At 45.4% G+C, this 271812-nt stretch overlaps 4 protein-coding genes, 2 non-coding genes and 1 pseudogene across 11 annotated transcripts; 1 reads left to right on the top strand and 6 right to left on the bottom strand.

Annotated features, from left to right (window-relative positions):
• The first annotated feature begins 58323 nt into the window (after positions 1 to 58323).
• Positions 58324 to 67247, top strand: HMGA1 (high mobility group AT-hook 1). Of its 2 annotated transcripts, XM_070360822.1 has the most exons (6): positions 58324 to 58462; positions 58717 to 58842; positions 61921 to 62062; positions 63824 to 63907; positions 64528 to 64578; positions 65886 to 67247. In XM_070360822.1, the coding sequence occupies exons 3-6, from the start codon at positions 61961 to 61963 to the stop codon at positions 65937 to 65939; spliced, it is 291 nt and encodes a 96-aa protein (XP_070216923.1). In that variant the 5' UTR covers positions 58324 to 58462; positions 58717 to 58842; positions 61921 to 61960; the 3' UTR covers positions 65940 to 67247. The 2 variants fall into 2 exon arrangements, with proteins under 2 accessions (XP_070216923.1, XP_070216924.1); XM_070360823.1 differs by lacking the exons at positions 58324 to 58462; positions 58717 to 58842 and adding an exon at positions 61369 to 61514.
• Positions 67248 to 67367: 120 nt separating this feature from the next.
• Positions 67368 to 70190, bottom strand: SMIM29 (small integral membrane protein 29). Of its 4 annotated transcripts, none has more exons than XM_070360806.1 (5): positions 70063 to 70190; positions 68645 to 68768; positions 68369 to 68394; positions 67981 to 68086; positions 67368 to 67819 (listed from the first exon to the last, which is right to left on the bottom strand). In XM_070360806.1, the coding sequence occupies exons 2-5, from the start codon at positions 68693 to 68695 to the stop codon at positions 67754 to 67756; spliced, it is 249 nt and encodes an 82-aa protein (XP_070216907.1). In that variant the 5' UTR covers positions 68696 to 68768; positions 70063 to 70190; the 3' UTR covers positions 67368 to 67753. The 4 variants fall into 4 exon arrangements, with proteins under 4 accessions (XP_070216907.1, XP_005898274.1, XP_070216905.1 ...); XM_005898212.3 differs by having other exon boundaries at positions 68585 to 68768; positions 70063 to 70187; XM_070360804.1 differs by lacking the exon at positions 70063 to 70190 and adding an exon at positions 69898 to 70035 and having other exon boundaries at positions 68585 to 68768.
• Positions 70191 to 89861: 19671 nt separating this feature from the next.
• NUDT3 (nudix hydrolase 3) lies at positions 89862 to 213375 on the bottom strand. 2 transcript variants are annotated; one of them, XM_070360802.1, is made up of 5 exons: positions 212999 to 213370; positions 143669 to 143779; positions 103759 to 103803; positions 102199 to 102283; positions 89862 to 97978 (listed from the first exon to the last, which is right to left on the bottom strand). In XM_070360802.1, exons 1-5 carry the CDS (start codon positions 213095 to 213097, stop codon positions 97800 to 97802), a joined length of 519 nt encoding a protein of 172 aa, XP_070216903.1. In that variant the 5' UTR covers positions 213098 to 213370; the 3' UTR covers positions 89862 to 97799. The 2 variants fall into 2 exon arrangements, with proteins under 2 accessions (XP_070216903.1, XP_070216904.1); XM_070360803.1 differs by lacking the exon at positions 103759 to 103803 and having other exon boundaries at positions 212999 to 213375.
• LOC138985122 (small nucleolar RNA SNORA31) lies at positions 119805 to 119930 on the bottom strand. Its single transcript, XR_011462385.1, has one exon. It is a non-coding gene; the product is annotated as a small nucleolar RNA SNORA31 (small nucleolar RNA).
• Positions 213376 to 225801: 12426 nt separating the features above from the next.
• On the bottom strand, positions 225802 to 226259 carry LOC102278382 (cytochrome c oxidase subunit 5B, mitochondrial pseudogene; annotated as a pseudogene).
• Positions 226260 to 233336: 7077 nt separating this feature from the next.
• Positions 233337 to 240419, bottom strand: RPS10 (ribosomal protein S10). The gene is made up of 6 exons (XM_005907254.2): positions 240277 to 240419; positions 239035 to 239184; positions 238660 to 238831; positions 236603 to 236680; positions 234096 to 234151; positions 233337 to 233430 (listed from the first exon to the last, which is right to left on the bottom strand). Exons 2-6 carry the CDS (start codon positions 239182 to 239184, stop codon positions 233389 to 233391), a joined length of 498 nt encoding a protein of 165 aa, XP_005907316.2. The 5' UTR covers positions 240277 to 240419; the 3' UTR covers positions 233337 to 233388.
• A 12676-nt stretch (positions 240420 to 253095) lies between these two features.
• On the bottom strand, positions 253096 to 253167 carry TRNAG-CCC (transfer RNA glycine (anticodon CCC)). Its single transcript has one exon. It is a non-coding gene; the product is annotated as a tRNA-Gly (tRNA).
• Positions 253168 to 271812: the final 18645 nt, after the last annotated feature.

The raw sequence follows: 271812 nt of genomic DNA, 5'->3' as shown, positions 1-271812 counted from the left end.
GAAGCACTCCCGGAGAAGTACCACAAACACAGTGATGCCATGGGGTCACACTACTCGGCGCTCCCACCTTCCCGGAGCATCACTGAGAACCCCCACCTTGGGCCAGCTTCTCACGCATCTGCGCCACACACGTGGCATGTGCCCCCAAGTGGCATGTTCATTCGCCCACCTCACTGCTCCTGGTTTGAGCAAATGACACAGGACGGGATGGGGCGGGGATTCCATCTGACCCTGGTCACACAGCCTTCAGGGGCGCCTTCCTACTGAGGCCGGCCCCGCCCCAGATCTCCACCAGCCTGGGAGAACCCCCACCCAATGGCCCACAGCCCACTGGTCTCTGTCCAGCATTGGTCTGCAAAGTGTAACAGGTGGCCCGGCCAGCAGGTAGGAGGGAGCCTCCCTCAGGCAGGGAGAAGCTGGAGCCTTGGTTCTCCTCCCCCCCCACCCCACGCCCCCGCCCTGGGGTGGAGGTGGGGGGATGCTGTGAAAAATCCCCCAAGAAAATCCCCCAGAGAAGGCTGGCCTTAGAGACAGGCAGGGGAGGAAGAGCGGGAGGGAGCCTTGCAGCCTCTTAGGATTGCAAGAGCATCTCGTCCCAGACTGCAGAAGCGTCTTCAATTAGAGCTGTGACGTGTGTGACTGTCCTTGTCCCAGGGAGGGTGCTAAGCACAGTGCCAGGGAGCTGGGGGTGGGGGGCAGTGCAGAGGGGGGAGCGGCTGACTAGCCTCCTCCCTCCCCCATATCAGTCATCCCGGCTGACCTGCAGAGTGCCACTGGGCTCCAGTGTGCCCAGGCCTGGGGGACTCAGTGCCCCCACAACCCCACCCCTCATTTCCACAGATGATTTCTTCTAGATCAGGGGAATGTTTGGAAGGGCCTGGGAATAGCAGGTCATGACCCTGCCCTACGAGTCTGCCCTTTCTCCCTCCCTGTTCCCCATCCAATACCCTGTGTCTTCCCAAAGACCCACTCAGACACCCCCTCCTCCAGAATTCCAGACACCGCCCGGCCAGAACCACATCTTGTTCACCACGGTTCATCCAGGGCCTGGCACTGTGCCTGGCCCGTAGCAAAAGCTCAGTGAATGTCTGGTGAATAAATACATGTTGGCAAAGCATGAACTGTCTTTGTAAAGCTCGCATGTGATAGCCCCAAATACATGTCTCATTTACCCAGTTAGACTGAAGTCTCTGATGGAAGGGCCGAGATCATGGACTCATTCATGCCTTTTTTTTTTAATGCAGTCAGCACTGACCAAGCTCCCGCCTCATTCCCAGTCCCAGAAATACACAGAGAGCAGCGCTGCAACCTGCCCTTGAAGCTTGCATCCAGGGCCACGTGCACCTCAGCCCGACACAGTTCAGAGAGGCATGGATGAGCTAAGGCCACCACAGCTTGTGCTGTCCAGCAGCTCTGCCCAGCCAAGTGTACACTGCTCTGGGCTTGGAGGAAAACTCAAGTCACCCCGGGAGAGTGGGAACAGCCTACATGGGTTCCAGCCAAGCCCCAGGCATAGCTGGGTCCCCTGCCCAGGGCCCCTCAGCTTCCTACCTGCACAAGGACCATGACACTGGCCTCACAGCGGAACCACTGGCATGCCATGCACCCAGGGAGGGGTGCTGGAGGTTCAAGTTCAACCTGCTTTGGGCTTGACACACGACATATCCTGTCTTGAGCCTAAGTCTGCTGAAAAGATGGGAGTCTTTTTTCTGATTCCTTTCAAGGTCCACAAAGGCCGGCACCAGGCCCTACTGGCAAGGCCGTCACGAAGAAGGAATAAAACAATAGATGCAGGGCACCCGGTCCTGTATTTAGGTGTCCAGAAATGGAAGCCACTGCCATTGTTAACATAGAATATAGTCCTCAATATCCTTTTGTGGAATGAATGAATGAATGAAACTGAACATAAGTGGGCCGTGGTTTATTGAGAACCAAAGGAACTCAGTCGCTCTCCCCACCCCCTGGCCCTCAGCGTTGCCTGCACTCTGGTCATAATTATCCCACCCCCAACCCCCCACCAGCTGTGTCGCAGAAGGCTGGGCAGGCTATATTTTTCAGGGGTTAAAAAAAGAAACACTGTTGGCTGGCAGATGGCTGAGTTTGTGGACTCGTCCAGTTTGAAGTTTCCCAGCCTGAGGCCCAGCGCTTCTGGGCAGCCGTCCTGGCCCACCCCAGGCTTCCAGGTCTCCAGCCTCACTGTGTGTGGTCAGCCATCCAGCCCTCACCTGGGACCCCCAGCCTGGTCCAGCAGGGACACCTCCTTCATGCTGACTCATGGCTGACTTGACTTATAACAACAGACACACAGAGACACACAGACACACACACATACACAGACACACCCCTGCCACAGACAAAGTAACACATTCAGATACACATTCACAGACACACACACACACAGACCCTCAGACACACATGCAGAAACCCTCATGCATACCTCTAGGAATGTCATCTGGGGTCTCCTTTCCTGTAGAAAAGGGAACTACAGAGCCTGGAGAAGGGTGAGGACAAGTGACCTCAAGGAATTGCGTAGCAAGGCCCTGGCCTGGGCCAGCCATGAGGGCCTGAATTCCAAACTGCTCTTCAGCAAGTCGTCCCACTCCTCAGAGCTGTGCTCTGACGGGGAGAGGGGCACAGGGCTAAAAGCAGGAGGCCACGTTCTCAGTGCTAAGGCTGTATGACCTGGGGGAGCTGCCCAACCTCTCTGAGCATTGGTTTCCCCATCAGTGACATGACACGCTGGGCTACAGTCTCTCTAAGATGCTGGGTTTTGGTGTTGGGTCTTATTCTGAAACCTTTAAAGGAGGCTGACCTGACTGATACTGGTGGGGTCCTTGGTTGGGAGGGGGGCATTTTAATCCACCAGTCCTGCATACACAGGCCTCCCTAGGGGCAGGTAGTCCTAGAGGAAACAATCACACAAAGTTCTGCATGGTGTGACCTGGAAGCTCTTCCTGAGGTCTGACCTCACTCCCTTCTGCCACACCAGACTTGTTCTTCCTGCTCTCACTCTGGTCTCCCTAGCAAGGGAAAACACCTTGACATCCTTTTCCCACCCACTGGGTTGGCAACTCAAACTCACCAAGCTGCCCTACGACCTCTCCATTTCAGAAGAATCTTGGGACTTCCCCGGTGATCGGTGGTTAAGACTCTGCCTGTCAATGAAGGGAGTGCACATTTGATCCCTGATCAGGCAACTAAGATTCCCACATGCTGTATAGAATGTCCCCCCCAAAAAAATTTTAAGACAACAGTTATCTTGGAAAATCCTGAAGTTAGATTTTGTTGAAATAGATCAAAGTGAGCTTGAGGGTGCAGGGGCTTGTGGAGAGACTGGCAGGCCTGGAACACATGAGAAATGATCGCCACGTGGAGTGGGCTGAGCCACCGCCTCACCCACTGGGTCTCAGATCAGTTCAGTTCAGTCACTCAGTCGTGTCCGACTCTTTGCAACCCCGTGAATCGTAGCACACCAGGCCTCCCTGTCCATCACCAGCTCCTGGAGTTCACCCAAACTCATGTCCACAGAGTAGGTGATGCCATCCAGCCATCTCATCCTCTCTTGTCCCCTTCTCCTCCTGCCCCCAATCCCTCCCAGCATCAGGGTCTTTTCCAGTGAGTCAACTCTTCGCATGAGGTGGCCAAAGTACTGGAGTTTCAGCTTTAGCATCATTCCTTCCAAAGAAATCCCAGGGCTGATCTCCTTTAGGATGGACTGGTTGGATCTCCTTGCAGTTATCCAAGGGACTCTCAAGAGTCTTCTCCAACACCACAGTTCAAAAACATCAATTCTTTGGCGCTCAGCTTTCTTCACAGTCCAACTCTCACATCCATACATGACCACAGGAAAAACCATAGCCTTGACTAGATGGACCTTTGTTGGCAAAGTAATGTCTCTGCTTTTGAATATGCTATCTAGGTTGGTCATAACTTTCCTTCCAAGGAGTGAGCATCTTTTAATTTCATGGCTGCAGTCACCATCTGCAGTGATTTTGGAGCCCCAAAAAATAAAGTCTGACACTGTTTCCACTGTTTCCCCATCTATTTCCCATGAAGTGATGGGACCAGATGCCATGATCTTCGTTTTCTGAATGTTGAGCTTTAAGCCAACTTTTTCACTCTCCACTTTCACTTTCATCAAGAGGCTTTTGAGTTCCTCTTCACTTTCTGCCATAAGGGTGGTGTCATCTGCATATCTGAGGTTATTGATATTTCTCCTGGCAATCTTGATTCCAGCTTGTGCTTCTTCCAGTCCAGCGTTTCTCATGATGTACTCTGCATTTAAGTTAAATAAGCAAGGTGACAGTATACAGCCTTGACGTACTCCTTTTCCTATTTGGAACCAGTCTGTTGTTCCATGTCCAGTTCTAACTGTTGCTTCCTGACCTGCATACAGGTTTCTCAAGAGGCAGGTCAGGTGGTCTGATATTCGCATCTCTTTCAGAATTTTCCACAGTTGATTGTGATCCACACAGTCAAAGGCTTTGGCATAGTCAATAAAGCAGAAATAATTTTTCTGGAACTCTCTTGGTTTTTCAATGATCCAGCGGCTGTTGGCAATTTGATCTCTGGTTCCTCTGCCTTTTCTAAAACCAGCTCGAACATCTGAAAGTTCACGGTTCACGTATTGCTGAAGCCTGGCTTGGAGAATTTTGAGCATTACTTTACTAGCATGTGAAATGAGTGCAACTGAGTGGTAGTTTGAGCATTCTTTGGCATTGCTTTTCTTTGGGATTGGAATGAAAACTGACCTTTTCCAGTCCTGTGGCCACTGCTGAGTTTTCCAAATTTGCTGGCATATTGAGTGTAGCACTTTCACAGCATCATCTTTCAGGATTTGAAATAACTCAACTGGAATTCCATCACCTCCACTAGCTTTGTTCGTAGTGATGCTTTCTAAGGCGCACTTGGCTTCACATTCCAGGATGTCTGGTTCTAGGTGAGTGATCACACCATCGTGATTATCTGGGTCGTGAAGATCTTTTTGTACAGTTCTTCTGTGTATTCTTGCCACCTCTTCTTAACGTCTTCTGCTTCTGTTAGGTCCATACCATTTCTCTCCTTTATCAAGCCCATCTTTGTATGAAATGTTCCCTTGGTATCTCTAATTTTCTTGAGGAGATCTCTAGTCTTTCCCATTCTGTTGTTTTCTTCTATTTCTTTGCATTGATCTCTGAGGAAGGCTTTCTTATCTCTCTGCTGTTCTTTGGAACTCTGCGTTCAGATGCTTATGTCTTTCCTTTTCTCCTTTGCATGGGGTCTGATGGGTTTCAATTTTGGTTTCCCCTCAACCAGGCCATGACATGGAGATGTCTCTGCTGGGGGTGGGGGGTGGGTTGTTTAAACAATCCCTGTGCCCTGGCAGGTCATTTGCGGGATGAAGAGCTGACTACAAGAAAAGGCCCAGCCCCAGGCTCTGCAGAGAATCCTGAGTCACCCTGCAGGCTCAGCGGGGTTGAGGACAGCTGGGGTCAGAGGTGAGGCCCTGGGTCAAACATCTTGGGGTAAGTCATCCCTGCTGTGCCTCCCAGACCAGCCCAGCCCTCCCCCTCTGCCCCACAGAGATACTACGTCTCAAGGGCATGGGTACCTGGAAATTCCCCCAGGCCAGGCTCTTGGACAGGCCAAGGAGTGACCACCCCTTGGAGGCTGGGATGGCTCCAACCTCAGGAATCTTCCCACACCGCCTGGAACTTTCTCGGGTCTTTGACTTGGACTAATAAGCTGGCTAAAGCTAAACCTTTCCACAATTCCAAAATCCCACAGGCTCTGTAAAGCAGTTTGTCCATAAATTTTCAGCATACTCATTTAGCTGCAAAACCTGATGTGAAATCGAGTCATTGTCCCTGTCTTGCTCCCTCAGTGGGAGAAATCTCTTTTACCTCAGGAACCTGGGCCAGCATATTTGTTTTTGGGGTCCTACCCCCAGGCCCCCGGGGATGTTGCACACTACATCATATTTGTGCCATATTATCTCTCTCAATTCCAAAACCACTAGGCCCCCCAAAGCCTATGCACCTGGAATCATCCCATTTGGACCAAAGAGTCTCCAAGGTCCGCAGTACAGCTCTGTCTACACCCTCCCACCCACCACCCCCACCCCCGTCATATGGGAAGAGGAAAGAGACCAGAGGGAGCAGAGAGCGGGTCCTGAACACGGTTCTACTAAACCCCAGCGCTGGGGACCTGACCTGGCAGAAGCTGGAACAGGTGGGTAAGGATTGAGGGGACAGTCAGCCCCAGATTGCTAGAGAGAGGGGACGTGGAAGAGGAAGCACAGGGGGCACTCTGCGGCCACCCCAACATCTTCAGTGCCAGGGAAGGGAAGCCTGGGGGTCAGGGCCCCCAGAGGAAGCATCTCTTAGACCCTGAAAGAGGATTAGGCTTTGGAAGGGCTGAGCACCCAGGTTGTGGAGGAGTGGGGTACACAGCCTGACTGGGCACCTGACCCTCCACGGGCGGAGCCTGTGCCAAGCATGAAGTGGGTGCCCAGTAAATGTTCACTTGTTAAATGAATGATTGATTCCTGCCCCAGAGAGAAGGACGCTTCCTCCTCCTAGATGTTTTAATATCTGTTTTTTTATTTATTTGGCCACGCCGGGTCTTAGATGTGGCACGCAGGATCTTCACTCTTAGCTGTGGCATGCGAGATCTAGCTTCCTGACCAGGGACCAAACCCCCTGCTTAGGGAGCGTGGAGCCTCAGCCACTGGACCACCGGGGAAGCTCCCTCCTCCTTGATTTTCAGTGTCTCCTCCTCCTCCCTCTGCCTCCTTTTTCTTAAGACTCTGGATTTTCCGGCCTCTTTGCCACGCTGTAATTTAAAACTACTTATCATCCCTCTCCTTCCACACGTCCTCCGGGGGGCTGTCAGCTGTGAGCCCAGTGTCATTAGGATGAATGTCACAGCCACGATGTCAAAATACAATTAACGTTGAAAAGCCCCTCCCGCCCGCCCTGGGCCTCTTGGCTGGCCTGCTCCTCCCGCCAACGGCAGGGCTCTGGGCATCAGGACAGCAGCCGGGGCCAGGGCAGGAGGGGCTGCCACCCATCGGGCCTGGCAGGAGGCGGGGGAGGGAACGGGGTGGCGGGGGCAGACAGCCTGGAATGGGGACGCCTCTCCTCCTGGCTGCACCGCCCCCCTGCCCTGCCTTCTCCACATCCTCCCAATCCCTTCCCTCTCACCCACTGCACCTCCTTGATCATCACACACGAGAGCAGAGCAGCCCCGCCTCAAACACTGTCCCCAGCACCTGTGCTAGAGGGCATGTGTCCCATGACGCTGTCCTCTGAGCCTCCGCTCCCTCCTCCAGCAAATACAAACCATGATTCTGCAGCCACTCGAAGGAAAGGATGGGGCTGAGAAGAGCTTTTTAGATCTAAGGGAGCCCTATGATCAAAGCTTTAGCTTGTCCTCCAAACAGGCCCCAGGTCCTTGGGTTGGGGCAAAGGCCACAAAACCCAGCTGGCTGACTGACAGCAGGGCTGGGGATCCCTGGCAGGCCCCTCCATCACCCCCCTACACACACACCCCAGCCTCTGCCCTCCTCAGGGACCCCCTGGACAGTGGGTAAGGAAGCCCCAGCATTTTCTCCCTAAGATGGAGTCAGACAGCGGGCAGGACAGAAAGCTAAAAGGACTCCCAGGCCTGCCTCTTGTTAGTGGCGCCTGAAAGAGGGTAGATCCCCAAGCCCCTGCTGTCTCCAAGGCTTTCATCCTCACAGCCGGCAGCACCCCCCACGCAGAAATACCGCATGGCAGGGGGGGGTCATGGTCAGGTCACTGCCCTGCCCATCCCCACAACCTCATTTATCCAGGAAAGCTGAGCCATACACTCGGGGGCTCTGCTTCCTCTAAGGCAGCAGCAGTTGACCACCCCTCACCTTCCTCCACCTCAGCTTGTCCTTGCCTCCTGTACCCACGAAGACCAAACATCACCTAGACCCCCAAGGGGGACAAAGCAGTGCCAAGAAAGAAAACCCCTCACCCACCCACCATCTCCTACCCCCGTGGGCTGCATTTTAATGGCATTTGATTGGATTGGATGTGCTTTTAATTCCCTCCTGGGACGTCAGAAGGAGGAGGGGAGAATCTTTAATTCATCCAACTGAAATATTAATAGAACTCCAACCCGCTGGAGTGGGGTCTGAGGCCCCCCACAACAGGAGACATTGGGAGACCAGCAGGAGGCAGGTGGGAGAGGGCCAGGTGGAGGATGGGCCCCACCCTGCCCAGAGGACCCAGGCCTCCCACCCCACTCCACCCGCCCTGGGCCCCCTCCTCCCCGCCCTCCCTACCTCAGAGACCTGTACCAGCCCAGCCCTTGAGGAACTGAGGCCCAGAGAGGGGGAGCCATGGGCCAGGGTTGCACAGCACCGTCACTTCAGCGTTCAGTCTGACCCCGGCCCTGGCTCCGTTCTGCACGGCCCAGCTCCGAGGCCACAGCCGCTCGGCCCACAGCTTCTCTGACCCCAGCGCACGGTAGTCATAGGAGGAGCAGGGCTCCTGAAGCACTGGCTCCACCCCACCCCACGTCCCCAACCTGCTGGCAGAGCCTGAATGCCTTCCCAGGGGCAAAGACTTGGCCCACAACTGCAGAGGCCACGGCTGATGGCAGACAGACCCCTCCAAGAGCAGGAGGTGAGTAGGGAGGAGAGCACAGCAGGTGAAACCTCCGGGGCACAGAGTGGAAGCTGGGAGCAGGAGAGGCCCCCTGTGTTCCCAGGAGGCCATGTCTGGGTGTTCAGGACCAGGGCTGACCTGCCTGTGCATGTGTGCGTGCGTGCTAACTCCCTTCAGTCATGTCCAACTCTTTGGGACCCTATGACCATAGCCCTCCAGGTTCCTCTGTCCATGGGATTCTCCAGGCAAGAATACTGGAGTGGGTTGCCGTGTCCTCCCCCAGGGGATCTCCCCGACCCAGGGATCCAACCTGCATTTCTTGCGTCTCCTGCATTGGTAGTAGAGTTCTTCACCACTGACACCACCTGGGAAGCCCGACCCCAGCCTGTACACCCGGTCAATATGCTCTGTGGTTCAAGTCCAGTTCTTTCTCCACTTGAGCCTAATACGCCTGCATTCATCCCCAACTGAACACTCACCACCAGAGGGGCCACGGTTGACCCCTTGACCTCTGCAGCCTCATTTCCTCACCAATCAGGAGGAGACCCCCCACCAGGGTGACCCACCAGGGTGGTCCCAGTGGATGGCCAGGTGAGATCCTGTATGCAGCTCCTGGCTCCCTCCAGCCAGAGACCCTGCGGACCTTGGAGGACTCAGGGTCTCTGGCTGGAGGGAGCCAGGAGCTGCATACACGTCCTCCAAGGTCCCTCTCAGCTCTGTGGCTGAATCAGGTGCTCTTGTCTCCCAGAAACCCCTCCTTGACCTTCAAGGCCCAGCTGACTGTCACCCGGGTCCAGAATTCCAGGACACACAGTTCCCCAGACTTGGGGCAGGGTGGGTGTAGGTCTTCTACACAGCTCCCATTTCTTCAGTCTGTGGTGTTGGAGAAGACTCTTGAGAATCCCTTGGACTGCAAGGAGATCAAACCAGTCAACCCTAAAGGAAATCAACTCTGAATATTCATTGGAAGGAATTATGCTGAAGCTCCAATACTTTGGCCACCTAATGCGAAGAGCCAATCATTGGAAAAGACCCTGATGCTGAGAAAGATTGAAGACAGGAAGAAAGGGGGACGACAGAGGATGAGATGGTTGAATGGACATGAGTTTGAGCAAACTCCTGGAGATGGTGAAAGACAGGGAAGCCTGGCGTGCTGCCGCGCATGGGGTCGCAAAGAGTCGGGCACGACTGAGCAACTGAACAACAAGCTGGTTTAGAGCCTGGGGGTAGACAGCTAGAGGGACACAGAGACGAACGACTGGTTAGATGGATTGACGGTCCTGACCTCCCTGGGCCCGTCCTCCCAAAGTTCAGTCCTCAGGAAGCATGTGGGAAATGTGAGACCAAAAAAAAAAAAAAAAAAAGAATGCGGAGATGGAGATGGTGGCCGGGTTTCTGTCCCGGCAGTCTCCGGCAGAACACCAGCAACCCTGCCCAGAGCACCAGCAACCCTGCCCAGACCTCCTCGGGATGAGGAGCCCCGACGCCTCCTCCCCGCGAAGGGTCTTGAGGGGCCTCCTTCCGAATCAGCGCGCGCGGAACCTCCGCCGCCACGCGGCTCGCATCGCAGGCCAGCAGCGCCGCCGGGTGCCCGAGCGCCCGCACTACACGCCGGCCCGGCCCGGGAGGGTCCGCGAGTCTGAGCCGGACCCGTCCCGGGTCTACGCTGCCCCAGGACTCAGAGCCCTCCCCGCTCCGACACCTGGATAAACACTCGGATCGAGAGGGCTGTTTTTCACTGGAGCAGATCCTAGGAGGAGGCAGCGGGGGCGGCGGGGGATAGGGTCTATTTCGGGGCTCCCTCCTGGCTGGGCCACCGCCTCCCCGGATTCGGATTCCTGCGGCGGCGGGGCTCACCTGCGCTGAAGGCAGAGAGCGGTGGGGGAGGCACTCCCCCCAGGTGCAGAGGGCCAGGAAGGCATCGGGTTAGGGCTGTCCTAGATTCCTGGGCTCAAGAAAGGCAGAGTGGGGCGGAGGGGGGGGGGGGGGCGGTACAGCAGCGAGGAGGCGCCTGCAGCTGAAGCCGCCCCTCCAGCCTTCCCAGCCAGCTCTGACCTCTCTCCCCAGGTCAACATTTCTGTGCTCCCACTGTGCGCCTGGCCCTGGTCACCAACTTCATAGCGCATTAGAGTCACCTGGGGAGCTTTCAAAACTCCCGATGTGCGTCAGCACCTCAAACCAGTCAAACTAGAATCTGTGGGGCCGCCAGGTGCGGTCACCCCGGGATGCACCTGGCAGCTGCGTCAGATCCCGCGGGGCCGGCCTGACAGGCGCGGGGCCAGCGGGCTGTGTCCCGGGTTGCCCTGTCACCCCCACCACAGCCCTGAGAGGTCCAGAGACCGCCTGCTCATCACAGAGACTCCTGGATCTGAACAAGCATCCAGCCCCCTAGACAAGCCTGTGCAAACTGAGGCTTCCTTAACTGAAAGCCCCAACAGGCATAGGTACTGGGGCGGCATGTTTACTGAGAGTACAGCCGGGTCCTCCCTCGGGCTGGGGACTGAGGACAGAGCGGAGAGATGGGACCCAGGGAAAGAGTTTTTTCCAAATTGGAAAATGCAGTGGGGGAGGGGGGAGGGGGAGGGCAGTGCCCACTGGAACTCCACCAAGCCTCAGTGCTGGCAGCCACAGCTAGACTTTTTTCTTAATTGAAGTATAGTTGATTTACAATGCTGTGTTAATTACTGCTGTACAATGAAGTGATTCAGTTATACACACTGACACACACGCACATATACATACATTCTTTTTATATACACATTCTTTTCCATTGTGGTTTATCACAGGATACTGGATAGTTCCTTGTGCTATACAGTAGGACTTGCTGTTTATCCATTCTGTATATAAAGCTTACATCTGCTAGCCCACGCCCCCGCCCCAGCCCTCCCCCAAATCCCTCCCCCTCGGAAACCACCAGTCTGTCTCTGTGCCCTGATTCTGTGTCTGTCTTGTAGACAAGTTCATCTGTGTCATATTTGAGATTCCACATATAAGTGGTATCACATGGTATTTGTTTTTCTCTTTCTGACATACTTGGTATGGTCGTCTCTAGTTGCATCCATGTTGCTGCGAATGGCACCATTTCCTTCCTTTATGGCTGAGTCGCATTCCATTGCATATATGTGCCACATCTGCTTTATCCACTCCTGTCGGTGGGCATTTCGGTTGTTTCCATGTTTTGGCTATTGTGAGTAGTGATGCTATAAACAGAGGGGTGCGTGTATCTTTTTGAATTATAGTTTTGTCTGGATATATGTGCAGGAGTGAGATTGCTGGATCATATGGTAACTCTATTTTTAGTTTTCTGAGGAATCATGAGACTATTTTCCACAGTGGCTCCACCAACTTACCTTCCCACCGACATCCCAGCTACACTCTTTCAGACAAGAGGAGGGAGAAGGCTCCTGGGACCTTTGCTCTATTCTAGACCCTTTGAAGGAGCTCAGTGAGGAAAGCAAAGCACTAACAGCTGTGAATTAGCATTTCGGTCCCATTTTACAGATGAGAGGACTGAGTTCAAAGGGGTAATATGCTTTGTCCAAGGGCACTGGACAAATGAATCCACAAGTCCTGTCTGTTCCACCTCCAAAATGGATCCTAAATCCACAACAACATGGGTGAAATGCAGAGATGTCATACTGAGCAAAAGAAACCAGACCAAATTTACATATTGGGTGACTCTGTGATTCCACTCACGCAAAGTATAAGAACAGGTCAGAGTAACCTGTATTGAGAGAAGTCAATATTGGCTGCCCTTGAGGGGGCAGTGACCCCCTCAAGTGTGAGAGGAGGAGTGTGAGAGGCCTCTCAGGTTTGTATGTTCCCCCTTTTATCTGGACACTAACAACATGGCTGTGTTCCTTCTGTGAGAGTCAGTTTTTCTGCAGCAAAAATGTCAATAAATTCTGTGTACAGAATTCTGAATGGGTTGAAATGAGGGCTCCAAAGCTCCTTCATCTTTCTCTCCAGCTCACATCTGCTTCTTTCTGCCACCCAGCTCATCCAGAAGGCAGGACACATGATGTTACAGCTGGGAACCTTTGGTTGCAAGCAACAAGATGACTCTGGCCAACTTAAGCAAAAAATTTTTTAAAGTAACAGGAACTGAATTGACAATTCATGTGTAACTTCCCAGTGGTCTCTGCTAGGTCATCAAGAGGACCCAAGCTGGGTTCCAGGCTGCCTCAAGATAACGGCAGCTGCCAAAATCCAAATCTCTCCACACATCCTCCCAAAGCCATTCAGAACAACGGGGAGAGTAAACAGCACTACCATGGCCCCCCGCCCCACCCCCACCATCAGCATGACCAGGACACCCTTCACTTTTCAGAGTTGGCCGTTCCAGGACAGTTTTTCTAAGCACCTGACAGGCCCTTTCCTGTTTATACTGGTTTTCCTAGAAAGTCTTTTCCGGGGGGAGTTACGCTGTTGTGTGATCTCCCTTCTTTTCTATTGTTTTGTTCTCTGGGTCTTTGGGCACTCCAATATGGGTATGTTGGATCATCGTTGCTTATCTTTTTAAAAAATGTTTGCTTATGGGGTTGTGTTGGGTCTAAGGTGCAGCACGTGAGGTCTTTGCTCTTCACTGCAGCGTGCAAGACCTTTAGTTGCCGCTCCTGGAATCTAGCTCTCTGACCAGGGATTGAGCCCAGGCCCCCTGCATTGGGGGTGCAGAGTCTTAGCCCCGGGACCACCAGCGAAGTCCCTCTTTGCTTATCTCTAACCATCTCTTTCTCTCTGATGCATTTTTACTTTGAGATTGATTTTTTGTTCTCTTGGATTTTTTTCATTCCTTTTACGATGTGGATGCCTCTCACGATATTTTCAGTTGAGTACATTGCAATTTAATCTTTGCTTGTGAGATGATGTTGACTTTTTCTCCCATTTCTTTCTTGATTTTTGCTAACTCTCATTTCCCGTTTCTCATTTTTTAGGTCCATTTCTGTATGATATCTTAGAATTTCTGATTTACAGTGGTTTTTTTCATATCTACAAAAGCTTGTTCAAGGATATTTAGTGCAGTTTGGAGTGCTGTGTTCCACGTTTCCTCTGCCTGGTGGTGTTCTTCTGGAGGAGAATCTCCATCAGCTGAAATGTTTTGATTCTCATCTTCCATTTTCTTTCCTTTGACTGTACATTGTCTGATTTTTTTCATTCATTTTGAACTATCTTCTGTTTCCCTTGACCAGCAATAATAGGCGTTTGTGGATATGATGAGAGGTTTGGGTGACTATTTATTGGAGTTCTTAGTTCTAGAGCACCCTGTTCTATTGCTAGAGGAGCAGTAAAGCTTTTAATAAATCAATGAATGGCGTGTTTTCTGGGGAGAGTTTATATGTCTTTTGATTTAATGATATGTGGCCCGAGTGTGCTGCAGAAAGTATACAATGCCATCTCAGTAGTATTCTTGCCAAAAATGTTGAATCAAATCATGCAGACACAACCAGGCAAATATGAATTGTAGGATATTCTGCAAGACAACTGGACTGCATCAGAGATGGCAATGTCCTGAAAGACAACATACAGGGGGGTTGCTCTAGGATGCTAAAGAATCATGACGATTAAATGCAGTGTATAACTTGGATTGAATCCTGGATTTGTTTAAATAGGTATCAAGGGCATCACTGGGACAAGTTTAAGTGTTGACTGTGTTTTAGATAATATTATTGTGTCTGTGTCAATCGTAAAGGAAATCAATCCTGAATATTCATTGGAAGGACTGATGCTGAAGCCGAAGCTCCAATACTGTGACCATCTGATGCAAAGAACCGACTCATTAGAAAAGACCCTGATGCTGGGAAAGACTGAAGGTTGGAGGAGAAGGTGATGACAGAGGATGAGATGGTTGGATGGCATCACCAACCTGATGGACATGAGTTTGAGCAGGCTCCAGGAGTTGGTGATGGACAGGGAAGCCTGGCGTGCTGCAGTCCACGGGGTCACAAAGAGTTGGACACAACTGAGCGACAACAACACTGTGTCAGCGTTGAATTTATGGGGTTGTGTGTTAGCTTTTTCTGTTTGTTTTGTTTTTTAACTAATTATTTTATTTATTTGGCTATGCCAGGTCTTTCTTTGGAATTGGAATGAAAACTGACCTTTTCCAGTCCTGTGGCCGCTGCTGAGTTTTCCAAATTTGCTGGCATATTGAGTGCAGCACTTTCACAGCATCATCTTTCAGGATTTGAAATAGCTCAACTGGAATTCCATCACCTCCACTAGCTTTGTTTGTAGTGATGCTTTCTAAGGCACACTTGGCTTCACATTCCAGGATGTCTGGCTCTAGGTGAGTGATCACACCATCGTGATTATCTGGGTCGTGAAGATCTTTTTTGTACAGTTCTTCTGTGTATTCTTGCCACCTCTTCTTAATATCTTCTGCTTCTGTTAGGTCCATACCATTTCTGTCCTTTATCGAGCCCATCTTTGCATTGTTCCCTTGGTATCTCTAATTTTCTTGAGGAGATCTCTAGTCTTTCCCGTTCTGTCATTTTCCTCTATTTCTTTGCACTAATTGCTGAGGAAGGCTTTCTTATCTCTCCTTGCTATTCTTTGGAACTCTGCATTCAGATGCTTTTATCTTTTCTTTTCTCCTTTGCTTTTCACTTTTCTTCTTTTCACAGCTATTTGTAAGCCTCTCCAGACAGCCATTTTCCTGTTTTGCATTTCTTTTCCATGGGGTTAGAGGAGAGTGAAAAAGTTGGCTTAAAGCTGAACATTCAGAAAACTAAGATCATGGGATCTGGTCCCATCACTTCATGGGAAATAGATGGGGAAACAGTGGAAACAGTGTCAGACTTTATTGTTTTGGGCTCCAAAATCACTGCAGATGGTGACTGTAGCCATGAAATTAAAAGACGCTCACTCCTTGGAAGGAAAGTTATGACCAACCTAGATAGCATATTCAAAAACAGAGACATTACTTTGCCAACAAAGGTCTGTCTAGTCAGGGCTGTGGTTTTTCCAGTGGTCATGTATGGATGTGAGAGTTGGACTGTGAAGAAAGCTGAGCGCCGAAGAATTGATGCTTTTGAACTGTGGTGTTGGAGAAGACTCTTGAGAGTCCCTTGGACTGCAAGGGGATGCAACCAGTCCATCCTAAAGGAGATCAGTCCTGGGTGTTCGTTGGAAGGACCGATGCTGACGCTGAAACTCCAGTACTTTGGCCACCTCACGCGAAGAGTTGACTCATTGGAAAAGACTCTGATGCTGGGAGGGATTGGGGGCAGGAGGAGAAGGGGACAACAGAGGATGAGATGGCTGGATGGTATCACCAACTCGATGGACATGAGTCTGAGTGAACTCCGGGAGTTGGTGACGGACAGGGAAGCCTGGTGTGCTACGATTCATGGGGTTGCAAAGAGTCGGAGACGACTGAGTGACTGAACTGAGCTGAACTGATGCCAGGTCTTAGTCGGGCATGCAGACTTCTCTCCAGTTTTGACCCATGGACTTTAGAGCACTTGGGCTCAGTAATTGTGGCTCTCAGACTTAGTTGCCCTGTGGCATGTGGGATCTTAGCCCCCTCACCAGGATTCAAACCTGCATCCCTAGTGCTGGAAGGCAAATTCTTAACACTGGACCACCAGGGAGACCTAGAGGAAAAGAACCAGGGAAGTCGCTTGTGTGCTTGTGTGTTAGTTTTTAAAATATTCCCCCAAACTCCTAGACACTCCACCAATCAAGAAATGGGGCTTGGTGATTCCCTGGCGGTCCAGTGGTTAGGGGTCCACACTTCCACTGCAGGGGGCACAGGTTCCACCCCTTGTCAGAGAACTAAGATCCCACAGGCTGCACAATGCAGACAAAAAGAAAAAGAAAAAAGTTTGAGGATGTATGTGAACAAAATGGCAAAATATGTGAACCTAAGTGAAGGGAATAAGAATTCCACTGCACTTTTCTTCCAACCTTGCCGCTTTCTAAACTTTCCAGTGTGCACATGGAGGGGTGGGGGCGTTGGAAAACAGAGAGAGGCAGGATTTATTTACTTGAGATGCCCAGCTTATGGAACTGGGAAAAAACACAGCTGACTAACCAGGTCTCAAAGTATCGGGCACAACTGAGAGACTAACACTACATACTAGCCAGGTCTTAGGGAGGACAAGACAGGAAGCAGAGCTTCAGCAGCCCTCGTCTTCAGGGACTTGCTGTGGAAGCCGAGCCCCAGCCATCTCACCTCCCTGTGAATTTCCGCACAAGGTCACAACCCCAGGAGAGAATCTCACGGGTCCAGCCCACCAGTGATGGGCCCACCCCTTCTTCTGTCCACCCTATCAGACCATAGGAAGGAGGGGACTTCCCAAAAGAAAATCAGGAGGCTATCATTTGGGGATGAGGGGAAAAGGCACAAATATTCTATCCCCCGGGCCTCCAGAGTCTGAATTTGAAATCATGCTGCTTTCCACGTGAGAAAAGGACTGACCACTACTCCTTGGATCCCAGTTTCAAAAAGTCCGCAGGGAAGGGATTAATTCTCTTTTCCTTGATCCAGTTGGCTCTGGCCAGGGTTGTGGTAATACAATTGGCCCCATCCCAATCACATGACTCCTCCTCATCCTGTCAGCCACGGCCAAGGATCTGAAGCCATTCAATAATATGGTTGCTATACACATTATGAGGGGAATTCCTAGAGAAGGGGGTTCTGAGTAGACCTTGTCCACTGCACAGGGTGGACTCAGAATACCCTGGGGACCTAGAGGAAAAGAACCAGGCTTGACCCCAGTAAGTCAGGGAAGCTGGGAGCTGGAGGGAGGGGGGAGTTGCCCAGACAGACAGCAAGGAAGGCGCCTTCCCGATCTCAGAGAAGCCTACTGTGGTAGGCACTTTGGGGCTCTCACCTTACCCCTGCCCCACACAGCACTGGGTGCACACCCAGGCCGATGTTTTCCAGCCCCCGGGATCTTGCACAAGAAAAAAAGAGAGATGACAATTTCTCTTTGTCATCTGGATAGAAAATGTGCCTGGATGGAAAACAAACTGGGGGACTTCTCTGGCAGTTCATTGGTTAAAACTTCATGTTTCCAGTACAGGGGGTACAGGTTCACCCCTGATTGGGGAGCTAGGATCCCACATGCTGTGTGCCATGGCAAAAAAAAACCAAACTTTTTTTTTTTTTTTAAGCAAATCACAAACTGCCCCTGGCCTGAGTGAGAAAGAAAACCCCCCAGCCACAGACAGACAGGAGGAAGAAAATGACGCTTCCTGCAGTCTGGCCGGGTCCCTCCCTGCTGCTCACCGCGGTGCCCCTTTGTGCCCTCTGAAGGGGGGTCCGGTCCCGTCCTTCCAGCCCAGGTCCTCACTTTTGCAGAGCAAAGAGGCCAGAGCCAGACTGAGCACCTGGGAGGGCTCAGGAGGGTTCAAGACCAGGGCGGCTGCCGGCTGGTGGGCGGAGGGGCGGGTCTCCGTGAGAGGCGACGCTGGAACCGGGACCAGGGACCCCGGACTCCTCCACAAAGCTGGCTTTGGCCCGGTCACTTGACCTCTCTGAAAAACGGCCATTGGGCAGCAACGAAAATCTCTCACTTGGCTGCCAAGGATGGAGCGAGAGGCTGAGGGTGAACTGTGCTCCTCACGTGGGCGGGCAGCGTCTGGCCCGCGGGGCAGGAAGCGACCTGAGAGGGAAGCCGTGGGCCTGAGACGGGGGACCAGGAGCGCCGGGCCTGCGCAGAGCCCCCTCCCTCCCGCCACAGCGCAGTGAGTGTTGGCAGCCAGGAGACCCTCAGGGTCGGCTTTGGGGGCTGGGTGTCCCCGCCGACGCAGATGCACACAGGCATCTCCAGGGACGCTGCCCCCTCCTCCCCGTGAGGGGGTCTCAGGACAGCGCTCCGGGCAGCCGTGTCCTCTTCCGGCCCCCACGCGGGGCCCTGGAGGGCTGGGGTCGGCTTCTCCCCCGGGGGGCGCGGCCCCTCTTCGGCCTTCGTTTCCAGCTCGGCTGCTGGCCGATGTTGGCCAGCAGAGGGCGCGCCGACATTCCTTTTGTGCATTTCTCCTTTGCACCCGCTCCCCCTTCTTGAGCGCGCTAGGGCCACGGGCAGGCGTGAAGGGAGCCGGAATAACCTTTACCGGCCATTGACCGAACACCTGCTGTGGCCAGGCCCTGGGCAGGGCCCTTCACACTAGTCCCGGACCCTCACGACGACCCCTCCAGGTAAACAGCATCACCCTCTTTACAGGGGAGGGAGCTGAGGCTCCCAAAGGTTGTGTGTGGAGGCATTTTCCACCAGATGGACACACCTGGGCCCATCATTCACTCAGCAAACTGGAGGCTCAGCAAACTGGAGGCTTAAACTAAAGGCCTTCCTTACAAATTCAGTGGTAAGGGAAACGAAACGCCCCAACCAAAGAACTGGAAATGAGGAAACCAGGTCTGGGACCCCCTTCCCCTAGCCTGCTGTCAGCTGGTCCCAGGCACAGGCATGGTCCTGGTCCTTCCAGCTTTGTCCTCTTGGGGCACCGGGGCCCAAGGCAGCCCACCTACCGCTGCCCCCTGACCAAGCCCACAGCCAGGCCTGGGCTCAGGGACACCAGGAGCCGCGCCTTGTCTCTCAGCCCCAGCCAGGGTCTCAGCCTGTGCCCAACCTCCAGGTGCTTCACTCCCCTGGGTCTCCAGGGTCCTCTGCTGTCAGCAGATCCTGGCCTGAGCTTGCTCCCTAGAGAGCGAGGGTTCAGTCTACCGGCCTCAGGGATGGGGATTCCTGGGTGGCAAGAGCAGGGCCACTCACTCCAGGGGCCCCTCGTGCTGCCCCCCAGGAAGGGCCCCCGATCAGGCCACTGGGGCACCGAGTGGGTGCCCGCCAGGAGGCTGCACTGGTCCCTGGGCCCAAAGGCAGCTCATTTCAGGGGGCCTCTGTCACAAGCCACTCTGTTTCTCTTCCCCAAATCCAGCTTTTGTCCTCTCCTGCCCGCTCTTTCCCACCATCTCAGCTTTCTGGCGATATTCAGGTACAAACAGGTCCAGAGCCAACTGAAACTCGCCTCACCGTGGTCACTCCCTCGTTAGGGTCACGTCCCTGCCAAGCAGCCTGCAGGAGGGAGGCAGAGATGAGGAGCTGCCCACATCACCTCCCTGGGGTGTTAGTGTCTCCCTGCTGTGAATGACGTCTCACGGGGTGGGCAGTGGTTCCGCAGGGTCCCCTGCCTGTTCAGTGTCCTGTGAGAGTCCAACCATCCTACCACCACTCAGCACCCTCCCCAGGGTCCACCCCACCTTTGCTGTTGCTGAGGGTCCCTTGCCCAGTAGCCAGCCCTTCCCTGGGGACCCCTAGTTCAGTTCAGTTCAGTCACTCAGTCGTGTCCGACTCTTTGCAACCCCATGGACTGCAGCACACCAGGCCTCCTTGTCCATCACCAACTCCTGGCGCTTGCTCAAACTCATGTCCATTGAGTCAGTGATGCCATCCAACCATCTCATCCTCTGTCGTCCCCTTCTCCTCCTACCTTCAATCTTTCCCAGCATCAGGGTTTTTTCAAATGAGCCAGTTTGCCTCAGGTGGCCAAAATATTCGAGTTTCAGCTTCAGCATCAGTCCTTCCAACGAATATTCAGGACTGATCTTTAGGATAGACTGGTTGGATCTCCTTGCAGTCCAAGGGACTCTTAAGAGTCTTCTCCAACACCACAGTTCAAAAGCATCAGTTCTTCAGTATTCAGCTTTCTTTAAGGTCCAACTCTCACATCCATACATGACTACTGGAAAAACCATAGCTTTGACTAGACGGACTTTTGTTGGCAAAATAATGTCTCTGCTTTTTAATATGCTGTCTAGGTTGGTCATAGCTTTTCTTCCAAGGAACAGGCGTCTTTTAATTTCATGGCTGCAATCACCATCTGCAGTGATTTTGGAGCCCAAGAAAATAAAGTCTGTCACTGTCTCCATCGTTTCCCTGTCTATTTGCCATTAACCCTCAAGTTGGGTCCCCTGCTGCCCCCACCCCGCCTGCCCTCCTCTCCTCTCCCCTGCTTCCGTGGTCACTGGAGAGGTCAGCCTAGCCAGGGAATGAGATCCCAGGCCCCCTTTCCACAGGCACCCCCACCCTCACATTTGGTCTTTACTGCAAGCAAGTGAACTCAAGCATGATGGCTTAACTAGGAAGGAAATGATTAGAAAATATAAATGGTCTTCTGCTTCAGGAATTAAGGCTTCACGGCTGAAGAGAACAGCCAAACTCTGAGAAACATATTTACTTGTGATATGGCTGATCTGATGAAAGATACAGGATGTCCCTAAGGAGAGCCCATTCTGGAAGAGGGGCCAGGGCCTGGCAGGGCTGGGGCGATAGGCAGCTGATAAAGTCCCCTCCATTACGGGAAACTGAGGGCTTCCCGGGTGGTGCTAAGGAAGAGCCTGCCTGCCAGTGCAGGGGACACAAGAGATGAGGGTTCGATCCCTGGGTTGGGAAGATCCCCTGGAGAAGGGCATGGCAACCCATGCCAGTATTCTTGCCTGGAGAATCCCATGGACAGAGGAGCCTGGTGGGCTCAGTCCGTGAGGTCACAAAGAGCCCGACACGACTGAGCGACTGAGCATGCACACGTGCACTGGGAAACTGAAGCTCAGGCCAGTCCAAATGGGGAAAGGGCAGTCTTGGGGCCCCTCACTCAAGGTGAGATGAAGTTACTTCAGCTCAGTGGCGCTTCTGATACGAGCACAAGTGGAAAAGCAAAGGCTGCCTGTAGTACTGCTTTCCCAAGACCCACCCAAGGCCCTCAAGACTCCTACCGATTTTAAACAGTGAGCACACAGAGACCACCAGCACAGGGGAGGCAGCAGAAAAAATGAACTGCAGGTTTAAATCCCTAAGGACAGAAGACTGGAGGGTTTCAGATACAAGATATAGAACATCTATTTATGAAATACTTGAATAAAAGGTGCAGTCATAAAGAAATCACTCAACAAAAGACTATTAAGAATGAACAGATAGATTTTAAAATAGAATTCAAGAGAATTCCCTGGGCATCCAGTGGCTAGGACTCTGCACTTTCAATGCAGAGGACACAGTTTCAATCCCTGGTCAGGGTACTAAGTTCCCACCATCCACACAGCCAAAAATAAATAAAATATGATTCAAGAAATAACAAATTTAATGGCTGAAATTCAAAACCTTATGAAGGCACATTAGACACAGTAGAAGAGAAAATTAGTGAGCTCAAGCTATATTCAAATTATCTGGCAAATAGCACTGACGGGGAAATTAAGAGTTTGAAAAAGATATAGGTAGAATTAAAAAAGCAAGGATGTAATTAATTAACATAAAAGGATAGTTCCTGAGGCATGATTGAAAAAGGAACAGTTTGGGGGTCTAGTGTCCATTTTATAATAACTGTCCATTAAAAAAAAATTTTTTTTTAATTTTTGACCGCAAAATGTGGCATGCAGGGTCTTAGTTCCCAGACCAGAGATCACACCCTCTGCCTCGAAAGCTCAGAGTCTTAACTATTGCATCTCCAGGGAGGTCCCTCATTCCATGTATTTGTGTCTTACACACTTTTCTACAGTTTAGAAAATTCTATAATTTATAAAAGTTTATAATTATTTACAAGTTGCAAATAAAACAAAGCTGGGGGTGCACACCACAATCAGCCCTGCACTAGAAGATGGGCTTCAGGAGGAAGGCAGATGATCACAGAAGGGGAGTCTCAAATACCTGAAGAAAAAGTGAGCAAATTAAATGGGAGGAAGATGAAGATGTGACGAGACGCAAATAAACCCTATCATAGAAAATGTGGATTTTTTTTTTTTTAGCCACAATTTTCAAACTATTTTTAACACTGTAGCAGCCACAAGACATGTCAAAGGGCCACTACAGATGGTATTAATAAGGACCCTGGGAAGGGCTGTGAAGAGTCCCAGGTTTTGCCCTACTGGAAAGCTAACAAGCTACCTGGTCACCATTTCACAGGTTTTGGCAGAAGAGACGAGAGCTTCTGTCAGAAGAATTTAGTGCTCGAAGCTCTGTGAGTCGCGTGAGTTTGCATTTTTCCTCTTGTCCGACAGGTCCCAGGGGCCCATGTGCAGGGGCCCAGGTGGGTGCTGAACACCCAGCCTGTAATGACTGTCTCCTGCAGTGTCCCTCACTAGGGATACACAGAATTCTGCAATTCAACTAGAGAAATCCAAGCAGGGCCAAAACCCCCCTGGGCTTCTCAGATGTCTCTCAGAACAATTTTAAGAGGTCTAATTTGGGGACCAGGCCTCACCTGCTGACCTGACTTGCCTAGACCTGCTGTGGCCTCATTATTGAACTTTGTGCCTGTGATGAAGTTTCCTCACTGGCCCCAGTCTCATTACTGGGCCTCCCTACTGCAACCTCAGTACTGCAGCTTTAACAAAGCCCTGGGGCTGCCCAGACACCTGTGGCAGGCATCACCAATCCATCCCAGCACTAGTCCTCAATCCCTGCTGTGACAGTGTTTGCAATCAGTGCAACCAACAATCAGGAAGAAACAGATAAACTGACCTTTTAAAGAAGAGCAGCCGCCCATGGCCAAGAGAAGCTGTTTAGTCTCACAAGTAGGGAAATGCAAATTCAAACAAGAATGGAAAACCATTTCACACTCAACAGATTGTAATAGGCCTCCGCGGAGCACTTGAAGAAGCTTCAGTTGTATGTGTGGTTTGTTCGTGGAACTGTGAATTGGTGCTACCACTTTGGAGAAAGATTTGACAGTTCTTAGCTGAAGATGTGTAAACATTATGACCCAGAATTTCCACTTCTGGCTGACAACTGCCGAGAAACTCTTCTGTGCATGTGCAAGGAGACATGTTCAAGAAAGTTCTGTATGCCTATGGATCATAATCATGAAATATTATTCTTAGCAGGAGAGGAGATAAATTGTGGTTGCTGCCGCTGCTGCTGCTGCTAAGTTGCTCCAGTCGTGTCTGCCTCTGTGCGACCCCATAGACGGCAGCCCACCAGGCTCCCCCGTCCCTGGGATTCTCCAGGCAAGAACACTGGAGTGGGTTGCCATTTCCTTCTCCAATGCAGGAAAGTGAAAAGTGAAAGTGAAGTCGCTCAGTCATGTCCGACTCTTAGCCACCCCATGGACTGCAGCCCACCAGGCTCCTCCGTCCATGGGATTTTCCAGGCAAGAGTACTGGAGTGGGTTGCCACTGCCTTCTCCGAAATTGTGGTTGGCATCAGATAAAAGACATGCAGAGGTTACAATGAGTGGGTTAGATCTGCATAGATCAGCCCTGATAGACTTCAAAAGCACAATGTTGAGATAAAGCAATTTGCAAAATGATATTTAATGTTATGATACCATTTATGTAGAATTTTAGAACACAAAATAATACCACTTATTATTTATGGATAGATAGCTATTTGATAAAAACTTTAAAATGTGTTCAGGAGTGAAAAAAGACTTAAGGGAGGGAGAAAGAGGGAGGCCAAGGGTAACAAAAAATTATACATATTCTGAAAAAAATGAAATATTTCAAACAAAATTAACTTGTTGGAAGGGTTATAGGTAATTGTTACATCATTTTCTGCACTTTTCTGTGTGCTTCAAATATTTTTAAATGTATGTGTGTTACATGTGTGTTAGTCGTGTGTGTTAGTGTCCGACTCTGTGTGACCCCATAGATGGCAGCCCACCAGGCTCCTCTGTCCCTGGGATTCTTCAGGCAAGAACACTGGAGTGGGTTGCCATTTCCTTCTCCAATGCATGAAAGTGAAAAGTGAAAGTGAAGTCGCTCAGCCGTGTCTGACTCTTAGCGACCCCATGGACTGCAGCCAACCAGGCCCCTCCGTCCATGGGATTTTCCAGGCAAGAGTGCTGGAGTGGGGTGCCATTGCCTTCTCCTAAGGGAAGCACTAAGTGCAATTAAAGCAAAACAAAGAGAGTTGTGAGTGTAGTGATGCCAGGGAGGGGGTGAATGGCATTAAGAGGTGACTGTTCGCATCCCTGCCTGGACTTCTATCTCCCTGATACACCCCTCCCCACCCCTCCCCAGCAAAGCGTCAGAGGCCTCAGCCGCCACCCCCTACCCCACCACCCCCACCTGACCAGAGGTCTTGTTGGCACTGCCTGGATCCCTGGAGGTCACCTGCTCCTGGTTTCCTGCTGAAAGACCTACTCCTTGCCACCTCCCCCCTCCCCTGCCCTCCACATACTCTTACTGGAGTCATATCCACCATGGCCGCCCCTCCCATCACACAGGGTTGATCTGGGTGTGTGGTATTCAGATCCAGAAGACCTGTGTTCCAGCGATAGTTCTGCCACCTCTTGGCTGTGTGACCCCCCTCAGGGCCATGCCCAGACAGCCCTCTCCCTCCACAGGGACCAGCGCTGCCTCAGGCACTGCTGGTGAGGGTCTGGGGCCTCCTGGGGAATCTCGAGGAGCCCAGAGTCCCCCATGCCCCTGTCTGCTGCCCTTGGTCGCCTGGCCTGGAGGGGTCTCAGGGCGACAGACAGACACCGCACGGCTCACGGGTGAGCTGCCGGGAAGCCGGAGGCCCCAGAGTGAGCAGGGCTGGCCCGAGAAGCTCCTCTCTGGGACGGGCACTCAGGCTCCAGGTACCCCTGACCGTCAGCTGGCGTCATCTGTCCTCGATAATCAGGAGAGAGGGGATGATGCTATCGGCACTTCTGACCACGGGTGAACATCTGGAACGGCCGCGGGACTCGGGCGGCGTAAAGAAAGCCGCGGTGTGGAGACTGGAGGGGTTTTCTCCTCCTGAGCTTCGGGAGAGGTCCTCACCCTCATCCCGACCTCCCTGGACGGGTCCCTCTCGGCACGTCCTTCCCCGCCTTTCCCGCTGCCCTAGGCCTCAGGGTCCCTCAAGCCTTGGTTTTCCCTCCAAAGACAGGAACAGGGGCGGGAGGTTCGTCGCACCGTCACAGCCCAGGGGTCCAAACTGGCCCAGCCACAAGCCCCCGCGCCCTCTCCCGCCGCCCCTTTCGGAGCAGGCGCGGCAAGACCAGGCACAGCCACGTGGCGGCGCCGGGACATCGCCCGAGACACCCAGACCCAGACCACCCGGGCTCCCGATCCGTCCTCCTCTCTTCAGCCGCCCGCGGCCGCAGGCCCGTCCCCGCTCAGGCCCCTGCCCGAGCGGGGCCCTCGTTCACAAGGCGGCTGCCCCGGGAGCGATCAGCACAGCGGTGCGGCCGCCGGGACATCCTTCTGGAAGGAGCCTCGGGAGCGCTTGCATCCCGCGCGACCTGGAGGCTGGACCGCGGTAGCATCATCGGGGTCCTGCAGGTGCTCGGTCGGGTGTGCAGCGCCCCCTCCCTGCAAGGCCCCCCGCAGTGAACCGTGCTCCTCCTGGATTGTAAGAGGGAGCGGCCGGGAAGAGAACTTGAAGGAGGAATAGAAGACGTTGAGGCTGGCAGAGCACCTCCTGTGCCCAGCTTGCCGAGGCCTAGCCCTGGGCCAGCCCGGGTCACTGGCTCTCATCCCCATGAGGATGGTCTCCTCACCAGGCATTCTCCACCGCTTGGAGACATTCCCTGCCTTGGTCGTGGGAGCTTGCCTGCTCTGGAACTCATGGCTGCCACCCCCAACCCCAGGCCTCCCCTCCACACCTGGGTGCTTCAACCCCATGCAAGTGCACAGGTGCTGACCACTCTGCATCAGCCTAGGAGCCTGACACGTGCCTAACCTGAAGCCCAGGTTCCCCCAGCCTAAGGAAACTGGGGCCCAAGGACAGGCTCCCCACCCTCACCCAGTCCCACCCTGAACTGGAGTCATCTCCCCAACACCCCACATGGGGGAGCAGCTTGGAGTCCTGCAAAGACCTGAGGGGCTTTAGAACACCCCCCCCAGACCTGGATTAAAGCTCATCTGAGGGCTTCCCTGGTGGTCCAGTGGTTAGGACTCCCCACTTTCAATGCAGGGGACTTGGGTTCTATCTCTGATTTGGGAACTGAAATCCCAAGAGGGATATCCTCAGTAACATGCCATGCCCTGGGGCAGACCAAAAAAAAAAACTAAAAAGCTGTCTGCAGTGACTGGTTCTGTGATCTATCTTGAGCAAGTCATCGAGTCTTTCTGTGTTTCACTTTCCTCATCTGTAAAATGAATGTGCTCATATTCACCCTGGAGGAACCATGTACGTGAAAGAAAACTCCTGGTGGGTAATGGATGCTCAGTAAACTCTGGTTATTGAATATTTACTGGCCCCCGTTTTGTGCCAGGTCCTCTACTGGGGTTCAAGGGACCCCAGAGATGAATGAGATGGGACTGCTGACCTTCAGGAATGATCTTTGGGAAAGATAAAAATTCATGCTTCAAAAATTTAGGCACCGTTTTGCTGATGTAAATGTGGAGGCATTCCAACGTTCCTTACGTTTCAGACTATAAACATGCTGCAGGTAAGAGTGATGGCGGCTCCCTTTAGTGAGTGCACACTGCGCGCCAGGTTCCTCACCTGCACTTATTCAACAGATACGCACTGTGGACCTCGTAGGTGCCGGGTACTCTGCTGGGAGCTGGGGCGCAAAGCGAAAGCAGAGCAGCGACCACCACACAGAGCAGACAGGTTACTGGGGGGAAGACAACAAAAAAATCATGACACAGATACACCCGTCATTGAGGTAAGAGCCTCATGGGGACATATACAGAGTTGGTAGCAAGGAGGGTGTGCTGAGGGTGGGGTGGTAGGAGCATGCGCCCTGATGTAGGCAAGAGGGGGTATTCTCAGTAACAAACTGTAAAACAATCAGAAACCACTAAAAGTCCGTCTGCTTTTTATTATCGCTGTGTACCAGCAATTCTAAGTGACGCCCTCCCCCAAAATTCTTCTTGTGGTTTAAGACCTCAACCATTGCTTCAGTTGCTGTTGACTTTTCATAATATATATGTAAGTTTCAAATTAGCACATTTTAATAACTTATCCTTTAAGGAGCATTGTATTCCATTTGGAAGTTACTTGAGAGAATTCCCAGTTGTTCAGCACCACACCCAACACACCGGAAACCAGCTAACCGCGGTCATGTGGACTCAGAATGGTTCATGTGTCTGGAATACCTGTTGTACTGTCCTTCACTTAAACTGTGGGTTTGAAATAAACATTGGTAGCCTAGTTCTATGTGATCATTTGGACTTTTTATTTATTGAAAAATTTTCAACTGAGAAGATATTTGAAAGCTGCTAGAATCAGTCCTGAAGAAACACATCAACTGGACTGTGGTTCCCATTTACTGTGACATGGATTTTTTCAAAATTTGCCAAACTTATCCTTATGGTTAAGGCTTTCCCTAACTATTTGTGCATCTGTTTGTTCATTCGAGAAAAAAATTTCCAAATAAAAATTAAAATATTCATTGGTCAGTTATGATCAAAGATAACAAATCTGCCTAAGATATTTCTCGAACATGAATATGCAAGATAATTTTGACAAAGTCATTGACAGACTTGCAGAAGGCTGGAAAATGGAAAGTGTAATGTTATTCATTACTGCCATCGATATAGGCATGCATTTTTCTCTTTTGTCAAAAAAAGTATGTAATGTAATTTAAAAGTATTAATCTTTGACTCTTTTATTTATTGTTTTTCGTGTTAATCATTTTAATAAATATACTTTTCAACATTTGTCATGTTAAAGTACCATAAGGCTGTAAATTACACAAAATATTTCAGATTATTTCCTTAAATGTGCCAAAAACAGCTGCATTTTTGAAGAATGTCTTACAAATATTCAGTACCAAAACAATCATCAAGTCAAACTAAGATATATTTCTAATTGCAAAGTTTGCCTGTCCAGCAAAGAAAATTATATTAAACTCTAAGAAAGTACCATTTCCTGAATTGTTAAACAGCATTAAAATTATCACAAATAGCAATTTCTAGTTACTTTAAGATTGCTAGAAATGCTCTTCATCAAATGTTTAAAATTGTTGCACAATAAGGCATATTTGAAATAAAAAAGCAAAGAAAAATGCATTCACATTAAAGATATACCTTTGCTTAGTAAGTCATATTTATACATTTTTTACATATATGATACTTAAAAGAATCCTAGAGGAAAAACAATAAGGGAAATTATAAACATCAACTCAACAAATAACCCTCCAAGCTCTACAAAGTCATAATTTTAAGGGGAAAATCCAAAAGTCTAGTAGTCTTCAGTGGCCACAGGACTGGAAAAGGTCAGTTTTCATTCCAATCCCAAAGAAAGGCAATGCCAAAGAATGCTCAAACTACCGCACAATTGCACTCATCTCACATGCTAGTAAAGTAATGCTCAAAATTCTCCAAGCCAGGCTTCAGCAATATGTGAACCGTGAACTTCCAGATGATCAAGCTGGTTTTAGAAAAGGCAGAGGAACCAGAGGTCAAATTGCCAACATCCGCTGGATCATCGAAAAACCAAGAGATCCAGAAAAACATCTATTTCTGCTTTATTGACTATGCTAAAGCCTTTGACTGTGTGGATCACAATCAAATGTGGAAAATTCTGAAAGAGATGGGAATACCAGACCACTTGACCTGCCTCTTGAGAAATCTGTATACAGGTCAGGAAGCAACAGTTAGAACTGGACATGGAACAACAGACTGGTTCCAAATAGGAAAAGGAGTACGTCAAGGCTGTATATTGTCACCCTGCTCATTTAACTTACATGCAGAGCACATCATGAGAAACACTGGACTGGAAGAAGCACAAACTGGAATCAAGTTTGCCAGGAGAAATATCAATAACCTCAGATATGCAGATGACACCACCCTTATGGCAGAAAGTGAAGAGAAACTCAAAAGCCTCTTGATGAAAGTGAAAGTGGAGAGTGAAAAAGTTGGCTTAAAGCTCAACATTCAGAAAACGAAGATCATGGCATCTGGTCCCATCACTTCATGGGAAATAGATGGGGAAACAGTGGAAACAGTGTCAGACTTTATTTTTTGGGGCTCCAAAATCACTGCAGATGGTGATTGCAGCCATGAAATTAAAAGACGCTTACTCTTTGGAAGAAAAGTTATGACCAACCTAGATAGCATATTCAAAAGCAGAGACATTACTTTGCCAACAAAGGTCCATCTAGTCAAGGCTATGGTTTTTCCTGTGGTCATGTATGGATGTGAGAGTTGGACTGTGAAGAAAGCTGAGCGCCGAAGAATTGATGCTTTTGAACCATGGTGTTGGAGAAGACTCTTGAGAGTCCCTTGCACTGCAAGGAGATCCAACCAGTCCATTCTGAAGGAGATCAGCCCTGGGATTTCTTTGGAAGGAATGATGCTAAAGCTGAAACTCCAGTACTTTGGCCACCTCATGCGAAGAGTTGACTCATTGGAAAAGACTCTGATGCTGGGAGGGATTGGGGGCAGGAGGAGAAGGGGACGACAGAGGATGAGATGGCTGGATGGCATCACTGACTGATGGATGTGAGTCTCAGTGAACTCCGGGAATTGGTGATGGACAGGGAGGCCTGGCATGCTGCGATTCATGGGGTCGCAAAGAGTCAGACACGACTGAGTGAACTGAACTGAACAGTCTGAATATATTTTTGTTATCTAAAGGTAAAAATGTATATACATTTTTAGGAATAATTGATACTTCTCAGGAGTCTTATGATGGTGCATATAAGTGAATGAACAAATACAGCCTTAATCCACCGGTTTCTCTCTCTCCAGTGTGCAGGCAATCACTCATGGAAAGCATGGTGTAGCTGACAGAATGATACTGGGCCTGACTGGCTCTGGACACGGCCATAGGGCAGATGGAGAGGATTTGGTAGTAGCCAGGGAAGATGGCAATTTTTATTTGATCGGATCTGGGTTAATGGTCGTCTGAGCTTCTAGAATGGTTCTGTCTTGGCCACATTTTGGGGGCAGTTCTCAAATATTTTCTGCAGTGAATCCATGAACTGCATTCAGTGCTTCAGCTGCTGCCTGGCTCAGGCGCATTCGTCCCGTGGCACCTGCTGGCCTTGAGGGGTCTCCTGAGGTGGTGGGGGCGGGCAGCTGTGGCTCACTGTGGGGACAAGGCCGCTAGTGGCAGAGGCACTGGAGAATATCCAGCAGCACGAGGTCTCCTGGGAGCCACTGTTCTGGCACCAAGACCTGGCTCCACCCATTTCTTTTTTTTACCATAGTATTTGTTTTTATTTTTTACCTTAATGATTATATATATGAAATTCAATTTAAAAAATTCACTGTATATTTTATTGGTTACTATTACTATGGTGACCCATGATTATTATTGAAAGCAATGTGTAGAGGAGGTGTATTTTTTTTTATAAGAATAACTGTTTCCATTGGGTATTAAATACTCTAGGTAGGAAGGCAGGAAAAAGGTGCTCCAAGCAGAGCAGAGCACATGAAAAGGCCCTGAGTCAGGGCTGAGCTTGGGATGTAAGAGTAACTCAAGAGTAATGTTGTGGCTCCAGTGGAATGAGCACAGACGAGGACCACGAGCTGAGACTCCAGAGGCAGCAGGAGTCATGTGATTGGGGTGGAATTTGGTTGGACTGTGAGAAAATGCAGAAGTAGTAACAAACTAGATCACAGTTTATTTCTGTTTCCCATAAGAAAATCCCAAAGGCAAGCAGATGGGTGTGTCAGTGTCAGTGACCAGGCCCATCCTGTCTCATTGCTCTGCCGAACTTTGCAGGGGCTTTCCTCCTCATGGCCCAAGATGGCTGCCTGAGTGTCAGCCATCACATCCGCATTCTTGTCAGCAGAAATGAGGAAAGGCAAGGAAAGCTCCACCCCACCTCCACATAAAAACGCAACACCACACCTGTCTGCATCCAGCTGACCAGGATTTAAGTGCCCAGCTACAAATAGCGAGTTGTCTTTCTAAAGAAGAAAATAATGGATATTGGGAAAGGGGCAAGAACCTCTGCCTCACTAGAAAACAATTTTGGTCTTTATCCTAAAAGCAGTGGTGAGCCACTGAAGTTTTTAAGAACAAGAATGGTGTGAGTATACCTCCGTTTCAAGATGTAAGAAATGGCTAGAGTGAGCTGAGGTGTCTTGAAGGCAGCAGGAGGAGACTCCAGCAATGATCCAGGCATGGTTATGCAGGTGGAATGTGCCCAGAAGAAGTAAAAGAAGGTCGCAAAGAAGCCAAGGTTGCTGGCTGGCAGGAAGGACGGTTACTGAGATTGGCCAGAATGTAAGAGAAGCAAGTCTGTGGGTGATGTCATGAGTTCAGTTTTGGATTGTGATGTTGGAGGTGCCTGCAAGACGCTCAAATGGGGCTGTTGGCGGGCAGTTGGATACACAAATCCAAAACATTTGTATATCCCTGGAGGTCCAGTGGTTAAGAATCTGCCTTCCAACGCAGGGGACACAGGTTCGATTCCTGGTTTAGGAACTGAGATCCCATATGCCACAGGGCAATTAAGACTGAGCACCACAATGAGAGAGCGGCCAAATAAATAAATATTAAAAAGAAGAAGAAGAAATCACAAAGAGCAGTCCAAAATGCAGACAGGAATGAGAGTGTCTTGGCAAGGAGCCACTATTTAATACCCTGGGCCAGGTGGACACACGCATGCACAAGTGAGAAAGCTGAGCCTGGGAACTCGGCCATGATGGGCTAGGAAGAGGACACGGTGGAGAAGGAGCCAGAAAGACCAGAGACGAACAGCAGGAGGGAGAGGATTATGGAAGCCAGGGGAACTGAGTGATTGAGAAGAAAGAGAAGGTCCCCAGCCTAACCTGATCTGTACAGATGCAGAGGCGGGAAAAGGATGGGACACCTGAAGTCACTGACAGCTCCTTTACGGGAGCTCAATTCCTCATTTGTAAAATAGGACCAAGACATCACTCACTAGGCTAGTATTATCACTTCTCCAGCACTTTCCTCCCAACTGCCTAAAAGAACTTCAGTTTACTGGCGTCACTTGGAGAAGGCAATGGCACCCCACTCCAGTACTCTTGCCTGGAAAATCCCATGGACGGAGGAGCCTGGTGGGCTGCAGTCCATGGGGTTGCACAGAGTAGGACACGACTGAAGCAACTTAGCAGCAGTAGCAGCAGCATGGCAGAGTCTGCCAACTGCCCAGTATCTATTCTCCCTTTTTCTGCTGCTGCTGCTGCTAAATCGCTTCACTCGTGTCTGACTCTGTGCGACCCCATAGACGGCAGCCCACCAGGCTCCCCCGTCCCTGGGATTCTCCAGGCAAGAACACTGGAGTGGGTTGCCATTTCCTTCTCCAATGCAGGAAAGTGAAAAATGAAAGTGAAGTCACTCAGTCGTGTCTGACTCTTCGCAATCCCATGGACTGTAGCCTACCAGGCTCCTCCATCCATGGGATTCTCCAGACAAGAGTACTGGAGTGGGGTGCCATTTCCTTCTCCCTTTGTTCTGCAGAAATGGAGATTTCAGCTGAGCACTTGACTATCTGGCTAAAGACTACCTTCCCAGCCTCCTTTGCAGCGAGGTGTGGTTGTGTGACTACATGACCTGTGTTACTGAGAGGAACCCTGAGCTTAACCCTAACCCTAACCCTGAATCTTTTCAAATAGGAACTAAACAAATCTGCCCTTTGATCTGGATGAAGCGCAGTTTTTAAAGGCTGTTCACTAGATAAGCCTCTTTGAGAGTTGTGAAGAAACACGAGTGGCCCATAAACTGTCTCCCAATGTTGCACTAATATTGGATTTTGAATGAGCAATGGTGTAATTATGGCCACTCAGATACAAAGATGACTTGTTGGCAGCTTCCAGGAAAGTTCTCTTTGACTGTACATTTGTTGCGTCTCGACATGATGCTTGGTGATAGGCAGCCATCTTGTGACAATGAGGAAAAACATGCCAACCCCTTGGCAATGGCAGAGAGATGAAGGCTGAAGGCAACCTCTGTGGTGAGTGACACTGCTGACCCCCTCAGGTAGCCAGCACGGGAACCACTTCACCTTTGGTCACCTTGTTACCCACAGCAGAACTGTCCTCAGTGTTGAAGCCATTTGAAGGAGGTGTCAGGTGGAGGCATCCTGAATCTTGCTCCAGCACGGTACACCTCTCCCTCTTAGAAGTGTTGTGAGATGGTCCTGTGCAAAAACACAGGTGGAAAGTGCTTCCCCATGAGAGACAGAGCAGGCCAGATCCAGCGGATGGGGTGAAATAGCTCAGTTAGGAGTTTTCTGTATCTAAAACCACGGAGAACAGTAACTTGCCTGCCTACAGCAGAGGCTGGACCAGGTGGCTCACTGGGGTCCCTTCCAGCCCTGAGCTCTGCGACTGTGTGATGCCATCTCACTCCGCCCCAGCACAGCTGCTCCTACACTCCATGGGAAAAGGCATGAGGGAGGGACCCTCCCATGGGGAGAGGGAGGGAGGCAGGGGCCACCTCCCTTGCAGGCTCCCCTGAGAGCTTATTCTGCCTCACATTCCTCACCAAGGGAAGCCCAGCAAGGACCTGAGCATGGCCTCAAAGGGGGAAGTTTTGACGAAGGCAGCTGTACAACCTTGGGCGATGGGGTTACTCAGAGGGACCAGGGGGTGACTTGGGCATTAGGGGGGGCCATGAGGGGAGAAAATTGGGGTGACACATTTGGTGGTTTCACCGTGTAGCTCAAGGCTGCGGGTGACAGATGGTCTGTCAGATTGGTTCATCAGAACTAATGGGCCACTCTGTTGCCTGCCCACGGAACATGCAGGGTACAGATTTCAGCGGGAGCTCCTGGAGACACTGCCTTTCAAGTCAAACATGATTCTAATGGCAAACTCTCAGGTACCTTGAACAAACTGTTAGGTGTTTGGGGGAAAGGCAGGGATTTTATCAGCTTTCAAATCCTCAGATGGCACTCCTTCCAGTTAACTCTAAAAGCAACTCTTAGTACCTAGAGTGTGCAGATAATAAAGCCACAATCGCCACCCACCAGGGCCTGACCTCCTGGAGGGGGCAGCCTTCTCAGCTCAGAGCATCCTCAGCACTGCCCACCCCCTGGTCGCCCCTGCTTCCCATCAGTCAGTCCCCTGGACGCCCTCCATCTCAGCTGAGTTGGCCACCCCTCTCATGAAACTATTGCGGTGTGGATCTTACCCCACACAGGCTGTGCCTAGCACCATGTCAGGCACACGGATCAACGCAGGGGGTGTGCCCTGCAAAGCACAGGGGAGGGCGAGGCCCATCTGGGAGCTTCCGCCAGGAAAGACTTGAGGAAGGAAGAAACAGGGAGATGAACAGAAGGAAAGGGCTGGGCATGGCGATGGCATGTAGAGGCACAGGGTGTCAGCGTTGAAGGAAAACAGAGGCCAGACCCTGGGGGCGGGGCTGAAACTCAGCAGGCAAGGCTTGATGGAGGAGGCTCTGAGTGGCTTTGGTGCTGTGGCATGGGCGAGCCCTGGGAGAATTCTGAGCAGGGAAGTTAGCAATCATAAAGCTTTATTTGAGCAATTATGATGTGCCGGGCCCTAGCTTCAGTCCTCATGACAACCCTCTATAGGATATTAGCGTCCCATTTGAGGGCTGAGGACTCTAGGCACTGCAACTGCTGGGTGGCAAAGCTGGGACTTGAATCGCAGTCTTTCTGGCCCCAGACCCTCCAGGAGCTAAGCTGTAATGCGCTCTTGCTGTGGCCATAAGCCTCGAGACAGCATGTCTCTTATTCATACCCACTGCCCTTGTCGGAACTTATCAGAGACCACCACTATGCCACACTGCCTGTCTCCTCCACCCCCAAAAGTGATGTCATCTTTGTTCAGGTAATATTTCCCACACAGAGTGGGCACCGGGCAGACCCTCAGCACGGACCAGCCACTTTGGAAATGGCTCCGCCAGCCCCATCAAGCCTTCAGGGCATTGCAGCCCTGGTCAATGACTTAACCACAGTCTCAGATGACACAGACCCCAAGCTAGAACCACCCAGCTCCCAGACCCCCGTCTCCCTCTTGCTAAGCTGTGGAGAGGTTTTTCACTCAGCATGGATAACTAGTACACACTCTGCTCAGGGCCCTCCCAGCCGTGTGACTTGGGCACCTTCATCTCTCTGACTCTAAGTCTCCTCCAGCTCACACTTCTCTGCTCAACTCCAGATGAATGCAGTCTAGCCTCTTTTAAATGATCCCTCTCTCAGGCATGGGAACTTGGCATGTCCTAGTTATTGCTGTTCAATTGCCAAGTCATGTCCGACTCTTAGTGACCCCGTGGACTGCAGCACGCCAGGCTTCCCTGTCCCTCACCATCCCAAAATTTGCCACATGAACTTGGGCATGTCCTAGATGAATATCTTAAAAAAAAATTTTTTTTTAATTAAAAAAAAATTTTGGCTGTGTTGGGTCTTCACTGTGTGGGCTTTCTCTGGTTGCGGTGAGTGAGGCTACACTTGCTGCGGTGCACAGGCTTCTCACTGCGGTGGCTTCTCTTGGTGCTGAGCGCGGGCTCCAGGGCGTTCAGGCTCGCTTCAGTAGTTGTGGCACACAGGCTTAATGGCTCCAAAGCATGTGGGATCTTCTCTGACCAGGGTCCAACCCATGTCCCCTGCATTGGCAGGAGGATTCTTATCCATTGGACCACCAGGGAAGTCTGACAAATGTCTCTTAAACCCACTTCCCACCACGGTTCAGGTCCTCATTGTCTCTCCCTTCAATAACTAGAAATTCTCCTCACTGATTCTCCTGTCTTGTGCATATAAGGCTGCAAATAACAAAATCCCAATACCAATGGATGGGAGGTAAGTTAGGCGCACAGGTGAAATAGTGTGAAGGGGATTAAAAGGTACAAATTTCCAGCTATAAAATGAATCACTGAGATGTAACGTACAACATAGGGAATATACAGTCAGTAACACTATGATAACTCTGTATGATGACAAGTGGTAACTAGACCTACAGTGGTGATTAGAATACATGAAAATAGCGAATCACTATGCTGTATACCTGAAACTAATATAATATTGCTTGTCAATTATAATTCAATTTAAAAAGATACCAGTGAATTCTATTAGAAGTACTTTCTCTCTCACATTCAAGAAGTCTGGTGGCAGGTCGTGGGAAGTCAGCGTGGTGCACCGCAGGGCCAGGAACCCGGCCCCCTTCTAACTGGTTGCTCTTCAGTGTGTGGCTTTCATTCAGTTTCCTCATGGTCTAAAATAGCTGCTGTGCTCCAGTCATCATGTCCACATTCTAGGCACTAGAAAGGAGTAGTTGGAGACAAAGAAAACATCTCTTCTCTTTAAAGACATTTTGCAAAAAAAAAAATAAAGACATTTTGCTCATTTTCTATCGATCACATCTAGCAAGGAAACCAAGGCAAGTCTCTTCTGAGGGTAACCATGTGCTCTGCTGAAAAGGTAAAAGTTTAATCCTAAGGAAGAAGGGGAGATCAGGCATGTGAGACAACCAGCAGTCTTTGCAGCACTCTCCACTCTGCCGTCCAGTAATAAGGTTTCACAACTACTTTTAAAAAGCATTTATTTAGTTTTGGCTGTGCTGGGTCTTCCTTGCTGTGCTCGGGGGGTGGATTGTGGTGCGTGAACGTCTCACTGTGGTGGCTTCTCCTGTCATGGAGCACAGGCTCTACGCGTGGGCTCAGTAGTTGTACCACTCAGGCTCAGTAATTATGGCCCACAGACTTAGTTAATCTTTGACTTGTGGAATCTTCCTGGACCAGGGATCAAACCCATGTCCCCTGCATTGGCAGGAGGATTCTTAGCCACTGGGTGACTTTGGAAGTGTCACTTTTTATTTTGTATTGAGGTATAGCTGATTAATAATGTTGTGATAGTTCCAGGTGAACAGCAAAGGGACTCAAAGATACATACACATGTATACATTCTCCCCTAAACTCCCCTCCCATCCAGGCTGCCACATGACATTGAGCAGAGTTCCATGTGCTACAGTAGGTCCTTGTTGTTATCCATTTTAAATACAGCAGTGTGTAACTGTCCATCCCAAACTCCCTAACTATCCCTTCCCCCTACCCTTCCCCCTGGCAACCATAGAGTTGCTTATTTTTTTAAAGATGACATAATCTGCAAAAAATGGACTTGAATTTAAGATTTAGCCTTTTGGATATACACAGAATGTTAGCAGTTCTGGGAGTGAGTATGAGGGACTTTCCCTGTGGGCTTACATATTTCTGTACATTTGAACTTTACAATAAGTCAGAATTGCACATGTAACTGAAAAAAAGGCATTTAAAATGAATATAGTCTATACTCTCCCTGAATAAAACAGTATGTGTTCAGAACTATACAGACAATTAAAAAAAAATTTTTTTTTGGCCACACTGTGCAGCTTGTGGGATTTTAGTTCCCTGACCAGGGGTCGAACCCAGGCTCCAAGCAATGAAAGACTCCATTCCTAACCACTGGACCACCAGGGAATTTCCAATAACTAAAGACCAGTTTAATCACTCACAATTTTACCCTTCAGAGAGATCCTCATTAATATTTTGATATGATGCCGTCAGTCTTCTTCGTATATTTGGATATGTGAGATAGACCAGATAGACAGATAGGTAGACACGTTCTAAAAACAAACTTAGGATCGTTCTGAATATAGTTTTTTCCAATATTGTATTATGAAAACCTTCAAACAGACGGCAAAGCTAGAAGAATTGTTCAGCGAAAACCCATACCCATCACCCAGATTCTCCCACTGGCTTTATCACATAAAAATCATCATGTAAAATACCCAACTAGATATAGTTTTTCAAATTATCTTTTCAAACAAAGACCTGTTTTGGTGTGCATGTCTATGAATTTTACATGTATAGACGCATGTTACCACCACAATCAGGATTCAGAACAGTGCCATCATCCCCAGGACACTCCCTCTTGCCATCCCTAAGTGGGCACACCTTTCCCCATCCCTAGCCCGGGAACCACTGATCTACTCTCACCACCACTGTTTTGTCTTTTCTAGAAAACCACATAAAGTGGAGCATACAGCACGTGTTGTTTGAGACTGGCTTCTTTCACCCACGTTGTTATGTACAGCAAGAGTTTGTTCCTTCTTATTGCTGGGTTCCCTAAATTAACCATAGTTCATGTATCCACTCTCCCAGTTTGGGTTGCTTCCAGTTTTGGGCGATTATGAATACAGCTGCTGTCATCATTCTTTTTTTTTTTTAATTTTATATATTTTTGGCTACACTTGTTCTTTGTTGCTGTTCGTGGGTGTTCTCTACTTGTGGCTAGAGGGGGCTCCTCTCTAGTTGCAGTGCACAGACTTCTCATTGCGGTGGCTTTTCTTGATGCGGGGCTTGGACTCTAGGCTCATGGGCTCAGTTGTTGTAGTACACAGGCTTAGTTGCCCCTTGGCATGTGGAATCTTCTTGGACCGGGGATCCAACTCATTTCCCCTGCGTTGGCAGGTGGATTCTTAACCACTGGACCACCAGGGAAGTCCTCAACATTCTTGTATAGGTGTTTGTGTGAATGTAACAAACATTAGGGTAAATATCTAGAAGTGGAATTGCTGGGTCATTGATGTTCCAATTTGCGCCTACCCAATGGCTAATGATGAAAGGTTGCTGCTGTGAGACATGTGCCACGCTGGGTGTGTGCTACGCCGGGATTCTTGGCCTCCAGAGGAGAAGAATTTGATCTGGACCCAGAGACGAGACTTGACCACCTGGAGCCTTTGTGCAGCAAAGTTTTATTAAAATATGATAGATAGGGAAAGCTTCTGACATAGACATCAGAAGGGGACAGAAAAGAGTGCCCCTTGCTAGTTTTTAGCAAGGTGTAAAATTGCCCTTGTGAGATATAGCCAATATGCTAACTCATTTATTTTTATATTCTTTGTGATGCAGAGTAAATCCTGAATTTTCCTTCCAAATTAAACATACAGACAGTACAGAGAATAATATAATGATTGTGTGTGTACCACTCTGTATGGACAAGTGTCATATTTAGTCACTTCTTTGTACTCTCTAGCATCCTTCTCAGATGATTGCTCTAGCACTACAGATACCACTACAGGAATTTCTTCATACTTTCCAAAAAATACTTTCTTATCCCTTATATGTAAAGCATAATTCTGTTCTTTGGAAGGGAAAGGATGAGATGCTCAGCAGTGTTTTCTATATAGAGCTAATGGGTCACAGGGAGAAATACAGGTTAATTTCCAGCTTATAACCTTAGTATTTTTTTTTAGGAATTCTATTTATTGTGCCTTGTGTGTATTTGTCAATATTGATAACTTTACGGTATGCCGGGAATGAGGATACTAAATATTTACCTTTGCTAATAAGTTAAGTTTTTGAGAATTAAAAACAAAAGGTGTCTTTTGAGCAACTGTTATATTTGACATGTATACTGATTGACAAACCCTACTTGACACAAAGAATAATTAGATAAAATTTTTCTTTTCTAGTTTTCTGAGGTGAGTTGTATTCTGTGTTGGTGATGGAAAACTCTGCTGTTAAAGATAATCCAAATGTAGAGCTCTTTAGAAATGAGACACTTTCCTAATTAGTGAAGCTGCCTCATTCATATTAAATTTTTTATACATTTTGCTGTGGCTATGACAAAGTCTCTGTACCGCCCCCACCCCCCATTCATATAGTGAAATCCTAACGCCCCTCCTAGCCTGCTCACCCTGCTGCCATTGTGATGGCATTAGGTGGTGGGGGCGTTTGGGAGGTGATAAGGTTTTCAGAATGGAGCCCTTCTGATGGAATTAGCGCCCTTTGAAAAACTCCAAAGAGCTCCTTCCCTTTTTCTGTCGTGTGAGGATATAGCCAGAAGACCATCATCTATGAAGCACGAAGCTGATTCTCGCCAGATATCAACTCTGTTGGTGCTTTACTTTGGACTTCCTGGCTCCAGAACTGTGAGAAATAAATTTCTGTGGTTTGTACACCACCCAGTCTATGGTATTTTGTTAAATAAGCAGCCGAAATGGACTAGGGCATAGTAAACATGTTTAAAGGATGGAAAAGGAAAATAGAAAATTAAATGGATAAAATTGGTAGCTAACATAGGGGTATATTGTGCTTGGTAAAATGGAACTGCTTCTTAAAAGTTGACATAATGTTGAAATTGAGAACACCTAAGTGTAATAGAAAAGCTGAACTGATGTTTGACTTCTATATACATGAAACTAGATTTCTGCATTTAAAGCCTTCTATTTCTTTAAATTTAATTATAACCCAGTGTAGTATATTCAAATTATCTTTAAAATGAAAAAGCAAAATCTTAGGGTTTCACTTAACTCAATGAAGAGTCAATCTACTCCCTCCCTCTCAAAATTCCTCTTTGATCTTTTGGGTTGATGAAAGGTAGGGAGGGGTGAATTTAAAAATAGATGGTTCTCAGTTGGAAAATAGGTAGGTCACTTATCTCAGCTGAAATTAAATGATTTACTTATGGATTGAAAATTTGACATGAACAGTAAATACTTGTGGTCTCTTTGTTCTTCATGTAATATTTTAGATATTTCTAAGTATTGGATAAATGAACTACTTTATGGTTAGTTCAGGACTACTTTGAGATAGCTCTTGGGACTAATGAACTCTAGGCTTCAGAACTTTTAAATAATTTTAAGTAAAGATGAGCTAGAGGTCAGCCTGGGCTTGGGCCAGAGACCCACTTCACTGCTTGTGCTCGCCCTGAATTGACAAGGCATTTCTAGGAGGGTGTGTGTGTGCGCGTGCACCAGATTTTGAGAAACTGGAGCTGATCACTCTTCAGCCTACTAAGGTTTTCTTTCAAACACTTAAGACCTAATTCCTGTATGTGCTTGTTTAGCTACCTACTGTGTTTAAATGGCAATAATTTACAATAGTATTTATTTTGTGTTCTTATTCTGACATCTTTCCATAGTTCTTTTTTATAAAGGAAACAGGTTGAATTAGGTGATCTCCCAGGTAATTTTCAGCTTGGATATTATATGTTCACTTTCTTCTTTTTAAAATATATGTGTATATTTTAATTTAAAATATTTAAAACACAGAGTAAATAATATAGCAAATACTCATTTATTCACCACTCAGAACTATAAATTATGCAAATTTTGATCCTTTGAGAAACAAATGCAGTCTTACATATTCACTTGCAGCCACCTCATGCCCAAGTCCTATTAATTCTCTCTTTACATAAGGTGACTTCCCCGGTGGTTCGATCCCTGGGTTGGGAAGATCTCCTGGAGAAGGAAATGGTAACCCACTCCAGTATTCTTGCCTGGAAAATCCCATGGACGGAGGAACCTGGTAGGCCACAGTCCATGGGGTCACAAAGAGTCGGACACGACTGAGTGACATTTACTTTATGTCTGTGAGCAAGCTTATTAATCAGATAAGAGAGACACCTCAAGCTTGAGGGAGTTTCACCAGGCCCCTCTCCCACAATATGCATTTTTGAGATAGGATGGCACAAGGGGTGTCATCCCCAGCCATAAAACAATTGACATGAATACTGGTTTGTTGAGCCATTATCAGTCCAAGGTTTAAGAAAAAAAAAAGGTTAGTCTTAGGCAGAAGCCGTTTTGTCAACACAGAATTTAAAGAAGCCTCCTAATTTTGTGCAGAGAAGGGAAAGACTGTCTGTTACGGCAGTGTATTTCCTCCTGCCGCTTGGGGGCCTCTGGCCTTCCTACCTGTTAACCTCTCAAGGACATTAAGTGTCTTTGCGTGTGCTTATTTGCCATCTACATATCCCCTTGGATGAACTGTCTGTTCAGATCTTTAGACTGTTTAAAACAGGTTGGTTGTTTTCTTACTGTTCAGTTCTAAGAGTTTTTAATGAATTTCGAATATGTCTTTCATCAAATATATGATTTACAAATATTGTCTCTCAGCCTATAATTTGTCTTTTAGTTCTCTTTTTTTCTTCTTTTTTTCCCCTCAAATTTACTTAGTTCTCTTTTATAATTTTTTTTGGTCTTTTCGTTCTCTTAAGTGTCTTTTACAGACACTTTTGATAAACTAATAAAGTCCAATTTATCAGGGTTTTTTTTTTTTTTCCATAAATCTCGGTCTTAGTGTCATGCTTTAGGAACTCATTGACTAATCCCAGGTCATGAAGATTTTCTCCCATGTTTTCTTCCAGACATTTTATAGCTTCAGGTTTAGATCTATAACTCATTTGAAGTTAATTTTAGTATACTGTGTGAAGTTCAGGACAAGATTCCCTTTTCTCTCACATAGACTTCCAGTTGTTCCAGCACCATTTGTTGAAAAGACTGTCCTTTCTCCTGTGAATTGCTCTGCACCTCTGTTAAAATCCACTGACTGTACGTACGTGGATTTATTTCCGGGCTCTCTGTTCTGTTTCATTGATCTGTGTGTCCTCTCCTCTGACCACACTACACTCTTGATTAACGTTGCAAGCCTGTTCTGTCCTAAAATCAGATCGTCTCATTCCTTCAACTTCATTCTTTTTGAAGAATTCCTTCAACTTCATTCTTTTTCATTGTTTCTAGCTGTTCTAGTTTCTTGGCCTTTCCATGTAAACTTGAGAATCAGCTTCTCTGTATCTATAAGAATTCCTGCTGGGATCTGATTGGAACTGTGTTAAATCTACAGATCAGTTTTATGAATTGTGTCCCCCAAAAAGATCCACTGAAGTCCTAACTGGGGCCCAACACATCACCTCAGAATGTGAATTCATTTGGATAGAATCATTGTAGGTGTTGGGCTTCCCTGGTGGCTCAGAGGTTAAAGCGTCTGCCCACAATGCAGGAGACCTGGGTTCGATCCCTGGGTCGGGAAGATCCCCTGGAGAAGGAAATGGCAACCCACTCCAGTACTCTTGCCTGGAGAATCCCAGGGGTGGAGGAGCCTGGTGGGCTACAGTCCATGGGGTCACAGAGTCAGACACGACTGAGCGACTTCACTTTCACTACTGTCATTTATTGTAGATGTAATTAATTAAGACAAGGTCACAGTGGAGGAGGGTGAGTCCTCAGTCTGAGGTCCCCATAAGAGAGGCAGACACAGGGTGAGCACGATGCTGACCACAGACGCCGATGTTTGAGTGCTGCAGCCGCCAGCCGACGGCCACCCAGGATTGTAGGGGAAGATCCTCCCCTGGAGGCTTCAGAGACAGAATGATTCCGTTTACACCTTGATTTCAGACCTACAGCTTCCAGAGCTGTGAGACAATAAATTTCCATTGTTTTAAGCTACCCAGTTTGTGGTACTTTGTTACAACAAATATGATTGGTTTGTGGAGAAGCGACATCCTTACTCTGTTGAGTCTTCCAATCCATGAACACAGTATGTTTCTCTGTGTATTAAAATCGTCTTTGATTTATTTCATCAACATTTTACAGTTTTCAGCAGACATCTTGCATATATTTTGCTAGGTTTATACCCAAGTATTTCTTTATTGTTGTTTTTTCTTTTTGGAGCCATTATAAATAGTATTTACTGTCTTTTTGTTTCCAGTTGTTCACTGCTAGCATATAGAAATATGATTGATTTTTGTGTGTTAATCTTGTACCCTGCAGCCACAATGAACTCAGTTATCACTTCTAAGAGTTCTAGAAATCTGTAGCATCTCTGATGCACTTACTCTCTTCAAAAAATTATATTAATGGCTATGAAACATTCAGTGATATTTCATTCTTATTTTAGCAATTCCCTCCTGTTGGACATTTATATTGTTTCCTTTTATTATTACTATTATTTTCAACAATGGAACGAATTTCAGATTCTGGGACATAAATCTCTAACACCCTTTTCTATGTCAGAGGTGAGACTCCTAGAAATGGAATTAGCTGGTCAAAAGGCTAAACCCTCCTCAAGCATACGTAGGGCTCAGCTGCTTTCCAGGAAGGTCAAGCCAACTGCTTCCCATCAGCTACACGTGTGAGCATTCAATGCTCTGAAACACAGCCAACTTCAGGAATTATCACTTTAAAGCTCATTGCCATTTGACAGGAGAAAAACAGTATCTCCCTTGCATTTTAAAGTAATCCTTTCTAAAATGCCCACCTGTACCCATCCCTGCTCAACACTCTCCATGGCTCCCTAATACCTTCAGAATAAAGTCATGCCCCAGGCTGACAGGTGGATTCCCCAAATTAGCTCCAATTCACTCCCTTCATTGTCAAATTTCACTGCTTCCTTCTACCCCAGGCTCTACAACTTGGCTGGTTATTTCCAGAACCTACAACAAAAGCTGGTTCCCCACCAATGCCCTGCCCATGTTGTCTGCTCAACCTGGAATGCAGGTATGCTTGCCCTGCCTACCCCTCACCAAGGGGGTACCTAGGAGAAGTTTAGAGTGAGGATCTGGAACCAGACTGTGTTCCAGCCTACCTCTGCTGTGTGACCTTTGGAAAGTTACTTAACCTCTCTGTGCCTTAATTACCACAACAGTAAAATGGCAGTAAGGAAAGCAGCTACCTCACAGGGTGTTGCCAGGATTATGAGTTCATTAAAAGTATATCAACTCTATCTGGCATTTGGGAAGTATTAATACATCTTAGCTACTACTATTGTTATTGTTATTCATAGCTGCCCCCTCCCTAACCTGGTCTATCATCCATAGGAATCAGCTCACTGCCACTATTCTTATTCCACTGTGTTTCTTCTTAAATGCATGAGCTGCATGTTTCTCATCTAAATGAAGCTAATAACCTCACCCCTGTTTCACAAACTCACGGTGATGATTTAAAGAGCTAATAGGTATCTGAGTGTTTTTTTTTTTTTTTTTACCTTTTGGCCGCACCTCAGGTATGTGAAATCCTATTAAAATAGTTCCCTGACAAGAGCTCAAAACCATGCCCCCTGGAGTGGAAGCACAGAGTCTTAACTGCTGGACCACCAGAGAAGTCCCCTGAGTGCTATATTTTTCTTTTAGTTTTTAAAAATTTTATTATTGGAGTGTAAGCAAATTTGGAAAACTCAGCGGTGGCCACAGGACTGGAAAAGGTCAGTTTTCATTCCAATCCCAAAGAAAGGCAATGCCAAAGAATGCTCAAACTACCACACAATTGCGTTCATCTCACACGCGAATAAAGTAATGCTCAAAATTCTCCAAGCCAGGCTTCAGCAATATGTGAACCGTGAACTTCCAGATGATCAAGCTGGTTTTAGAAAAGGCAGAGGAACCAGAGATCAAATTGCCAACATCCGCTGGATCATCAAAAAACCAAGAGAGTTCCAGAAAAACGTCTATTTCTGCTTTATTGACTATGCTAAAGCCTTTGACTGTGTGGATCACAATCAAATGTGGACAATTCTGAAAGAGATGGGAATACCAGACCACTTGACCTGCCTCTTGAGAAACCTGTATACAGGTCAGGAAGCGACAGTTAGAACTGGACATGGAACAACAGACTGGTTCCAAATAGGAAAAGGAGTACGTCAAGGCTGTATATTGTCACCCTGCTTATTTAACTTATATGCAGAGTACATCATGAGAAACGCTGGGCTGGAAGAAGCACAAGCTGGAATCAAGATTGCTGGGAGAAATATCAATAGCTTCAGATATGCAGATGACATCACCCTTATGGCAGAAAGTGGAGAAGAACTAAAGGGCCTCTTGATGAAAGTGAAAAGGAGAGTGAAAAAGTTGGCTTAAAGTTCAACATTCAGAAAACTAAGATCAAGGCATCTGGTCTCATCACTTCATGGGAAATAGATGGGGAAACAGTGGAAACAGTGGCTGACTTTTTATTTTTCTGGGTTCCAAAATCACTGCAGATAGTGATTGCAGCCATGAAATTAAAAGACACTTACTTCTTGGAAGGAAAATTATGACCAACCTAGATAGCATATTCAAAAGCAGAGACATCACTTTGTCAACAAAGGTCCATCTAGTTAAGGCTATGGTTTTTCCAGCGGTCATGTATGGATGTGAGAGTTGGACTATAAAGAAAGCTGAGCACTGAAGAACTGATGCTTTTGAACTGCGGTGTTGGAGAAGACTCTTGAGAGTCCCTTGGACTGCAAGGAGATTCAACCAGTCCATCCTAAAGGATATCACTCTTGGGTGTTCATTGGAAGGACTGATGTTGAAGCTGAAACTCCAATACTTTGGCCACCTGATGCGAAGAGCTGACTCACTTGAAAAGACCCTGATGCTGGGAAAGATTGAGGGCAGGAGGAGAAGGGGATGACAGATGAGACAGTTAGATGGTATCACCAACTCAATGGACATGGGTTTGGGTGGACTCCGGGAGTTGGTGATGGACAGGGAGGCCTGGCGTGCTGTGGTTCAGGGGGTCTCAGAGAGTCGGACACGACTGAGCAACTGAACTGCACTGAACTGCTTTACAAATTTGTGTTAGTTTCTGCTGTACAATTAAGTGAATCAGCCTTATGTATACATATACCCCCTCCCTCTTGCTGAGTGCTTTTTAATATTGGGTATCACTCTGCTTCCCTGGTGGCCCTTTACACAATCTGCCTGCAATGTCGGAGGCCTGGGTTCAATCCCTAGTTTGGGAAGATCCCTGGAGAGAGGAATGGCACCCACTGCAGTATTCCTGCCTGGAGAATTCCATGGACAGTGGAGCCTGGTGGGCTACAGTCCGTGGGGTTGCAAAGAGTTGGACACGACTGAGTGAACCAAACACACACACAATCACTCTGTTGAGGGTTATCATCTCTGGCTGCCCCCACTGTGGAAGGAAGGAACAGAAAAAGGTAAGAGGTATGACTGACTGGGGGCTTCCTTGCTGGCTCACAAGGTAAAGAATCTTCCTGCAATGGAGGAGATCTGGGTTCGATCCCTGGTTTGGGAAGATCCTTGGAGAAGAGCATGACAACCCACTCCAGTATTCATGCCTGGATAATCTCCATGGACAGAGGAGCCTGGTGGGCTACAGTGCATGGGGTTGAAAAGAGTCAGACACGACTAAGCACAGTAAGCACTGTGCTGCTTCACCGAGTGCTCACCCTCCAACTCAGCAGTCCGGGCCCTGGTAGAAAAGGGGACCCCAACCCAGGGGCTTCAGGAGACTTCAGCAGAGGGGCTCTTTACAAGAATGCTGTCGGGTGAAGGGGATCAGAGAAGGGTGATGTGGCACTGGGACCAACAATGTTAGGAATTCCTATGATTCCCAAGGCTGAAAGGGAAGGCCAGACGCTAGTTCCTGGAGCTATGGTTATTCAGAGACGCAGGGGCAGCCAGACCAGGGACAAAGCAGAGGATGAAGGACCCCCAACTTCTCTTCTTTTCCTCTGCTAGTGGGTACTGCCCAACAGAAAGCCAGCTGAGGAGGGGGCCCAGGGACATGGGTCAAGCGGTCAGCCTCCGAGGCACTGGGCTGGTCGGAGGAGGGGTAGATGAAGGAGAGTAACATGCATAGGGTGGGGGCGGGGAGGCGGGCAGGATTATGCTCCACCACCGCCTCCCATTTTGCGGATGAGAAGATGGAGGCCCAGAGACAGGAAGTAACGTGCCTACTGGCACAGAGCTGGGAAGGCGGGGCTGGGAGAGAAGAGTGAGGCTCTAAGGCTGTGGTCCCTCGGCCCAGCCACCGAGGACAGGCCGCCGGCCCCCAGGTGGTTACCAGGACCCGGGGCGGCAGCTCCCACCCCTTCTGGGTCCCTCCTTTTTCCCTCCCTTCCTCTCACTTGTCCATGCTCCCACCTTCGGTCGGCCTGGGCCCCGGGAGGGCTTTCGGCTCTCTTTCCTGTCTCTGTCCTTCTCCACTTTCTCTCTCCTCCCATTTCCTCGGTCTCCCTCAGGCAGCCTCTCCTACAGCCGGGTCTGATTCTCACCCGTTTCCCCAGCTCGGTTCCTGCACCACCACCCCCTCCAGACGCACCCCAGTGCCCCTCCGCCCGAGCCTCCGTCCCCCGCTCTCCCGGCCGGCCCGGCCCCCGACGCGCCGCCCTGCCGCCGCCGGCGCTCCGCCCACCCCTGCGGCAGGCGCGGGGGCCGGGTCGGCGGGAGGGGCGGGGAGAGCGCGGCTGGCGCGGCGCCCGGCCTGAGTCACACGCATGAGGCAGCGTGAGTCAGGCGCGGAGGGAAGTCCCTACGGAAGGGGCTTTCGGAGCCGCAATCGAATCTCAGGGAAAGAGAAAGTGTTCGGAACGCGCCTCTGACACAGTGACCTTGTGTGAGCCCGGGCCGTACACACCCCCACACCCTCTCCGCAGACGACAACACGCACACCCCCAGCCCACCGAGGGGAGGGCCCGGCCCGCGGCTTCGGGCCGGGACTCTGCATCTAGGGTCCCAGGGGCCCTTTCGGTCTGTTTCCTCCACTGGGCAAACCCTCTCCTAGCTTCCAGCACCGCTGGTCTGCTGCCAGACCCCAGACTCATTTGTCCACACGCAGTGGGGGGCACGGGGTCAAGAAGGACCCCTTCCGGCTCGACCGTATCACCCTGTGGAAGCCCGCGGGGTGATAGGAGGAGCCGGGAGATCGGCAACCTGGGAGGTCCTGTAGGATGAAAGATCCCCTCCCTTAGGCTCCCCTACTAACCCTCCAAGACTGACCTGGAATTAGATCGGTTCCATTCAATTAAACAAATATTTATTGAACACCTATAATAAAAAAACCAGTGCTAGGCTCTGAAAACCTGAAATACAACCCTGCACAAAACAGTGAGCAAAAATACGTGGACTCTTGCCTTCCAAGAACTGACATTCTGGGGAGGTGGGAAGACAATAACTAAATGATCCAGACCAGCACAGTCCAACAGAAACAGACTGAAAGGCGCACAGACAATGTAAGCTACAATGGCAACAAGAAACACGTGGAGCCAATTCTAATGATAGGTTTCCTTTAAGCCAACACACCCAAATATTACCATATACAGAATACTACTATTTCTACATTTTAAAAAATATTTAGGCTTGGAAAGCCGGTGAGGACTTTATAGTATTTCCATCACATCTGAATTCGAACTCATCACATATGGAATGCTCAGTCACCACCTGTATCAACTGGTAACATGGTGGGCAGCAGAATTGAGATATCAGATAAGGCCTCTGAATGTTTTAAAAGTAAAAGCAGGATTCAGAAAAGTGAGGCAGCAGATATTCTGAATCCTGGCTCTGCACTGGCCTTGGCAAGTCTCCTGACCTCATGGATGGCCCCAGTTTCCTCACCTATGAAATGGGGACATGATTCCTCCTGTGTGGATTGGAGTAAAGTACATTCTTTAGATTACTTTTGTCCCCACCCCCTCCCCTCCTCCAGCTGTCTATAACAGCAGCCAGCACAAAGCCTCCCAATCCCAGTCACATCCCCTCCATTCCCAACACCTAATGGCCACAAAGACATCCCAGCTCCCCCCACCCACCCCGAGACCTTCCATTTTTTATCCATCTCTACCCCTTACCACAGCAACGTCTTTAAATACAGTTCAGGACTTTCAACCTCAATTTCACTCTGTGAGGGGTACTTGAGTTCTTGAGAGTAAAGTATTGTAAGGCTTCCAGGGAACCAAGCCACCACCTTAAGCTGAACCAGGCAGTGCCCAGATGGTGGGGCACCAGGTGCCAATCTTACCATACTGAGATGATGACTTCCTTCTTTAGAAACTAGAAGGATTTATGCCCACAAAAGCTATCCTGCCGCCAAAGTCTCATGAAAAGCAAAACTGCCAGAAAGGGGGATGCATAGGAACTGTGGACAGAGCCCAGGGAACACGGGTGGAGGAGGGTGGGTGGGAGGGGTTCTGGACCACCTTTACACCCCACCTCCAGGAGAGCAGAACCCCAGGCCCAAAGGGAGTTTGAGGATCATCAGCCCCTCCCTGGGGAACTCTAGGGCTGCTGAGGCCCCAGTGGGGCTGGAAGCGGGGGATGGGAGCAGGGCCCAGAAGTGCCCGAAGGAGGCAGCAGGGTCTGGGCTCCGGATGCAGACCTGCCCTCACGCCACTCCACCCCCAAAGCCTGGGAACTGGCAGAGCACCCTGGATGGTGACCCAGAAACCTGGCTGTCAGCAGCTCCTGCCTGGCACTGCCCACACTGGGCTCCACTGCTTTCAGCAGGAGTCCCTGGCAGCTACCAGCAAGGCAGGCCTTTGGGTTTTCTCTGCTCACGGGCTCACTTCTCTAGGCCTAGAGACCTAACCCTGCTGCCCGGATCCCAGTAGCCAGTATCTCCCACCATCCAGGCTACTGGGATCCAGGCAGTAGTGCGGGAGAGTTTAAGCCTGGGTTTGCCAACAGAGCGAAGATGCCTACCCCTCGGGGCCACTCAGATAATTCAAGACCTGGAGGGCAAGGCCGCTGACGTCTAGTGGCTGGAAAGTAATAAAGGAAGCAAAAGAAGCTGGCCACCAATTCACAGCGAGGACTAGGCCTTGGAGGACTGACGACTCCCAGGGCTCGCCAGGTGTAGAGACCTGGAGGCCGGGTGCAGACAGGAAAGAGGTCTAAGGCAGGCTGTCGGGGCGGGCGGCCACTCGGCCCCTCCCCGCTGCCTCCGGGCGGGATCCTAGACCGGCAGGCCCGGCCAGCCTGCCGTCTCCCTCCTCCCGGGTCTCCCGCCAGGGGCCGCCGCCCCTCCCCCACCCCGCGTGCTCCACCCCGCGTGCTCCGCCCCGCCCGCGGCCCCTTTCGCTCTCATTCATCCGTCCATTCACCAAACTTCTTCCGAGCCAAGGCCCCCTCGGCCTGGGGCGAGCTTCGCGGGGCGCAGGAGAACCAAACAAAGCCCTGGAGGATCCCAGCGAATCCCGGGGCTGGGGTTGGCTCTTCCCCCCACCCCAGCCCACCTCCTCCTCAGCCCGGGCCCCCGCCCTTCGACCTCCACCCTGCTTTCCTTTCCCGGTCGACTCAGGCCCTTGGTCCGCTGGTCTGAGTCCCGCGCAGCGTCCCATGCGCTTATGGTTCAGGCAGGCAGCAGCTCCTCCTGGGCATGCGCAGTATGCCCCCACCCCCCCACCACCCCAGGGCCACACTCTCCACCCCAAGAAAAGTTGGGGGTGAGGGTTCAAAGTGGCCTGGAGGGGACAAAGCACTGTCTCCCTGGACACCTCTCCCCACTCAGCAGCGTTTCCCCGCAAAGACGGAATGAACCCGGCAGGACTCCTTCAACCCCAGACCTCCCGCGGGAGGGAGCCTCCCTGCTGCTAGTTATGGAGAACAGTCACTTTTGAAGGTCCAGGGGTCAGTGTTCCCTTCACTGGGCTCAGAACACATCCCCACCTGAAAAGCAGGCAAGAAATAGAGACAAGAGAAACAGAAGTCAAAGACCACAGGAGACTCCTGAAACCTTAGAGCCTGTTCCAGAAGCATGACATGGGCGGGAACAGGTGGCTGAAGCCATAGGATGTGAGTTCTCAGGTCCACGGCTGGTTAAGGAGCTGAAGAGGACGACCTACCCCCGGGGCGGTGGAGACAAACCCATTCCAGGGCCTCAAAGACTTGTCCAGCCCACAGAGAAGGGAGTCAGGCCTGCCCTTGCTGCTCTAACACTTCCTTCCACCAGCTCAGTGCACAGGGCTTTCACAGGCTGCAGGACTTTAAAGTGTGTGTTTTCAGTCCTTCCTGAGTGGGAGGTGGCAGCATGTTTGGGGGCATTTTACCTGCAGGGCTGCCTGCACTGGACATTCTCAGAAAGTACCTTAGACCAAAGGGAAGCTATTTTGCTCCAGGTAAGGTAAACCTTACCCTCTCCCAGAGCCCAGGCCGCTGAGCTGCACCACTGCCCAGTCACCAACAAGCAACCCAGCCAGTCTGCCCAGCCACAAGGCCAAGATGGTTGTCAGGTAGCTGGCAGCTCCTGATTAAACCTGAGACCAAAGGGAAAAAAAAGAAATCAATTTCCCACGATTGGTGGCAAACTATGAAATCCGAAGGTAATTTCCACTAGAAATGAGTCTGGGCTCAGATCCCGTGATGATGATGTAGCAACATTAACCTACTCACAAAAACCAGGTGTCTCTGTAAGGTGGAGAAGCCCTGTCTTACTCCCTTTGCGCCATTGTATCACTCCCATGATGACTTGCTGGGCTCCTTGTCCTCTTCTTTGCCTTGGAGTTTGATGACAGATTCCTAAACTGCTGGCCTGTGGTTTGGCCTCTAATCTATTCTTCATTCAACACAGTTTTTGAGCCTGAATACTGAGCTAGGCCCTGGGGATACCCAGTGAACACAAAAGATAAAATTCCCTGCCTTCATTGTGCTGGCCTTGCAGTGGTATGAACTGACAGTAAATGCAATACATATCACTTTTATTGATAATAGTTCAATAGAAAAGTTAATTAGATAGCATGTTAGAAACTGTTAAGTGTTACAGGGGAGAAAAAAATGGGAGAAAAAAACATGGTAAAGTGGGTGAGGGGTTGCTGGGGGAGATGTGCAATTTTAAATAGCATGGACAAGTAATATTGAACAGAGACCCCTGAGGCACTGAGAGGTCAGGCCTTGAGGATGTCTAGCAGAAGAGCATGTCAGACGGAGGGAGTGGCAAGTGCAAAGGTCCTGAGGTGATCTCATGCCTGGCAGGTCTGGGAACAATTGAGGAGGCTTGTGTGGCTGAAACAGAACCACAGGTAGGAGATGAGAGGCACAGGGGTGTGGATGCAGGTAAAAGATTGCAGGGCCTTCGTGAGGACTTTGTTTTCACTGTGTTAGACAGGAGCCCCTGGAGGATTTGAGCAGAGAAGGGACATGCCTTACATTTTAGGCAGAAAGGTTTAATATTCAATGCTGGGAATTAGGTGTTTACAAAATCATTGGAAGAACTGGAGGAGCCAGCCCTGGGCTGAGTCTCCCAGAACAATACAAACTGAACTGCCTGCCTCTGTCCTGACTGGGGGATGGGGGTAGGAAATCAGGAGGCCCCACCTGAATGGCTGAGCTCTGATCCAGGGCAGAAGGCCCCTCTGCCACTACCCCTGCCTTTGACCTCACAAAGCTGGTGACTGGAAGCCGGATGCGAGGCTGAAAACCCCACATCACATCTCCACAACCCACACAGCAAGACTCCCCTCCCTTTCGTTCCTCCTTTCCAATTTCACTTTTTCAAAAGGGAACCTAATTCACATCCCAAACTGTAGCTTCAAAGGAATGTGAGAAGGGATGCTGAATGCCAGTTCACCGTGTATGTCAGAGCCCGAAGCCCATCTTATAGCAGATACCCTTCTCCCTCCCACACCTGGTTCCAAGGCCTCCTGGAATGCTCCACCCACACTCTGGGCCCCTGTCCTGTGTTCCCCATCACAGCAGGTACCACACTGATGAAGCCATGTACTTGTCTGTCTCCCCAACTCATTCAAAGTAAACCACTTGAGGACAGGGAATGTAGCTACCTTGTTCAAGGCCACATCTCCTATCTGGCCAGGCTGAGAGAAGGTAGCAAGCCTATTCAGTTTGGGAGAAAAGCAGTGGAGAGGAAAGTGGCAGAGTTCCAAGCTATTTAACCTCCCCAGCCTTGGTTTTAACACCTGTAGAATGAGGGCACTAGCATTGCTGAACTGGTAGGGGGTTGAGGGCTCTGAGAGAACGTAAATGTTTAGTATTTTCTCATCAGCTCCCCCTTTTCCTTAGGGTTTTTCCCAAGGCTGGAGAGGAGCTGGGCTTCCCTGGGCTCTGGCCCTGAAGTAGGCAGCTGATGAAGTTCATGGTGTCCTGGGGCCATGCAGGGTGGGCTGCTGGCTGAGGGCAAGGGGCAGAGAGGTGCCTGTCTCCTGGGCCCTCCTATTCATTGGAGAGTTTTTCCCTTGAAAGCTGGAAGCAGAAAAGGCCCTCCTCCCACTCTGGGCCTGCCAGGCTTCCTGGCAGCAGAGCCTGTGGTCAGCAGGGCCTGGAGACCGGATCGTGCCAGATGACCAGATGTACTAGTAGCTGGGTGACTCTCCAGGAGAGTGGTCACTGTGCACTAGAGTGACCCGGTATCAGGCTTATCCAGGCCAATCCTGTTGATATGGTCGAGGTCAACCCCAGTTGAAACGGGCCAGGTCAGGTTCACGCCCCTAGTAGAGTCACAACTATTAATAGTACCTCCTTTTGCTCTTAAGTGCTCTGCTTGTCTCTTAATAGCTGAGCATACATATCCTATGATCCAGAAATTCCTGTCTTAGGTGTGTACCCAACAGAAGTTTGCACATCTATTCACCAAGACATACGCTAGAACATTCACAATAGCACTACTTGTAATAGCCCCAAACCAGAAACTATCCAGATGTCCTTCAACAAGAGTAGATATCTAAACTGTGGTACATTCACATCATGTAACTTAGCAGCAGTGATAATGAACTTTCTGCAGCCACATGTGCAATAACATGAATGAATCTCAAATTGTTGAGTAAAGGAAACCAGGAACACCTAACATATGATTTCTTCCATACAGTACACCTGGAAGGTGAAACCAAAGGATTCTAATATAAGTTGGGACTGTGACAAGAGGGAGCTGGAGATTTCTCTTTCTTTATCTGGGTGCTGGGGACACAAGGGTGCTCACTTTATGAAAATATATTGAGCTGAATAAAGAATTTGTGCATTTTCTGTATGTACAGTTTTCATCAGGAAAAGGTTTACTTTAAAAAGTATCCTGGTTTAAACAATAGTAATTCCTGTTCCTCCTCTGCCCACCTCCTCCCATCTATCTTCCTTGGAGGGCTGGACACACACATGATCATCAACATCACATCTCATCCCCATGCCTTTTGGAAAATCTCCACAGACCCAGTCACTAAATGGAATGATCACACCTGTCTTCTCCTCTACTCTCCTAAGAGCTGCAGTTGACTCAGAAGCAAGAGGTAAAGTGAAAGTCGTTCAGTCGAGTCCAACTCTTTGTGACTCCATGGACTATACAGTCCATGGAATTCTCCAGGCCAGAACACTGGAGCAGGTAGCCTTTCCCTTCTCCAGGAATATATTGACTGCAGAGACGAACTAAGCCATGAATACCCAGAGGATACTAAGAGACCCCCCAACCTACCAAAACCCCTATATTTCCAAGCCACAACTGAGAGGTCACCAGGCCCTGCTACTCAGTGAGGCAAGGAAAGAACTAACATTTGTCAGGAAGAATTTCAACAGCCCAAGTGGAAATGAGCTTAACCTTCAGCTGTCCTGAAAAATAAAGTTGACCCGAATTCCCCATTCTCTGGACATTTTTGTTGGGTTCACTGAAGTTCATTGGGTGCCCTTGTGAAAACTGTATAATCTAACTCGGATGGTAAGAAAATGCTTCCTGTGGGGAAGACTGGTTCTGCTATGACCAATTCCCTTGGGACGCCTACTTCAGGCCTTGACCAAAGAGGTGGATGCCCCAGGCCTAGAATAGCTCCCTCTCCCAGCCTGGGCCCTCCACCTACTAAATCTCATCAAAGCCTGCCAAAGCCCATCTCCTCCAGGCTTCTCTGGCACCTACCCCCTAACCCCTCAGCTCCCATCCTTCTTCCTGTTGCACCTATTAAGTGTCTCTTTAAGCACCTAACCCCCTAATTCAGGTTTCAAGAATGCAAGAAACATGTTTTGTTCATTGTTTTACCCTAAAAGTTTGGACAAGTTCCTGGTACACAGTAGGCCTTCAATAAATATAGAATGAATGATTGAATGCTTTCTCCTCACAGCACCTCTGGGATTGTGTTCCTCTAGATGTCTCTGCCCAGGAAATTCGCTGTGGCAAGGACTATGACTTGTCTTATTCATCTTTATCCCTGTCACTCATCCTTCTACTTAATAACTACTTATTGAAAAAGGAAAGAAAGGAAGTCAATTTGGGGCATGTGCAATCCAGAAAGAATGGAGGTGGGGGTCAGTGGGTAGAGTTATTTGGATTTCAAGGGTGTGGGTAATCCCGGAGAGGAACAAACTACTATATTTGCCTACAAATTTATTTATGCCTGCCTCCTTTCAGAGGGTTTGAGGTGGCTTACAAAAACACAGACATAATACAAGGTAACAAGTCGGTGAAGTCAGGATGAGGAGGAAATAAGAGTAGGAAAAATAAGATCAAGTCAGCTCGTTTACAAGTGGGCCAAAAAGTTGGTCAAGTTTTCCCACAGCCCTGTCGAGGTGGAAGGCTCTCTTCCTTTTCCCCACCTTCCTCCCTTTCAGGGGCCACCACTGGCCGCCCAGGCCAGGGAGAGCGGCCCCGAGGTTAGCGCGCCGAGGGGAGGGGCCTGGAAGGGCGGCTAGCCTGGGAGCTCGGGCCTAGAAGCCTGGGCTGCCTTATGGGCCGGGGCAGACCGGCTCTGGGGGGGCTCTCCCAGGCCCAGGCGTGGGCGCCCGGGTGGCCGGCAGGGGCCTGTGACCCAGGCGGGTAGGGTAAGGGCTGAAGGCTCGCTCTTCCACTCAACGCTGCAGAAGTTCTCGAGCTGGCAACTCAAGGCCCTCCAGCCAAATGGACTCGCGGCCTACTAAGCGCTGGCTTGGCGGGCCGGGCACAAAGACGGAAGGAGCGGCGCGCCTTCCACCCCGCCCCACCCCCACCCCCGCGCCACACAAAGGGGCACGCCGCCCCTCCCCCAGCCTCGCCCTCGCCTTCCCCCTCCACCCTCCTCTCCCTCAGGCCGCCCTTCGGTGACTTCCTCTCCCCTCCCGGGGCAGCCCGGGGACTTCTCAGGGACAGCCTTTCACCTGGGCGCTGGGCGGGGGGCGGGCGCGCGGAGGGAGGCCTCCCGGCCCGTTCCCCGCCCGGGCCCGCGCCCTCCTCCCTAAGCCCGCTCCATTGGCCCCAGCGCCTTCCCGCCCTGGCGTCCCCGCCCCCACCCGGCCGAGCACGTGCTGCCCCCGGCCCGGCCCTGCCCCTCACCCCCACCGGAAACATTCCTGAGACATTCCTGAAACGAGGAGGCCCGGCCCCTCCGGTTCCCCACCCCGCCTCCACTCTGGGCGCAGGATTTTCCAGGCGTCCCCCCACCCTCCAGCGCCGGTTTGCCCCCTGAGGAGGGGGCCGAGCCGGGGCCTCCGCCGACCGGGGAGGAAGAAGGGGAGCACAGAGAAACATGAGTCACAGCCGTGTGTCACTGGGCTGCACTGCGAGTCCCTGCATCACGGGGAGATGGGGAAGGCCGCCTCGGGGACCAGGGGCGGGGAGGTGCGCCCGAGAAGGCCCCGGGCCCGGCCTGCAGGGCGCGCCCCTGACAGCGCCCTTTCTTCCCCCACCGCCCTCCGCGCCATCTTCCCGCTTGGGCTGCCTTCTCGTTCGCGCAGTAGGTCTTTGTGGCTCCAGGCGTGGCGAGGTACATCGTGCGCAGACTCATTCCTTGCCTTCAGAGTGCTTCCAGGCGACCACCGGGTCACGTTTTATTAAAAAAAAAAAGTCACAGCGGAAGGGGCCAGGGCACCCAGTGGGACCGTTGGTCTCCACAACACCATCCGGGTCACTTAAAAGGAATGAGCCCTCCCCTCAGGTTTACCTGAAGAGGAGCCAATCGTTTGCCTCGCGTGGAGGCCGCACCTTGATTATGGTTCACTCGGGCCCATTAAATCTAAACTCTGGATCTCACAAGTTTCACGTTCGAGTTTCACAAGACCTTATATTTCACCAGTCAGCCACACACGGCTGGCACCGAAATGCACACGCAGACACCTGTCCACCCAGGGGAAACTCTAAGGAGCCGCGTTATCTAGGCGGAGAGGACGACGGGTAGGCCGCGGGACTCTCCAACCGGCGTCCGCGCAGACCCCCGCAGGCACCGGCGCCCGCGCACATTCACGCGACCGTGGGCGCCAGGCCTAACGCCCGGAAGGCCCCAGAGGCGTCTCTCCCGCGGGCCCACTCCACGCAGAGAGGACGCCCGCCCCCTGGGAAGAGCTTCCTGGTGACCCCTCTCAGCAGCTCCCCACGTCTGCCGGCCGGGGACTGCGGGGAGGGGGCCGCGGCCTCTGGGCCCCGACCCGGCCCCCCTGCGCGCCCGCCCCCAGACGCCCGTCTCCGCATGGCCCTCGCCGTCGTCAGCACCCACCCGCGCGGCGGCGGCGGCGGCGGCGGGCGGCCGCCCTTTTAAATCCCCAGGCTCATTTGCATGTCCCCGCCCCCCAGTGACACGGCTGGCGCGGGCGGGCCCGTCCCCCCTGCCCCTGGGTCGCTCTTTTTAAGCTCCCCTGAGCCGGGGCTGCGCTCCTCTAATTGGGACTCCGAGCCCGGGCTATTTCTGGCCCTGGCGCGGCTCCAAGAAGGCGTGAGTTCGCGGCCCCTCCGGTGGCTCCTTTTTTTTTTTTTAAATATCTATCATTTAAATAAATTATTTATTTATTGAGGCCGCGCACGGGCCGTGCCTAGCTTCCTGCCCCTCGCCATCCTTCGGGGGAGGTGGAATATTTTGTGCCCCCTCCCCGGCCTGGATGTGACATATAAATACCCCGCGGGGGCCAGGGCGGCGAGCACGCGGCGGCGGCGGCCTCTGAGCGCTTCTGCTCTCTCTCCCGGTTTCAGATCCGCATTTGCTACCAGCGGCGGCGGCGGCGGCGGCGGCGGCGGAGCCAGGCCGGTCCTCAGCGCCCAACACCGTCGCTCCCGGCAGCTCGGAGAGCGCACCGCAGGCCGGCAGCCGAGCTCGCGGTGAGTCCGTCCCGGGGCCGGCGGCGTAGGGGGGCGCCCGCGCCGCGGCCGCACGCCGCCCCCTCCTGCAAGCCGGCCCGGGGCTGCAGCGCGCGCCTCCGGCTTTATTCCCAGGCCGGGGCTGCGCGAGCCGCCGGCAGGGGAGGGCCGCGCAGCGCGGGGGGCGGGCGGCGGGGCCCGCGGCGCGGGGAGGGCGCCCGCACCCCTGCCCCCGCGCCGCGGGCGCCGTGCGGGGGGCGGGGACCCGGGAGAAGCGCGCGGTGGGGGAGGGGGCGCGCGGCTGCGGCGAGCGCGAGTCGTGCACCCGGCGGCTCTCGGTGCACCTCGCGCGGCCGCCGCTCCCGCCCGAGCCCGAGCCCGAGCCCGATCCCGGGCCTGTGCCGTGGGGGCGGGGAGAGGGGCAGGCTGGGGCGCGGCGGGAGAGCCCGGGGCCGGGCGGCCCCGCAGCCTGGGGAAGTTCTCTAAGTGGGGGGTGGGATGGGCGGGAACCCCGCAATTCGGCCTGAACTCCAGGCTTGGCCTTTTATCCCGGCGCTCGCTCCGCAGCCGAGGCCGACTCTCTGGCCTGGGTTTGGGGCTTCACCCCGACCCCACCTCTGGCCCGGCCTGCGCCTCTTCAGCCCCCGGGGCCCGGCCTGCCCTCCGCCCCCACAAACTGGTTTCTCTGCTTTGCTGGGCTCTGTTGGAACTAGTCCCTTTGACTCCCCGTTTCATTTTTTTTTTAACTGGGGCTTTTATTTTGCGGGGAGGGCGCGGAGGGAGGCGGCTTTCTTCCTCTCCCCCGCGCGCGCCAGGTTTCCTGCCCCAAGGCGGGCTTGGGTGCCCCCTCTGGCAGGAAGTGGGGCCGGGTGCACCCTCGTGGCGGTGCATGCGGTCGGAGGGCACCGGTTTCCCGCGCCTGCACCCGCGGCCTGCGCCCCTCCCCCCGCGCGCTCCGGCCCCTCGTCCCTCCGGCCGACCTGCAACGGCCGGGCGCAGACACTTGCAGAGTCACCCAGGGCCCGGGTCTGGAGTAGGGGCGACAGGGGCTTTACCAGCCCCCAGGCGGGTAAGGAAACTGGCGGGCGAGAAGGGTCGCCAGGAACCCACTCCAACTAGCTCTGTGACCTTGGGCACCTCATCAGCCCTTCCTCTAGGCCACTTTTTGGGAGGAGATGAGGCAGTCCCATGGTGATTTCCTAGAGTCATGGCCACGGGTTGCCTTAGCGTTTGTGGAGCCCACATTGTATGGAGGGGACAAGTCTGAGGCCCGAAAGGGCTTATTACCGACCATAGGATTGAAGTTGGGCCTCAAACGTGGCTTCTCCAAGCCAGGCCTCCCTGATGTTCAGAAACAGGTGGAAGAGACAAGCATTTGTTGGTCTCACCAGAGAGGGCCTCAGGCCTTAATTCAGTTCATGGAGGCCTGGATCTGTGGTGAGGGTGAGCGGGTTAAAGGGTCCCCAGCAGCAAGAAGTGGGGGAAATACCAGACGCACTCAACAGGGTCCCCAGGCAGGCTAGGCTGGGCCTTCTGGGATTAGGGGCTGGCTTCGCCCAACTAGAACCCCCTCTTGGAGGGGGCCTCCAGCAAACCTCATGTGAGGTCAGCGCTCATTTAGCTGATTAATTTTGATGTTTAGTTTTGAAGGGGGATCTGTGGTGTAATGTAAGATTCTAATCACTGCCTGTAATTACAGAGCAGGCCAAGCCACTAATGATGGGGCAGGATAAATCACCAACCACCTTGTTTAAAAGGGTCTTCAAGTCTGAAATATTATGAAATGGAATAATTACCAGACGAAGTCTCGCCGTCTGGAGCATTTCAATACTTGAGGATCAGGGGCCTCAGGCCCCTCTTAACAATCACAAGTTTGCAAAACAACAGGCTTTCCTCTCTGGGTTAAAATTGGAAATAGTCTGAATCTGAAAAAGGAGAGTCTTTTTCAAATGTTCTAGTTCTCATTTTGATTGGAATGAACCTTTCAGTTGTTTAAGTATTTTTAATTTTTACCTGGTTTGATTCTTGCTGCAGTCTGCGGACGAGGGCAAGACAGGTGGAGCATCATTACTCCCCTTTTATAGGTTGAGGGGCTTTTCTGGAAGTGGAGACACTTGGGCCCACCCTTTGCCAAGGGCAGCCTCCCAGGACAAATCTCTGTCTGTAACTTGGGGATAATAACTGGGAGGATAGGAGTGGGGGCTCTTTCTCAGCCTCTGGAAGAGACTCCCAAATACAGGTGCATGTGCCCCTTGTAGCGGGTGGTTTTACATGAATTCTGTATTTGTAGGACTGATTAAGTCCAAACAGTCCTCTTGGGAATATGCTAGAAAAGGACCAGGGCGCTTTGAGGATCAGCCCTCCTAGGGCTTCAGGGGGTCAGCTAGTGTCTTCTCCCTCTCAGTTGGAGAAGTCCCTGCCCCTCATGAGAGGAGGCATCAAAGAGAAGGATCCTGTCTGACTCCAGGTGGGTGGGAGTGGGCTGGGGTAAGAGGAGACTCCCCTTTCAGCTTTGGGTGATTTCTTTTCCTCCCCACACCTCACCCAGTGTGGTTTTAGCCCCCATTTCCCAAATTGTTCGCATCTTTGACCCTCCAAGGTTTAACCCAGGGAGAGGGAAGCAGAGAGAACTGCTGGGGCCCTGGGCAGTGCTGTGGACAAGGTGGCCCAGGGACTGATGGCATGGCTGCCAGGTAGATGTGCAGGGCTCATTCCCTGCTTACCTCTCCTCCCTTGTTCCCCCGCGAGCTACCCAGGCTTGGCTTGCTTTTAAAAGAGAAGGGGCGGCACAGTGGAGGGGAGGGCCCTGGCAGTCTGAGGACCATCTTGCCCACACCTCAGCCAGGGTGACCTCACCCACGGCCAGGTCTGGGCTGGCTGCACTCTTGAGTGGGGGTGGCAGGGCAACAAAGAGCCCTTCTGAGCAGGAGATAAGGCTCTGATTAGAGCCAACGGCCCAGCCCCGCCCTGCAGCCTGCACGCCAGGCTGGGTGTGGAGTCTTGGGGGTCCCTGGGAGCAGGCAGTTTCCCGCTGGGCGTTTCTCGGGTGGGAGTGGTGAGGGTTTGGAGGTGGCTAACACTTTTCCTGCCTCCCTGCAGCCCAGCCGTGGCTCCTCGCCTGCTCTGCTGACGAGGGAAGATGAGCGAGTCGAGCTCGAAGTCCAGCCAGCCCCTGGCCTCCAAGCAGGAGAAGGACGGCGCTGAGAAGCGCGGGCGGGGCCGGCCTCGCAAGCAGCCTCCGGTGAGCCCTGGGGCCACGCTGGCAGGAGGCAGCTGGCTGTCCAGACCTTTGCCTCGGTTTACCTCTTGGGGCTAGGGATCATGGCAGGTGAAAACAGGACTGGCAGGGTGCGGCATCATTCCTACACATGTGTGCGCTCCCCACACACGCGTCCCTGGTGCCCGAGAGGAGTGTGGTCCAAGGGAGCACTGAACCTGAGTTCAAGCCAGGAGTGAGCCTGTAGTCATGCAGGCCAGAGCGTACACTGGTAAACCACTTACCCTTTATTTCCAGTCCATTGTGGACCAGCGTATTGAAGTATGGTGGCTCAGTGGTAAAGAATCTGCCTGCCAAGCAGGAGACGCAAGATTGATCCCTGGGTCAGGAAGATCCCCTGGAGGAGGAAATGGCAACCCACTCCAGTATTCTTGCCCGGGAAATCCCATGGACAGAGGAGCCTGGTGGGCTACCATCCGTGGAGTCGTAAAAGCGTTGGATGTGACTTGGCGACTAAACAACAAAGATGAATTGTAGAAACGTGAACGTTCACATATGTAAGCCCAGCAGTACGCGTGGCGGCACTCTGGTGACTTAATACTTACTGTCCGTTTCTGTAGTTCTCCATCCCGGGGCAGAGGCCAGCACCTGTTCGTGGGCTTCCTTGAGTGACCCTGCATTGGGCTTTGGCTGGTTCTGTAAAAGCCCAGAAAGTTTAAAACATTGGGGAGTTGGTGGCAGAGTGACTCAGAGCCCTGGTTCTGGGTACCCCAGGGAGCTTGGCCAGTCAGGCTGTGTGGGCCACCTGTTACCTGGTGGAGACCTTGGTTTCTCTCTTGAGAGGCAGCTGTCCCCACATGAGGGCGCAGCTGTGGGTGAAGCCCCGTTCCTTCCCTTTCCTGGGGGAGAGAAGGGGAAAGGAACTGAAGCTGATCCTTATCCACCAGGCCCCAGGCACGCCTCCCCACCCCCATTGGGGATCTCTGTACTCGCTCTTTAGGCGCCGTGAGGAGTCTCACAGGCGGTGGAATTCATCTGCCTCTTTCAGAGCCCTGTTCACGTGTGGAGAAGTCACCCCCTTAGTCCGATTCCTTTGGCTTCCCCCTGCCGGCTGTGGGCATGTTGGTGAGGGGTGTCAGAAGGGGTGTGGGGTTACTGCGCGATGAACGGGCAGCTGCCCTGGGAAACACCACTGATGTGCCTTTACTGCCCGCCTTCTGTGCATTATGTAGCAGTATGTAGCAGCTTTTTATTCTGTCTCTGAAAATTAAAGTTTCAGTGGCCCAAATGGCAGGGGTCTCGGTAACTGGAGGGAGTCTGGTTTGCAGGTAGAGCCGGAGGCTCCCTCTAGGGGAAGGGGGCATCCTTTCCCCTCTTCTGCATCCCTGCCTTCTGGCGGAGGTATGGGTGGGGTGGGCAGTGATCATAGCCCGGTGCTTGGAGACTTGTCCTGTCTTCATTCAGCGTCTGGCCCAAGATCTGAGAGCTGGTCAGAGGCCGAGCTGGAGTATGGACAGCTGTCTCGTGTCTTTCTGCCTCCACGACACCCTTCCCGGAGGCCTTCTGGTGTCTTGTCATTTTGCTGTTGCAGAGAAGCTAAGGGAAAGGCTTTGCAAAAGAATGTTAGGTGGAGAACCTGGATCCCAAGGGTTACCTGCCATGGTTCCTGTGGATTCTGGAGCGGGGCTGCGCAGACCACTGCTGGGCTGGGGCAGAGGGCTCTGTCCTGAAAGGGGGCAGGGCAGGTGGCTTCCGTGTCTCTGACTGTCTCATCTGTCTTTGCAGAAGGAGCCCAGTGAAGTGCCAACACCTAAGAGACCTCGGGGCCGACCGAAGGGGAGCAAAAACAAGGGTGCCGCCAAGACCCGGGTGAGGCTTGCGGGGGGCCCTCTGCCCTGACAGCAGCCATGGGAGGCCTGGTCTGTCCTCATTTTCTGCACCTGCTTCTGGCACATGGGTGGTGATGGGCCTGTGCCCATGGAGGCGAGGGGGGCGGTGACTGAGGTCTCACTTCTGGGCCTTGGCCTGCCCAGGACAGTGGGGAAGTCAGGTGTCCAGCAGGTTTCCTGGTCTGGAGAGGCAAGCTGGGAGGGAGGAGCAAGGGGGCAGCTCCGTCCAGGGCTGAGACTGTCACCTTCTCTTCGGGAGGTCCCCTGGCTCCTGCAGGAATGAGGGGGGAGGCCAGATTCATAGTGGCATCAGCCTTTCAGAGAAGTTGTTTTGTTTTTTATTTTATTTTTTCTAAAACACGACTCATATCCTCTTGAGTCATGGGTGGAGGAGGGAGTTGGGGGGCGTGTGTGTATGTTGGGGTGGGGGGGGGGCGGTGTGGCTGGCCAGTCATCACCAGCTGGACTCGGGTGGGCCCGCCGGGGTGGGAGTCCCGGGCCGCCCCTCCCTGCTGTCCCTCACCATCTGGGACACTGGTCATTGGGTGGGCACCGTCAGGGACATTTTTGACTTAGTGGATCTTTTCTCTGACCATCTAGAAAACCACCACAACTCCAGGGAGAAAACCAAGGGGCAGACCCAAAAAACTGGTAGGTGACTGCGGCAGAGGCAGCTTGGTTCTTCTGGGGAGACTGTTAAAGACAGTGATGCTCCTTCCTGTGTGCGCACAGAGGGAGACGGCTCTCCTGACCTGCAGGGCCAGCCATGGTGGGACTTCACATTTTCACCCAGGCCTAGGGAGGGGAAAGGGTTTGTCCAGGGCGCCCGGACTCCTGGCACTCAGCCCAGGGCTTCTGAAGAGCTGTGTCCATGAGAAGTGCAGGGTCCCAGGTACAAACCAGGCCAGACTCCCTGCCCTGCCTTACTGGGGGTGTTCTTATCTTTTCCTTCCCCTGCTTCTGGTTCAGAGTCAGAACTTCTAGGGTGGACCTTGAGGTCATATGGTAGTGTCTCCCCCCCGCCCCCCATTGTAGTAATGAAGAAGAAGAAGGGAGGTTTAAGCAGCAGCAGTAGAGGATCTCAACTCTGGGAGGGGGTGGGACATAGCCTGTTGGGTGGGAGCTGAGGGGCGCTGCCCTGTGGACGCCGCTCCTCACGTGGGGGCCCCACCCCCTTCTGGGCCCCCAGACAACTGGGAGCGGTGGCTGGCGGGCTGAGCCCAGAGATCTTCCCGGGGCGCCGCTGCAGCTGGGGCCCCTGCAACCTGTCCTCCCCATGGCTCGTTCCTCGAGCTGTGTGAGCTGAGCCACCACCGGCTGAGGGGGGCTTGGGGTGCTGGCAGGGCCCCAAGAGTGAGTAACAGGAAACGGGTTGTTTTGGAGTTTGTGCCTGGCACGGGGGCCCTGTGTGGTGTCCCGACATTCCCGCCCAGTGAGTGAGCCCCGGCCGGCGCACACTTCCCCTCGCTCCCCGCCCTGGCCTGGGGTCAGCCCGCGGCCGTGGCCCCTCCACCGCCCAGCAGCTGCCCCTGCGGGCTGCTGAGGCCACCTGGTACCCCCCGTGGAGGGGGCTCACAGCCTCCAGCCACCCCTGCCCTCCCCTTTTCCTTTCCCTGGCTGCCGTCTCCCACCCCAGGACCAGTCACTTCCTTGCCAGCTTGAGCCCAGGGGTGCCCTGTGCTCTGCCAGGAGCCCCCTGCCTCTGGGGGCTGAGGGGCCTGGCTGTGTGTGAGAGCAGCGTGTGTGTGGTTTTTTTTCCCTCCCTTTAAATTCTTCCTTTTTATGAATGAAACTGGGCCGTGGAGGTTGCTGAGTCACCCACACACTCAGCCCTGACTCATCCCCCTTCTGGAGAGGCCGGGTGTGCGGAGCTGGGGGTGGTGAGCTTGGCCTCTGGGGGCGGCAGCAGAGGAGGGGGCGGGCCTGGCATTCTCTTGATGGCCCTGCCTACCCTGCAGGAGAAGGAGGAAGAAGAGGGCATCTCGCAGGAGTCCTCAGAGGAAGAGCAGTGACCGCCGCCTGCTCCCTCCCGAGGAGCAGTTTCCTTCTGGGACTGGACAGCTCCGCTCTGCTCCCGCCGCCCCCCCCCAGGCCCTCCCTGCCCCCTACCTGCGCCCTCCCCGCCACACTACACCGCACACCAGCCACCACAGGGTCCCTGGGCCCGAGTGGGGAGCCGCTCCCTTTGATTTGAGGTCCCAGTGACCCCTCACCCACCCGCCACACCCGCCGTCCCGGACAAAGCTGACTTCCACTTAGCCGCTCCCAGGCTGCCGCACCCCTGCTCCCTGTGTGGTGGGGGCCTTGCTGGCTGGGCTCTCGGTTTGGGGATCCCCTCTGCCTCTCCCCTCTGGCTTCCCGTTAAGGGGCCTGGGAGGGCTCCCCTGGCCTTAAAAGGGGCCCAAGCCCCATCTCATGCTCTCATTTGGACATGCCCCACGCCACTGTACTAGCCGCAGCAGGTGCGGCCACTGGAGAGGGGCGACTGCCCCGAGATGCCCCCCACCACCCCCAACCGACCTGTGTCTCACCGAGGGGTGGCTCACCCCCCTCTCCTTCCCGCCTTGCCTTGTCCCCACACTAGGTGGGGCCACCCTCTTGGGGGCTCAGGAAGGAAGGTAGGAATGTAAGTCCTCTCCCAGCTCTAGGCAGGCTCCAGCCCACCTTGCCCTCACCCTGGAATCCCATTGCAATGATGGAAAGCATCCCCTTTATCCAGGTGAGGCCCAGGAGGCCTGGGCTCCCTGCAGCAGCCACTTTCGAGAGCTGGAGCCACTCCCCGCCCCTGTCTGCTTCCGCTCCAGGCCTCAGTTTCCCCTCTTCCCTTCCCTCGGGGCACTAATAACCAGGAGCTAGTCTCGCCCACTCCCACCCTTCTGCTCCTCCCCAACCCCCAAGGTTCTGGTTCCATCTTTCCTCTGTTCACAAACTACCTCTGGACAGTCGTGTTGTTTTTTGTTATATGTTTTGTTCTTAGACATCCGTCGCTGCTGCTGCTACCAGCGCCAAATGTCCATCCTCATTGCCTCCTGTTCTGCCCACGTCCCCCTCCTCCAAGAAGCCCTTAGGGGAAGGGGCCTGGAGCAAAGCAGGCTGGGTACCAACTCCCCCAGTCCCAGGGAAGGTGGGGTCCTGCCCCTAGGATGCTGCAGCAGAGTGAGGGTGGGGAGGGGGCCCGTGTTGACTGTCAGGTGTAGGGGCCACCTTCTCCACCTGTTCTGTCAGGGAGGAGGTAGCCATTATTTGTCCCAGCCTGGGGCTCCCCTCTGGTTTCCTATTTGCAGTTACTTGAATAAAAAAATATCCTTTTCTGGACTGTCTTTTCTGTGGTGGGTGCCTAGAACAGAGGTTAGAAACCAAGGATCTCTAGTGAGTGAGTGAAAAAGAAAAAGCACAGGGAAGGTAACGTAAGCCGGTCTTGATGAAGTCAACTACACCTCTAGCCACAAAACATTTTATTTACAAAATATATATACTGAATATACATTAGGCCCTGTCACCATGGGAACAGCTCCAAAGCTAAGTCTGGGAGGGCTAGAGAAGGGTGCCCATGGAAGGGCAAAGCCCCACCTGGTAATCCCAGCCACCCTTTCACCCCAGGAAGAAACATTCTCATTAGTTCCTGGGAGTGGCTAGTAGGTAGGCTCATCCCACAAAGGACTGAAAGCCTAGGAGGGAGTGAGGAGGTGGGTCCAGTGGAGGCTGGCGGCTCTGCCGGGCTTAGGAGCCAGGCTGGGGGGAAGGATGCTGGGGGAGCAGCAGGCTGCAGGGCCCTGGCCGATCAGGACCCCGTGGTTCGGGGAGGGGCAGGGTTAGGGGGCTCAGGTCACGTCTTGACATCCAACAAGGGCATCCGCTTGTGCTGGTAGCCACTCTGCCAGCCGTGGACCACCTGTAGCAGGGGAGAGCGGGCCACAGCACAGCTTGCAGGGAGGCACCTGACTGGCCCCGGCCCAAATGGGGAAGGCTGAGGGTGGAAGCAGGTTCTGGCTTCAGGGCTGTGAGGAGAGCAGGCCCATCCCTGCTGGTTCTCTGTCCCCCCAGAGTGCTCACCTTGGGGTCCCCCACATCCGACAGCAGCTCCTGCTCGGCCTCGTGCAGCTCCTCGGCAGGGTCGTAGCTGTACATGGGGAGCAGGTGATGGCGAAGCCGGTCCACCCTGGGGGGCACGGGGGTGTTCAGCCACGGCACCCCACACCTCCCTGCAGACATCTGACTCCACTGTTTCCCCCAGCGGGGCACCTCCAGTGGGTGCCTTTCAGGGTCCTAGAGCTCTAAGGACACGTGTCTGGATAGGAAAAACCTAACGCGTGCGGGGAATTTCAGGTTGGTCTTCTGAATGCCTGAAGGGCATCTTACGTGTATGCTGGGGTCTCAGATCCTATGGGAAGAACTTTTAAGCAGAATGCAGGTGGGGAGCACTCAGGACAGGGACACTCACCGTTTTCTCTTCTGGATGTACATCACCTGTAATAGGGAAACAGCACTGTGGAGGCGGCTGATCCCAGGATGGCCCACGGGGGACAGGGACCCACCTCCACACCCTCCTCTCCCGAGACAGCAGGACAGTGAGATGCTGTGTACAGGCTGGTCCGGGCCCACTCGCCCCTGCCTTAGCAAGAGTGTGGGGGTGTGTGTACGTGTGGAGGCTTCTTACCACAGCCACCACCACCCCGACCAGGGTGATGAGGAAGAAGGGTCCCAACACATAGCCCACCATGGAGTCGCTGTTGGCCTGCGGGGCATTGGGCACTGTGGTGTTACTCATGACATCGGCAGCTGGAGGGCCCTGTAGTCAGCATGGGCAGTACCGCCTCGGGAGGGTGCCTCCCCGGGGCTCCCTGAAGAGGGGGAAAGTGAAAGTGAAGGTGAAAGTTGCTCAGTCATGTCCGACTCTTTCGGAGCCCATGGACTGTATATAGTCCATGGAATTCTCCAGGCCAGAATACTGGAGTGGGTAGCCTTTCCCTTCTCCAGGGGATCTTCCCAACCCAGGGACTGAACCCAGGTCTCCCGCATTGTAGGCGGATTCTTTACCAACTGAGCTATGAGGGAAATCTGAAGAGGAAGGAAGAGGTTGTCAATTCCACCCAGGGTGACAGCCAGGCTCTGGATCCCTCCCCAAGATAGTAATAATACATGAAAACTTAAGGTCAGGTCCTGGAAAGGGGAGGGAGGGGGTCTTCCAGGTCAGTGTGCTGGGCTGAGCCCTCCAGTGACTCTCAGCAAATCCTGGGGTTTACCCAGGGGCACCAAGGGGAGGCCAGACCCAGGGCCTGAGTGCTGCCCAGGGTGGGGCTCTCACCCAGGTGCTGGTGCTGGCCAAACATTTGCAGATACTAGTTACTGAGGGAAGGTTAGGTGGAGGTCCCCAGCTCCCGCCCCCTCTTCCTAGAGCACTGGGCTACCAGAAGCTATCCAGTGAAGCAAAATGGAGAGATTAGGTTAAAATAAGGGGTCCTCACTGCAGCCAAGGGGTGAGGGAGGAGCATCTGGAGGACCCCCCTCGATCTTGGTCCAGTGCCCACACTTCAGGCTATAGGTCGCAGGCCTTCGTTGTCCCTGGTGTCACTCCAGACATAGAACCTGGGCACCGTCTCCCGCATTGGTCTTGTGCTAGAGTGGACACCAGTGGGCAGGGCTGGGCTGCATCTGCGAGGTGATGTCACCTCCCCCTGGTCCTCACTCGGGGCTCCGCCCGGGTCCTCCCCTCCTAGCCTGGCATGACAGGCGGAAGTGGAGAGGGTCAGCTCCCATGACAGATGCAAGGAGACTCTACACGGGTGGCTGCACGCAGACGCTCCGAGGTCTGTGACCCCGGTTCGCCTGGGTTTCCGTCAGAGGTTAAGGGCTGAGCCGCCTGTCTCGGTGCCCATGGGGGCTCCGGACTCGCCCAGTCGCACGCCTGTCCCGTGGTCGAGGGGACATTCCGAGGTAGGGAGGTTGACAGGCCGTCCTTAGGATGCGCACCAGCAAGGGAGAGCGAGGGGTAGTTCCCACGGCGCTGGGAGGCTCAGGCCAGGGAAGGAGAACGTGAGGGGGGCGCAAAGCGACCCGAGTATCCTGAAATCCCGACACCCCAGGCGTGGACCTGTACCGGCGCTCTGCAGCCCATGCAACCCGGCCATGCCTTACCTCCCGCCGCTGCAGCCCGGAAAGGAACGCCCTCGGTTGGCTCCCAGGCCCCGGAAGAGCCAGTAGGCGCGTGATCAAAGGACCCGGGGAAACGGGCGGGGCCGCGGTATCGGGGTGCAGCCAATCCGATGGCCGCAGGCAGCCGGCCCGGAGACTGCCGGAGCCGCCAATCCGGAGGCGGATACAGCCGGGGCTGCAGCGCCCACGCCGCGGCGGCAGGGGGCAGCCGCGGGCTGCGCGGCGGCTCGGGGCGGGGCGCGGCTTCCCGGCGTCCCGCGGGGCGTCCCCGGGGCGGCAGTGCTCCGGAGCTCGCGTGTGGGGTCTGGGCCTGGCGTGCGCCCCTCGCCCCGCTGGTCGGAGCCGGGCCCCGCTCTAACGTGCATCGCAGGCCCCGTGGGGCCTCCGTTAATGTCTGTGGAGCCCCCTAGGCCTCCTCGCACGCAGCGTGACTGCCCGTCTGTGCTGTGCTCGGGGTGTGTAGGCGGGCCTAGAATAGCCCTTGCCTGGCCTCGGACCTCGCACCCAGCCACCCTCCCTCCCTACGCCTTACTCACTCTTCGTGTTGGTAAAACAGGCTGCTGCAGGCAGCAAACGATGGCACGAGTGGAGCCTAGCACATAACATGCCCTGAATTTTAATTTTCCCTGTTAACCTCTTTCCGGTTTTCTGGGGCACACACACACACACACACACACACACAAACCGCACCAGTGGTGTGAAGTCCCTCTGCATCACAATAGGTTTGCCAAGTAGGTTAAGATTGGGTCGAAGCTTCCGTGGGCTGATCATTAAAATGTGACACACTTAATTGGGGAAATTTGAGTAAGATCGGTGGATTTTAGCAATGTCAGTATCCTAATGGTGATGTTATAGTTTTGCAAAAGTTAGCATTGGGGGAAGCTAGGACAAGTGTAGAACGGCTCTATCTCCGTTATTTCTTACAACCGTAGGTAAACCTACAGTTGCCTCTCCCTCATCAGAATCACATGCAATTGGTAAAACTCCAGATTGGCAGGTAATGGAAAACACCTGAGAACGTAAAGGTGGTGGCAGCTGAGCCAGGTTGAAATCCTCCGGGTCCTCAGGTGCTCCTGAAGATACAAGGGCCGTGTGCCTCACCCTATTCTTTCTTTGACAGTCAGAGGATGCACACGGGGTCTTAGTTCCTCCACCAGTGATGGAACCTGTGCCGCTGGCTGTGGAAGCACAGAGTCCTAAGCACTGGACTGCCAGGGAATTTCCTGGGTCACCCTGTTCTTGCCAGGGACGGCCAATGGCCCAGATGTGGTTGAGCCACTTGGTCTGGTCAGGCCTCAGTCTTCCCAAGTCCTTCCAGAAGGTTAGATGAGAGCAGATCTGGTGCAGAGATGACCCAATTAGGAACCAGAAGACAGCTGGAAGCTCGCCTCTTGCCTCCAGATACCACCATCTGACTGATGGAGAATCAGATAAAGGGAAAGGAATGAGAGAAAAGCTTGGGTCTGGAACCTCCAGGCAGATTTCCTGGTACTCTCTGGGTTTTGGGTCTGGAGAGTAGGGAGACTGCTCATCAGGCTTCTGTTAGGAGGGCAGAGGGAGGAGGCCTCCCCCACCTTACAGGGAAGTAGGGATCAGGCAGTAGGTTTTAGAGCCCAGGGGCCCTTGGCTGCCCACACACTCAACCTTTGTTCCCATTCCCATTCCACATCTTGAGAGTCTAGCGGTCCTAGGAGCAGGCCGAGTGGTTGCATTGGCTAGGCTCGTGTGTGGAAAGGCATGGGGTCTTTATTCCTAGGACAGAACACCCTTCCAAGGTAGGCAGGGCAGGTGGGATGACCTGAGTTTACAAAGGAGCAAGCTGAGGTTCTGAGTGGTGTGATGACTTCCCAAGGCCCTTGGTGTGATCAGCAAGGGGAAGGCAGAATGGGCCCCGATGGGTGGGCCCTCTTCCTGGACAGCTCTGTGCTGGCAGCTGCTCTGGGATTGTGTTTGAGGTCTGGTTTGTTCCTGTGATGAGACGAACTGTGGTAGGTTAAATCCATATAATGTAAACCATAAAATAATAGAGTTAATAAGCCAACAAAACAGATAAAATACAATTAAAAATTCTCAAGTAATCCAAAAGAAGGTAGAAAGAGAGCAAAGGGTAACAAAGAACAGATGAGAGAACCAGAAAACAAAGAGGATGATAAAATGAAGCCTAACTCTGTCAATCACAGTAAAGGTGAATGGTCTCAACAGCCTGGTCAAGGGACTTCCCTGGTGATCCAGTGATTAAAACGCCCGGCTTCCGCCCCAGGGGACACGAGTTCGACCCCTGGTCAAGGAACTAACATCCTGCATGCCGCGCATGGCCAAAAAGTATAAAATGAATAACCCAATTAAAAGGCTGAGATTGTCAGAATGGATAAAAGAAGTAAGACCCAATTACATGCTGCTCATAAGAAATGTGCTTTGACTACAAAGACTCTAACAGGGTAAAAGCAAAAAGATGAGAAAAGATACGCCTTGTTTACGCTTGTCAAAAGAAAGCTGGGAGGGCTGTGATAAAGTCAGATTTGATTGCAGAGCAGAAAATATTACCAGAGATTAAAAAGAGGGTCAATTCATAATGACACGATTGAGGATAGACCAATTCTAAATGTTCAATGCCCAATAAGACAGCTTCAAAATTCATAAAACAAAAATGGATACAACTGTAAGAAAAAACAGTCACAGTTTTAGTCAAAGATTTCAATACTACTCCGAATAATTGATAAAACAATCAGATAAATAATCAACCAGAATTAAACTGGAACAACCCTATCTACATTTATAGAATATCCACATTTATAGACTATTCCACCTAACATTAGGAGGATACATAGTCTTAAGATCATATTCTTGGCCATAAAACAAGTCTCAATAAAAAGGATTCAAGTCATACAAGATATGTTTTCTGATCACAGTGGAATTAACTATATTAGAAATCATTAACAAAAAGATCCTTGGAAAGTTCATAAATATTTAGAAAATGAATGACATACCTCTGGATCAAACAATAATTAGGAACTATTTTGTGCTTGTGGGACATCTCTATTAGAGAGAGAAATTCATAGCACTACTAAATACCTATTAAAAAAAAGAAAGATGTCAATGACCTCAGCTTCCACCTGAAACCAAAGTATACAGAAGAAAATAACAAAGATGAGTGCAGAAACCCATGAAATAGAAAACAGAAAAACAGAATTGATGAAACCAAAAGCCGCTTCCTGAGAAAATCAACAAAATTCATAAACCTGTAGCCAGACTGGTCAGGGAAAAAGAAAATACAAATCACCAGTATTAGGAATGAAAGATTCTACATCACAACAGATTCTGCAGGCCATAAAAGAATAATAAGGAAATATTAGGAACAACATTTTGCAAATAAATTCAATAACATAGTTGAAATGGAAAATACATGGAAACAAAGACAAATTATCAAAGCACACTTGAGAGATAGATAAATGTATAACACTTTAGGTTGAATTTATACCATCTTAACTTCAATGGCATACATTAACTCCTCCTATTCAATTCCATGTCCCCCTTTAAGTTGGTATTGTGACAAATACATCTTTATATATTGTATGCATATTAACACATTCATAATTATGTTTTTATGCATCTGTGTTTTAAACCATATAAGAATGAAAGAGGAGTTGCATACCCAAAATACAATAATACTAGCTTTTATTTTACTTTGTAGTTACCTTTATCAGTGAACTTTTTTTCTTTATATGACTTTGAGTTACCAGTGACTTTTGGTTTTAGTCAGAATGACTCCCTTTGAGAAGCCTTGAGGGCTTCCCAGGTGGCTCATTGGTGGAAGAATCCGCCTGCCAATGCAGGAAACGCCAGTTCAATCCCTGGAGCAACATCCCCTGGAGGAGGAAATAGTAACCCACTCCAGTATTCTTGCCTTGAGAATCCTATGGACAGAGGTGCCTGGTGGGCTACAGTCCACAGGGTCGCAGAGTCAGACACGACTGAACGACTGAGCATATACGCACAGCATTTCTTGTAGGGTAGGTCTACTAAGAACAATAGCTTTTGTTTATCCAGGAATGTCTGAACTTCTCTATGACAATTTTTATGGATATAGAATTACTGGTTGACAGGATTTTTTGTTTTCCTGTCAGTTCGTTAAACATATCATTCTACTGGTTTCTGGCCTTCATGGTTTCTGATGATAAATCAACTCTTAATCTTAGGATGGTAATTATAATCACCATGGTAACCAATAAAAAATAAGTAGGAAATACACAGAAAATGAAAAGAAAATCAAAATAGTACATACTAGGAGAAAAATCAAACACAAAAGAATGCAGCACTGGGAGGACTGAGGAACAAAAAAGATGACAATATAGGAAACAGCACTACGGCAGAAGTAAGTCCCTCAGTATCAGTAGTCACTTTAAATGGAAAGAGACCACACCCACTAATTAAAAGACAGGGATTGGTGACAGCGCACAATTTATGAGTGAATTTATGCCACTCAACTATATGTTTCAAATTATTAAAATGGTAAATTTTACGTATATTTTATCACTCACCAAAAAAAGCAGAATGGATTTTTAAACGAACTAGCAAGATTTGAATAAACATTTCCCCAAAGAAGATATGCAAATGGCCAAGTAAGTACATGAAAAGATGTTCAACATCAGTAATCATTCAGCTCAGTTCAGTTCAGTCGCTCAGTCGTGTCTGACACTTTGCACCCCACGGACTGCAGCACGCCATCCTTCCCTGTCCATCATCAACTCCCGGAGCTTGCTCAAACACAAGTCCATTGAGTCAGTGATGCCATCCAACCATCTCATCCTCTGTCGTCCTTTTCTCCTCCTGCCTTCTCAATCTTTCCCAGCATCAGGGTCTTTCTCAATGAGTCAGTGGCATCAGGTGGCCAAAGTATTGGCGCTTCAGCTTCAGCATCAGTCCTTCAATGACTATTCAGGACTGAGTTCCTTTAGGATGGACTGGTTGCATCTCCTCACAGTCCAAGAGACTCTCAAGAGTCTTCTCCAACACCACAGTTCAAAAGCATCAATTCTTTGGTGCTCAGCTTTCCTTACGGTCCCAATCTCACATCCATACATACTACTGGAAAAAACATCGCTTTGACTATATGAACCTTTGTCAGCAAAGTGACGTCTCTGCTTTTTCATATGCTGTCTAGGTTGGTCATAATTTTTCTTCCAAGGAGCAAGTGTCTTTTAATTTCATGGCTGCAGTCACCATCTGCAGTGATTCTGGAGCCCAAGAAAATAAAGCCTGTCGCTGTTTCCATTGTTTCCCCATCTATTTGCCATGAAGGAATAGACCAGATGCCATGATCTTAGTTTTCTGAATGTTGAGTTTTAAGCCAACTTTTTCACTCTCCTCTTTCACTTTCGTCAAGAGGCTCTTTAGTTCCTCTTCACTTTCTGCCATAAGGGTGTTGTCATTTGCTTATCTGAGGTAATTGATATTTCTCCCTGCAATCTTGATTCCAACTTGTGCTTCATCCAATCTGGCATTTCGCATGATGTACTCTGCATGTAAGTTAAATAAGCAGGGTGACAATATACAGCCTTGAGGTACACCTTTCCCTTTTTGGAACCAACCCATTGTTCCATATCCGGTTCTAACTGTTGCTTCTTGACCTGCATACAGATTTCTCAGGATGCAGGTACGGTGATCTGGTATTCCCCATCTCTTGAAGGATTTTCCAGTTTGTTGTGATCTACAGTCAAAGACTTTGGTGCAGTCAATGAAGCAGAAGATGTTTTTTCTGGAATTCTCTTGCTTTTTCTAAGATCCAACACATGTTGGCAATTTGATCTCTGGTTCCTCTGCCTTTTCTAAATCCAGCTTGAACATCTGCAATTTCTCAGTTCATGTAGTGTTGAAGCCTGGTTTGGAGAATTTTGAGCTATAATTTGCTAGCATGTGAAATGAGCACAATTGTGCGGTAGTTTGAATATTCTTTGGCATTGCCTTTCCTTGGGATTGGAATGAAAAGAGGTGGGGAAGGATCCAAGTATATGCTGCTGTCAAGAGACTTACTTTAGACCCAGAGACACAAATAAGTTGAAAGTGAAAGAATGGAAAGATATTCTTTCCATTCTTTGATTATTCCAAAGAATAATCAAAAGAGACCTAGGGTGGCTATACTCATATCACAAAATAGATTTTACATCAAAAACTGTTAGTAGAGACAAAGGAGGACATTTTATATTGATACCAACGTCAATTCATGAAGAAGCTTTAACAGTTATGTATACAGCGAACAGGGCTCCCCAGGTGGCACCAGTGGTAAAGAACCTGCCTGCCAATGCAGGAGACATAAGAGACATGGGCTCTATTCCTGCGTCGGGAAGATCTCCTGGAGGAGGGCATGGCAACCCACTCCAGTATTCTTGCCTGGAGAATCCCATGGACAGAGGAGCCTGGTGGGCTATAGTCCACAGGTTTGGAGAGAATCAGACACGACTGGAGCAACTTAGCATGCACGCATACACCAACAACAGAGTCCCAAGATATATGAAGCAAACATTGACAGAATTGAAGGGAGAAACAGACAGCTCTACCCTAATAGTTGGAGACTTCGATACCTTAATTTCAATAATGGAAAAAATATCCTACAGTCAGCAAAAACTAGACTGGAACCTGACTGTGGCTCAGATCACAAACTCCTTATTGCCAAATTCAGACTTAAATTGAAGAAAGTAGGGAAAATCCCTAGACCATTCAGGTATAATCTAAATCAAATCCCTTATGATCATACAGTGGAAGTGAGAAATAGATTTAAGGGACTAGATCTGATAGACAGTGCCTGATGAACTATGGACGGAGGTTCATGACATTGTACAGGAGACAGGGATCAAAAACCTCTGTCCATCCCCAAGAAAAAGAAATGCGAAAAAGCAAAATGGTTGTCTGAGAAGGCCTTACAAATAGCTGTGAAACGAAGAGAAGAGAAAAGCAAAGGAGAAAAGGAAAGGTATAAACATCTGAACACAGAGTTCCGAAGAATAGCAAGAAGAGATAAGGAAGCCTTCCTCAGTGATCAATGCAAAGAAATAGAAGAAAACAACAGAACGGGAAAGACTAGAGATCTCTTCAAGAAAATTAGAGATACCAAGGGAACATTTCATGCAAAATGGGCTCAATAAAGGACAGAAATGGTATGGACCTAACAGAAGCAGAAGATATTAAGAAGAGGTGGCAAGAATACACAGAAGAACTATACAAAAAAGATTTTCATGACTCAGATAATCACAATGGTGTGATCACTCACCTAGAGCCAGACATCCTGGAATGTGAAGTCAAGTGGGCCTTAGGAAGCATCACTATGAACAAAGCTAGTGGTGATGGAATTCCAGTTGAGCTATTCCAAATCCTGAAAGATGATGCTGTGAAAGTGCTACACTCAATATGCCAGCAAATTTGGAAAACTCAGCAGTGGCCACAGGACTGGAAAAGGTCAGTTTTCATTCCAATCCCAAAGAAAGGCAATGCCAAAGAATGCTCAAACTACCGCACAATTGCACTTATCTCACATGCTAGTCAAGTAATGCTCAAAATTCTCCAAGCCAGGCTTTATCAGTCTGTGAACTGAGAACTTCCTGATGTTCAATCTGGTTTTAGAAAAGGAAGAGGAACCAGAGATCAAATTGCCAATATCTGGATCATTGAAAAAGCAAGAGAGTTCCAGAAAAACGTCTATTTCTGCTTTATTGACTATGCCAAAGCCTTTGACTGTGTGGATCATCACAAACTGTGGAAAATTCTGAAAGAGATGGCAATACCAGACCACCTGATCTGCCTCTTGAGAAATGTGTACGCAGGTCAGGAAGCAACAGTTAGAACTGGACATGGAACAACAGACTGGTTCCAAATAGGAAAAGGAGTACGTCAAGGCTGTATACTGTCACCCTGCTTATTTAAGTTATATGCAGAGTACAGCATGCAAAATGCTGGGCTGGATGAAGCACAAGCTGGAATCAAGATTTCCGGGAGAAATACCAATCACCTCAGATATGCAGATGACACCACCCTTATGGCAGAAAGTGAAGAAGAACTAAAGAACTCTTGATGAAAATGAAAGAAGACAGTGATAAAGTTGGCTTAAAGCTCAATATTCAGAAAACTAAGATCAAGGCATACGGTCCCATCACTTCATGGCAAGTAGATGGTGAAACAGTGGAAACAGTGTCAGACTTTATTTTGGGGGGCTCCAAAATCACTGCAGATGATGATTACAGCCATGAAATTAAAAGACGCTTACTCCTTGGAAGAAAAGTTATGACCAACCTAGACAGCATATGGAAAAGCAGAAACATTACTTTGCCAACAGAGGTCTGTCTAGTCAAAGCTATGGTTTTTCCAGTAGTCGTGTATGGATGTGAGAGTTAGACTGTAAAGAAAGTTGAGTGCCTACGAATTGATGCTTTTGAACTGTGGTGTTGGAGAAGACTCTTGAGAGTCCCTTGTATTGCAAGGAGATCCAACCAGTCCATCCTAAAGGAAATCAATCCTGAATGTTCATTGGAAGGACTGATGTTGAAGGTGAAATGCCAATACTTTGGCCACCTGATGCGAAGAGCTGACTCATTTGAAAAGACCCTGATGCTGGGAAAGATTGAAGGCGGGAGGAGAAGAGGATGACAAACAATGAGATGGTTGGATGGCATCACCGACTCAATAGACATGAGTTTGGGTAAACCCTGGGAGTTGGTGATGGACAGGGAGGCCTGATGTGCTGCAGTCTATGGGTCGCAAAGAGTCAGACATGACTGAGTGACTGAACTGATCCTATACAGAAAACCAATTAGGAAATAGAGTAGTTGAAAAACATATTATAGGGCTTCTTTGGTGGTCCAGAGGTTAAGAATCCTCCTTGCAATGCAGTGGATACTGGTTTGATCCCTGGACCTGGAAGATCCCACATGTCCCGGAGCAACTAAGCCTGTGTTTCACACTAGTGAACGCACACACCCTAGAGCCCTTGAGCCACAACTACTGAAACTTGTGTGCTTAGAGTCCATGCTCTGCAACAAGAGAAGCCACTGCAACAAGAAGCCCACACAGAGCAACTAGAGAGCAGCTCCCGCTTGCCGTAACTACAGAAAAGCCCCCGTACAGCAAGAGGACCCAGTGTAGTCAAAATAAAACTGAATTAAAAAAAAAAAACCACTATAAATCAACTAGACCTTACAGACATACATACAGAACACTTCTTCCAAAGAATGTGCATTGCTCTCAAGCACACATGGAGCTTTCTCCCGGATAGATCAGATGTTAGGCCACTAAACAAATTTTAATAAATTTTAAAACCTAACAAAGAAAGACTCAGAACCTGATGGCTTCACTGATGAATTATACCAAAAATCTAAAGGAGAATCAATGTCAATCCCTCTCAAACTCTTCCAAAAACTTGAATAAAAGGGAACACTTCCTAATTCACTCTAACTTAGCATTGCCCTCTTACCAAAGCCCCCTTGTGGCTCAGCTGGTAAAGAATCCGCCTGCAATGGGGGAGACCTGGGTTCGATCCCTGGGTTGGGAAGATCCCCTGGAGAAGGGAAAGGCTCCCCACTCCAGTTTTCTGGCCTGGAGAATTCCTTGGACTGTATAGTCCACGGGATTGCAAAGAGTCAGACACAACTGAGCGACTCTCACTTCACTTCAGTTCACTAACCAAAGCCAGACAAACACACAAAACTACAGATCAATATCTCATTAATGTAGAGGTAAGGCAATAAGAGAACTCTGAATAAATTTAAGAGAATTGAAATCATACAAAGTGTGTTCTCTGAATGCAGTGGGTTGAATTTAGAAATCAGTAATAGAAGGAAAACTGGAAAATTAGCAAATATGCTGATAGTAAACAACACACTCATTAAAAAACCAATGGGTTAAAGATGAACCAATGGGTTAAAGACAGAATCACTAAGGAAATTAGAAAATACTGAGACAAATGAAGACATACCAAAACTTATGAGATACAGTAAAAGCAGTATGCGGTGGGAAATTTATAGTTGTAAATGCTTATATTAATAGAAGATCTCAGATAAACAACCTGCCTTTAAACCTTAAGGAACCAGAAAAAGAAGAGCAAATTAAATGAAGGAAGGAAGGAAATAAGATACAGCACAAATAAATATGGGAGGTGGGGAACAACAGAGAACTGACAAAATCAAAAGTTAGTTCTTTGAAAATATAACAAAATTGACAACATTTTAGTTAGACTAAAAAAAAATAGAAGATGAAAATAACTAAAATCAGAAATGAAAGCAGGAATGAAAAGGATTATAAGGGAACACTATGAACTATTATATGCAAACAAGGTAATCTGGGTGAAATTGACAAATTCCTAAATTATTAAAACTGATTCAAGAACAAATTCTCAACAGACCTATAATAAGTAAGAAGATTGGATCAGTAATCAAAAACATCGTGACAGAAAAATCAGGACTATATGTCTTCATTTGCCAGTTCTACCAAATATTTGAAGAAGGATTAACATCAATTTTATTCCAACTCTTCCAGAAACTAGAGTAGGAGAACACTTTCTGTGAGGACAACATTATCCTGATACCAAAGCCAGAGAAAGATTCCATAAGAAAACTATAGACCAATATTCCTAATGAACATAGGTACAAAAATCTTCAATAAAATACTAGCAGACCAAATCCAATGGCACATTAAAAAAGATTACACACAATGACTAAATGGGATTTATCCTAGGAAGGCAAGGGGGGTTTCAACTATAGGAAAATCAGTGTCATATAGCACATTAATAGGACAAAGGAAAAAACCACATACTCAATTCAATAGATGCAAAAAAGCATGTGACCAAAAAAAAAAAAAAATCCTTTCATGATAAAAACACATGAAGGGGTTCTCTTGGAGAAGGCAATGGCAACCTACTCCAGTACTCTTGCCTAGAAAATCCCATGGACGGAGGAGCCTGGTGGGGTCGCTAAGAGTCAGACACGACTGAGTGACTTCACTTTCACTTTTCACTTTCATGCATTGGAGAAGGAAATGGCAGCCCATTCCAGTGTTCTTGCCTGGAGAATCCCAGGGATGGGGGAGCCTGGTGGGCTACCCTCTATGGGGTTGCACAGGGTCGGACACAACTGACGCGACTTAGCAGCAGCAGCAGGGGCTTCTCTGGTGGTTCAGTGGTTAAGAATCCACCTTGCAATGCAGGGGACACCGGTTCGACCCCTGGCCCAAGAAGATCCCACACTGCAGAGCAGCTAAGCCTGTGCACCACAACTACCAGGCATTAGAGCCCACGACTGCAACTACTGAGCCCACGTGCCCAGAGCCCACGCTCCACAGTCAGTCCCCACTCACCTCAACTAGAGAAAGCCCATGCAAAGCCACGAAGACCCAGCGCAGCCGAAAAAGCAAAAACACGGGGACTTCCCTAGGCGTCCTGTAGTTAGGGCTTGGCACGCCCAGCGCAGCGGGCACAAGTTTGATCCCTGGTCGGGGAACCAAGTTCCTGCGTTACACATTGCATGGCCAAAGCAAAAAAAACAAAAACACAGAAATCTACAAATAGAAGGATAGCCTTTTCAGCAAATGGTGCTGGAACCACTGGATATCTGTATGCAAAAATTACCAACTTGAATTCATAGCTTGCAATATATACAGATTCTGATGCATAATTCTATATGAAACTCTAGCAAACACAAACTATAGTGACAGAAAGCAGATTAGAAAGTGTGAGAGTTGGGTGAGAGGGATCACAAAGAGGCACAAGGAAATCTTGGGCAGTGAGGGATAGATCTATTACCTTGGTTATCATAGTTTCATTTGAACACATATGTCAAGACATCTTAAATTATACACTTTAGATGCAGCTCATTTTAATTATAGCTCAATACAGTTTTAAAAATATGAAAAGTAAAAAATGCCTCAACAGGGGCTTCTCTGGTGGTCCAACGGCTAAGACTCTGTGCTCCCAATGCAGGGGGCCCAGGTTCCATCCCTCGTAGGGGAACTAGATCCCACATGCTGCAACTAAGACCTGGCATGGCCAGATAAATAAAAAATAAAAGAATGCCTCAATAAGTATGGGTCAGTGCCTGTTTATTTTATAAATGAGTTAATGAGAGGTGAGTTGATTGGCCCAGGGATTGGGAAGGGGGAGACATACAAAGAAAAAGGAACCAAGACTGTAGCAGAATTTTGTTGGCCACCATCATGCTGCCCAGGCTTAACCTTGCCAGGCTGGCCCCAACTGCCCTGACCCCACTTGTAGCCACTCTTGTGGCTTCAACTAACCTTGGAATCAACACCTTGGAATCTCAGAGTCCCTGACTCCAAAATGTAACTAATAATACCCACCTCATAAATAAGCTTATTGTTGACTGAAAGAAATGACATTTATGGGGGAATGCCCTGGCAGTCCAGTGGTTAGGTCTCTGCACTTTAATTGCCGAGGGCCCAGGTTCAATCTCTGGTTGGGGAAAATAAGATCCCACAAGCCATGCATGGCAAGATCCAAAAAAAAAAGGGGGCAGGTGCAGATTAAACACTAGGTAAATAATAAGCTGCTCCACAAATGTAAAGGACTACAAACACACTCTGACTGGTTACTTTTAAAAAATTATTTATCTGGCTGTGCTGGGTCTTCTTTGCAGCATGCAGTATCTTCAGTTGCAGCATGAGAACTCTCAGTTGCAGCCTGTGGAACCTAGTTCCTTGACCAGGGATTGAAACCAGGCCCCTACATCAGGGGCGTGGAGTCATAGCCACTGAACCACCAGGAAGTCCCCTGGCTCTTCCTTACACTGGCTCACTTATTTCTGTGCAGTTACCCGGTGTTCTGCATGTATCTCCTCTGTTTTCCCACCTCCATACCTTTGCTTCAGCTGTTCCTCCACTGCTTCCAGAGACCCATGGGCCTCTTTTGGGAGGGTGGAGCAGGAGGGGGCTGCTTCAGGAGTGGAAGACAAGCTTCTGAGACACTGCCCAGTGGAGCAGCCCTCACCCCACGATCCACGGGGTGAAGGCAGAGAGAGACCACATAGACCCCACCCCAGACATTGTGAGATTACTGGCAGCCTGAGCAGGGGAGGTTTGGGACTCCCTCCACTTCAGGGTTCCTACTGGTCACCCTTGGACAGCACCAGAAACCTGACTTCAAGGTACTTGCCTCCCTCTAGCTTTCCTGCACCTTCTAAGTCTGACCTACACCTGACCTACTTTCCCTTGTCCTCTAGCCTCCAGGCTTCAGCTCCATCCACAGTGAGTCAGGGATCAAAGTACCTGCCTCTCAGGGTAGCTGTGAAGGTCAGGGTCCTGGCCCTTGGCCCTGTACAAGCAGTAAGCGATCAAGGGATTGTCTGAACTGATGGGAGAGTACTTGGTACAGTGGAAAGCACTCATCAAATAATATTAGTTGTTATAATTGGTCCACTGAATTTTCTCAGATCAAGTACCCTCCAAGTAAAACAAATTCCCCTTGACTCCACCCCCAAACTGCAAACATCCACAATGGCCTTTCTCCAGTTTCAACTTATCTTGGTCTTCCTTGCCTGTCTCAGACAGCCCTGCTGGAAGTGACCAGTCAGTCCTCCATGAGCTCCTGCCCTCAGTCTGGGAAAGTTCACGGGATACTGGGCTGAGAGGTCAGGGGAGTAGAAGGAACTGGGGGCAGCACACAACACGTGTGAATTCTGAAACAGTGCATGGTAAATGCTGCATTTGGAGAACTGCAGAAAGTTCTATGAGGCTAGGGGAGAAAAAGGGCAGGTGGCAGAAGTGAGTCTGCAGAGGTGGGCAGGAGGCAAATCACAAGACATTGGGTACTCTAAGGTACTGGCTTCCCTGGTAGCACAGTTGGTAGAGTCGGCCTGTAACTCGGGAGACCTGGTTCAATCCCTGGGTTGGGAAGATCCCCAAGGGAAGGCAACCCACTCCAGTATTCTTGTCTGGAGAATTCCATGGACAGAAGAGTCTGCCGGGCTACAGTCCGTGGGGTTGCACAGAGTTAGACACGACTGAGTGACTTACACTCCAGGGTATTAGAACTTTACTTTGAAAGCTGTGGCTGGGAGGAGAACCAGAAGTGTAGCCAGGACACTGTGGGGGGTGGGGGAAGCAGGGAGGGGAGCAGGAAGTGAAGTTAGGGAGAAAATAAGTGGCCTTTGCACTTGTCAATGTGACAGTCACTAGCCATTGACAGGTGGCACTGCAGGCTTTCTAGAGGGGACGCATGAACCCATAGTGACCCCACAGGACATGGTTTTTTTTGGACAGGCTCAGCTCTTCCATCAGAGGGGTGAATTCAGGATTGGGATTCTGTAGGGGGGCTGCAGTGGGAGAAGATGGGCACAAGAAAGACTAAATAAATAATGGTGAATGAATGAGTGAGGAAGTGATGGACAGGGGATTAGACTAGGCACCGGCTGGACAGTGTTTGGTGTCTGGAGTGGGATAACCATATTAAAAAAAAAAGATATTTTCATGTCCACAGAGTTGGAACAGCTAGTTCTTTACAGCATGGCCAGAGATGTGTATTCTCTGCTTAGGGTTTCAGACTCCAATACTGGTGGAAAGTCCCTTCCCACCGTGCCTATTTCCCAACCTGTAAAGTGAGAGGATTAGACTGGATGATTCCCTAACATCCTTCCACCCCACCGCACAATGATTCACCACTGTTGCCTATTTTTATCCTTTTCTCACCTACCCAAGTGTTATGACTACCCATACACTTGCTCTCAATACATGTTCATTGAGTTCCTGATGGTCTCTGTCACACAGACACTTGGCCGTGTATTGGAGTATTGTCAGTGCCCGACCTGTTGGCTGAGTGACGGTGATTCCACAAGGAAGTCCTCAGATGCAAATTCATTCACCACTTCCTGACTTCAGTTTCTCCTAGCTCCAATCCAACTTACACACTAAAGTGACCAGGAGAAAGTACTACTGAGTGGGTGAGAAGGCAGGTTCTGGAATCAGACCCCTTGGGTTTGACTACAGTTATTCCATTTATTACTTGTGTGACCCTGTATATATTAGTTGGCTTCTGTATTTTCTCCTAAAAACTTTGACTCATTTTACCCATTTGTGTAAAGCCATAAAATTAAGAGATGCTTGCTCCTTGGAAGAAAAGCTATGACAAACCTAGACAGCATATTAAAAAGCAGAGACATTACTTTGCCAACAAAGGTCCATCGAGTCAAAACTATGGTTTTTCGAGTAGTCATGTATGGATGTGAGAGTTGGACCATAAAGAAAGCTGGGCACCAAAGAATTGATGCTTTTGAACTGCAGTGTTACAAAAGACTCTTGAGAGTCCCTTGGATTGCAAGGAAATCAAACCTATCAACCCTAAAGGAAATCAGTCCTAAATACTCATTGGAAGGACTGATGCTGAAACTCCAATACTTTGGCCACCGGATGCGAAGAACTGATTCACTGGAAAAAACCCTGATGCTGGGAAAGACTGAAGGCAGGAGGAGAAGGGGACGACGGAGGATGAGATGGTTGGATGGCATCACCGACTCAATGGACATGAGTTTGAGCAAGCTCTTGGAGTTGGTGATGGACAGGGAGGCCTGGAGTGCTGCAGTCCATGGGGTCGCAAAGAGTCAGATACAACTGAGTGACTGAACTGACCGACACATTTGTGAGTTTAATTCCATTGGATGGTGTGAGGTAGGGATCTAAATTTGTTTTTTTCCCACTTGGTTAGCCAATTATTCCAACACCATTTACTGAAGGACCAACCCTTTTCCTACTCAGGTGCATGCTTTCTCTGGCTCTCACTATATTCCCACACACACATATGGGTCTGTTTCTATTTAGTTTCCTAATTCACTTCTCTGCCCGGTTCTTCCCATTTATCACGTTGTTTCAGTTACTGTATCTTTATATTAAGTCTTGATACTGATAGCACACAGGGCTTCCCTACAGTTCTGTTTTTCCTTGTAGTTTTTCAAAACTATCTTAGACATGCTTGGCACTTTTACATTGTGATTTTTAGAATTAATTTGTCCAGTTCTTTTAAAAAGCAGTTTGCCTAAAAAAAAAAAAACAAAAAAAACAGAGCTACCATATATGACCCTGCAATTCCACTCCTGGGCATATATCTGGAGAAGAACATGATCCGGAAGGATACATGCACCCTGATGTTCGTCACAGCGCTGTTTACGACAGACAAGACATGGAAGCAACCTGTGTCCATCGCAGAGGAATGGATACATATATACAATGGATATTAGTCAGTCATTATAAAGAATGAAATAATGCCATTTGTAGCAACATGGATGCACCCAGAGACTGTCAGACTGAGTGAAGTAAGTCAGAGAAGGAGAAATATCAAATGATATCCTTTATATGTGGAATCTAAAAAGAAATGATTCAAACGAACTTACTCACAAAGCATAAACTGACTGACAGACTTGGAGAATGAACTTACAGTCGCCAGGGGGAAGGGTGGGGCGAGGGGATAGTCAGGGAGTTGGGAATGGACAGGTACACACTGCTATATTTAAAATAAGTAACCAACAAGGATCTACTGTAGAGCAGGTGGAACTCTACCCAGTGCTTTGTGGCAGCCTGAATGGGAGGGGAGTTTGGGGGAGAATGGATACATGTGTATGCATGGCTGAGTTACTCTGCTGTTCACCCGAAACTATCACGGTTAATCGGCTATACCCCAACACAAAATAAAAAGCTAAAAAAAACCAAACTGTCCCTAGGCCTCCATTTCCTTTCCCACACACAGATGATGATCAAAGCTCCTATGTGCAAGGACAGCAACGACGAAACGTAACGCAGTGAACACATCCCCTGGCACGAAGGCCTGGAACGCAACCCAGGAGTGTCCGTAGATAGCAGCGTCATCTTCCCCGAATGCCCAACCCCACGCAGTCACTGCCGTTTTAAAACCTTTGTTGGCTTCCCAGTCATGCGGAGGAAAAGTTCAAACCACCGGCCAAGCCACCTGACCCCAGCTGACCTTTCCCATGGCGCCTCCCCCCGAAACTGCTCTCACGTTCCAGCCCCAGAAAACTCGCCGTTACCCTAGCGCCGTGTCCTTGCACACGCTGTCCTCTTGGTGAGAATTCCTTCACCCCTCATGAATCCTCTCAGATTGTGGCTCTTCTGGGATGGAGTTAGTCACTCTCTCTGCCTTCTATTGCATTTGTCACTTTGCACTGTGACTTATTTAGTGAACTCAGCACAGCCCTTGGCATTTCCCAAACAGGTGTTCACTCTCAGCCACTATCTAACGATCACATATCAACTCTGGTGTCACATACATTCCTTATTTCTTAATTCTTTTAACTTAATGAGTTTATTTGGCTGTACCTGGTCTCCGTTGTGGCATATGGGATCTTAGTTCCCTGACCAGGGATCAAACCCATGCACCCGCATTGGGAGCAGAGAGTCCCAGCCACTGGGCCACCAGAGAAGTCCTCACTTATTTAATGCTTATGACGGCCCCACAAAGTAGACTTCTCCCCCACTGAACAGGAAAAAATGGGAACGGTAACTTATCCAAGATCACAGAGCTTGTCAACAGCTGAACCAAGGTCTCCCCCCGGTCTAATTCCAACGCTCACACTTTCTATCATAGCTAACAGCCTTCCCTCTCGTCTCTTTTCTGAATCTCTCACTCATCCCATGCTTCCATGGTCCTCCTGTCCAAGCTCTCTCCATCAGCCTCTCTTACCCTACCTCCAAATGCTTACCTCCCTAGGCTGTCATCTCTTCCACTTCATACCATCTGTCACCCCAGCCGCTGTCTCTGTGAGGACTGCATGTCCTGGGTTGAGCACATTGCTGGTATTCAGGCCACAGAACACAGAGCCTCGTGGCTGCATCCGCAGATGCTGAGGTACCTCCTTAGCTGGGTGTCACAAGACCAAGGAGATAAAATAAACTTTTCACATCTCAAATGTGGCTGAAACCAGAAAGCAAACAATTCCACAGTCTATAGCAACAGAGTTTCTTGGGCACAATTACCAGGTCTCCAAAAAGAATGGGAGCTAGGCTGACTGGGGTTTGGGCAGTAATTCTGCCAACTCAATCTAGCTTGGATGGTCAAAGCTGCTACCTCACAATAACAAAGCACGTAGGAAGTGAGGCGGTGCCGTCCCCAGTGCTGGTTCCAGCGATGTCAGAGCTGCGTTTGTGATCTTTGGGCTAATTTCCTCTTATCACTCATGCTCAAGGTTTGGGGGCCTCCTGAGATTTCTCTCTCGCTTGCCCTCTTGCTGCAAGTCCTGCAGGCTATTAGGAGACTGGGCTGGAGTGAAATAATCCCAAAGTTTGTTATTTACCCTGAAAATGAACAACAGTCAACAAGCAGTGGATGCGATGGGGACAGGTCACCTTTAGAATGGCCCATCATGGGACTTCCCTGGTGACCCCTAGTTAAGAATCCACCTCCAGGGTACCCAGGTTTGATTCCTGGTCAGGGAACTAAGATCCCACATACTGCAGGGCAGTGCACAAGCGCACGTGCCACAACAGATTCCATTATGTCAAAACTAAGACCTGCTGCAGCCAAATAAAATAGAAAGAAAAAGATCTGACGTGGGCAAGTGGAGAGTTTCCCCAGATCCCAAGTAGAGGTGGCCATTTGGTGGTTTCCTGCATATATCGCTTGCATCAGTGTTCATAGTTCATACCCTCATTGCACACACGAAATCTGGCAAAACAAAGGCTCCTTTGATAGGGGAAGGTAGGGTGATCATCATGGGATAAAAAAGGCCTGCAGAATCAGAATTTGAGGAGGAAAGGGTACCCTGATCAGTTGTTAGGAAATCTGCCCTGTGGTTGAATGAAGTCATCAGACTACAATTGTTCAGCAACCAAATTACTGGCTACCCACACAGATAGCTGGTGCACTCAGGTAACTTGGTTTGACATTTATCATCATATAAACGAGCCAGCTGGCATCCAGGCACCTACACCTCAGTCTCTTACAAGTTAGACTCATGGGAGTCTTGTCCTGGTAGTGACTCTCTGGGGACACAGACATCAGGTTTCTTGGCTTACAAACCTTGGCCAGTGGTGATGCTACCAGAGTTCCAGAGAGGCCAGCTCCCCTCAGTAGCTAAACGTGTTTATCTGATGGTGACACACTGCTTATTCTTGCGTCTCCAGCCCTTTCTCCATTTCCAGGCCCACCCTCTGCGTCTGCATGGCCTGGCATCATAACAAGCTTCTGGGCAGCTCCTTTCCAACCTCTCCTACTGCCTCCTCAAACATGACTGGTTCTACATGACTGCCCTGCTCAAGATCACTTCACATGTCTGCAGCCAAACTCCTTGACCTGGCTTTTGGGGGTTTTCCCTAATTTGGTCTTGTCATGCTTTATCTTTCATTACAGCCCCCTAATGCCCATCATCTGTCTTTGGCCTGGGGGACAAAGCTTACTTCATGTTGCTCTCTCCCTGGCGACACCCTGTCTGTTCTCTGCAAGTTCGACCAGTGTGCATCTTCAAAACGCTGTTTCAGCCCTCCCTGACTCCACCACACCCAACTCCTGCTTCCACATAGGAGAGCACCTCTGGGTGTGGCTCATCTCTGTTTCCTCACGCCCCTCAAAGCATCTGCCGGGGACTCCCTGGCACTGACTCCCTCTGCCTGCTCAGGCTTCACTTCATTCCTCACTTGAATTTCCTCAAGAGCAAATCATCCATGGGGCTACCTCTGATCTCTGGGGCAACTCTCAAGAATCCAGCAGAGGAGGGAGGGGGGATCAAAATGAGACTGATGAGAAGGACTTGAGGAAAACTTCTAGAAAGAAGAGACCAGACATTAAGCAGGGATGTGTGAGAAATACTGGTTTTTATTGATTGGCACAATATTACAACCTACAGTTCCAATGCCCTTCCCTCCCACACAGTTCAAGTGGAAAGAAAACTGATTAACACATAGGAAGGAACAGCACACTCACGGGTTAAAGCATTTGTTTTTACACAAGGAGTGGGATGGGGGGTGGGATTTTAGGGATAATACCAGGGTTCCATCTAGACTATGGGGGAGGGCTTTGCTGTCCTCTGCTGCCAGCATTACACGGGGGATACTTTAGTAAGGGGGCAGCTACACGCGGCTGGCCGGTTACTACAGGGGGGAAGTGGGACTCGAATCTTGGAGTACCTGTCTCGTACCCAAACCTGGTTTTTTTTTTCAGCCCTCCTCCACAGCTGCCTGCACCCACAGGAAATAGGTGTGAAGGAAGCCGAAGGACGGCCTCCGAGAGAAAGGGAAGCAGGCAAACTCAGTTTCCTTCCGCCTTCTCTGGACTGTCCCCCTCCCCCTGGCCCCGAAGAGCACTGAGAAGGCCTTCCTAGCGAACGCTGTGGAGAGACTGGGAGCAGGCCATATCTGGCCTGGTAGCTCTGAACGGGTAGAGAGGAAAACGTGATTTTCCGTACAATACCAAGCAAGGTTGTTTTGGGAATGAAAATAAATGGAAAACAAGACCATCCCCCGTGGGTTGGGAGCGCCGAGGTCCCAGAGCGCACTGGGATTGTGGTAAGGGCAATATTCCTAAAGCCCGGTTCCACAACACAGCGCCAGGTTCCTGGAGGTTAAGGGACCATGACCAACCTCTCCTCCCAAACAGGCGCCTTTCCTTGGATTCCCTGGTTCTGTTGAGCTCGTTCGAGATTATTCTGCCACCTTTCCCCAGGACGTGAGGGCTTAGCTCATTGGTCCTTCCGCTCTCTACCCCTTCTACAAACACTCAGCACACTCCTCAACAGGTGACCCATTCTCACCTGCAGAATGGCCACCGAGGAACCAGATCACCGGGAAGGCTAAGCTGTCTGCTTTTCTGTGTGGTCCTGATGGAAGGAGACAAAAGCAGACTTCTGGCGGGGTCAGAACAGTCTGGTTTGGGTGTGTGGGTCCCTGGCTCTCTGTCTCAGCCCTGGAGCCTTGGCCATTTAAGCTTCAGACAAAACATATATAAGCATGACTGGGGAGGGACAAATACTTTGTCCTTCAGAAAAAGTTAAACTCAACACATCTTGGCTACTTTGCCTCCATCCAAAGGGTTCCTTGGAAATACTTGTTGAACTTGGCCAAAGGGAGACAGCACCTGGACCTGGATCTGGACCTAGGCCGCAATGAAAACACTTGCAACAGAAGGGGAGCAAGAGTGGAGTGGAGGTGAGCGTGGTTAGGAAAACCCTCAAATAAGCCTTATGCTGCCTGAGACCATACTCTGTGGCTCAGAGAACAGGGCTGGGGCCTCACTGCTTCCTCAGAGCCCATCCCCTGCCAGGGCCAATGGGCAGGATGTGAGAAAGGTCCCTGAACTAAAAACTGGGCTCTTTATACAGAAGCAAGTATAAAGATGCTACTATAACGGGCAGCCAGAGATGCCTGCTTTTCTGTGACAACACCCTTAAATGCTACTGCCTCCTTAAACACATGGCAATCTGGTAGTTATCTTTCTTAAGACAGATGCACTGACATTTTACTTATTCTAACCACCAACTTTTTGTTCAATTATAAACCAGTCTGAATGCTTTCAGACTATAAAACAATAAAAGCAGACCTGACATGTATACAGCCGCACCCCACACTGTCTCTTTTACAAGAGTGGACCCACTGGTTTTCTAACTACAAAACGAAACGCAGCACCATGTGGCTGCTGGGCCCTGAATGACCTTGCGCACCTGTGCCCTGGGCAGCACGCCTGTGTCCGTGCACAGGCGAGTGACAGGGGCAGGTTCTCAGAGGCTAACACAGCAGCAGAGGATCTGGCTAACGGAGGATTTTGGAGAAAGTCCCTTTGGGTTCTGAGCAAAAAATGCTCTCAGTCATGTGGGAGGAGGCCGAAGGGCAAGTCTGGGTCTATGCACGTGGCTCAGACACCTGCCGCTCCCTTCTGTATCCACTCCCTCCCGTAACCAAGCTGCGTGCTGGCCTGAGAGGGCCCTCAAAGTCCTTACCTCCCCTCAGAGCTCTGGAAACTCCCCAAGACCCTAACGTCGGCCAGGCCCCCATGGTGACCCTGGGTGGAGCAGGCCTACCTGTGCTGGTTCTGTGCGTCTCCAAAGTCAGCCTGTACCTTCCCTGGCGTAAGTCATATCTGTTATGCAAGACCAAGCCTTAACCCTGAAATCCTGTTTTCTACCCAATGGGACAGAAATGGGGTGTAGGAGGCTACGTGGATCTATTGCTGTTCTAATTAGCACAGGGTGTTCAGATGGCTGGGCTCATATCGATATCACTTCCTGCAGGAATCTACAGTCCACCTCACTGGAGAAATGACTTCCTAAAGGTGAGCCACTTACCCACTCTACAGACGGGGGAGTCCGGTCTTGAGGCCCAGCATCAGGACTGGGGCATCTTGCTTTTTTCCTGAGGAGTTGCAAAGCCTTAAGGTTTTGATCTTAACGCCTGCCTGGGACCTCAAGCCCGCACGAATGATGTTACTGTATTGTTGGAAAGTTCCTTGAAAGGTTCATCCCACAGATAACACAGTTCACAGATGGTGAGCCATTTAGTAGGTAAGTGTTCCAGACCAGAATTTATGTTCCCCAACTCAAGGATTAATAGAATCTTCACCTCTGGCCTGGCGGCAGTAGGGGTGGGAGGATGGGTAGCACATTGAAATGGAGATGAACCTGGAAAATGACAAGACCGCTGCCTTTGTATCTTTTAGAGCCTATCTCCAGGGGTTTAAATGCCTTTTTTGCTGTTCTAGTGGCCCCTGTTTGGGGTTAAGAACTGGGAATGTAAACCGAAGGAAACCTATTTAACTAAACAACTGATCAGAGGAACAGAAACAGTGACTCGCTACCTCCTAGATATTACCCTTGCTTTTTCAGCCAGAAGCACTTCCCTCTCCTGCAGAGGCCCTCCTGGGGCGCTCAGTTCCGAGTCAAGGCGGCTTTTCCGGGCACTCCCCTTGCCAGGTGGACAGTCCCATTCTCAAAGACAAGCTCAGGCTCACAAATCATCACGATAAACAAAGCTTCAGGGGAGGAACATGCCTTTTCACTCCGAAAGCTTCATGCTGCAGAGACACATGAGATCAATCATGTGACTGTTGGCCTCAGCTCAAGTAGTCCGTTAGAATCAACACCAAATGGTATTCTTTCTTTCTGTATTTATTAATGTTTAAGGGGATTAGGAGGACAACAATTGGATTAATCTGAAGGTGAGACGTATCATTTTTTTCAGATGGCCTGACTAGGCATTCTCCATCCTGAAAGGTTATCAAGCTAATGGAAAAACACTGTCAGAGTGCGAAGCTGCCCTTTCAGAGGCAGAAATGGAAGGCTCCTGGCTTCCCAAGGAGAGTCCGCCTAAAATCTCCAGGTTCCCAGGACTTGTGATGACCTCACAGGATGTAGTATAGTCTAAAGATTGCAGTATTTGGCAGTTTACAATTTACTTGAAAATCTAGAATGTCTCACTGCTTTAGGTGACATCTAAGCTGACATGGAAAACACAGCTCTTAGGGATGGTGTGGACTCTGTGACAAGCTCACCCCAGAGCACAGAGACTGACTCTGGGGTACTTTCCCACCTACTCCAGGTGAAGGGGGTGCCCTGATGGGGCAAGGCTGGGACCACTAAGGTCAAAGGCTGCACAGCCTTGTGGAAACAGGCTCCAACCCATCAGGGCTCGGAAGGAACAACTCCCACCCGAACTGGGCAGTACGCACGCACAGCCTCAGGACTGACCTCTTTTAAAGTCTTCAAGAACAAGAACCCGAGGAGCCACCTGCATCACTGAATCCCCAACAATCTCCTCTCCCTAGAACTGCTTGAGCTGACCGTCCTGCATGTCTATTTCTTTGAAAAGATATTGATGTGCCTGTACTTGGGGTCAAGATGAAGCTACACTATCTAACTCTTGCTTCTCTCGAAGCAAAAATTTACCTCCATGTGGAGATTTCTCCAGGTTATTTTAGTTCTTCATTGACTGTTAACTAGGATGGGCTGAGAGAACACTTCGGAAATATTAAAAAATCATACAGTTGTGGCAAAAATCACATTGTGGTTATTAAAGCCTTTTTTGTAAACTAAACAAACAAAAAAATATGGCTCAGGCTAAGCTGTTTAAGAAAAAAGATCAGGTGGGGAGATGAACAGAGGTGTGAATACAGCACTGGATGGGAATGACGAACACACCCAGGTCAGCAGAAGACCCGTCTGGCTGAGGACGTTCAGAAGCAGCCCCCAACGAGCACTGTACGTGGAGGAGAGAAAAGGGAAGAGGAAGCGTGGTTTTGTGGGGAACTTTTCCTTCTAGAATTCAAGGTGACTTCTTCTAAGCGAGTGTGAGAGACTTTACATGGGCTGACTCCCAACATCAAAACAGAACTATTTCTCTGCCATGAAGCAACCTGACTATGTAGCAACAAGAGTACAAAAAACTGCAAACACTCTCAGAGGGCAGTGACCCTCTCTACTCACGGAGGCTGCCGGCAGCAAGGACTCGGGCCTCCCTTTGCGTAGCTCTCACAACACAATCCTGTGGGGGGAAGCCCTGTGGCCAAGCCACCTCCCAGGCCTTGCTGCGCCTACCAGCAGGTAACACTTCCCCACCTCTCACCCCTCCAGATGGCCTCAGCTCAGACCCAGCAGTGCGGGAGCCCTCTTCACACAGGGCAGATAGGGCAGCAGACATTTGTAAAAACCACAGTCAATCCTGCAACTTTTCCATCCTGTGATGTTTGCTGTGAGAAAAATCAAGACTTCTGTTTCATGGGCTGCACTATCCTAGAGGCTACAAAAAACCCAAAGTGGCTGACCTCTAGTAGTCCTTCTCTTTCTCTCTTACACACACACACACACACACACACACACACACACACACACACACACACACGGGCTGCACTATCCTAGAGGCTACAAAAAACCCAAAGTGGCTGACCTCTAGTAGTCCTTCTCTTTCTCTCTTACACACACACACACACACACACACACACACACACAGAGTCCTGTTCCAAAAAAAAAAAAAAATGTCATGATCTCACTGATGTTTCCCCAAGGGCTTCAAATTATGAACAAATTTAAATTTAAAAAATTCTATCGCTATCTTTCTCCATCCTGAGTATGGTGGACTCCAATGGACACTCCAGTAATAGTCAGATTCTAAGACATGTCCGTTCACTTTAAGAAAGAGACTTTATGTCTGCCCTGAACACAGGAAGGAATCTGTTTCTGCCAAGCCTGAAGAAGGTAAGTACTTGCAGAATTAATGGCAAATCAGTGTTGTTGGAACATTCTGCAAGTAAGGTAAGCCTGGTGCTTTCTCTGTTTTGTTTTCTTTGGGGGAGACAGGAAGGCTACTGCGACCATGCGTCCAAGTAACCTATCACGACAGGGCTCTACCACACATCAGGAGACAGCCATGGTGTTGATGGTGCCAGGGAGGGACAGACACCAAGCCCCGGCCATCAGAATCCCAGTGCAACAGACAAAAGCACCAGTTTCAACAATTCTGGTGTTGGACAAAGCCTCCTTTTGTCAGTTGAGGAAGCAGCAGCACAATCTCTCCAGTTAACTGCATTAATGGGATCTATTCATGACTGAAAAATACTTCTTGGCACAGTTCATGTTCCTGACCCAAAGACACCAACAACAATCCAAACTGGATTTTGTAGGGTAGTGTATTATTACACCAGCCCAGTGAAAACTTCAGATCACTAAAAATGCACAAATTATTATTAACACTGCAGTTCCTATTTCAGGAGTACTGACTGTTTTCCTGCAAAGCACTTTCTGTATCATAAAGGCAGAATTTATTTGGAAGACTGTGTTTTGGGGATTCCATTTAGCGCTTAGTTGAATTTATTTTACAGCCCCTTTTATTTATTTGGAGAAAACCCCAGAATGCTCCAAATCAGGTGATAAGTAGCAGTGTGTTCATTTCAAGTAGAACACGTGGGCAGTGAGTTGGCATTTAGACTCAAATCCCGTGGTGCTTTCTATCCACTGGGACCCTTCCGTGGGGACAGGATTCCTTTCCCAGAGGTAGAGTGGCGCTAAGGAAACTGCCAGCCCTGCTTTTTGGCTCTGTGTTTTAAGACTGGGAGAGAAGATGCAAACTGAGAACTGATAGCAAATTAAAGTTCAACTGACGCTCCCCAAAACGTTGAACGTTAAATGACCAGGCCTACCAGATATACACATTTCTTTTAGCGGGAGGGAAGAACAAAAGTTTTTCAAAGTTTGAGTATTTATTAGATTTTTTAAATAAAGAGAACTACGATTTTAATTTCACATCTCAGCCGTGTTTTGACAAAGGAGATGCCACTAACAGTTTAGCAATAAACTCCTGTCCCAAAGCCAGGGATTGATCAGGGTCCCCCCGCTCCACCCCCAGTCTCTAGACCCTTTTCTGTGCGCTTGTCTAGTAAACAACACAATTGGCAAATGAAGCCAGCATCCAACCTGTATCAAAAACCAACAAGACAGTCTGCAGTGAGCCAATGCATCATGTAGCCGTTCTAGTAAATGATTAAGCATTCTCCCGTACCACTTCTCAGCAGACGATGGACCTTTCACATCCTGGTGGGAGACAAATTTAATATTTCTGAGCATGCTCCATGGTGTAATTACAAGTGCTATAACATTACAAAGACAAGCAAACATCTGAATTTTCCTCCTGTGTACTTTTCAGGAACGTAACATGGTTACCCAGAACGGGACAGGGCTGTGCAGCTGCGCCTGCCAAGCACAGCTGGATGCTTCCGGCACAAGGACCATGTCCAGCTCCGTGCAGTGTAAGGCATGGACGCACAGGGAGAGAGGCTGCTGTAGGCGGTAAGTAGCATTATGGAAAAAACTCCAAACCAGCAGGAGAGAAACAGTGCTCGATGCTCCAGTTTTTTTGATAGTAATCCCAAGAATCCAGTTCAAATCCCTATTGTCAACACATAGGAGGAATTCAATTTCTAGCATTGTTTCTCCGGATCTGAGCTGAGGCCATTTGCTCCTGGCTTGGTAATAAAAAACAAAATAGGTTTCTTCCTGTTTCTTTCTTGGCGTGGAAACACAGCTTCGAGAAGAGAAGGCGTGAGTCCTGGGAGACTATGAAGCAGCTAAACCCTTCCCGGACCCTATGTAACTACACCAGCAACTGGGGAAAGGAGAGGGCGGGGAAACTCACCTAGCCACTAGCATCAAAAATGAAAAAGCTAATGAATTGTGAGGCTCTCCACTTCAGAAACACCCCAATTTGAAAACTAAAACCTTGAAAAATTAAAACAAATGCCTCTTCTAAAAGTCATTTATTTACATATTATATGTCCAGTATATAATGTGTAGATAAATGCACCCTGCAGTGAAAGTGACCAACCTACTGGACTGAACAGCACATCATGGGACAAATTCTTGAAAGGGTTCATCTCATATTGGATATCTTTTAATAAAAAAAAAAAATCTGGCCAGGGCTGGGATGAGACAAACAGGAACACTTCAGAATCCAAGGCAGAGGGAAGGCTGTTTGCCTCTTTAGAGAGTTGTAGGGGTGTGAAAAGGGAGAGACAGATCATGCACAAAAGTACTTACAAATTACATACCCAACCCCCACCCCCTCAATAAAAAGAGAAGAAAAAGCCCCATCACTTAACACCAAACAGCAACATTATCAATAAACCCTTTCTCTGCTGCCCATCATGCCCTATTTGAACGAGGAGGCCTGTGAGGAGAGGTGAAAGAGCAAGGGTGAGAGGGAAGACCTGCACTTCAGTCTCATTTCCAATTTCCACTTCTCTTACAGGAAATCTTCAGTCATCTGATGCCCGGCATCGAGCTCTGAGCAGATACTGAGTATGTGGGGGCCACGAGCGGGGTGCCGTTGTTGGCTGAGTAGCCTTGTCTCAACGTTTCAAAATACGAGGCCTGCACCGGTTTGTGACACTGCAGCACGTTTATGGCATCTTCTATTTTAAACCATTCCCGCTTCCTTCCTGTGGAGGCAGAGAGTAAAAGAAATTAGTACACAAGGGAAGCAGCCGCAGGTTTCTGATCCTGTCACTTTTGAGAAAACACAGGGAAAAAACCCACAGAAACGACTGTCATTAATGTTTTTCTTTTCTTTTTAAAGTTATTTATTTATTTATGGCTGCACTGGGTCTCGCTGCTGCGCGAGGGCTGTCTCTAGCTGCAGATAGTGGGGGCAATACTCCACTGCAGCACGCAGGCTTCTCGTTGGGGCTGGTTCTCTTGCTGCAGGGGCTCTAGGGCGTGCATGCTTCAGTAGCTGTTCCAAGGCACGTGGAATGTTCCTGGACCAGGGATCAAACTCATGTTGCCTGCACTGGTAGGCAGACTCTTAACTGCTAGACCACCAGCGAAGTCCTTCTTTCCTTTTTTAAACAGAAGTACAAATGACCCAAAACACAGTATATGAGTTCCAGGTATACAACACAGTGATCTGACATTTCTGTTGCTGTTCTTGTTATTCAGGTGCTAAATTGAGTACAATTCTTTGCGACCCCATGAACTGCAGCATGCCAAGCTTCTCTGTACTTCACTATTTCCTGGAGTTTGCTCAAACTCATGTCCATTAAGTCGGTGATGCCATCCAACCATGTCTCATCCTGTTGCTCCCTTCTCCTCGTGCCTTTGATCTTTCCCAGCAGCAGGGTCATTTCCAATGAGTTAGCTCTTCTCATCAGGTGACCTCCACCATAGCTCAGTGAAGAATCTGCCTGCAATGCAGGACACTAGGATCGACTCCTAGGTCTGGAAGGTCCCCTGGAGAAGGAAATGGCAATCCACTCCAGTATTCTTGCCTGGAAAATCCCATGGACAGAGGAGCCTGGCGGGCTACAGTCCATGGAGTCACAAGAGTAGGACACAACTTAGCAACTCAACCACCACCACCACCACCATTAGGTAGCTGAAGTACTGGAGCTTCAGCTTCAACTTCAGTCCTTCCCATGAATATTTAGTGTTCACATTGACTGATATTTCTACATAGTACAAAAGAGCCAGAATGGTTATCAACATTTAATAAATATATTTTTCCTATTTTCTTTTCTAACAAGGGTGACGGAAGCACACTTTGTATGTGTCAAATACTATACCAATGCCTAATGCAGAAAACAGGTAAGAAAACTGAAGAACTGAGAGTAACGGTGTGAAGCTTGTACTCTAGAAAGAACCACTGCTAGCTGTTTCTCCAGCTCCTGGGCCTCTGGCCTTCCGTGGCTGACACATACGTGCCTGAAGCCCAGCCAGCATTCCCATCGCCCGCAAAAATAGACATGAAGCTGATGCAGCTTCCAGAATTACTGGGATGGCTGACCTGTAACCAGGTATTTATTTTAAAAATCCTGTCTAAGAGTGATATATCTGGGATTTCCGTGATTGTCTACTGGTTAAGAATCCACCTTGCAATGCAAGGGACATGAGTTTGATCCCTGATAGGGAAACTAAGATCCCACACGCCAAGGAGCAACTGAGCCCAAGAACCACAACTAGAGAGCCTGTGTGCCACAATAAAGATCCCACACGATGCAACTAAGACTCAACACAGCCAAATATAAATAAAAAAAAAAAAAAAAAGATGCTGAAAGGGATAGTTGGGGAAAAAAAAAAAAAAAAGAGTGGACTTCCCTGGTAGTACAGAGGGTAAGAATTGCCTCCCAATGAAGGGAACACAGGTTTGATCGCTGGTCCAGGAAGATTCCACATGTTTCGAAGCAACTAAGCCTGTGAGCCACGACTACTGAGCCCATGTGCTGCAACCAGTGGAGCCTGAGTGCCTGGAGCCTGTGCTCCACAAGAGAAGACACCACAGTGAGATGCCCAAGCACAGCAACGAAGAGGCGCGCCTGCTCGCTGCAACCAGGAAAAGCCTGGGCACAGCACTGAAGACCCAGCGCAGCCAAAAATAAATAAAAAGAGTGATGTATCTACAGTAAAGAAAATATTTTCTTAAAAAGAGGAAAATATAATCTCAATATAATTACTATTAACTTTTCAGTGTATTTCAAAAATTTTTTCAAATGCATGTTTTAAAATCCTTTATTATTTTTTCTCTGACAAAGCTAACAAAAGATCATTGGTTAAAACTGGGAAAAACAGAAGCAAGCATAAAGAACAAGATAATTACCTGTAATCTTACAAACTAGAAGTAACTACTCTTACTACCTTAGTGCATTTGCTTATCTTTCACCTTATTTGAAAAAGACACAGCTATCTCAACAATTATAATTGGGATCATGCTTTAAGGTGCTCTGAATTCCTTGGAGGCCCTGACAGAGTGCTGCTGTTGGGAACATGGACGCTGATGCTAATCTGCTGGGCTCCAGTCATATCAAAGGCCCTAATCAGCCACCCAGGCTTGGGCAAGTTACTGAGCCTTTCTGTGCCCCTCTTTCCTCCTCTATAAAACAGAGATAATCAACAGTACTTATCTCACAAGTCTGCTGTGAGGGGTACTACGTCAAGCACTTGAACAATACCTGGCACAAAGTACATGCTGTAAGACAATGCGTTATTATGGCTGTTGCTGCTGCTTTTCCACTTCACGCTGCTTCTTAAGCACTCTTCTCAGTATGACACGTAGTGGTTGTGATACACTGTCTAGTATGGATGTAACGTCATTCACTTAACTGTTTCTCCACCACTGGACATCAACAGCCTGCTATTTTAATTATTATAAAGAATGCTACAATTTAAAAAAATCTGAACCTTATATGGCTAGTGACATGCCAAATAGCCTTCCAGAAAGGACGTGCTGATCCCCAATCCTGCTTCTGTGCCAGAACGTCAGTCTCACCACACTTCTGCCAGCGTTGGTAACTGCTGTTTGTCACTGCCAATTCTTTAGGTGAAAACCAGTACCTCATCTTTGTTTACATTTCAAATTCCTATTTTGATGTAGCCTTAATTAGTATACACATAATTCTATACCCTGTTTTCATTCACCTACTCAGTCTCATAAGCACTTCTCTGTGGCACACAGCTTTCATAAGTATGTGTGTAACAGCTGCCTAACATTCCATCAGATGAATGGACCTTGGATCACTTGTCATTCACTGACCTGTATATTTTAAGACCCAATTTTTCACCTGAAAATGGCTTATGTGAAGAAAGGCTAACAGGCTTACTCCCTGTTAGCTATCTAAAACGTATTTTAGATAGTTTCATTAGGGTCAATTCTCAGCAGGAGCACAGGTGACGGGCTTGTTTGGCTGTTATCAGAGCAATGGTGCCTTAAAAATGAGTATCACAAGTGTACAACTCGGACCCAACAGAGTAGTCTGAGGACAGGGCCTGCCACACCACACTCATCTCTGGCCCCAACACCAGCTATCAAAGAGTCTATTTTTAATAGCCCCTCACCAAATTTATTTATACTTAAGCTTACTGCATTCTTATCAAATACAAAGCAACTAAAAACTGAAAGGCCGTGAAATGTCCAGATCAACAGTGCTGACAGGCACGATGGCGAAGCACGTGCTAACAACTGAGAGGTTCTGATAAGTAAATTCTATTTGCCAAAATTATAACAGAAAGTAAATTAATTTTATGTTTTTCTAGGCTTTTCCTTCAGAGCTCAAAGATTAAAACCATGAACCAATCATTAAATTACCTCACTTTTTAGGTCAAAAGATATATATATACACACAACCGATCTGGGATCACTGAAAATGGCTCCTTAGGAGAAAAGGCGAGTTCACCTCAAGGGTAACATGAATGTAACCGGTAGTTTCCAGGTACTCCCACCACTCTGCACCTACTACACAGCTCTGGAGGGAGGGCTCACACCACTGAAGTCAGTTTCCTCCAACAATATGAATAAGCATCGCAACAACAGCTGCAGTCCTGCTCTCACTGGGGGTCAGTGGCCAACAGAAAGCCTAGCAATGTAGAGGCCACGATTAATATCTGCTTGGGAGGATCCAATTTGGTTTTAGAAAAATCCAATTCTGGTTTTATTCTTATGGGCCTTGTCTCTAATTGTTGACTATGCATCCAACTTCAGCTTCCTTTTAAACATTTAAAAATATAATAGTACTTTTCACAAGTTCAAAAACAGACATGCTTATTTAAACACATCCTTCTGTTATTTCTTTTCTTTATCAGGCTCTCGCCTGTGCTTCTGGGTAAAGAGCTGCAGTGTGGCCAAGGCCAGTCGTGAGAGCTCTTGGGAGGCCATCTGGAGACAACTTACCGATGCTGACCGAGTCTTCCCAGTCTTCCAGCACTTCTGTGACAATGAGCACATAGACATACGTTCTATGCTTCCTCTCCTGGTTCTGAAGGGCAGAAAGAGAGGGACAGAGAGTTTTTCCTTAGAGAGCTGAGAAACGAAACAGACTCTATGCATATGTCCAGGGAGCTCAGATCCAAGGACTTCTTTTACTTTTGTCGTCCGACAATCAGATATGGAATGGCGCCAGCTGGCCTACTTAAAACATGCCACGCTTGAATCAGAGGGTGAGCTCTTTGGCTGGGCTTCCAAAGCCAAGGCTTTACACCCTGGTTTTTCCTTCTTCTCCCTAAAAAGCAACTTCTCAAAAATACTGAGAAAAGGATCGGGGACCTCTTGAGAAAAGGTATGAAGTACATTTAACTAGTTAGCACAGCAGAAAAATAAAGAGACTGTGATGGGCAGAGGGCCCATTCACGCAAGCCAGCTGATTACCTCACACATGGCCCCTCCTCCTATTAGCCCTGCTCATCTTTATCCCGATTTCTGACTTTCTCCAAATCCCTACTCTAGCCTAAGTGCTTGTTAGGCTCTTCTGCTGCAGCTGCTCATCTCCTCTTTCTCCTGTCTCCTCATTATCTACCCCTTCTCACATCTTGAGGAGAGGAAGAGAGGTAGAGATGGGAAAAACAGTTCTTACACATAATTCTAGCTGTACGGAGGAGATTAATGGGATTTTAAAAGACTTGAAAGCACAGTATTCTCTCCTGGTGCTGCATGGTTTTGAAAACTTGGTGAAACAAAGATGGCATCTTTCCCAGATGAAGACTGCAATGGGGACTTCTGTGGCAGTCCAGTGGTTAAGACTCTGAACTCCCAGTGCAGGGGGTACAGGCTTGATCCCTGATCAGGGAACTACGATCCCACATGGTCAAAAAAAAAAAAAAAAAAAAAGACAGTAATGGACAGTGTTTATGTCCCCGCCAGAAAGCGAAGCGAAGTTGCTCAGTCGTGTCCGACATTTTGCAACCCCATGGACTGTAGCCTACCATGCTCCTCCGTCCATGGAATTTTCCAGGCAAGAATACGGGAGTGGGTTGCCATTTCCTTCTTCAGGGGATCTTCCAGACCCAGGGATCGAACCCGGGTCTTCCACATTGCAGGCAGATACTTTACCATCTGAGCCACCCCCGCTAACACCACCCCAATTTCATGTTGAAATCCTAAGCCCCAAGGTAATGGTATCAGGAAGTGGAGACAGTGGGAGGTGACTGGGTTATGACAGATGACCCTCATGAATGGAATTAGTGTTCTTATAAAACAGACCCTAGAGATGTTTGGTTCCTTCTCTGCCATCCAAGAACACAAAGCAACAGCTGTCTATGAACTAGGAAGGGGGTCCTCACCAGACACTGAATTTGCTCGCGCCTTTATCTTGGACTTCCTAGGAATCAGTTTCTATTGTTTATAAGCCACCCAATTTCTGGTATCTTTGTTACAGAAGTCTGAATTGTCTAAAGGTCAAGATATATATGGTTATTAATATAATACCGATTGCACCAAAGATTTTAACAGATTTACCTCAAAAATTCCAACTAATCTTCCCAATGTCCCTTTTACTCCAGCCTGAAAAAGAAAAAAGAAAAATGTGTGCGTTGACATTGCTTACAGTGCTGGTCTCATTCTGAATCTTCTCGACTAATCTGTAAAACAGAAGTAAACTGTAAAACAGAAGTAAAAAGCAAGAGGACACAGCTCAGGTGGACCCCAGGTCTGTGGGAGTGCTAACAGTGTGTTCTCGGGGTCACAGACTGAAAGGAGTAGGGTATGCTCTGGGGAGAAAGTCCTCCTCTCCTTTCCAGGCCTCTCACCACTGCAAAACTGGCCAAACAGAGCAACAAGCAAGGCCACAGCCATACCAAAGATACGCTGAGGCAGGAATTACTTCGGTCATTTGCCCATTCATTCACCAATATAGACAGAATGCCTAATCTGAGCCAAATAGTGGTGCAGATGCCAGAGGTACAGTGATGAATAGGCTAGAACTCAAGTTGCATGAGAATAAGACCCTTATCTGACGTGTTCTTGGCTGTCTGTACACTGTACGTCCAGAACAGAGCTCAGCACCCAGCAGGAGCACAGCAAAGCGGTCAAGTCAACAAAAACACAGTCCGGGTAATTCTGCTAAATCACCAGTTTTATGACAGGAATGCACAGAGCATGTGATAGACAGAGAATGATGGGGAGAGGGCAACTTTACACAGTGGTTAGGCTTCTGCAGTAAATACAATGTTTATTCCATCAGTCTTTTTTTTTTTTTTTTTTTAAGATCTGTGTCTTTCTGATGCATTATAGGTGAACTTTTCGATATATTCCAATTTACTAATTTACTTTTCAACCATATCCTGGATAAAGTTATCCATTTCTAGTCCCTTTTTTATTTGATATCTTTCATATCTGTGTATATCTACCTGTTTCCATTATGGACACCTTTGCTTCCATGATTTTGTTGTTGTTGTTGTTCTTTTAAAATAGAAGTTATTCTTTTATTTTTTTGAGCATCCTGAACATATTTAGTTTATCAGGTCATGCTATAACATTCATTTCATCTGAAGTTAATAAATAATTCACATTCTATTTGTGATGTTGCTGTCAGAGGCTCTCCAGAGTGGCAGTTTAGGGCTCCTGCTCCACAGGAATACGGGAGCGCTGCCGCACAGCCCGCCCTCGGCTGCGCCGCAGCTGTGTCCTTGCCCTCCCTGGGCCCGTGTCTTGCTGAGTCTCAGCTCCTGGTGTCCTTTCCATCAGGCAGGACCTCACCCTTACTCCAAGGGCTTCAACTGCCAGCCAACCAAGGCCACGCAGGCTGCAACTGTCCTCTGCCCTTCTGCAATTCTGCTGTTTCTGATCTAAGGAGGCATCCACTTTGCTTTTGGGTCAGGCTATGTCTTTTTAGCTTTTTGGAAATGCATGGAGGATGCAGTAACTTGTTTTTTACTACAACTGCCATGTTATTTTGTACAATACATTAAAAAAAATAAGGCAAATATACTTTCTAAACACAGTAGGAGCTCAGTATGTTTGTACAGAATGAACAAAAATTTTAAATAAGTTCCCTAAAAGTTATTTAGAGATATTTAATAATAGAAACAATAGAAGCCAATTCAAAGGTCTAGATTCCTGGATGAGCTATATTTTGAAATTAATTTTTGCTAATTATCTGTCAACGAATTATTTTCCTTTCTCTTGCCAACATGTTTGTTTCTTTCTCCCTTCTTTTCCCCATGTGGCTTTTGGTCTACTTGAATGCAAATGTGTACCTTTTCTTATTTAAACTGCTTTTCTACATTTTCAGAAATAATTGCACTCCACAGCCAGATAAGACTAGCTAGGTTGGACTGCATGAATTAACCAATGAAGCTACCTGGACAAGTGGGACGAGCTGGCAGGCTATGCTCATCTGGAAAGCCAGCGCTGGTCTCTGGTCCAAGGCCGCCCAAATGCGCTCAGATGGGCTCCTGAGAGGAGTCACCTGTCACCTGCCACAGGCCGCCTCTGACAGGGCCCGGGAGCAGAGCTGCCAGGCTGCAGGGGGGGCAGGCCCGAGGCAGGCTGGGAGAGGGGGCAGCACAAGGACGACTGCTAGAGGTTCACAGAACACCGTTCACATTTCTCTTCTGCAAAGTGGAAAAGACGTCTCTTCAGCAGTCACTGTTCAATTATTTATTCTTCTTAACGAAAACAAAGTACAGAAAAGGAAATACTCTTCAAATTTTAAGGGCATAAATCATCTTAATATTATGACAATACATATAATTTATTTAAAACTTTTAATTATAGTAATTTCTGCATTCAACACCAATATGTTTCTATGATTTACTCTGTGTTAGAGGCAGTTCATGCATTGGAAAAGGAAATGGCAACCCACTCCAGTGTTCTTGCCTGGAGAACCCCAGGGACGGGGGAGCCTGTTGGGCTGGCATCTATGGGGTCGCACAGAGTCGGACACGACTGATGTGACTTAGCAGCAGCAGCAGCAGAGGCAGTTAGGAAAAATATAAAAGCGTTTTTTTCTTAATGAAATAGATGCATTTTTATTGTCTAAGGTAAATCAAATAATGCTGTCATCTGTACACTGAAATTCAGTGGCATATATTTTTACTTCTAATTAGTCTAATTAATTACTTCAAATCAACAATAGTTTTATTTGTTCCTTAAATGTTTCTTTCAAGTTTTATTCTAATATTCAGGAGATCTACTTGGGGGAATTCTATCTAAGGTGATTCTATCTTATCTACAGTATTATCTACATTAAAAGCAAAGAAATGTTCCTAATTTATCAGTTTTTAAAATTTGGCTTTAGCAGTTTTCTCAAGAGGAGGCTCTTCTTTTCTAAGAATAGGATTTTGGTTCTTTAAAACCACAGTGCTAGTAAGAGGACGATTCCTCAGAGGCAAAGGGTCTGAGACAGCGTTTACTGTAACCAAGTTACTTTTTCACAACCTTCCACAGTCCCGCTTTCACATCCTAGCTCTCTCTCAAATGCTGCCACAAGCAACTGGACAGAGATATTTTTATCTCTCACATGATTCTTGCACGCAGGTCAGGATAGGTGTCCGGATCACATCTGACAGATACTTGGCTCAGACATTTGGGGCTAAGACTTGATTCAGGGTATATGTAAGCTTGGTCTAGTCACAGTGCTGGTATAGCCTGTTTTTCTCATAATCATATGAAAGCAGTTACAATTTCAATCGGTACTGTCAAAAGCCCCCAATCCAGAGAAGTCGCCCATCTTAGCCAGTAGTAAGAATTTCAAATAAAGTAGCTGCTGCCCCTCATTACTCAACCACATGCAGGTGAGTGGTCTCTTCAACTTCAAAGTTTACAATATCAATTCTAACACTTTTGAGGTCTAGTTAACATAAATTAATTGAGCAACTGTTTACATTTTAAAAAGGAAAAAATGCAAATGTCTTTTTTCCTTTGGCAGTGTTTTACTGGGATTGGAAGTACTTACTGGAAAGGGCTGGAATGACAAGGGACACTCCAGTGTCTTGTCCTTCCCTCAGTCTCCAGGGGGTGTACCTGAGGCCCAGGCAAAGGAACTGATGTGTCAGGCCTCTGAAGCGTACATTTCTGCATGCGCACACTCAGTCTTGACGGACTCTTTGTGACCCCCTGGACTGCAGCCCTCCAGGCTTCTCTGTCCATGGGACTCTCCAGGCAAGAATACTGGAGTGGGTTGCCATTTCCTCCTCCAGGGGATTTTCCCAACGCAGGGATCGAACTGGCATCTCCTGTGTCTCCCGTGTTACAGGTGGACTCTTTGCCACGGAGCCAATGGGAAGCTCCCCCTGACGGGCCTTTGAACCTCCCCTAAAATGGTGGCCCACCACAAAGATCCCTGGCTTTGTGCTTAGTCTGCTGCTGCTGCTAAGTCGCTTCAGTTGTGTCCGACTCTGTGCGACCCCATAGATGGCAGCCCACCAGGCTCCCCCATCCCTGGGATTCTCCAGGCAAGAACACTGGAGTCGGTTGCCATTTCCTTCTCCAATGCAAGAAAGTGAAAAGTGAAAGTGAAGTCGCTCAGTCGTGTCCGACTCTTAGCGACCCCATGGACTGCAGCCTACCAGGCTCCTCCGCCCATGGGATTTTCCAGGCAGGAGTACTGGAGTGGGGTGCCACTGCCTTCTCATTAGTCTGGATGGGCACAAAGTGTACCATCACCTTCTGAAGCCAATTTTTCACACTCAGGTGGACGCTGTGGCAGACAGATGGCTATCTAGCCCACAAGCATTCTCCCTTCCTCCCTGCTACCAGTAAGACCCAGATTCTGTTCAGGTGAGAGCTCTGGCACACCTGACCACTAAGGGAGGTCTGCTGCCCTCTGCAGTGACAGGTTTAGGGGTACTGTGTGTGACCCAATTCTGGGTCAATGGTTCCTGAGAAGAATATTTCTCAGAGGCTTCTGGGAAAGATTTTCCATCATGATAAGAAGAGCTGTACAAAGAGAAACCCTATACCTCCCTGCTTGTCAGGTGGGGATCTGAAACTTGGAGCTGCAACCGTCATCTTGTCATTGTAAGGGAAAGGCCTAGAAAATCAATGAGAAGTGAACCACAGTCCTGATCCCTGAGCTGCTGGAGCAACAGGGTAATGGCCAACCCCTAGACCTCTTACGTCAGGAAAGTAACTGTTGCTGTTAAAGCCACTTTTAGTCAGGTGTGCTGGAACCTGTATCTGAAAGCTTTCTGCTACTCTCCTTGATTTCAAAGGCAGCTCTCTGAGGAAAACTGCATATTCCCAAAGAAAAATTCTGAACTCTCAGGGAGCTGTAGTATAAAATCTTCCTCTATCAAAAGCAGTAAGCCCAGGCCTAAAAGGAGTTCAGGGCAACAACTCGAATGCAAATATCTGCATGAGGAAACCTATGAAAAAAATATATGGTCTTCAATACATATAACTTTCTGGTATCCACCAGACTTAGAAAGTACATAAGAAAAGAAACACAGTGAAGACAGATGAAACAGATGAGAAGCCAGTGTAAGTCCAGTGAAATTTCAACCCATTTTTTAATTTTGTTTTTTAAATGAAATACTTCAAGCATCAAAAAAGTAAAGAAAATAATGAAACAAACCTTCAGGTAGTTGTACCTTTATTCTTCTACAAAAATTTCAAAAATCAGTTTCTCAGATCTTTTGAAAACTTCTTGGGGGATATCTATTTTTATTTTTGGATTAATTTGAGAAAAACACACCTTTACAATATTTAGTTTCTTCATTCAAGAATAGACGATCTCTATCCATTTATTCGTGTCTTTTAAAATCCTTTAATGAAGATTTATTATTTTTATTGTAAAGATCCTGCACTCTATCAGCAAGGTATTTCAGTTCTAGTATAGTTCTGTTGCTATTGTGAATAATACATATTTTTACAAGTTACATATTTTCCAGTTGATTACCACTTGTTTAAAGAAACACTGCTGGTTTCTGCATATTGATCTTCGGTCTTGAAACTTTGGAGGGGGGTGGTTCTACCTCTTTATTGCTACCAACCCATCTACCTCAAGCCCCCTCACGCATGCGTGCTCAGTCATGTGACCCTATGGACTGCAGCCCACCAGGCTCTTCTGTCCAAGGAATTTTCCAGGCAAAAATACTGGAATGGGTTGCCATTTCCTTCTCCTGTCTTGAAAGTTTTAAAAATGCTTTTATTAGTTCTACTAGTTTCTGTTGTGTGTCTTTGGTTTTTCATAATTAATGATCAGACCATCTGCAAATAATGGTAATTTGCTTCTTCCTTTTGACTCTTTATTTTTGTCTTAACTGCAGTGGCTAGGACCACAGATCAATAAATGGCAGCATGATAGCAATCATAATTGTCTTATTCCTGTCTGCCATGGGGGATGCTTTGAAAATTTCAAAAATATGATGTTTGCTGGAGGTTTTATTAGATACTCTATCAAGTTAAGGACATTCCTTTTATGTTTGCTTACAGCTTTTAAGATGAACGGGTACTGAATTTTAATAAACTATTTTTCTTCACTGACTGGTATGGTGATTTTATCTATTTTAATCTCAATGAAATAAATTACATAAACATATTTCCCAAGATTGAACTATCCTTGTACCCTTGGGATAACCGAGTTGTGTGATACTTTGACAAAGCATTAGATTCTATCTGCAGTTATTTCACTTAGGATTTTCACATCCATGTTCATAGGTGAGAACTGACCCTTCTTTCTAAGTATCAAGATCAGGAGTCCAGTTCCAGTTCAGTCGCTCAGTTGTGTCTGACTCTTTGCGACCCCATGAACCGCAGCATGCCAGGCCTCCCTGTCCATCACCAACTGCTGGAGTCCATTGAGTCAGTGATGCCACCCAACCGTCTCATCCTCTGTCGTCCCCTTCTCCTCCCGCCTTCAATCTTTCCCACCAGCATCAGGGTCTTTTCAAATGAGTCAGCTCTTCGCATGAGGTGGCCAAAGTACTGGAGTTTCAGCTTTAGCATCATTCCTTCCAAAGAAATCCCAGGGCTGATCTCCTTCAGAATGGACTGGTGGGATCTCTTTGCAGTCCAAGGGACTCTCAAGAGTCTTCTCCAACACCACAGTTCAAAAGCATCAATTCTTCGGCGCTCAGCTTTCTTCACAGTCCAACTCTCACATCCATACATGACTACTGGAAAAACCATAGCCTTGACTAGACGGACCTTTGTTGACAAAGTAATGTCTCTGCTGTCTAGGTTGGTCATAACTTTCGTCAGGCCATAGCAAACTATGGCTCACAGACCAAATGTGTCCTACCACTGGTTTCTGTAAATTAAGTTTTACTGGAACGTAGCCATGCTAATTCATTTAAGTACTGCCTATGACAGTGTTCACATTATAACAGCAGTCATATTTGTGAGAGAGACCATATGGCTTCTATATCTGAAGTAGTTATTATCCGGCCCTTATAGAAAAAGTGTGCTGTTTGCTGAAATAAGATCATACTGACCTTACAAGAGGTGTGTAGTTATCCCTTCTCTAAACAGTTCAAGATAAGAATATACATTTTCGGAAATTTCAGTAAAATCCATCTAGTCTAATCTTGGGATCTTTCTGTTGGAGAGAGGGGGTGACTACTGCTTTATTTCTGTAAGCATTAATGATCTACATATAGGCTTTCTAATTTTTCTTAAGTTAATTTGAGCTGTTTTCCCTAGAAAATTTTTATTAAGGTTTTCAAAATTTTTTGTTTGCAGCTTTTCATGGCATTCTCTTAATTTAAAAGTCTCTGTTACATCTGTGGTTATTTTCTTTTTTATTCCTTATATATTTGCTGCCTTCTCTCTTGTATCCTTTACAGGTTCAGTGAGAGGTTCATCTATTTTATTGGATAAATAAAAATGATCCACTTTTGGTTCTGTTGATCATTTTTCTTTTCCCCTACTAATTTCTGCCCTTTTCCTTGTTATTTTCATCCTTTTACTTTGAGAGTACCCTGTTGTTTTTCTGCTAGTTTCTTGAACTGACTGCTTAGCTTATTTAATATCTATTTTGTTTTCTAATAAAATCATCTAGGGCTCAAAGTGAATGACTTGCATCCTGTAAGTAATAACAGGAAGCACTTTCATAACTGTCTAGCTCTATTTGCTTACTAGTTTTGACTTGTGATTTGTGCTTTAACTCTAAGGGTTATTTAGGACATTTTTTTTCCCTGTTTCCAAATGTTTCTCTCTGTTAAGCTGGCTCTGTTGTTGATTTCTAATTTACTGCACTGTATCACGGTATATACAGTCTATATTACTGATGTTGTGGGATTTTCAACACTTTTTTTTATGGCTTAATATAAGGTTTTTTAAAAAATAATTCTTTCATGTGTGCTTCAAAACTTACATACTCTTTGTTGGATACAAGGTTATTCCTCAATATATGGCATTTGATCAACCTTGTTAACTGTGTTACTCAATGCTCTTTTGGTTGCTTTTTCTATCAGTTTCTAAAGGAGATATTGTAAAGTCTTCAATATGGTTACAGACTTGTCAGCTTTTCCTCCTAACTCTGTCAATTCTGCTTTAGGCAGGTGAAGAATTTGCCAGGTGCACACAAGTTCACGATCGCTATCTTGTCCTGATAAATTGTTCCTTTTATTATTAAAGGTTCTTCTTGTCCCTTTAATGTTTTTCACCTAAATTCTATTTTGTCTGATATTACAATTACTATCCCAGTCTTCTTTTGGTTAGTATTTGCCTAATATACCTTTTTCCAGCCCTTCATTCTTTGTCATTCAGTACTAGACCATTCAGGTATGACCTAAATCAAATTCCTTATGATTATACAGTAGAAGTGAGAAACAGATTTAAGGGCCTAGATCTGATAGACAGAGTGCCTGATTAACTATGGAATGAGGTTCGTGACATTGTACAGGAGACAGGGATCAACACCATTCCCATAGAAAAGAAATGTAAAAAGCAAAATGGCTGTCTGGGGAGGCCTTACAAATAGCTGTGAAAAGAAGAGAAGCAAAAAGCAAAGGAGAAAAGGAAAGATATAAACCTCTGAATGCAGAGTTCCAAAGAATAGCAAGAAGAGATAAGAAAGCCTTCCTCAGCAATCAGTGCAAAGAAATAGAGGAAAACAACAGAATGGGAAAGACTAGGGATCTCTTCAAGAAAATCAGAGATCCAAAGGAACATTTCATGCAAAGATGAGCTCGATAGAGGACAGAAATGGTATGGACCTAACAGAAGCAGAAGATATTAAGAAGAGATGGCAAGAATACACAGAAGAACTGTACAAAAAAGATCTTCACGACCCAGATAATCACGATGGTGTGATCACTCACCTAGAGCCAGACATCCTGGAATGTGAAGTCAAGCGGGCCTTAGAAAGCATCACTACAAACAAAGCTAGTGGAGGTGATGGAATTCCAGTTGAGCTATTCCAAATCCTGAAAGATGATGCTGTGAAAGTGCTACACTCAATATGCCAGCAAATTTGGAAAACTCAGCAGTGGCCACAGGACTGGAAAAGGTCAGTTTTCATTCCAATCCCAAAGAAGGGCAATGCCAAAGAATGCTCAAACTACCACACGATTGCACTCGTCTCACATGCTAGTAAAGTCATGCTCAAAATTCTCCAAGCCAGGCTTCAGCAATATGTGAACCTTGAACTTCCTGATGTTCAATCTGGTTTTAGAAAAGGAAGAGGAACCAGAGATCAAATTGCCAACATCCGCTGGATCATAGAAAAAGCAAGAGAGTTCCAGAAAAACATCTACTTCTGCTTTATTGACTATGCCAAAGCCTTTGACTGTGTGGGTCACAATAAACTGTGGAAAATTCTGAAAGAGATGCGAATATCAGACCACCTGATCTGCCTCTTGAGAAATGTGTGTGCAGGTCAGGAAGCAACAGTTAGAACTGGACATGGAACAAAAGACTGGTTCCAAATAGGAAAAGGAGTTCGTCAAGGCTGTATATTGTCACCCTGTTTATTTAACTTATATGCAGAGTACATCATGAGAAACGCTGGACTGGAAGAAGCACAAGCTGGAATCAAGATTGCCGGGAGAAATATCAATAACCTCAGATATGCAGATGACACCACCCTTATGGCAGAAAGTGAAGAGGAACTCAAAAGCCTCTTGATGAAAGTGAAAGTGGAGAGTGAAAAAGTTGGCTTAAAGCTCAACATTCAGAAAACGAAGATCATGGCATCCAGTCCCATCACTTCATGGGAAATAGATGGGGAAACAGTGGAAACAGTGTCAGACTTTATTTTTCTGGGCTCCAAAATCACTACAGATGGTGACTGCAGCCATGAAATTAAAAGACGCTTACTCCTTGGAAGGAAAGTTATGACCAACCTAGATAGCATATTCAAAAGCAGAGACATTACTTTGCCAACAAAGGTTCGTCTAGTCAAGGCTATGGTTTTTCCTGTGGTCATGTATGGATGTGAGAGTTGGACTGTGAAGAAGGCTGAGCGCCAAAGAATTGATGCTTTTGAACTGTGCTGTTGGAGAAGACTCTTGAGCGTCCCTTGGACTGCAGAGAGATCCCACCAGTCCATTCTGAAGGAGATCAGCCCTGGGATTTCTTTGGAAGGAATGATGCTAAAGCTGAAACTCCAGTACTTTGGCCACCTCATGCGAAGAGTTGACTCATTGGAAAAGACTCTGATGCTGGGAGGGATTGGGGGCAGGAGGAGAATGGGACCACAGAGGATGAGATGGCTGGATGGCATCACTGACTCGATGGACGTGAGTCTGAGTGAACTCCAGGAGTTGGTGATGGACAGGGAGGCCTGGCGTGCTGGGATTCATGGGGTCACAGAGTCAGACACGACTGAGCGACTGATCTGATCTGATCTGATCACTATGTTTGAAAACAACATATGGCAAGTGTTATTTTCTTTTTAATTGAAGTACGTGTCTTTAAGTTTCATTTATTGTGATTTATGGAGAAGGAAATGGCACCCCATTCCAGTACTCTTGCCTGGAGAATCCCATGGATGGAGGAGCCCGGTGGACTACAATCCAGGGGCTGGTGAAGAGTCCGGAACAACTGAGCGACTTCACTTTCACTTTTCACTTTCATGAATTGGAGAAGGAAATGGCAACCCACTCCAGTATTCTTGCATGGAGAATCCCAGGGACAGGGGAGCCTGCTGGGCTGCCGTCTATGGAGTTGCACAGGGTCGGACACGACTGAAGAGACTTAGCAGCAGCAGCATTGTGATTTAACCTGGAAATTTAGCTTTAATACTGAGCCACATGGGGTCTCTTGGAGAGTTAGAATCTTTAAATTTACCTCCTATGTAGTAAGGTAGAATCTTTAAATTTACTTCCTCTGCATTAGGCAGTTTCCATTTGTTAAGTTCACTGAATTAAGAGGAAGCTGTTACGTGGTAGTCAGATAAGTCAGACCTGTCCAGGTCCAGTGGTTGTTCGTAGTTTAAAGACTGCTGAGTCTCTAGAGGCAAGGATTGCATTTAGTATTTGCTGAAGCCGCTGTGAATTGTATTGGGGTCAACAGTACATACTTCCTAATGACTAAAAATCCTTTCCTGGAATGTGGAGCTGGATGGGAAAGCAAATACAACTGTTTTGGAAGAGTCATCTGGAATTAATTCATTTAGCAGAAGGCAACTGGCTCCTATCCCAGTAATTCAGTCTCCATTGAGGTTCCAACACAGACCTGCTCAAATACAGTGCTATGTTCTCTAACTTGGCAGATTCTAATCTCTACATCAAACCACTGAATTAACTATTCATCAATGAGTAGCATTCAATTATGTGTGACAATGTAGAGAGATAAACTGAGTAAAAAGATATATATTTTTTTAACTCCAATTTTTAAAACCCAATGGTTGAAGGATAATTTAGGAGTAGTTATTAGCAGTAAGAGAGCTAACCTTTACATCAGGCTCTCCTAGTAAGCCTAAAAAAATAAATAATAAATATCAATTCCTTGATTAAAGAGTGATTCTTTAGAAAAGCTGCTAGTGTTTAATATAAATTATAAATAAACCCACTTCTTACCAAAAGGGTTCACCAAATAGGAGATATTTCTGAGTTCCAACAATAAGGAGCAAAGTTTTCAAGTGTTTACATGCGAGGAATATTTTTGTGATACTAGACTTTTCCTAACACCCAACACCTAAGTCGAGAGTCTTGAGGAAAAGGATTATTCAAGGAGTCTAATAATTTCTTAACCATTCATGTGTGAAGAAAAAATTTTTTTCAAACATGTAATCACTTGTATTTTCTTATAAATAATTACCCATTGGTTGCCTACAGTCTTCATTATAACTCACCACCAAAGGTAAAAGACTGAACTGAAACATTTGGTAGGTCTTACAGTAACAAATGATACTTTCATTTCTTGAAAGTCCAAGTCTGCTCTCTTGGTCTTTGCCAGGGCAAAGGCAGACAAGAAACCAGGTCTCAAAGCAGCTCCGGAGCACTGTCACTGGCCAGTAAGTAATCAGTGAACCAGTAACACATGAGGAAAAAGATGTAAGACAGAATACATTTATGGTGGGGTGGGGAGAGAAGGGGAAAATATTGCTGTGATTAATGAAAGCAATAAAAATTACTGGTCTTAAATGTAAATACTGTTGATACGACGAAAGTTAGTCACACAGTCGTGTCTGACTCTTTGCAATCCCATGGACTGTAGCCACTAGGCTCCTCCTTCCATGGAATTCTCCAGGCAAGGGCACTGGAGTGGGTTGCCATTTCCTTCTCCAGGGGATATTCCCAACCCAAGGATCAAACCTGGGTCTCCTGCATTGCAGGCAGATTCTTTATCATCTGAGCTACTAGGGAAGCCCCTAACAAATGATAACTTTTAGTATTTTCCAGAACAGTATCTTATTATTAATGATAATCTATACATAAAGTTACAAACTGAAACAAATGAGAATTGGGCAGTAAGAGGATATACATTTTAGACTGGGGTGTGTGTGTGTTGAGCAGACTGTTTTGTTTGGTTGGAAAAATAAGTATCTGTTCTAATGTGTTATTTAAAAGTAAAGGAGACTCCTAGTTTCTGGTCCAGCATATACAAGGAGCCTAGAAGGTCCCATGCTGTCATAACAACAAATAAAAAGCTGAACAAACGCTTCTTAGGTTTATTAGAAAAGTGAAGCTACAGGGTAAGTCACTGCCCTCAAGTCAGAGAGACAGATCAGAGAATCTCAACTTACCAGAGCAGAAACCACCAAGGGAAGGGAGTGAGGGTAGGGTGAAGAAACCTGGACTGTGACTGATGAACCACTGAAGGTTCAAGGACAAGCCTAAAATCTTCTGGCAGGTGGTGGTGGGCAGGGGTGGGGGTGTGGTGCGGGGAGAAGGAGGTGGGGGGCGACCACACATTTGTGGTTTTAACTCCAGGAGCTCTACCCAGTTTTCACAGTGAACACTGGAAAAAAATTCCCTCCTGCTTCTGCAGAGAAGAAAAATAGCCAATTTTAAATACTCCGTAATATTCTGTTCTTCTTAACAAAGACTGCCTTCCGGAGAAACTATTTTATGTAATCTATTGGGGTTTCATCAGAGTCTATCCAACCTGGGAGAAGTGAAATACTCAATTCCAGTTCCTTCATCCATCCTGTCTCATCTTAAGAGGGGGTCAGGGGCAAGGAGCTGGAACTACTGAGAAGCACTTGTGAAGTTCACAGCCTGGGCACAGGCTCACTGAAAGACTGAGGCCTGATCACAGGACTGTAGAATGCACATCTCACATGTACTACTGAAGGCACACTACTACAGTTCCTAGTATCCAGTCATCATGCTCAGCTTTCAACAATTAATCTTACTAAAAGGAAAAAACATTTTGAAGACATATAAAAACATTAGAAGCAGACTTAGATATGACAGGGATGCTAAAATTATCAGGCCATGAAAAAACCACCATGATTAATACGCCAAAGATTCTAATGGAAAAAGTAAGAAACAATGGGTAACACAAGCCGAGAGGCAGAAATTCTAAGAATGAATAAAAAAGTATTGCTCTAGATCAAACACACTGTCAACAGGAAGAATACCACTGATGGGCTCATTAGCAGACTAGACATGACTGAGAAGAGAAACCTTGAACTTGAGAATATGTCAACAGAAACTTTCAAAACTGAAATGCAAAGAGAAAAAATACTGGGGAAAAAAGCACACAGAACAGAGAGAATATCCAAGACCTGTGGGAGATCGATAAAGCATGTAACACTTTTAATGGGAATACCAAAAGAAGAAGATAAAGGAACAAAAGCAGTATTTGAAGCAATAAGGACTGAGAATTTCCTGAAATTAATGTCGGACACAAAACCAGAGAACTAGAAAACTGAAACAAGTATACAAAAAGCTACACCTAGCTGGACATATTATATATACAAACTGCAGAAATCAAAGGAGAAAAGTCTCAAAAGAAGCCAAAGGAGAATGGGAAACAGCTTACCTAGAGAAACAAAATTAAGAATTATTTCAACTTCTCAGAAACCACACAAACGACGAGAGAGGAGTGAAATATTTAACATGTTGAAAGGGAAAAATACCATCAATCTAGCTATGGTATTCTTTAAAGTGAAGGCGAAATAAAGGGTTTCTCAAACAAACCAAAGTTGAATTTGTTGCCAACAGGCCTGCCTTGAAAGAAATGTTAAAAGGAGTTCTTTGGCAAGAAGGAAAGTGACAGAGATCAGAAACTCTGATCTACATAAAGAAAGGAAGAATATTAGAGACAGGATAAGCAAAATGAAATCTTTATTTTTCTTACTCAATTGAGCTAACAGATTGTTAAAAATAGTAACAGCCACATTGTACTCAACTGTGTATGCACACGCGAAAGGGCGAGAGAGACGGTGACAGCAGTGACAGGCCGGGGAGGGAGGCCTCTCATAAGGCGCTTGCACAAAACCAACAGCGGTATTTGAAGATGGACTTGGGGGACTTCCCTGGTGGTCCAGTGGTTAAAAATCCGCCTTCCAATGCAGGGGACACGGGGTTTGATCCCTGGTCAGGGAACTAAGACCCCACATGCTGCAGAGCAACTAGGCCCATGCGCCACCACTAGAGAGCCCATGTGCTGCCACTCCAGAGCCTCCCGAGCCCACGAGCTCTAGAGGCCGTGGCCTGCAACGAGAGAAGTCCACGCACCACAACAAAGACCCAGTGAGCCAAACTAAAAAAGAAGAAAGAAAAGACAGTGGACTCGGATTAGTGGTATAGTGCAAGCTCTAGGGCAATCACTAAAATAGAAGCATAACTGTTATGTTAGGAAAGAAGAGAAAATGGAATAATTTATTAAGTGCTCAACTGGAACCAGAAAAGGCAGAAAAAGAGTGGACAACAAAGATACAAACAAAGAGAATAAGGGCAACAAATAGAAAACAGTATCAAAGTTAGCAGCTGTTAAGTCAAGTATATCAATAATCACTTTAAACATCCATGCACTAAATATATCAATTAAAAGACAGGCTATCAGGGCAGACCAAAAAACAGTATGCTGTCTCCAAGAAACCCACTTTAAATATAAACACACATACAGATTAAAAGTAAACAGATAAAGAAAGACCATATACTATGCTAACACAAATCAAAAGAAAATATAAGTAGCTATACTAATTTCAGAGACAGCAAACTTCAGAGCAAGGAAATTTATTTACGTAATGATAAAGGGGTCAATTCTTCAAGAATAGGGCAGAACAATCCTTAAAGTACATGCATCTAACAATAAAGCATCAAAATATGCAAGGCAGAAACTGACAGTACTGCAAGAAGTAGATGAATCCATTATTACTGTTGGGAGACTTCAACACTCCTCTTCCAGAAATGGACAGATCAGCAGGCAGAGGGGCAACCAGATATAATTGATACTTACAGACCACTTAATCCAGTAATTGCAGAATACACTCTTCTAAATTTAACACAGTACATTACCAAGATAGACAACATTATGGGCCATAATTGACATCTTAACAAATTAAAAAGTATGTAAATTAGACAATGTATGCTTTCAGATCACAATAGGATTATATGAGAAATCAGTAATAGGAAAGACTGTCGGAGAAGCCAAAATGCTTGGCGATTAAACAATACATCGGACACGACTGAGCAACTGAACTGAACTGAAACAATACAACTCAAAGTAACACACAGGTCAAAGAAGAAATCACAAGGAAATTTTTAAAAACCCTGAATTAAATGAACATAAACACACAACTTATAAAAATTTGTGGGAGGCAACAAGAGTAGAGCATAACAGGTACTTTATAGCACTGAATGTGTATTAGGTCTAAAACCAATAATTTAAGCTTTCACTTTAGGAACCAGAAAGTGAAGTCGCTCAGTCGTGTCTGACTCTTTGCCACCCCATGGACTACAGCCTACCAGGCTCCTCCATCCACGGGATTCTCCAGGCAAGAATACTGGAGTGGGTTGTCATTTCCTTCTCCTGGGGATTTTCCTGACCCAGGGATCGAACCTGGGTCTCTTGCATTGTGGGCAGAGGCTTTATCCTCTGAGCCACCAGGGAAGCTTTCATTTTAGAAACTAGAAAATGAAGAGCAAATAAAATCCAAAGAAAGCAAAAGAAAATAAGCAACAAGATTAGAGCAGAATTTTATTTTATTTTTCTTTTTTCCCTGTGTTCCCCCATTCAATCTGGGCTGCCACAATCAGGCAGGCAGAAAGCGCGAGGATGTTTTTCTTGCATCTGTAGTGTAGAGCAGAATTTTAAAACAGAAGATTTTAAAACATTTAAAATCAATTAATTTTAAAACATAAGATCAATGGAGAAAAAAAACAAAACTAAAAGCTCATTCTTTGGAAAGATTAATGCAATCAACAAGTTTCTAACACGGGTAACCAAGGAAAAAGAATTGAGGACTAACATCAAAAATTAAATTGAGGACATCACTACAAATCCCATGGACATCAAAAGAATAATAAAGGAATAAATCAACAAATACTATATCCACAATTCAATAACCTACATGAAATAGACCAATTCCTTGAAAGACACAATCTGCCAAAACTCAAAGAACAACCTACCTAGGCCTATAAGAGAAACTGAATAATTAACCTTTCAACACAGAAAGCATCAGGCCCATGTGGATACACTGATGAATTCTACCTAACATTTAAAGGAGGAAACTGTATCAATTCTCTTCCAGAAGACAGAAGCAGAGAAAATACTTCCAAACTCATTCTATGAAGCCATCACTACCCTAATAACAAAACCAAAGACATTATGAGAAAACTATAGGCAATATCTCTCATGAATACAGGTGTAATAAAAATCCTCTAAATATTAGAAAGTGATATCTAACAATGTATTTTTTTAAAAAGTACACAAGCAAGTGGGATTTACTCCATGTATGCAGGGCTTGTTTCATATAAAAATCAATTAATGTAACCCACCACATCAAGAGGCTAAAGGAAGAAAAATCACATAATCTTATCAACAGACTCAGAAAAACCCCATGAAAAATTTCACCTATTTATGATTAAAAAAAATCTCAGTAAATGAACCTGACAAAACTTTATAAAGAACATCTAAAAAAATCTACACTTAATATCAAAATAAATGGTGAGAAACCAAAAGTCTTCCCACTAAGATCAGCAACAATGCAAGGATGCTCCCTCCCACCATCCCTCTTCAACATTTTATTGGAAGTACTGGAATAAAGTCCAGAATAATGAAAAATTATAATCAAACTAAATGCTCACATGTATTATATACCGTCTTTCAGTAATTACTCACATGTATATCTATTACCAGAAAAAAATGTCCACAATATAATGAGCTAATGAAATGGGTGAACTCCAATACTATTTTTAAAAAGATAAACACATATTTACAAATGTGTAAGCATGTATGAAAATTATTAAAATATTAACAAAGGTTATCTTTAGGTGATGGAAATATAAATGGCTTTTTGTTGTTTTGTACTGGTTATTTGTTAAGGTTTCAATAACAGAGATAAGTTATGTGACAAAGCAAGTATGGTCAGTCAGTCAGGCTGCGACCCCATGGACTGCAGCACACAAGGCTTCCCTGTCCATCACCAACTCTGGAAGCCTACTCAAACTCATCCCATTGGTGATGCCGTTCAACCATCTCATCTTCTGTCGTCCCCTTCTCTTCCTGCCTTCAATCTTTCCCAGCATCAGGGTCTTTCCCAATGAGCCAGTTATTCCCATCAGGTGGCCAAAGTATTGGAGTTTCAGCTTCAGCATTAGTCCTTCCAATGACTATTTACTATCAGCTTTCTTTACGATCCAACTCTCACATCCATACATGACTACTGGAAAAACCATAGTCAAAGCTATGGTTTTTGTTGGCACTTTGTTCAAAGTAACGTCTCTGCTTTTTAACATGCTGTCTAGATTTGTCATAGATTTTCTTCAAGGAGCAAGAGTCTTTTGATTTCATGGCTGCAGTCACCATCTGCAGTGATTTTGGAACCCCCAAAATAAAGTCTGTCACTTTCAGCCATAAGGGTGGTGTCATCTGCGTATCTGAGGTTATTAATATTTCTGTTGGCAATCTTGATTCCAGCTTGTGCTTCATTCAGCCCGGCATTTCTCATGATGTACTCTGCATATAAGTTAAATAAGCAGGGTGACAATATACAGCCTTGACATACTCCTTTCCGGATTTGGAACCAGTCTGTTATTCCATGTCCGGTTCTAACTGTTGCTTCTTGACCTGCATACAGATTTCTCAAGAGACAGGTCAGTGGTCTGGTATTCCCATCTCTAAGAATTTTCCAGAGTTTGTTGTGACCCACACAGTCAAAGGCTTTAGCTTAGTCAATAAAATGAAAGTAAATGTTTTTCTGAAACTCTTGCTTTTTCAATGATCCAGCAGATGTTGGCAGTTTGACCTCTGGTTCCTCTGCCTTTTCTAAATCCAGCTTGAACAACTGAAAGTTCATGGTTCATGTACTGTTGAAGTCTGGCTTGGAGAATTTTGAGCATTACTTTGCTAGCGTGTGAGATGAGTGCAACTGTGCGGTAATTTGAGTATTCTTTGGCATTGCCCTTCTTTGGGATTGGAATGAAAACTGACCATTCCCAGTCCTGTGGCCACTGCTGAGTTTTCCAGATTTGCTGGCATATTGAGTGCAGCACTTTCACAGCATTGTCTTTTAGGATTTGGAGTAGCTCAACTGGAATTCCATCACCTCCACTAGCTTTGTTTGTCGTGATGCTTCCTAAGGCCCATCTGACTTTACATTCCAGGATGTCTGGCTCTAAGTGAGCGATCAAACCACTGTGATTATCTGGGTCATGAAGATCTTTTTTCTACAGTTCTTCTGTGTATTCTTGCCATCTCTTCTTAATATCTTCTGCTTCTGTTAGGTCCATACCATTTCTGTCCTTTATTGTGCTCATCTTCACATGAAATATTCCTTTGTTATCTCTAATTTTCTTGAAGAGATTTTTAGTCTTTCCCATTCTATTGTTTTCCTCTATTTCTTTGCATTGATTGCTGAGGAAGGCTTTCTTATCTCACCTTGCTCTTCTTTGGAGCTCTGCATTCAAATGGGAATATCTTTCCTTTTCTCCTTTGCCTTTAGCTTCTCTTCTTTTCTCAGCTATTTGTAAGGACTCCTCAGACAACCATTTTGCCTTTCTGCATTTCTTCTTCTTGGGGATGGTCTTGATCACTGTCTCCAGTACAAGGTCACAAACCTCCATCCATAGTTCTTCAGGCACTCTGTCTATCAGATCTAATCCCTTGAATCTATTTATCACTTCCACTGTATAACTGTAAGGGATTTAATTTAGGTCATACCTGAATGGTCTAGTGGTTTTCCCTACTTTCTTCAATTTAAGTCTAAATTTGGCAATAAGGAGTTCATGATCTGAGCAATAGTCAGCTCCCGGTCTTGTTTTTGCTGACTGTATAGAGTTCCCCATCTTTGGCTACAAAGAATATAATCAATCTGATTTCAGTATTGACCATCTGGTGACGTCCACGTGTAGAGTCTTCTCTTGTGTTGTTGGAAGAGGGTGCTTGCTATGACCAGTGTGTCCTCTTAGCAAAATCTGTTAGCCTTTGACCTGCTTCGTTTTGCACTCCAAGGCCAAATTTGCCTGTTACTTCAGGTGTTTCTTGACTTCCTACTTTTGCATTCCAGTCCCCTGTAATGAACAGGACATCTTTTGGGGGTGTTAGTTCTAGAAGTTCTTGTACATCTTCATAGAACCGTTCATCTTCCTCAGCATTACTGGTCGGGGCACAGACTTGGATTACTGTGATACTGAATGGTTTGCCTTGGAAACAAACAGAGATCATTCTGCCGTTTTTGAGATTGCATCCCAGCAGCATCTTGTAGTGAGTGTATCAGTTCAGTTCAGTTGCTCAGTCATGTCCGACTTTTTGTGACCCCATGGACCGCAGTATGCCAGGCCTCCCTGTCCATCACCAACTCCCAGAGTTTACACAAACTCATGTCCATTGAGTCGGTGATACCATCCAACCATCTCATTCTCCGTTGTCCCCCTTTCTTCCCACCTTCAATCTTTCCCAGCATCAGGGTCTTTTCAAATGAGTCAGTTCTTCACATCAGGTGGCCAAAGTATTGGAGTTTTAGCTTCAATATCAGTCCTTCCAATGAACACCCAGGACTGATCTCCTTTAGGATGGACTGGTTGGATCTCCATGCAGTCCAGGGACTCTCAAGAGTCTTCTCCAACACCACAGTTCAAAAGCATCAATTCTTCAGTGCTTGGCTTTCTTTATAGTCCAACTCTCACACCTATACATGACTACTGGAAAAACCATAGCCTTGACTAGACAGATCTTTGGCATAGTCAATAAAGCAGAAATAGATGTTTTTCTGGAACTCTCTTGCTTTTTCGATGATCCAGCGGATGCTGGCAATTTGATCTCTGGTTCCTCTGCCTTTCCTAAAACCAGCTTAAACATCTGGAAGTTCACAGTTCATGTATTGCTGAAGCCTGGCTTGGAGAATTTTGAGCATTATACTAGCGTGTGAGATGAGTGCAATTGTGCAGTAGTTTGGGCATTCTTTGGCATTGCCTTGTTTTGGGATTGGAATATGGACGCTTACAATAAAATTATTTCTGTGGCAATACTTTGTAATAAAATAGTGGAGTGACTTCTCTGGTGGTCCAGAGAATAAGAATCTGCCTAATGCAGGGGACACACGTTTGATCCCTAGTCTGGGAAGATTCCGTATGCCTTGGGGCCACTAAGCCCATAAGCCACAACCTCTGAGCCCAAGCTCCACAAGGAGAACCCCATAACAAGAAGCCAGAGCACTTCAATGAAAGTTTACATGCAGCAATGAATACCCAGCATACCTATAAATAAATAAAATTTAAAAGTAATAAATAGAATTGAAAAATAAAACATCCCCCTTTCTGCTTTGATCTGATACCTCAAAAAACACAGAAAACTCCATAAGGTGGTGGTGGCAGCATATTTTCAATCAGGTGAGCATTTTTAAAAAAGCAGTTAACAAATTCAATGCCAAAAATATGAATCAAGTTTCTTTCCTAAATATATATTTAAAGCAACCTAAAATGCTCATATAGTTCAATTACCTCATTAGCATCCTCCCAATGAGAGCAGCGGGAAAGGGAGGGGAAGAGATGAGGGCTTTAATACGGTTGGCACGTGCACAGGCTTTGGAATCCAACACTTCTGAATAGTCAGGTTATGCTCGTGTGTGTGTCTATGTGTGTGTGTGTGTGAGCTGCTTAGTCGGTGGTCAGGTTATGCTCGTGTATGTGTGTTAGCTGCTTAGTCGTGTCCAACTCTTTGCAACCACATGGACTGTAGCCTACCAGGCTCCTCCATCCATGTAATTTTCCAGGCAAGAGTCCTGGAGTGGGTGCCATCTCCTTCTCCAGCTCTTCTGTGTGATTCAGGTCAAGTCACTCATCTTTTCCAGTAATAATAATAAGACCTATTATTTGAGTTCTTACTTAAATGTCTACCTATGAAGCAGGTATTATCATGCTTCCTATATTCTAGAAAAGAAATCTGATGCTTAGAGATGATAAATAATCTGCCAATGCCATGCAGTTAAGCAGCAGAACCAGAATTTGGACGTTAAGTGTCTTTGACTCCACAGTCTGTACACCCACCATATTAATGCCCTCCTCACCTCTGCCACTGACAGAATAAATCAGGACACCTTTTGGAGGGCAGGCAAGATAAATGGGATCTTGACTTATTTTTTGTTTTGCAATAACTGAGGTGTTTTACATAAATCTGCCCTCTAAACTATTTGAGAATCTTGGGGGGAAAAGAACAGTGTGAAGGACCGGCTTTAAAAAGAAGAGGGTTAAGAAAAGCTGGTCTAGCAATTTTAAGTGATCCTTTGCCTGACACCTCAACTTTCTTAACAGTAATCTAGGTTTTAAAGGCAGAACTGGCAATTTCAGTTTGAAATGACAAAAAAACCTTCACGTTTCCAAGTATCACTATAAAGGGGATCTTGGTCTTCCTGAAACATTTAAAACTACATATATTTAATTGACTCAACAGAGGTGAACAGTTTATTTGATATTTAAAAAAAAATTTTTTTTTTCATAATAAATTTTTATTAGAAGAAAATTTAATTAACAAACTTATACATTCAACATGGTCATGACATTTTACACAAACATACAGTCACTGCTGCTAAGTCACTTCAGTTGTGTCCAACTCTGTGCGACCCCACAGACGGCAGCCCACCAGGCTCCCCCATCCCTGGGATTCTCCAGGCAAGAACACTGGAGTGGGTTGCCATTTCCTTCTCCTGAACAGTTTATTTGAAAGCAGCAAGAAACCACAACTGCGCTTCTTACTCTCAATCTACTGTTGAAATGGCATGCATTTAAACATTTTAGCCATTCTAACAGGTGTAGAGTAGTTAATTCATTGTTGGATGGCATTAAAGGTAAATTTAGATAAAGTACAAGAGTCAGTAAAGTTACAAGAGTATCTTTCAAAAACACATTTAAAAAAAAAAAATGAAGGCTTGAAAGGTGTAAAGGCTTAGCTCTGTTTCACCAAAAGTGCATATTTAAACCCGATAACCTCTTGATGTTCTTTTCAACATGTTTCTATAACCCTATAAAAATAAATTCCACTTAACATCATAGTCCCTACATAGACAGGCACACTTGCTACCTAAAGACCTTCTCAGCGAAGTCCTTGTTCAGTCTCACACCCAGAACTTCGCTGGTCATACAGCCATAAATAGCTGATCATCTTTCTTTCAGCTCTCGTAAATCTCAGTGAAAGTATGTCATGGAGGAACTCTTGATTGAAAATAATACTCTTCCCTTCTTTAACTGCCTTACTCTCCATTCTAAAAAACCACTTCAAAAGTTCAGCCCTTTTCAGTGATTTTATGACTTACTTTGAAACCAAAACCGTATCTGTTCTGGGGCCTGCCACAGAGCCCTTTAGCTGTTGAGTGATAAAAGAGGCTGTTCAGATGGCATTCTAGTCTGCCCACTTATGTCCTGAAGTCATTCCTCAACCCCGAAACAGAGTAAAGAAAAAGAAAAATCAAGCCAAATAAAATGAATAACTGCCACTTCGTCTAAAGCACAGGACTGTTTTGTATGGAAGAGCTCTAAATGAGCATTATGGCAGGTATACTGATGGAAAAATATTTCATTTGGCACTGATATAAATGTATAGACCTGTGGTTAAGTACAAACACATTATAGCTGATTTTGAAACTGTTACTCTCCCATCTTCAATACTATGGCATTTCTTCACCAATAAAGGGCAATTACTATATAAACCACTGGGAAGGGAAAAACCAGGAGGATGGATCTGTCTCCTCTTGACTCATCGTCTTAGACTGTGCATGTGTGCATGATGATGAGGCAGAGGGAACAGCAAGTTGCTGCCAGACGAGCAGCAAGGGCGCCGTGGCAAGGGGTGAAGCAAGTGGGCGAGAGAGAGGAGGAGAGGTGAGGTGCCAGAGGAGCCAGGCCACAGGCCACTCGAAGGCTTCAGCTTGAAAGGCCTTCAAGTGACATCATCTGACCAGGTTTTCAAAACAGAATCATTTTGTATGCTGTGCTGAAAATAAACTTACAGGGGTAAGAGTACAGAGGGGAGCAGAGGAACTGAGGTGAGAGGTGATGGTGGCTTGGACCAAGGTGGTAGAGAGACAGATGCCTGAGAAGAGGCAGGAATCTGTATATATGTATTTTGAAGGTAGGGCCAATAGAATGGACTAATGAACTAAATATTGGGTGTGAGAAAAAGAAATCAAGGATGACTCTTAGTTTTCTGAGTTAAGCAACTGGAAGGAGATGAAGTGGACATTTACTGAGATGGAGAAGATAATGGCTCAGAGGTTTAGTTATACATCTTAAGTTTCAGACGCCTGTTGTACATCCCAATGGAAATGCCAAGTAGGCAGATTAAGGACAGCTAAACGGTTAGGGATAAATGGGTCATCCATCCACCTACCAACCTACCCACCCACTAACCCAATCACTCACCTACTGTATTTAAATCCTTGAGACTGGATAAGATCAACAAGAAGTAGATGAGAGACAAAGAAAGAAAAGGAAGAACCAAACTTCAGGACATTCAACCTTCAGGGAGGATCAGCAGACACTCAGATGGAGGACAGAAGTCAGAAAAGAGTGGTGTCCTGGAAGCCTAATAGAAAAAGTTATTTAAGCTTTTTTCCCAATAGTGTTCTGTTCCTAGTCTTTTGATTCTTTCCGCTGAAGCGCCAGACACCATGGTTAAGTCATCCCTGTTGCACTTTGTCTGAATTCACATCTCATGGAAACTGTGAGATAACATGATTATTGTTTTAAGTTTTGTGAAGGAGCAATGTAACAGTTTCCGAATATATAACTGTGTCAGTGGCACCAATAAAAGAGTTCACATAAATCTACCCAGTTGCAATACTCTCAAGGAGATTAGCGCATTTGATGATTCTTCATGGAGTACTTCTAGTCATACTCCTTTAAGGATTAATTGAGTCATCTGGAAACAGTAAATGATCTTGATGATCTCCATGTGAACCATCCCTTGCCCCAATAACGTTATCTTCACCATCATTCTAATTAAAAAAAAAAAAAAAAATTCTTCAAATGCTAAGATCGTTTCAAAGCTAAAAATAAGCTTGCATGGATGCTTGGGGCTGGCACACTGGGACAACCCCGAGGGATGGTATGGGGAGGGAGGAGGGTTCAGGATGGGGAATACATGTATACCAGTGGCGGATTCATTTCGATATTTGGCAAAATTAATACAATATTGTAAAGTTTAAAAATAAAATAAAATTAAAAAAATAAAATAAAATAAAATCACACACACACAAAAAAAGTGAAAATAAAAACAAAAAATGTAACTGAAGCCTTGCCATCTGCCCCCCAGAGATGGATTTGCTTTCATTTCCTTGGACTTAAAGAGAAGACAATACAGAACAAAATTTTAGCAGTTCTAACTTTAATCTTTCTGAACCCAGATATATCCCCTTAGAATTCCTTGGGGGATCATGGCTATGCCATTAAGCACTTTAAATACTGACTTTTACAACTACTTGATCTGTCCACATTTCTCCCCAGACTCCGGGGTTGTAAAAAAAACTAAAACTAAAAAAAAAAAAGCGAGAGAGTTAGATAAAAGAAAATTTCCAGGGGCTTCCCCCTAGTTCAACTTCCTTCCCCAACAGTTATTTATTTTCTTATATGATCATCCCCTCTCCAGTGACTTTATTTATTTTTTTGCCACACCACACAGCATGTAGGACTTCCTGACCAGGGATCAAACCCATGCTCCCTGCAATGGAAGCATGGAGTCCCAACCACTGGATGGTCAGGGAAGTCCCCGCCCCAAGGTAACTAAAATTTCATTTAACTAAGCGTCTCAGAGGACTTTCCAAGTTGGGATATACAGATTTCCTTTATCTTCTTTAACCTGCTGCTGGATAATACATAATACAAACTGCCATGACTGATATAATCATTCTCCTACTGATGGACATTTAGACTGTCTCCAGTTTTTGCTATTATAAGCATTCCTTTACATATATTTAGAAGTCAACATGCTTGGCTCAGGTATACGCCAAGAGGCACAGAAAGTTGTAAGACTTGGTCAAGGCTTCCAAGCCTGTGGCACGAGAAGAAGAAGGGCTGGGATAACCAAAAATGACAAAGAAGAGAAAAGTTAGAAAACTTTTTTAATTAAAAAAATATTTTAAACCTTCCAGTTCACTTTCACGTTTGATATTTGAGGATAACACTGAGAAGCCTATAATCAAGTAGGAAAGCTGACAGAAAATACACCAAAATGTTACTGACAGGGAATATGAACATTTACAATTTTGTTCTTTTTATTTTTCTGTTTTTCAAAATGTCCACATTGAGAATATATGGGGAAAATATACTTAAAACTTATAATGGAAAAAACATTTATAAAAGTCATGCAAGCATTCATAAAATGTAGTAGCTGAGCAGAAAACTCAGAGATGTGCCCAGGTAGCAAGGGGACAGGGCAGGTTCTCCAGCTGGAGAGAACCATATGCACTGTCAGATCTGTGGCATGTCCTGAAATGGAAAGCAGCTGGAATGATTGGTGTACAGTTCCCAAATAGTACAGACAGACATTTTTAAGACTCTTAAAACATACTGCCTATTCCTTAATCATCATCAATAGAATAAAATTTTAAAATCTTGTCTAACTTGATAAGATCAAGATACTGGGTTATTTTAATTCTTTTTCTGGCTTATTTTAATCTGCACTTATTTGATGACCAGCAAGATGTATTTTTCCCCCACTCATTATTATTTCCTCTCTACTAAGAAGTAGGAAAGCCAAGGGAAGAATAACAGTCAGTTTCTTCGTCTCTGTTCCAGGAGTTCACATCACTGAGCCGCACTCCATGCTCACCAAGGTACCCAGGTCCTGTAACCTCCTCAACTTTGAATGCCTCTCTACCAGGCTGTCAAGGCCCTCTGCCATCCTGCTATGTCCACAGCCTGTTTTTCCCCTTTACTCCATCTGTGGTGTTCAGGACACCAGTCCCAAACCTAACCAGACTGATAGTGAGAGCCTGACCAACAGTTACCAATTAAGGAAGAGTAAGAAACTAGCATCTGGGAGTGGCAGGGACAAAAGAACCTCCAGACCATTCAAAGTAAGAGCTCCTCCACAAGCGTAACGGCCCTCGGGGGCGCTATGGAGATGAATGAGGGCGTTTTTGCTTGTCACAGTGATGGATGAGAACAGGTGGCACCAACAGGAAGAAAGCAGGAAAGCTAGATGCCCCATAATAGGAAGACTGATCTCGCCCAAGAGCTGCCCTACATGACTTTTCAAAGTCTTGCCACACAATTTTGTGGGTGGGAAATCTCATTTTAACTATTTGAGCCTAGAATTCAATTCCTTTCTAGTCTGTGAACATTAATAGAGGAGATACACACACACACACACACACACACACACACAAGCATACATAGGTAGGAAAATACTTATCTACTATAGAAAGGAAGTGTTGAGCCTGACAAGGTTGAGAACCACTCCGATTTAAGCAGTCATTTGCAAATGTACAAAGAGAGTTAGAAAATGGTTACCTGTCCATATAAGGGGCCACCCATATAATGCCTACACTAACCCACACAATAAAGGGCACCTACAGGCCAGAGACGGAGAAGACAACGGCACCCCACTCCAGTACTCCTGCCTGGCAAATCCCATGGGCAGAGGAGCCTCGTAGGCTGCAGTTCATGGGGTTGCTAGTAGTCGAACACGACTGAGCGACTTCACTTTGACTTTTCACTTTCGTGCATTGGAGAAGGAAATGGCAACCCACTCCAGTACTCTTGCCTGGATAACCCCAGGGACGGCAGAGCCTGGTGGGCCGCCATCTATGGGGTCGCACAGTCGGACACAACTGAAGCGACTTAGCAGCAAGAGCAGCACAGGCCAAAGATTACACAGAAGCAACATGAAAACCTCCCTACCCAGTTCTTAGGTTATGTTTCTTAACTCATTTTACTACTTCTATGTCTGAAAGTGGTTCCCCAAAACAGGGTAAAGTACATTAGGTACACTGTAAATCAAACTATAATCTAGGTTTACAAAGAAAAAATAAGTAACACTCTCTTGCTGATGCCAATTACTTCCTCTTTAATATGGTCTTTATGAATGGTCTTGTCATTCATTTACCACCGAATCAAATCAACAGAGTCAACTCCTAAATAATCCAAAATGTACCAAGAGCTATTCTATTCTACCCATCCCAGTACTCTTCCTGAAACCAGAAGGTTCACATTATACAGCCTAGAATTCTCAGTCTCTATAAAGCTTCTCCTAATAATATCAATAATGCGACTGATAGTCACATTATTTATAATATGATAAAGCAAATAATGTTATTAGAAACCAATAACAATGTTATCAGAATGCTGTTAAGAAACAGTATCTTAAGGGAAAAGATCACAAATATTAAGAAAAAAGTTGTTAAATTTGAAATGTAAATTATTCTTTAAAAATTTTTTTTTATTACTATCTACTAAAGGAGCCTAGCAGCAATGACACCCTAGTAGCAGTGAACACACCCAGCACCGTAACCCTGGTTTCTAAAGAACATTCTCCACTAGAAGGGAATTCTCTGGAGAAATGGCTGACAAGTCTGGGACAGGAAAATTCAAAGTGAGCCTGGAAGAATAAAAAACAAAACAGAATTTAAAATCCCCCAAACAACAAACAACAACAACAAAAAGGTGAGCCCGGAATACCTTATTGCATTACAGGGCAAGAAGTGCTCACACGATGAAGGGCCGTGTCCAAAGTACACAGGGGGCTACCTGAAAGGGCACACACTGGTCAAATTTGCGATAATTAAATCAAAGAGAATAAAGACAGTAACTGCTTGTAATATAATGGGAAAAAAATAGGAAAATCTATTAGTTCAGTGGGGTTATTTAAAATAAGGAAAAAGGGGGGAGGGAGGAAGAAGAGAACTTTCCTTTAAAGAAGAATTTCATCTTAGGAAAAAAAGAATTAGAAAACCACTGTTCTTCAGTCTCTGCTATAATATCTGATTTGGTAAGGTTCAGTTGCTGCTGCTGCTAAGTCGTTTCAGTCGTGTCCAACTCTGCAACCCCATAGACGGCAGCCCACCAGGCTCCCCCCGTTCCTGGGATTCTCCAGGCAAGAACACTGGAGTGGGTTGCTATTTCCTTCTCCAATGCAGGAAAGTGAAAAGTCAAAGTGAAGTCGCTCAGTCGTGTCCGACTCTTCGAGACCCCATGGACTGCAGCCCACCAGTCTCCTCCCTCCATGGGATTCTCCAGGCAAGAGCACTGGAGTGGGTGCCATTGCCTTCTCCAAGGTTCAGCAGTAGATGCTAAAACTATTATCTTAAAGACTGTTGGGCTGTTGGGAGACAGAGGACATTCATATAGCCTGGAAGAATTGTTCAATAGATTACTTACCAGTTTTGCTGCATAAGGAGAAATCTACTTCTACGATAAACTGTCAATTATTACCTGATCAAACATTTTATCATTAACGGCAAGGCAGCCTGATACGATGTGCCTCCTGACTTTAAGTACAAGGAAGCACATGATATCACCTATGTGGCAACTCGTCAAAAATGCTTCTCCTCAATCTCATCAAGCCTCTATCTGTGTGCTATTCAACGTGGTGGCCACGATCCACATGTAGCTACTGAACTTGAAATGTGTATGTGACTAAGGAATTGAATTTTAATTGTTATTGGTTTACAAAGACATATATGGCTAGTGCTACCACACCGAACACTGCAGATATGGATCACTTCAGAAAATTTTACCAGATAACACTGCTCTAAGTAAGTTGCTGGAAATACAGAAGAAAAGGAAATAAATTAAAAGACACCTGAAAGAAATGATCAAACAAAACTAGAATGTGCGACAGTCTATTAGACAACGTCACTAGACTGTTAAAAAGTCACCATTACGGTCAGCAGGGTGTGGAAAGGCTTAGTGTATGATTTTATTTATGGTATAAATATATCTCTATCATAGCATAGAGCCTGAAAAGGCATACCACCAACTGCAATGTGTGAGAAAACAAACAGGTGTAATAGATATTTCATGATAACTGGGGACATTTGAATATGGAGTAAATATTCGATGACATTATGGAGTTATTATGAATCTCAGGTGCAACAATGGTATGTAGTAATGTAAGGGACTGGCCTTAAAGAGATTCATGCTGAAGAAAGAACAGAATTTTGAGGTAATGTGCCATGACAGCTACAATTTACTTTCAAATGGCATAGTCAAAAAAGGGTGTGGATATAAACACAGAGAGGTAAGGCAAATATGCAACAAGTCAACAGATATTATATCTAGAAGAAGGGATACATTGTTTGTTTCACTATTTTAAAATTATACTTCAGTTCAGTTCAATTCAGTCGCTCAGTCGTGTCCGACTCTTTGTGACCCCATGAATCGCAGCACGCCAGGCCTCCCTGTCCATCATCAACTCCTGGAGTTCACTGAGACTCATGTCCATCGAGTCAGTGATGCCATCCAGCCATCTCATCCTCTGTCGTCCCCTTCTCCTCCTGCCCCCAATCCCTCCCAGCATCAGGGTCTTTTCTAATGAGTCAACTCTTCACATGAGGTGGCCAAAGTATTGGAGTTTCAGCTTTAGCATCAGTCCTTCCAATGAACACCCAGGACTGGTCTCCTTTAGGATGGACTGGTTGGATCTCCTTGCAGTCCAAGGGACTCTCAAGCGTCTTCTCCAACACCACAGTTCAAAAGGATCAATTTACATGTATGTAAAATTTCATAGTTAAACAGTTGGAGAAAAAAAAATCAGCCACAGAACTACAGTAACATACTGTCATTTTTGTACTTACAGGTTTTTCTTTCTGCTAGGAACACGCATTACTTTTAAAATTAGAAAAGTGGGAAGCTGAAGTGGTCACCAAGCTCAATTACTAAATCAAGTAAACTGGCTACACTAATAGCACCACAGAATGCAAGAGGGTGCACTTAAAAGCCCCATACCAAGAGTCCGCTTCAGATTATACTGTTTCTATTCTTAAGATTAAAATGTCTACAAATCATTCTAATGGAAATTCCTAGTCAGAAGCATCTGTGTATTTAACACAGTCACTAACAAAAAAATGTAATATTGAATCAATTTTCATAAAGTCAAGAGTATCTATTAAATAGCTTTACAAATGCAAAACTGACAGTCACTAAAAATTCTCAACCGTTTTAAGGCTGACTCCAGAAATCATGATGGAAGTAACCTAGGAGTAGCCATTTACTATTTCTTAGCTGCCTGGGAGTAGAGAGGCGCCCTCCTCTGAAAGGAGAGAGAGCCCTTCCTTGCTCTGGGGCCAGAGCTGAATTCAACTCCTGATCATGTGAGCACAGAGCAAAAACGGAGCAGAGGGATTATCACAGCTGCCTCAGCCAAGCCCTCCACTGGAGGCGGTGTCTATGCCAAGGTCTCCTTTCATCCCTGAACTGTAACTGAGAGGAAAGGCCCTTTCTAAGTTCTCAGCTGCCAGAAACAGGAGATTCAATACGGATTTACTTGAGGGCCTTTGCCAGAGATCTTCGGGATTCAATCTGCCCTCTAACATAAAACGGCCTCACCCCAGCTTCCATCTAAGACATGGTATGTTTTCTCTGTTCGTTTTCTACATTCTAAATGATTTTTTCTAAGGAAAAGCTCTTAACTTCTTTCGCTATACTCTTGTGTGTATGATTTTTTAGGAGGGCAGAATAAATATGTTCCCAAACACAAACACGTATGCACATGTCAGGTGAACAAAGGCTTCCCTGAAATGTTTTATCACTGAACCACATTTTCCACTAAATTCTTAGAGAAGAATAAATTATAAGAATAAGATAATTATATACAATGCATTAATAGACATGATTCTTACATTTTGTAATGCTTTGACAAAGAAGCTAAAAATAACTACCTTCTTACAAAGTAAAAACAAAGACAGAGTAGTACTTATAAAAACATATATTTTCTTGGGGAAAGTGACATCCATCATATTGTTGTACTTCATGGTTTCCTCCTGAAGCTTCTGAGTATAACTGGCAAATGATATATATGTCTACTTTCTTCCCAACTTTTTATTTTGAAAAATTTCAAACATATAGAAAGATCTTTTGCTATTTTTTTAATCTATTTATTTGTTTTTGTCCACATGGCTTGTGGGATCCTAGCTCCCAGACCAGGGATTGAACCTCGGCCCTCTGCAGTGGAATTGTGGTATCTGAACCACTGGACTGCCAGGGAATTCCCTTAAATCAGTTTTGAAGATAAATCTATAGGTGCACATAGCCACACACTGGAGGAGGGCATGGCAATCCACTCCAGTATTCTTGCCTGGAGAATCCCATGGACAGAGGAGCCTGGTCGGCTACAGTCTATAGGGTCACAAAGAGACACGACTGAGGTGACTTAGCGCACATAGCACATAGCCATACAAGTACATTATTATTGGGAAGTTCTCCCGGAGAAGAGACAGGCTACCCACTCCGGTATTCTTGGGCTTCCCTGGTAGCTCAGATGGTAAAGAATCTGCTTGCAATGTGGGAGACCTGGGTTTGATCCCTGGGTTGGGAAGATCTCCTGGAAGAGGGCATGCCAACCCATTCCAGTGTTCTTGCCTGGAGAATCCCATGGAGAGGGGAGCCTGGCAGGCTACAGTCCATGGGGTTGCAAAGAGTCAGACACGACTGAGCGACTAAACATAGCACACAGAACATTATTATTAGTAACTCATATTCATGTGATTTGAAGTTCCTTAAAAATTAAGTAATAGAAATTCAGAAAATGCTATCTAAATAAAGCCTGGTTTTCAACAAATAAACAGGGTTGGTTTGTGATCGCTTTTGAGATTTACAGTAACTTACATCTGGATATAGTTTCTCGTGTTGACACTTCTATTAAACAACCCAATAGGTCCAAGGTTAAAAACCTTTATTTGCCTTCATTCATCATGTTGTTGTTCCTATTGTTTAGTCACTCAGTTGTGTCCAACTCTTTGTGACCCCATGGACTATAGCCTGCCAGGCTCCTCTGTCCATGGGATTTTCCAGGTAAGATTAGTGGAGTGGGTTGCCATCATGTAGGAGACTAAAAAATAAAACTATCTTCTTCCAAAAGTTTGGAGGCTTACCAGTTTACAGTTCAAAATAAAGTAAAAATCTGTAACACACATCATACACCTAATTAAGAACATGTCTTTTGGTTGTTTTCCATTATGAGCCTTTTAGTACTACTACTGTGGTTTTAATCTACTATGCATATACTATTTGATTACAACATTTTAAAAACAATTTTTAAAAATTAGTTGTCTACATTGAAAGATCAGGACATCTCACTATCCAGTTTTCATGCTTCTCTTAAAATAGCAGTCACACTGGGTCTTAATCGCCACATGAGAACTACTGGCTGGGCCTGACAGAAGCTGCCTCTGGCCTAGGGTAGGCTCTCCCCACTGTATGAGAGCCACACCCACCGTCAACCACCTGTCTGCTTCCCTATGGGCTTATGAGCTAGAGATCCCTTTACCCTGTTTTATTTACCATGCTGAAATGACTGAAAGTATTCTTAATATGTTATGATACATATTTTATGGTTAAAGTCCTGACATTTTTTTAAAGATTAAAGTTATTTCCCTAATAGATTCTATGATACCATATGCCCACTTTCCCTTCACAACTGTTTAGGCTGGGGCCAGAAAGTAGAGATGAAAACACAGCACAGTCATACAGAGCCTTCACTTTTCTCTCCACTCCACAGAGTCAAACACTGTGAGCTAATAAAAGTTGAAAAAACAGTGTTTCAAATTATTCCCCAGTAGTCACAGGCTTTTCAAATGTTCTACTTGTATATAACAAAAGACACGAAACACTGCTTCTCTATCAAACAGTTCTGAGATACCATAGGGAGCCTTCTGGTTGCTATGTTACATATGTAAGATCATACAACCTTTTTTTTTTGGAAGGACAGGGAACACATAGTACAGGAATTAGGATAAAAAGACACAGATTCTTAAAATAAAGTTCACTGTTTCACTTTCCATGTTTTTATCTGAAAATAAAACGAGATCAAGAAGGATTATGATAAATTCTTGATGGGTTTGACTTAAGTAAGGCTGAGATAATCAAGAAACAGCTTTGCAACCATGATCCTTGGTACCATATTAAGACATCTAGATGTTCAAATGGAGAAGGCAATGGCACCCCACTCCAGCACATTTGCCTGGAAAATCCCATGGATGGAGGAGCCTGGTAGGCTTCAGTCCATGGGGTCACAAAGAATCAGACATGACTGAGTGACTTCACTTTGACTTTTCACTTTCATGCATTGGGAAGGAAATGGCAACCCACTCCAGTGTTCTTGCCTGGAGAATCCCAGGGACAGAGGAGCCTGGTGGGCTGCCATCTATGGGGTTGCACAGAGTTGGACATGACTGAAGTGACTTAGCAACAGATGTTCAAAAAACTATCTTGAATGAAGGTGAATAAAATCAAATATGCTGTGAAACGTTTATATAAGACAGCGTATCAAAAATTTGAGGGAATTCTATCCTGGCGATCCAGGGGTTAAAACCGTACATTCAGTGTAGGAGGTATGGGTTCGATCCCTGGCTGGGGAACTAACATATCACAAGCTGCACGGGCAGCACAGACAAAAACAAAAACCTGAAGAAGGGCAGCAAGGTACAAGAAAGTTTAAAGTGACATCACTGACACTAAGAACTCTCCATGATGGTGCGTTTATGTGGCAGCACAACAGATGGCCAGAGCCTGAAGGCGCAGAGGAGAAGTGAGGTGTAGGGACACAGCCGATGAGGTCAGGAACAGGTTTTGTTTTTTTTTTAAGCTAGGTCTGTGCCAAAGGTTAATTATCAGGCTACCTACAGAAACTTTATAGATTATATGCTAGAAATGGAGATGGATGTGGGCCTTGCCCAGACATGAGGCAGCAGACAGAAGGAACTGGCATTTGACCTAACTCTCCGTTATCGCCGGCTACATTTCTCTAAAGGCAGAAGGTACCCATCTTTGTCACCCTTGAAGAGAATACAGCTGCAGCTATGCACATAATTTTTCCGTTTCTGTTTTCAGATGTTCTATATCTTTGTGGTAACACTCTTGGTTTGGCTGAGGTGACAATGGGTGAAAGAGATGGAAATTTAACAGCTGCACAGAAGACAGAACAGTTTCAGATCCAGCTTCTCTTTCTTCCCTGTCAGCCAGCAGTTTTACCTTTCCCATTGAATTAACAAGAAAGAATAGCTCTGAAAACCACACAAAGAACTGCTTTTCCTTTTTATTCCAGAGAGAGCATCACATGGCTGGCTCATACAAGCCTCTGCTAGAGATGCACTGTGACCAAGGCCCGTGGCCAGCCCTGGGAGAAAGCCTCGTCCTTCCAACCCTTTGAGGGATCACTCTAGCAGGACTTTAAAAACAACTGAAAAATGAAGGCAAGTTTCCACAAGGGAAGAGTTCAGTTCTTTAAATGTGGTGACTGGTAATGATTCAAGTGCTACAGATTGATCTGTTTCTGAGATTCAGGCAATATGCTAAAAATTTTAAGCTGGGTTGAACCAAGTTTCAGAGCAGGTTGAGTTTAGACTGACTTAATAACCTCATTACATTCACGTTTATTCAGAAAGTTTTCCTAGGAACAAGTATATGTTTAATGCAGAAAACTTGATAATCTAAGAGCTAACCCAGTGATAACCACTGTGAACACCTGGTGGACATTCTTTCCAGGCATTATGAGTATGGGTGCTAAGACTAGATGTTTTGGATTCAAATTTCACATTGAGCACATCTAGCTGGGCACAGTTAGTTTGCACAAATTACTCAATCTCACTTTTTTCTCACCTATAAAATGTAGATGATAACAGTTACTACCTCATCAGGTATGGTGAAAAAACAAGGCAACAAATGCTTAAACAGAGCTTGGCACCTGCAATGGTATTGTTCTTTCTATACAAGTAGACACATATTTATGCTTCACTAAGTGGTTTTCTATCATAAACACTGATTCATACCCTACTTTAATCTCTAGGGAATTTGCTGCAAATATTTCCCTGTGTTAATAAATGTATTATTACACACACAGAACCGCTGGTCCAGTTGCTGCAGGCAGTACTTAAGCACAGACTGCAATGCTTTTAAAGCACATGACCTTGCCATTCTGAGCTCAGTTAAGAGGAATAAGAAATCAAACATCTTCAAATGGCTAGAATGGATGTGATGTGGCAACTATGCCTGGAGATTGTAACCAATCAAGTCCTCTTCTCAGGAAAGCTGAGTGTGAGACACACAAAGTGAGTCAACAGATAGGTTAGTGACACACAAGGCAGGAAGAGCACCAAACAAAAAGTGATAAGCAGAAGGCAAGGCTGAGAAGAGCTCAGAAAGGCGGTGCCTCCACAGCGGAAGAGAGGCATGGTGACCAGGCCCGAGAGCTGCCCTGCGTCCCCACCGTCCATCCAGTCACTGTGAGAAGGCCTGCCTGGGCATCAGGGCCTGAGTTCCCAGCTCTGCACAGTCTGATGGGGCAGCGGCTGTGATACTGTCATATTCTTGTCTCTCAATTAACTGAGGGACCTGTAGATACATGTCTACTCCTGGCAATCCAAAAGGGCCTACCTCAACCACATTGATGTGGCTGCTCTAGTGGTCACCCCAAAACCTGTAGCACTTCCTTTCTTGAGCACTAGTTATATGTTAAGCACTGGGGATTAAACAGTGACTGAAAAGGAACAGAATCTGGCTACACAGAATGTAAGTCTAGCACAGAAGACAACTAGACAAGTGATATGAATAAAACATGATAAAGATGATGCTGGATACAGTCTTCCCGGTGGTCCAGTGGTTAAGACTCTGTCTTCCAATGCAGGGGCACAGGTTTGATCCCTAGTCAAGGAACTAAGATCCCACATGCTGCATGGTGAGGCAAAAAAAAAAAAAAAAAAAAAAAAAGATGCTAGGAATACACTGCAATGGAAACACACAGGGAGAACAAGACAGAATCACAAAGACTGCATGGAGGAAGACCTTCAGGGTGAAGCACAAAATTAGGCTGGTGTGCCAGATACTCCAGATGGCTCACTCAACACCCACCACCACCCAGGTGGACTGCATGATGACCATGCATCTTTGTTTAATTATAGTCCTTCTGTTTTTTGTCCACATCGAGTGGCATGTGGAATCCTAGTTTCCTGACCAGGGATCAAAGCCATGTCCCCTTCAGTGTCTTAACCACTGAACCACCTGGGAAGTCCAGTGAAGTGACAGTCCTGACTGAGTTATAGTAACTGGACCAGCTTTTCCTTTCAGGACACTCTGAATCCTGGCCTCATTTAACAGGAAAGGTGAAGGAGGCCAGACATATTTTATGATTTTGTAATGTTTAAAATGATTTGGCTTGTATAATTGAATACCTTATTTCTGAATGGGAATTTTAAGTTGAAAATCTTAGTAAATTTATGTACACTATGGCAGTGGTCCCAACCTTTTTGGCATCAGGGACTGTTTTAATGGAAGACAATTTTCCATGAACCAGGAGTAGGGGAATTGGCGGGGTGGGGGGCAGGTTGGAATTAAGAACATTGTTAACAATGTTAAGAACATTACATTTATTATACATTTTATTTCTATCATTATTACATCAGCTCCACCTCAGATTATCAGACATTACATACGTGCCAGAGGTTGGGGACCTCTGCACTGTGGCACTATTTAAGATTCACCTTAGCTATAAGTTTAATGACATTACTGATAAGGAGCCTCATAACACTTTCATTTTTTAAAAGTCAGACAACTGAAGTTCTTCAAAAATCAATCTGGTTAATTAAATTTACTATAAATGCAATCTGAAACATCTGAAAGTCTTCAATGAATTGGCCTAGGTATTATCCAAAGGCCCCTTAAAAATGACTAGTAAAATCTCCTATGCTTATAATACAGCCATCAGATGTATAAGCATTAGGAAAGAACTAAGTTTTTGAATGTCTGCTTTTATAAAGTCATGACATTTTGAAAACTAAATAAATCCCTGAACAGTGATTTCTGCTTACAAAACTACCCTTCAAGAACAATCAAAAACATCTACCTACATCCTCACTGATTTCAAGTTTTATTCTCTGTTAGCAGACATAGAATTGGAAAAGTCAGGCCCCCCCATTTTATTTTGATGTAAGCCAGTGAAATGTTTGCCTCTGTAATGATGCATTTCTCTTATATTGTTTGTACAAATATCTGATTTATTTGGTACTTTATTTTATTTATGGACTTCCCTGGTGGCTCAGATGGTAAAGAATCTGCCTGCAATGCAGGATACCGGGTTCAACCCCTAGATCAGAAAGGTCCCCTGGAAAAGGGAATAGCTACCCACTCCAGAGTTCTTGCCTGGAGAACTGCATGGACAGAGGAGCCTGGTGGGCTACAGTCCATGGTGTTGCAAAGAATCGGACACAACTGAGCGACTAACACACTTATTCTTTATCCTCTCAATAATGCTGGAGTAAAGAACAGGGTATGGTATGACTCTTTTCCCTGGAGGGGGAAAATTTGCTCAAGGTCTAGCAGGAGTCTTCAGGGCTGAGAATGGCAGGCAGGGTTTAATTTTGAGCTTGGGATTCCCTTCAAGACAGGAGGTGGGTAAGTGATGAACATATGAAAAGCGCAGTCTAATTACCTGTGCTGTACTGCTTACCTTCTGCTGTCCCAAGTCCCCTCTACTGCCCACTCTACCCCTCCTCCACCTGCTGAAGGCTGGTACGCAATTTCCAGGAAACAAAAGGGTCCCTGTATTTCCTCTCCAACTCCCTCACTGCATTTCCTTCTGCAGTCATCTAGTTTTCGACATCTTAGTTGCACTTGTATAACCGAGGGACATTTCAACCGTGGTACTCAAAACAACCAGAGTAGCAACTGATACTTTTCTGAGAAAGATGCCAAATCCAAATGTGCTCTACAGAGGTAAAGCTGTCAACTTGTCTCCCCACAACTTCTAAAACCAAGTTGCAAGGTTTGCCCAAGGTCTCGGAATTTTTTCCTTCCTCTCTATTCTAGAACCATCAGTCTACTTCAGGTCTTCCAACAACCTGTCAATCTAAAGAGCTGCAATAACTCTGTCAAACATCACTTTTGCCTTGGGTGCCTTGGAACCCACAGGAGTCAACTGGATTGAAATCTAAACTATGTAGCTTAGGTCCACCAGCTGACCCTACCACACTTATTTGAATAATTGAACCTTTGAGATCCTCCAGAAAGAACTCTGGTGATTTCCATCTGGGTATTTCTTCAGGATTTTTATGTTCCATTTGTCATAGAAGCTTGTATTAATTAAGTTCTATTCACCCAGCTGTGTACTAGGCACAAGAAGGGAGGATTTAAAATAGGAAACATAATCTTAGTCCTCAGAGGTTACAATATAATTATAGATACTCAAATATATGATAAAATAATAGTGTCATGAGCCAACATAACTCTGCAGGACTTCAGAGCAAGGAAAGAATTCCTTGGGTATTCTAAAGTGAAATTAGTCTAAGAAGACTTTGGCAAGGGCTAGACCCAAAAGAAATGCAGAACGCAGACCTTTTCTAAGCTCTATTTTATACGTTCTTAGAATCAGTCTTAAGTCCCTTCTGGAACAAGGAAATGAACCTATAAAAAGCACTATGTGGCCAAAGCAAGTACATGGGGCTGGTAAAAATTACATTACTGAGTCAGGACTCTTAGACAAGATAACATAAGCAGAGCAGAGTGTGGTGCTGCCACAAGAGGCTGTGGAGAAACACTAGTTCCTTCCTCCTGGTTTAGAATTGCAATTGCAATTTCACCAGTTTCACCAACAAAACTATAAGCCCTTGAAGTAAGAGCACCAAGATCTGACTTCTGACTGTTAACTGTAGAGTATCCAGTAAGATACACTGGGCATGGCCCAAGAACTCAAAACATATATGGTATCACGTTACCAAATAAAAAAGATACTATTGTCTCTCAAGTTGCACCTTTAACAGCTTCTGGCAAACTGAACTTCTGCTTTAGCCACTGCTCTACTGCCAGGACCCAGGAAGCAAAGGAGAACTAACACTACCTTAGCCTCAAGCAAAGGTTAACGAGAATAAGTTGCTTGTATAAATACTGCCTCCTTCTCTTATTTCTTAGGGCTGATGAACTATCTGATTCTCAATCTTCTGCCACAGGTAACAGAGGTAGAGCAGGCAGAGATCCAAGGGCAATCAGAGAGAACTGCCTGGTATAATTGCACACAGTCACTATTATGATCGCCCCTTGCAGAGAGAGCCTGGTAAATACCACCATGTCACAACCTCATCACCTCTCTGATCAAGGAGGCATGAGGTGAGTGCTGAGCGCCTTTTCTCTGCGCCCCTGAGTCTGTTCACACAGGGAGTGGTGATAAAGTAAAGAACTACAGGACCGTGATGGACGCATGGTGCAGCCACATCATTCTCAGCGCGTACCTCCTCACAGACTTCACGGACTGCGGCGGTGCCCGGCTCCTCCTCGGGCTCCATGCCCCCTCCAGGGACGATCCACCGGTCTGGATGACGACTGCTGCTCACAAGTAGCACCTGAAAGTCAGAGGTCACGCGGGCCGTTAAAACTCAAAAAGCCACACTGATATAAATTCAGAGTTTCAATGCCACACAAATAGAAGTACCTAGGACCCATTCTTTGTTGATACCTCTCCAAATCACTTTAAGGTAGCTTCCACTTCTGTTTGGAAAAGCAGACAATCTGTCCAGTGACAGCAGAAGGGCATCTGACCCAGTGGCCATTAGGTGTATCCCGCAGATTCTCAGTCACTTGCCCTGTCGACCCTTTCCTTTGTTTCTTTCTCTTTAGCCCTTTGAACATGCAACTGACAAAAACACTCAAAACAAACAAAACAAAACCAAGACTGTCACTGATGCACTGATGAGCTTGTGAGCACTGTGAAGAGCTGGCCCTGGCCCACAGTCCCAACTTTCCCTCCAAGGTTCTCACTCCTGTGTCTCCCAGGTCCCGCTCCATCTGACGGCCACAGGCTGACACTACATACGACCCAAAGCTCTAAGCGAGCGCTGAGAACCCAATGCTCTCACCAACATGAGGACTAGGGAGATTTCTTGTTGTCATGCTTTCACCTGAGGTAAAACTGGAATTCTTTTACTAGGAAACTTTTTATCAAGAAATGACACTTAATGGCCATTACTAAAAAGTACAAACAAGGCTTCCTTGCTGGCTCAGTGGTAAAGAGACCTGGGTCTGATCCCCGATCCAGGAAGATCCCACATGCCAAGGAGCAACTAAGCCCATGTGGCCACAACTACTGAAGCCCTGTGCTCTAGAGCATGTGCCCCGCACCAAGAGAAGTCACTGCAACGAGATGTCCACACACCACAACTCGAGAGGAGCCCCCACGCTCTGCAACTAGAGAAGAGACTAAATGCAGCAACAAAGACCTAGTGCAACCGAAAAAATTTTAATAATAAATAACTAAATGCTGAAGAGGATGTGGAGAAAAGGGAACTCTCCTATACGACTGGTGGGTATGTAGATTAGGACAGCCACTAGAGAAAACAGTATCTGCTGCTGCTGCTAAGTCACTTCAGTCGTGTCCAACTCTGTGCGACCCCATAGATGGCAGCCCACCAGGCTCCCCCGTCCCTGGGATTCTCCAGGCAAGAGCACTGGAGTGGGTTGCCATCCTTCTCCAATGCATGGAAGTGAAAAGTGAAAGTGAAGTCGTTCAGTCGAGTCCAACTCCCAGCAACCCCATGGAGTGCAACCCACCAGGGTCCTCCGTCCATGGGATTTTTCAGGCAAGAGCACTGGAGTGCGTTGCCACTGCTTTCTCCAAGGGAAAACAGCTCCTTATCCAGCAATTCCACTCTTGGCATATACTCAAGACAAAACTATACCTCGAAAAGACGCATGCATCCTTATGTTCACATTACCACTATTTACATTAGCCAAGACACGGAAGCAACCTAAATGCCCATCAACAGAGGAATGGACAAAGAAGACGCAGGGCGTGTGTGCATGTGTGTACACATATACACACAGACAGTGCGGTATTATTCAGTCCTAAAAGAAGAATGAAATAATGTCATTTGTGTGACATGGATGGACCCAAAGATTATCATACTACGTGAAGTAAGTCAGAAAAAGGAAGACAAATACCATATGATATACTTGTATGTGGAATTTAAAATATGACAAAAATGAATCTATCAGAAACAGACTCACAGACGTAGCAAAAAGACGTGTGGTTGTGGGAGGGTGGGGGGTCACTGGTGTTGGAGGGAAGGATCAGGAGATTGGGATTAGCAAATGCAAACTATTATATATAGGGTAGAGAAACAACAACGTCCTACTGTAGAGCACAGGAACTATATTCAGTATCCTGTGATAAACCATAATGGAAAAGAATATACATACGTGTAACTGAGCCACTTTGCTGTACAGCAGAAACTAACACAACACTGTAAATCAACTATACTTCAATAAAATTAATTTTTTAAAAAATGAAGTGAAAAGAAACCAAACAAACACAAAATATTGATCTAGAACATAGGTTACTAATTCAAACTTAAGCAGAATTCTAGGCATGGTTAAAATAAAATCTAGGACTTCCCTAGTTCCTTTTCCTTAACCCTCTCTAGGACAGATGTTAAACAAAGTTAGCTTTACTCCTCATTTGGAGATGGAGTTGGGTTGGCATTATTTCTAGAACTAAAGGAATCCTCAACTGCTCCCTAAACAATCTCTTTCTGGTGATGTCTTCTGAGCCTCAGGCCCTATTCCAAACCATATCCTCCGTCTGCCCTTCCGTGCCCCAGCACTCACCTGCTACTCTGCAGTCACCTTTGCTGCCTGAAAGAAATCACTCGTTCCTCTCTGGCCCTCATGGGTCCCGTGACTCCCTGCCAGGTAACTCTCCTCCCGTCATTTCCTCTCTCCCATTTAAGCTCTCTGCAACATCAGCCCTTGGAAACTACCTTTTTCTTCATCTTTAATCCCTTTCCTCCTGTCATGAATGATAAGATTCTCCTGATGCTGCTCTAAAAATCTGTGATCTGCAAACTGAGAGGGGATCACAAGCTGTAAGAGGGAAATCCATGAATCCGTATACAGTCACCACTATATAGCCCATGGGCTGAGAAAATACTGTCTTAAATTTACAAGCACTATTTTTTAAAATGTATATAAACTCTGCTTTGATTAATACAACACGGAATAGCTTAAAACAATATAAACTGGGACTTCTCTGGCAGTCCAGTAGTTAAGACACTTCCACTGCAGGGGGTGCAGGTTTGATCCCTAGTTGGGGAAAAGAGCCACAAGGAACAGCCAAAAGAAAAAAAAAAAGAAAAGAAAATCTGTAATAGTTCTTGGTTGGTGCGTATGTATGTTTAATCAAGGGATGTTAAAAGTACAAAGTGAGGGAATTCCCTGGTGGCCCAGTGGTTAGGGCTCAGGTTCAATCCCTGGTCAGGTAACAAAGATTCTGCAAGCCTTGCAGCATGGCCAAAAGAAGAATGGTAGTGCGAGAGGATGGGAGGACAAAGGGAGGAAGGAAGGAAGTACAATGTGGCAGTTTCACGAAATTATGCTTTTAAATAAGAGTCTTCACTGGACTCTTACTTCACATTATATACAAAAATTAACTCCAAATGGACCAACAACCTAAACCTAAGAGCTATATCTATAAACAGGGGTAAAGCTTAATGATCCTGGATTTGCTAAGATAGGCCAAATTCTTAAGACATGACAACAAAAACCTGAGATACAAAACAAAAAATGGATGAGTTGGACGTCATCAAAATCACAATCTTCTGTGCATCAAAGGACATTATCAAGAATGTGAAAAGATGATCTACAGAATGGGAGAAAATTCTTGGAAATTATCTGATAAGGGTCCAATATCCAAAATATATACCCAACTCTTAAAACTCAAGGGAAAAAAATGACCAACAGCATTTCTCCAAAGAAGATATACAAAGAGCCAACAAGCATGTGAAAAGATGTGATCAACATCATTAGTCACTAGAGAAGTACAAAGTAAACCCATCATGAGATACCGCTTTACACCTACTAGAATGGTTATAGTTTTTAAAATAACAAGTACTGACAAGGATGCAGAGGAACTGGAATCTTCATACACTGCTGGTAGGAATATAACAGTTTAGGCACTGCAGAAAACAGGTGGTTCCTCCAAAAGTTAAACATGAAATTACCATCTGATCTAGCAATTCCATTCCCAGGTATATACCATACCCCAAAGAACTGAAAACAGGTACTCTAACCCTCAGACACAAGTGCTCATGGCAGTATTATTCATAATAACCAAACAGGAGAAATAACTCAAATGTCCATCAACTCATGAGTGGATAAACAAAATGTGGCATGTACATAAAAGGATTAGTTTTCAGTCATAAAGAGGAATAACATTCTGATAAATGTTACGCAGTGGATGAACCTTGCCAACATTATGGTTAAGTGAAAGCCAAACTCAAAAAAAAGTCACATTATGTATAATTCCATTTATATAAAATATGCAGAATAGGTAAATACATAGAGACAGAAAGGAGACTGGTGGATGCAAATCACACCAATTTTTTAAAAGCCTAAATAGTGCCACCACTATCTTGTTCAGAGTCTACACTCCAGAGGAGTGGCCTTCCGGAAGGCTATCCTTAGTTTCATTATTATATAAAATCACTCCCATTAAAGAAAAAGGGGATCACTGCCATACCCATTCTCCTCAAAAACTGTGGCCAATCATACATTTCGAAAAATTTCTGATTAAAAAAATAAACCCAAATATAAACACATTTATTAATTCAAGCCAAAAGTTAAAAAAAAAAAAAAAGTCCTCCAAAAACTCTTTAAATAATGTCATATCTATTTAATCTGCAAGGGAGATTCCAGAAGGAAAAGTAGAAAAATGTGTTAATCCTTCACTGATTTGGTATATAAATAACAACATGTAGTCTTTCTTCCTACAGTTCTCCCACTTCTTGGCAAAGTGTTTACCAGCCATTCTAAATCTAATCATTTGCTTCAGAGGCTGACTAGGGCCATCCAATTAGGTTTCAGTCGAAATGAAAGAACTTTACAGGGACATTTCAAAGTTAAAGCAATGAAAAAGAAACTACCATAGAGAGTAATTTAACTTCTAAATATCAATCAATGCGAAATATTAGCTAGTAAATCTAGCCAGTGTGATTGCTTTTTACATTCAAAGGACGACTCTATGAGGTAAGACTACATACAACACTGAGGCTGGAGAAAGCCAGCCGCGTTACTTTGTAGTCATACTTCAAAGCAAACGCTATTACCAGCAAATAGTTCTTCTCCTCAGAAAGTTTCCTTGACAACCCATTGAAAATTTACTGCAAAAACTGAAAACAAAATATTCTTTATTTTCGCCAGAGACTTTACTTCTTCCTGTCTTACAGTAAGTGGTGTTTCGCTCAGTAAATTCTTATTGTGAAGCTTGACTTTTAAATACATATTATCTAAAAAGAGATTAAATGGCAAAGCTCCTAAAAGATTCTGAAAATGACACTCTGAGGAAAAAAAAATTGCCATTTATTCAACAAATATTCATTAAGCACTGTAAGGAGCCAGGAACTGGAGATGTAGATTAGAACCTCTGCAATTCTGAGGCAGATCAAAGTTGGGAACTGGCCAACCAAGTACCAGACCTTTTGTGAAGCTCTCTGCATCGAGACAAGTGGTATTCAGGCAGAAATGGATAAACAAACCCACAGAACACAACCACCCATATATGAATTCTTGGATTCATGACAACTTAGTATCCTCAAGGACACAGAAAAAAATCACTGGGTTGATTAGGGACAAATGTGCAGTGAAAAAATATAGATCTGGAGAGAGATACATAAAGGGCTGCAGCTAAAATAGTAATGTTTTATTTCTTTTTTTTTTTAATGTTTTATTTCTTAAGTTTTAAACTGCTTAATACAAATTTCCAAAAGAATATAATACAGTGAGAGGAGTGCTTTGGTTGAGGTATGCAGAGAAAATCACAATCAGACTGAAAAGTCAGGTTGCAAGGAGACGGTAGGGGGTGGTAAGGGAAAGTTTCTTAAAAGAAGTGATTTGAGTTGAATTCAAGTTAAAGAAGGACACCTGGGGCTTCCCTGGTGGCTCGGTGGTAAAGGATCCACCTGCCAAAGAAGGACACTTGGGGCTTCCCTGGTGGCTCGGTGGTAAAGGATCCACCTGCCAACACAGGAGACACGGGTTCCACCCCCAATCTGGAAAGATCCCACAGAGCAACTAAGCCCGGCACCACAACTACTGAGGCTGTGCTTGGGAGCCCAGGAGCCACAACTGCTGCAGCCCCAGACCCCCTGCTCCACAATAAGAGCTACAACGAGGAGCCCACACACAGCAACTAGAGAAAAACTTGTGCAGCAACCAAGACCCAGCAGAACCAAAAATAAAATAAACAAATCTGGAGAAAAAAAAGGACACTCATTCAACAACAACAAAAACCACCAGAAACCTACCATATGGCCCTGTGCCTAGGATACAAAGCAAGGCAGATACAGCCCTAGCTCTTGAGAAATTCAAAGGTCAACAAGAAGTCAGGTGACTGATTATATTTCAGTGACTACACACCATAATGCTCAGTAAATATTTCTTGCTCTTGCCTACGGTATCCAGCCTCCTTTTGCTGTTAGGTGGGACCATTTGACTAGTTTTGCATAACGAAATATGAGCAGAAGAGACGTGTCACTTTTGGGCTGAGAAAGGGAGAAGCCAACGCAGTCTCTCTCCTCCTCTGTCACAGTGTCCAAGAACATGGTGAGTTCCAGTTGGTGCAGATACAAGCCTAAGCCCCTTCAACAGAAGAGAGCTCCTGTGTGGAACAGAGCCTTTGAAAGCCCATGGCTGATAGGCAACATAATCTATTCTATCCTGATTAATGGTATGAAAGGTCAGTGAAAGGTCTAAGGACCGGTGCAGTTGATTGCCTCACACCCAATCCTTAAGTACAGCCCCTGACCCATATATACAGGTGGCCAAAAAATGTTTGATGAGCAAATGAAAGAATGGACCAGTAACTAGGGGAACAAACAACTGCTTTTAAAACAGGAATGCAGAGAGCATATAGATGAGGTTAGAGAGGTTGAACAAAAAGGCAGGGGTCTAATTATAAAGAGTTTGGACGGAAACCTGAAGGCAATGAGTAAGTCACTGAGGCCGTTAGAATAAGGAAATGACATAACCCAATTTGTGTTTTAGAAAGATCACTCTGACTTGGACTGGATATGGGCAAACCTGGTAAGAGAATTCACTTCTGCAGCTAATTCAGGCTAAGAAAGGAGAAGGATCAAAGTGGGAGTTGGAAGGAAGTGACACATTTCCAGAAATACAGAAGGAAGAGTCCACAGGGCCAGTGACTGACAGGATGTGGGCCAGGTCAATGGGGGAGCTGCCCTCCCAGAGAATGTGAAACGGTGGGTGGAGGAGGGAACCACAAGGAAACTGTCCTCTGAACATGAATTTGAGGGTTCAATGAGACATCTAATGGATAATTTGAGAAGATAATCATATAAATGTTGGACTGGAGCTAAAAGAGAGGGAAAGAGAGATTTGAGAAACAACCTTCTCAGTCTTTTCCAGCCAGAAAGAGACTAATACCAGGCAGCTCCAGCTGGAGAAGCTATCCATATTCCCTCTCTCTATTGTCCTCTCCCTTTGGTCTCTGCTAAGTTTCCATTCCCACAGCCAATAGCATAGTAGGAGTAGATTTGTGCTAGGTTCAGTTCAGTTCAGTTCAGCTGCTCAGTTATGTCCAACTCTGCGACCCCATGGACTGCAGCACACCAGGCTGCCCTGTCCATCACTAACTCTCAGAGCTTTCTCAAACTCATGTCCATCGAGTTGGTGATGCCATCCAACCATCTCATCCTGTCACCCCCTTCTCCTCCCACCTTCAATCTTTCCCAGCATCAGGGTCTTTTCCAATGAGTCAGCTCTTCACATCAGGTGGCCAAAGTATTGGGAGTTTCAGCTTCAGCATCAGTCCTTCCAATGTATATTTAGGACTAATTTCCTTTAGGATGAACTGGTTGGATCTCCTTGCAGTCCAAGGGACTCTCAAGAGTCTTCTCTAACACTACAGTTCAAAAGCAATTCTTCCGTTCTCAGCTTTCTTTATAGTCCAACTCTCACATCCACACATGACTATTGGAAAAACCATAGCCCTGACTAGACAGACCTTTGTCAGCAAAGTAACGTCTCTGCTTTTTAATATGCTGTCTAGGTTGGTCATAATTTTTCTTCCGAGGAGCAAGCGTCTTTTAATTTCATGGCTGCAGTCAACATCTGCAGCGATTTTGGAGCTCAAAAACATAAAGTCTCTGTTTCCACTGTTTCCCCATCTATTTGCCACGAAGTGATGGGACCAGTCGCCATGATCTTACTTTTCTGAATGTTGAGTTTTAACTTAACTTTTTCACTCTCCTCTTTCACTTTTATCAAGAGGCTCTTTAGTTCTTCTCTTTCTGCCGTAAGGATGATGTTATCTGTGTATCTGAGGTTATTGATATTTCTCCCTGCAATCTTGATTCCAGCCTGTGCTTCATCCAGCCTGGCATTTTGCATAATGTACTCTGCATGTAAGTTAAATAAGCAGGGTGACAATATACAGCCTTGATGTACTCCTTTCCCAATTTGGAACCAGTCTGTTGTTCCATGTCCAGTTCTAACTGTTGCTTTTTGACTTGCATACAGATTTCTTAGGATGCAGGTAAGGTGGTCTGGTATTCCCATCTCTTTAAGAATTTTCCATAGTTTGTTGTGATCCACACAGTCAAAGGCTTTGGCATAATCAATAAAGCAGAAGTAGATTTTTTTCTGGAACTCTCATGTTTTTTCGATGATACAGTGGATGTTGGCAGTTTGATCTCTGGTTCCTCTGCCTTTTCTAAATCCTATTCCATGTTAAAGTTCTGCAAACTTTTTTTCTGCCACACTGCATGGCTTGTGGGATCTTAGTTCCCCAACCAGGAATAAAACCCGGGTCTTCAACAATGGAAAAAGCACTCCATATGCTCCGTGAAAGTGGAATCCTAACCATTACTGGACTGCCAGGGAATTCACTGGAAATAATTTTCTTAAAAAAAAAATTAATTATCTACGGTGATAATCTACAACATGGAAAATCCTGACTGGCAAGCTATATATTTTAGACGTATTACTGATTTCCAGAAAACTGCAGGCAATAATGCACTTAACATAATTTCCAATGACGTGATGCCCCTAGCATTTGACAGCCCCTCAACAATGTCATTACCACCAGACAGCTCTGCTGATCACCCAGATGGCACAAGGGCTGCAACCTATCAAATCCGTGACATGCCCTGCCAACTGCTTTTACAGTCAAGCCCATTCTAACTATTATGTGTCCCTTCATAAAAATAAGATAAACATAATAGTGAATGTACATCATGAGAAATGCTGGACTGAAGGAAGCACAGGCTGGAATCAAGATTGCTGGGAGAAATATCAATAACTTCAGATATGCAGATGACACCACCCTTACGGCAGAAAGTGAAGAACTAAAGAGCCTCTTGATGAAGGTGAAAGAGGAAAGTGAAAAGGTTGGCTTAAAGCTCAACATTCAGAAAACGAAGATCATGGCATCCAGTCCCATCACTTCATGGGAAATGGATGGCGAAACAGTGGAAACAGTGGCTGACTTTATTTTTCTGGGCTCCAAAATCACTGCAGATGGTGACAGCAGCCATGAAATTAAAAGACACTTGCTCCTTGGAAGGAAAGTTATGACCAACCTAAACAGCATAATGAAAAGCAGAGACATTACTTTGTCAACAAAGGTCCGTCTAGTTAAGGCTATGGTTTTTCCTGTGGTCAAGTATGGATGTGAGAGTTGGACTATGAAGAAGGCTGAGCGCCAAAGAATTGATGCTTTTGAACTGTGGTGTTGGAGAAGACTCTTGAGAGTCCCTTGGACTGCAAGGAGATCCAACCAGTTCATCCTAAAGGAAATCAGTCCTGAATATACATTGGAAGGATTGATGCTGAAGCTGAAATTCCAATACTTTGGCCACCTGATGTGAAGAGCTGACTCATTTGAAAAGACCCTGATGATGGGAAAGACTGAGGGCAGGAGGAGAAGGGGATGAGAGGATGAGATGGTTGGATGGCATCACTGACTCAATGGACATGCATCTGGGTGAACTCCATGAGTTGGTGATAGACAGGAAGGCCTGGCGTGCTGCAGTTCATGGGGTCGCAGAGTCGGACACGACCGAGCGACTGAACTGAATAGTGAATGTTATCTGCACTTGGATTCCAGATAAATTTACTATTTTTTACAGAATGTTTTAAAGAACAGCTACACAAGTTCTTGGACATAAGGACCCTATAAAATGTTTTAAAAGATGAGTAAAGCCGAGTATGAGGTGAAATAACTTGTTGAAATTAAGTCAACAAACTACCACAAGGCCAAGCACTAGTAGTTTCAATTCCTTGAGCTTTAAAGTCATTTACCCTTAAGCTCATTTTTTTCCTGCACAGCTCAAAATACTGCTAAAAAGAAAGAACAAATAAACGAAAACAGTCAGTTTACAAAATTCCTTCATTTTCTAGCTAACCAGGTTGCTTATTTAACAAAAGAGGAAATTCCCTGCCAAGTACAAGGACTGTGCTATGAAAAGATATTCTGCAATTTTTACTTCGGTAGGAACAAGGTATTTTAAGAACAGATATCACTCCTTAGTATGCGTCCCAGGTATGGAGTATACTGCTAGAGTTCTAAGTGATTGAGTGTCCTGCCCTATTTCCAAATGAACGTCCATACGTTAACACACTGCACTGTATATTACCTGGTAATGACTTTTTAATTTTGAAAAAGATGACTAAAGAAACGCAGTTAACTTGGCTGTATTTGCAGGTTATATAAAGAAGACTTAAAGTTGCTGGATCACACTGTATGAACATAACCTACCGGAATGATTGAGTTGTTCCTGTAAACCTTAACTCCTCCCCATAACTCTTAGAAATATTGAAAAAGCTGCGGGAGGCGAAGGGAGACTAACAGTAGGGGGAATAAATAAAAACAGCAGCAGGTAGTATTTATTCAGTGCCCATTTGTGCTAGGTGCTGCCATTTTACATTCTACTTTTAATATACTATCCCTAATTTTCAAACCATCACACATTTCAGGCATTATGTAATTTTTATCATTATAATGATGAGGAAACCAAGCTTTAGATGATTTGGTGATGTGGTGAGGGGTACAGAAAGGGTGAGCACTGAGCCAGGATTCAACCAGTGTATATGCCTGCCTCTGACCGCCAGATGACTGAGTAGTCCTCACAGGGATCACATGACCCACAAAGCCAAAAATATTTACTATCTAGTCCTTTCTGCAAAAAGTTTGCCAACCGCTGATCTAACAAAGGGCCCAAGCAGCCACAGCATCATGTTGGTAAGGACTATTACGAGGGAAAGAAGATTCTGAGAGGATCCCAGAATACTCCTCAAGAGGGAACATTCAAGCTGAACCTAGAAGAGAAATTTACTGAGCCCAGAAAGGAGAGGGTTCCAGGCAAAGGGCACTGTAATCACACAGCCACACATGCAGGAAACAATATATTATAGCCAGAGAATGCTGAGAAATTCAAGCAGTTTAATATGGTGAAGGGTGCAAGATGGGAAGGAGGAAGAGGGCAACAGAGGAAGCTGATAAATTAACTGAGACTAGTATAAAAAGTTCATACAGGAAGCGCATCAAGGAGTTACGATAATTGAATGCAACTGGGAATCTGCCTTGGTTTTTGAGAAGGGATACAGCAATTGCACTTGTGTTTCAGAAGCTTGAATCTGGAAGCTGAATGAATGCTGGGCGGTGGGTGGGATAAGTTCAGTTAGAGAGGATAAGGGAGCTGGATGTAACCAAGGTGCCAGGAGAAGAGACTGATACAAGTCATATTTAGGAAACAGCTATGACAACTGGTAGCTAACCAGAAATTAGGGTGCTGTGAAAGGGATGCAGAAGCTATGACTTCTAACTGAGGTCAGTAGGTGGAAATTGATACTCATTTTTCGAGAGAAATACAGGAAGAGAAGCAGGTAGGAAAGGGAGAAACAGTCTGAGATATCACAGGAAAAGTAAAGCTACCTACACTCTCTCTATACTATGGGAACTTCTAAAACCTCAACTTAAACATTGATTTCAAAGCATTCACCCCAGAAACAATGGCTGCCTCTGTATAGTACACTTGGCGACACTAAGGAGGAGGAGGCATTTCACATTAAAACCTTGTGTATAGCTTGAATATTTTAGAACAAGTATTTCAGACTTTTATAATTGGACAAGAAGAATGCCAAGCATTATTCCCAAGGAAATTTCTGACAGCCAAATGGAGTGAATGAAATATTTAGAATGCTTGAGTTTCTTGAGTTCATTAAAAATAAATAAAGCCCCAGGAACAGCATCCCTGGCATCCATAAACTACATGATTTTCCCACACACGGTCTCAGGACCATATGAACAGTGTAAGAAAGCAAGTACTATGTCCCCAAAGTGGCACCAACATATTAATCAAATTTCCACCTAATATAAACAGTTGAAGTTTAAAACACAGTTATAAGCTGTCTACTTTTTAGAGGAGGACAGTAAGGAGACATGGATCACAGGTATGCCTTATCCCAATCAGCCACACAACTGGGGAAAAAAACCTATACTTCATCTTTCTCAGTTTCAAAATGAGGTAGTCCAGTTAATTCCTAAATCCCTTCCATCATTAACATTCTATTATTCTAAATGTACACAGTTGTGTGTCTAAAATTGTAGTTTTCAATTCCATTTTTTTTCAATGATACACACTGCACAAGCTAAAAAAAAAAGTACAAGAGAACGGACAGTTGAAAAGCAAGTCTTCTCTTTCATCTCCAGCCTTCTCTCCTACCTCTGTCTCCTAATTGCTTCTTCATGAAACTTTCTTGAATATTTTCTTCCCTCTTTATTAACACAAATAGTAACTCATCACCACAGTTCCACTTTTTTTCACATAAACCATGGAGATCGTTTCATCACTACATACCAAAGAGCCTCCTTTTTTTAATGACCACGTGGTATTTTTAAAAAATGATTTTAGAAAATTCCAAACATACACAGAAGTAGAGAAAAAATACAATGAACCTCCAAGTATTCACTGTTTGTGTGCTTAGTCACTCAATCATGTCCAACTCTTTGCAACCCCATGGACTGTAGCCCATAAGGCTACTCTGTCCATGGGACTTTCCAGGCAAGAATAATGAAGTGGGTTTCCATTTCCTTCTCCAAGGGATCTTCCTGACCCAGGGACGGAATCCACGTCTCCTGCATTGGCAGGTGGATTCTTCACCCTGAGCCACCACCCAGGAAGCAATATAATAAATACTGATGATAAAATTTACACAAACAAAAGCTTTTGGGGGGGGATCTTCAGTAATGTTTAAGAGTGTAAAAGGATTCTGAGATTAAAAAAAAAAAAAAGCTTGAGAACTGATGGAAAGGCTAGGAGAGTTTCCAGGTCACGATGGTAAATACCAAGTATGGAGGATGTAGGGCTTTAAAAAAATACACCACAACATCATTATTATACCCAGCAAAATTAACAATTTATTATAATCATCTAATGAACAGGCCATATTCAACTATTTCCAATTGCTTCAAAAATACTATTTTACAACTGGCTTATTTAAATGAAGACCCAAACTAGGTTCATACACTGCATTTGGTTGATATGACTTAAGCCTAGTCTAAAGCAGTCCAGCCATAAAATTAAAAGATGCTTACTCCTTGGAAGGAAAGGTATGACCAACCTAGACAGCATATGTAAAAGCAGAGACATTACTTTGCCAACAAAGGTCTGTCTAGTCAAGGCTACGGTTTTTCCCGGGGTCATGTATGGATGTGAGAGTTGGACTATAAAGAAAGCTGAGTGCCAAGAACTGATGCTTTTGAACTGTGGTGTTGGAGAAGACTCTTGAGAGTCTCTTGGACTGCAAGGAGATCCAACCACTCCATCCTAAAGGAAATCAGTCTTTAATAGTCATTGAAAGGACTGATGCTGAAGCTGAAATTCCAATATTTTGGCCACATGATGTGAAGAACTGACTCACTGGAAAAGACCCTGATGCTGGGAAAGATTGAAGGCAGGAGCAGAAGGGGACGACAGAGGATGAGATGGTTGGATAGCATCACCGACTCAATGGACATGGGTTTGGTAGACTCCGGCAGTTGGTGATGGACAGGGAGGCCTGGCATGCTGCGGTTCATGGGGTTGCAACAAGTCGGACACTACTGAGCGACTGGACTGAACTGAACTGAACTGAACTAAAGCATTCCCCTCTCCTGGCCCTTTGTTTTCAAGCCATTTACTTGTTGAAGTAAAACAGGTCATTGATTCTGTACTATTCCCCACATTTCAACACTTGCCAGTGCCATCCCTTGTGGTAACCTTCAACCTGATCCTCTAGACCCCGTATGTCCTGCCCCAGGTCATTAGATCTTGAAGCTTGGTCAGTTTTAGATTTGGTGCTTTGGCAAGGAAACTTTGCTGAAGTGCTAAATACTTCCTATATTGTGAGTTACAGAAGATGTGACATTACGTTTAGTGATGAGGGGATGAAACTGTGGTTTTAAAAGTGTTGTCACATAATTTGTCCATCACAGAGTTCACCACCAGCCTTTCATTTAATGGTGTTAGCATCTATTAATGGCAGTCATCTGTATCTATCATCTCTTTAGGGAATGCAAGTGGCAATTTTCTAACTGTATTGTCCCTTCTGTATATATTGATTAGCTGAAATTCTACAAATAAGATACTTTATCAACTGCTTGATTACAGGTAAATATAGGAAAGGCAAAGTAAATGCTTGATTTTTTTCTCATTTACTAATTTTCAGAATGACAAGATACTGTCCCCAAAAAATCCCAAACACTGTTGTTGCATCATTAACTAGACTTTTTTCAATTCATGTGTTTCAATCAACTGCAGCTGCTACTGCTAAGTCGCTTCAGTCGTGTGTCCGACTCTGTGCGACCCCATGGACTGCAGCCTACCAGGCTTCTCCATCCATGGGATTCTCCAGGCAAGAACACTGGAGTGGGTTGCCATTTCCTTCTCCAATGCATGAAAGTGGAAAGTGAAAATGAAGTCGCTCAGTCATGTCTGACTCTTAGCGATCCCATGCACTGCAGCCTACCAGGCTCTTCCGTCCATGGGATTTTCTGGGCAACAGTACTGGAGTAGGGTGCCATTGCCTTCTCCCAATTTTTTCAAAGACTTTTTTCAATTCATGTGTTTCAATCAACTGCAGTCATTAAAATCTTGATGCTCTCATCTTTAACCAGCAAGAGCTACTCCAGAGTGGTGCCTGTCCCCTTTTATCTCCACTACTTCATCACTGTTGTTGTTAAGTTGCTCAGTCGTGTCCCATTCTTTGCAACCCAATAGACTGCAGCATGCCAGGCTTCCCTGTCCTTCACCATCTCCCAGAGTTTGCTCAAACTCATGTCATTGAGTCAGTGATGCCATCCAACCATTTCATCTTCTGTTGTCCCCTTCTTCTCCCGCCTTCAATCTTTCCCAGCATCAGGGTCTTTTCTAATGAGTCAGGTCTTTTCTAATGAGTCGGCTCTTTGCAGCAGGTGGCCAAAGCTTCAGCATCAGTCCTTCCAATGAATATTCAGGACTGATTTCCTTTAGGATGGACTGGTTTGATCTCCTTGAGAGTCTTCTCCAACACCACAGTACAAAAGCATCAATTCTTTGGCATTCAGCCTTCTTTATAGTCCAACTCTCACTTCCATACATGACCCCTGGAAAAGCCATAGCTTTGATTAGAGGGACCTTTGTCAGCAAAGTAATGTCTCTGCTTTTGAATATGCTGTCTAGGTTTGTCATAGATTTTCTTCCAAGGAGCAAGTGTCTTTTAATTTCATGGCTGCAGTCACCATATGCAGTGATTTTGGAGCCCAAGAAAATAAAGTCTACCACTGTTTCCATTTTTCCCCCATCTATTTGTCATGAAGTGATGGGACCAGATGCCATGATCTTAGTGTTCTGAATGTTGAGCTTTAAGCCAACTTTTTCACTTTCCTCTTTCACCTTCATCAAGAGGCTCTTTAGTTCCTCTTCTCTTTCTGCCATAAGGGTGGTGTCATCTGCATATCTGAGGTTATTATTGATATTTCTCCCTGCAATCTTGATTTCAGCTTGTGCTTCATCCAGCCCAGCATTTTGCATGATGTACTCTGCATATAAGTTAAATAAGCAGGGTGACAATATACAGCCTTGATGTACTCCTTTCCCAATTTGGAACCAGTCTGTTGTTCCATGTCCGGTTCTAACTGTTGCTTCTTGACCTGCATACAGGTTTCTCAGGAGACAGGTCAGGTGGTCTGGTATTCCCATCTCTTCAAAAACATTCCACAGTTTCTTGTGATCCACACAGTCAAAGGCTTTAGCATCCATGAAGCAGATGTTTTTCTGGAACTCTCTTGCTTTTTCTATGATCCAATGGATGTTGGCAGTTTGATCTGTGGTTCCTCTGACTTTTCTAAATCCAGCTTGAACATCTGGAAGTCCTTGGTTCACATACTGTTGAAGCCTGGCTTGGAGAATTTAGAGCATTACTTTACTAGCGTGTGAGATGAGTGCAATTGTGCAGCAGTCTGAGCATTCTTCGGCATTGTCCTTCTTTGGGATTGGAATGAAAACTGACCTTTTCCAGTTCTGTAGTCACTGCTCAGTTTTCCAGATTTGTTGGCATACTGAGTGCAGCACTTTCACAGCATCATCTTTTAGGAGCTGAAATGGTTCAGCTGAAATTACAGCTCTACTAGCTTTGTTCATAATGATGCTTCCTAAGGCCCACTTCACTTAGCACTCCAAGATGCCTGGCTCTAGGTGAGTAATCACACCATCATGGTTATCTGGGTCATGAAGATCTTTTTTTGTATAGTTCTATGTATTCTTGCCACCTCTTCTTAATATCTTCTGCTTCTGTTGGGTCAATACCGTTTCTGTCCTTCACTGTGCTCATCTTAGCATGAAATGTTCCCTTTGTAGCTCTGATTTTCTTGAAAAGATCTCTAGCCTTTCCCATTCTGTTGTTTTCCTCTATTTCTTTCCATTATTCACTTAGGAAGGCTTTCTTATCTCTCCTTGCTATTCTTTGGAACTCTGCATTCAGATGGGTATATCTTTCCTTTTCTCCTTTGCTTCTCTTCTTTTCATAGCTATTTATAAGGCCTCCTCAGAAACCCATTTTGCCTTTCTGCATTTTTTTTCTTGGGGATGGTCTTACACTGCCTCCTGTAAAATGTCACAAACTTCCATCCATAGTTCTTCAGGCACTCTATCAGATCGAAATTCTCGTATCTATTTCTCACTTCCAATGTATGATCATAAGGGATTTGATTAAAAAAAAAAAAGGGGGATTTGATTTAGGTCATACTTGAATGGTCTAGTGGTTTTCCCTACTTTCCTCAATTTAAGTCTGAATTTGGCAATAAGGAGTTCATGGTCTGAGCCACAGTCAGCTCCTGGTCTTGTTTCTGCTGACTGTATAGAGCTTCTCCATATTTGGCTGCAAAGAATATAATCAATCTGATTTCAGTACTGACCATCTGGTGATGTCCACGTGTAGAGTCTTCTCTTGTGTTGTTGGAAGAAGGTGTTTGCTATGACCAGTGCATTCTCTTGGCAAAATCTGTTAGCCTTTGACCTGCTTCGTTTTGTACCCCAAGGCCAAATTTGCCTGTTACTCCAGGTAGCTCTTGACTTCCTACGTTTGCATTCCAGTCCCCTATAATGAAGAGGACATCCTTTTCGGGTGTTAGTTCTAGAAGGTCTTGCAGGTCTTCACAGAACCATTCAACTTCAGCTTCTTTGGCATTAGTGGTTGGGGCACAGACTTGGATGACTTGAGATACTGAATGGTTTGCCTTGGAAACGAACAGAGATCATTCTGTTGTTTTTGAGATTATACCCAAGTACTGCATTTTGGACCCTTTTGTTGACTATGAGGTCTAATCCATTTCTTCTAAGGAATTCTTGCCCACAGTAGTAGATATAATGGTCATCTGAGTTAAAGTCACCCATTCCAATCCATTTTAGTTCACTGATTCCTAAAATGCTGATGTTCACTCTTGCCATCTCCTGTTTGGCCACTTCCAAATTTATCTTGATTCATGGACCTAACACTGCAGGTTCCTATGCAATACTGTTCTTCACAACATCAGACTTTACTTTCACCACCAGACACATCTACAACTGGGCACTGTTTTAACTTTGACTCAGCCTCTTCATTTCTTCTGGAGGTACTGCTCTGCTCTTCTCCAGTAGCATATTGAGCACCTACTGACCTGGGGAGTTTATCTTTCAGTGTCATATTCATGTGCCTTTTCATACTGTTCATAGGGTTCTTAAGGCAAGAATGCTGAAGTGGTTTGCCATTCCCTTCTCAGGTAGACCACATTTTGTCCAACTCTCTACCATTAACTGGTCCATCTTGGGTGGCCCTACACGGCATGGCTCATAGTTACACTGAGTCAGACAAAGCTGTGATCTATGTGATCTATTGGTTAGTTTTCTGTGATTGTGGCTTTCATTCTGTCTGCCCTCTGATGGATGAGGATAAGAGGCTTGTGGAAGCCTCTTTGTGGGAAAGACTGGCTATGACTAAAACTGGGTCTTGGTCTGCTCTGGTGGGCAAGGCCATGCTCAGTAAATCTTTAACCTAATTTTCTGCTGATGGGTGGGGCTGTGTTCCCTCGCTACAGTGGCCTTACATGTAAGATGGCAGAGTAGGACGGGCACCCATCTTCCCCTGTGAGAACACCAAGATCTGCAACTAGCTGCTGAACAACCATCGACAGGAGAATGTTGGATCCCACCAAAAAAAGATACTCAGCATCCAAGGGCAAAGGAGAAGCCCCAACAAGACGGTAGGAGGGGCAAAATAGCATTTAGTACTTCATTATAAAAGTTTTTATTTTTTTTTCTTTTAAATTTTATTTTTAAACTTTACATAATTGTATTAGTTTTGCCAAATATCAAAATGAATCCGCCACAGGCATACATGTGTTCCCCATCCTGAACCCTCCTCCCTCCTCCCTCCCCACACCATCCCTCTGGGTCGTCCCAGTGCACCAGCCCCAAGCATCCAGTATCGCGCATGGAACCTGGACTGGCAACTCGTTTCTTACATGATATTCTACATGTTTCAGTGTCACTCTCCCAAATCTTCCCACCCTCTCCCTCTCCCACAGAGTCCATAAGACTGTTCTATACATCAGTGTCTCTTTTGCTATCTCGTACACCAGGTTATTGTTACCATCTTTCTAAATTCCATATATATGCGTTAGTATACTGTATTTATGTTTTTCCTTCTGGCTTACTTCACTCAGTTCAAAGAATTATACGGTAACCACTCATGTGCCCACCACCGAGATTCTACCAGTAATTTTTACAAATTTTATCTCATATCTTTTTGATATAAATCTTTAATCTTAGTTTTCTTGCTTTTTGTCACTGCAAGATATCTCAGGCTCCTGTTAAGTGTTTCTTGTTCCAGATTTGAATTCAGCTATTTCTCTAAGAAGCCTTGGTTCCTTTTAGTGGAAATGATATTTAGAGACCTCAATTTGAGTAATGGCTGCCACTGCATCGTCATTGTTCCTTAGGTTTTTCAATAACAGACAGGAAATTTGTATTATTAGAAAAAAATAAAAGAATAATAATTGAAAAAAAATAAATTACGGGTCATAGGAATATTTCCATTTCATATTTAAAGCCTCAGTTCAGTTGCTCAGACATGTCCAACTCTTTGGGACCCCATGGACTGCAGCACACCAGGCTTCCCTGTCCATCACCAACTCCCGAAGCTTACCCAAACTCAAGTCCATCAAGTTGGTGATGCCATCCAACCATCTCATCCTCTGTCGTCCCCTTCTGCTCCTGCCTTCAATCTTTCCCAGCATCAGGGTCTTTTCCAATGAGTCATTTTTTCACATCAGGTGGCCAAAGTATTGGAATTTCAGCTTCAGCGTCAGTCCTTCCAATGACTATTCAAGACGGATTTCCTTTAGGATGGAATGGTTGGATCTCTCCTTGAAGTCCAAGGGACTCTCAAGAGTTTTCTCCAACATCACAGTTCAAAAGCATCAACTCTTTGGTGCTCAGCTTTCTTTATAGTCCAGCTCTCACAACCATACATGACTACTAGAAAAACCATAGCTTTGACTAGATGGACCTTTGTTGGCAAAGTAATGTCTCTGCTTTTTAATATGCTGTCTAGGTTGGTCATAGCTTTTCTTCCAAGGTGCAAGCCTCTTTTAATTTTATGGCTGCAGTCAACATCTGCAATGATTTTGGAGTCCAAAAAAATAAGTTTTGAAGCCCCTCAAAATTAAAGCCTACTAAGCTTTGCGACCGGTGTGCTAAGCACAGGCGGCTGCGACCGGCATGGCCGAGAGGAGCCACCCCATGTCCGAGGTCAGGGGCAGAAGCCTGGAGGACCCCATGCCCGAAGGGCGGTGGCCGACAGGAGCTACCCCATGTCCGAGGTTGGGGGTGGGGTGCCGAGAGGAGATACCCAGCGTCCAAGGTCAGGGGCGGTGACGAGAGGAGTTACCCTGCATCCGAGGTCAGGGGCGGCAGCCGGGAGGAGCTACCCCACGCCCCTAAGCCCGAAGCCAGGGGCGGCAGGCAGGAGGAGCTACCCCACGCCCCCACGCCCAAGGCCAGGGGCAGCGGCCGGGAGGAGCTACCGCACACCGAGGTCATGGGAGGCAGCCAAGAGGAGCAACCCCACGTCCAAGGACCAGTGGCTGCGGGGCGCAGGAGGGCCTAGAGGAGCTATCCCACGTTGAAGGTCAGGAAGGGGGGCGGTGAGGAGATACCCCTCGTCCAAGATAAGGAGCAATGGCTGCGCTTTGCTGGAGCAGCCATGAAAAGATACCCCACGCCCAAAGTAAGAGAAACCCAAGTAAGACAGTAGGTGTTGCAAGAGGGCATCAGTGGGCAAACACACTGAAACCATACTCACAGAAAACTAGTCAATCTAATCACACTAGGACCACAGCCTTGTCTAACTCAATGAAACTAAGCCATGCCTGTGGGGCCACCCAAGATGGGTAGGTCATGGTGGAGAGATCTGACAGAATGTGGTCCACTGGAGAAGGGAATGGCAAACCACTTCAGTATTCTTGCCTTGAGAACCCCATGAACAGTATGAAAAGGCAAAATGATAGGATACTGAAAGAGGAACTCCCCAGGTCAGTAGGTGCCCAATATGCTACTGGAGATCAGTGGAGAAATAACTGCAGAAATAATGAAGGGATGGAGCCAAAGCAAAAAGAATACCCAGCTGTAAATGTGACTGGTGATAGAAGCAAGGTCCGATGCTGTAAAGAGCAATATTGCATAGGAACCTGGAATGTCAGGTCCATGAATCAAGGCAAATTGAAGTGGTCAAACAAGAGATGGCAAGAGTGAATGTCGACATTCTAGGAATCAGCGAACTCAAATGGACTGGAATGGGTGAATTTAACTCAGATGACCATTATATCTACTACTGCGGGCAGGAATCCCTCAGAAGAAATGGAGTAGCCATTATGATCAACAAAAGAGTCCGAAATGCAGTACTTGGATGCAATCTCAAAAACAATAGAATGATCTCTGCTCGTTTCCCAGGCAAACCATTCAATATCACAGTAATCCAAGTCTATGCCCCAACCAGTAACACTGAAGAAGCTGAAGTTGAACGGTTCTATGAAGACCTACAAGACCTTTTAGAACTAACACCCCAAAAAGATGTCCTTTTCATTATAGGGGACTGGAATGCAAAAGTAGGAAGAAACACCTGGAGTAACAGGCAAATTTGGCCTTGGAATACAGAATGAAGCAGGGCAAAGACTAATAGAGTTTTGCCAAGAAAATGCACTGGTCATAACAAACACCCTCTTCCAACAACACAAGAGAAGACTCTATACATGGACATCACCAGATGGTCAACACCAAAATCAGATTGATTATATTCTTTGCAGCCAAAGATGGAGAGAAGCTCTATACAGTCAGCAAAAACAAGACCAGGAGCTGACTGTGGCTCAGACCATGAACTCCTTATTGCCAAATTAAGACTTAAATTGAAGAAAGTAGGGGAAAACCACTAGACCATTCAGGTATGACCTAAATCAAATCCCTTATGATTATACAGTGGAAGTGAGAAATAGATTTAAGGGCCTAGATCTGATAGATAGAGTGCCTGATGAACTATGGAATGAGGTTCGTGACATTGTACAGGAGACAGGGATCAAGACCATCCCCATGGAAAAGAAATGCAAAAAAGCAAAATGGCTGTCTGGGAGGCCTTACAAATAGCTGTGAAAAAAAGAAGAAGCGAAAAGCAAAGGAGAAAAGGAAAGATATAAGCATCTGAATGCAGAGTTCCAAAGAATAGCAAGAAGAGATAAGAAAGCCTTCCTCAGCGATCAATGCAAAGAAATAGAGGAAAACAACAGAATGGGAAAGACTAGAGATCTCTTCAAGAAAATTAGAGATACCAAAGGAACATTTCATGCAAAGATGGGCTCGATAAAGGACAGAAATGGTATGGACCTAACAGAAGCAGAAGATATAAAAAAGAGATGGCAAGAATACACAGAAAACCTGTACAAAAAAGATCTTCAAGACCCAGATAATCACGATGGTGTGATCACTGACCTAGAGCCAGACATCCCGGAATGTGAAATCAAGTGGGCCTTAGAAAGCATCACTACGAACAAAGCTGGTGGAGGTGATGGAATTCCAGTTGAGCTATTCCAAATCCTGAAAGACGATGCTGTGAAAGTGCTGCACTCCATATGCCAGCAAATTTGGAAAACTCAGCAGTGGCCACAGGACTGGAAAGGTCAGTTTTCATTCCAATCCCAAAGAAAGGCAATGCCAAAGAATGCTCGAACTACTGCACAATTGCACTCATCTCACACGCTAGTAAAGTAATGCTCAAAATTCTCCAAGCCAGGTTTCAGCAATATGTGAACCGTGAACTTCCTGATGTTCAAGCTGGTTTTAGAAAAGGCAGAGGAACCAGAGATCAAATTGCCAACATCCGCTGGATCATGGAAAAAGCAAGAGAGTTCCAGAAAAACATCTATTTCTGCTTTATTGACTATGCCAAAGCCTTTGACTGTGTGGATCACAATCAACTGTGGAAAATTCTGAAAGAGATGGGAATACCAGACCACCTGATCTGCCTCTTGAGAAATGTGTACGCAGGTCAGGAAGCAACAGTTAGAACTGGACATGGAACAACAGACTGGTTCCAAATAGGAAAAGGAGTACATCAAGGCTGTATATTGTCACCCTGTTTATTTAACTTATATGCAGAGTACATCATGAGAAACACTGGACTGGAAGAGGCACAAGCTGGAATTAAGATTGCCGGGAGAAATATCAATAACCTCAGATATGCAGATGACACCACCCTTATGGCAGAAAGTGAAGAGGAACTCAAAAGCCTCTTGATGAAAGTGAAAGTGGAGAGTGAAAAAGTTGGCTTAAAGCTCAACATTCAGAAAACGAAGATCATGGCATCCAGTCCCATCACTTCATGGGAAATAGATGGGGAAACAGTGGAAACAGTGTCAGACTTTATTTTTCTGGGCTCCAAAATCACCGCAGATGGTGACTGCAGCCATGAAATTAAAAGACGCTTACTCTTTGGAAGGAAAGTTATGACCAACCTAGATAGCATATTCAAAAGCAGAGACATTACTTTGCCAACAAAGGTCCGTCTAGTCAAGGCTATGGTTTTTCCTGTGGTCATGTATGGATGTGTGAGTTGGCCTGTGAAGAAGGCTGAGCACCAAAGAATTGATGCTTTTGAACTGTGCTGTTGGAGAAGACTCTTGAGAGTCCCTTACACTGCAAGGAGATCCAACCAGTCCATTCTGAAGGAGATCAGCCCTGGGATTTCTTTGGAAGGAATGATGCTAAAGCTGAAACTCCAGTACTTTGGCCACCTCATGCAAAGAGTTGACTCATTGGAAAAGACTCTGATGCTGGGTGGGATTGGGGGCAAGAGGAGACGGGGACGACAGAGGATGAGATGGCTGGATGGCATCACTGACTCGATGGACCTGAGTCTCAATGAACACCGAGAGTTGGTGATGGACAGGGAGGCCTGGCGTGCTGCGATTCATGGGGCTGCAAAGAGTCAGACACGACTGAGCGACTGATCTGATCTGATCTGAAGCTTTTTAAAGGGCTTCCCAGGTGGTGCTAGTAGTAAAGAACCCACCTGCCAATGACCTAAGAGACATGGGTTTAATCTCTGGGTCAGGAAGATCCCCTGGAGGAGGAAATAGCAACCCACTTCAGTATCCTTGTCTGGGAAATCCCACAGACAGAGGAGCCTGGTAGGCCCCAGTTCATGGGGTCACAAAGAGTCGGACACGACTGAAGTGACTTAGCACAAGCTTTTTAACTTCTTGTATTTTATGCTTTTGTGTTTTATGCTGAAAATAATAAGATAATTATCTATTTGAGTTATCCTATAATAGTTTCAAATTAACAGTACTATTAACCATAAAACTACTAAGCACAATTTAAGATTTCTCTGTAGTTCTTCTTAGCCTAAGGACAGATCCCACTAGATATGGTCGATCAAACTACTGTTTTTAAGTCACATGAAAGATTTATTCTCTGTAAAATCATGCCACTAAATTGACAGTCAAATTCATTTACTTCTGTCATTTTGATTATTAACACTGTGTGTTTTGTTGTAAGACATAAAATGCATGCACACTGGAATGTAAAGATCATCAGGGTACAGTATGATGACCCTGACTTATACTTGAACCCACACACCTACTAAGATGCATGTTTCCATATCCCCAGCATGTTCCATGTGCGTCTTTCCTGTCTATATCCCTGACTCAAAGACAGTCACTACTGTGAATTATACTATCACAGATAGTTTTGTTTGTTCTGGTCCTTCATGTAAATGATATCCCACAGGAGCCACTGGAGAATTTTATACTATACTGATGTACCATAATTTATTTAACAAGCTCTCTTGATAGACATTTTGGGCATTTCTAGTTTCTGCTGTTAAAACAATGCTACAGAGCTTCCCTGGTGGGCTCAGTGGTAAAGTATTCACCTGCCAATGCAAAAGACACAGGTCTTGGATTCTGATCTGGGACTATCCTACATGCTGCAGAGTAACTAAGCCCGTGCACCAGAACTATTGAGCCTGTGTTCTAGAGCCTGGAGCCTGAACTATGGAAGCCCATGCGCCCTAGAACCAGTGATCCTCAACAGGAGAAGCCACCGCAATGAGAAGCCCGTGCACCACATAACCCCTACTTGCCACAACTAAAGAAAAGCCAGTGCAGCAACGAATACCCAGCACAGTCATAAATAAATAAAATTATTTTTTAAATGCTACAATAAATAGCCCTATACACGAACCAGTTTCCATATGTGAATACACAGGTAGAATTCATACATTCACATACTTTCATTCAATGAATATTCACTTAGTACCTACTCGGTGCCAATCACTGAGGCACTGTGGGTAGACCAATGAGCAAAACAAAGACCCTGCTTCTGTGGAACATACAATCTAATAGATTAATCTGGGGAGAACTGTAATGTCTTCTGCTCCATTAATAAGGTGTAGCTTTCCACATACATAGTTCCTTCAAATCGTTCCTTTTATGACTTGAATTAGATAGCATAATTAATGCAATGGCACCCCACTCCAGTACTCTTGCCTGGAAAATCCCATGGATGGAGGAGCCTGGTAGGCTGCAGTCCATGGGGTCACTAAAAGTCAGACACGACTGAGCGACTTCACTTTCACTTTTCACTTTCATGCATTGGAGAAGGAAATGGCAAACCACTCCAGTGTTCTTGCCTGGAGAATCCCAGGGACAGGGGAGCCTGGTGGGCTGCCGTCTGGGGTCGCACAGAGTTGGATGCGACTGAAGTGACTTAGCAGCAGCAGCAGCCCAGTCTAAGACTGCAATGAAATTATCCCATGCTTTCTTCTAGCAATTTATGGTCTTTTAAATGTATATACTTCCTATCTATAATGGAAATTATCCTGATAGTGAAGAATCCAATTTTATATTTTTCTAGATGACTGGTTGTTCCTACATGCATTCTGTTCTGTTGAATTGTCTGTCTACTCATGATCTAGTTCAACAGTTTTTATATATATATATATATATTTTTTTTTTTTTTTTTTTAATTTGGCTGCACCAGGTCTTAGTTGGGGCACATATGCTCTTCAATCTTCACTGCAGCATGTGGGATCTTATACTTTCAGCATATAGGATCCAGTTCCCTGACCTGCAATGCAGGAGAGACCTGGGTTTGATCCCTGGGTTGGGAAGATCCTCTGAAAAAGGGCATAGCAACCTACTGTGGTATTCTTGCCTGGAGAATTCCATGGAAAGAGGAGCCTGGAGGCTACAGTCCACGGGGTCACAAAGAGTCAGACATGACTGAGCAACTTTCACTTTCCCTGACATAGGTCCCCCTGTGCTGGGAGCTCAGAGTCTTAGCCATAGAGCATCAGGGAAGTCCTAGCATTCTACTTAACTTTGCAGTATGGTTTAAATGGACTAGACATCACCACTCTCAACCTTCACTTTTCTTTTTCAGAATTTTACTGGCTATTCCTCTATGTTTCCTTATCCATTTGAACTTTAGAAATTGCTCTTGTGGTTTAAAGAAAACTGCTTGTAATTTCTACAAAAATCAAGTTAAATTTATAGATTAACTCACCAAGAATTTACATCTTATGGTATTGAACCTTTCTACTTAAGAATATTTATTCAAATCCTCTCAATAACACTTTTATTTTCTTTGCACAGATCCTGCCCATTTCTAAAGGTTATTCTTTACTGTTATTGATATAACTCTATCCTATTGCTAGGGCTTCCTAAGTGGCTCAGTGGTAAAGAATCCACCTACAGAAGCAGGATATGCAGGAGATGCAGGTTCAATCCGTAGGTCAAGAAGATTCTCTGGAGAAGGGAATGGCAATCCACTCCAGTATTCTTGCCTGGAGAATCCCATGGACAGAGGAGCCTGGCGGGCTATAGCCCATGCGGTCACACAAGAGTCAGACATGACTGAGTGAACATGCATGTTTATTGCTTAATATTTTTAAAAAAGTCAAATTTTTACCAGTTGGTTACTACTAAAATAATATTAATTCCACACATAAACACAATTACAGGACTAAGAAGAAATTATTTTTAAAAACAAAAAAGACAGTTTTACTTTACACTAATTATTGTAAACCATGATGATTCATTTCATTGCCGTATCTTGCCCAGCTAAACTATACTGCCCAGATAGAGACATGAACAGATGGACAGGAAAGACATGCCTTACAGCGGGTCCAGAAGAGCAATAAGCAGGGGCAGGCAGGTCACAACAACTGTTCTTTTGCAATTGTGACAACATATGTGTGAATTCTAACTTATCATTCTTACAAAAATGAGAAAAAAAAATGGGCCAGATATACACGGTGCACCAGGAACAAAACAAACATTTAACTACACAAGAGTTAGGATGGAAAGATCATTTTTAAAAGGAAAATAGTTTTACATAATTTCACGTACTGTATTTCACAAAGTTTTATGTTCCTAACTGAACTAAATTTAACTGTTTTCATTTTACTACAACTTACACTTTATTTACTCTATTTAGGAATATCAGGGAGTTATCACTAGAAATCACAGAGGAAAACGAGGCAACAACTTCATTAAGACTGAGAATTCTCAGCTAAGAGTCCTTTACTTGAAGACAATCCAATGCTCTCAAAGTCAGAATAAACAGAAGTAAATGTGGAGAGAAGGGGTTCATTACAAACCCAAGATGTTTTAATTACTCCAAATCTATACAAAATGAGTATAAATAAATCTTACATAACCAAACATCTACTGTAAGAGTCAAAAGAACTGATAACACAGGTTGTTTTATGAGGAAAGAAACTGAGTACCTGGGGGGATAAGTATAGAAGGATGAGTTTCACTGCATCCCACTTACGCCTTTTGAATTTTGAACCATGTAAATATACTACCTATTCAAAAATAAATTTCACTTAAGAGCTCCTTAAACATTATAAAATGACCAAAAGAAGAACAACTCTGAATCTTCTACAAACCACATTTAAAGGCATTGTCATTATACACTCAAATTTCCTACATATGATAATTTGCTCTATGAATGCATCTTAAAATGTAATGTCAGGAAAAATCTATTTCTGTATGAACTTGTATGTATTCTTTTATCGGTCATTAAAAAGCCATTACTCCTACCATCTTCTCCTTTTTTTTTTTTTTTAGCTAACCCATAAAAGAGCTGGATTTAGCAGCCAACTGCCCATTCTTGGAACATCTCTTCCAGAGATCTTTTTTTTTTTTTTACTTACTAGACTATTGATTTATTATAAAAGGATGTAAGTCAGGACAACCAGATGAAAGAGACAGCATACGGTAAGCTATGGGAAAAGGGCACAAGCTTCCACATCAGTCTGGAAGTTTTCCGAACCCTCTCTTTTGGGGTGTTTATGGAGGCTTCATTACATAGGCATGATAGAGTAAATCACCGGCTGTTGGTGACTGAACTCACTCTCCAGCCTCTCTCTTCCCCAAAGGCGAGGTCAGAGATTTTTCTTAATTTTTAACTCATCTGTTTTACATATTTTTTAATTTAAAAAAATTATTTTTTTGGTCACATTCAGGATCTCAGTTCCCCAACCAGGGATTGAACCCATGCCCCCTGCAGTAGAAGCTCAGAGTCTTAACTGCTGGACCACCAGGGAAGTCTCTGTTCCATATATTTTTAATGAAAGTTCTCTTAAATCTAAAGAATTCTCTTAAACACAAAGAAAATCAAAATTATAAATTAATCTTGACATTCCTTTTTTCAACCATCAAAAAAAGGCCAAGTCAAAAATTACTCTGCCCAACTTTGGAAAATCATCATTCCTGAACAACTAATTTGGCCACATTTCTACAGTGCCTCTGAAACTTTTACTTTAACAATCTGATCCTAAATTTGTCTCTCAGTTAGACTCCAAACCATTTGAAGAATGAAATGGCCTCCCAACACCCACCCAATGAAGTATGTAGAAAACAAAGTCTTTTTATTCATGAAATCATAATGAATTATAATTCATTTGCTATTTAAAACAGACAACTCTAAAAGGAAAATTTTTAAGAGAAAACTTTAAAAAATTACTACAGTCTTAAAACTAGTTTTTAAAAAACTGAAGTACACGTAACAAAATTAACCATTTTAAAGTGAACAATTAGGTGGCATTTAGTACATTTACAATGTTGTGAAACCATGACCTCTAGCTCCAAAACATTGTCACCCCAAAATAAAACCTCATAAGCATTAACAACATAAACATTAACATCACCAACTCAATGGACATGAGTTTGAGCAAGCTCCAGGAGTTGGTGATGGACAGGGAAGGCTGGCGTACTGCAGTCCATGGGGTTGCAAAGAGTCAGACATAACTGAGTGACTGAACTGAACTGAAGCATTAAGTTTACTCTTCACCCCAGACCCCAGACCTTCAGCTTCTGTTAACCATCAATCTGCTTTCTGCATCTATGGATTTGCCTATTTTGCATATTTCATATAAATGGAATCACACAATGTGTAATCAGAGGTCTGGCTTCATTTACTTAGCATGATTCTGAGGTTCACCCTCAATGTTATCAGTACTTCATTCCTTTCCGTGGTTAGTAACAGTCCATTGTATGCATATGCTACTCCTGAATTATCCACTCACTGATGGACATTTGGTTGTTTCTACCTTTGGCTATCGTGAATAGTGTTGAACATCTGTGTACAAATATTTGAGAACCTGTTTTCAGTTGTTTTGGGTGTATACTAGAGTGGAATTGCAGGGTCAAACATAATTTTGTTCAGCTTTCAAGAACCACCAAACTGTTTCCATAGTGACTGAACTATTTTACATTCCCATCAACACAGGTACCCAATTTCTCCACATTCTCATTAACATTTGCTATTTTCCATTTTTTAAAGTGGGATGAGGTGGCAAACTAGTTTTAAGAATGTCCTAGTAATTACCTAACTTCTGAAGGAAGGCAGAACACCTGACCAGTAAGAGTGGGAAATAGTAAACTCACTCCCACCCCCGCCCCCCAAGAAAAACTCAACTAAGCACACTCTTTCTCCCAGAAAACAAGTAAAAAAGTATTGGGTGTCAAGAGAATGACAAGACAAGGCACAAACTGGGAGATAACATCTGCAAAAGATGTATTTGATGAAGAACCTATGCAAAATATACAAAGAACTCAAAATAAGAAAAAGACCTGAACAGCCATCTCACCAAAGAAGATACACAGATTACAAATAAAACATATGAAAGATGCTCAACCTCATCTGTCATTAGGAAACTGCAAATTTAAAAAAAAAAAAAAAAAATGAGATATCATGACCCACCTATTAGAAGAGCCAAAATCCAGAACACTGAAAACACCAAAGGCTGGTGAGAATGGCAAGCAAAAACTGGAATCCTCATTCAATGCTGGTGGGAATGCAAACTGTGCGGCCACTTTGGACGACGGTTTGGTGGTTTCTTTAAAAACTTAGCACACTCTTAGCAAAGGATTCACCAATCATGCTCCTTTGTGTTTACCCAAAGGGGCTGAAAACTTGTGAACACAAGGTTGTAAGTACGTGGGGGCAGAGGGTGTATGGGTACGCTGTACTTTCCATTTGACTTTGCTGTGAACCTAAACCTGCTTTAAAAAATAAAGTCTATTAGAAAAAGTATTAGACTTCCCTGGCGGTCCAGTGGTCAGCACTCCGCACTCCCACTGCAGGGGGCACAGGTCTGATCCCTGGTCAGGGAGCTAAGATCAAACACGCTGCACAGTACATCGGTACTGCCAGGACAGTGCATCCCCCACTCCTCCACCAAAAAAAATCAGTATTAAAATATTTTTTAAGGTATTAGATATATTTTAAAATGCTATTGCTGGATTCCTTTAAGGACCAGTTAAAGCTCAACCTGAACTCACAGAACTATTAGTAACAGTCGTAACAAATATTTCTATTGTAATTTAGAATGTCTCAAGTGCTATGCATGCAAATATAATCTCACTTACATCTCACAATGACCCAAGGAATGAGATGATGTTAGTGGACATATTTCTATTTTACACTTCAACGAACTGTGGTTTCAAGAGGGTAACTCAGACATGAACTACAGATGTGACTCTAAACCATGTTCTTTCCTCCACACCCAACTCTGTCTGACTGCTATAGTGCTATCCACCATTAGCTCACGTTCATGAAAGTCCGGCAAGTCTGCAGCTGAATAAAAGGCAAACTACACTTGCTGCAGCTTCAGTTTGAGAGCAAGTGGTTTAAGTGTGCAAAACAAGCTCAATATACAGAGGAACAATCACAACACTCAAAATCAGCAAAAATTTCATCTTCCTCTCCACTCTTTTGGGTAAGTGAAAGCCAACAGATGTTTATAACCGGTTTATGGTCATTACATAGCAGCAGGCATGCCAAGGTTCATTCGATGCCAAGGCAGCCTGGCCCAGGAGTCCTCCAGATCCACACACTTACCTCAAGAAGGGGAAGGGATTACCTAGGCCCCTTTGCAAGCTAACAAGTACTGGCATTTAGTCACTTCCACTAGAGGAAGGTAGCTATGCAAGATATCTTTGCAAAAGTGTCAAACAGGCAAAGGGAAATAAAAAGACAAAGGGCAGACATAACTCCTCATTCACTCGCAGCACTGATAGAGAACTGAAGTTTTATCCTAGCCCATTAAAACGAGGGACAGAGGGAAGCAGGCTCATCACACGGGTAAGCAGCAAACTCAGCAGTTGTGGGAGATTAGGGAGTCTTGGCAGTGGGAAGTGGGCCCAAAATAGACGCATTAAACATGACGAGGTGAGCGTTCTGACCAGCACATATTTTTAGTAATTGCACATTTATAACCTTCACGTGTCCAGTTCAAAATTAGTCTAGCTATCAGTCTCTTGAAAGGCCAGTAAAATGATCCCTATCCCACAATCACCCTCACAAAGGAAAAAAATAATGCAGTCAAAGACCAGCACCGATTCTGCCGCTGCACTGGATGGAACCCTACAACCCATCTTGATAGTTACAGCTGTCACACTCACCTTCACGCACCCTGCACCCACGCCTCCAGGCAAAAGGAACTTGCTTCACACTCCCTGCTTGATTTGAGGGTGGGGGTAATCGGGTGGCAGCCCAGAGAAAGCATCAAGAAGGGAAATGTGGCAAAGACTCCTGACTGTCTCCCAATATCTCTTTCCAGCTTCATCCTTGGGAAGCTACACAAGGATCCATTTGCTAACTAACCAGATGGAGTCAAGTTCTCAAGAAAGACTAAACTTCACCACACCTTGTTTCAGGTCACAAATGTCTCTGCTGGTATTTTCTACTGCTGTCAAATTACTATATTACCAAGGCTAATTTTATCTATCTCTGTTGCTGCTACTGCTAAGTCATTTCAGTCGTGTCCGACTCTGTGTGACCCCATAGACGGCAGCCACCAGGCTCCCCCGTCCCTGGGATTCTCCAGGTAAGAACACTGGAGTGGGTTGCCATTTCCTCCTCCAATGCATGAAAGTGAAAAGTGAAAGTGAAAAGTGAAAGTGAAGTCGCTCAGTCGTGTCCGACTTCTAACGACCCCATGGACTGCAGCCTACCAGGCTCCTCCATCCATGGGATTTTCCAGGCATCAATTAACAAGTTTAGATGACTGTAAAAACTCAGAAAACATGTAAAAATTCAGAAAACAAGACTGGCATAGGAAACTGTAATAGCTCTTAAGTTGTCTTTATTGTCCGTCATTGCAAATATAACTGAATTTAAATGAACTAAGGTTTTGCTCTCACCCAGCAGCTCAGGCCTTGTTCTCCAGCACTGAAAAAACTCCTGCATAATTTTCAATATTTCCAACAGGAGTTTAACCTGTTCTTTCCCTTCTGTAGCAGCTTTTAAAAACATAAGTACTTATATTTTTAAATACGTATTTTTACTATTAACAATATCAAAATTTTTGACAGTGTATAAATCTAATTAACAAAAATATGTAATTTTATCAATATGTAAATCCGACCCATTGTTTGAGATCCTATCCATCAACACAAATGATTACCATGTCACACCCTGTAATAGATCACTAGCTGAATATAGGATAGAGAAGGAATACCAGTATAAAAATGTAAGTTTACAAGGAACATAGGCATATCTCTGCAAATTTATTTCAAAATTATTTCTCCCTGGACTTCCCTGGTGGTCCAGTGGTTAAGAATCCACCTGCCAATGCAGGGGACATGGGTTTGATCTCTGGTCCAGGAAGATGCCACATGACACAGGGCAACTAAGCCCGTGTGCCGCAAACACTGAGCCTGCGCTCTGGAGTCCACGCTCCGCAACAAGAGATGCCCGGGCACCACAAGTAGAGAGCAGCCCCCACTCACTGCAGCGAGAGAAAGCCCACCCAAAGCGATGAGGACTCAGAGCAGTCAAAAAAAACTTATTTAAGTTTAAAAAGTTATTTCTATCAGGTTTGCACACTGCATTCAACTGATGAAAATCTGTATGTAACATGTTGTCCCCATACTTCAAAAACTAATATTCAAATTAATATTGAAGGTGTAAACGCTCTAAGTATTCAGTAAGCCACTGCTTTGTTTTTTTTACAAAACCTCTATCTTTTAATGGTTGATACCTCAAAAGAGTTTTGAAAACAAAACTGTTATATTTGCTTTCATTATATTTAAAATATTCAGAAGTAAACTATCATGACTGTTTCCCAAAAAAGCTAATAGCAAAAAAGAAAAATATAATGATGAATGATAATAAAAAAATAATAAGTTCCATCTTAACTTTTTATTAGTGGGAATTAAAGGTTACTCATATCTTCAGTGTTATATACCGAAAGACACTTGCAGAAAGTATCCTGAAATCTACTGACTTTCATCACTTAGAAATAAAATTACTCTAAAATAATGAAATAAACTAGTAGTTTTTAAAAATTTTCCCAAACATCATGCCATATAAGCAAGTTTTGTCTATTTTGTAAAACATAATGCAGAGTTACATCTCATTGTGCATTTTAATATGCATTGGTACCAAACAATTTATTTGTTGACAATTCATGCTTTTCTCAGGCACTTATTTAAAACTATGTGAATTATCTGGTAAATGAGAGAAAGGTAGAAATACATATTGACATTCATTGATTTATTAAAAAACTCTCTCTTGAGAATGCATATGCGTCTGGGCCACACCGTGAGCGAGACAGAGGAGATGGCTGCTCTCAGGGACTCTGTGCTAAGGGAGGAGCCACGTAAAGGGGAACATGTAGCATGAGACAGCAAGAGCTGCCAGGAAGAAGACGACAGAGCAGGGTGTGACGGCACGCAACTCGGAGAGCGACGTTAAAGGGAGCCAGGGAAGGCCTCTCTGAGAAAAACCAATAAACTGATCTAAAGTGATTCATCTTTTTTACTTAAAATATTTATCATATGCCACCTCAAAATGATAAAGAGATTTTTTTAATTTCTAAAGACGATTACAGCTAGCCATGAATTGGGCAGAGGCCCAGAGGGTCTTCTCGGGAAGTGTAAGCAGCATCAAGCAGCTAGCTGGTAGAGGATCCAAAGATACGAGGCTAATCCTGACTTATTCCTGGAAGGACTAATTCACGCGCCTGTGCTAAGATACATAATACTCATAATCTCAGAGACAAATCCAAGATTTCCTAGAGGCAGTTTATTGTAAGTCTTTTACCTGCAAGATTAAAAAGAAAAGGAATAATGATTGAATAAGGCCCCAAAACAATATTTAGAAAAAATTATTTGTTTTTCTGGTTTATTTTAAAGAATTGGTGACTCCTCCAAGAACATGGCAAATGTTACTCAAAGTCCAAAGAAAATGTTTCTCGCTGCCTGTGCCTGTCCATTAGGACAGACTTTGCTGCCTTCTTGGTACCATTGTACGAGACATCTTTAGGACATTCTTTGAACCCAAACATGACTATAACCTTTGCTCTGAAAAGGGATAAGAGAGCACATTTCAAATTCAGCTTAGTTCTTTGGCCTCAGGGTGAGAAGCCATGCATCATTTAACCTGCAGAACGGCACAAAGTCTGTAGAGCTGGTAGGAGAGCAAAACTGGTAGCCCTCCTTCTTCCCATGTGGTCTTCACACCATGGCACCACCAACCATCCTTCCAGGTCAGGATCCTTCAGTCATCCTAGGTTCAAGTCAGAAACCCAGAAGTCACCAGAGCCAACTTCTGCGTCTCCGTCACCGCTCGTACTGGATCTGTTACCAGGTCTGGGGTCTTCCTCTCTACATCTCTGAACTCTGTCCACCTTTCTCAGCTCCTCTAAGTTGACTCCAGGCATTTACTTGGACAGTACTACAGTAACTGCCTAACTCATCTCCCAACGTATGTACTCTCCCTGTCCAATCTGCTCCCTCTTCTGTAGTTCAAATCATCTTTTAAAACAAAATCTAGTCAAGCTTCCCACCTACCCCTGCTCTTATTAAACCCCTTCAAATGCCTTCCATTACTTTTAAAATACAACTGTAATCAGATAGGTGAAACTATAGATGAAACAGGACTGACCAAGTACTGATGAAAGCGAGGTAAGCACACCAAGTGTCTCTCTTCTGTGTATATTTGAATTCCATGGTCTGGCCCCACCAATCTCACTTCATCCTTGCGCTCTGCACCTCTGAAGCACTGGCTTAATTTTGTTCTTCAACTGCTCTATGCACCCTCGCACTACAGAGTGTTCTCACATGCTTTTCCCTCAATCTGGAATGTCCTTATCAACCTTCCTAAGTCACCCCTGCCCACCATCCCCATATGAAGGTCTTTTGTCCAATGGTGCCTGTTAACTGATGTTCTTTTCCTAGACAATGACACCAAGTCTGCGGTCAAACATTTCTGAACGTGACTGACTATATACTTCATTAGAGTGGAGTCCATATTTCTGCTTATCAAGTGGACACTAAGCATTCTGTACAGTACCTGGCAGGAAGCCAGCATTTTAAAAGTGGTTGTTGAATGATTACTATCTAAGACTACCAGGGGAATTGTTTTCAAATTCTTATAATAAAACACATTATAAATTAAAAAGAAAATTGTTTGTTATTTTAGTCTCAATTTCCTGCAAGTTGCTACAGAGAAATCATTCTTATTTATTCCCTTTTAGAGAGTCTTTCCTTTGAGATATTGGAGTACTCAACATTCCTGTGATGGAAGTATCATGATTACCAACCAAAAATAACCGCATAAATCCACACCCTGGTCCTGTCTCACTCTTCTTTAGTGGTTGCTTCTCCTCCTCCCTCCCCCAAATCAACATCAAAGGACTGGAAGGCACTTGGGGATAAATTCCCTGCCAGATCCCAGGAACTTCCTTTCAGTTCCCACTCCAATTGGCAGGCAAGTGGATTTTCTATCAGGGATGCCTCAGCAGAGGCCCCAGGACTTCGCTCCATTCTGCTTCCCTTGTGATCACCACTAGCATTCCTTCTGCAACATATTCCAGACATCATCACAGGGCCATTCACTTTGTATCATGCAGTAAATTGACATTAAAAGAGTTTATCTTTTTATTTTATCAAAACTTCTCGGTGACAGGCATAAAGCAGAAGCTGGAAATTAAATCTTATTTAAATGACATTGTTTATCATTCAGCCTAACAATTCATGTAAGTAGACAGTGACGTCTGGAACATTCATTCAGTATTTCTTAGAACGTCATAAGACCCTAAGAAACAAATGGCCAGCAAGGAGACTAAATTTATCAAAATACATTCTAAACAAAAAAGCACATGAAGCTCTTGGCACGGGCTTCATGAATTATTCAGACATCATTAATCCAAGTTTATAACTGAGAAGCCAAGTAAAAAATTAACTTTTATTCTATGCCCTGCTAAGTAAATCAACAGAAGAGTTAAAACAAAACAAAAACAGTGAAATCCCTCAAGCACTTGTTCATATGAAAATAATCTGTGTTAACTACAGATCACTCTTGTCATGTAAAGCCAAACAGGGAGGACACCCCCACCCCGCCAGGAAATACTCTGCTGCTGCTGCTGCTGCTGCTGCTGCTGCTGCTAAGTCGCTTCAGTTGTGTCTGACTCTGTGTGACCCCATAGACGGCAGCCCACCAGGCTCCTGCGTTCCTGGGATTCTCCAGGCAAGAACACTGGAGAGGGTTGCCATTTTCTTCTCCAATGCATTAAAGTGAAAAGTGAAAGTAAAGGCGCTCAGTCATGTCCGACTCTTCACGACCCCATGGACTGCAGCCTCCAGGCTCCTTCCGTCCATGAGATTCTCCAGGCAAGAGTACTGGAGTGGGGTGCCACTGCCTTCTCCGAGGAAATACTCTAATACTGTATAAATATGTACCTGTGAATCAAGAAAGCCCCATGATATGTTGTTCCAACTGATAACTGGCATCATTACTGGCAGATAAGCCTGAACTAAGAAGGTTCTTCTTAACAAAAAAAAAAAAAGAGGTCCTACTATACTTTCAAATCATATTTTTAAACATAAAATTGGCCACTAACACCAGAGCAGGAAAGTAAATAAATTTTAAAATTCCTTTTAAGGAATTTCTTTGCAGTAACTATTCTTCATAATTACTAAAATCATAAGAATAAGACTATCTACTCAAAAGCTGAATAAGGGCACTGAAATTGCCAAGTTCAACTAAAGAAAAGATTTAACAGGAATTATTTTTTAATCTAGTAAGGCAAGTTCTTAAGACTACTTTATCATTTGCTAATTATAAAACCAGGGCTAGACGGGAGGGAGACTTTCTGAAAACTAGATCATTCTCTACCTGCGGGAAAGCCTGCAATTCAATTTTAGACAGATGGAGCCCATCTTTAAGGAAAGACTCGATAGCCTATTACAGTGTTTATTTGCCGACTGTCACTGGTGTCAGATGTTTGCCCTTGTATTTAACTAATTCCCCTGCTACCATTAGCCCCATTCTGGTGTTTATCAAATCCTGAGCAACCTGCCTATATATACGAGACCACTTATCAAGTAATCCCTCTTCTGTGGCTCTTTACCTGTTAGTTACTAGAAGACTTAAGGTGGTACCGTGTACTGTCAATTAATCACAAGCATGGTGACACTGACCAAATGTTTAAGTAAGTCATTCAGTGTGTCTTACACTAGCCTCAAGTGTCAGAGCCCCTGAGGAGGCTTTCATGTCTATCACTCCACACAGCTAACTTTCCTTTGGTAGAGACCTTGGTGTCAAATTCATTGTATAATTTGCCTGCCAGTATCTTAAAATGTGTATAGACTTTTTTTTTAAATCAGTCATCTACTTCTTTATCTGTCAGCATATGGCCTATAAGTGGAATTAGGTGACACCTTCCAGTTCTTCTGTACTCCCAGGGAAAAGCTTTGCTTATACATGTGGCTTTTCTGGTAAAGCCTGAGCTTTAACCCCAGCCATCTTCAGAATTATTAGTCCAAAATGCAGTGCCAATTCTGTAGAACGGGCTGTGATCTTCCTGTGCACAACCAAGACAATTATCATTACCAAAAAGTTCCACCATCAATCCAGGATGCAAAAGAACACGCTAAGGACACTAGACCCAACCTACAGAAGTGTAAGAGCTGGGGCAGGCAGGGGAGCAAGTGCGACAGTGAGCTGACTGGCTGACCACTCCAGAGGGCTAGGCAGCTCCTTCTGAGCACGGTCACTGCCTGCCTGTAAGAGGTGACACCAACCAGGACGAGCGCCACAAATCCCAACTCAGCCATGCAGGAAAGCTCCCTCCACATGAGAGTGAGAAGGGGTCATCGCCTATGTATCATCTTTTCAAACTGATACATGAAATAAGACCAGCAAACTGAGTCACTTTGCTGTACAGCAGAAACCCAACACTAAAGCAACTATACTCCAATAAAATTAAAAACAAAAACACAAGTCTACAGCATCATTTGTAAACATAAAAAAAACCATGATGACGTATGTACGGCATGCTGAGGATCAAGGGCAAAGAAAGAACTGCAAAAGCGTGGATGATGCGGAATTGGTTTCCGTTGTATTTTACTGCTTCTCCTAAAGTTAACTGTTTGAAGGCTTTTGCATTAATTATACACTTCAATAATGGAGATAAATTAGGGTTTCATTCAAAAGAGTAAATATTAAGTAACATAATTTCAAATGTATTAAAAAAAAATCATGGATTAGGCAAAGTCCTTAAACAGTTCCAGGAATGGATAACTTGACAAAAATGTGAGTTATGAATTCGTCTGCATTTCTTCCTTATTTAGCAATCATTTGAGGGAGTTCCCTGGTGTTCTAGTAGTTAGTACTCAGGGCTTTCACTGCTGTGACTTAGGTTCAATTCCTGGTCAGGAACTGAGATTTTATAAGCTGCACAGCTCAGCCAAAAAAAAGAAAGAAATTATTTCGTCTTTGTTTTTACAGATTTGCACTTTATACCAAAGTTAAAAAACACATTTTATATAATTGATGGTTGCTGATTTCATTAGTGTTATTAGCATATAAACACTTGATGTAATCAACTCGTTTTACCCTTTCAATTTCCTGTTAATAAACTTTTCTAATACTTTTATGCATTACTTAAAAAAAAAAAACTGTAAGGTATAATATGACCATCAAAACAAGGATAATTCTAAGGTAAAACCTGTTGTGAAACCTAATCATTCCAGCACATATAAAACATCACACCCTAATCAGACAGTACATTTAAAGATGTTCCCTGACATGGAGGATAAGATGTTATAAGTTTAAATAAACTTGAAGAAATTTAAGTATATTTCATTCATTGAGAATCTTGAACAAAAATGGAAGCTCTGTAATGATTAACCCTAGAATTCACTTGAGATAACCAAATGTGAAACTCATAAGCAGCCTAATTTGCTGCTGTATTACATTAGCCCAGACTGTCCCTTTGCAGCTTCTTTGCCGTTTCACAACTATACCTGACGTTGTGTGTTACGCTTAACTACACAACCCTCAATCTCTTGATGTGTTTTGCTGAGAATACAGAACATCCACATGTTTCCATCCCTAGGTTCACCCACCTACCAGCATCCATGCCCACTCGCCCTGCCTCTCCTCCTTATCTACAGAGGCAATGTCTGCGCTCCAGCCCCGTCATCTGTGCGTGAGATCTTCTCTGTGCCCTACTTAAGAACACTGCTCCGACAATTCTCCCCATTCTCTTCTGCGTCATATTTTACTTCTCTCCCAGATCAGATCATTTCCATCAGCATATAACATGCTTTAATTTCTCCCTTAAGAAAAAATAAAACAAAACCATCCCTTGACTCTATATCCCCCGTCTATCTACTGGTCTTCTTTATAGCAAAATTATTCAACAAAATTGTCTATAATAACTGGTATATTTCTTTATCCACTCTCCCCTTGAACCCACCATAAACAGAACTTCATTCCCTTATCAAGGTCACCAATTAACATCAACTGTCAATCTTCATCCCATATACCTCATCAGTAGCCCATGGTAACACTGCCTCTGCGCTGAATCACTCTTTCCTGGCTTTCAGAACACATACTCTTCTGATTTTCTTGCTCCCTTGCTTGCTACTCTTTCCGTAACTCCTCGCCTCTAAATCATGCAGTGCTGCTGGACGTGGTCCTCAGTTGTCTTCTCTTCTATACCTACACTCACTCTCTGTGATCTTGTCCAGCATTGTGACCTAAAACACAACAGATAGGCTGACAACTTCTAAATTTGTATCTCCAACCCATACTTCTCCTCTGAACACCAATTTCTATGTTGAGCTGATCTTCTCCCCATCCCAAACCTGCTCCTTCAGTAATCTTCTCCATCTCAAGAAAGGCACCTCCACCCTTCCAGTTAGTCTGGTCAAAAACCTTAGAGCCATCCTTGACCCAACTCAGATCTCACACTCAACCAATTAACAAAATCTCACTTTCAAATATAATCCAGAATATAATCCAATTGTGACCTCATACCACCTCCACTGCCCACATCCTGATCTAAGCAATCCTGAGCTCTTACTTTGATTAAAGCAACAGCTCCGAACTGGTCTCCCTGCTCCTATCACTGCCCCTTTGCCCACATTAAAGCTATTCCCAACACAGAAACAAGGGGTGCCCCCTTTAAACTCAGACCATATCCTTCCTCTCCTCAAAACCCTCCAATAATTTCCCACTTGACTCCAAATCCAAGTCCTCATATTTCATGGCCTAAGTCCTTACAAAGACTTAGTTAAATGATATTGTATCTTGTAAAGCTCCTAACACAACACTTGGCTAAAAAAGCACCCGACTAGTAACAATGCCCTTCCTAAAGCCACCGGAGCTTCACACCAGGCTACATTTAGAATCACTAACAGCAGCAGTTCTCAAAGACTCCTGAAGGACCACAGGCCTCTTAGGAGCCATTACTATTTTCACATCAACACTAGGATGTTGTCTGCCTTTCTACTCTTATTCTCTCTATTCTCTCATGTATACACAGTGGAGCTTTCCAGAGGCTACATGATTGGCAAAGATGCCGTCACTGTGACCACTAATGGAAAGTGTGCTTGTATAGTCTTGTGTTATCTGGAATTCTCTAAGATAACAGGTTAAGGGTAGAAATACGGTTCTCAGAGATTAGCTCAGTTTAATCTCAGTTTTCCACTCTTATCAGCTATCATCACTTACACATACTATAATTCCTATAAAGTGAATATTATATAACATATCATTAATTTCAAATTCAGAAGCTTTGCTTATACCTACACAAAAACACAAGCAGTACATTTTGTTGTTTTATTTTGCAACATTTTAAAATTTTTTTAACTTTTATAAATTTTGAATTTTATCTAAAACTGCTAACACTTTATCCTGCAACATTTTATTCTAAAACAGAGAAAATGCATCTATAACTTTTCTAGATTTAAGAATGAATTGTTTCCTTACAAAAGGAAGGTTAGAAGATTCAATTTCTCAAACCACAGCTGTACCATTCACATCTAAAGACGCTGAAAAAGATGAAACTGACCGTATCAGGGAGTTGTCTGATTCATGAAAGAGAAGTCTATGCCGAGAAAACTAAATGAAACTGAAATAAGAAACAAAAATACGATGGCTTGATAGATATTAATTATTTATCTTGTTGTGTCTTATGCAACAAGACATTTTCTAGCATTATTACTGAGGCAACATTCTGGGACTAATCAAAGTTTTTTTTTTAAAAAAATAGTATTTTACACACCATGATCAAGCGGGACTTATTCCAAGGATGCACGGATAGCACAACATCTGCATATCAATCAATGTGATATACCACATTAACAAAATGAAGGATAAAAATTCATAGAATCATCTCAATAGATGAAGAAACACACTTGACAAAATTCAACATCTATTTACGATAAAAACTCTCAACAAAGTGGGTAGAAAGGGAATGTACCTCAACATAATAAAGGCATAAATAACAAACCCACAGCTAACATCATACTGAATGCCAAAAAACGGAAAGCTTATCTTCTAAGAACAGAAACAAGAGAAGAATGCCTACTCTCACCACTTGTATTCAAGAGACTACTGGAGTCTTCTAGGCAATTAAGCAAGAAAAAGAAATAAAAGGTATCCATGTCAGAAAGAAATAAAACTGTGACTGTGCATTCTAAACACTATAAACACTCTATAAAGTTCTATAAAGTTATAGAACTCTAAAAACACCACTAAAGTTAAACAAATTCAGTAAAATTATAAAGTACAAAATCAATATATAAAAATCAGTTGCATTTCTATACAATTATTTAACAATCAGAAACACCATTTACAATTGCATCAAAAAGAATACCTAGGAATAAATTTAACTAAGGAGGTGAAAAATCTGGACACGGAAAACTGTAAGAAACTGAAGACCCAAATAAATGGACAGTTATCCCATGTTCATGGATTAGAAGAACACTGCCAAAATGTCCATTCTACCCAAGCAATCTACAGATTCAATGCAATGTCTATTAAAATTCCAATGGCATTTTTCACAGAAATAGAAAACAACAATCCTAAAATGTACATGAAACCACGGAAGACTCCAAATAGCCAAAGCAATCTTGAGAAAGAAGAACAAAACTGAAGGCATCAAGCTTCCATTTTCAAACTATATTACAAAGCTACAGTGATCAAGAGTATGGTACAGGCATCAAAAGAGACACAGATCAACAGGAAAGAAAGAAAGTCCAAAAAAAAAAAGAAAGTCCAAAAATAAACCCATGCATTTATGGCCAATTAACTTATGACAAAGGAGCCAAGACCATAAAATGGGGAAAGGACAGCCTCTTCAATAAATGGTACTGGGGAAACTGGACAGCCACATGCAAAAGAATAAAACTGAGACACCATCTTATCCCATACATGAAAGTCAACTCAAAACAGATAAAAAATCTGAAACCATAAAACTCCTTGAAGAAAATATAGAAGACAGCTCCTTGGCATTGATCTTACTGATGAGTTTTTAAATCTGATATCAAAAGCAAAGGCAACAAATGCAAAAATAAATGGAACTATATCAAACTAAAAAGCTTCTGCTCAGCAAAGAAAACCAATAAAATGAAAAGGCAATCTATTCAATGGGAGAAAATATTTGAAATCATGTATCTGAGAAGTGGTAATATCCAAAATACATAAAGAAGTCATACAACTCAACAGCAATAAACAATCTGATTCAAAAAACAAGCAAAAGAAACATCTTTTTTTTCAAGATGACATCCAAATGGCCAGCAGGTACAGGAAAAGGTGCTAATCATCAATAAACATCACTAATCAGGAAAATGTAAATCAAAGTTCAGATCTGTTAGAATGGCTGTCATTAAACAGACAAGAGATAACAAGTATTGGATGCGGAGAAAAGGGAAATCTGTGCACTGTTGTGAGAATATAAATAAGGAAATATAACTAAGGAAAACAGTATGAAGGCTCCTAAAAAAATTAAAAATAAAACTACCATATGATCCACCAATCGCACTTCTGGGTATTTATCCCAAGTAACCAAAATCACTACCTTGAAGAGATACCTGCACACCTGTGTTCAATGCAGCAATGGCCAAGACATAGAAACAACCTCAGAGTCCATGAGTGGATGAACAAGGGGAAAAAAAATGTGACACACACACACAGGAATACCACTCACCCATAAAAAGGAAACCCTGCTCTCTGTAACACCGATGGAGCTGAAGGGAATTATGCTTTGTGAAGTAAGTCTGAGACAAATACTGTATGATCCCACTTATATGTGAAATCTAAAAAAACTGAGCTCATAAAATCAGAACAGATTGGTGGCTGACAGAGGTGGGGGTGGAGTGTGACTATGGCCAAAAGGCACAAATTTTCAGTTTGTTTTAGGGGTTTTTTTTGGCCATGCCACATGGCTCATGGGATCTCAGTTCCCCAACCTATAACTGAACCTGGGCCATGGCAATGAAAGCCTGGAATTCTAACCACGAGGTTATCAGGGAACTCCATAAACTTCCCATTTTAAGACAAGTTCTAGGGATGTCATGTACAGGATGGTAACTATAGTTAACAATATTGTATTATATATTGGAAAGTTTCTAAGAGAGTAAATCTTAAAAGTTCTCATTACAAGAAAAAACAAGTATGACTATGTTACAGTGGAGAAGCCAGAAAGACCTCACCATTATCAGGTCATCAGTAGCACCAATACTGACGTCCACCAGCACCAAGACACATGGACATCACGGACCCTCTGACATGCCGAAGTGACCAGGGCACATCACTCCTCTGATATTACTGCCAAAAATGCACGACCTCAATCTAGTCAGGATAAACCACCATCAGACCCAAGTGAAGGAACATTCTGCAAAAAACTCACTACATACTCTATGTGAGACTCAATTTTCTTCAGATACTTCAAAACAAAATACTGAAAGAGTCTGAACACAGGAGCAGTAATGAAAACCCAGCTATCTTCAATCTATCCAGACAAAGGGATTTGTAAAATACCACCACTCTTTTCACTAAATCTCATATTTGCTTCTCATTAGTGAGCACTGGGGGAAGAGGTGGTAAATGGAGGGTGGTCGTCCTTTAAGATGGTTAGTTGCCATATTCTAAAAAAAATGTGTATTCAAGAGAATGGAGAAAGATAACCCAATCATTATTGTGGTTGCCAATACTACCTTCTTTTACGATCTAAAGTGTCATTTACAACAACAGTGCAACATTTAAATAACTTTCCCATCCCCTCAATGGGTACACAGACATTAAAATGTATACACAGAGTTCAGATTATTAAAAATGTTTATTATACAGGAAAAAACAGGTTATAAAATTTGTATTTAAATAAGTTATAATGTTATAAAAACTAAAAACCATAATGATTAACAGAAAATAACTTCATCCTTGTGTTTTAGAGGAAATTATTTGGCGGTTGAATGGTACTTATCCTCACAACAACTGCAGGCCTACTATGTGACGAGCAGCATGCAGGTACCACGGAAGATGAACTCTGAGAAACACATTACACTCTAATTAGAATCTAGTGGGTTCAGAACAGGGGATGTTTTTCCCACATTTGCTATGGTGAATGCGAAATATCTTTATAATGGAAACAACCTAATAAAACTGTCTTCAAAAATATTTGGTTTTGGTATTCAGAATTTGCCCCAAATATCTATGTTTCTGATAAATTCAGCTTCTTCCCACAACACACATGTGCTAGCTCCAGGATGCGTGATCAGCTGCAGCTAAGGGTGACAATGAGCAACAGATGCTGCTGAATTTGGTACAGATTATGCTCCTATAACGGAGAAGGCAATGGCACCCCACTCCAGCACTCTTGCCTGGAAAGTCCCATGGACGGAGGAGCCTGGTTGGCTGCAGTCCATGAGGTCGCTAAGAGTTGGACAAGATTCAGCAACTTCACTTTCACTTTTCACATTCATGCATTAGAGAAGGAAATGGCAACCCACTCCAGTGTTCTTGCCTGGAGAATCCCAAGGATGGGGGAGCCTCATGGGCTGCCGTCTATGGGGTCGCACAGAGTCGGACATGACTGAAGTGACTTAGCATGCTCCTATAACTGCACTACAACCTCTCATTCCACCTGCTTTTTTTTTATTTGAATGCTGGTGTGAGGAGTCAGTTTTAGAAACATTTTTATTCAGATTTTTCCATTCCATCCATTTAACTCCTTTTGTGCATCTGTCAGGAGAAATCTGTATTATTTCTACCTTTGTACATTATTTTACCAGAAATAACACAATAGACAGATATGAACACCCTTCTGGTTTCAGGCCCCTTATCTCCCTGAAGTGACTGGATAGACCATGTCTTAGGTTACCTCTATGTCCACAAATTTAAAGATTCTACTTGGTTGGTGCAAAAGTTCATTGCAATTTTGCACTGCTGAACTTGGCCATTTGATATCGTAATACATATAAATAAATGTGTTTATGTTATACACCACTTTAATGCACCTTTCTCATTTTATTTTTTTTTGCTAATGACATTACTTGCTATTTATTTTATACTTATTTTAGACTATAGAAATGATGTTAGTCAAAAAGCAAATTTGAGTGATTTTTTTATTCTAATTCAAGATGGGTCGTAAAGCAGTGGAAACAACTCGCAGCATCAACCCATGCATTTTGTCCAGGAACTGCTAATGAACGTACAGTGCAGTGGTGGTCCAAGAAGTTTTGCAAAGGAGACGAGAACTCTGAAGATAAGGAGCATAGTGGCCTGCCATCAGAGGCTGACAGCCACCAACTGAGAGCATCATCGAAGCTGACCCTCTTATAACTACCTGAGAAGTTGCTGAAGAACTCAACCATTCTACGGTCATTCAGCATTTGAAGCAAATCGGAAAGGTGAAAAAGTCTGATTAAGTGAGTGCCTCATGACCTGATCGAACATTTAAAAAATTGTCATTTTGAAGTGTTGTCATCTCTTACTTGATGCAACAAAGAACCATTTCTCCATTGGATTGTGACATGCAATGAAAAGTGGATTTTATAAGACAACCAGCAGTGGTTCAGTGGCTGGTTGGACTGAGAAGCAGCTCCAAAGCACCTCCCAAAACCAAACTTGCACCAAAAAAAGGTCACGGTCACTGTTTGGTGGTCTGCTGTCCATCTGATCCACTACAGCTTTCTGAATCCTGGCAAAACCATTACATATGAGAATTATGCTCAGCAAATGAATGAGATGCAACACCTTCAGCCGGCACTGGTCAACAGAATGGGCCCAGTCCTTCTCCACAACACCCCACCACACGTCGGACAACCAATACTTCAAAACTGAACGAACTGGACTACAAAGTTTTGCCTCATCCACCATACTCACCTGACCTCTCACCAACCAATTTCCTCTTCTTCAAGGAGCTTAACTTTTGCAGGCAAAACACTCCCACAACCAGCAGGAGGCAGCAAATACTTTCCAAGAGTCTGTCGAATCCTGAGGCATGGATTTTTATGCTACAGGAATAAACAAACTTATTTCTTATTGTCAAAATGTGTTGATTGTTAATAGTTCCTATTTTAATTTAAAAATATGTATTTAAGCCTAGTTATAATGATGATGCTGTGAAAGGGCTGCACTCAATATGCCAGCAAATTTGGAACACTCAGCAGTGGCCACAGGACTGGAAAAGGTCAGTTTTCATTCCAATCCCAAAGAAAGGCAATGCCAAAGAATGCTCAAACTACCGCACAATTGCACTCATCTCACACGCTAGTAAAGTAATGCTCAAAATTCTCCAAGCCAGGCTTCAGCAATATGTGAACCGTGAACTTCCTGATGCTCAAGCTGGTTTTAGAAAAGGCAGAGGAACCAGAGATCAAATTGCCAACATCCGCTGGATCATGGAAAAAGCAAGAGAGTTCCAGAAAAACATCTACTTCTGCTTTATTGACTATGCCAAAGCCTTTGACTGTGTGGGTCACAATAAATTGTGGAAAATTCTGAAAGAGATGGCAATACCAGACCACCTGACCTGCCTCTTGAGAAATCTGTATGCAGGTCAGGAAGCAACAGTTAGAACTGGACATGGAACAACAGACTGGTTCCAAATAGGAAAAGGAGTACGTCAAGGCTGTATATTGTCACCCTTCTTATTTAACTTCTATGCAGAGTACATCATGAGAAACACTGGGCTGGAAGAAGCACAAGCTGGAATCAAGATTGCCGGGAGAAATCTCAATAACCTCAGATATGCAGATGATACCATCCTTATGGCAGAAAGTGAAGAGGAACTAAAAAGCCTCTTGATGAAAGTGAAAGAGAAGAGTGAAAAAGTTGGCTTAAAGTTCAACATTCAGAAAACGAAGATCATGGCATTTGGGGAAACAGTGGAAACAGTGTCAGACTTTATTTTTCTGGGCTCCAAATCACTGCAGATGGTGACTGCAGCCATGAAATTAAAAGACGCTTACTCCTTGGAAGGAAAGTTATGACCAACCTAGATAGCATATTCAAAAGCAGAGACATTACTTTGCCAACAAAGGTCCATCTAGTCAAGGCTATGGTTTTTCCTGTGGTCATGTATGGATGTGAGAGTTGGACTGTGAAGAAAGATGAGCACTTAAGAATTGATGCTTTTGAGCTGTGGTGTTGGAGAAGACTCTTGAGAGTCCCTTGGACTGCAAGGAGATCCAACCAGTCCATTCTGAAGGAGATCAGCCCTGGGTGTTCATTGGAAGGACTGATGCTAAAGCTGAAACTCCAGTACTTTGGCCACCTCATGCGAAGAGTTGACTCATTGGAAAAGACTCTGATGCTGGGAGGGATTAGGGGCAGGAGGAGAAGGGGACGACAGAGGATGAGATGGCTGGATGGCATCATCAACTCAATGGACGTGAGTTTGAGTGAACTCCAGGAACTGGTGATGGACAGGGAGGCCTGGCGTGCTACGATTCATGGGGTCGCAAAGAGTCGGACACGACTGAGCAACTGAATTGAACTGATGATGATTTTAAAATTCACAATCTGAAATCACTATTACTTTTTTACCTAACTAATATAACCTTAGGTCATACCTCTTTCCATATAAAACCCTTTCAAAGTAAACCCTCACAGCTCCATTTACGGATTAAGTACTTTCTTTCCCAGCTCCTGTATTTTTGGATCACATTACACACTGAAGTCTATCCTACACAGTTGTGTTAGGCTGTTATAATCAGAGTCTTTTTTCAATGCCTGCACAATTCGTATTAAAGTAGTGACAGCAAACTTATACTCACCCTTCAATACCCAGATTTACTTCTTTCCCATTATTTCCAACTTCCCAATTCAGCAATACTCACTCCTCTGTTCCTAAAGCATTCTGGACAAGGTTCTTTTACAACACAACTGTATGTTGATCACTGTGATTCCTTCAGTGGTTCTGGCCTTAATAACAATGGCTAACAATTCCTGAATGCTCAAAATGGACCTGGGGCACTTTATCTTTCTTCACTTGGGTTTCACAACAACTACAGTAATCAGGCACTGTTTATTACCATTTTACAGGTGATAAGACTCTTAAGTCAGCTTCCCACTCTTCCTATCCTATACAATATACTCCCAAATCAGTCCCCAATCTTGGAACATCTACCCTGTTCCCTTTCCCCTCTCTAGCTCCTCCTTGAAAAGGGATAAGGAAATGTACAAAGCAAACACCATATATCCTATCCTCTTTTGAACCCACTAGATTATAAATTACCAGGGCTCTACAAGTGTCTCTCCTGCTCATAGTTTATCCTCTGTGGTGCTCTATACACAGTTAGGCCGACCAACTGTTTGTAAGGATACGTACCATTCAACCCCCAACCTTAAAAACTACCAATTCAATCAAAACCAAACCAGAGCAACTCTTCCAGACTTCTTGCCTCTCAAATTGCTATCACCAGACCACTTTCAGTAAATACACTTCACTTCTCTTTCTCAGAAGGATGGGGTCATCTGGAAAGAGTTTCCTCAAATTCCCACCAGTACAATTCAGGCTCTGGGTTTCATCTTTTATCCAACCACAATCTCAGAAGAAAGTACATTTCTTTTCTAAAACCTGTCCTAATCAACCAAATCTACAAGTCCGCTCTCACTGTTTCACTGGAAGCACTTTCCACAGACACTGTCCACCCTATCTGGCGTTCACTCTGCTCCAGGTCTGCCACTATTGCCAGCTGTTCCCCTCTGAAATGTCCTGCTGCCTCTCTGGCTGCAGTGCGGCCCGGGCTCAGGCCTCTCTGTGCATTTTCTCTCAAGCTGGCTCTCCATTCTCCCCATCTCAGTCCCTAATACTCAGCTCTCTACCCACAGCCCTGACTTCTCATTCCACCTCTAATCCCACGGCATCAGTTCATCGCATTACTTCAGATCTGACATGACAAACACCAAAGTTCCATCTTCTCTCCAAAAACAACCTCTCTTCTAAATTTCCATTTTTCCTGTCACCCAGATCAAAATTTAAAAGTGACTTTTAACCAAAACACCCTTCATCTTTAACATACCATCATTAAATCTGTCCATTCCTTTGACTGCAACACCTCTTACTTCATTCCTTCACTTCATTGCCTGCTGCCATGGCTCTCAATTCTAGGAGAGAGAAGCATTTTCCCAACAACCCTTTGGTGAAAAGTCCAGCATTCCAATCTCGACTTTCCACAACTCTTTAAAGGACAATTATGGTTCTCCAAAGTCCCCAAACCAAAGTCCTAATCCTCTGAACTCAAGGTTCCAGACCCTCAACCTTCCCCTTCCTCACCACTAGGCCCACCCGAGGTTCAGGCACTCAGTCTCAGGCACGCAACAAGCTCATTCCAACCCCCAATCCCAATCATAATGGGCCCCCTTCTCCTAACATACCTTTTCCCTTCCTTCCTATCTATCTAAATTCCATCCATTTCTTAAAGCCCAAGATTGACTGTCTCAGTATTTTGCCTCCAACCTGAGGTACTTGAAAAGCACAGGCGGGTTTTGTTTTTTTTTTTTGGCCGTACCCCCATGACTTGTGGAATCTTAGTTCCCCAACCAGGAATTGAACCTGGGTCCGAGCTGTGAAAGTGCCTAACCACTGGACCACCAAGAAAAGTGAAAATCAAAGTTGCTCAGTAGTGTTCGACTCTGCAACCCCATGGACTGTCAGTCAGTCAGTTCAGTTGCTCAGTCGTGTCCGACTCTTTGAGACCCCATGAATCGCAGCACGCCAGGCCTCCCTGTCCATCACCAACTCCTGGAGTTCACTCAGACTCACGTCCATCGAATCAGTGATGCCATCCAGCCATCTCATCCTCTATCGTCCCCTTCTCCTCCTGCCCCCAATTCCTCCCAGCATCAGAGTCTTTTCCAATGAATCAACTCTTCGCATGAGGTGGCCAAAGTATTGGAGTTTCAGCTTTAGCATCAGTCCTTCCAAAGAAATCCCAGGGCTGATCTCCTTTAGAATGGACTGGTTGGATCTCCTTGCAGTCCAAGGGACTCTCAAGAGTCTTCTCCAACACCACAGTTCAAAAGCATCAATTCTTCCACGCTCAGCTTTCATCACAGTCCAAGTCTCACATCCATACATGACCACAGGAAAAACCATAGCCTTGACTAGACGGACCTTTGTTGGCAAAGTAATGTCTCTGCTTTTGAATATGCTATCTAGGTTGGTCATAACTTTCCTTCCAAGGAGTAAGCGTCTTTTAATTTCATGGCTGCAGTCACCATCTGCAGTGATTTGGAGCCCAGAAAAATAAAGTCTGACACTGTTTCCACTGTTTCCCCATCTATTTCCCAAGAAGTGATGGGACCAGATGCCATGATCTTCGTTTTCTGAATGTTGAGCTTTAGGCCAGCTTTTTCACTCTCCACTTTCACTTTCATCAAGAGGCTTTTGAGTTCCTCTTCACTTTCTGCCATAAGGGTGGTATCATCTGCATAACTGAAGTTATTGATATTTCTCCCGGCAATCTTGATTCCAGCTTGTGCTTCTTCCAGTCCAGCGTTTCTCATGTACTCTGCATATAAGTTAAATAAGCAGGGTGACAATATACAGCCTTGAAGTACTCCTTTTCCTATTTGGAACCAGTCTGTTATTCCATGTCCAGTTCTAACTGTTGCTTCCTGACCTGCATACAAATTTCTCAAGAGGCAGGTCAGGTGGTCTGGTATCGCCATCTCTTTCAGTATTTTCAACAGTTTATTGTGACCCACACAGTCAAAGGCTTTGGCATAGTCAATAAAGCAGAAGTAGATGTTTTTCTGGAACTCTCTTGCTTTTCCCATGATCCAGCGGATGTTGGCAATTTGATCTCTGGTTCCTCTGCCTTTTCTAAAACCAGCTTGAACATCAGGAAGTTCACGGTTCACGTATTGCTAAAGCCTGGCTTGGAGAATTTTGAGCATTACTTTACTAGCGTGTGAGATGAGTGCAATTGTGCGGTAGTTTGAGCATTCTTTGGCATTGCCTTTCTTTGTGATTGGAATGAAAACTGACCTTTTCCAGTCCTGTGGCCACTGCTGAGTGTTCCAAATTTGCTGGCATATTGAGTGGAGCACTTTCACAGCATCATCTTTCAGGATTTGGAATAGCTCAACTGGAATTCCATCACCTCCACTAGCTTTGTTCGTAGTGATGCTTTCTAAGGCCCGCTTGACTTCACATTCCAGGATGTCTGGCTCTAGGTCAGTGATCACACCATCGTGATTATCTGAGTCGTGAAGATCTTTTTTGTATAGTTCTTCTGTGTATTCTTGCCACCTCTTCTTAGTATCTTCTGCTTCTGTTAGGTCCATACCATTTCTGTCCTTTATCGAGCCCATCTTTGCATGAAATGTTCCCTTGGTATCTCTAATGTTCCTGAAGAAATCTCTAATCTTTCCCATTCTGTTGTTTTCCTCTATTTCTTTGCATTGATCGCAGAAGAAGGCTTTCTTATCTCTTCTTGCTATTCTTTGGAACTCTGCATTCAGATGTTTATATCTTTCCTTTTCTCCTTTGCTTTTTGCTTCTCTTCACAGCTATTTGTAAGGCCTCCCAGACAGCCATTTTGCTTTTTTGCATTTCTTTTCCATGGGGATGGTATTGATCCCTGTCTCCTGTACAATGTCACGAACCTCATTCCATAGTTCATCAGGCACTCTATCTATCAGATCTAGGCCCTTAAATCTATTTCTCACTTCCACTGTGGAATTCTCCAGGTCAGAATACTGGAGTGGGTAGCCTTTCCCTTCTCCAGGGGATCTTCCCAACCCAGGGATTGAACCCAGGTCTCCCGCATTGCAGGCGGATTCTTTACCAGCTGAGCCACAAGGGAAACCCAAGAATACTGGAGTGGGTAGCCTATCCCTTCTCCAGCAGATCTTCCCCGACCGAGGAATCGAACCGAGGTCTCCTGCATTGCAAGCGGATTCCATTCCATTGCAGGCGGACTGCCAGGAAAGTCCCTACTTCTTTTTCTAGTTGTTCCAAGTACTTTAAGTTCTGCCTTTTCAGTTTTTCTATCTGATTCCACCCAGAATACACAGCAGCCATTTGTTCAACTGTACTGCTGCTGCTGCTAAGTCGCTTCAGTCGTGTCCGACTCTGTGGGACCCCATAGATGGCAGCCCACCAGGCCCCGCCGTCCCTGGGATTCTCCAGGCAAGGGCACTGGAGTGGGTTGCCATTTCCTCCTCCAATGCATGAAAGTGAAAAGTGAAAGTGAAGTCGCTCAGTCATGTCTGACTCTTAGTGACCCCATGGACTGCAGCCTTCCAGGCTCCTCCGTCCATGGGATTTTCCAGGCAAGAGTACTGGAGTGGGGTGCCATTGCCTTCTCCGTCAACTGTACTCATACGGCTAAAAGAAATTTAATTAATCAGCTTAGAAAAGCATATTCCTGGAGACCAGGGAACACGTCCACAGTTTTAAAAATCATCCCTGCACCTAGAAAACTTTGTGTAAAGATGCAATAAATTCTTGTTAACCAAGACAGAACCTGGAGACTACAATGTGCATTTTAAGAAGCATCCTACAGTTTTCATAAGCTTTCATTTTTAAAATTCAGTTTTTATCTGTTCCTTGACACCCAAAAGGTTTATAATATATAAATTCACACATTTTCAAATATTCTTTAGGTTAATTCTAAAAAAAGAAACCATAGGCATCAAGGGTAGGAGGGTATGATGAAGCTGGTAAGCATTTCATAAAAATATCGGTTCAGATCAGTCTTAGTTATTACACTTGCTCTAATTTGACGAGATTATTTTTTGGCCACTTAAAATAAATTTTACAAACTTTAGCATGAAAAAAATTTTACCACACACACACACAAAAGGCAGGGATGTTAAAATCTGCTCCATAAATAAAATGAAAAAGCTCTCCTAGAAAAATAAATACAAATTCTGACTCAACACATAGACGTCTCTTCCAGAGCACTGGATTAGTAAGTTTAACTTAAAAAATGACCCAGGAGATGTATTAGACAGTGTTCTTGGGTTGCTAGAACAGAAACCAAGTCTGGGAATCTGTAGCCAAAAGGAATGTACTAGAAGAAACATCAAAGGGTCAGAAAACTGGAGTGACAGGGACTACGGGGCCAGGCTTGGAAGATGGGCCTATACCCTGGCCCTCTAGGGCTGGCGGCAAGAGGCACGGCCTGGCCAACAACACGGACATGTGCTCAGCACACAGCTACTTCGCTCCTCACCTCCTCAGCGGCCTCCTCAGAACCCAGTCCCAAGGGCTGAGCAGCCGACCTGCAGCACCCACATGGGCCCATCAGAAGAGAGAAGGCAAGCTGGCACCTGCGGTGCCTGAGTCCTGCACCCACACGGGCCCATCAGAGAAGGGAGAGGGCACGCTGGCACCTGCAGTTCCTAAGTCCTGCACCCACACGGGCCCATCAGAGAAAGGAGAGGGCACGCTGGCCCATTTGGTTTCTGGGCTGTGAGTGGCCTCCTCCTCTCCAAGAGGGGCTTTCTCCAGAAAGAAGAGGATGCTCTGAGGAAGGAGGAGCTGGCCAGAGATCCTAAATATAATAAACACCTACCCCTCTCTCCAAAGACACCCACTTCCAAAATTATTCACAGAACGATGCAATATTAATCCATACTCTGATTTTCTGCCCGAAAAATCAATCCTTCAGGAAACTCCGAATCCCTGCGCCACAGTCCCAAGTTCTTCTCCAGACGCTCTACTGTGACCACTGTTGCCTCAACGGCCCTTGGCCACTTCTGCTCAGTCTGACCACAGCATACTCTCCACAAGTCCCTGCTCAAGTCCTCTGCCCCAAGTCCTTCCAAGCCTCACATGTTCTCAAACCCAGAAGAATTTACCTCCCTTACTTTTTCTCCCACAGCACTATGCTGCTAAGTCGCTTCAGTCGTGTCCCTCTGTGTGACCCCATAGATGGCAGCCCATGAGGCTGCCCCATCCCTGGGATTCTCCAGGCAAGAACACTGGAGTGGGTTGCCATTTCCTTCTCCAATGCATGAAAGTGAAAAGTCAAGGTGAAGTCGCTCAGTCGTGTCCGACTCTTAGCAACCCCATGGACTGCAGCCTACCAGGCTTCGCCATCCATGGGATTTTCCAGGTAAGAGTGCTGGAGTGGGGTGCCGTTGCCTTCTCCGCCCACAGCACTATATTTGTACTTAAAAAAAAAAAAGTTTTAGCATCAAAGCAGAGCAATTCACAGGGATTATTTTTTAAATAAATGTAAGTTGCCTCATTAGTTTTCTTTTATGCATTTAAAATAATTTCCTCAATATGCAGTAAAGTACGAATTTTTAATGGTACGTAGTACTTATATCATGAAATAAAAAATAACAGACAGATCTTGAAGGATTTTTCTGGTTCCAGTGGTAGTTCACAACTGGTAGGGTTCTCCGTTGACTTTTTTTGTTTTCAAGTCCATGGGAATGAGGAAGAATAATATCCTTTTTCCTCCCTCAGACACTAATTGGGTTGGTCTCCCTTCTTAATTTTCTTTTTCCCAGCACAGACTGGGGTGGGGGCAGAGCAGGGAGAGAGGGAGAGGATAAGAACTATCTGTATCCAGAGAAAGGCTTCTCTCTCCTTTTCTTCTGCCATATCAACGGTAGCTGCTCCATAGCAGATGGTCTGAGGAAGAAGGCAAGGTGGCGGGACACGTACAGTGTCACCGAGTACACCGTCTGCCCTGTCCGCTGTCTCTCCTGACACTAAAACTGCCACAGACGATTAAACCATGGGAATCACTGAACTACACCATTTTAAGATCTACTTCAAATATCACACTTTACTGTAATTCCTGCCTTAGTTATCTAACTCCATGCCAGACCCTATGAAAGTCGGGGCCTTATTCACTGAACACAGCACAGTGCCTAGCTGAATTAATAAGCAGACAACTGAGGTTCAGAAATTTCCCCCCCAAAAGAAAAAAAAAAAAAGAAATTTCCCCAAACGACCTTCTTACTCCAATTTTCTCCAACCTCAAGTTGCAATGAAGTAGAAATTGCCTTTTTCTGGGTTATATATTTACATAGCTGACACTGAATACTGACTTGTGCCAGTCCCTGGACTAAGTGTTATATATAATAAATAATTTCACTTAACCTTCCCAAAGTACAATGAAATAGGAGAAAATGAGGTGTAAAGTAATTTGCTCAAGATCAGAGACTAGTGAGTGTAAGAGCCAGGGCTCCCTCCCTGACCGACTCCGGGGCCCAAGCTCTTCACTACCTCAGACATCAAACCTGAAACGCCACCCAAGGGGCCTGGGCAGCGCCTACGTGTCTGAAGTCCATCAGATCATTCTGACAGAGACACATCATGTTTCCAAAGTAAAGAGGTAATAACATTTTCATCTCCACAAAGAAATAGGTCCTCTCCCATTTTTCTTGAAACATGGAACCCTTTTTCTCTTCTTTCCATTTTTGAGAGAAATTTACAAGGGCACAAGAAACATTTCCCCCTAACTCTACCTTCAAAAGGGAAGAACATCTTAACCACCACAACAAATGGGAGCTGACCCTGAGCCCTGGTATCACAGAGATAAAGACAAGACTCCTTATTTGAAAATTTTCAATATTAGTTTGTTGGATACTAATATTTTTTAAATTCTTAATCATCTTGCAGGCCAAACACAGCCATGAGCCAACAGTCTGTGGTCCTCAAAATGTTTCAGGACAAACAGGCTTTCAAGGGCTATACATCCAGGCATGACCTTCCATGACCTACCTGGCCCAATGTCTCCCACCTGGAATATTTTCATCGGCTACCCAAATCCAACCAAGACATTCAGGTGTGGTGTCACACACCCCAAGCAACTGTCCCTAATATTCCACCTCATTTTCAGTCTCCATCAAATTCCTCTCCTTCGCTTCTCTAATTTTACACTCTAATTTGCATCTTGCAACAGTTTAAAGCTCCTCAAGAGCTCAGATTCTGTATTCTACATGTCTTTTTTTTATTTTATATTTTAATTGGAGGATAATTACTTTACAGTATTGTGACGATTTCTGCCATACATCAACATGAATCAGCCACAAGTATACATACGTCACCTCCCTCTTAAACTTCCCTCCCACCTCCCTCCCCAACCCACCCCTCTAGGTTGTCACAGAGCTTTGGACTCCCCGTGTCATACAGCGAATTCCCACTGGCTATCTACTTTACATATGGTAATACATATGTTTCAATGCTACTCTCTCAAATCATCCCACCTTCTCTCTCCCCTACTGTGTTACTCTACACAGCTTAAACCCCTCAGTTTGAAGTATTCTTTACAGACACCACAATTACTTCTGTACTTAAAAAAATAAAAATCCTTTTGAAAGAAAAAGTCACTCGAGAGTGCCTAGCTGAAGAACGATACCAAGTTAGTTCCTTATTCATACCAATGAAAATACCATAGAAAAACAGTTATCACATACAGAGACTAACTCATTTTACCAGTAAAATCTAAAGGTTTCGTTTTACTATTAGTAAACGCAGTCTATCCAAACTACAAAATCTCCAGGGAAGAAATCATCATTGCAGTGAAACCCTGAGTCAGGGCTCAGCACATTCAACAAATGACGACTGAATATAAGTCTAGTAAACAAGTCATTTAGTAAACAAGCAACTAATCAAAAGTTCCAATTACCAAAATATATTACCTCATGGTATTCATTATAAAAAGTGTTTTACAAAGGCATATAACTTTTCTTATGGCATATTTTACTAGGATTCTTAAATATTCCAAAAAAATCACCACCATTCCTTTTTATAGGAGTAGCAGCACTGTATGTATGAGTTCCTATCCATTTCTGTTCATCATTGCTAAGCTGCTCTCATAAAGCTAATGAGAAGTGTTAAATAAGTCTTCCAGACAATTCTTTAAAAGGACTTTTTTCTTTCCTCTTTTACGAACAAAGAGATCAACTAACTATATACAAAGAAAGTCTACCTAAGGGATCATTTCTTTTTTATGTTTATAATACTCTTTTCTTTATAACATTTTGCTTCCACTTGCTTTAAATTTTTATTCTTTCTGTAATAAGCTTTTTCCTGGAGTAGAAATTCACTCTTTATCTCTTTTTGGAAGTGCTCACAAAATACCACAACATAAGATAATGCTTTACAACACTTGAGTTATTAATTTCCCATTTTAAAGGGGGTTAAAACCCATCCTGCACTGCCTACAATTTGTTTTATTAAGTGCATTTGGACAAAGCACACAAACACACATACTCTTCAGTTGAGTTCAGTCACTCAGTCGTGTCCGGCTCTTTGCGACCCCATGAATCGCAACATGCCAGGCCTCCCTGTCCATCACCAACTCCTGGAGTTCACTCAGACTCACGTCCATCTAGTCAGTGATGCCGTCCAGCCATCTCATCCTCTGTCATCCCCTTCTCCTCTTGCCCCCAATCCCTCCTAGCATCAGAGTCTTTTCTGTGCCTCAGATACGTAACTAGACTCACAGCAACAGCCCGCTTCTGGTTAGCTGCACTAAGCAAGCAGCCGCAGAACACAACGTGAACAGTGAGACGTCAAAAAGAAAGTTTAAAAATCACTTCCTGTTTGTTTTGCCAATACTTTTGGTGCTCACATTTGAATATGGGTGTTTCATTCTAGTAATTTGTTTCTATTTCAAATTAAATCAGGTTACAGGGCAATCAGTCATACCTTCCCACACCCAGTTCTCCCTGTGAAGGAATGTTAGAAAGAGAGAGAGAGGTTAAAGGCCGGGTCTGTGAGAAGGGAAAAGAACAGTTTTCTTTCTTCCTGAGTAGGAAAAACCCAGCTCTTCCCTACTGTGCGCTTCTTCCCTGTGAGTCTCTACTGCTCACACAGAAGGCTTCTGATCACTAATGCTTGGCTCTGACGTCTAAGACTTCCAATCAGCAAATGTGTGTGGGGTTTTCCACACCAAGCCAAGTCTCTGCAATGCCAGCTGGGTGTCCCACAATTTAACTCAATTCTGCCACTATCCTCTCAGAGAAAGTGTCTACCTCGAGATCCCACAGGTTACGGTCTCAGTCCTACGAGACTGTCCCTGTCGCCCTTCAGATGGCAGTCCCCAGCACAGGTGTAACCTGTGCTTCTGACCAACCAGCTACAGATCAGAGGTGCCAATGACCCTCTCCTTGGGTTCCTCCAGACCTCAGGGAAACACTTCCTTACATTTACAGTTAATGAAAGGACACAGGGGAACAGCCTGGTGAAGAAAGGTCCTGTCCGGTCAGAAGGGTCCTGCGTGCAGGAGGCTCTGCTCCCATGGAGTCTGGGCGCATCACCCTCCCCGTGTGGATGTGTCTGCCCACTGGAAGTTCTCCCAACCCCACAGAGGCTTCACCATATAGGCATGATCAAACATTTAACTCCATTTTCAGATTTTCTCCCTTCTCAAAAGAAGTGTGTGTTGGGGGGGGGGGGAGGGGTTTGCTGAAAATTTCAAGCTTCAAATCATGGCTTGGTCTTTCTGGTGACCAGTTCTCATCCAAGAACCATTCAGGAGCCCACCAGAGCTGCCTCGTTAGAAAAAGACACTCCTATCACACAGGTAATTACAAGTTTCAGGAGTCCTGTGTCAGGAACAGAAGTCAAGGACCAATATTAGAACAAGAGACACTCCTAGTGTTTTTGTCACTTTGGAAATTAGAAGAGTCTAAGGAGCTCTATGCCAGGAACCAGGAACAGAGATCAATATATACATTTTCTATCATCTCACAGTTTGTCTCAGGAGGAGCTGAAAAGCCACAACTCCACTCAGAATTCTCCCTCCTCCCCACTCCACAGCTGGGGACAAAGGGACATGGCTAAAGTGAACAGCTGCCTACCATACACCATCCTGAGAAGAAGAGACTATGGCTTAAAAGGTCAACTCTGAGTAGTCTAAAGAATGAGATTTCAGAAATCAGAAAATACACTCTGACCCACAGGACTGCTGAGCTGCTTTTAAGAAGCTTGAAGGGAAGTAGCTTCCATTTGACAGCACTCTCCTGACACACACAGCCCACTGACAACACATCCCCCTTTCGAAAGAGCTGATCTCTCTCTCTTTCTCTCTCTCTCTCTCTCTCACACACACACACACACACACAGAGACAACCACTCGATTCCTAGAAGTTCCCCACTCTAGAAGGATCCCTGGCATTTAAGGTAAACAAACCTCAATAAAACTAGGTAAGTATTCAAAAATCATAGGTATTCTAGTGGCCTGGGTTCAAATACATTTCTAGGAAAAACTGGCAAACTTTTGCTCTATTAAAAAATGTCCTCCGACCTTTTCCTTGCAATGCACTGCAGTACTGACTTGTATAAGCTAACTACCTGACTTGTGTGCAACAGCCTACTATACACACACACACACACATGTGCACACAGAAAACCTCTGAAAGAAGAATCAAGAGTGAGAAACAGGGTGGCTAGAGAAGATGGGTGGGAAAGAGATCCACCTTTCACTCCATATCCTTTGCAAGTTTTGAATTTTGTACTGTGTGCATAGCGTTACCTATTCAAGGTAGTCTTTCTGAGTAAGTTACCCTAAAAAGAGTGTAAAGAAACTTTAGGGTCTCTATTTCACTCCTTTCAGACCTATCTCTTGAAAAGACTACAGTATTTTATCTCTACCTGTATAATACGTAAATACACTGGTATTTTTGCTTATTTACTGGTATTTACATCAGATGCTTCACAAAAGCAATGGCTTCCATTCTGTCTTGTTCATGACAGTATCCAATCTGGAAGTAGGCACTCAATAAAAGCTTGTAGGACAAATGAATAAATAAATGAATAAATCTAAGAATGAACACTTGGATTTCCCTGGTGGTACAGTGGATAAGAATCCACCTGCCAGTGAAGGGGACACGGGTTCAATCCCTGGTTTGGGAAGACTCCACATGCCATGGAGCAACTAAGCCTAAGAGCCCCAACTACTAAAACCCGTGCGCCTAGAGCCCACCTGCGACGAGAGAAGCCCCCACACCTGAAAGAAGGGTAGCCCCCACTCTGCGACTAGAGAAAGCCCGCCTGCAGCAACAAGACCCAGTGCAACCAAGGGTTAACTGATTAATTTAAAAAGTGAACACCTTTTCCTATTCAAAAGGTTAGGAAGAAAAGGCTTCAAAAAGGCTGGGAAAAAGACTGAACACTCTTGAGGATCTATGTTACCTCAGCACAAAAATTCTCAAAATGGATTCAAGTTTTCGTGAATGTTCAGAGTATTTTACGCAGAAACTCAGGTGCATATGTTTTATTACTAAATTTTAAGTTTGAACTTTATTTCCAAATTCAACTCCTTATTCTTCTTTTATCCATATATTATCTTTTTTTGTCCATGATGGTTTCTTTGTTCTGTTTCATGTTAACCACCATCAACCAATCCTTTAGATTCAGCACCCATAAACGTTACACCTTGTTTCTATTACTCTGACCTACATCAAGACAAAAGTGATGATGACAGGAAAATTTTATGAGCATACCTACTAATCTTTATCTTCAAATTAACTACTTTAATATTCACAAAACTGCAGAATCCAAATTTGACATATGTTTGACAATGAACCACTATCAACAAGTCATTAAAACAGTATCACTACTTGATTATAGTTTGTTGGTGTGTTTATTTAATTGTTAATAAAACTTTCCCGGCTATCAGCAAAATGAAAATCCTTTTCCCTAGGCATCACTAGGGTTGGGGATCAGTACAGCATATCAAGTACCCAACACAAATCCTGTGAGATGGCACAGACTTTCAAGTTCAACATCTGAAAGAAATCCTAAATGTCCTATGATAGAACCATGCAAAGAGACTCTGAAAGGATTTACAACCAAATACACACACACCTTCTGTAAGCCGATACTCAAGAGTATCAGACACCTTGTGGTGGTTGGTTTAGCCGCGAAGTCATATACGACTCTTGTAACCCCATGGACTACAGCCTGCCAGGCTCCTCCACCCATGGGATTCTCCAGGCAAGAATACTGGAGTGGTTTGCCATTTCCTTCTCCAGGGGATCTTCCTGACCCAGGAATCGAACCCAGGTCTCCTACATCACAGGCAGATTTTTTACCGACTGAGCTACGAGGGAAGCCCACCTAGTCACAAAGGCTGGAAATAAAACAAGAGCTGGGAGACTTCTCTGAGACCTACCTATCAGCACTTTACTGGTAGACACTAGCATGTGGTATCTCTTGGTTATTTTCAGTTCCTCCACTAGACTGCAAGCTTCCTGAAAGTAGGGACTGCATGTTCACTCATTCATTCACTCACACAGTCAACAAATAATATTGAGCATCTACTACTATTCTAAGCACTGAGGACACAGGAGTGAATAAAAAAGATAAAAGAGACATATCCCTATCCTCAGGGACTAGCCTGAGATCAGGTGAGAGGAAACAGACAATACACAGAATGAATACACAGTATGTCTCGATGGTGGTATGTGCTGCCAAGAAAAAAAGCGTTAACAGATGCACAACGGACTGCTGTTATCTTATACAGGGTGATCATTAAAGACCTGTCTGATAAATTTAACAAAGACCTCAGGTGAAGGAGGGAGCCACGGAGATACCACGGGGGAGAATCAGCACAGAAGCTAGAGGGCTGGAAGAGTGGGGTGAGAGAGAGGGAGGGTGATGAGATGAGGTCAGAGCTATGGCAGGGGACCAGAGCACCAGAGCGCGGGTTTGCTGAGACAGACCACCACTGGAGCAGAGGAGTGACAGAATCTGACTTCTGTGTCAGAAGACTCACTCTACCACTGTAGCAGTGAGGACTAGAGGGGTAAGGGCACAAGTAGGGAGACCAGTCAGGAGGATAAAGTCATAATTCAGGCAAGAGGCAAGACGGGGTTAGGCCAAGATAGTGCAGTGGAGGGAATTCCCTGGCAGTCCTGTGGTTAGGATGCTGTCCTTCCACCGCAAGAGGCAGGGGTTCAATCCCTGGTTGGAGAACAAAGATCAAGCAAGCAGCGTGGCACAGAAAAAAAAAGAAAAGTGTGCTGAAGGAGTAAATAAACAAATGTGTTCAAACAAGAGCCTTGCCTTTTGCTACTATTTCTATTACTGTTTCAACTAAAGCAGATACACAACACTCTATTTATTGAAAAATGAGACTCACCCAAAAGCAAAAGATTAGGGCAAGAAGTAGAAAAGAATAATGAAGATCGCAGTACAATTTCAGACTAGAATCCACAACTTGGGAAGTCGGTATAAAAGGAGGTAATGGGAGAAACATCTAACTGACTAACTTGTGTTTACTAGGCAGGCACAAGGGAAAGCGTATGGGAATGCCCGCATGTGTGCGCACACGTGCACACACACACACACACACACACTCGCTCTCTCTCTCTCCCCCCTTCTCTCTCTCTCATACACACACACACAAAGCCTCAGGAAAGATGCAGAAACACAAGGATCAGAAATGTGCAGTCAGCTGGATCCATGCACTCGTGGTGACTCCAGAACAGTCCCCGAGATACGCTACAAAAGGACTCCCCAACCGGCCTGGGCTCCACTGGAAGCTCTTCACCATGGTTCTCACCCCTGATGAGTGCCACCTGAGCCTTACTGCCCTCTCTGGAGCCTGGGGGAAGGTCCTTTCACCTGCTCCCCTGGGGGCATTTTTACTGACAAACACTCAGGCTACCAGAGTCTCCACTCACTGAGGGTCTTCAGTCGGTCATCCCCTCACCCAACCTAGTGAGCTCAAAGATCTGAAGAAATGAGAACCAGGAACCCCATGCCAAGAGAGGCAGGGCTCCTGATGGAAAAGCTCAACAAACAAAACTAAGACCTTTAAGAACAGTTTTGTTCTTTGTTTTTTAAAAGATATATATAGTGCTACACTCAATATGCCAGCAAATTTGGAAAACTCAGCAGTGGCCACAGGACTGGAAAAGGTCAGTTTTCATTCCAATCCCAAAGAAAGGCAATGCCAAAGAATGCTCAAACTACTGCACAATTGCACTCATCTCACATGCTAGTAAAGTAATGCTCAAAATTCTCCAAGCCAGGCTTCAGCAATACGTGAACCGTGAACTTCCTGATTTTCAATCTGGTTTTAGAAAAGGAAGAGGAACCAGAGATCAAATTGCCAACATCCACTGGATCATGGGAAAAGCAAAAGAGTTTCAGAAAAACATGTATTTCTGCTTTATTGACTATGCCAAAGCCTTTGACTGTGTGGATCACAATCAAATGTGGAAAATTCTGAAAGAAATGGGAATACCAGACCACCTGACCTGCCTCTTGAGAAATTTGTATGCAGGTCAGGAAGCAACAGTTAGAACTGAACATGGAATAACAGACTGGTTCCAAATAGGAAAAGGAGTACGTCAAGGCTGTATATTGTCACCCTGTTTATTTAACTTATATGCAAAGTACATCATGAGAAACGCTGGACTGGAAGAAACACAAACTGGAATCAAGATTGCCGGGAGAAATATCAATAACCTCAGATATGCAGATGACACCACCTTTATGGCAGAAAGTGAAGAGGAACTCAAAAGCCTCTTGATGAAAGTGAAAGTGGAGAGTGAAAAAGTTGGCTTAAAGCTCAACATTCAGAAAACGAAGATCATGGCATCCAGTCCCATCACTTCTTGGGAAATAGATGGGGAAACAGTGTCAGACTTTATTTTTCTGGGCTCCAAATCACTGCAGATGGTGACTGCAGCCATGAAATTAAAAGACGCTTACTCCTTGGAAGGAAAGTTATGACCAGCCTAGATAGCATATTCAAAAGCAAAGACATTACTTTGCCAACAAAGGTTCGTCTAGTCAAGGCTATGGTTTTTCCTGTGGTCCTGTATGAATGTGAGAGTTGGACTGTGAAGAAGGCTGAGCGCTGAAGAATTGATGCTTTTGAACTGTGGTGTTGAAGAAGACTCTTGAGCGTCCCTTGGACTGCAAGGAGATCCAACCGGTCCATTCTGAAGGAGATCAGCCCTGGGATTTCTTTGGGAGGAATGATGTTAAAGCTGAAAGACCAGTACTTTGGCCACCTCGTGCGAAGAGCTGACTCATTGTAAAAGACTCTGATGCTGGGAGGGATTGGGGGCAAGAGGAGAGGGGGACGACAGAGGATGAGATGGCTGGATGGCATCACCGACTCCATGGACATGAGTCTGAGTGAACTCCGGGAGTTGGTGATGGACAGGGAGGCCTGGCGTGCTGCGATTCATGGGGTCGCAAAGAGTCGGACACGACTGAGCGACTGATCTGATCTGATCTGATATATATATTTAATAAAAACAGTTTTAATGCACAAGGAAATCTGAGATGATCCAGTCAATACTTACCTTTCTGCCTCAGTAAAAAAGACCCCTGAGGAGCAACTTCAACTTTCCCAAGCACTGTGATGTCACCCCCATGTATAGTCAGTATCACTAGCCTTTCCAGGAGAGTATTTCACATTGCTAGATATTTCAACTGTCTAAAACGCCTGTGCCACACTCCCCTACCAGGCCAGGAAGGGCAGAGTACAAGCAAGCCCACCCCTAATATCTCTCCCTTTCTGTAATCAGAAAATGAAGAAAAGGAATGGGTGTAAGAGAGAAGATTTCACTGGAAGTGCTTTAGGAAGGCCCAGGGTGAATACCATGACAAAGATGAATGTCATAATACCCAATTTAGTGTAATAAAATCTTACTCAAGAAATATGTTTAAGTCTTCTGTAATGTTTATGATAAAATATTAATTGGAAAATATGGCAGATTAAAAATATAAATGCAGAAACTTTCCGGCAGTCCAGTGGTTAGGACTCCATGCTCCCACTTCAGGGGCACAGGTTCCATCCCAGGTCAGGGAACTAAGAATCCACCATGATGCACAGCTTAAATAAGTAAGTAAACAAAGTATATTTATTTGCTAATCTTTGTCAGTCACAATGTAGTCGGTCCATGATCTTCACTGTGGGTCTACTGCTGAAATGCAAGTTGTCTTTCATATACTATGCCTACCATGTGTGACCTGTATTTTTCAGCTCTAGATTTTAAGAAGAAAAACAAAAACCTGAAAACATTCATGAAGTGATCTATATGCAGAGTCTGTCTGGACTTTTAAGACTTCTTTTCCATCTTTTTTAGTTTTCTAATCCATATTAATCGAGCAGCAATTTTTTTTTTAGTAACTTGAAATTATTGGATCATTCCAAAGCATTTGAAATATTTTTCACAAAACCATTCTTTTTGAACTCAAATTTCACCAACTGACGTCATATTTAATTACATTGCACAATTACAATTTTCAGTGTATTACAACAAATATATACAGATATAGAGATAAATACAATGCATATATTACAAAAAAAATAAATAAATACAGGGATCAATACAACTGGTTGGGAGGCCACATGGTCTGGAACCTGTCAGGACCAGCAGCTCACAGAGTAGAATCAAGTGCACAGTGTATCAAGTGGTTAAAGCAGAGGCTGGGCAAGAGACTGTCCACTGCACATCAGGTGCACTGTAAGAAATGTTAACTATCACCAACGCCCCAACCTAAAGGTTTTAATTTATCAAAATGTCACCATAATTAGTAAAACATCTACGGAGGGAAATTTTCCTGCTACTGATGCTTGTTTATCAACAGGAAAAGCAGACAGAGATTTGAAGGAAAGAGAACTCATTTTCATCATGTTGTTGAGTCTGCCCCTCCAGGCTTCCTGCCTGCCTGTCTCCTTTGTAACTGTATCACAGAGCCTGACATTTAATGAGTGCTCAATAAAGCTGCTCAGTAAACTTGCTGAATATGTTCACACACCCCAACCTGGATCAGTATCTCAGCTGCTATCACTGCTGGCCTATAAATAAAATTTTCTGGGGCTGGAGAAATGGAATGCTAGAAGGTTTGACTCATGGTCTATTATCTGCTAATATTTCCATCTTTTTCTTTACATTGTAAGTATGTTTCTTAACACTGATTAAATTTATAAATCAGGATCCTATTCATACTTACATTATTATTGTTTTAATGCTAATATTGATAGTATCCTGTAAATTATTCTATCTTGATTAAAGCCATTAGTGCTCATTAAAAAATAAAATTGGGTTGAATGTCCTATTGCGTTTGAATTTCACATTCCCACAATGCGTGGCGGCTAATGCTTCCAGTTTCTGGCACTACTACTGAGAACATAAAAGTTCTCCTGGAACTAACAAATTACTTCCCTTCCAACACAATTATATAATCTGAGAATTGAATGGCACCCTAGAGATTATTCCGTGGTCCAAAATCCCTCCCAATTAAGGGTTCCAATCAAAAACCACTCAACTTTTTGGGACAACGAGGGATGTTTATCTTTACATCCCATGTTACAGAATGCTGCACTGATATAGTAGGCTCTTAATACATATTAAACAAATCTAAAACACACCCCTTTCATTAATTTTATTCTTCCTAGGCTTTAGCTGTATTATCTACTGAATCTGTAATTAAAGATTTGCATGAATCTTCTGCTCATTAACCAATGTTCAGAAAGAAATTCAGTAGAGGAAACTTCATGATCAGTCAAATGTTTTAACATCAATGCTGCTTGTACCGTTGCATAATAAGCCTTTAACAGAAAACAGAAAACCAAGTCTTCATTACTTTGCTTATGATCCATAAGGGGTTTCCAATTTATCCAAAATATTCACATGTTCTCAATTCCTTATGATTTATTTAACATGTAAAGTCTTGTCATTCATACAATTATATACCCTTCTACTTATAATTGGGGTTCCCACAGATTTAACCATATTACTGCAGTAAGACATGTTATTATGCTAATTAGTTTTCCCTCCAATTAACAGCCTGTGATCCCGTCTGATTTCCCACAATACGACATGATAATGGAGAGAACAAAGCCTCTGGGGCAGTAAACATCACCATTTTACTTTATGCAAGTATGTATCCCAAAACAGTACACAATTTACAGCAAGGCACTGCCTAGCAGCTATTACAATGCATCGGTTTTGAGTACTTTTACAATATACATTTCCAAATCTAGTTTCCTACTGTTTTGCTGAAAGGGAACACACAAAATCTCTCAACAGAACAATTACAGTGCTTTTATTAACTTTTTTTTTTCCCACGCAATAAATTTCCACTTCCTCCTAAATATCTCTGGACAGCAACTTCTGGCAACCCATCTGTCTTTCATCACAGCTTCTTTTCATAACTAACGGGTCAAGTTCTTTTCTCTCCATTTCAACACGATGTACTGTACTTGCAGCCCTGCCACGATAGCCCACTGCTGCATGCTGAAATACAGCATATTGAATTTCACTGTCCTTCATTGTTTCCAGTTTAACTGCCATTTTACCACCATACACACGAGAGGAATGCGTTCCCACAGGCATCTTATTAATTTCCAAAGCAGCTATTCTTTGAGGATTTACAAAAAAACATTTGCCTTCTCTGAATTCCCTTTATTACCAGAGAAACGGCTTTGAGGAGTTTCGAGATTTTTTTTTATTATATGCAAAAAGAAACTGATTCTAAGCATTTCTATTTTGCAAGCAAATTTAATCCTAAAGATCTTCCTAGGGCAATGGAGGAATGTCCGGGCAAAGATTCTTAAAAGACCGATTTTGGCTTTCCCAATTAAAATGAAAAAATTTTCAACCCACAAAGATTATCTTATCAAATTGTCCTTTCTTCTCAGGCTTACACCATATGGGCTACCCAGCGCAGTAGAAAATAAACAACTGGCTTTGGCTTTTGCACAACGCCCTAAATCTTCCTAAAACTCCCCCCACCGCCTCGGGCTCCCAGACGTACATAATCCCTCGGCAAACCCCGAACCTGCCAATGAAGTGGTTGCTTTCTCCGCCACAAAGGGCCGGCCCCGCGCCGCGTGCACGGCGGCTCCTGCACACACACATGTGCCGGGCTGGCCTGACACAAGCGCGGGGCTGCCCTCCCCGGACCCCAAGCCGCAGGCCCGACCCGAACGCCGCGCGCTCTCCCCGGCCACCGCCTTCTGCCCTCCGCCCCTCTCTCCTCAGTGACAGGATGCCCGCTCGCGAGTGCCCGGCCGCGAGCTGCCGTCCCCGTCGGCCCGAACCTCAGACCCACTTCCCCTCCGCCCACCGTCCTCGTCCCTTTCCCCCTCGCCCTCGCCTCAGGAAATTTCGTCGGAACTTCACTCGGGCCGAACCGAGCGGCCGGGCCCGGGCCGCGCCCCCCACCCCCCACCCCGCGCCTCAGTCCGAGGTGACCACCGACCCCGGAGACCCCCGGCCGGCCCCGCGCCTCACCTCCTCCTCACTCTCGCTGCGGAAACACAGGCACGCGGCCCGCTTCTTGTAGCCGTCGCCGTCATAGGTGCGGGTCTGGTTCGACTTGAGCTTCATCATCCTCCGGGCCCGAGTTGGGGGGTGCGGCGCGGGTCTCGGGAGTCGAGGGTGGGGAGCCCGCTCCGGACGGCCGCGCGCGCGCGCGCGCCCCCGGCTCGGCCAAGGGAAGCAGGGAGGGGGAGCCGCTACTGCGCTACACGGCTCCGCCGCTGGCTCGCCGCGGCCGCCTCATTCCCCTCGGCCGAGGCCCCGCTCCGCCGCCGCCGTCACGGCTGCCGTCGCCGCCGCCGCCGCGGCCGCCGCCCCCTCTGCCGCCGCCACCCCCGACGACGACCGCGCCGCCATCTTGGGCGCGCTACGTCAGCGGCGTAAGGCCGCGCCGGCCTGCGGGACGGCCGCGCGCTCGCAGCGCCTGCCGCGTTCGGGAATCGCGCCCTCCCAGTCCGCGCGGCGTAAACGAGCGTCTGGGATGAGAGGGCGCCGCGGCTCGACGCAGCCACTACGCCAGTAGCGTAGGGGCGGGGACTGGGAGCCGCTCTAGGAGGAAGCGGAGGGGAAGAGGGTGCGGGTACTGGGCTTCCCCGCTCCGCTAAGGAGGCGGAAGCGAGAATTTGCCCAAGGTCACGCCGCCTGGTCCTTGGCCTTGCCCATCCATCAGGGAGCGAGTGAGAGAGAAGGTCTAGAGGTAAAAAGTAGGATGCAGTTAAACGTAATGGAGAGTGCAACCCGAGATGCCTGGAATTAAGCACTGCACAGAAACGGGGCAGAAGGTGGTGCGCATTGCATTGACATCCAGGATCTCTGACAAGTCTATGGGCTGGGTCATGTAGTTCACTGAAAGGACAGGTGTTTTATCTTACATCTCTTTATCGTGCAAAAAGGCAAATGCTTCATCTTTAGGTATACAGGAGGGCTAGAAAGGAGTGAGGAAGACAGTGTGTAAATCATAAGGCATCATCATTTGGGCAGTAAAAGAGGATATATTGTGGATGTCAAATAGATTCTCCAGGGAAGGACATACAGCCAGACGCCCTCCAGCAAGGTAGAAGGAGTGTGACTTGTGAAAGTTCTTAATAGCCCACACCGAAAGTAGTCCATGTGGATGCTCCGGAGGTTCTGAAAATCCTGTGTGGGATTTGTTTGTGAACTGCTTATTACCCTCCCCCGCCTTTTTTTTTTTTTTTTTTTTTTTTTTTCTTTTTTTGAATTTGTATGTATTTAGCATAGTCCAACCCACTCCAGTGTTCTTGCCTGGAGAATCCCAGGGACGGGGGAGCCTGGTGGGCTGCCGTCTATGGGGTCGCACAGAGTCGGACACGACTGAAATGACTTAGCAGCAGCAGCATAGTCCGAAAAGATCAGGATTTGAAGCCAAACAAACCTAAGTTGGAATTCATTTACATAATTTATACTCCTCTAAAATAGAAATAAATGCATTTGACACCTGGCACATAGTAGTCACACAATACATTGTAACTACAAACATACCTCGATTTATTTCACTTTGTTTTTGTCTTTTTACAAATTGACGGACTGTGGCAATCCTGCATTGAGCAACTTTTTTCCAACAGTATTTGCTCACTTGTCTCTGTGTCACATTTTGGTAATTCTTAAAATACTGCAAGTTTTTCATTATACTCTGATCAGTGATCTTTGAAGTTACTGCCATAACTTGCTGAAGGCTCGGATGATGGTTTGCATTTTTTAGTGATGAGGTTTTTCCTTTTTTTGGTTGTAGTGGGTCTTCATTGCTGCTCACAGGCTTTCTCTAATTGCAGTTAGCAGGGGCTACTCTCATGTTGCAGAGCACAGTGCTTCCCTGGTGGCTCAGATGGTAAAGAATCTGCCCGCGATGTGGGAGACCTGGGTTTGATGCTTGGGTTGGGAAGATCCCCTGGATAAGACAATGGCTACTCACTCCAGTATTCTGGCCTGGAGAATTCCATGGACTGTATAGTCCATGAAGTCGCAAAGAGACACAACTGAATGACTTTCACTTTTTCTTGTTGCACAGCACAGGCTCTAGAGCTTGGGCTCAGTAGTTGTGGCTCATGGGCTTGGTAACCCCGTGGCATGTGGGATCTTCCTGGAGGAGGGATCGAACCTGGTCGATGTCCCTTGCATTGCAAGGTGGATTCTTAACCACTGGACCACCAGGGAAGCCCATGAAGTACCTTTAAATTAAGGTATATGCATTGTTTTTTAGACATAATGCTCTTGCACACTTAATAGATTATAGTATAAACATTTGCCTTAGGAAAACAAAAGTTCCTGTGACTTTTGCAATATTTGCAATCTTGCAAAATTGTTTTATTACAATATTTGCTTTATTGCATGGCCTGAAACTGAACCAGCAATATCTCCGAGGTATGCCTGTAATGTTATTGGCATTTCACTAAGCCCTGGACACAGAAGATATGGAATTTCAGTTAGTTGTAGTTAATCTTCACAGATTAACAGAATTCCCCAAATACTGGTCATTTTGGTTGTCTTTCTAGCTTCTTCCTCTGCCATTTTGTCTCTATTTTTTAAATATTTATCTATTTGGGTGCCTCAGGTAACATGTGGGCTTCTCATTGTGCTATATAGGCTCAGTAGTTTGTGGCATGCAGCTTAGTTGCCCCATGGCATGAAGGATCTTAGTTCCCTGACCAGGGTTTGAACCTGACCAGGAATCAAACCCATGTCTCTTGCATTAGAAGGCAGATTCTTAACCACAGGACCATGAGGGAAGTCCCAAACACCCCAATTTTTAAAAATGGAACATGTAATTGAACAGATACTTGACAAAATAAGACCCAAAAATTCCCAAGGAACACACAGAAAAGTGCTTAAGATCACTATTATTAGGTAACTATAAAATTACAATGAGATACAACGTCACACTCATTAGAATGAATAAAATCAAAAAGACTTGCAACACTAAATGTTGGCTAGGATGTGAGCAACTGAAACTTTGATACAATGGTCCTGTGCCAGTTGTACAATGAAACACCACTCTGAAGAAACTTTTAGAAAATTCTTACTAAGTTAGACCTAACCTATGACCCAGCAATTCCATTCCTAGGCATTTACTCAATAGAAGTGAAGATAAATGTCCACAAAAAATTACATAAGAATGTTTATGGCAGCCTTATTTGTAATAACACCAAACTGGAAGTAGCCCACGTGTCATAAGGAAAATAGATAAATGATGGTATATTCGTGCAATTGAATACTACTCAATCATAAAACAGATTACTGACACATGCAGTAATATGGATGAATTCCAAAAACATTATAAGTGAAAGAAGCTACTCATTTTGAAAAGTTTATGTTGGGAACTCCTTGGCAGTCAGTCCAGTGGTTAGGACTTTGGGCTTTCACTGCAGGGGCTCAGGTTTTGATCCCTGGTTGGGAAACCAGGATCCCACAAGCCATGCAGTATGGCCAAAAAAAAAAAAAAAAAAGTGTATATAATATATATATATATCTCCATTTCTATAAAATATAAATACAGACCAAACTAATCCGTGATAGAAATCTGATAGTGGTTGTAGGAGGGCTGAGGAAGGAATTGTCTGGAAAAGGGCAGAAAAAACATCCTGGGGGTATAAAAATGTTTTATGTCCTGTTTTAGGCAGCGATTATACAGGAGTATACAACTGTGAGAACTCATTGAACTGAATATCTAAAATCTGTGCATTTTATTGTATGTTCATTATGTTTTAATTTAAAAGGTTAAAAATCAGTGATTTTTAATATCCTAGGAGAAAACAATGAGAAAATCAAATTAAACACAATTCCATTTAAAATACCATAAGAATCCTTAGGAATAAATTTAACAAAACATTTTGCACTAAACATTATAAAGCATTGTTGAGAGAGTCTGAAGAAGATCTAAATGAATGGAGAGATAAACCATATTAATCCATTGAAAGATTTGAGAGTGTTAAGTTAATCCTCCCCAACTTGATCTGTATATTCAAAGCAATCCCAATCAAAGTCATGCCCACATTGTAATCCCCAGACTTTACACAGAAAAGGAGACCCTCCAGATGTGATTAAGGATCTCAAGATGGGGACATTAGCCTGCATTATCTGGGTGGGTCCAAAATAATCAAAAGTGTCCTTAGAAGGGAAGGAAGGAGACAGGAGAGTCAGAGACAGAGAAGATGATGTGATGACAGCGGTAGAGGTCAGGGAAAGAGACTTAAAGATGCTGGTTTTAAGATGTTGGAGGGGGCCATAGAATGCCAGTGGCCTCCAGAAGCTAGAAAAAACAAGAAAAGAGATTGTCCCCAAAGCAGCCAGAGGAACAACTCTCCTGACCCGTTTAGGACTTCTGACCCCTGGAACAGTTAAGATATTAACAATAAATTTGTGTTGTTGTTTTTCTTTTTTTGGCTATGCCTTATGGCATATGGAATCTTAGTTCCCTCACCAGGGGTCCTCCCCTACGTTGGGAGCGTGGAATCTTAACCACTGGACCACCAGGGAAGTCCCTAAATTTGTGTTGTTTTAGACCCCTAAATCGGAGAAGGCAGTGGCACCCCACTCCAGTACTCTTGCCTGGAAAATCCCATGGATGGAGGAGCCTGGTAGGCTGCAGTCCATGGGGTCGCGAAGAGTCAGATGCAACTGAGCGACTTCCTTTTCACTTTTCATTTTCATGCATTGGAGAAGGAAATGGCAACCCACTCCAGTGTTCTTGCCTGGAAAATCCCAGGGACAAGGGAGCCTGGTGGGCTGCCATCTATGGGGTCGCACAGAGTCAGACACGACTGAAGTGACTTAGCAGCAGCAGCAAACCTCTAAATATGTGTGGATTTGTTATAGCAGCAATAGGAAATGAATACACCTGGCAAAAAATGAAAACATATGTCCACAAAAAGACTTGTACAAAATGTTCACAGCAGCTTTAATTCATAATAGCCAAACAACACAGATGTCCATCTGTGATGCAGGGGCATTCGGGGGTGGTGTGGGAAGGGGTGGGGAGGTGGATTAACTAAAAAGAGACATAAGAGAATTTTAGGAGAAAGTGAAAAGTTCTCATCTTGATAGGGGTGTCAGTGCCCTCCAGGCCAAAACCAAGCATATACCAGTAGTTGAACGACCTGGGATTTTTGCTTCTTGCAGTGATGGAGAACACATACCAGGGAGGAGCCTAGGGTGTCTCAGGTGTTAAAAACCACTTAGGTTAGGTGATTTGGGGCAGATTTTAAAGAAACAGGGCTTTGTTCTGGATTGGATGCTGTAGGGAAGCAGGGTAATTCTATGATTGGGTATCTTAAAAAAATCTTTCCTAGAAGGAGGGAGGAATGAACATGGCTAAAGTCATAACTGGTAGAGAGGCAGTCTCTCCTATCAGCTAGGAGAGAGGTGTGCTTTGTATTTACTGGTTTACTGTGAACTTGTTTTTCTCTGTGCTTAGACAAGATTATAAGGGCTTCCCTCATAGCTCAGTCGGTAAAGAATCTGCCTGCAGTGCAGGAGACCTGGGTTCGATTCCTGCATCGGGAAGATCCCCTGGAGAAGGAAATGGCAATCCACTCCAGTATTCTTGCCTGGAAAATCCCGTGGACAGAGGAGCCTGGCAGACTACAGTCCATGGGGTTTCAAGAGTCGGACACGACTTAGCGACTAAACCACCACCACCACAGACACGATTATAAAGTTTTTTGACTTTGAGTCACAGTGTCACCTTCTCTGATGCTGATGTTTGATGACATTGTTTATATCCAACAGGAGAGTGACTTGGCCTCACTGTGAGTGCCAGGCAACTTCCAGCATGCCAAAGCCTGCCTGTAAGGGTCAGGCCAATTCCTGGATGTCAGGGGCTGCTTTTCTCTTTCTCAGGCAAGTGAGTTACATGGTTGGATTCATTTGTCAAAGGGGTAGAGTTAGGATTTGTATATTACATTGTCAGTTGGTCTGCAAATGCTCTATAAAGAAAAAATAAAAATGAATAAGTTGTAGTACATCCACACAGTTGAATACTACTCAGCAATAGAAAGGAAGAAACTACCTATACAGGCAACATCATAGATGAATCTCAGAGCCATATGCTGAGCAAAGTAAGTCAGACACAAAGGAGGATGTACTGTGTGGTTCCAGTGTTCTTTAATATGTGTGTGTGTGTGTGTGTATTTATATGACTGTATCAAGTCTTAGTTGCAGCTTGTGGGATCTAGTTCCCTGACCAGGGGTTGAACCCGGACCCTCTGCATTGGGTGCATGAAGTCTTAGCCACTGGACCACCAGGGAAGTGCTCTGGTTCCAGTTTGCTGATATTCTGGGGAAGATACAATTATGAAGAGAGTGTTGACCACACAGGGGCAGCACAGCGGACCTTTTTACAGTGATGGAAAGGTACTATAGCTTTGCTGTGGTGGTGATTACATGCCTGTGCTTAGTCGCTCAGTCATGTCTGACCCTTTGCAACCCTCTAGACTGTAGCCCACCAGGCTCCTCTGTCCATGGGGATTCTCCAGGCAAGAATACTGGAATGGGTTGCCATGCCCTCCTCCAGGGGATTTTCCCAACCCAGTGATCGAACCCAGGTCCCCAGCATTGCAGGAGGACTCTTTACCATCTGAGCCACCAGAGAAGCCCAAGAATACTGAAGTGGGTAACCTTTCCTTTCTCTAGGGGAACTTCGTGACCCAGGAATTGAACCGGGGTCTCCTGCATTGCAGGCAGATTCATTACCTGCTGAGCTACCCAGGAAGCCTGGTTACATGCCTATGTTTATCAAAACTCAGAACTGTATCCCTGAAAAGGGTGAATTTTACTGCATGTAAACTTGACTAAAAAATTACCAAGTTAGGGGTAAGTGAGTAACAGAAGCAGAAGATATTAAGAAGAGGTGGCAAGAATACACAGAAGAACGGTACAAAAAAGATCTTCACGACTCAGATAATCACGATGGTGTGATCACTGACCTAGAGCCAGACATCCTGGAATGTGAAGTTAAGTGGGCCTTAGAAAGCATCACTACAAACAAAGCTAGTGGAGGTGATGGAATTCCAGTTGAACTATTTAAAATCCTGAAAGATGATGCTGTGAAAAGTGCTCCACTCAATATGCCAGCAAATTTGGAAAACTCAGCAGTGGCCACAGGACTGGAAAAGGTCAGTTTTCATTCCAATCCCAAAGAAAGGCAATGCCAAAGAATGCTCAAACTACCGCACAATTGCACTCATCTCACACGCTAGTAAAGTAATGCTCAAAATTCTCCAAGCCAGGCTTCAGCAATACGTGAACCGTGAACTTCCTGATGTTCAAGCTGGATTTAGAAAAGGCAGAGGAACCAGAGATCAAATTGCCAACAGCCCCTGGATCATGGGAAAAGCAAGAGAGTTCCAGAAAAACATCTACTTCTGCTTTATTGACTATGCCAAAGCCTTTGACTGTGTGGATCAATAAATCGTGGAAAATTCTGAAAGAGATGGGAATACCAGACCAACTGCCTCTTGAGAAATCTGTATGCAGGTCAGGAAGCAACAGTTAGAACTGGACATGGAACAACAGACTGGTTCCAAATAGGAAAAGGAGTACGTCAAGGCTGTATATTGTCACCCTGCTTATTTAACTTCTATGCAGAGTACATCATGAGAAACGCTGGACTGGAAGAAGCACAAGCTGGAATCAAGATTGCTGGGAGAAATCTCAATAACCTCAGATATGCAGATGACACCACCCTTATGGCAGAAAGTGAAGAGGAACTCAAAAGCCTCTTGATGAAAGTGAAAGTAGAGAGTGAAAAAGTTGGCTTAAAGCTCAACATTCAGAAAATGAAGATCATGGCATCCGGTCCCATCACTTCATGGGAAATAGAGGGGGAAACAGTGGAAACAGTGGCAGACTATTTTTCTGAGCTCCAAAATCACTGAAGATGGTAACTGCAGCCATGAAATTAAAAGACGCTTACTCTTTGGAAGGAAAGTTATGACCAACCTAGATAGCATATTCAAAAGCAGAGACATTACTTTGCCAACAAAGGTCCATCTAGTCAAGGCTATGGTTTTTCCTGTGGTCATGTATGGATGTGAGAGTTGGCCTGTGAAGAAGGCTGAGCACCTAAGAATTGATGCTTTTGAACTGTGGTGTTGGAGAAGACTCTTGAGAGGCCCTTGGACTGCAAGGAGATCCAACCAGTCCATTCTGAAGGAGATCAGCCCTGGGGTTTCTTTGGAGGGAATGATGCTGAAGCTGAAACTCCAGTACTTTAGCCACCTCATGCGAAGAGCTGACTTGATTGGAAAAGACTCTGATGCTGGGAGGGATTGGGGGCAGGAGGAGACGGGGACGACAGAGGATGAGATGGCTGGATGGCATCACTGACTCAATGGACATGAGTCTGAGTGAACTCCGGGAGTTTGTGATGGACAGGGAGGCCTGGCGTGCTGCGATTCATGGGGTCGCAAAGAGTTGGACACGACTGAGTGACTGAACTGAACTGATCTGAGTATAGGGATTGATGTAACAAGTGTGGCAGATTGTTGACTGTTGAAGCTTGGTGGTGCGTATATGGTAGCTTATTACACTTTTGTGTTTATATTTGAAATTTTCCATATTTTTTTATTTTAATGGAAAGGGGAATCTCTGTGTGATGATGGCAAAGATGTCAGAGTCAATGACTGTTCATCCCCCCCTTCCAGTCTGCCTTCCTGTACTCTCTTTGCATATTGATGAGCTGGTGACCCTAGATTCTCAAACTGACCTCCTGCCTCTCATGCACTGAAATAAACTAGAACCATTTACTTTGACATTTCTTGCTGGTCCTCTTCAGAAATTTTTAATACCATTTGATTTGTGACTTTTACAAGTTTTGCTCCATTTTGAGGTCTCTTAATTCCCTCAGCTTGGGGATCCTCTCCCATTTAATATGTATTTGTATGTATTATCTTTCCTCTAATATGTATTTTTAAAGATGCCCTTCTCCTCACAATGGCCTCTTTGATATGTCAGTAAACCATGCAGGGCTTATTTTTTTTAAGTGGCTGTTCTTTTGGATTTGTGCCATGCATTTATCACAGGCTTCCAATAAAGCACTTTTAATAGACATGGGCTCCAGGCTTTCTAGGGGTTGTAACTTTTTCAACAGTCCCTTTCAGTTCTCCCCCTGCTAATGCCCTCATTCTGTCGCAGTTTCCCTTTCTAAAACCGAGCAATCCAATGATGGATTTCCCCCCTCCCTTTCCCGTTAGCGAGCTGAATGTGTATTGTGGTCACTATTGACTGCGTGGCTTACCCGTGACCACTCAGTGCCCCAGTGCAGTCAGTGCGCAGACCTAGATTCCGTTTACAGTTTCCTGCAGTGGGGTTTTAAGTATTAATGTTTGCCAAGCATCCGGCACTGCTGGCTACACCAATCCTCACCATTACGTTATTAACTACTCAACTATCAATCAACAGGATAAGATCCCAACTTTCAAACCTATTAGAGTGGCTAAAATAAAAAGACCGAACAGCCCAAGTTTCGGTGAAGATGAAAGCAATTCAAAGTCATGTGCTACCAGTGGGAAATGTAAAATGGTGCAGCCGCTTGGGAAAACAGTTTAGCCACTCCTCAAAATGTTACAAAGTTGCTAGGTGGTCTAGCAACTCCATCCCTAGGTATGTACCCAAGAGATGTAAAACTATGTGTCCTCACAAAGGAACATGAGTGTTCACTGTAGCTTTAGTCACAATTCCCAAAGGCCCACTAACAGGTGAATGGATTAAAAACGGTGCTGTGTCCCTACAATGGAATACTGCTGCTGCTGCTGCTGCTGCTAAGTCGCTTCAGTCGTGTCCGACTCTGTGCGACCCCATAGATGGCAGCCCACCAGGCTCCCCTGTCCCTGGGATTCTCCAGGCAAGAACACTGGAGTGGGTTGCCATTTCCTTCTCCGATGCATGAAAGGGAAAAGTGAAAGTGAAGTCGCTCAGTCGTGTCCGACTCTTAGCGACCCCATGGTCTGCAGCCTACCAGGCTCCTTCGTCCATGGGATTTTCCAGGCAAGAGTACTGGAGTGGGGTGCCATTGCCTTCTCCTACTTTGCAACAAAAAGGAACTTGATACCAGGCAATGACTGTGATGAATCTCAATGTGGCTAAGAAGCCAGCCTATAAAAAAGTGCATATTGTATAATCCCATCTTTATAAAACTCTAGAAAATGCAAACTAACCTATATTGACAGAAAGCATATCAGGCACAAAGGCTGGGGATGGGGCGAGGGATTACCAGTCATTATTTTGATTTCATGGGCTTATACATATGTCAAAATTTATCAGACTGTACCTGATGAACTATGGAATGAGGTTCATGACATTGTACGGGAGACAGGGATCAATACCATCCCCATGGAAAAGAAATGCAAAAAAGCAAAATGGCTGTCTGGGGAGGCCTTACAAATAGCTGTGAAAAGAAGAGAAGCGAAAAGCAAAGGAGAAAATGAAAGATAAGCATCTGAATGCAGAGTTCCAAAGAATAGCAAGAAGAGATAAGAAAGCCTTCCTCAGCAATCAGTGCAAAGAAATAGAGGAAAACAACAGAATGGGAAAGACTAGAGATCTCTTCAAAAAATTAGAGATAACCAAGGGAACATTTCATGCAAAGATGGGCTCGATAAAGGACAGAAATGGTATGGACCTAACAGAAGCAGAAGATATTAAGAAGAGGTGGCAAGAATACACAGAAGAACTATACAAAAAAGGTTTTCATGACCCAGATAATCACAATGGTGTGATCACTCACCTAGAGCCAGACATCCTGGAATGTGAAGTCAAGTGGGCCTTAGAAAGCATCACTACAAACAAAGCTAGTGGAGGTGATAGAATTCCAGTTGAGCTATTCCAAATCCTAAAAGATGATGCTGTGAAAGTGCTACACTCAATATGCCAGCAAATTTGGAACACTCAGCAGTGGCCACAGGACTGGAAAAGATCAGTTTTCATTCCAATCCCAAAGAAAGGCAATGCCAAAGAATGCTCAAACTACCGCACAATTGCACTCATCTCACATGCTAGTAAAGTAATGCTCAAAATTCTCCAACCCAGGCTTCAGCAATACATGAACTGTGAACTTCCTGATGTTCAAGCTGGATTTAGAAAAGGCAGAGGAACCAGAGATCAAATTGCCAACAGCCCCTGGATCATGGAAAAAGCAAGAGAGTTCCAGAAAAACATCTATTTATGCTTTATTGGCTATGCCAAAGCCTTTGACTGTGTGGATCACAATCAAATGTGGAAAATTCTGAAAGAGATGGGAATACCAGACCACCTGACCTGCCTCTTGAGAAATCTGTATGCAGGTCAGGAAGCAACAGTTAGAACTGGACATGGAACAACAGACTGATTCCAAATAGGAAAAAGAGTACGTCAAGGCTGTATATTGTCACCCTGCTTATTTAACTTCTATGCAGAGTACATCATGAGAAACGCTGGACTGGAAGAAGCACAAGCTGGAATTAAGATTGCCGGGAGAAATCTCAATAACCTCAGATATGCAGATGACACCACCCTTATGGCAGAAAGTGAAGAGGAACTCAAAAGCCTCTTGATGAAAGTGAAAGTAGAGAGTGAAAAAGTTGGCTTAAAGCTCAACATTCAGAAAATGAAGATCATGGCATCCGGTCCCATCACTTCATGGGAAATAGAGGGGGAAACAGTGGAAACAGTGGCAGACTTTATTTTTTTGGGCTCCAAAATCACTGCAGATGGTGACTGCAGCCATGAAATTAAAAGACGCTTACTCCTTGGAAGGAAAGTTATGACCAACCTAGATAGCATATTCAAAAGCAGAGACATTACTTTGCCAACAAAGGTCCGTCTAGTCAAGGCTATGGTTTTTCCTGTGGTTAAGTATGGATGTGAGAGTTGGACTATGAAGAAGGCTGAGCGCCGAAGAATTGATGCTTTTGAACTGTGGTGTTGGAGAAGACTCTTGAGAGATCCAACCAGTCCATTCTTTTTTTTTTTTTTTTTGCAACCAGTCCATTCTGAAGGAGATCAGCCCTGGGATTTCATTGGAAGGACTGATGCTAAAGCTGAAACTCCAGTACTTTGGCCACCTCATGCAAAGAGTTGACACATTGGAAAAGACTCTGATGCTGGGAGGGATTGGGGGCAGGAGGAGAAGGGGACGACAGAGGATGAGATGGCTGGATGGCATCACTGACTCAATGGACATGAGTCTGAGTGAACTCCGGGAGTTGGTGATGGACAGGGAGGCCTGGCGTGCTGCGATTCATGGGATCGCAAGGAGTCGGACACGACTGTGGGACTGGACTGAACTGAACTGAACTGACAGTCTAAATAAAGGCATATCTCATTTATCAGTCAGTCAGTCAGTCAGTTCAGTCGCGCAGTCGTGTCTGACTCTTTTCGACCCCATGAATCACAGCACGCCATGCCTCCCTGTCCATCACCAACTCCCGGAGTTCACTCAAACTCATATCCATCACAGATACTGAGTTTTTTTTTTTTATAAATTGAGGGTTGGTGGCAACCATGCATCAAGCAAGTCTATATCTGCCATTTTTAATTTTTATTACTATTTAAAAAAAATTTTACTTGGCTGCACCAGGTCTTAGTTATGGTACTTAGTTGTGGCATGTAGGATCTAGTTCCCTGTCCAAGGATTGAACCTGGGCCCCTTGCATTGGGAGCGCCACGTCTTAGCCACTGGACCACCAGGGAAGTCATAGTGCCATTTTTTTAATTAATTTTTTTTTTTTTTTTATGGGAGGAGAAGCCAATGTATTATGGCTAGTCTTTACTGGAAAGAAGGAATTCCACATCATATTCTGAGTGCATTAGTGTAATGCTCAGTGGGCCAACTGGTGTGGCACCAGCTTGTAATGGGTTCCACAGCTGGGGCATTGCTGGGCCTCGCCTTTGTGCAGCCAGAACCAGATGACAGTACTGTTGTCTTCTTCACAGATGCAGCCCACTGTCCGCTTGTTGGTGATGGAGGGGACTAAATTAGGATCTTCCTTGGTACATTAGGGTCTTCCTTGGTACCTGAGGTTGCCTTTGGGGCAAGTATATTGTATGGGTCCTGTCCCTTGCGAGCAGCCAGCATGACCTCCCTCTCTAGCCCAGTCGCCTGCTCTTCATCAGTAGGAACACTACCTCCAGACGCCATAGAGCGCACCACGGAGACTCCATTTGGACCCCGGGCTCTCAGGGCCTGGGAGGCCAAAACTCAAGCTCCACGGAGTAACCTTGATGCCATCACGCCCACTACAAACACCAGCACTTCCAGCTTTAAATTAATTTTTATTGGAGTATAGTTGCTTTACAATAGTCATATTAGTTTCCATTGTACAGCAAAGTAAATCAGCTGTATGTATACATATAACCATTTTTTTTCAGATTTCCTTCCCATTTAGGTCACCACAGAGCACTGAGTCCCCTGTGCTCTACAGTAGGTTCTCATTAGTTATTTTATATGCAGTATCAGTGGTATACATACGTCAATCCCAATCTCCCAACTCATCCAAGCCTCTCCCTTTCCTCCCTCAGTGTCCAGACACTTATTCTGTCTGTGTCTCTGTTTCTATCTTGCAAATAAGATCATCTGTCATCTACCATTTTCCAACAGCATTTGCTCACTTCATATCTCTGTTATATTTTGTTAATTCTTACAATATTTCAGACTTTTTCATTATTATTTGTTATGCTGATCTGTGGTCTTTGATGTTACTACTGTGACTCACTGAAGGCTCAGATGGTAGTTAGCATTTCTCAGCAATAAAGCATTTTTAAATTAAGATATGTATATTGTTTTTCAGACATAATGCTGTTACACACAACAGTGCATCATAACTTATACGCACTGGGAAATAAAAAAATTTGTGTGACTCATTTTACTGTGCAGAGGTCTGAAACTAAACCAGCCATATCTCCAAGGTGTGCCTGTATATGTACTTTATGTCAATTATACCTCAATAAAGCTGAAAAAAAAAAAAAGAATAAAAATAGGGACTTTCCCGGCAGTCCAATGATTAACACTTCACCCTCCAATGCAGGGGGCGCAGGTTTCCATCCCTGGTTGGTAAACTAAGACTCCACATGCCACTCAGTGTAACCAAAAATAAGAAGAAAAAGGAATAAAAGGAATACAAACTCCTAGACTTGGGGAAGGGAGCCCCAGGCTGCTTCTCCGGTTACTCTGTGGATCCGTGCCTAGGCCAGTCTCATGCTACTTTAAACTGTTCGACTGAGCTCCAAGGGTCACAGTGGCCCGCCGTGGGAGGCCTTCCTCTTGATAATGTTTGCTCCCCTCATCGCCAGAAGCCACCAGTTCAATTCCAGCCCCAGCCACGGGCCACTTTCTAGGCCTGCCTCCCCAGCGCTGGCAGTCCCTCCGCGGTCAGGATGTATCAGTGTCACAGTCGCTTCTGCATTCCCAATCTAGGCTCCTGCAGAGACTTTTTTTTTTTTTTTGGCTGCACCACACAGCAGGATTAGGAAACAGCAACCCACTCCAGTATTCTTGCCTGGAGGATTCCATGGACAGAGGAGCCTGGCAGGCTACAGTGCATGGAATCACAGAGTCAGACATGACTGAGTAACACACACGCGCGCACACACACACACACACACACACACACAGACAGCAGGAATGTAGGGTCTTAGTTCCCCAATCAGGGACTGAACCCAAGCCCCCTGTATTTGAAGCATGGAGCCTTAACTACTGGACAGCCAGGAAGTCCCTTCCGCAGAGATAGTTTTTCTTCACCAGTGTCCTTTCTACAGAAGGGGATAGCTCTTTGGAGACCACTCCTGCCAGGACATCATTCATGCAGCAAACAATTGTAAAGTAGCTACTACTCGGTATGAGACCCTGGGCTACGACCCTGGACAAGGTTGTGTCACAGAGAAAATGGTCTAGCACCTGAGCAGCTTCCACACAGCCTGGAGAACTTCGGCGCCCAGGGCATACCAGGAGAAACCTCTAATTGGACTTTGCAGTAGGGTGGGTTCTACCAGGAAAGGCTTCTCAGAGGATATAATTTAATCTGAAGAATGAACAAGACCCCTGAGTGGACGGGGGTGGGAGAATTTCCCCCCACATGGAATACCACAAGCAAAAAAGCCTGAAGTTGAGAAAGGGCGTCAGTGTAGATGGATTCTGGAATTTGGAGCTTTGTTTTGGTCGACAGATGAACCTGTTAGGCCATGCACGGAGCCTGCCATTGCCTAGATTCTAGAAGGCTCTGGAAGGCAACATGGAACTTTGGAAGGATTTTAAGATGAAAGCGTCACTATGAACAAAGCTAGTGGAAGTCATGGAATTCCAGTTGAGCTATTCCAAATCCTAAAAGATGATGCTGTGAAAGTGCTCCACTCAATATGCCAGCAAATTTGGAACACTCAGCAGTAGCCACAGGACTGGAAAAGGTCAGTTTTCATTCCAATCCCAAAGAAAGGCAATGCCAAAGAATGCTCAAACTACCGCACAATTGCACTCATCTCACACGCTAGTAAAGTAATGCTCAAAATTCTCCAAGCCAGGCTTCAGCAATATGTGAACCGTGAACTTCCAGATGTTCAAGCTGGTTTTAGAAAACGCAGAGGAACCAGAGATCAAATTGCCAACAGCCACTGGATCATGGAAAAAGCAAGAGAGTTCCAGAAAAACATCTATTTCTGCTTTATTGACTATGCCAAAGCCTTTGACTGTGTGGATCACAATCAAATGTGGAAAACTCTGAAAGAGATGGGAATACCAGACCACCTGACCTGCCTCTTGAGAAATCTGTATGCAGGTCAGGAAGCAACAGTTAGAACTGGACATGGAACAACAGACTGGTTCCAAATAGGAAAAGGAGTACGTCAAGGCTGTATATTGTCACCCTGCTTATTTAACTTATATGCAGAGTACATCATGAGAAACGCTGGACTGGAAGAAACACAAGCTGGAATCAAGATTGCCGGGAGAAATCTCAATAACCTCAGATATGCAGATGACACCACCCTTATGGCAGAAAGTGAAGAGGAACTCAAAAGCCTCTTAATGAAAGTGAAAGTGGAGAGTGAAAAAGTTGGCTTAAAGCTCAACATTCAGAAAATGAAGATCATGGCATCTGGTCCCATCACTTCTTGGGAAATAGAGGGGGAAACAGTGGAAACAGTGTCAGACTTTATTTTTCTGGGCTCCAAAATCACTGCAGATGGTGACTGCAGCCATGAAATTAAAAGACGCTTACTCCTTGGAAGGAAAGTTATGACCAACCTAGATAGCATATTCAAAAGCAGAGACATTACTTTGCCAACAAAGGTTCGTCTAGTCAAGGCTATGGTTTTTCCTGTGGTCATGTATGGATGTGAGAGTTGGACTGTGAAGAAGGCTGAGCGTGGAAGAATTGATGCTTTTGAACTGTGGTGTTGGAGAAGACTCTTGAGAGTCCCTTGGACTGCAAGGAGATTCAACCAGTCCATTCTGAAGATCAGCCCTGGGATTTCTTTGGGAGGAATGATGCTAAAGCTGAAACTCCAGTACTTTGGCCACCTCATGCGAAGAGCCGACTCATTGGAAAAGACTCTGATGCTGGGAGGGATTGGGGGCAAGAGGAAAAGGGGACGACAGAGGATGAGATGGCTGGATGGCATCACTGACTTGATGGACGTGAGTCTCAGTGAACTCCAGGAGTTGGTGATGGACAGGGAGGCCTGGCGTGTTGCGATTCATGGGGTCGCAAAGAGTCGGACATGACTGAGCGACTGATCTGATCTGATCTGAAGATGAAGAATACCTTTGTTTACATGTGTCTCTCAAAACTGTGACTAGGGTGGGGAAAGTAGTGGAAATCAGAGCAAAGCTGCAGACAAGGGGCCTCTTAGGGCATTGCACTGGTTCTGGGGGAGGTCCACAGTAGCACGAAGCGAGGAGGAGGAGGAAGGACTGGGACTGTGGAGTATCTTGCAGTCCTGCCTCCACACCCAGCCTCATCACCTACGGCCAGTAGACCACAGAATAATCTCCTGAGACTTTGTCCTGAAAGCCCACTCTAAAATAATCACTGATGCATCCTCTGAGAGCCAAGAGTACTTTATGTTCATTGGAAACTTAGGCAGACCAGGTCCCAGGACAGATTAAACCAATTGCTCTAGCAGTGCTCTCAGGGAGATTCCTTTCTCCCAGGTCTTAGAACTGATGAATGCATTCTGAGGCAGACAAGGAGGAGCCTGTAAGCCCACATTGCTATAGGGCTACTCCAGGCTGCATTCCCAAAGCTTGGAGACAGTCTGGGCACAGGTGTCTCTTGTCTCTTAGTCCTCACTTAGCCGGTCTGGCTTCTGGAGACTAGGGCAGAATTGGGGAATTCCTAGGGCCCACACTGCCCTGCTGGAGGCCCAGGCCAGACACTCATGTAGGGAGGGTCCAGGTGGGCCCTCATGTCTTCAGGCCCAGAGGATGTATCCTTCTCAAAAACATTTTCATGTCCCAGCATCTAACATAGGCATGTGGCAGCTGCTTCTTGAAGGTTCATTTATTAATCAAACCAAAGTCTGGACTTTTAGAGAAACACAGACGCTTAAAGCTGTTGTTGGCACTCCCTGGAAGGGGACTGTATTTTTCAAGGAAAGGGGATTTGTGTCCATATAGGGAAGTTTGTATTAGGAAAATGTGCCTTCAGCTGTCAGCTTCAAAAATCCCTTAAAAATCCTCTGGAGCCTGTTTTGGTGGTAGCAGTGGTGGGGATTAGCTGGTGAGCCAAATATGGGGCTGGTGGGCAGGTGCCAGGCTTTCATGGGCCTCAAAACCAACCCTGGAAGAAAGGCTCAGTCTTCTCCAAAGCTTCCACCCAGTGATGGATGTGCCTGGGGGGCCTGCGCCCCTTGTACTCCATCCACCTCAAGTGACCTTCTCAGGCACTTGTAATAGCAAATATTTGTTTTTCCCAAACTTATTTTTTAAAAATCTTAATTTTTATTATTTAGTTGTGGCATGTGGGATCAAGTCCCCTGACCAGTAATTGAACCTGAGCCCCCTGCATTGGGAGCACTGAGGTTTAACCACTGGACCACCAGGGAAGTCTCCAAAACCTTAAATTTTGACGAGTTTCATAACCTGGCACCACCTTACATCTTTGTTCTCCAGTCCTGATTGGTCTCACCACCAGCCCCCCACCGGACACATGACCTCTGGGTCACTTCAGCCTTCACTCACTCACCACTGCCTTTGTCACTCACCATTTCCTTTGTCTGGACTAACAATTTGCCACCTATACAGTACTTGGTATTATGGTCTCAATGTAGAGCTTTGGTTTTGCTTTCCTAACTGAACAGTGAGGTCCTTAAAGGAAAATTTCAAGCCTTCCGAGAGCATCTATCAGCATCGATCCCCAAGCAGCTTATCAGTGACTATTGATAGGCAGGGGTCACCTAATTTCCCAACATAGGGGGAGAGAGGAGGGAGACTGGCAGGCAGCAAGAACACCTCCAACTGTGGATTTTTATCTGTATAACCCTGTAGATGCCTGGGGTTTTCCCAGAGTGCATGGGTGATCTTGGAGAACACATTCTGGAATGAATTTAAATCACGAGGGAAAGGGTTGGCAAAGAGCCCTAGCTGAGAAAGTGACATTTTAGGGCCAGAAAATCACCAAGGCTATAGAGGAAACCCATCTGCTCACTTGCTGGCCTCGGCGGGAAACAGTAAAGCTGAGAGCTAACATTTCACAGCAGAATCCAGGTTAAACAATCACAAGGCGTGCGAACACAGGCAACCACTTGACATCGCTCGCGCCAGCAGAAAAATTGGATAAAAAGCAATCTTTGGCAAGGCAGCCCAGGCTGCTCTGAAACAGCTTCCCCCAACACTGCCGCTCTGCCAAGGCAAGTTTCTGCTCATTGGTGGTTCAGAATACAAAGTTCACCTCCCAGGACCGAGTGAACTCAGGGCTGCTGTCGGCTGCCACCCTGTGGTCTAAATTACAACAGCCTGTCAAGACTGAAATTGGTGGTTCAGCTTTTAGTTCAGTTCAGTTGCTGTGTCCAGCTCTTTGCAACCCCATGGAATGCAGCACGCCAGGCTTCCCTGTCCACCAGGTCGGTGATGCCAACCAACCATCTCATCCTGTTGTCCCCTTCTCCTCCTGTCTTCAGTCTTTCCCAGCATCAGGGCCTTTTCCAATGAGTCAGTTCTTGGCATCAGGGGGCCAAAGGATTGGAGCTTCAGCCAATAGGTGAACCAACATGGCTTTGTGGTTGCCCAGCGCAAAACCACTGATGCAGCTCAGCAAACTGCTACCAGTCTCACCTGGCTCTCTCTCCCTCTCCATATAAAGCTGCAGAACCCCACCAATGATCCCCACGTTCCCATACCCCTGAAAAGCCACTTCAGCTAGTCTTGCTGGCTTTCCTTACCTTGGTGGGCCTGCTGGCTGACCCAGAGCTGCTCCTCAAAAGCTGACCCCTGTGCAGGAAATGCCGATTATAACCATCAGCAGCCCTTACTTGATCTGCAAAGTGAAGTTGGCATCTCACCCAACAAACCTGCCTGCAAGCCCATGCCCCTGGGCCCTCAACACCTGCCCCCTGGCACTGTGCCAGGCAGATGGTGTTTGTAGTGCAGGACCACAGCAATTGTCCCATCAATCCTCTCTGGGTACTTACAAGATGGCACTCTGGTTAGAGGACTCTGCACTTCAATTGCCCTGGGCCCGGGTTCATTCCCTGGTGGGGGAATGAATTTCCTGCATGCCAGGCAGTGTGGTCAGAACGGGAAAAGGTGACATCTGGCCTCACCAAGAATAAACACCATTCACTCATGTCATCCTGGGTCACCACCAACAAACTTCAGGAAAACAGTGCATTTCCTGTTTTGCCAGAGCCCTGGGACAGCAAGAACTCCAGTTGTCAATTATTTTTCTGACTATGCAGAGATAAAAAATCCCAGGGTGGGGTAAGGGGCCTTCAGATGGCTGGGCAGTCCCTTTAGGATATTTTCGTGTGTTTTTCTGTTTCTTATAAACCCCGAGCTTTGAAGATTAGTAATTCCAGCACCAACTGAACAGCAGCTTTCCTACCAGACAGAGCCGAGCCAACACTGTCGGTCTGGTCAAGACGCTCAACTTTCCCACAACCTCCCAGAATGGTGACCACACTGGACAGGGCTCTACAGGGAGCAAGTGCTGGAACAGGGAGGGCCCGGGTCAAAGCCAAGCACTACAGCTCGAACAGCAACGAGTGATGTCACCCTGGAAAATGACAATTCCCAAAACCAATCTGGTCCTGCCCCACTTACACTCTAACCCTTAAACCTGAACTATTCCTGTTTAGGCGAGATAATGCAAACAAAACAGGGCACACAAGATTATTTTTTTCTGTTTACAGGTTTATTCAACACAAAACAATCCCTTTCAACTTTACTGAGGTGGCTGACCACGTCCACGACCAAATCCGCCTCTCTGCAAGAGAAGGTACATATCAGCATCAGTGGTGTGCCGGGCGCCAGGCCTCATCATCACTGGAGAGGCTCCCAAATGTAAGGGCTCAGGGGATCCAGCCCTGCCTCTTACAGACTCTGGGGTCACCTTTGTAAACTGGGAGTGAGGACCCCCATTCTGGAGCGTGCCCATATACACACATGGAAGCACCTAGCAACAGGACATGATCCTGTGTCACCATATACACTTTCCCACAAAGCAGACCTAGAGAACAAGCATGTCCCGTCAAGAGCTGCTCAGGGGCAGCAGCTGTCCTGACAGTGATACACCATGCCAGGGCTGAACACTATACTTGGATTAATTACTCTCACAATTAGCTTGAAATAGGTATGACCACCAGCTCTACTTTATAGATGGGGAACTGGGGTCTACAGCCTGCTCGATCTCCAGTGTCCAGTTCTCAGCTTAGTTCACGAAACTAACCCAGGGGGTAACGCTGACCATTTCTGAACTATAAAATATGACTGTGCCTCATGGAGTGTTGATTTGTGAGATTTCCAGTAATTTCTTTCTTTACAGAAGACTGCAGGCTGTGCCTGAATGTAAAAACCTATTTGGAATGTGTGGTTAGGACATCCCTGAAGAAGCAGATCCAAAGGGTTGAGAGCAAAAAGGGGGACACTTACAAACTGGAATTCAGTTGCTGACCCAGCCCCAGCCTCGGCCTTCTTGTCGGCACCAGCTGAAATGAGAAACACAGATTTAGATGCATCAAATGGTCTGATCTACCATAGAACAAAGGTGGACAAGTGACCCAAGCTCATCTTGCAAGAAAAGTCATGTCAACAAAGAATGAAGTACAAGCAAATTACACCCTGCAGTGGGGAAACATCTTCTGAGCCACCTTTGCTCCCGCATTCTCCTGAGCAAGACATGTTTCTACTCACAGCCCGAACTATTGCCTCCTCCAGGAAGGCTGCCTTGACCACAAAGTCGGGACTATATGCCCTTTCTATATGGCACTTCCTATCACTGAGTTACTTCCACGCTTCAGACCAGCACCCAGCTCACAGAGGGAGCTCAGTGACGGGAGCACTAAGAGGTGAAGGGTTCACAGAAACAAAAAGCAATTCTACTATCACCAAGGGAAAGTGGCAAACAAGATGAAAGATCCAGGACCGCCCTGCTCTATATAGCAGCCACCAGTCCCAACTGAGACGTGTGCAAAATACCACAAGACTTCAAGACTCCGCCCTGCTCTATATAGCAGCCACCAGTCCCAACTGAGACATGTGCAAAATACCACGAGACTTCAAGACTCGAGAGAACGCAAAGTATCTCACTAATGCACATATTAAAGTAACAGTTTAGGGCTTCCCTGGTGGCTCAGTGGTAGAGAATCCACCTGCCAATGCAGGACACCTGGGTTCAATCCCTAATCCGGGAAGATCCCACATGCCTCGGAACAACTTAGCCCATGAGCCACAGCTACCAAGCCTGTGCTCCAGAGACCGTGTTCCACAACGAGAAGCTACTGCACCACAACTAGAGTAGCTGCAGCTGGAGAAAAGTCCACCCAGCAGTGAAGACCCAGCATGACCATAAATAAGTAACTTTTTAAAAATTAAGGTAACATTTAAAAATATACTGGAATTAAAAAAAATTTAATATACACTAAACTTTCTATAAAAATGTACAATTCACATTTGAGGGGCAGGGTGGTAGCAGTGGCAGGGCTAAATCAGTAATTCATATCCAAATCGACCCTACCTCTGGCCCAAGTCAGACCACACCCACTACAGGCTGCTGCCTACTCAGCAGCAACCCCCAACCAGCGAGCCACTGTATCTTCCCATCTTCATACCTGATCAATGCCCATCTCCCCCTGAAATGCTCACTTCCCCACCCTCCACTTCAGGACCAACTGTCACATCCTCTGACCCATTTCCAGTGTACCATGACTTCTAAAAAGAGCAACCACGAACTTTCTCTGAACCAAGAGCCCATCTGCTGGAGGAATTCTTTCTTAGGAGTATTTAGTTCAAGTGCTCACTTCTATCATTATTTCACATCGGAAGAATCAGGTACCACAAGTAGGAGACAACAGTGAAGTGAAAGTCATTCAGTTGGGTCTGACTCTTTGTGACCCCATGGACTGTATGTAGCCTGCCAGGCTCCTCTGTCCCTGGAATTCTCCAGGCCAGAACACTGGAGTGGATTGCCATTTCCTTCTCCGGGGGATCTTCCCCAGGTCTCCTGCCTTCCAGGCAGATTCTTTACCATCTGAGCCACCAGGCAGGAGTAGTAAAAGTATAAATTCCCTTTTATACCTTGCTTTTATATCACAAATTACTACTTCTGCAACAAGGATAGTCTCTTTAAAACAAGCTGAATCCCTCCCCATCTTATTACAGAGTAAAACCTCAAGTCCTACCATGGCCCACAACTACAAGACATCCTCATCTAACACTCCTGCCATCTTGTTTGGACAAGCCAGACGCCTTCCCCCAGGAGCCTCACTACTCCCAGATGCTTGCTTCTATCTCACTTTGACAGGACCTTTCCTGCAAATCCTACTGGAAATTTCAATACCTACTCCCCTGCTTTAATTTTTCCCTGTGGCACCCACCGTGGACATGATTATACACTTACTTTTGCTTATTCATCTCCTAATACCAAAATGCAAGTTCAAGAGAGAAGAGCATCTCGTCTTTTTATGTACACTACTACCCCCTAGCTCCTAGAATCGTGTCTGGCATAAACCACAGGCACTCAATGTATCTATTGTATGAACAGACATCTGTGGTTCCCATCAATGGGAATATCTGCTATTTAAAAAGAAAATTTTGCATTATTTTGGCAATAAAAAGAAACAAACGTGATTGGGCCCTGCCCTCAAGTAACTTACCACACAGGAACACAAAACAAAGAAAAGCATGTTGCTCTCCTGAAAGTTTTCAGTTTTGTTCCAGTTAAAGGTCTTTAAAGTGTTTTGTGTCCCCAGCTCAGACAGCGTCCCTCCTAACCCCCCACCCCCGCAGAAGGCAAGACGCACAATGGACTCCAGATGGAATGATCTGAGATGAACCCAAGGACCTTCACTGGTCACCCTGGCATCTTCAAGGGCCGAGCCCCAGGCGGGGGAGCATCCTGAGACTCCACCCCAACACCAGACCCACACGCGGATACTCACGGGGCACGGCGCTTCGTCTGTAGGTGTCTCTGTCGGCTTCCCCTCGAGTGAGTCTTGCAGGTCGCTCTCCCTCCAGCCCTGCACAGATTAAACCACAGTATGAACACAGGGAAACACAGGAACTCTTCTCCTTTCAGGTCAGGAAAATTCAAAACTGCTCTCCACTTTCACTTTGCAAAAACTCGGTTATGATGCGTTAATGGGACAAGAACTCCTACACCCAGAACTGTCAGCTAGATACTTGCCATCAGTGACATTCTGACTCCTCAAAGACCTACGAGAATGCACATCCTATTAAAATGTTATACATGGCAACCCACTCCAGTATGCTTGCCTGGAGAATCCCATGGATAGGAGTCTGGCAGGCTACAGTCCATTGGGGTTGCAAGAGTTGGACACGACTTAACAACTATACCACCACCACACCTGCAAAAGGTCTGCTTTCTTCTATTTCTCAACATAGATTTTCCAAATATCTGGCAAATAAAGAAACCCAGTCATTTCTACAAACATTTGAATAGCCAAAATTTTGAACTTGACCCATCTCTGAAATAGAAAACTTCTAGTGCAAACAGGAAAGGAGTCACCATAAGCGGCAAGCCTTACCTCCAATGTAAGTATATAAATAAAAGCCACCAAGATTCCTTTAATTCTGCTCAGGCTTTGCCTTATACCTCACTAGGCTGTGAAACGTACATATTAAGGCAGATTTAAAAAGCGACAACATTCTAACACTGGAAGGTCAATCTAGCATTCTCTCTACCTTGTTACTCCACAAAATTATCTATAGCATTTATATGATTAAATAAAAGTGATTCCAAGGTCCAATGAAGAACCTTTGCTCTACACACATGTAATCCTACCTAACCAGTAGAACACCCTCGTGAGTTTTCATAAAGAATACAAATTCCTGAGCTCCATGACGTCTTTCCAGGGAACCTAGGCAGTCTGATGATCATGTTTTTAGTAATCTCTGCATTTCATTACTCAAACTCATAAACGGCTCCTCTGGTACAGGGTTGTTTTTTTTTTTTAAAGAAAATAAGGGAACCATAAACTTGACTAATGCCAATTGTGAGCCAGCAATGATCTCAAGTGAGAAGGTAACTTCCTGCAAACAGGATCCTTTCCTAGTATTATTTATACATGTGTGTGTATACATACAGATATATATGTATATATACACATACACACACTCTCTCTCTACATCTGTTCTGTCCTATTTGGCTTTTGATTATTTTCCTCCCACTGCCAAGAAACTCTTTTCATTTTTTTCACGTGTGGTAAATAGCTTTGCTCTGGACCTCTTGAGGGATAAACACCTTGGTTTACTTGAACTCTCAACACCCTACCACATGTATCTGGCCTGTGTTTAATACCACTTATTAGGATGGCCTGAAGACCTGTGTTCAATTCCATTCAAGGTTCTAGAACTTGACTTAGATCTTGCATGCCAGAGTACCCCAAAAGCTGATTCCACTCTTTCACCCATTCTGGATCCTGTGGAATTCATGCAACTAAACCTCGAGAGCAAACAAGTGGGGTCTGCTGCAAACAGGGACTTCTAAGATGACAAATACATCGACAAGTCTGTGGTCCAAGGCCATTTTTGCTGGTTATAAGCAGCCATCTACAAAACCAGAGGGAGCACACAGCTCGCCTGAAAACTGAAGGTGTACATGCTCAAGATGAAATTGAATTCTATCCAGGCAAGAGATGTGCTTATGTGTACAAAGCAAAGAATGACACTAATTCCTGGAGGAAAAGCTAACAAGACCAGAGTTATCTGGGAAAAAGACAACCCATGCTCACGGAAAACAGTGGCATGATTTGTGCCAAATTTCAAAGCAGTCTTCCTGCTACGGTCATCTTTAAGAATTTAAACTTAAACAAGTATGACTTTGTTCTCCTATATTTAAAAAAAAAAAAGAAGTTGATTCCAATGGTGATGTATTAATAAGACCACCTCCTGGCCCACACAAAACCCCAGCATTTCACCTCTCCCCCCCGAAAGATCTTCAGAGGATGCCCTTGCAGACATCACGTGAGCACTGTACCTTTGGGCCTTGGCCGGCCAGTCTCAGGACGGCTGCGGCGCAGGGTGGCGGGCACGATCTCAGGGGGCAGGTGGAGGTAATCACGGAGATACTGGATGCCCTCGTTGGTGAGGTACCAGTAGAAATGTCTCCAGGCAAACTGTTCCTTCACGTAGCCTCGTGACTTGAGAGACTGTAAGACAGAACACCACTGTTAAGACAGAACTAGAGGCTTGAAGCTAGGAAGGCAGTGCAAACGGGAAGCTAAACTGCACAGCAGACGAGCTTCCACGGTGTATCTACCTTACAGCCCTTTAAGGTAGCAGGCGGCACTGGGAGTCCTGACCTCGCCTTGAACACCAGTGGAAAAGCCCCCTCCACCCACACCCCAGCTACCTGCATGGCTTTCATGACGTGAAGATTGGGCACATTCTTGTCTGCTAGCTCCGGGTGCTTGGGCATGTGGACATCCTTCTTGGCCACCATCACCCCCTCCTTAAAAAGGAGTTCATAAATGGCAATCCGGTTCTTCTTAGGCATCAACATCTGCAAGAAGAAATCAGCAAGAATACTTCTGAGCACTGTGGCCAGAGCCATAACCCAGTTCATCACCCCGTAAGACTGAACCCACACACAAGAGTCACTATCCAACGGGTAGAAGTCTCAAACATACTGAAGAACATGCAGGAAACAGGAATTTAAACCCCTACAAACTTAAGCCCAACCGTCACTAGTTCCCTCCTCCACCCTCAAAAACAGGATTCATGGAGAAGTTGTCCGCACTTTAAGATAAAACGAGGGTGGGGCTAGGGGGACATTCCCACCTGATTTTCACTCTCACAATGCAAGTATAAACGGGGCAGGGGTCAGACCCTTATAGTGAAAGTCACTCAGTCCTGTCCGACTCTTTGAGAGCCTATGGAATTCTCCAGGCCAAATACTGGAGTGGTCTCCCGCATTGCAGGCAGAATCTTTGCCAGCTGAGCCACCAGGGAAGCCCAAAAATACTGGAATGGGTAACCTATCCCTTCTCCAGCGGATCTTCCCGACCCAGGAATCGAACTGGGGTCTCCTGCATTGCAGGCGGATTCTTTACCAACTGGGCTGTCAGGGAAGCCCCTCAGACCCTACACCCTCGGAGTGTTTGGGGCTTATCAGCAACTATACCTAATGCTGAACGCGTGCGGCGGTGCCTTCTGGCGAGCGAGAAGGGGCCAGAAGCCTGTCGATCCGTGACGGGTCTCTGACCCCAAAGCAAAAGGCTGAGGCCCTCACAGCCCACCCCTCTACTCCTAAACCAGAGCTCCATGGCCGAGCAGGGAGGCAGTTCGGAGGGTTCTACCCCGAAAAAAAGAAAAAAGCGTGAGGAAGGGACACAGTCTCCCCAGTCTCGCCCGGACGGTCCCCGCCACTCTAGGGTTTCATCTTCCCCTCCTCCATCCGGACACCAATCTTCGCCTGCCAGGGCCCCACTACTGCCCCCCAAGAAATGCGCTTCTGGGCCCTGCCTGCTCGGAAATGGACGTGCGGGGAGCGGGAGAGGGCCCCCGCCACCCTTAACCCGGCGAGGCACGACGGCGGCGGCGGAGACAGAGCCAGGATGGGGGCCGATGGCACCGCGACGCCGGAGAGACTCACCGCGACGGTTGCTGTGTCCGGGGCCGGCGCTGGAAAGGAAGGGGCATGCGCGGAGCGAGGCCTCTTCCGGGCTGCCGGGCCCCGCCCCTTGTCAGGACCCGCGAGCTGCCTGGGGCGGCCTCGGCGGTGCCTGAGAGACTGGCGGCCCGGGAGCCGGCGTGCCTCATCAAGAAATGATCACTTTCTTGCCTGGTCGGGTCCTTTAGAAACACGCTACGTCTTTATTTTCTCCGTTTCCCACCGGTTAATTTAACTTATTATTATGTAAGGAATATATGTTCTTTGAGCAGGGAAAAGGAAATACCCTGCCTACAAAATAACAGTGACGGCAATACCAATAATGAAAGAATAAAATTCCATCAACCAGTGAGTCGCTATTAACGTTTTGGTACGAAGTGAAACAAAAGTGTTAGCTGCCCAGCTCAGTCGAGTCCGGCTATTTGCGACCCCACGGACTGTAGCCTGCCAGGCTCCTCTCTCTGTCCATGGGATTCTCCAGGCAAGAACACTGGAGCGGGTCGTCATTCCCTTCTCCAGGGCATTTTCCGGACCCAGGGATCAAACGTGGGTCATAGGAAATGTATTTTTTGACAAAACTGGGATGATTTGTACGTATGTTGTGATACGTATGTTGTACGTATTTGGAAACCTGTTTTGTTTTTTTTTCTTTTACAGCTGTATCATGAATCTCTCTTCAAGGTAATTAATACCTACAATTTTAATGACTATGTGATGGATGATTTAATCAACACTCTGTGATTGGATATATATATGTATATATATTAATCCTTTAATGTTATAACTAATGATGCCACACACTTATCTGCACACTTGTCAGTCTCTTTAGGACAAAGCCTTGGCAGTGTAATTGTTGAGTTACAGTGTTAGCGCACATTTTTAGGTTTTTGACACATGCCACATTGACTTCTGGAAGGCATTATCAGTTACATTCTGGTCAGCAGTTATTAACATTTTCTTACTGACTTGACATTATTCTCTATGTGTTAAAGCAATTAACCCTTTCTCACGTATTTTTCAAGAATTTCTCCCAGTTTTTTTAGTTTGTCTCAGTTTTCATGGTATTTTAAAGAAGTTTCACACTTTTCTATTGAAATTGTTACAGTTTCAGGCTCTGGTGCAATGCCTAAAAAGTCACTCCATATTTCAACATCATATAAATATTCACCTATAGTTTCTTCAAGTGTTTCTGTCCTTTCACAGTTTAAAAATAAATTTGCAAGATGAAAAGAATTCTGGAGATCGATTGAACAACAATGTGAATTATTTAACACTACTGAATTGTATACTTAAAATGGTTAACATGGTAAATTTTATATTATGTATCTTGGTGGTGTTGGTTTACTTGCTAAGTTGTGTCCAATGCTTTCAACCCCGTGGACTGTATGTAGCCCACCAGGCTCCTCTGCCCATGGGATTTCCCAGGCAAGAATACTGGAGTGGGTTGTCATTTCCTTTTCCAATGTTATGTATGTTTTATCACAATTAAAAAAAAATAAGATTCAAACATGTGTACAGATTTTTTTTTTAATATCTTGAACATTTGGACAAAGAACAACATAATCTAAGGACTGGTCAAGCAGATTTGGAAAAGAATACCATAGAATTCCTAGCAATAAAAACTAAAATGATTGAGATTTGAAAGTTAATTTTAAAAAATAAACAACAGATTTGATACACTTGAATAGAAAAATCATGAAATAGAAGACAGAAGTAAAACAAGAACAAAAACAAAAAGCATTCACCATGTAGTCCAGAGATTAAAAGAGACAGGACGAGTGAAGGCAGGCAGGGATAAATTAGGAGGCTGGAGTTAACATATACACACTACTATATATAAAACAGGTAAACAGCAAGGACCTACTGGATATGGCACAGGAGACTCTACTCGGTATTATGTAATAACCTATAAAGGAAAAGAATCTGAAAAAGAATATATAACTGAATCACTCCTGTGCCCTTGAAACTGACACGATATTGTAAATCAACTATATTTCAATAAAATTTGGGGAGTCATGGAGCAGGGCATGAGGACTCTTAGTTCCTTGACCAGGGATCAAACCAGTGTCCCCTGCAGTAGAATCTTGACCACCTGAACCACCAAGGAATTCCCAATACAATTTTTTTAATAAAAAATGTGGTAAAAAATAAAGGTGATGGAATAGCTGGAATAAAGGATTTGAGGTGGGAAGGATCAAGAGGGAAAGTCTAATATATGTCTATGTGAAATCACATAAGGAAATGACAGAAAACATGGGAAAGAGACCCTATCTTAATCCTCCAGAATTCTTGGAAGACAGCACACTTCAGATGTACTGCTCTCTTTAAATTCCAACTTGGATAAGTAAAAACAGATCCATGCCTAAACATGTCATAATGAAGGTGCAGAACGTCAGAGATAAGGAGAAGATCTTGTAACTAGCCAGCAGGAAGAGACAGGGGTGATGGCTCACTTCCCAGCAGCAGCACTGGAATTAATGTATTTTACTGAAATACAGCCTCACAGGTCTCTTCCCTTACCAGAGCTAGAGTGATCCTGCTACTATATCAGACCAGGTCACTCCTCGGCTTAAAATCCTCCAATGACTCCCAGTTCATTTAAAAGTCTTTGCTTTTGTTCAGTTGCTAAGTGAAGTGAGTGAAGAAGAAGTGAAGTCACTCAGTTGTGTCCTAGTCTTTGCAATCCCATGGACTGTAGCTTAACAGGATCCTCTGTCCATGGGATTTTCCAGGCAAGAATACTGGAGTGGGGTGACATTTCCTTCTCCAGGGGATCTTCCCGACCCAGGAATCAAACCTGGGTCTCCTGCATTGTAGGCAGCCGCTTTACCATCTGAGGCACCAGGGAAGTCCAAGTCATGTCCAGCTCTTTGTGACCTCATGGACTGCAGCATGCCAGGCTTCCCTGTCCTTCACTATCTCCCAGAGTTTGCTCAAACTCATGTCTATTGAGTCAGTGATGCCATCCACCCTCGGTCACCCCTTCTCCTCCTGTCCTCAATCCTTCTCAGAATCAGTCTTTTCCAACGAGTCAGCACTTCACATCAGGTGGCCAAAGTATTGGAGCTTCAGCTTCAGCATCAGTCCTTCCAGTGAATATTCAGGACTGATTTCATTTAGGATTGACTGGTTTGATCTCCTTGCTGTCCAAGGGATTCTCTAGAGTCTTCTCCATCACCACAGTTAGAAAGCATCAATTCTTCGGCTCTCAGCCTTCTTTATGATCCAGCTCTCACATCCATACACGACTACTGGAAAAACCATAGCTTTGACTAGATGGACCTTTGTCAGCAAAGTGATGTCTTTGCTTTTTAATACACTGTCTAGGTTGGTGATTGCTTTTTTTCCAAGGAGTGAGTGTCTTTTAATTTCATGGCTGCAGTCAATATCTGCAGTGATTTTGGAGCCCAGGAAAATAAAGTCTGGCACTGTTTCCATTTTCCCCCATCTATTTGTCATGAAGTGAAGGGACTGGATGCCATGGTCTTCATTTTTTGAATGTTGAGTTTTAAGCCAACTTTTCACTTTCCTCTTTCACCTTCATCAAGAGGCTCTTTAGTTCCTCTTCACTTTCTGCTATTAGGGTGGTGACATCTGCATATCTGAGGTAATTGATATTTCTCCTGGCAATCTTGATTCCAGCTTGTGAGTCCTCCAGCCTGGCATTTCCTATGATGTACTCTGTATATAAGTTAAATAAGCAGGGTGACAATATACAGCCTTGATGTACTCTTTTCCCGATTTTGAACCAGTCTGTTATTCCAAGTCTGGTTGTAACTGTTGCTTCTTGACCTTCATAGAGATTTCTCAGGAGACAGGTAAGGTGGTCTGGTATTTCCATCTATTGAAGAATTTTCCAAAGTTTGTTGTGACCAACACAATCAAAAGCTTTAGCATAGTCAATGAAGCAGAAGTAGATTTTTTCTGGAATTCTCTTGCTTTTTCTATGATCCAATGGATGTTGGCAAGTTCAACTTCGATTCCTCAGCCTTTTCTAAATCCAGCTTTTACATCTAGAAGTTCTCGTTACATCTAGAAGTTCACATATTGTTGATGGCTAGCTTGAAGAATTTTGAGCATTACCTTGCTAGTAGGTGAAATGAGCACAGTTGTATGGTAGTTTGAACAATTTTTGGCATTGCCCTTTCCAAGATGGCAGACAAGTCAACTTCAACTAAACCTTGATCCGCCAAGGCTATGAAAAATGTTCTTAAACAGCCTGAGAAAAATGCCCAGAGGGGCCCAGGTGAAAAGGGATGGGCTTGCTATTACTGTGGAAAGGAGGGGCACCTCAAGCGGGATTGCCCTCAGGCATCTAAGCCACCCCCGGCTCCACGTACGGTCTGCAAAGGACCACACTGGAAGAGATACTGCCCCCAGAGGCATAGGTCTCCGGGGTCGGACTCTCAAGACAATCAGGACTGAAGGTGCCCGGGGGTTCCCACACAAGCTCCAGTCCTAATTACACCTGAGGAACCCTGGGTATTAATAGTTGTGGGGGGCCAATCCGTTGATTTCCTTTTAGATACTGGGGCAACTTTTTCTGTGCTTACTGAAGCCCCTGGATCACTTTCTTCCCCATCCGCTTCCATAATGGGACTGTCTGGACGAACCAGAAGGTATTATTTCAGTTATTCTTTATCTTGCAACTGAGATTCTGTGCTGTTTTCACACGAGTTTCTGATTGTGCCAGAATCTCCCTCACCCCTTTTGGGAAGGGATATACTGAGCAAGGTCCATGCCTCTGTTTTCATGAATATGGAGCCCTCCCTTTCTCTCCCTTTAGTTGAAACACCCACCAGGAGAAATAATCAGTCTGTGAGAGTTAATAAGCCTTTCTCTTATCAAGAAATACAAAGAATCAAGGAGGATCTGGGAGACTATTTAGAGGACCCAGAAAAATATATTAGAGCTTTTAAGGGTGTTACTATGCTTTATGACCTCACTTGGAAGGATGTGATGTATATCTTGGGACAAACGCTGACTCCCGAGTCATAGACTCGAGTTTTGGGAAAACTTCCTTGTTTGTCAGGATTCTTCGGCAGAGTATTTGGAAGCTCGCGACTGAGCTGCATCTGGCTGTTTTAAGAAATAAAAAAGGGGGAGATGTTGGGGGCCAGAGTGAGGCACTCGGCCTGTGGCAAAGGTCATGAGGAAGGAGGCTCGACATACGCAAAGGCGGGATCGAGCCTCAGGAGTCCCCCTGGAAATCCTCGAGCATCTACCCCCATAACCAGAGCCTGCCTACTTTACTACTTTGTGCTCTCACCTACACCTCTGACTTTACGGGGGGCTGTCCCCTACCACCTCTTTCGAAGAAGGAGTTAACTTAGAGCTCCAGTTAATAAAAACTCCTGGGCATGACAAGAGTGTTTTAACCTACAAACTCCTCTGAAGGTTCTCTAGCCTGCCTGACAGGCTTGTCCGGCCACATGTGATTGCTCACAGCCTCCCAACCGTGAGAGGCACGAGATGCTTTAAACCTTCTAAAAACAGGTTCCTTAGAAAAGTTAGAAAACCATTAGTATAAGTATAATGGACTGATTAGAAATTGTATTGGTGAAGGGTTTTTCATTTGTTGAGCCAATGTTTGTTGCTAAGTCTCCACATCCCCTGCCCTTACACACATTAATGAATATATAGAAGAAATAAGTATTAACCTTTGATATAAATCACGTTAGACCTTAGGCTAAGTAAATTCTTTCCTTAACTAAAACCCACTATACCCTCACCCTATAGGAATGTAACTTTATTTGGGTGGCATCTGTTTTAAGAATAATCACCCCTGGAGACATAAGTGTCCTGGTTGACTGACCGCTGTCACAAGGAGAGGGTCATAAATTGTCAGCAGGCCCCCTGGCCAGAAGATGATGTAACACCCCAAGACCTCTGTATACATTTGTATGAAGCACCTGACTTTGATAAAAGTCAGGACTGCTGACCTCACGTGACTTTTGCATAACATCTCAGTGTATAAAAGTAGACCATGGAAAATAAAGAATTGGGATCAGTTTCTCGAAATACTGGTCTCCCCATGTCGCTCTCTCTCTCACTCTGGCTGAGTCTCCATCTGGAGCGCGGAACCCGCTATGCTTACTAATTATGCCTGGGCTTCTAAGATCCGACCGGGGAGGCCTCAGTGTCTCCTCTCCTTCGGGAGAACGGAAGGACACCTGCGGCCTACGTAAGTGGTGCAAACTTCTTGTCTTGAAGTTTTATTGGTCTCCCGCGTAAACCAAGCTACTCAGCCTCTTTTCTCCACTGAATTTTCCTACTGAGCTGTCCTCATGCTACTACTCTTTACATCTTTAATTAATATCTAATTGAAGCTATTGTATCCTGATCCTCGCTGACGCCGTCCCCGCTTCGAATACCCTGGATCAGCCGGGGCTGGACCCTGGCACTCAGTATATGCTCATTGTAACATAGTTAAAGTGTTATCGCTCAGTTGTGTCTGACTCTTAATGATCCCATGGACTGCAGCCCACCAGGCTCCTCTGTCCATGGAATTCTCTAGGCAAGAACACTGAAGTGGGTTGCCATTTCCTTCTCCAGGAGATCTTCCTGACTCAGGGATTGAACCCAGGTCTCCAGCATTGCAGGCAGATTCTTTACTCTCTGAACTACCAAGGCACATATTGTAACATATCAGCGAGCTAAATGACACCCAGAGGCTCCATTACAGTTCTAAGGTTGTGGTTTAGTCGCTAAGTTGTGTCCAGCTCTTGGACTGTAACCCACCCAGCTCTTCTGTCCAAGGCCAATCATCAAAGATCAAAAGGTGGGCAGTGACCCACTTCCTGGAAATCTCTGCCTCTTCCCCAAAATAGTTGGAATAAACTTCCTACTCATTAGCCTATGAAATTACCCAACCCATAAAAGCTAGCCACATCACATTTTGAGGCCACACTCACTCTCTGAGATGGCCCACACTCTGTGGAGTGTGTTTCTCTCTGAATAAATCCACTTCTTACCTGTCACTTTGTCTCTCACTGAATTCTTTTAGGTCCTAAAACCAGGTGTTGTGATCTCTGTTGGAAGATTGTGGGTTTTGTCTGGGTTCAAGTGTCAGTCTGAGGTGAACGGTTTGCCAATGTAGGAGACTTGGGTTCGATCCCTGGGTCAGGAAGATCCCCTGGAGAAGGAAATAGCAACCCACTTCAGTATTCTTGCCTGGGAAATCCCATGGACAGAGGAGCAGTGGGCTACAGTCCATGGGGTCACAGAATCAGACCCGACTGAGCACCACCATCCATATCTTTTATCTTCTTGGCATGTCTTCTGATATAAAAATTCTCCCTCCAAAGTGTTAGCTGGTCTCTCAGCATCATTTCCTCAATAAGCTATGCTTCTTTTTCTCTGGAATCTCACTGAGTTGTTTATGAGAGATGGATTCAGTTTTAGATTTTGTTGCATTTGTGCCTGTGAGACACATTGATGAAAAAAATCCAGGATTATTTTAGATAAAGAGCTCAGAATTTGTCCTGTGAGAGAGAGCTGGGTTAGATTAGGTCAGGGAACCATCTAAGACCCTGTGAGGTTCTGAGATCACCTAGAGAGGATGTGGAGTGAGGAGAGGATGTGGAGGGACCCCAAAGCACCCCCACTCGCCCTTGTTCCCCGCTCATCCATCCCTGGATGCAGCCTTCTCGAGGGCAGGGGCCATGCCCTGCTCCTCTCTGCATCCTCTCTAGCAGTTAGCAGTGTCTCTCATGTGACTGGGGTACTTAATAGCGTTTCAGGAATAAACAGCAACCTCATGGTAAGCAGAGGAGATGAGAGTTTAGTGAATCAGGAAGGAGGACGAATAACAATACCCTCTGGCACTTAGAGAAGATTTCTCAGATGACAGCGGATCCTTGAGTTCACTGAGTTTCATTCAGCAGCAAGGCACTGAGCAGCTGGGGCAGGTGGTGGGGCAAGAATGGGGGCAAGACATACTCCCATCCACCAGGCAACAAATACCTCTGTCATGTGCTGGGTGCTATGAAGAGAGGATCAGGGCATGGTGACCCAGATCTTGGGTTGAGAAAAGCCTGGAGGAACACCCAGTGAAAAGCCCTGCTTCAGAGGAGGGCTTGAACTGCAAGGCAGCCAGTATGGCCACACGGTGAGCACGGTGAACCCGGACAGCCACAGTGGCCTCAGGAAGGAGGTAGGACTTTCTTCCAAGTGCAATGAAGAGCTGGAGAAAGGTTTCAGGCAGTCAGGACAGGATCAGATGGATATTTTAAAGAGATCACCTTTGTGCGTGTGTGCTTAGTCACTCAGTCATGTCCGACTCCTTGCGATCCCATGGACTGAGCCCACCAGGCTCCTCTGTCCATGGGGATTCTCCAGGCAACAATACTAGAGTGGGTTGCCATGCCCTCCTCCAGGGTATCTTCTCAACCCGGAGATTGAACCAGATCTCCTGCATTGCAGGCAAATTCTTTACCAGCTGAGCTATCAGGAAAGGCCGAGATTACCTTTATCAACACAAATACCATTTTTATCCCTCCTATGCTGTATTGAGTCGGACACGACTGAAGCAACTTAGTAGTAGTAGTAGTATGCTGTATTGCGGAGAAGGCAGGGGCAACCCACTCCAGTGCCCTTGCCTGGAAAATCCCGTGGATGGAGGAGCCTGGTGGGCTGCAGTCCATGTGGTCAGTAAGAGTCGGGCACGACTGAGCGATTTCACTTTCACTCTTCACTTTCATGCATTGGAGAAGGAAATGGCAACCCACTCCAGTGTTCTTGCCTGGAGAATTCCAGGGACAGAGGAGCCTAGTGGGCTGCCGTCTATGGGGTCGCACAGAGTCGGACACGACTGAAGCGACTTAGCAGCAGCTGCATGCTGTATTGGGTATGAGATATAGACCTATCACTGGCCTCATGTTAAAGACACACACACACAAAACCCCCAAAAACAGGCTTAGAGAAATAGATGTTTTTTGTTCAAGGTCACAGGACACAGAGGTAGGAAGTAATGGTGTAACCAAAAGTGGGTCCTGCTTGCTCACCGCTCAAGGCCACTTACAAGCCATTAAAGAGGCCAGGTTGGTGGAAAGGAAAGTTTGCTTTATTTTCGATGGGTAATTGTGCACCTGTCCAAAGGCCAACTCTAGCCACCCCATCCCCCTGCCCCCGGAAATCAGTGGGCAATAGCTTTTATAGGCTGAGTGGCTTGCAGAAACAGTCAGCTCTGACCATCATCTTAAAATTGGCCATCTTGATTGTTTTAAGTAGTTAATCTTCAGTTCGAGGGTTGGTTTGTTTCCATTTCTTTGAGGCCAGTTCTCAGAACTGTGGCAGCTTATGTCATGGCTAGAGTCTGGTCATCATGTAGCTGACTTTTCCACCTGGGGGGGGGCTTCAGCATCTATAAGACAGCTCACAGGATATGGCTCAGAATATTGTCTATAGCCCTGGAAAAGGAATTAAAGGTTCTTGACTATGCTTAATGACTAAACTGTTATTATTTGGTCTCCTTTGATTCTTTTTCTTTGTTCCTGCATTTGCTCACTTCTTGGATTAAACTTGTTCTTTGGTTAAAGTTTTTCCACAGACAAGGCAAGCAGAAGACCCGGGAGGACAAGGACCATAGGGTCTTGCTCCATTTCAGTGGGACTGGACTCTGCAGAGCCTAAAGCCTTCCTGCCATCCCAGGCTGCCCTCTGCATTGGGGTCTTGCCACTGGGGCCGAGGTTGGGGGCAGGAAGCCAGAGCCCTGGATTCAGAGCAGTGAGAGGCGGGGCTCTGGCTCCCCACCCCACCCCTGTATTCTTACCCGGAGAATCTCACGAACAGAGGAGCCCGGTGGGCTACAGGCCGTGAGGTCAGACACAACTGAATCGACTTAGCACACACTGCAGCCTGTTAGAATGCTTTGAGAGGCTTTCAAAAATCTATTTACCCAGGCCACACCCCGGATCTGTTAAGTCAGACACTCAGTCGAGGGGTGAGGGGGAAGGCATTAGTCTTCTGCTTCTTAATTTTTCTTGATGTGTGTGGTATACTTCACAATGGGTTTCCCTCATGGCTCAGATGGTGAAAGAATCCACCTGCAATGAGCAGACCTGGGTTTGATCCCTGGGTTGGGAAGATCCTCTGGAGGAGGGCATGGCAACTCACTCCAGTATTCTTGCCTGGAGAAGCCCCATAGACAAAGGTGCCTGGCGGGCTACAGTCCGTGGGGTTGCAAAGAGTCGGACACGACTTGAGCGACTAAGGATATACACAGCACATACTTAACAGTGCAGGGTACAAATCTTAGGTTACAACTCCATGTATTTTTACGCGTGTGTGTAAACCCATGTTAACTGCCATCCAGATTAATAGAGAGAATATGCCCACTGCCCCAGAAGTCTCCTTTTCTGGTCCACGCCCCACGCCCACTCCCAGGTGCAGGCGGTTCTGACTGACGACACCACACGACGTTTTGATTTGTGTCTGGCTCCTTGCCCCCTCCGTCGTCAGGTCTATGAGAATCCCCATCGCAGTCATCTGAACACGACTTGTTCATCCATTTACCAGTTGACGGACATCAAAGTGGTTTCCAGTGTTTATAAATAAAGCTGCTAAGAATAATATTCTTAGACATGTTTCCTGGTCCCTGGGCAGCAGCAGTTTTAAAGCCACCAATGTTGAGATCCACCGACTCTGAGGAAGCCATAAAATCCTGAGGGCTGCTGCAAGAGATGGAAGTCAGGGTCTAGGACCCCCGGGGGCCCCCTGGAGTTCCCCCAGATTGGACAATAATAAATCATGGCTTGTAGAGATTTTCTAGTTGCTGTTCTTTTCCTTTTGAGATTCCAGAGCCTTGAATAAAATCTCCTGGGTCAGAGGGGAGAGAGGGAGTCCTGGGGAGCAGTCCCCTCTGTGGTTAGTATACTAAATCGCTTCAGTAGCGTCCAACTCTTGCGACCCCATGGACTGTAGCCCACCAGGCTCCTCTGTCCATGGGATTTCCCAGGCAAGAATTTTGGAGTGGGTTGCCATTTCCTTCTCCAGGAGATCTTCCTGACCCAGGGATCGAACCCGGGTCTCCTGCATTCCAGGAAGATTCTTTACCATCTGAACCACCAGAGAAGCATGGTGGCCTCTATTTCTGCAGCTCTGGAAACTGGGTAGAGGGCACCCTCTCAGGGCCCAGGCACCAGGACGGCCCTCAGCAGACGCCGTCTAGAATAGCTCCCTAATCCTGTACATGGCACCTCCCACTCCAGCAGAAACCTCCTCAAAAGAGCCATCTGTGCTGCGAGTTTTCATTTATAGCTCCCACGGCATGTGTGAGTTTGTGATCTGTGACTAGAAGGCTGCTGACACATTTCTGGACACACACACACACACACGTCACCCACATCTGTTGTCTTGAGGCTGAGGGTGTGATTTCTCCTCTAAGTGGAGCCCAACCCTCCCCTCCACCCGGGCAAACCTCTCCCACAGTGCCTGCCACCTCTTTGCCTGTCATTGTTGGGGCAGCTCCTCTGACCTCACTTGCCCAAAGCTGCCATGATTATATTTCCTGCATTATTTTATAATGACCAATGTGGAGGTAAAAACAGCACACAGGGTTCAGGGAATGCCACCTGTTGACAGCCTGCTGGATCTGTGGCCTGCGGAGGTGATCCATGCTGCTTATCAAATTGTCACCTGTAAACCTCTAAGCATTTCTTCTGCTCCCTTGTTTTCTTTTTCACAGTCTTTGAGTATCCCTTTTACAGCTGGAAAAGCAGAAGCATGGGAAGGTTTGGAATCTCAGCTCCACAAGGGCAGGGATTTCCGCCTGAGGTGCTCGCGGCTAGAGCCCCAGCAGCCTGGGACAGTGCGTGGCATGCAGGAGAGGCTTGGTAAAGATTTCTGAAGGGAACGAATGAAGCTTGTGATGCATTTTGCTTTGGAAATGCCTGTCTCAGTATCCTCTTCCTGGACTTCCCTGGTGGTCCAGCGGTTAAGACTCCACACTTCCAATGCAGGGGGCACAGGTTCAATCCCTGGTCGGGGAAGTTCTGCATGCTGTGCCATACAGCCAAAAAAACCCCCAAAGTAAAATCAATATCCTCTTCCTGCTGGACCTCCTTCCTCAGCACAGTCCATCAGGACCAGCAGGGCAGCCACACTTTCCTCCCCGGCCCATCAGAGCCTCTTTACCTCTGCAACTGAGAGCACAGACTCCAGAGCTACACCGCCTGCTGCGGCCTCTGCCACTTTGTATCGGTGGGGCCTTGGGCGAATCTCTTAGCCTCTCCCTGCCTTGGTTTCATCCTCTCTTTGCTGGAAATAACAATGGTACTAACATGGTGGAGTTGTGGGGAAGACTAAAAGAGTTTGTATAAATGATGCATTTGGAGCTGTGCCTTTTGCACATGGCAGATGCTCAAGAGAAGTTACTTATCAGTATTACTTTATTTTTTTTAGCTTTGTTTAAAAAAAACTTAACTGAAGACTCTTTGGTTTACAGCGTGTATTGTGTCGGCTTCTGCCAAACATCAACAAGTATTGTTTTAAATAGAAAATAAACTTTCCCCTTTGCTTTAATGAGGTATGACTGACAAATAAACATTGTATATATTTAAGGTTTGTGGCCTGATCGTGTGGTATCTTTTCTGAAAGGTCTTTACAAATCTTTTGCCCATTTAAATTTTAAGTTGTGTTAAATATATACACCATACAATTTACCATCTTTTTAAAAAATACATTTTAAAGGATATTTATTTTTTTATTAATGATTTATTTGGCTGTGCCATGTCTTCGTTGAGGTACATGGCATCTTTAACTGCAGCACTCGAACTCACAGCTGTGGCATGTGGGACCTAGTTCCCTGACCAGGAATCAGACCTGGGCCCCTGTGTTGGGAGCACAGAGTCCTAGCCACTGGACCATCAGGGAAGTGTCTAGTTTTTCTGTGCTGTGTAACGTGTTATCACAAATGCGGTGGGCGAAAACACACGTGCATTATCTCTGAGCTTCCATAGGTCAGAGGCCTGGGCACCCCTGAGCTGATCCTCCACGCAGAGCCTCACTCACAGCTGCAATTAACATGTTGTCAGGCTGCATTTTTGTCTGGAGGCTCGACTGGGGAAGAATCTACTTCTAAGTTCATTCTGGCTGTTGATTCATTTCCTCGCAGCTGCAAAACTGTGGGCCCCAGTATTTCCTGGCCATTGCTTTAAATTCTAGAAGCTACCCCAAATTTCTTGTCATGTGGCGCTCTCCATAGGTTGTTCACAGCCTGGCTGTTTTCTTATTTAAGGCTAATAGGGGAAGGACTTTCCCTGGTGGTCCAGCAATTAAGGCTCCATGCTCCCAATGCGGGGGGCCCAGGTTCGATCCCAGGTCAGGGAACTAGATCCTGCATGCCACAACTAAGAGCCCACAAGCTGCAACCAAGACCCACCAGCAGAGTCAAGTAAATAAATATCTTTAAAATAAATAAACAAATATTTTGTAAGACGACCAATAGAGGAGTCTCCCCTTGCATGTGCTAAGATGGAGTTTTAGATAACAAAAGATGGTTATGGGGCTGCCATCCCATCACCTTGGCCAGATTCTACGACCTGCAAGTTGCAGGTTATACCCACCCTCGGGGGAAGGGATTATATAAGGGCACAACTCACTGGGGGGGTCAGTTAGGGTATGTTGACCATTCTCCCCATGTCTCCCTGTTTACAGTTAATTTGTTGGACTATCTGGGCTGTTTGACCGGTGGAGTCTCCTCGGTCTAGATTTTGCTGACTGCACACACAGTGCAGTTCAACCTGCTCCTTCGTCGCCTGCATTTCTGGCAAACTGGCAGCTGGGCCCAGAGTGCTGACCGGGCTCTGGTTGGATCCCTCAGGCCACATTCCAGGCGGCGGTGCGGGCTTCCCTCAGCAGGCACACCATGTCTGGCTGCCTCTCTTTTGGTGATGTTAGCAGTCGTGGCTGCTCAGTGCTTGTACCAGTTAATTCACAGAGGGTAGCAAAATGGTGATTCTATTATTTCATTTATTGGTGGAAATCATTTTTAAAGCAATGCTTCCTGTCATCTTTATTTGGTTACCCGGTGGCATAGGTCATATAAGGAAGACAGGATAAATGCTTGATTCATTTCTTTTATTTACCAGTTTCTAAGATAATAAATAGCTTTCCTATCAAGAGGACCAAATTAATTTTTAATAGCATTATGAACTTATGGGCTTCCCTGGTGGCTCAGTCTGTAAAGAATCTGTTGCAATGCAGGAGATGCCGGTTTGATCCCTCGGTTGTGAAGATCCCCTGGAGAAGGTAATGGCAAACCCACGTCAGTATTCTCCCATAGATGGAGGAGCCTGGCAGGCTACAGTCCATGGGCTCACAAACAGCCACAACTTGGCGACTAGAGCACCGCCAGCAAGAACCTATAGATTAAAACATATTTGATTGATTTGAATCCCTTGCCATTGTTATCATAATTAAAGCTCACATGGGCCAGTGGGAGTCGCTTCAAACTGGTTTCTTTTTGACATCCTGCTAGTCTTCAAGCACTTCCTGCTAGCTGCTGCATCAAGGTAGTCCAGTCTTCTTTTGTCCTTTAAACCTTCCTGCTCTAGACTTGAAACCAGGCATTTTTCCAAGAAGCCCTGACTTTAAAAAAGTTTCTTCTTTCTTTTTTAAAAATATTTATGTCTTTGGCTGTGTTGGGTCTTAGTTGCGGCACTTGGGATTTTCCTCATGTCAGGCAGGGTCTTTGGTCATGGTGGATGAGTACTCTACTGGCAGTGCTGGGTTCCAGCCCATGTGGGCTTAGCTGCTCGACCAGGGATCAAACCCACATCCCCTACGCTGCAAGAAGTCTTAACCACTGGGCCAATAAGGAATTCCCCTTTTCCTCTTTCTTTTTTTTTTTTTTTTTTACTGTGACGCTTTGCGCCACCTTTTCCAAGGCCCTTCCCGCCCTTGCCGCGTCCAGACATGGTAAAGCTGCCAAGAGAACTTCCAAAACAGCCTCTTTTTTTTTAAATAAAATTTCCCGACTTCTTTTCATAGGAAATGTTATTTCAAAACCACAGTTTGGGTTCTGGGGTGCTCATTGCTGTAGAGTTGATCATTATGTCTTGCTTTCTGGCGGCCAGAACTAGCAAATGTATAGAATCCCTTGTGAGCTCCTCCGGTATGAGCAAAGAAAGCTGGCGTGCGGGACCTGAGAGGCAATCAATTCATCACTGGCACAACTAAGGTTTTCTGGCCCTTCCCTTTCCTTCATTTCTGCAGCTCCATTTCATTCACAGTCAGCAGTTTCTCCCTGGGACAGGGAGACTTGGAGGGGCTCTTTCAGGAGTTTATAGCAGCTGGATGGCTCAGCCCCTCCAAGCCCCTTGCTCTGAGACACACCCCAGTGTCACCTGCTCTTCCCAAACTGGCCACCATGCTTTACCAGAAATATCTGTTGCTTATTTTGGGGTGTTCCTGTTCTCGGGTCACCAGATGCAGCCCCCGGCCCCTGCCCGCCTTGATCTTGTTCTGCTTCTGCCCTCACAGATGCAAGTCTTGCGGCTCTCCCTGCGTTGTCTCCACCCTTGTATTTTAAGCTTCATGGAGACAGCTTATCACCCAATGTGTTGTTAACCTTGCCTCTGGTTTTGGGCCACAGCTAGGGTCATTCGCTCAGCTGGTGGCTGGGCTAGCCTGGAAGGTCCAGAGGACCCCCCTTGGCATTTCCCCCACGTGGCCTCCCTTTCCCCACGTGGTGGCTCACATTCAGTCACTTAAGCTTCTTTAAACCCACTCCAGTGTTCTTGCCTGGAGAATCCCAGAGACAGGGGAGCCTGGTGGGCTGCCATCTATGGGGTCGCACAGAGTCGGACACGACTGAAGCTACTTAGCAGCAGCAGCAGCAGCAGCAAAGCATCATGGTGGCTTCCCAGAGAGAACAGAAGCAGAAGCTGCTAGGTCTCCTAAAAGCCACTCCCATCCCAATGGCTGGATCAAAGCAAGTCACAAGACCCGCCCAGATTTCAGGGGAGGGAGACAGGCCCCACCCCCGATGGGAGGTGCCTGTAGGGAGGAATGGGTGGGGCCATCTTTGGAGATTCCGAGTCAGGCTGGTCTGAACTGGAGCCCAAGCTGAGGCCTTAGGAGACTGGGACCAACTAAAGTCTGCACCAGCCGCTGAGCGGTGGAGTGGGGCAGCGGGGACGGGTGAGTGGCCTCCAGTCTCAGGAAGGAATTCCAGTGTTTGACTCTGCGGAACTCCACCCAGTATTTAGAGTTTCCACCTGGAGCTGCAGGGCACAGGGGGATGGGTGGTGCCCTCCTTCGCCCTCAGGGTTGGAGCTGTGGAAAGAAAAGGGATTAGCTTTTTCATCTTTCCGCCCTGCCCCTGTCACTTGCAGGCCCTGGAGGGCTGGCAGGACATATGGCCCTGCCAGTGGTAAATTGAGCCGGGAGTCCTGCCAGGGAGGGCCAGATGGAGCAGGAAGAAGACACAGATCAACCCTGCGGCGAAGGCTCCCGGGTGGCATTGCAGCTCTGCGGGCCCATTCCACTGGCCTTGGAGCATCCACGCTGGGCCCCCTCCCTTGCTCAGGCCGCCTGGCAGAATAGCCTCTTGCGGTCTGCAGGGCCGAGACAGCTGAAGGGGAAGGCGGATGATTCAGAGACCTGTAAGGGCCTATCCAACAGTCACGAGTCTGTTCCCACCTTGCTCCTCTCCCCGCGTGGGGCTGAGCCTCCTGGCTGAGTGTGGAAACAAGTCAGCCTGGAGCTCTGACATTGTGATGGACAGAAGGCAGGGCATTTTCCCCTCTGATGCCTCAGCGTTTTTTCTGTGGCTGGCTGGAAGTGCCCGCCAGCCTGATGCCACGTGGCAGTTCCACGGCCTCAGCGATAGAAGTGGATGTCAGCAAATCGGAGAGCTGTTCCAGCTGTCTTCCTTGCCTTCAAGGTGAAGATTTGACTTTCTGCCTCCAGGCAAATTCCACAGGCTCTGTTTCTCATCCTTAAGAAGCAGAAATGGGGAGTTCCGCCTGCCAGAACTCCCCAGATAGCTTTGCTGATGTCAGGAGGATCTGAGGGTGCAAAGATGAGCGTGGATGAGTCCCATGAACTGTGGCACCTCCATGCTCCCTGTGTGTGTCATCTCTTGGGGCTTGTTCCCTGCCCCTCCCCCGTACCAGGTGTCATTGAGTTGTTTTGAACAGGGAAACATCTTACAGCTTTGATTCTCACAGTGTAACCCAGGTGCCACCAGGGAATCACATGGGGAGCTTTACAAAATGTCAGTTTCCAAATCAAAACCACCAATGAAAGGGATAGAATACAGGTAGCTGTAGAAGTCCCAGTAGGGGACTAAGAGGGAAACCTAGGGAACTTTGGGAGACCGCTGTGAGTTAATGGTCCCTTAAAGAAAGGTACAGGAATGTTGTGGAGTGAAGCAGGCTTGCTTAACTATAATATAAAGCCATAAATAAAAGCACGAGATATGCCCCAGGCCATTTGTTGTTTGGGGCTTCCCAGGTGACTTCCCTGGTGGCTCAGACAGTGAAGAATCTGCCTGCAGTGTGATAGACCTGGGTTCGACCCTTGGGTTGGGAGGATCCCCTGGAGGAGGGCTTGGCAACCCACTCCAGTATTCTTGCCTGGAGAATCCCTATGGACAGAGGAGCCTGGAGGGCTGCAGTCCATGAGGTCACAAAGAGTTGGACACGACTGAGTAACTAAGCATAGCACAGGTGGCTCAGTGGTAAAGAACCTGCCTGCCAGTGCAGGACACACAGGAGACGCAGCTTCAATCCCTAGGTTGGGAAGATCCCTTGGAGGAGGAAATGGCAACCCACTCCAGTATTCTTGCCTGGAGAATCCCATGGACAGTGGAGTCTGATGGTCTGTAGTTGCAGAGTCTGACACAACTGAGCGACTGTGAGCGACTGAGCACGTATTTTTTGTTCTTTCATCTCAAAGGTGTTTCCAGTTCTTTTGTGACCCCGTGGACTGGGGCCTGTCAGGCTCCTCTGTCTCTGGGATTCTCCAGGCAAGCATACTGGAGTGGGTTGCCATTCCCTTCTCCAGGGGATCTTCCCAACCCAGGGATCAAATTGGCGTCTCCTGTATTTGCAACCAGATTTTTTACCACTAAGCCACTAGGTAAGTCCCATTAGATGAAAGAAAAATGTCACCACCTTTCTAATGATTTGAATAATTGACCTAAGGTCAGACACCCTCCTGCCCAGCACAATGGAGGAGATAGTGATATAAGCCTGCATGGATGGGTGTTAAGTTGCTTCAGTCATGCACGATATTTTGCAACCCTATGTAGCCTGCCATGTGCCTTTGTCCTGAGATTCTTCAGGCAAAAATACTGGAGTGGGTTGCCATACCCTCCTCCAGGGGATCTTCTGGACCCAGGGGTCAAACCCACATCTCTTATGTCTGTTGCATTGGTAGGCAGGTTCTTTACCATTAGGGCCACCTCGCAAGCCCTATGTAGGCCTGACGTCTACTCACAGAGGTAGTCTTTCCCCCTCCCACACATTCCTTTTACTGTAAAATTGCAGCCCACATAATCCTCGGAGCACAGCTCCCTCGCCTGCCTGCTTGCATCTCTTGTGAGAGTCTTATACTAATAAATCTACTTTTTGCCTGTCACTTTGCCTCTTGCTGAGTTCCTTCTGCACTGAGACACAAAGAACCTGAGCCTCAGTCAGTCCAGACATCAGGTGAGTGATTCTAATGAAAAGATCATGAATTCAAGACCCAGTCCGAGTTTTGGCTGGGTTCGAGTCCTGGCACATGGGTTCAAGTCCCTATGTGAGGTATGCGATTTCACCATGAGATAACACCTGACACCCATTAGGATGGTTACTATTTTAAGAAAAATAACAACAGTGTGTGTGGAGTAATGGGAACCCAGGTGCATTGTTGGTGATGATGTAAAATGGGGCAGCCCCTATAGAGATACAGTATGGAGGTTTCTTGAAATATTAAAAATAGGATTACCCTATGATTTAGCAATCCTATTCTTGGGCATATACCCAAAAGAATTGAAAGCAGGCTCTCAAAGAGACATTTGTACACCCATGTTCATTCCAGTATTATTCACAATAGCCAAGAAGTGGAAGCAGCCCGTATGGTCATCAGTGGATGAATGGCTAAAGAAGAAGTGGTAAGTATGTATGTGATGGGATATCATGCAGCTTTAAAAAGAAGGAAATTCTGTCACGTGCCACAGCACAGATGAACCTCAAGGACATTAGGCCAGTCACAAAAGGACAAATACTGTATGATTCCTCTCATAGGAAGTACCTGGAGTAGTCAAAATCATAGAAACAGAAAATAGAATGGTGGTTGCCAAGGGCTTCCCAGGTGGCGCAGTTGGTGAAGAACCCAGCTGCCAATGCAGGAGACTTGGGTTCAATCCCTGGGTTGGGAATATCCCTGGAGAAGGAAATGGCAACCTAACCCACTCCAGTATTCTTGCCTGCAGAATCCCATGGACAGAGGAGCCTGGCAGGCTACAGCCCATGGGGTCACAAAGAGTTAGACACGACTGAGCTCACACGCACAGGTACAGAGTTTCAGTTTCGCAAGATGGAAGAGTTCTCGAGATTTATTGCACAACAGTGTAAACATACTTAACACTACTGAACTTAACACTTAATGAAGATGGTAAAGTTAATGTTGTGTGTGTGTTTTTACCACAACGTTTTTTTTTTTTTTTTTTCTCTCTCTCTCTCTCTCTCTCTCTTCTTTAAAGGGAGCTAATTTCCATTTGGAAATACAAACATTAAAAAAAACGCGGGGGGAGGGGCAGATTCCTGGGCTTTGCCAGATCTTCAGAATCATAATCCCTACAGAAGACCCTCAAGAAGCTGCCTTTTAAACAAATCCTCAAGTAATTCTTAAGCCCAGTAATATTTCTTGTCTTAGAGGTCATGCTTAAGAAAACTGGCTCTGAAGGGAGCTTCCCTTGTGGCCCAGTGGCTAAGCCTCCATACCCCTGGTGCGAGGGGTCAGGGTTTGATTCCTGGTGAGGGAACTAGATCCTGCAGCTGCAACTAAAGGTCCCACAACCTAAGACCTGGCGCAGCCAAATAAATAAAAATAAGTTTATATTTAAACAAAAGAAAACAGGCTTGAACTCAAACTGTCAGGCCACCAAAGCAACCCTGGAGAAACACCTTGCTTTCTCCGTGCCTTGGTTTTCTCACCTGCCTAATGGGATTCACGGGAGTGTTGTGAGGATTCAATTAGTTAATAATCACAAAGCTTTTGATCCACGTGTATATCATGGTTATCCAAATCAAGTGCCCCCTTTTGCCTGAATGGAACTGAGGCCAGGGAGGTGCCCGGTCTAAGCTGTCTCCTCTGTGCAGCGCCAGCGTCAGGAGGAGCCGCCTCCCAGGCCACAGTCACGGGGGCCTCGGTCCCTGGGGGCCAGGCCCAGGGTCGGGAGTTCTCAGCTCCTTCCTTGACTCGCTCCGTTGCATGTGGGGCGCAGGGGACAAAGTGGGGTGAAGGGGACAGATGAGGCTCCGCCACTGTGTCGTGCCCAGTTGCAGGGCCGCTGCAGCTTCGGCCATCGGGGAATAGGACCCCAGAGACAGAGCGGAGAGAAGGAAGTGCCACACTCTCCTTCCCAGACCAGACCCCAAGTTTCCAGGAGAAAAGTCCTTCCCTTCAGGAGGTGGAGGCGCCTCCACCCACTGTTTGTGGAGCCCCGACTCTGTCCTCCTAGTATTGCTCATCCTTCTGACAACACAACAAAGTGACCCCATTTGGCCCATTTTTCAGATGGGAAGGCTGAGCCTGGGGGGAGTCCGCTGGGGCCCAGGCTCCCTCTCACGCAGTCAGCCCATGGCAGAATTGGGGTGAGGGCTCAGAACTGCCTGGGCCCAAAGATGTGTAGGCTTATTATCCTGGAGGGCGAGCCTCAAAGAGGTAAGAAAAGGCACTTCATGATAAACAGATCCAGTGCAATCCCTATGAAGGGCCCGACTGTTTTTACAGAAACAGAAAAACTCATCATAAAATTCTTATGAAATCTCAAGTGATCACAAACAGACAAAGAAATCTTGAAAAAGGTGGGGGAGGAGCCAAGATGGCAAAGGAGTAGGACGGGGAGAACACTTTCTCCCCCACAAATTCATCAAAAGAGCATTTAAACGTCGAGTAAATTCCACAAAACAACTTCTGAATGCCGGCAGAGGACATCAGGCACCCAGAAAAGCAATCCAACTCTTCGAAAGGAGGTAGGAAAAAATATAAAAGACAAAAAAAGAGACAAAAGAGGGAGGGACGGAGTTCCGTCCCGGGAAGGGAGTCTTAACAAGAGAGAAGTTTCCAAACACCAGGAAACCTTCTCACTGCCGAATCTGTGCCGAGCTTTGGAAGCACAGAGGGCAACATAACAGGAAGTAAAAATAAATAAACAATTAAAACTCGAAGATTGCGAGTCCTACGGTAACTCCCCCAGCGGAGAAGCAGCGCAGACGCCTGCACGCGCCATTAGCAAGCGGGGGCTGGGCAGGGAGGCGCAGCGCGGGCTGCATCGCTTAGAGTAAGAATCTGGCCTGAATACCCTGAGCACTATCTGAGCAAAATAATTTGGGCTAGCAAACCAGACTGTGGGATATCTACCACGCGAAAAGCCAGCCCTAACCTAAGACACCGCCAGGCCCGCGCACGGAACAAAGAATTGAACAGAGATAGCCGGCTGCAGACCTTCCCCCTCCGGTGACAGGCAGCCAGAGCCGAAGGGGGCAATCGCAGCCCCAGAGAGACATTATCTATAAAACTGTAAGCAGGCTTCTTTGCTAACTAAAACTTCTTGGGGGTCTGGACGGTTAACATCTGCCTGAGAAGGTGCGCCGGGTTTACGCCCAGATAACCGAGTGGCAGGGAGGCGATAAGTCGCAGCATTGGCGCTCGCCAAACACCTCATCACTTGAGCTGCTCGGACCTGGGAAGAGCACAAAACTCAGGCCCAACTGAGTCTGCGCCTCTAAGGACTACCCGAGTGCCTGAACCTGAGCGGCTTGGACCTGGGAGGTACATGCAACCCAGGGCCAGCCTCGGATTGTTCCCGGCGGAACAACCTAGAGCCCGAGCAGTGTGGGCAGAGAGGCTACACGCGCCGTGAGCGGGGGCAGACCCAGTGTGGCTGAGGCACTGCGAGCGCACGCCAGTGTTATTTGTTTGCAGCATCCCTCCCTCCCTCCCCCACAGCGCGACTGAACAAAGAGAAGAAATACAACTCCACCCATCAGAACACCGACACAAGCTTCCCTAACCAGGAAACCTTGACAAGCCACCTGTACAAACCCACACACAGCGAGGAAAAGCCACAATAAAGAGAGCTCCACAAACTCCCAGAATACAGAAAGGACACCCCAAACTCAGCAATTTAAACAAGATGAAGAGACAGAGGAATAGCCAGCAGATAAAGGAACAAGATAAATGCCCACCAAACCAAACAAAAGAGGAAGAGATAGGGAATCTACCTGATAAAGAATTCCGAATAATGATAGTGAAATTGATCCAAAATCTTGAAATTAAAATGGAATCACAGATAAATAGCTTGGAGACAAAGATTGAGAAGATGCAAGAAAGGTTTAACAAGGACCTAGAAGAAATAAAAAAGAGTCAATATATAATGAATAATGCAATAAATGAAATTAAAAACACTGGAGGCAACAAAGAGTAGAATAACAGAGGCAGAAGATAGGATTAGTGAATTAGAAGATAGAATGGTAGAAATAAATGAATCAGAGAGAACAAAAGAAAAACGAATTAAAAGAAATGAGGACAATCTCAGAGACCTCCAGGACAATATTAAACGCTACAACATTCGAATCATAGGGGTTCCAGAAGAAGAAGACAAAAAGAAAGACCATGAGAAAATACTTGAGGAGATAATAGTTGAAAACTTCCCTAAACTGGGGAAGGAAATAATCACCCAAGTCCAAGAAACCCAGAGAATCCCAAACAGGATAAACCCAAGGCGAAACACCCCAAGACACATATTAATCAAATTAACAAAGATCAAACACAAAGAACAAATATTAAAAGCAGCAAGGGAAAAACAACAAATAACACACAAGGGAATTCCCATAAGGATAACAGCTGATCTTTCAATAGAAACTCTTCAAGCCAGGAGGGAATGGCAAGACATACTTAAAATGATGAAAGAAAATAACCTACAGCCCAGATTATTGTACCCAGCAAGGATTTCATTCAAGTATGAAGGAGAAATCAAAAGCTTCTCAGACAAGCAAAAGCTGAGAGAATTCTGCACCACCAAACCAGCTCTCCAACAAATACTAAAGGATATTCTCTAGACAGGAAACACAAAAATGGTGTATAAATTCGAACCCCAAACAATAAAGTAAATGGCAACGGGATCATACTTATCAGTAATTACCTTAAACGTAAATGGGTTGAATGCCCCAACCAAAAGACAAAGACTGGCTGAATGGATACAAAAACAAGACCCCTATATATGTTGTCTACAGGAGACCCACCTCAAAACAGGGACACATACAGACTGAAAGTGAAGGGCTGGAAAAGATTTTCCATGCAAATAGGGACCAAAAGAAAGCAGGAGTAGCAATACTCATATCAGATAAAATAGACTTTAAAACAAAGGCTGTGAAAAGAGACAAAGAAGGTCACTACATAATGATCAAAGGATCAATCCAAGAAGATATAACAATTATAAATATATATGCACCCAACACGGAGCACCGTAGTATGTAAGACAAATGCTAACAAGTATGAAAGGAGAAATTAACAATAACACAATAATAGTGGGAGACTTTAATACCCCACTCACACCTATGGATAGATCAACTAAACAGAAAATTAACAAGGAAACACAAACTTTAAATGATACAATAGACCAGTTAGACCTAATTGATATCTATAGGACATTTCATCCCAAAACAATGAATTACACCTTTTTCTCAAGCGCACATGGAACCTTCTCCAGGATAGATCACATCCTGGGCCATAAAGCTAGCCTTGGTAAATTCAAAAAATAGAAATCATTCCAAGCATCTTTTCTGACCACAATGCAGTAAGATTAGATCTCAATTACAGGAGAAAAACTATTAAAATTCCAACATATGGAGGCTGAACAACACGCTGCTGAATAACCAACAAATCACAGAAGAAATCAAAAAGAAATCAAAATTTGCATAGAAACGAATGAAAATGAAAACACAACAACCCAAAACCTGTGGGACACAGTAAAAGCAGTCCTAAGGGGAAAGTTCATAGCAATACAGGCACACCTCAAGAAACAAGAAAAAGTCAAATAAATAACCTAACTCTACACCTAAAGCAACTAGAAAAGGAAGAAATGAAGAACCCCAGGGTTAGTAGAAGGAAAGAAATCTTAAAAATTAGAGCAGAAATAAATGCAAAAGAAACAAAAAGAGACCATAGCAAAAATCAACAAAGCCAAAAGCTGGTTCTTTGAAAGGATAAATAAAATTGACAAACCATTAGCCAGACTCATCAAGAAACAAAGGGAGAAAAATCAAATCAATAAAATTAGAAACAAAAATGGAGAGATCACAACAGACAACATAGAAATACAAAGGATCATAAGAGACTATTATCAACAATTATATGCCAATAAAATGGACAACGAGGAAGAAATGGACAAATTCTTAGAAAAGTACAACTTTCCAAAACTCGACCAGGAAGAAATAGAAAACCTTAACAGACCCATCACAAGCACGGAAATTGAAACTGTAATCAAAAATCTTCCAGCAAACAAAAGCCCAGGTCCAGATGGCTTCACAGCTGAATTCTACCAAAAATTTAGAGAAGAGCTAACACCTATCCTGCTCAAACTCTTCCAGAAAATTGCAGAGGAAGGTAAACTTCCAAACTCATTCTATGAGGCCACCATCACCCTAATACCAAAACCTGACAAAGATCCCACAAAAAAAAAAGAAAACTACAGGCCAATATCACTGATGAACATAGATGCAAAAATCCTAAACAAAATTCTAGCAATCAGAATCCAACAACACATTAAAAAGATCATACACCATGACCAAGTGGGCTTTATCCCAGGGATGCAAGGATTCTTCAATATCCATAAATCAATCAATGTAATACACCACATTAACAAATTGAAAAACAAAAACCATATGATTATCTCAATAGATGCAGAGAAAGCCTTTGACAAAATTCAACATCCATTTATGATAAAAACTCTCCAGAAAGCAGGAATAGAAGGAACATACCTCAACATAATAAAAGCTATATATGACAAACCCACAGCAAACATTATCCTCAATGGTGAAAAATTGAAAGCATTTCCTCTAAAGTCAGGAACAAGACAAGGGTGCCCACTCTCACCATTACTATTCAACATAGTTTTGGAAGTTTTGGCCACAGCAATCAGAGCAGAAAAAGAAATAACAGGAATCCAAATTGGAAAAGAAGAAGTAAAACTCTCACTATTTGCAGATGACATGATCCTCTACATAGAAAACCCTAAAGACTCCACCAGAAAATTACTAGAACTAATCAATGATTATAGTAAAGTTGCAGGATATAAAATCAACACACAGAAATCCCTTGCATTCCTATACACTAATAATGAGAAAACAGAAAGAGAAATTAAGGAAACAATTCCATTCACCATTGCAACGAAAAGAATAAAATACTTAGGAATATATCTACCTAAAGAAACTAAAGACCTATATATAGAAAAACTATAAAACACTGGTGAAAGAAATCAAAGAGGACACTAATAGATGGAGAAATATACCATGTTCATGGATTGGAAGAATCAATATAGTGAAAATGAGTATACTACCCAAAGCAATTTATAGATTCAATGCAATCCCTATCAAGCTACCAACAGTATTCTTCACAGAGCTAGAACAAATAATTTCACAATTTGTATGGAAATACAAAAAACCTCGAATAGCCAAAGCGATCTTGAGAAAGAAAAATGGAACTGGAGGAATCAACCTACCTGACTTCAGGCTCTACTACAAAGCCACAGTTATCAAGACAGTATGGTACTGGCACAAAGACAGAAATATAGATCAATGGAACAAAATAGAAAGCCCAGAGATAAATCCACCACATATGGACACCTTATCTTTGACAAAGGAGGCAAGAATATACAATGGATTAAAGACAATCTCTTTAACAAGTGGTGCTGGGAAATCTGGTCAACCACTTGTAAAAAGAATGAAACTAGAACACTTTCTAACACCATATACAAAAATAAACTCAAAATGGATTAAAGATCTCAATGTAAGACCAGAAACTATAAAACTACTAGAGGAGAACATAGGCAAAACACTCTCTGACATACATCACAGCAGGATCCTCTATGACCCACCTCCCAGAATATTGGAAATAAAAGCAAAAATAAACAAATGGGACCTAATTAAACTTAAAAGCTTCTGCACATCAAAGGAAACTATTAGCAAGGTGAAAAGACAGCCTTCAGAATGGGAGAAAATAATAGCAAATGAAGCAACCGACAACCAACTAATCTCAAAAATATACAAGCAACTCCTACAGCTCAACTCCAGAAAAATAAATGACCCAATCAAAAAATGGGCCAAAGATCTAAATAGACATTTCTCCAAAGAAGACATACAGATGGCTAACAAACACATGAAAAGATGCTCAACATCACTCATTATCAGAGAAATGCAAATCAAAACCACTATGAGGTACCATTTCACACCAGTCAGAATGGCTGCGATCCAAAAGTCTACAAATAATAAATGCTGGAGAGGGTGTGGAGAAAAGGGAACCCTCTTACACTGTTGGTGGGAATGCAAACTAGTACAGCCACTATGGAGAACAGTGTGGAGATTCCTTAAAAACTGGAAATAGAACTGCCTTATGATCCAGCAATCCCACTGCTGGGCATACACACTGAGGAAACCAGAAGGGAAAGAGACACGTGTACCCCATTGTTCATCGTGAGCACTGTTTATAATAGCCAGGACATGGAAGCAACCTAGATGTCCATCAGCAGATGAATGGATAAGAAAGCTGTGGTACATATACACAATGGAGTATTACTCAGCCATTAAAAAGAATACATTTGAATCAGTTCTAATGAGGTGGATGAAACTGGAGCCTATTATACAGAGTGAAGTAAGCCAGAAGGAAAAACACCAATACAGTATACTAACGCATATATATGGGATTTAGAAAGATGGTAACGATAACCCTGTATACGAGACAGCAAAAGAGACACTGATGTATAGAACAGTCTTATGGACTCTGTGGGAGAGGGAGAGGGTGGGAAGATTTGGGAGAATGGCATTGAAACATGTGAAATGTCATGTATGAAACGAGATGCCAGTCCAGGTTCAATGCACGATGCTGGATGCTTGGGGCTGGTGCACTGGGACGACCCAGAGGGATGGTATGGGGAGGGAGGAGGGAGGAGGGTGCAGGATGGGGAACACATGTATACCTGTGGTGGATTCATTTTGATATTTGGCAAAACTAATACAATTATGTAAGGTTTTAAAATAAAATTAATTAAAAAAAAACAAACAAATACAAATTAGATAATAAGTAAAAAATACATAGTCTTGCTATCAAGTGATAACTCATTAGTAACATTTAGGGCTTAAAAAAAAAAAAAAAAGAAATCTTGAAAAAGGAGAACAAAGCTGGAGATCCCACACTTCGTGATTTCAAAACATACTATGAAGTAACAGTAATCAAGATGGCACAGTAACCAGCACAAAGTGCGTGTGTGCTCAGTCGCTTCAGTCACGTCCTTCTCTTTGCAACCCTACAGGCTGTAGCCCGCGGGGTTCCTCCGTCCAAGGCAAGAATACTGGAGTGGGTTGCCATGCCCTCCTCCAGGTGATCTTCCTGACCCAGTGATCAAATCCGCATCTCTTTAGGTCTCCTGCATAGGGAGGCAGGTTCTTTACCACTAGCACCACCTAAGAAGCTCACTGGCATAAAGAAACAGAGCCAAGTGGAACGGAGTAGAGAGCCCAGAAACGAACACTTGTAGACACGATCAAATGACTTCTGACAAGGGTACCAAGACTGCACAGTGGAGAAAGGACAGTCTCCTCAACAAATGGGGTGGGAAAACTGGATATCCACACACCAAAGAATGAAGCCAGACCTCTACCTAACACCATGTACAAAAGTTAACTCAAAATGAATCAAAGACCTAAACGTAGGAGCTAAAACTAGAAAACTCTTAGAAGAAAACACAGGGGAAAATCTTCATGACATTGGATTATTTGGCAGTCATTTCTTGGCTATCACATCAAAAACACAGGCAACAGGAGAGAAAAAAAAAAAGGTACATTGGCCTTCATCAAAATTAACAACTTTGGGGAATTCCCTGGCTGTCCAGTGTTAGGACTGCGTTTTCACTGCCATGGTTCAGTCCCTGTTTGGGGAACTGAGATCCCACAAACTGTGCAGTACAGCCAAATAAATGAATAAAAATTAAAAACTTTTGTGTACCAAATGACACTATCAAGAGAGTACAGAAGGGAGAGGCAATATAGGGGAAGGGATTATGATGTGCAAACTATTAGGTATAAAATAAGCTACAAGGATATATTGTACAACAGGACCAATATTTTATAATAGCTATAAATGGACTATAACTTAAAAATTGTGAATCACTATATTGCACACCTGTAACACAGGAGAAGGGGCTGACAGAGGATGAGATGGTTGGATGACATCGCCAACTCAATGGACATGAGTCTGAGCACACTTGGGGAGATGGTGAAGGACAGGGGAGCCTGACACGCTGCAGTCCATGGGGTTGCAAAGAGCTGGACACAACAGAGTGACTGAAGAACAGCAGCTTAGGGGCAGAGGGCATGTGGTCAGCATGACCAGAAATGGTGCTGATGATGCCACCAGGCCATCAGGACAAAAGGAGAGACTAGGAAATTTCTTTTACCACATGCTATAGAAAATTGCTCGAGAGATGATCTTGTCTTAATAGCATTTACTCCAGAAAATATTTTCTCAATGATGTTGAACTTGGCACCCAGCACTTGCTTAGGTATTCTGCCTGCATTTAAGGTATAAGGCCACTAGGTGGCAATGGTGTGCAGATCCTGAGGTCCCTTCCAGAGCAGATTCCTTAAGGATCATCTCAAACGTCCTTTTTATACTTAAAGCTGCCTCACCAAGAGAAGGCAGTGGCACCCTGCTCCAGTACTCTTGCCTGGAAAATCCCATGGATGGAGGAGCCTGGTGGGCTGCAGTCCATTGGGTCGCTAAGAGTTGGACACGACTGAGCGACTTCACTTTCATGCGTTGGAGAAGGAAATGGCAACCCACTCCAGTGTTCTTGCCTGGAGAATCCCAGGGATGGGGGAGCCTGGTGGGCTTCCGTCTATGGGGTTGCATAGAGTCGGACACGACTGAAACGACATAGCAGCAGCAGCAGCAGCAGCCTCACCAAAGGACCCACAGAGCATCAGTTTCCTCATTGGTATAATGAGATAATAGTACTAAGATCATGTAAAATACTCATGTGCATAGTAAGATACTCAGTTACAATTTGCTTCTTTCCTAGCTGAGTGATTATGAGCCTGCCTTTTGAAACCACTTTGCCTGGGTTTGAATCTCAGCTCCACTACTTACCACCTGTGTGACCTTGGGCAAATTATCTAGCCTCTCTGGGCTTTAGTTTCCTTGTTGGTAAATGGGGTTAGTAATTGTACCTATCCTCGGTAGTTTATAGGACATCTGGTGGCTCAGATGGTAAAGCGTCTGCCTACAATGTGGGAGACCCGGGTTCAATCCCTGGGCCAGGAAGATCTCCTGGAGAAGGAAATGGCAACCCACTCCAGTATTCTTGCCTGGAAAATCCCATGGACAGAGGAGCCTGAGTTGTACATGACTGAGGGACTTCACTTTCACTTTGGTAGTTTATATGTCGTGTGTGTAAGGTGCTTAGAAGTGCCTGGTCCAGGAAATGTGCTCTGAGTTTGCCATTGTCTATGTATATGAACACAGACACATACTAAGGGTGAGACACATACTCACCCTTGAGAGAGGGTTCACCCTCTGTCAAGCATAGTCTAACACTAGGCACCTCCTTGTCAAGATCATATGTCTTTGGGGCATTTTTAACTCTCCTAGCATGAGTCATGGGCAGAGAAAGCCACAATTCCAAGACTCCTGACACCCTGGTCTCTGGATTTGAGCCACAGCTGACAACAGCCTCTGTCCACCAGGCAGGTGATGGAAATCAGTTTGCAAGTGTGAAGCCAGTTGGTGGGAAGATAAGGAGGGGAGGATTTTTGTCCCTTGGGGGTGTCCTGCTCACCTCTGTCTATTGTTGGGAGGCAGCTCAGAAAATAAAACACCCTGGGGCTACTGGGCCAATCACTTTTCCCGATCCATGGGGCCCCACCTCCATGCAGATCTGTGGGGAAGGTAGAGGAATCTGGTGACCACAGCACCTGACCAGAAGTCAGATCTGTTTTTAGCCCAGCTATGTCACTGATGTGCTGTGTGACCTTGAATAAGTCATGTTTCCTCTCTGGGCTTCAGAGTCCTGCTCTGCCAGAATTGGGACACACTTTCTGCCCTTCCTTTCTAACCAGAGATGTGGTGAGACGAGAGGAACTCTTCAAAACATCACCTCCTCCTGGAAGCCTTCCATAACTGACAGAACAAAAGGGAATTCAAATCCTCCCCACTTGCCTCCATCTCTTTCAGGCTAAACGTGTTATTAACCACCAGTTTGCTCATTCATTGATTTCCACGTTCATGTTCAGTGCTGGTCAGCCTTTCTGTCTACATATGCCTGCCTCCTTGCTCCACATGAAGAGTCTAGCAGAGGAAGCCGCTGAGGGATGGTTTGGGGCTCTGGGTGGGAAATGAGAGTCCCATGGAATCCCAGATGGATCAGACCTTAATGAGACTGAAAATAGCAAGTTTTGGGGAAGATCAGAGAAAAGCACTTCGGAAAAAGCACTTTGAAAAGTGAAAAAGAGGGAATTCCCTGCTGGTCCAGTGGTTATGACTCTGGGCTCTCATTGCTGAGGACCCTTGTCAGGAAACTAAGATCCTGCAAGCCTTACCGCAGGACCACAACAAAACAGAAAAAGAAAACTGAAAAGAACTATGAAAATGGGAGAAAGTCTTAGTCTCTGGATGGGGCACAAAACAGTAAAAGAGGAAGATGGGGAGGGGGTTAGTTTAACTTTGATGAACCTAAGTTTTGTGATCAGAAAATCTAGAAGGAAGCTAGTTTAATTTTAGGAAGCATGGAAGTTCTGTGTCAGTTTCCAAAATAACATTTTATTTTGGATTACACATGAGCGAGAGATGCAGTGTGTGTGTGTTCGTGCATGTGTGTGTGTATCTTCCACTCATTTTTTTCAGGGCTTGGGGCTGCTAAGGTCTTCATTTAATGCATACTTTAACTTCAAATGGAGTAAGTCCAGCCCATCCACTCTGTCATCCCCTCTCCCCAATAGCTCCCCACACCCCATAATCTGCCTGATCAGGTCTCCCCCTCCATGACCCTTCCCATGACTGCTCCAAGCTGGTTCAGCTTCTGTGACCGTC

The sequence above is a fragment of the Bos mutus genome, chromosome 23, assembly GCF_027580195.1.
Source record: "Bos mutus isolate GX-2022 chromosome 23, NWIPB_WYAK_1.1, whole genome shotgun sequence".
In the NCBI taxonomy this organism is placed as follows: domain Eukaryota; kingdom Metazoa; phylum Chordata; class Mammalia; order Artiodactyla; family Bovidae; genus Bos; species Bos mutus.
This window is presented reverse-complemented; position numbering and strand designations above follow the sequence as displayed.

Coding starts and splice junctions, on each gene's coding strand:
- HMGA1 (XM_070360822.1), top strand. CDS start 61,961: ATGAGCGAGTCGAGCTCGAAGTCCAGCCAGCCCCTGGCCTCCAAGCAG. Junction 62,063..63,823: donor GGCCTCGCAAGCAGCCTCCG/GTGAGCCCTGGG, acceptor CTGTCTTTGCAG/AAGGAGCCCAGTGAAGTGCC. Junction 63,908..64,527: donor AGGGTGCCGCCAAGACCCGG/GTGAGGCTTGCG, acceptor CTGACCATCTAG/AAAACCACCACAACTCCAGG.
- RPS10 (XM_005907254.2), bottom strand. CDS start 239,184: ATGTTGATGCCTAAGAAGAACCGGATTGCCATTTATGAACTCCTTTTT. Junction 234,152..236,602: donor CAGACGAAGCGCCGTGCCCC/GTGAGTATCCGC, acceptor TTCTCATTTCAG/CTGGTGCCGACAAGAAGGCC. Junction 233,431..234,095: donor CAGCAACTGAATTCCAGTTT/GTAAGTGTCCCC, acceptor CTTCTCTTGCAG/AGAGGCGGATTTGGTCGTGG.
- SMIM29 (XM_005898212.3), bottom strand. CDS start 68,695: ATGAGTAACACCACAGTGCCCAATGCCCCGCAGGCCAACAGCGACTCC. Junction 68,087..68,368: donor TACATCCAGAAGAGAAAACG/GTGAGTGTCCCT, acceptor CGTGCCCCCCAG/GGTGGACCGGCTTCGCCATC. Junction 67,820..67,980: donor CGGATGTGGGGGACCCCAAG/GTGAGCACTCTG, acceptor CCCCTGCTACAG/GTGGTCCACGGCTGGCAGAG.
- NUDT3 (XM_070360802.1), bottom strand. CDS start 213,097: ATGATGAAGCTCAAGTCGAACCAGACCCGCACCTATGACGGCGACGGC. Junction 143,780..212,998: donor GCAGCGAGAGTGAGGAGGAG/GTGAGGCGCGGG, acceptor TCTGACTTTCAG/GTGCTACTTGTGAGCAGCAG. Junction 102,284..103,758: donor GATTAGTTGGAATTTTTGAG/GTAAATCTGTTA, acceptor TCTGCCCTTCAG/AACCAGGAGAGGAAGCATAG.